At 43.6% G+C, this 288,358-nt stretch overlaps 3 protein-coding genes across 4 annotated transcripts; 2 read left to right on the top strand and 1 right to left on the bottom strand.

The window, feature by feature from the left end:
• Window positions 1-32,778: 32,778 nt before the first annotated feature.
• LOC129519852 (group 10 secretory phospholipase A2-like) lies at window positions 32,779-49,453 on the top strand. The gene is made up of 5 exons (XM_055340685.1): window positions 32,779-32,840; window positions 33,726-33,946; window positions 35,727-35,877; window positions 37,331-37,437; window positions 49,311-49,453. The coding sequence occupies exons 1-5, from the start codon at window positions 32,779-32,781 to the stop codon at window positions 49,451-49,453; spliced, it is 684 nt and encodes a 227-aa protein (XP_055196660.1).
• Window positions 49,454-51,689: 2,236 nt separating this feature from the next.
• Window positions 51,690-82,808, bottom strand: BFAR (bifunctional apoptosis regulator). 2 transcript variants are annotated; one of them, XM_055340742.1, is made up of 9 exons: window positions 82,619-82,808; window positions 81,476-81,524; window positions 69,874-70,210; window positions 68,047-68,251; window positions 66,771-66,940; window positions 64,515-64,659; window positions 56,670-56,843; window positions 54,955-55,157; window positions 51,690-53,042 (listed from the first exon to the last, which is right to left on the bottom strand). In XM_055340742.1, the coding sequence occupies exons 3-9, from the start codon at window positions 70,134-70,136 to the stop codon at window positions 52,850-52,852; spliced, it is 1,353 nt and encodes a 450-aa protein (XP_055196717.1). In that variant the 5' UTR covers window positions 70,137-70,210; window positions 81,476-81,524; window positions 82,619-82,808; the 3' UTR covers window positions 51,690-52,849. The 2 variants fall into 2 exon arrangements, with proteins under 2 accessions (XP_055196717.1, XP_055196716.1); XM_055340741.1 differs by lacking the exon at window positions 81,476-81,524.
• A 4,574-nt stretch (window positions 82,809-87,382) lies between these two features.
• On the top strand, window positions 87,383-243,562 carry PARN (poly(A)-specific ribonuclease). Its single transcript, XM_055340577.1, has 24 exons — window positions 87,383-87,525; window positions 87,976-88,053; window positions 89,747-89,826; window positions 90,312-90,379; window positions 90,464-90,545; window positions 98,212-98,272; window positions 100,439-100,604; window positions 102,048-102,113; window positions 102,850-102,888; window positions 104,472-104,514; window positions 105,571-105,651; window positions 110,252-110,308; window positions 113,531-113,608; window positions 117,401-117,444; window positions 118,566-118,608; window positions 119,432-119,507; window positions 121,955-122,065; window positions 122,384-122,453; window positions 140,973-141,028; window positions 142,237-142,323; window positions 144,721-144,795; window positions 198,879-199,068; window positions 234,029-234,222; window positions 243,347-243,562. The coding sequence occupies exons 1-24, from the start codon at window positions 87,507-87,509 to the stop codon at window positions 243,397-243,399; spliced, it is 1,917 nt and encodes a 638-aa protein (XP_055196552.1). The 5' UTR covers window positions 87,383-87,506; the 3' UTR covers window positions 243,400-243,562.
• The last annotated feature ends 44,796 nt before the right edge of the window (window positions 243,563-288,358 follow it).

The raw sequence follows: 288,358 nt of genomic DNA, 5'->3' as shown, positions 1-288,358 counted from the left end.
AGGGAGAAGCAGGCTCCCTGTGAGATGGGATCCCATTTTCTCTTAGAGATTTTTCTCTAAAGCAAAGAGAAAAATTCTTACATGTTAATTTCAAGAGGAACAGCCTAGTTTCAAAAAGAAGTGAGACCAAAGGCCTGCACAGTTCTGTAGGAACAGTCCAGTTCCATACAGGACTTGGACCAAAGAGCAGACAAGTACTCTCAGAAAGTAAAAACAAATGAACAGGGGATCCCTGGGTGGCGCAGTGGTTTAGCGCCTGCCTTTGGCCCAGGGCGCGATCCTGGGGACCCGGGATCGAATCCCACGTCGGGCTCCCGGTGCATGGAGCCTGCTCCTCCCTCTGCCTATGTCTCTGCCTCTCTCTCTCTCTGTGTGACTATCATAAATAAATAAAAATTAAAAAACAAAAAACAAATGAACAAACACCACGACCAAAGCCTTGAAATAGATCTTGAACACAAGCATGGAGGTTGAAATCCAGGAGAAAAGTTACCTTCAATCTACAGAGTTGGAAAGAAAGCAGTGAGCCCAATAGGGTCTGTGGGTAGAGGTACCTGGTTGCTCACCAGCCCTGGAGTTGTTGAGGGTCTTCTCTGGATCCCACTTCTTCTTCTTCTCCTTCTTTTTTTTTTAAGATTCTAATTATTTATTCATAAGAGACACACACACAGAGGCAGAGACATAGGCAGAGGAAGAAGAGGCCGCCTGTGCAGAACCTGATGAGGAACTTGATCCCAGGACCCCAGGATCATGACCTGAGCCAAAGGCAGATGCCCAACCACTGAGCTAACCAGGTGCCTATGGATCCCACTTCTGATCATCAAATAATTTTAACCTTAAGAATAAGACTGTCAAACATTATATGTTCTCATTCATTTGGGGAATATAAATAATAGTGAAAGGGAATAGAAGGGAAGGGAGAAGAAATGTGTGGGAAATATCAGAAAGGGAGACAGAACATAAAGACTCCTAACTCTGGGAAACGAACTAGGGGTGGTGGAAGGGGAGGAGGGCGGGGGGTGGGGGTGAATGGTGATGGGCACTGAGGGGGGCACTTGATGGGATGAGCGCTAGGTGTTATTCTGTATGTTGGCAAATTGAACACCAATAAAAAATAAATTTATTATTAAAAATTTTAAAAAAAAGAATAAGACTGTCAGAGGCACCTGGGTAGCTCAGTGGTTGAGCACCTGCCTTCAGCTCAGGTCATGATCCCGGGGTCCTGAGATCAAGCCCCACATGGGGCTCCTTGCTCAGTTGGGAGCCTCCTTCTTCCCTCTCCCTCTGCCTGCCATATGCTCAATCTCTTTCTCTCTCTCCCTCTCTGTCAATAAATGAAATCTTAAAATAAAAAAATCTTAATAAATTAAATAAAAAATCAATAAATCTTAAAAAAAAGACTGTTGGTTAAGTTACTGACAGTTATGATGGGTTTATTCAGGAAAAGCAAAGAATTGCAATCCAGGATAAGCAAGCTATGGCAAAACCATAGAAAGTCTAACAAAAGAACGAATGTTACTTTATGGAGAAGAAGGAGGAAGTGGGGGGGGTTGTTTTGAACAAAAATCCATTGCAAAGAAGCAAGAGTTCAGGGCAATGATAGTTTCTCACTGTCTGCGTTGCAGGGGTGGTTGATTTTTGGCAGGAGATGCAATGTACATCTTTCCTGGGGGAGAATTCATGACTCTTTCCTGTTGAGGTCCTTCCAGTAGGGATCTATAATTGACAATTCTTCCCATTATTGACCCTGGATGGTCCCCCCTTCCAGCGGCCCCATCTAGCATCCCAAGTCCACCTTAGTGAGCTCTCCCTTTATTAATCTTCATAGTTCTAAACATAAATACCGAGGGTAAGGAGGGCCAATATGGGTATTGGGTCTTTCAGATAGGCAGGGCCATTGCGTGAGCAAGGGAGAATGAAAACTTTCTGGTGTATCAAAGAAATCTCCAGTGGACCAGTGTAGTTGATGTAGGTGCCTGTGTGTTTGGGCAGAGTGCTGAAGAAATGGGGTGGAGGCGCACAAGTGTACAGATGAGGCTAGGAGGGTTTCAGTGGTCAAGAAATTTAGGACATGATACAAAGGGAGAAACACAGAAGGGCCCTAAGCGAGGGGATGCTAACAGATGGACCGTTTTAGATTGTGCCCTCTTCGGTAGGGTGACAGGTAGTCTGAAGACAGTATCTGTCATCAGGGTAGCAGCGAGTTAAGATTTGTGCAGTATTTCCATGTTAAGAGCATGAACCGAGGCAGCAGTAGTGGGATAGAGAATTAGTGCCTGGAGAAAATAGTGTTAAGAAAGTAGATTTGAAAAAGAAGAAAGAAAGAAAGAAAGAAAGAAAGAAAGAAAGAAAGAAAGAAAGAAAGGAAGGAAGGAAGGAAGGAAGGAAGGAAGGAAGGAAGGAAGGAAGGAAGGAAGAGAAGAGAAAGAAAGAAAGAAAGAAGAAAGAAAGAAAGAAAGAAAGAAGAAAGAAAGAAAGAAAGAAAGAAAGAAAGAAAGAAAGAAAGAAAGAAAGAAAGAAAGAAAGAAAGATTTGATAAGGAAAGTCTGAGGGAGCTTTCACTGATGAGTCATAGCCAGAAGCTTAGAAAACACTGTCCTAATGTCCCCTCCAGCCCAGTGGCTTTTATCATCTGAAGGTTTATATAGGATGTCTTTTATTTGTTTGTTTGTGCTATTAAAGTATAATTAACATTCAATGTCATATTAGTTTCAGGTATACAGCATATTCATTCAGCAATTCTACGCATTGGGACGCCCGGGTGGCTCAGTGGTTGAGCATCTGCCTTTGCTCAGGGTGTGATCCTGGGGTCCTGGGATCAAGACTCACAGCGGGCTCCCCACAGGGAACCAGCTTCTCCCTCTGCCTATGCCTCTGCCTCTCTGTGTGTGTCTCTCATGAATAAATAAATAAAATGCAGTTCTTTTAAAAAAAATTCTAGGGATCCCTGGGTGGCGCAGCGGTTTGGCGCCTGCCTTTGGCCCAGGGCGCGATCCTGGAGACCCGGGATCGAGTCCCAGGTCAGGCTCCCGGTGCATGGAGCCTGCTTCTCCCTCTGCCTGTGTCTCTGCCCCCCCCTCTCTGTATGACTATTGTAAATAAATAAAAAAAATTAAAAAAAAATTCTATGCATTACTCAGTGCTCACTCCCACAAGCGTAATCACCAACGGTGACCATGCAATGTTAGTACAATATTGACTATAGTCCCTAAATTGTGTTTTTCACCTCTGTGACTTATTTGTTTTCTAACTGGCAGTTTCTACCTCTTGATTCCCTCTGTTCTACAACCACCACTAACCCCCATCTCCCTCCCTCTGCTCTGGCCACCACTAGTTCTCTGTATTTAAGAGTCTGTTTGGTTTCTTTGTCCTACAGCATGTCCTTTAAATCAGAGGCTTGAAACCTCTGTGAAATCGGGGACCAACATCTATCTTGGTCACTATTGGATTCCTCTTAAAGGATCCTGAAACAGATTTTATTTACTTATTTATTTTTAAATTTATTTTTTTTTGGTGCTAAAAGTGGTTATATTAAAGCACAGGGATAGGAGCCCCGGCCAGAAAGAGTTGCTGAAACAGACTTTTTTTTTAAGATTTTATTTATTTATTCATGAGAGATACACAGAGGCCGAGACATAGGCAGAGGGAGAAGCAGGCTCCATGCCGGGAGCCCAATGTGGGACCCGATCCCAGGACCCCAGGATCACATCCTGGGCCGAAGGCAGACGCTCAACCATTGAGCCACCCAGGTGTCCCAAAACAGATTTTAAAATAACTGTTACAGACCAAAAATTAAACAGTATGTCCTTCGACTAATAGAATAAAGTTTGTCATGAGATGTGAGAAGAAAATTCAACCTACGTTTTCTGATACAAGCAAATCTTTTCAAGGTTTCAAAAAAGACCAGGGACGCCTGGGTGGCTCAGTCAGTTAAGCATCCGACTCTTGATTTTGGCTCAGGTTGTGATCTCAGGGTCCTGGGATGGAGCCCCACCTGGGGGCAGGGTGATGGGTGGTCCCCGCTCAGTGGGGAGTCTGCTTGGGATTCTCTCTCCCTCTCCCTCTGTCCCTTCCTCCACTCACACTCACACTCTCGTGCTCTCTCTCAAATAAATAAATAAATAAACAAACAAACAAATAAATAAATAAATGTAAAAAAAAAAAGAAGAAGACCACATCAGAAGTTCTATGAAGGAAGAACTGGTAAAAGCTTAATGACTATTTGAGAAAATTTTCAAAGTCTTCAAGTTGAACCAGGCTCAGAATAAATTATACCTGCATGTTTCAGTGTTTTTTAGTGATATTTTTAAATTACTCAAAAAAGTTATTTTTATTAAAGAAATGCTACCTTTACGTACCTGATGCTGGAAAGTAGTTCTTATGTAAGAACATAGAACAAAGCCTTTCAGGCCAAACAATACAATCACCAGTGGAGTGTTGAGTAACAATGTCATGGGGCACCTGGGTGGCTCAGTCAGTTAAGCATCTGATTTTGGCTCAGGTCGTGATTTCAGGGTCCTGGATGGAGCCCCCAGGAGGGTTCCCAGCTCAGCAGGGAGCCTGCTTCTCCCTCTCCCTATTCCTCTTCCCCTGTCCCCTCAAATAAACAAATAAATAAAATCTTTGGAAAAAAAAAAACAACAACCCAATGTCATGACAGCTCTTTTTAGGATGCAAGATCATGGTTAGATAATTATGACAACATATTTTCTCAGAGGAAGCCACTTTCACACTTCAGATTAGGGGTTTTTTTAATTCACTCATTTTTTTTAATGTGGTAAAATAAACCTAACATAAAACTTACCATTTTCACTATGTTTTTCCAGCTTTTTTGGCCATGTGATTGACATATAACTTTGTATAAGTTAAAGGTGGAGGTCATGTTGATTTGATACACTTACAAATTGCAAAACAATTACCAGCATAGAGTTAGGTAATATTTCCATCACATCACAAAAGTACCTTTCTTTTTTTTTTGTGGTGAGGACACTTGCCATTTACTCTCTCAGCAACTTTCAAGTACATAATACAGGATTATTTGTAAAAAAAATTTTATTATGTATTTGTCTGTTTGTTTATAAACAAACACCAGGCTTGAACACAAGAGCCTAAGATCAAGACCTGAGCTGGGATCAAGAGCCAGATGCTTAACCCACTGAGCCACTCAGATGCTCCTAATACAGAATTATTAATTAAAATCACCAAGCTGGGGATCCCTGGGTGGCGCAGCGGTTTGGCGCCTGCCTTTGACCCAGGGCACGATCCTGGAGACCCGGGATCAGATCCCACGTCGGGCTCCCTGTGCATGGAGCCTGCTTCTCCCTCTGCCTGTGTCTCTGCCTCTCTCTCTCTCTCTGTCTGTGACTATCATAAATAAATAAAAAAAAATTTAAAATCACCAAGCTGGATGTTAGAGTCCCAGAACTCACTTGTCTAGTAACTGAAAGTTTGTACCCTTTGACCAACATGTCTACATCTCTCTCCTTGCACCCCACTCCCCCATCCTCTGGTGACCACCATTCTACTGTTTCTGAGTTTGGCTTTTTTAGATTCCACTAACACTGGCTTCATTTCACTTAGCAAGATGCCCTCAAGGGCCATCCGTGTTTTATCAAATGGCAGCATTTCCTTTTCGTTCACGGCTAAATAATACAACAGTGTGTATATGTGTAACTCTTTCATTTCTGTTCTGATTTATTTATTTGTCAATTTTGCTTATCTTCAAAAAATGCTCTCTGTTTCACCAATCTTTTTGTTTATTTTTCTGGTCTTTTTGACATATTTTCTGCTCTGATCTTTGTCATTTTCTCCCTTCTGCTATCCTCGAGCTTACTTTCTTTCTTTCTTTCTTTCTTTTTTTTTTTTTTTTTTTTTTTTTTTTTTTTTTTTTTTTTTTGCTAGTTCCTTGGGGTGTCAGGTTAGGTTGTTTTTTTTTTTTTAATAAATTAATTTTTATTGGTGTTCAATTTACCAACATACAGAATAACACCCAGTGCTCATCCCGTCAAGTGTCCCCCTCAGTGCCCGTCACCCATTCACCCCCACCCCCCGCCCTCCTCCCCCTCCACCACCCCTAGTTCATTTCCCAGAGTTAGGAGTCTTTATGTTCTGTCTCCCTTTCTGATATTTCCCACACATTTCTTCTCCCTTCCCTTATATTCCCTTTCACTATTATTCATATTCCCCAAATGAATGAGAACATACACTGTTTGTCCTTCTCCGATTGACTTACTTCACTCAGCATAATACCCTCCAGTTCCATCCAGGTTAGGTTGTTGATTTAAGATCTTTCTTTCGTGGGATCCCTGGGTGGTGCAGCGGTTTAGCGCCTGCCTTTGGCCCAGGGCGTGATCCTGGAGACCCGGAATCGATTCCCACGTTTGGCTCCTGGTGCATGGAGCCTGCTTCTCCCTCTGCCTGTGTCTCTGTCTCTCTCTCTCTCTTTGTGTGACTATCATAAATAAATAAAAATTTAAAAAAAATTAAAAAAGATCTTTCTTTTGTTCTTAATGTTGAGTTTCCCTCTATAAAGTTTATCTCTTAGAATTACCTTGTCAGCATCCCAGAGGTGTTGTTGGGATACCGCATTTCCATTTGTTTGCTTCCTTTTCATTTCTTCTTTGACCAATAGTTTGTTCAGGATGGTGTTTCATTTTCATATATTTGTGAATTGTCCAGGTTTTCTTTTGTTGATTTTTAGTTTCATACTAGAATGTTTGGAAAAATACTTGATATGATTTTAATATTTTTAAATTTGCTCAGACTTGTGACCTCTCAGACAATCCTACTTGGGGAAGGCTCTATATGTTCTTGAGAAGACTATGCATTCTGTTGCTGTTGGATGGAAGGTTCTGTATATGTCTGTAGATCCATTTGCTTTATAGTGTTATTCAGGTCCTCTCTTTCATTTTTTTTTAAGATTTTACTTATTTAAGTAATCTCTACACCCAATGTGGGGCTTGAACTCACAATTCTGAGGTCAAGAGTCCCATGCTCTACCACTGAGCGAGCCAGGAGCCCCCCAACTCCCAAAGACTTTTGTTTTATTATAGTCCATGAGCTGGGGCTGATGTGGACGGGTAGGTGCCCTGATGAGCAGCAATGTCCATCCTGATGGCCATGAATGTGCCAAAGGTGCCACCATTCAGCATCATGGTTTTCCTGATGCCACTTGTCAGCTCCCAACCCCACATTCTGATCCTGAGACAGGAAAAGATACCAAAGAGTGCCCTGATTGCCATGCCCACTGCATAGCTCATCACAAAGCCCATCTTCATGAGGTCGAAACAGCTGGGCTGGGACTATCTGTAGGGCCTCAGGGCCACTTGCATCTTGTTTGAGGCTTTGATCACACAGTTCTCAGGTTCTGCTTCCTTATTCAATGATCTGTTGTTGAAAGTGGAGTAATGAAGACCCCTCCTATCATGGTTTTGTCTATTTCTTTCTTCAGCTCTGTATTTGCTTAATATGTTTAGATGTTCTTATCATAGGTGCATATATATTCACAGTTGTTACATCTTCTGGATGAATTGACCCCTTATCATTATATAATGAACTTCTTTGTACCAAACCATTTTGGGCTTAAAGTCTATTTTGTCTGATATAACAATAGCTACCCCTGCTTTCTTTTGGTTTCCAATGGCACAGGGTATCTTTTATCCATTCCTTCACTTTGTTGTTGTTGTTTGTTTGTTTGTTTAATTTTATTTTTTTTTTCAATCCTTCATTTTGAATCGAAGTGTGTCCTTGAAGCTGAAGTGAATCTCTTGTAGGCAGTATATAGCTGGATTTTTACAATTTTTAATTCATTCAGTCACCCTGTGTGTTTTGATTAGAGAATTTAGTCCATTTACAATTAAACTGGCGGGGTGCCTGGGTGGCTCAGTCGGTTAAACTTATGTTCTATATGGATAGTTGTTTTCATGATTTATCCTGCATTACAGACCACCTGGACCTGGATGTACACAGGCAGGATAAGATATATTGTTTGTGAGACTCATGCAATGTACAGAACCTTGGAAGCCTGGTTGTTTGAAATACACTATTTGGCCTCCAGGTCAGAACTGCCCCTTCTGTTCTGGACACCAAAAGCTATGAATTTTGCCTCACATCCCCTCCTGCTCCAGGCTGGACTGGCCCCCTAGAATGGAATCCAGGCAGACACACATAACTCAGGCTATTTGAAAATATAGAAACCTGATAACATGGAAATGCAGTTCACTCAAACTGCATGTAGGTGAACAAGTATTTAACTTCAAACCCTGTCATTTTTGCCCTATAAATATGGCCTTTATGGAGATGGTCAGTTAAAAGTCTCACCTGAGGGGAGGATGTTCCATCCAGGTCTCCAGAACTCCAGCCTGGCTGTCTCCATGGGGTTTCCCCAGCTGATAAGGTTGGATGTTCTAAGTACCCGATTTGATGTATCTTTGCCTGATTCTCATTTATTGCCTAATATTACCTTCATCTGTGTGTAGATTCCTTTCCTCTTCTATTTCTATTAGGTTTTTATAATAATAATAATACAGTTTTCTTTCCTTTTTGAAACCCAGACACTGCTGTTGTGAATTTTTTGTTCAGAACAACATTGGATTCTTGGTTTAGGCTCAGGTCATGATCTCATAAGTAGTGAGATTGAGCCCCATGTTGGGTTCCACACTCAGTGGGGAGTCTGCTTAAAGATTCTCTCCCTCTTCCCCTTGCCCCTCTCATGCACACACTCTCCCTCAGATAAATAAATATTTTAAGAAATAATTACAGTAAGTATAGACTTACTATTGTTATTTTGTTCTAGTTTCCTGGATATTTTATAGTTCCCTTGATCCTTTCTTTCTCTCTTTCTGCATTTATAAATTGGTGATTTTCCATAGTGGTATGTTTTAATTCCCTGCTCTTTATCTTTTATGAGTCTACTGTAGGTTTTTGTCTTGTAGTTACTGTGAGGTTTACACATAACATCATATAGATATAAACATCTATTTTACCTTAAAAATTTAACTTCAATTGCATACAAAACTCTACCATTCTACTTCTCCCCTTTTTTTTTGATGTCATGATTTACCTATTTTTGTGTATTCTTTAACAAATTATTATAGCTACAGTTATTTTTAATACTTATGTCCTTTAACCTTTATACTAGAGTTAAGTGGCTAACACTTTACCATATTACAGTATTTGAGTCTTTTGAGTTGACTATATATATACCTATCATCCTTTCTCATATGTTATATATTTTCATTATGCTTTCATGATACTAACTAGTGTCATTTCATTTCAACTTGGAGAACTCATTTCAGTGTGTCTTTTTTTTTTAAGTTTTTTTATTTCAGTAATCTCTACACCCAACGTGGGGCTTGAACTCACAACCCCTAGATCAAGAATCACGTGCTCTACTAATTGAGCCAGCCAGGAGACCCTCTGGGACAGTCTTTCTCTCTCCATTTCTAAAACACAGCTTTGCCGGGTAAAGTGTTCTGTGTTTTTTCTTTCAGCATTCTGACTATATCATCCTATTTACTTCCAGCCTGTAAGGTTTTTGCTGAGAAATTACCAATAGTCTATCTGTGGGATTTCCCTTATAAGTTACAGGCTTTCATTTTTCACTTTCTGCTTTTAAGATTATCTTTGATATTTGATAGTTTTATTATAACATGACTGGAAGAGGATCTTTTAAAAATTTTTTTTATTTGAGAGAGAATGTGTGTGCATGCATGCAAGCCAGGGGAGAGGCAAGGGATTGGAAGAGAGAATATCTCAAGATGACTCCACACTCAGCCCAACATGAGGCTTGATCTCATGACAATTCAGTAACATTAGGTATATTCATACTATTGTGCAACCATCACCACCATTATCTCCAGAACCTTTTCATCTTCCCAAACAGAAAGTATATATTTATTAAACCCATCATCCCTTTCCCCTGGTGCCTGGTAACCTACTACTGTACCATGCAAAAAGGTATTTTTATTAAAGCACAGGGACAGAACAAAAGAGCTGCACTGGGATTGTCTGAGGGATTGATTATACTCTTTTAAGTTGGAAGGTAGAGATAAAGGAAGTTTCCAAAAGGATTTTTCATAGGTTAGGTAAGATTTACAGGACCCTGGAGGTCTGGCTATTGTCAAGCTAAGGCTGCTTTTCGCCTCTAGCAGAGCATTAACATTAAGGCAGCTATGAGTTCCTTGAGGAATGTCCTCTTTGGTCTATCTCAGGTATTTATCAATGAGCTGCAAGTTGTAAGGAAATTTATCTACACTTCTTTGTATTTGTCCTCCTCATCATTTCCCACCTGAACAATTTTGACAACCTGGTACCAAGACTCCTTCACTGCCGTAACTGCAAGCCATCAGATGATCCTTTCTACTCAAGGAGATTCACATACATTGTTTGCTTGGATTCAGCTGCCTCTGCCTTTCATAACCCCAAGATAAATTCCTCAACTGACGGACATTGACACATAGGTAGGGACATCTGTCATCTCTACAGCCTTGTTCAGCCAGAAGAAGCTACAGAAGATAAGACCTTCCACCCTCAGCAACCTTCTAGATTTAAGTGTCTGTTTTTTGTTTTTTGTTTTTTTAAAGATTTGATTTATTTATTCATGAGAGACAGAGAGAGAGAGGCAGAGACACAGGCAGAGGGAGAAGCAGGTTCCTTGGGGAGCCTGACACGGGATTTGACCCTAGGACCCCAGGATCACAACTTGAGCCAAAGGCAGATGCTCAACCACTGAGCCACCCAGGCATCCTGATTTCATTCCTTCTTAAGCTAATAATTTCCAAAGTATGGCTATACTATGGGGCAATCAAATCAGGTAGAGGCCAGCTGCTCGGTGGTGAAGAATTCACCCAAGGCAGAACAAAGGAGATAGAAGTTTGTTGACTACGCCTCGAGGGAGCTGCAGGCAGGACTGCAAGGGAGAGACTATCTGTTACAAGGCAGTGGAGGGGGCTGTGGTTTAAGGGGGCAGGCGAGGAGAGATGGGAATGTATGGAACTTTCTTTTTTTGGGAACTGTGTCTAGGTGTAAGTAAGCCGTAGGTCAGCTAGGGCTCATAGATATTTGGAGGTGGGTCACCTAATGGGCCTGTTCGTAGTCAGCTGGGTGGGGGGAGTCACCATGGGTGCTTCTATCCCACATGTTTCCATTGTTCAAGTTGGTGGCTTTTACACAGCCTCTGGATGTACCACATTGTGTTTATCCATGCATCAGCTGATGGACATTTGGGCTATTTCTTCCTTTTGGCTATCTTTATTCCTTTCTTTAAAAAAGATTTTATTTATTCATTCATGAGAGACAGAGACACAGGTAGAGGGAGAAGAAGGCTCCCTTCAGGGAGCCTGATGCGGGACTCAATCCCAGGACCCAGGGATTACAGCTTGAGCCAAAGGCAGAGGCTCAACTGCTCAGCCTCCATCATCTTTATTCTTGATCATCAGTCCAGGAATCCTGCAATTGGCTCCAGAGTGCAAACCTAAGTAGTTCTCCCTGTTAGTGACGTAGGAGAATGTTAGGGTTAGAAGGCAATGGCCAAGAAAGAATTCTTGAGACATCTTTGGTGCAACAAGGAGGTTTTATTAAAGCACGGGGACAGGACCTGTGGGCAGAAAGAGCTGCACTGGGGTCATGAGGAGTGGCCCATTATAGACTTTCAAGGTGGCAAGGGGTTAGGGAGAGCATAAGTCTCTATAGAATTTGGAAATAAGGTTTCCAGGACCTTTAGGGGGCTAGCTGTTGTTGGCAAAAGGTCATTTATTACGGTCTAATAAAATATGAGTCATGAGACCCTTCAGATGTATACTGGTGGGCCATATGCTTGGGGATGATGACTAACATCTATCTTTAGAGATAAAGGAAGTCTACAAAGGAATTTTTGTATGTTAAGATAGACTTGTAGGATCCTGGGGGTCGGGTTAAGAATGCTTTTTTGCCTTTAGCAAAGTATCAACATTGAGGCAGCTGAGCTTCTAGAGGAATGTCACCCTGCCTGTTTCAAGGACTTGTCAATGGGATATAAGTCATCAGGAAATTTAATAAATTTTTGTTCTCCCTTTGTTTCCCATATCATTAGTATTGTTTGAGTAAAGTCCTAGCTGTCTGAAAATGAACAAATTTCAGCCTCCTCACAATGATATTTAAGAAAACTGTAGCTGGGGGATCCCTGAGTGGCTCGGCGGTTGAGCGCCTGCCTTTGGCCCAGGGCATGATCCTGGAGTCCCGGGATCGAGTCCCATGTCGGGCTCCCGGCATGGAGCCTGCTTCGCTTCTCCCTCTGCCTGTGTCTCTGCCTCTCTGTGTGTGTGTCTCATGAATAAATAAATAAAATCTTTTAAAAAAGGGGGATCCCTGGGTGGCTCAGCGGTTTGGCGCCTGCCTTTGGCCCAGGGTGCGATCCTGGAGTCCCGGGATCGAGTCCCACATTGGGCTCCCTGCATGGAGCCTGCTTCTCCCTCCTCATGTGTCTCTGCCTCTCTCTCTCTCTCTCTATCATAAATAAATAAATAAATCGTTAAAAAATAAAAAAAAAAAAGGAAACAGTAGCTGAAGATCACTCCCTATTACATGAGTGTATCATTTGAACCTTAAAAAGACATTTTTTTCTCATTACTGATATCTGTTCATTTCTATGTTGTCAGCAGTTTCTCTGTTGAATCTTTTCCTCCTTTTCCTTAAGAAATTTAGTACTTTAGAGGTGTCAGGTTGGCTCAGTCAGTTAGGGAACCGAATATTGGTTTTGGCTAAGGTCATGACCTCAGATAGGAGATGAAACCCCATGATGGCCTCTGCACTCTGTGGGGAGTCTGGTCGAGATTTTCTCTCTCCCTCTGTCCCTTCCCCTGCTCATCCTGCCCCTACTCTCTCTCTCTTAAATAAAATCTTTTTTTTTTAAGATTTTATGAGAGAGAGAGAGAGAGAGAGGCAGAGACACAGGCAGAGGGAGAAGCAGGCTCCATGCAGGGAGCCCGACATGGGACTCCATCCCGGGTCTCCAGGATCACACCCCGGGCTGGGCCAAAGGTGGCACTAAATCACTGGGCCACTGGGGCTGCCCATAAAATCTTTTTTTTAAAAAAGAAATTTAGTACTTTAAAAAATCATCATTAAGACTCTTTTGTTTTTCAGATTTTATTTATTTGAGACGGAGAAAGTACACGAGAGAGCATGAGCAAAAGGGGAGGCAGAGAGAGAAGCAGACTCTCTGCTAAGCAGGGAGCCCAATGCAGGGGCCGGATCTCAGGATCCCAAGATCATGACCTGAGCCAAGGGAAGATGCTTAACCAACTGAGCCACCCAGATGCCCCTTAAGACTCTTTTTTAGAGTGATTCTTTCAAACAGAATATATTAAGTATCAACTTTCCACTTGTGCTCAGACTGGTGTCTGTTCACTCTATGGAAGGCCTTGACCCCATTTTGTGAGGTTTAATCACATGCTATGATTGCTCAGGGATTTTTGTTATCATTGTGATTTTTTTTTTTACTTAAATTCCAGTAAGTTAACATACAGTGTAATCTTAGTTTAGTTTCAGTGTAGAACAGAGATTTTAGGTAACAGAAGGATGAGTGAGTGGCAAGAGCCATCGAGCCATTAGGTTCTGCTGTAACTTCACTGCTAAATAGTTGGGACTCCCTGCAAAAGATCTTCTTGGGGGAACAGTGAATATTTTTTAAAAATATTCTGTTTATTTAAGAGAGAGAGAGAGTGCACACGCAAGCAGGGGGAAGGGCAGAGAGAGAGAGAGAGACAGAATTTCAAGCAGACACCGTGTTGAGCATGGACTCCATCTCACGATCAATCTCACGACCCTGAGATCATGACCTGAGCCAAAGCCAAGAACCTGAGCAGGGGGAGGGAGTGGGGAAGGGCAAAGGGAGAGGGAGAGAGGGAGAATGTTAGGCAGGCTCCACACCCAGCTTGGAGCCATCATGGGGCTCGATCTCACAACCCTGAGCCAAAATCAAGAGTTGGACACTTAACCAAATGTTTTTAATGGACAGATTCAAGGGGCCAAGCACTCTTTTGGTTGCAAAGGACACAAACTCAAATCAAACTGGCATTATTAGAGAAAGCCAAGGAATGTGTTGGTTGATTACAAAGTGAAGAAGTGCACAGGATTGAAGGAAGAGCTGGGGCAGGCAGGGGCTCGGGCTCGGTGTCTGGGCTTAGGACACGATGCAACCAGCACTCTTTCCATCTCTGCTTGTCTTCTTTCTGCCTACGGTCCTTCTCTACTTGGCAAAGAAAATGTTGACTGCCGAATTCAGATTGCTTAGTAGCAGGGTTTTGTGTGTGTGTGTGTGTGTGTGTGTGTGTGTGTATTCATTTTATGGTTCCTGTAACACCTACACACACCTCTCTGCCTTCAGTATACCTTATCTTTTAGTTCATTGTTTTCATTATGTTTCTATGGGATCAACTATTTATAAATATTTATTACTCCTAGTCTGCCTGTTATCGTTTAACTTTTTTTCATGATATCTTTAATGTTTTCTGGGTTTCATGTATCACTTGGGGAGACATTGTCATTGTTCCCTACTCCATAATTATAAATGCAAGATCCTTACTATGTCTTTTCAATATTTTATAATTGTGACTTCTAGGTTTAGGTCTTTTATATATATATATATATGTGTGTGTGTGTGTGTGTGATTTGTTGTGTATATTATTTATTTGAAGGAGAGGGGAAGAGAGAGAGACAAGAGCAGGGGGAGGGAGAAGCAGACACCACGCTGAGCAGGGAGCCCGACTCAACCAGAGCTCGAGGTCATGACACTGAGATCATGACCTGAGCTGAAGGCAGATACTTAACTGACTGAGCCATCCAGACACTCCTAGGTTTTGAGGTTTTTTAAAGGATTTTTATTTATTCATGAGAGACACAGAAAGAGGCAGAGACATGGGCAGAGGAAGAAGCAGGCTCCCTGTGGGGAGCCCGACATGGGACTCGATCCCAGGACCTTTGGATCACGACCTGAGCCAAAGGCAGATGCTCAACCACTGGGTCACCCAGGTGTCTGTTCTGGATTTTTAAATGCACTTTCTCTTTAGTACTAACAGTTAATACTTTCTATTTAGGTGACATGGTACCTGTAAATAAAAATAATTTTGTCACTTCCTAATCCTTATACCTCTAACCATTAATATTTTTTTTTGTGCCTTACTGTGTTACTACCAGAAACACCAGTACAAAGTTAAATAAAAGCCATGATAGTGGCCATTCTTGTCCTGTTCCTGATTTAAATGGCAGATTTTTCTGTCACTTGTCTTTTCAAGGAGCCAGTCCCCCCCGCCCCAATTTTTAATTTTTTTAAAATTTTTAATTGTTTTAAAAATTTTATTTATTTATTCATGAGAGACAGAGAGAGACAGAGAAAGAGAGAGAGAGAGAGAGAGGCAGAGACACAGGCAGAGAGAGAAGCAGGTTACATGCAGGAAGCTTGATGTGGGACTCGATCCTGGAACTCCAGGATCATGCCCTGGACTGAAGGCGGTCACCCAGGTGCCCCTCTGCAATTTTTTAGTGCAAGTTTGGGTTTGGTTTGATTTTCCTCTTTGACTTGCCTGTTTCTGTCTTGCATCTTCCATACAGATTAGACCTTACAACTTGCTGATTCAGAGCTTCTATCCTGTTGTGATATTGGGTATTTGACAGATCGTGTCAACAAGTGGCTTCCCCGAGTCCTGTCTCCCCTTCTGTGTGTTTCTTCCTGCCTCCTTATTAAGCAGCTTTCAGAAGTTCCTAGAAATGATGGGTTGCAAGCTTTTCTCCAGCTTTTTTTTTTCCTTTTAGGACAGCAAAGGGACTTCCCTGTGAGATAGGTTTGGGTCCCTCATGCTCATAGCACTTTTCGTTTTAGTGAAAGTGTGGGAGACTTGCAGGAGGTATTTGGAATCAAATTTGAGTTCCCACACACAATAAACAACTAACATATTCCCATTTGAATTTTGATGGGAGTAGTTTTACAGGAATAATTTTTAAAGGAAAACTCATTATTATAAGACAGAGGTGTCTATCTGGCAACTTGGTGGTCTTTCCATCTATACAGGTCTTTTATGTCTTTCACTAGAGTTTTATAGTTTGTGTGAAGGTCTTCCACATTTTTTCAGATGACTTTCTAAATGTTACCCTCTTTGCTGTAGTTTGAAATCTTCAGATCATAGGAAAGCCAAAACTCAGAATGGAATTTCTTTTTTAAAGATTTATATTTAAAAAAATAAAAATAAAGATGTATATTTAGTTTGAGAGAGGATGAGAGCAGGAACAGGGGGAGCGGAAGGGGGAGAGGGAGAAGCAGACTCCTCACTGGCAGGAAGCCCAACATGGGGCTTGACCCCAGGACCCCAAGAGCATGACCCAAGCTGAAGGTGGGTGCCTAACTGACTGAGCCACCCAGGTGCCCCTGGAATTATCTTTCCTAACAGACATTTCATTTCTACCTTAGTTTATCCACAATGCACCCTGGGCTTAGAGTGCTTAGCATTATAATTTTTATTCTTCACAAATGACTCCAAAGGAAGAGGACATGTAATGAACCAAGTGAGTGAGTCTTGACCTCTGCTTACAATCCGCATCTCAATTTACCCTTCTTATTGTCCCTCCACATTCGCGTAGTTGAAGTCAGGTACTAACAGTATCTGAGAAGGTGTCAGGACCCACACTTACTCATGGAGGTTGCCACTCTGCACAACCAGCCCTTGTCCTTTATAGAACCCAGGATGGAACCTGGGAAGAACATGAAGAACCAGATTTTTCAGGCTTGCCACTACTGATATTTGTTCCTGGTTATGGGCTGAATTATGTCCTACCAAAATTCTTATGTTCAACCCCTAACTCCCAATGTGACTTTATTTGGAGACAGGGCATATCAGAAGGAAGGTGAAGTCAGGTCCTAGGGATGGCAAATCCTTAATTGGTTAGGGCTGATGTTCTTGTAAGAAGGGGAAGAGATGGGGATACCTGGGTGGCCCAGAGGTTTAGCGCCTGCCTTTGGCCCAGGGTGTGATCTTGGGGTCCCGGGATCAAGTCCCACGTTGGACTCCCTCCATAGAGCCTGCTTCTCCCTCTGTCTGTGCCTCTGCCTCTCTCTCTCTCCCATAAATAAATAAAAATCTTAAAAAAAAAGAAGGGGAAGAGATGCCAGAGATTTCTTCTTCCACAAGTACAGAGAAGTGGCTACATGAAGACATGGCAAGAAGGTGGTCCTTTCCAATCTAGGAAGAGAGCACTCCCCAGAAATTGAACCCACCAGCATCAGCACCAGATTTCCAGCCTCCCAATGTTGAGAAACCGATTTCTGTTGTGTAAGCCACCCTATCTGTATTTTGTTATAGCAAATTGGTTCTGAAAACTTTCTTACTTAACCCACCACTTCTGTTGGCTCTTTTATTGTATCCCTAATATTAGGAGAGGAGTTGGAAGTAAGATGAATTTTTTCCTCTGCCCTAAACACAAGGAAAGCTTTTCTGAGAATAAAAGTGAATTATGCTGAGTGAAATAAGTCAATAGAGAAGGACAAACATTATATGGTCTCATTCATTTGGGGAATATAAAAAATAGTGAAAGGGAATAAAGGGGAAAGGAGAGAAAATGAGTGGGAAATATCAGAAAGGGAGACAGAACATGAGAGACTCCTAACTATGGGAAACGAACAAGGGGTGGTGGAAAGGGAAGTGGGCAGGGGGTTGGGGTGACTGGGTGATGGGCACTGAGGGGGGCACTTGATGGGATGAGCACTGGGTGTTATGCTATATGTTAGCAAATTGAACTCCAATTAAAAATTTTTTAAAAAATTTAAAAAATGAATTAGAAACAAAATTTTTGATGCTATAGTTTAAAAATGAAAATTTATTTCATGTTTAAGTAAATGAAAGTAAAATATACTTGAGGCCCGGCTCTGCACACAAGAATAGAGGCTCATTCTGGTGCCTGCAACTGGATTCAGCTGGGAGTTCATCCTGTAGGTGGACACCATAATGTCCTGCTTGTCTTTGACTAACCTTCTCCATTGTTCTGTTATAGCATTCACGTGTTCAATATCAGTGCCCAGAGAAAAACTAGTAAAAAGATAAAAGTTAGCCAGTCTTCAGTTGACAAAGTCATTCCAATCATGAGGAGCTCACATCCTAACCTAGAAAGCACGATGAATTCATGGTGCGGAATCAAGAAACTCTCTGAATGCCGAACCTCTCGTGTTATAGTGTTTAAGTTAGGAACATGTGGGATCCCAGACCTGGCGGACTTTTGCTGGTGGCAGGAAGAAGAGCCCAAGAATTACAAATTCAATTGAAAGACTAAAACACTTTTCATTTTGGAAGGACATAGTTTTCTACATAAAGTTCCCTTGTACTCAATGAGCATGACTTGGCAGACTAGGGTTCTAGTTTATCTAGTTTTCTGGGGATAGTAGAAAGAAAACAATGTTCTAGATTATTCTAGAACATCTTCCATGAACGTTCCTTGAGATAAGAGAATGCCTAGCTTTAATTCTACCTGCCTTTAGACAACTTTGGGAAGCAATCATGAATTTATTGAACAAATCCCAGTGAACTTCTTTTGAAAGCAGGATATACCCTATTTTCCTGAGGCATGCTAGGGAGTATAGGAAACAAGCTTTGTACATCATTCCGAAACATTTTCTCTATATGGCAAGTCATTTGATACTTCATAAAAAACCCACAAATGATCCATAGAGAGTAAAATCCATTTGAATTTAAGAATCAGGGACACCTGGGTGGCTCAGGGGTTGAGCATCTGCCTTCGGCCCAGGGTGTGATCCTGGAGTCCTGGGATCGAGTCCCACGTCGGGCTCCCTGCATGGAGCCTGCTTCTCCCTCTACCTGTGTCTCTGCCCCTCTCTCTGTGTCTCTCATGAATAAATAAATAAAATCTTAAAAAAAAAGAATTTAAGAATTACGAGTTGATGTCACAATCCAATCACTGGTTATCTAGTGATCTATAAACAATCCACATGAGTGAAATGTCTATATGCTTTGCCACTCTAAACTTGCTTTAAATTGTAAACATTTTAGATCTCAGTGTCTGAAGTGAACTAGCTGTTCATCTGGTAGGCAGCCAAGATAGCATAGGTGTTTAGTGGCATCAGAGCAAGGAAAAGTCTCTGTGAAGCCAAGTTTAGGCCCTGGGAATTTGATCCCATCATCTTGGGCAGGTAACCTCTCTGATCTCAGTTTCTTCATTAGTGACAATACTTATACCTCATTTGGCAACTGACAGGATTAAATCAGCACGCTGAGGAAACTCAAGGCTATCTCTGGTAGACACCCCTTTTGTAGTATCGGCTACCCTATCTTGTCTGTAGCTCTCAAGTTTTCTCAAGGAGGTGATCAGAACACTCATCACAACTCTCCAAGGATAACTGTAGAGTCTAGAAGTCTGGAAGATTTGTCATTGTGTGACTGCTCTTCCGCATTTCACCTTCTCATCCCCCATTCTCAGTATAAAGAAAGGCCCTCAACAGACCCCTCAATAAACTTCCAACCAAATGAGAGACTTATTCCTCAAATTCTGCAAAATCACGATGCACAGTCAAGAAGTTTGCGGATACCCTTGACACACGAGGATGCTTTTAACAATGTATTTAAAGGTTAGGACAACCTCCTAATGCAGTCTAGACTGGTGGAAGGCCTATCAGATTAAGAATCTGAAGACAGGACTTCCAAGGCTTTGAAGACCTGGATACAGAGATTCAGACTTATCAGCTTTATCAGCCCTGCCTTCAAACAGCTTGATCTGTTAGAGGTCAACAGTTATTTAAATCTGTGCAATCAAGTTTGATTGGTGTGACTATAGAGGTTGACACGGGTGAATGGATGGAAAGATGACCAGGAACAGATGGGAATAGCCTCCCAGCAACACATGGGCTTAGTCTGAGAATGATATGCATTACTCTGCAGACTAAACAGGGAGATCAAGTAAAATAATGGTGGGAAGCTGCCTTTTCAAGATTCCTGTACAAACATCCAGAAAAAATGATACTGCAGTCATAAAAAAAAAAAAAGTTTACTTACCTGGTGTAAAAAGAAGTTTTCAAAGCAAGGATTAGAAACAGTTTCACAAGTAAGTATCCTTCAAACAAACAAAACAAAACAAAACCCTCAAAGTCAGAGAAAAATGTCACTCTTTTCTTCTCTAAGTAGACTCTTGATTAGCCAACACAACAACAGGGATTTCTAAGAGGAAACCCATCATTGCACCTTGGGTTAGAATTTTTTTTAATTTAAAAGATTTTATTTATTTATTTGTGAGAGACACAGGGAGAGAGACAGAGACATAGGCAGAGGGAGAAGCAGGCTCCCTGCAGGGAGTCGAATGTGGGGCTCGATCCCAGAACTCTGGGATCATGCCCTGAGCCCCCTTGGTTTAGAATTTTTCCTAATTGAGTACATGATATTAGTGTACAGCCATAAGCCTGTTTCAGAAATCATTTTAAAAAGCTGTGAGCAAGGGGATCCCTGGGTGGCGCAGCGGTTTGGCGCCTGCCTTTGGCCCAGGGCGCGATCCTGGAGACACGGGATCAAATCCCACATCGGGCTCCTGGTACATGGAGCCTGCTTGCTTCTCCCTCTGCCTGTGTCTCTGCCTCTCTCTCTCTCTGTGACTATCATAAATTAAAAAAAAAGAAAAAAAAAGCTGTGAGCAAACACTAATGAGTTACTGAATAAGTAATTTGAAATATTTTTTAAATTTTATTTACTTATTTTTTTAAGCGGGTTCTTCACCCAACATCGCACTTGAACTCACAACCATGAGAACAAGAGTTACATGCTCTACTGACTGAGACAGACAGGTGCCCCTGTAATTCTTAAATATATACACTGAACTGTTTTGTTTTTTTTTCCAATTAGTAATTATAGCTCCTTATCTTTTCATTTGGTTTTCCCTGCTCCAAATTTGCTCAAGTGAGGGGCACCTGGGGAGGCTGAGTCAGTTAAGTATCTGCCTTCAGCTCAGTTAATGATCTCTGGGTCCTCGCAGGAGCCCCAAGTCCAGGTGATCTGCTCAGGGGGGAGTCTGCTTCTCCTTCTGCCCCTCTCCCTGCTTGTGGTCTCTCTGTTTCTCTCTCTCTCAAAGTCTTTAAAAATTTTTTGTTGAAGTGAAATCTACGGAGAGAAGAGTAATTGTAAACTATCTCATAATTTAATTTTCCCTATAAGATGCTTAATTTTAGCCATTGATTAAAAATATGTACTTTTACAAGACAGGTGTTTATTATGAAAAAGATTTCATGAAAGAAAGCTGGAAAAATAGAACAAGTGCAAGAATAATAAAGAAAAACCTATCATGTAATAAAAAAGAAAAAGAAAAAGAAAAACATATCATGCATAACAAAGCCTAGAAGGAAATGCACCAAATTTGTCCATCACAATCAGGATTGGAGAAGCACTCAAAAACCATGAATCACACTATCGTTTTAGAAACTTTACAGTAAAATAATTCAGAATACTCTAAGTTACTTTCTGGAAGTGCCCTCATTTTCACCATGGGGGTGAAAAATCAAAGCTCCAAAGGCTACTTGTTGCTGATATTTAAAAACAATGCCAAGAAATTGCCTTTAGGAAAAATTAGAAGAGGACTGTCTTATCTAGTGACCCTATAAAGAAGTAAGTCCTAATAACCCTGTAAGGACTGACTCTGACCTCCTCCTACAAGAAAGTCTCAGGAATAGGGCACCCAGGGTAGCTTTCCCCTTTGCTAAATTCTGAACGTACCTATTTTAAGTCTCTGGTAACCTTTAATCTGACTCATCACAATCGTGAAATAAACTAAATTCGAATATGTCAAACATTTCTAAAAAGGGCTCCAGTAAAGATGCTCACTGATTTCTCTAAAACTTTCATTTATTTAAAAAACTTTCAAAGTTACAGAATATTCTGAGGAACCAGCAGCCATTACAATGCTTTCTAAGCAAGAGGATCTTATCCTCACATGAAGTAAATCTTTGTTTCGAAGAAGTATAAAGCTTCTGAATAACACTGGGTGTTATTCTGTATTCTGTATGTTGATAAATTGAACACCAATAAAAAATAAATTTATTATTAAAAAAATAAAGCTTCTGAATAACACCAACGCATCTTATAAGAAATTTTTCTTTAAAAAAAGACATTTTTCTTACACTTACCTGTTTTAAAAAACAGCTCTTAAGAAAGGAATTAGAAGATATTTCAAGAATCAGGCAATATATCATTGAGCCATCAAACACCGCCTACTTCTGCAGAGAAGAATTGGAAAACTCACCTCTTCTCTACCTATCACTTTTTTAAATTTATGGGATGGATCGTCATTAATCACAGTAATGTGGATTTTCAGAGGAACTCACACTGACAACTCAGATCTGTATTTTTCTTCCTAATTAAGCTTCTGGTTTCATGCTCTTCCGTAAGTGGTCCAGGATCTCATGAGTAGGGCCTGTGAGCAGTATTTGTTACTATAGGGCAGCGGTTCTCAATCCTGGTGCCCAGGAGAATCAGCCACTGAAGGAGTTTTAGAAAACACAGGTGCTTCTGCTCTGCTCCACACCACCTGACTGATAAGAATTTCTAGGGGCCACACCCTACATCAGAAGAAATGAAAAGCTCCCAGGTTGTTCTAAAGCTCATCTAAAGCTCAGTACTAGGGGCATCTGGGGGGCTCAGTGGTTGAGCTTCTGCCTTCGGCTCAGGGTGTGATCCCAGGATCCTGGGATCAAGTCCGGTATTGGGCTCCCTGCATGGAGCCTGCTTCTCCCTCTGCCTATGTCTCACGAATAAATAAATAATTTTTTTAAAAAAAGTTCAGTATTAGGGTAAAAATCTAGTACTGTAATTTGCAGGTAATTAAGTATAAAATTAGAAAGTGATACACTGATTTGATGCTGTGTTCAGTCAGACATTATAACTGACTCCTCATTTGATTCCCCCGACACTATTTGACACAGATGTTACTTCTAAATGAAGGCTGTTTCTAAGCCAATGGATTGGTTCCCTAAGTGCCACCGGAGCAGCATCCGTATCACCTGGGAGATTGTGAGAAACATAAATTATCCATCCCCACTTAGATCGGCTGGATCAGGAACTTTGGAGGTAGAGTTCAGCGACCAGGTTTTGATAAGAACTTTAATATTATTATCATTAATTTTAATTCTAGTGTAATTAACATAATGTTACATTAGTTTCAGGTGTTTAACACAACACTTCCATACATGACCCTGTGCTCATCACAAGTGCCTCCTTAATCTTCATCTTTTTCACTCATCCTCCCACCTACTTCCCCTCTGGCAACCACTCATGTATTCTATCTAGTTTGGAGTCTGGTTTTTAATTTTTTTTAAAGATTTTATTTATTTATTCATGAGAGACACACAGAGAGACAGAGACACAGGCAGAGGGAGAAGCAGGCTCCATGCGGGGAGCCCAATGTGAGACTCCATCCTGGGTCTCCAGGATCATGATCTAGGCCAAAGGCAGATGCTCAACCATTGAGCCACCCAGGCATCCCTCATTTGTTCTTTTTTTATTTGTTCATTTTTTTTTGTTTCTTAAATTCCATATATGAGTGAAATCATAATGGTATTTGTCTTTCTCTGACTTATTTATATATAAATAAAATATATCTTAGTATTCTCTAGATCCATCCATGTTGTTGCAAATGGCAAGATTTCACTCTTTTTGATGACTGAGTTTATATTCTGTTGTATTTATATACCACCTATTATTTCAACAAGCACTTTTATGCACCTCGAAGTTTGCTAGGTTAAATACAGATACCCAGTTAAATAGAAATTTCAGATAAACATTCCAACAATTTTTTTTAGTATAATTTTGTCTCCAAGATTGGCTAAGACATACTAAAAAATTCATTGTTTGTTTGAAATGCCTATGTAACTGGGCATTCCGTATTTTGTTTCCTAAATCTGGCAATCCTATTTAAATCTCCCCAACATAGTTTTTAATTTTAGACCTGTAAGAACAAAATGAATGCATCCTTTTCAGAATAAATGCTTTTTTTCTTTATAAAAATAATTTCACATACAAAATTTGAAAAAAGGAAAAAAAAACTTGCTTGAAAGGAAAAAAAAAAAAAAAAAGCATTCCATTCACTGACAATTCAGTGTGAAAAAATACACCAGAATGCTCATATGTTAAATGCCTGGTGGAAACAGTATTGTAAGTAACATTATTTATGTATAGACTTGAATTTTGAATAATTCATCACAGTTTGAGTTATTTAGAAGTATTATTCCCATTTCAGTGAGGGTAAAATGAAACACAAAAGGAGATTCTCAACTGATTTTAAAAAAACAAACCAAAAATAGAAAAAGAAAATCCAAGTGTTGCCTATTTGGAAAATTTGGAGAGGAATAGGGAGTACCCTCCTGATGTCTCTGCTTTGATTAGTTTCCATCTCTGTCACTGAAAAACTTCTGTGTGGGAAGGAAGATGCTGGAAGGTGGGAGAGGGAGGTTAAACATGGAATTTGGGGGGATGACGCCTTTTTTTGCATTTTAAAACATATGTATATATTTTTAAGATTTACTCATTTTAGAAAGAGTGAGTGCTCACAAGTGGGAGGGGCAGTGGGAGAGGGAGAGAGACTCTCAAGTGCTCTCGGTGCTGAGTGTGGAGCCCGACACATGGCTCCATCTCAGGACCCAGAGATCGTGACCTGAGCCAAGATCGAGAGTCAGTTGTTTAACCTCTTAACCAACTGAGCCATTGGGACACCCCTCTTTTTGTCTATTCTTTCACTAATGTCACAGTGTCTCGGTTATTGTAGCTTTATAGTAAGTCTCGAAATTGAATAGTGTCAGTTTTCTGACTTTGTTCTTCTCCTTTAATACGGTGTTGGCTCTTCTGGGTCTCTTGCCTTGCCACGTAAACTTTAGAACCACTTCATGATAGCCACAAAATAACTTGCTGGGTTTTTTTTAAGATTTTATTTATTTATTCATGATAGACACACACAGAGAGAGAGAGAGAGAGAGAGAGAGAGAGAGAGAGCCAGCCAGAGGCACAGGCAGAGGGAGAAGCAGGCTCCATGCAAGGAGCCTGACATGGGACTCGATCCTGGGACTCCAAGATCAGGCCCTGGGCCAACGGCAGGTACTAAACCACTGAGCCACCCAGGGATCCCATGGGTTTTTTTTTAAGATGTTATTTATTTATTTGAGAGAGAGAGAGAGAAAGAATGAGAGGAGAAAGGGGCAGAGGGACAAGCATACTCTTTGTTGAGCAGGGACTCTGACTTGGAGCCTTGATCCCAGAACCCTGAGATCATGATCTGAGCTGAAGTCAGACGCTTAACCAGCTGAGCCACCCAGGCACCCCACTTGTGGGGTTTTTCACTGGGATTGCATTGACCCTATAGATCAAATTGGGAAAAACTTACACCTTGGTATCATTAAGTCTTCTTATTCATGACCATGAAATATCTCTTCATTTCTTAAATTCATCCATCAGTTTTGTAGTATTCCTCATATAGATCCTGTACTTATTTTTAAAAGATTCTATTTATTCAATTGACAGAGAGAGAGCGAGAGAGCATGAGTGGGGCGGGGAGTGGGGCGCAGAGGAGGAGGGAAGGGGACAAGCAGGCTTCCTGCTGATCAGGGATCCTGATGTGGGGCTCAATCCTTGGACCCTGAGATCATGACCTGAGCCACAGGTCAACCATCTGAGCCACCCAGGTGCCCAGATCCTGTACATATTTTGTAAGATTTACACCTAAGTATTTTATTTTGGGAGTGCCAGTGTAAGTGGCATTGTATTTTTATTTTCAAATTCCTCTTGTTCATCACTGGTATACAGGAAAGTGATTGAATTTTGCATATTACCCTTGTATCCTGCAATTAATAATTACTTATTATCTCAGGACTTTCTACATAGACAGTTATGGCATCTCTGGGCAAAGACAGGTTTATTTCTTCCTTCTCAATCAATATGCCTTTCATTTCCTCTTCTTGTCTTACTGCAAGCCTGCCTTAGTCTGTTCAGGCTGCTGTAACAAATTACCACAGACTGGGTGACTTATCAGTAATAGAAATTTCTTTTTCATATTCTTGTAGGCTGGGAAGCACAAGCTGAAGGTGCCCACTGATTTTGCATCTGGTGAGATCTGCTTCCTGTTTGGTAGGTGGCTGTGTCCTCATATGGAGGGAGGGGGTGTGAGGGAGCTCTCTGGGGTCTCTCATGAGGGCAGTAGTGCATTTATGAGGGCTCCACTCTCATGCCCTAATCACATCCTAAAGAGTCCACATCCAAATACCATCACATTGGGAATTAGGTTTCAACATAAGAATTTTGAGAGGACAGGGATGCCTGGGTGGCTCAGTGGTTGAGCATCTGCCTTTGGCTCAGGTCATGATCTTGAGGTCCTGGGATTGAGTCCCACATCGGGCTCCCTGCAGGGAGCCTGCTTCTCCCTCTGCCCATGTCTCTGCCTCTCTCTCTGTGTCTCTCATGAATAAATAAAATCTTTAAAAAAGAAGAATTTTGAGGGGACACAGATACTCAATCTATAGCAATTAGCTAGGATGTCCAGTGTGATATTGAAAAGAATAACGAGAGGGGTTATCCTTGCTTTGTTCTTGATTTTAGCAGGAAAACTCCTAGTTTCTCACCATTAAGTATGATGTTAGTTGTAGACTTTTAATATTTTCTTTGTCAAGATGAATCTGTTCCCTTTATTCCTACTTGACTGTATTCATTTTGTTTCGATATTTACACACCATTACCATTAACAATGAGCTTGCTGAATCCTGTTTAGGATTTTTTAGTATAGGTGTTTTGTCTTTTGGATATACGACTGAAATAATGTGTTTTAAAGTGTCTTGAAATAATTCCTCTCCTTGTGGTTAGCAGCCAATTATTTATATAGATACATTTGTTTTGGTTTGCTTTTGATCTTTTAGGAATATTCTCCTTTTAAATTTAATTTTCTTTTTTAAAAAATATTTTTATTTATTTAATCATGAGAGATACACAGAGAGAGGCAGAGACACAGGCAGAGGGAGAAGCAGGCTCCCTGCAGGGAACCAGATGTGGACTTGATCTCAGGACCCCGGGATCACGACCTGAGCTGAAAGCAGATGCTCAACCATTGAGTCACCCAGGTGTCCCTATTTATTTTTATTTCTAAATTATGTAAAACTTGTATTTTTTAAAATATTTATTTATTTATTTTAGAGAGCAGGGAAGGCTGGAGGGAGAGGGAGAGAATCTCGAGCAGACTCCCCGCTGAGCACAGAGCCCAATGCAGGGCACATCCCAGGACCCTGAGATCATGATCTGAGCCAAAATCAAGAGTCAGACACTTAATTAACTGAGTCACCCAGGCGCCCCTCCCCTCATAACCATTTTTATTAGTTTTGGGTTACTTTTATTAGTTATTAGTTACTGTTACTTTAATATATAGAAAAAGTCATACACATATACATTTATATCCTTCCTCCTTTTCTTTCTTCATTCTTTTCTTTTCTCCTCCCTTCCTTCCTTACTTTCTTCCCCCCATCCCAAGGTTTGCTTTTATTTTTTAAATGGACAGTTCCATTGAAAAAAAAATACGTTTAACTTTCTGGTAAACATTTTTCCACACCTATTCCCCTTCTTTCAAGTTTTATGCATTAATTTCAAAATTAAAAATTGCCTTCCAGGTCAAGGATGAGGGAAATTTGGGGGAGTGATGGAGCTTTATGGAACACTTTACATAATTCTGTAAAAGATTAGTCTAAAGATGCCCTGAAATAATGACTAAAGGTCGTATCACTGACTTTTGTAAGAGGACAAACACAGGCACTCATTAGTCTGCATGTATCTCTTATAAGATACAAAGTGGAAAGAGCAATCCTTCTCCCTTTTCTTAAAATAGAGCCCACCCTATATGCTATTTCACACTCTGCTTTCTTTCATTTGACAGTATATCCTGGAGATCACTCATAGCTGTATGCAGAGTTATTTTTTTATGATTTTATTTATTTATTTGAGAGAGAGAGAGAGAGAGAGTGTGTATGTGTGACCACAACAAACAGGGGAGGGACAGAGTGAGAGGGAGAAGCAGACTACCTGCTGAGCAGGAAACCTAACATGGGGGCTCTATCTGAGGACACTGGGATCATGACCTGAGCCAAAGGCAGACACTTAACTGAGCCACCCAGGTGCCCCTATATGCAAATTGAGGTGTCTAGGTGGCTCAGTTGGTTAAGCATCTGCCTTCAGCTCAGGTCGCAATCCTGGGGTCTTGGGATGGAGTCCCACAACTGGCTCCCTGCTCTATGGGCAACCTGCTTCTCCCTCTGCCTCTGCTTCTCTCTCTGTGTCTCTTATGAATAAGTAAATAAAATCTTTTTTAAAAAAAGAAAAAACAATCAGAATAAAAAACATAGGAAATAATAAGTGCTGGCGAGGATGTGGAGAAAAAGAAACCCTCGTGCGATCCTTGGTGGGAATGCAAACTGGTGCAGCCACTGTGGGAGACAGTATGGAGTTTCCTCAAAAAATAAAAAGTAAAGCCACCATATGATCCAGTAATCACACTACTGGGTATTTACCCAAGGAATATGAAAGCACTAATTTAAAAGATATTTGCACCCCTATGTTTATTGCAGCATTATTTGCAATAGCCAAAATATGGAGCAACTCAAATATCTACCCCTAGATGAATGGATAAAGAAAATGTTGTGTATATATACAATGGAATATTATTCAGCTATAAAAAAGAATGAAATCTTGCCATTTGCAACAACATGGATGAAGCTAGAGGGTATAATGCTAAGTGAAATCAGTCAGTCCGAAAAGGATAAAAACCATATGACCTCACTTACGTGGGAATTTAAGAAACAAAACAAACAAAGAAAAAAGAGACAAAAAACAACAACAAAAAAACCAGTCTTTTAAATATAGAGAACAAACTGGTGGGGAGGCAGGTGGGGAATGGGTGAAATAGATTATGGGGATTAGGAGTACACTTAATGTGATGAGCACTGGAATAGATAAGAAATGTGTAGAATTATTGAATCACTATATTACACACCTGAAACTTATATAGCACTATATGTTAATGATTCTGGAATTAAAATGAAAAAAGATGATCAGTATTACATTTTGATACATTTCATTCATCTTTCCTATCTTTCTTTTTCCTTCTCCCTCCAGAGAGCTGCACGTATGTATGTGTGTTGGGTGTGTGCGCAAAGACCTGCTTATACGTGGCTCTCTCAGTTGTACAGTCTAATTATAAAGGTAGGAGGATACTGTAACGTCCTGCTTTTTATTTATTTTATTAAAGATTTTATATATTTATTCAAGTGAGACACACACAGAGAGAGAAAGGGGGGCAGAGACACAGGCAGAGGGAGAAGCAGGCTCCATGCAGGGAGCCCGACGTGGGACTCGATCCTGGGTCTCCAGGATCACACCCTGGGTTGAAGGCGATGCTAAACCGCTGAGCCACCCGGGCTGTCCAACTTTCTGCTTTTTAAAGTATTTTTAAATGGCCACTAAATGTTTTTCAAAAACATTCACTATTAGAATGGATGCATATTCTGTTACAGGAAAGTCTCCTAATGTTACTACCATTTAATTTTTTTAATTTTTTTTATTTTTTTATTGGTGTTCAATTTGCCAACATATAGAATAACACCCAGTGCTCATCCCATCAAGTGCCCCCCTCAGTGCCCGTCACCCAGTCACCCCCACCCCCCGCCCACCTCCCTTTCTACCACCCCTTGTTCGTTTCCCAGAATTAGGAGTCTCTCATGTTCTGTCTCCCATTCTACTACCATTTTAATTTTAAAAATTCTTTTAAAATTGAGCCTTATGCTCACCATGGGGCTTGAAGTCACAACCCTGAGGTCAAGAGTTGCATGTTCTACCGACTAAGTCAGCCAGGCACCCCGAACTACCATTTTATTGTTGGAAAGTTAGGTTGTTTCTGGGTTTTTCCTCTTTATTAGTGATTAACATCGTGTATATGTCTTGTCTGAGCGTTTTATTTCCTTAGAGCTATTCCCCAGGAATAGCTAGGTCCAAGGGTGTGCTGGTCTGTCTGAGGATTCACAGTTCTGGTTTTTGCTGGAGAAGGCACCCAGATTCAGATGCTCCTCTATATGTGTAGAGTTATTTGCCTTCTACTCATAGAAGATTCCCACTGCTGTCACACAGCAGAAGAAATCATTACTTACCAAGCACCTGTAGCAACGCTTTGTCAACAGACCATGATGAAACCTGAAGATGTGGGTTAGACTGAGGACAGCACTAGGGCCCGGTTCATTGGTATGCCTAACTCTGCCTTTGGAAGTGAACTGATTTCTGACTCCATCCCATTCTGTTATATCCCTTCATCCTTCAACACATCCAACAGAGGCACCTTTGTATTTAATCAACTGAGTCACCCAGGCACCCTGACATTGGTATCTTTGATGATGGTCCCAATGCCTCAGTTAGTTATCTGACATATTGAGGACAGATTATTCTGTGTAAATGACACTTGCAGATGATGGAGGCTAGCCAGTTAGAGTGGTGGGGTTTGGGTACAAATATTCTAATACCAAGAACAGATTTTTTTTCTGACTTCTTAATGGACCTTTCATGACAGGTTGGGTTTTCCTCTGTGCATATGGATTGGGAAATTCTTTGGGAGCAAAAGTAAAAGCATTTCTCCTGGGTTTACATGGGTTATTGTATCCCATGTTGCTCGTGGGAGACTCTTAGAAGAAGGAAAATGCTTTACACTCTATGTCTTGGAGAGTCTGAAACCCATACACCCTTGAGTGGGCAAGCCTCAGTTGAATACCTACTCTGTGTCAGGCAGGTCCATGATGGGTATTCAAGAGGAGACATCTAGGAATTGTCTTGAGGAGCTCAGTCCAGGTTGGGGGTGGATGGGGTGGGAAACAGTGAACTTAGAGTGGGACAACTTGATGGCCCCATGCCTCAGCTTTCATAGAAAGCAGAGACTGAACACCATGCCCAAAGGCATTGGAATCTGGGCTCTCCTTATTCTTGGTTCTTAGCCTCTTGGATCCTCCTTTCTTCATGTGAATTGGGGACATCTGGGGTCTGAGGTTGTGATGAGATCACAAGACTGGTGCCCTTAGCACACACTATAGCTGGTGGTAAGCCATGACACCTTTGTTACTTACTATTATTTCTATTTGAGCTTTGCTGTGGAGATGGGAAGGGTAGAAATTGCTGACTAATTGGGTGGGGCTAGCACCAAGGACCATGACATTGACATGACATTGACAAAGGACATTGGACATTGGACATAGGACATTGGACATTGACAAAGGACATTGATAAAGGAGTGTCAAGTGCAGGAGAGTCACCTCTTTTCCACAGGGAGGTCCTGCAGTGGTGTAGCCCCTGCCTCAGTGGGACCCTCACAGCCTTATGGCCGGGGAGCAGATGAGATACCTGAGTCGAGAAGGGGATGGGGTGTGGGCTTTGCTGGGTCACCTCTACAGCCTCCTACCACACCCCCCTCCACAGGTCCTTCACCATTCTAGCTCTGTCTTGAGTCTCAGTTTCCCTAATATGGTGGTGTGGTGGTGAGGGTGGGAGTGGTTCCAGAGGGTTGATTTCCAGGGGTGTCAGGAACCTCAAGCTTCCTGCATTTAAAATGTTTAACGGGTGGGCAGTCTGGGTGGCTCAGCCGTTTAGCGCCGCCTTTGGGCCCGGGTGTGATCCCGGAGACCCAGGATCGAGTCCCACATCCAGCTCCCTGCTTGGAGCCTGCTTCTCCCTCTGCCTGTGTCTCTCTCTCTCTCTCTCTCTCTCTCTCTCTCTCTCTCCCTCTCTGTCTCATGAATGGATAAATGGAATCTTAAAAAATAAAATAAAATAAAATGTTTAAGGGGCACCTAGCTGGCTCAGGTGGTAGAGTGAGAGACTCTTGGAACCTGGGGTTGTGGGTTCCAGCCCTATATCGGGTGTAGAAATTACTTAATAAAATAAGATCTTTTTTTAAAGATTTACTTATTTTTTATTCATGATAGACATAGAGACAGAGAGAGAGAGAGAGAGGCAGAGACACAGGCAGAGGGAGAAGCAGGCTCCATGCACCGGGAGCCCTACGCGAGACTCGATCCCAGGACTCCAGGATCGCGCCCCGGGCCAAAGGCAGGCGCTGAACCGCTGAGCCACCCAGGGATCCCCCAAATAAGATCTTTCAAAAAAAGAAAATATTTCTTTCATTCATTCATTCGTTCATTCAACGCAGGGAGAGAGGCAGAGACACAGGCAGAGGGAGAAGCAGGCTCCATGCGGGGAGCCCGAGGCGGGGCTCCATCCCAGGACCCCGGGATCACGACCTGAGCCAAAGGCAGACACTCAACCACTGAGCCCCCTTAAAATAAAATAAAACCTTAAAAAAAAAAAAAAGAACTGAACTAAACCGTGTAAGATCAGTTCCGTCCGCCCTCCCCGCCCCGTCTCGCCTTCCTCTCGGGCATCCGGGTGAGCGCGGGGAGGGCCCGCAGGTGATACCCCCCGCAGAGCGCCTGTGCTGCACGCTCCCCGTCAGCCCCCCCGCCCCCCAGCAGCTCTCCCGGTTCCCCGGAGCCGCGCCTCCGTCCGCGCCCGCGCGCCCACTGCGCCCTGGGCGCGGCGTTGGAGGTCCGGGAGCGCTCGCCCCGCCCGCAGGCCGGGCCCGGGGCGGGGGCGGGGGGCAGGGGCGGGGCGGGGCGGGGCGGGGCGGCGGGCAGGGGGCGCGGGCCCGAGCGCGGCGGCCGGCAGAGGGCCCGCACCTGCCGCCGTCGGGTGGGTCCGCTGTGCGCGGCCGTCCGCAATGCCGCCGCCGCCGCTGCTGCTGCTGCTCCTGGCACACGCGCTCGCGCCCAGCGCCGGTGAGTGAGCGGGGACAGGCGCCCCGGAAGAACCGGGGTACCCCCTGCAACCCTTCCAACTCATCAGCCTCCCCCCGCCTCCCCCGACCCCACCGCCGGGGCGCGCGAGCTCCTCAGCACCCCTGCGCGCTCCTGCCAGGTTTCCGGGATCCCTGTCCCCCAGCCCTGCCCCAGGGGCACCCTCCAGGCGCCTGGCCTGGGGGCTGTGAACTGACCCTTCCCCCTACCTGTCTCTGGGGTCTGAGGTCCCCCCCTGCCGGGGGGAGGGGGACACCTAGGAGAGGCAGGGGAAGAGCAGAAGGTGGCTTTCTCACCTGCCTCCCGTCATCACCCTTGAAGAGGTCCCCTCAATACCTGCCTTCCCCCCCTACTGGGGGGGGCGTACAGAAACACCACAAGCAGGGAGATGCTGGGGTGCACAACACCTTAGGCCTCACCGGGGCTCTCAGGTGTAGGATTCGTGGACAGGTTCATGCACGGACACAGGCAGGGGTGCCTGGGAGGGAACACGGCAGTGCACACCCCCCACCCCCACGCAGAGCTCAGGCATACCAGACAGCCCAATGTGGACACACACACACACACACACACACACACACACACACACACTCAGGCCCACGGCACGCCTGGACAGCCTTAGGCACTCCCAAGCAGAGGGTGTTGTGGGCAGACAGAGCAAACAGACCCCAGAATGACCTGCCTCACCTAAGTTGGCACGAGGGAGTGTTTTCCTTGGTTCCAAACTCGGTGCTGGACATCTGCCCCAAGCCGTGGTCCTCTGTAGGGGGGTGTGCGCAGGACCCTGACGTTGCCACACTGTGGTCAGGTTCAGGTGGGGGTCCTCCGGGGACAGCTTTGGGGTAGGGGGTGAGGACTGGGGCCCCCTCAGGTATGCTCAGTCTGGGAGTGTGCCTCGGGGCTCTGTGGATCCGGAGCTCAGGGGACCTTCTCTGGAAGCCCACTGTGTGCCGGGGATTCTGGAGCTGTCTACAGCAGAGATCTGCCCTCAAAGAGCTCCCAGCCTGGAGGGTCACTCGCATAAACAGCAGCACAGTGTGATAAGGACCCTTGTGGTCCCCTGCCGGCCAGGTGGATTAGAGAAGGTGACAGGTGAGCAGGGAGTGAGGGCATCTGCAGCGCAGAGAGGATGTGATCCGAAGTTCAACTGGGGGAGAGGTTAATGATGAGCAGGGTCTGCATGGGGGTGTTGAGAGAGGACATGGGGGGGGGGACCCAGCTCTTGCAGGGCCTCTGGGCTGCAGCGAGGCCCCGGAGCCTCTGGAGGGTGGTGGGAGCCATGGGAGGTTTTGGGCAGACACGTGGGCAGCTGGGAGCAGCACCTGGTCAGTTCTGCAAGAGCGAGGACTTGTCACCGGGGGAGGGGGGTGGGCAAAGTTTTAATTAAACTTGTTTCTGTTTTTTTTTTTTATTTAACTCATCTCTATTTTTCCTCTGCCCCCACAAATAGGGTACTTTTTCCACCGAGAAAAAAACAAATAAAAAAAAAAAAACACAATGGGTTTAATTTGGGCCTGACTCTTCAAAAAAAGTCAAGGTGATGGAAACCCATTTTTAGATGAAAAGAGATGAGACCTTGATGTGCAGATGCGATGCACAGCCCTGACCTGGCTCTCAGTCCCGGAGCGGACACCCAGGAATCAGGCAGGCCCTGGTGTGAGTTTCCCCTCTGGGCCTCCCCAGCCCTGTGCATCTGTGGCCTCAGTCTCTCCATCTGTCAGTGGGAGGACAGCTACCTGCAAGACAAGGTGGCTGTGCTATTGACAATAGGAGGTGCCTGTCAGGGAGCGCGGTGGTTGGTATGAGGTGAGGTTCAAGCACTTGCCCTCTTTCCTGGTGCTCTGTTTTTTTTTTTTTTTTAACCAATGCCAGAGAGCAGACTCATTGCCTTCACTGGACAGAGGAGTTGCTTTGGGATTATTGGATGCCCAGGTCACGACAGAGGGTTTGGAGGCCCCTGGTGCCCGGCAGGGGCCACATTGGCGCCTCTCAGCTGTGTCACCCCGGCAGGCCTCCTGCCCTTGGCGTTATTGGGTGAAGGGGAAGGCGCGCTGATTTGGAGGTGGAAGCCTGGGTCAGAGCCCCCCAGTCAGATCAGGTGCCTGTGGGCTGTGGGACCGTAGGGGTCATTCCTTCCTGCCCTGGTCTCCTCTTTCTCACTGTGAGACGCAGGGTTCCAGTCATACCTCCTATGCGTTGCTGAGTGTCAGAGCTGCTTGGGGATCGAGACAAATGGCTGGGCTCAGGCCACGGGGTCTCCCTGCGGGAAGAATCCATGCGTGGGCAGTGAAAATAGAGAAGACACAAAAGGCACTGATCCAGAGTCTGGAGAGGAGTGGTAGGGGCAGAGGGAGACCCAGGGACAGAAAGCCCCTGCAGAGGAGCCCTCCTTGGTGGCAGGGACCCTGTTTAGCTCATCTCTGACACCCAATGCCCAGCACCGGCAACTGGGCAGACGTTTGACGTGGGACCAGCAATCTGATTTCATCTGGAGTAGATGAGGGCAGGAGATTGGAAATCAGAGCATTCCTGTGCAAAGGCCCAGGGGTGTGACCTTTCAGATGCTGTGGCTCCGTGACTTGTTTTCTCTCTCGTGGCCGCCTTGAAGACATTAGAGGTTGTTAGAGCTTGTTATGTGCCTGCTGCTTTACATGCATGATGTCCTTTCATTTGATAAAATGAGGTTCCCTTTATCTCCCTGTTTTATAAACAAGGAAACCAAGGCATAGAGAGGTTGAGTAAGTTGTCTAAGGTCACACAGCCAGGAAGTAGGAGAAGCAGGATTCAAACCCAGCATCATCCAAGCCCTTTTTAGACTGTGCCCTTAACCCCAAACCCTGCCCTGCAACCTCTGGTTTCTGTTTTCCTCTAGCTTCCCCGAGGTCACATGTGCATCGGCGTGGGCTTATAGAACTGGCAGGGACCATGAACTGTGTTGGTACCCGCAGCCCCCTGTCCTACATAAGCTATGGCTGCTACTGTGGCCTGGGTGGCCATGGCCAGCCCCGGGATGCCATCGACTGGTGAGTGCACACCTGGGCTCAGCTTTAAAAGGTCTGAGGACCTATATAAGGTCTAAGGATCTTTAGTTAAGGCCTATGTAAGGAAATACCCACAAGCGAGCTTTCTATTTAGGAAAATGCCAGCACGTGGTACAACCTTACAGGCAGAGGGCTTCCTGGGTACCGCCAATGGGGACAGACCCTGGTGCCAGCTGCACCCCAGTCGGGCCATTGGATGAATTACTTTGCCTGAAAAAGTAGCGTAAAGTTGATCAGACTTACTATGCACCAGGAACTGTTCTGAGAACCCCTCTTAGTCCTCACAACAACCCCGTTTCAGAGATGAGGACACTGAGGCCAGAGAGATAAGTAATTTGTCTGGGGCCACCGAGGGAGTAAAGGGTGGGGGCTGGGATCCGAACCTGGGCAGCCTGGCTGGCTGGATTCCCCTAATCCCTACGCTCCGCTGCCAGGTGAGAAGTGCCTGCTGTGGGTTTGGGTCTTTCTGGGACTTCCTTTCATTTATCTGTAGGGGCAGGCATGAGGGCTGTCCCCTGAGGCTCAAGGACACTCACTGCCACACAGCCAGGGGTAGGTGGCTGAGGGCAGAATGCTATAGGCTCTTCCCTGGCTCGGAGGACCTGGTCGTCACAGACAGGTCTTTGCTGGGTCTCGTGTTTCCAAGGCTCCTGCTCCCATGCGTCATAGTCCGCTTCCTCCCCGTCCTCCCAGATGAGGCTCAGGCACCGCCCCCTCCGGGAAGGCTGCCCTGAAGCCCGGCTGTGCCCCGCCTCTGGCTCCTGGAAGCCCCCTCTCCTCCGTCCCAGCACTTCTCGCCATGCATGTGGTGTCCGATGGCTTGTCTGCCTCCCCACTAGACTGGGGGCTCCTTGAGGGCAGAGTGGAATCGGGCTGACCTCATCTCTGAAACTGTCCTGTCCCCACAGAGCTCTGGCCAGTGAGGACAGGTGCTCATCAGTCTGTCCCTGAAATGGGTCTCGTTATAAACCTGCCCCCTAGTTTTATGAGAGGGTGTAACCAGGAGACCAGACTGGGGACATCGGGAGCTGGGTGACATCTTGGGACAGAGGCTGGTTCTTGGGCTGAGACCAGGGGAGGGAGGGTGGGCAGGAAGCTGTCCCCGGGCAGAGGCAGGAGGCACGCAGGGCTCAGCTCACTCCAGGCCCAGAGAGGCGGCAGGTGCAGCTGCAGCTCAGAGACACAGAGGAGGCAGGTGGCGGGGGTGGGGGTGGGTGGGGGGAGGAGTGGGGGGCCAGGGGACTGGGCCCAGCAGCACACACTGGGGCTCCGCAAAATGATTTCCCAGGGTGGGGATTCTCGGGGACAAAGCTTGGACCAGAGGAGGCTGGCTCCCTGCGTGTCCTCACTTGCCCATAGTCCCAGCGCAGGAGGATGGCCACGAGGGCATCCCCGCCTGCACCCACTTGCTGGTCCACCTGTCTGCCACCCGCAGGTGCTGTCATCAGCACGACTGCTGCTACATGCGTGCCGAGCAGGCTGGCTGCAGACCCAAGATGGAGCGCTACCCCTGGCAGTGTGTCAACCAGAGCATCGTGTGTGGTGAGTCCCCAGCAGCGCCCACACCTACGTCCCTGGGCGGCCTGGGCATCCTGGCCTCAGGAACTCACCACTGCTCCCAATGCCCCAGAGGCCACCCCCTGGGGTTATCTACAAGAAGTGATCTGTAACACCTGGCACGTACAGAAAGGGATGGAGAAACCTATTTCTTTGGTCTGGACAAAAGCTAAAAAAGATCGAAGTGACACCAGGTGTAAATGACCTCAGTGTCCATCAGGTGGGGCGTGGGTAGAGAAACCTGTGATGTCTTCTTATTATGGATGACTCTGCAGCCTGCTGAGATGGATAAGATAGATCCTCGTGCTGGCCCAAGAAGGTGTTGAATGGAAAAGCAAGCTGCAGAATGACATGTCTGGTAAAGCACATTTCTAGAAGGAAAGAAGGAAAGAAAGGAAAGAAAGAAAGAAAAAGAAAGAAAAAAGAAAGAAAAAGAAAGGGAGGAAAGAAGAAGGAAGGAAGGAAGGAGGAGAGAAGCTTGCAACACAGTAGCCTGCTTACTTTCCATGGCTACGTGTAGACACTTGCAAAGCTCAGAAAAAGGTATATAGAGATACGTGGCATGCTGTGGGTAGATGTGGTCATCACTAGGGACAGGATCAGGCTGAGGGCAGTGTGGTGGAAGGCAAGTTCACATTCCTATAATGTTTCCCTCCTTTTAAAGATTTCTTTTTAAAAAATCTGGATTAAAAAAATCAATTTTGGGGATTGCCTGGGGGCTCAGTGGTTGAGTGTCAGCCTTGGAGCCAGGGCATGATCCTGGAGTCCCAGGATCGAGTCCCGCATTGGGCTCCCTGCATGGAGCCTGCTTCTCCCTCTGCCTGTGTCTCTGCCTCTCTCTGTGTCTCTCATGAATAAGTAAATAAATTCACTTAAAAAGATTTTTCCTATTTATCTATCTGCCTACCCATTTATCTTGTCTTTACTCGCAAGCAGCATGTATTTAAGGAGGATAATTGTAACAGAATCCATCCTAACTTCACTGTACGTTTTACAACTAGCCGCTTCTGCAGTTAGAAGAAAAATAAAACAGCAGTTAAAAATGTTAAGTGTCCCTCAAAGCAACCTTACTGGTTTTCTCTTAAAGCAGTAAGAAATGGACTGAGGCATTTATTTTTAGGATTACCTTTTGATGGATGGTATTTTCCATGTATTTGAGTTCCTTTCAAATTAAAAAGCTGGATGTATTTTAAACATAGGAAGTAGGGGACCCTGGGTGGCTCAGTCAGTTGGGTGTCCAACTCTTGATTTTGGTCGTGATCTCGGGGTTGTGGGATCGAGCCCCGTGTAGGGCTTTGCTGTGCTGGGATTCTCTCCCTCCATCTCTCTCTCTGCCCCTACCCCCCTCACATGCATGCACCCTCTCTCTCTCTCAAAAAAAAGGAAGTAATGGGGCACTGGCTGGCTCACTTGGTGCAGCATGTGACGCTTGATCTGGGGTTATGAGTCTGAGCCCCATATTGGGTGTAGAGGTTACTTAAAAATAAAATCTTAAAAAAATAAATAAAAATAGTAACTAATAGTACACGTACAACGTAGGTAAGGCTGCTGACCCAGAAACTGGTTCTGTACCATTTACTCCTTCTTATTTTTAATTGAGATAAACATAACAAAATATTAAACATTGATAGCATAAATTTCAGTGATATTTAATACATTTATAGTGTCCTCCACCCACCACCTCTGTCTAGCTCCAAAAGATTTTCCTCCAACCCTACCCTTTTCCTCAAAATAAACCCCACTAGGCAGTCAGTTCCTATTTCCCCTGCCGCTGGCACCTGGCAACCACCAATTTGCTTTCCATCTCTATGGCTATATTGATTCTAATTTTATATATATAGATAGATAGATTAGAATTAGACTAGAATCTATTATATTAATATTATATAATATATAATATTAATATATATTATATAATATTATATAATAATATTACATATATTATTAATATTATATAATATATAAAAATATTATATAATAAATATTATATATTAATATAATATCTAATCTAATATCTAATATATAATAGATTCTATTCTAATTCTAATATTCTAATCTATCTATATATACATAAAATTAGAATTTTATGTATATATATGCTGCGCCAAGTGAGCCAGCCAGTGCCCCATTACTTCCTTTTTTTTTGAGAGAAAGAGAGGGTGCATGCATGTGAGGGGGGTAGGGGCAGAGAGAGATGGAGGGAGAGAATCCCGGCAGAGCACAGCGTTATATATATACCATATATAATGGTATATAATTATATATAATATATAATACTATATAACAGACATATATATCTATTAGAATCTATTATATATAATTAGAATATATAGAAAATATAATTATAGATAACACGTTATATATAGATTTATATATACATATACAGAAAATATAATTATATATAACATGTAACTATATGGTAATATATTAATCAATATGCTAAATATATGAATATGTATACAATTAGAATCCATAAATCTATTGATATAATATACATTATGTATATAATTTCATATAAATGAAATCATATCATCCGTGGCTTTGGTGTTTGTCTTCTTTCACTTACCGTTATATTTTTAAGGTTCATTTCATATTGTGGCACGTAGCTGAACTTCATTCCTTTTTATGGCTGAGTAACATTCCGTCCGTAGGGACAGACCACATTCTGTTTATCCATTCATCTGTTGGTGGACACTGGGTTCTTTGCACCTTCTGAGTACTGCGAATAGTGCTGCTCTGAACATTCATGAACAAGTATTTGTTTGAGTGCCCGTTTTCATTTCTTTGGGGTCTATCACTATGAATGGAATTGCAGGGTCATCTGGCAATTCTCTGTTTTACTTTTTGAGGAACCGCCAAACTTTTCTACGGAAGCTGCACTCCTTTGTATTGTCATTGGCCGTGTATGAAGGACCCAGCTTCTCCACAACCATGTCAATGCTTATTATCTTCTCATTTGTTCTGTTTTTAGTGGGGGTGCTCAGTGTATCTCGTGGTTTTGGTTTGCTTTTCTGTAATGACTAATGACATTGAGCGTCTTTTCATGTGCTTGTTGGCCATTCTTATGTTTTCTTTGGAGAAATGTCTATTCAAGTCTTTTGCTCATTTTTATTTTGTTTATTTATTTTTAAAGTTTTTATTTTTAAGTAATCTCTACACTCAACATTGGGCTTGAACTCACAACCCTGAGACTGAGAGTCACACACTGAGCCCACCAGGTGCCTCTTTGCTCATTTTTTATTGGGTTGTCTCTTTGTTATTGAGTTATAAGAGTTCTTTATATATTCTGGATCCTGGACCCTTATCAGATATGTGATTTTCAAACATTTTCTTCCACTCTGTAGGTTGTTTTTGCATTTTATTGATAACATATTGGATGCATAAAAGTCTTAATTTTGAAAAAAGTCCAGATTATCTATTTTGTTTTTTATTGAGTTTTTGTTGTCCTCTAAGAATCCACTACCAGATCCTACGTCACAAAGATTTACCCCTTTTTTTCTAATAGCTTTATAATTTGAACTCTTACGTTTAGGTCATTGATCCACTCTGAGTTAATGTTTGTATACGTGTGAGGTAGGGATCCACCTTCCTTCTTTTGCATGTGTATATCCAGTTCTTCTGGCACCATTTATTTAAGAGACTCACTTTGCCCCACTGAGTAGTCTTGGTACCCTTGTTGGTCTTGGTACCCATCACTTGGCCCTAGATGAATGACCTCCCTGTGCCTTAGTTTCCTTATCTGGAAGATGGGTGTTGCCAAGGTGAAAAAAAGGGTCTATAATACAATAAACAGGTTGGACAGGGGCTGTTTCTCTTTCCCTTTCCTTCTCCAGCTGTCCGCTTGATCTGAACTTCTCTCTGGCCCCTGTTACCTCCATTAGAGAGAATGGTGAAATCTGGGATGACTCTCCATTAAACTCTCAGCTCCTGAGCTGCAGGGAAGGAAGGGGTTACCAGAAGGATGGTCTTAAAAATATTCATGGACTCTCAGCTGTATCTCCTTAGCATCAAGTAACAGTTGGTATAAGAGCAAAGCAGAATTTTTAGGACTGAAAGTGTCCCAGACTTGGTCTCGTCCAGCCCTCTTATTTAGAGTTGAGGAAACTGAATGAAGTTCAGGGAGAGGAGTGGGCCTGCTTAATGTGGTGGCCATGTGCCCACTCCTGGGCACATCCCCTGTCCCCAGACTGCCCCCTCTGAGAGTGGGAGAGAGGAGGTGAAACGGGCCTTCACTGGGAAATCTCTCACAGTTCTCTCCCATTTCCCTTCGACCTGCATGTTCTGCTTGCCGTTATGTATGTTAAAGTGATGTCTGTAAAATATTTATTGGTGTGTCTACTGGTGGAGCCCATGCCTGTTTATAGAGCTGCCCTCCCTGAACCAAATGAAAAGAACCAAAATACCTATTCTGCATTTGTTTTTGGCTAAAAATATTCTCTTATTCTGTTTGGAGATACTCCGAACATAGCCGTTTACCTAATTACAGGTGTTGCCCATTTTCCATTTATGGGCTTGACTTAAATATATTAAAATTTGTTTTTAAGCCTATAATAATATTTACTGGCAGACCTTTATTTTAAGCTTAATCCTTGGGGGCTGTTTTTCCTTTTAAGTTTTGGTTATTCTTGACTAACATGATGCTGTCGTGTTCTTGAGGCCATGGAGCAGTCAGACTAAGTTTTGCTTTTCAAAGAAACTTTCTGGGGATCCCTGGGTGGCGCAGCGGTTTGGCGCCTGCCTTTGGCCCGGGGCGCGATCCTGGGGACCTGGGATCGAATCCCACGTCGGGCTCCCGGTGCATGGAGCCTGCTTCTCCCTCTGCCTGTGTCTCTGCCTCTCTGTCTCTCTCTGTGTGACTATCATGAATAAATAAATAAAATCTTTAAAAAAAAAAAAAAAAGAAAGAAACTTTCTGGGGCGCCTGGGTGGCTCAGTTGGTTAAGCATCTGACTCTTGATTTCGGTTCAGGTCATGACCTCAGGGTCATGAGATCAAGCCCCATGTCTGGCTCCATGCTAGGCATGGAGCCTGCCTTAGATTCTCTCTCTCCCTCTGTGTACATCCTTCCCTTCACTCTCTCCAATTGAAGGAAGGAAGCAAAGAACTCTCTCAGGGAGTAGGGTGAGAGCACAAGGCAGCTGGGTCAGCTGATTCTGAGCTGGAATCCTGGTCCCCCCGCTGCTTGGTGGTGTGGTCTTGGACAAGTATCCTCTGAATCCCTCTGAGCTCTGCCTTCCTCACGCATAAAATGAGAATGATAAAATTTAGATGCTGGCTTTGTATGAGAATTGGAAAGTATGACTTTCCTGTCCTTCTCCCAACAGATGTCATTGAGAATCTACTCTGTGCCAGGCTCCGTGCTAGGTTTTAGGCAAGATGGAGAAATTAGGTTCTGTCGTTTAAAAGGAGGAGGATGGGATATATAGTGTCTGTGCTGATCGCTGTTATAAGTGCTGTGTTGGAAAATAAAGCAGGTGAAGTATCATACCTGCTACAACGTGGGTGACTTTTAAGCAGATTTTGCTAAGAGAAAGAAGCCACACGCAAAAGGTCACATAATGTATGATTCCATTTATATGAAATGTCCAGAATGGGCAAACCCATAGAGATGGAAAGCAGATTAGTGGTTGCCAGGAGAGGTTAGTGGGACTCAGGCGAGGGGTAATGGGAAGTGACTTCTTAATAGATATGGAAGTTTCTGGGATCCCTGGGTGGCGCAGCGGTTTGGCGCCTGCCTTTGGCCCAGGGCGCGATCCTGGAGACCCGGGATCGAATCCCACGTCGGGCTCCCGGTGCATGGAGCCCGCTTCTCCCTCTGCCTGTGTCTCTGCCTCTCTCTCTCTATCTGTGTGTGACTATCATAAATAAAAAAAAAAATTAAAAAAAGGATATGGAAGTTTCTTTTGGAGTGATAGAAATATTTTGGATCTAGATAGGACTGACAGTTGCACAATGTGTGAATGTACTAAATGCCGCTGACTCATGCACTTTAAAATGGCAAATTTTGCTATTGGCATTTTGCCTCAATAAACAATGCAGGGGAGCAGGGTAAGGGATACTCTTTTATATGGAATGGCCAGGGGGGCAGAGAAGCAGTAATAAGATGCTATTGAAACAGAGACCTGGGGAATGTAGGAGGAGCCGTGAGAAGAGGTGGTAGGAACAGCCAGTGCAAAGGCCCTGAGGCAGGAATGAATGTCTGGGTGGCCCAAGAAGCTCAAGGAGGATGTCGAGGCTGGAGCAGAGTCACTTAGAGGAGAGTGGTAGTGGTAGGTGGTGATGGCAGAGAGATGGGGTCCAGATGCTACACAATGTTGAAAGTATTCCTCTGAGACGAGGAGCCAGGGTTTAAAACAGAGAAGGGGGACAGCCTGGGTGGCTCAGCGGTTTAGCACCGCCTTCAGCCCAGGGCCTGATCCTGGAGACCTCAGGATCGAGTTCCATGTCGGGCTCCCTGCATGGAGCCTGCTTCTCCCTCTGCCTGTGTCTCTGCCTCTCTCTGTGTCTCTCATGAATAAATAAATAAAATCTTAAAAAAAAAAAAGAGGAGGGACATGATCCTATTTGCATTTCAACCGAACCATTTTGGCTGTATGGAGCTGTATGGAGCATATTCTGGAAGAAGCAAGGATGGAAGCCAGGCACTGGTTATGAGGCTGTAGCAATAGTCTTGGGGAGGACATACAGATGGACGGGTGAGAGGAGAGGAGATGGTTGGGATATTTGTCCCCATGACAGCCAGCCTTAGATAGCCAGCTCCATGGGCACAATGCCACCCTAGAGCTTCAGTGGCTCCCTCCCCAGGAGTCCATGCAGTCACGCTGCTCTGCAGGTACCCAGGTCTCTCGTGTGGCAGCCCCTGGGAAGTTCAGAGGGCTCGCTCCGGGACTGTCTGGCTCTGTTATTGATTTTTTAAAAAAAGATTTTTATTTATTTATTCATGAGAGACACACAGAGAGAGAAGCAGAGACACAGGCAGAGGGAGAAGCAGACTCTCTGCTGGGAGTCCAACGTGGGACTCCATCCCCAGTCCCCAGGATCACGCCCTGGGCTGAAGGCAGCGCTAAACCACTGAGCCACCCAGGCTGCCCTCTGTTATTGATTTTTACACTTATTTATTTGTCATCTATCTATGTATCTATATCAATGTATATATTATCTACCTGTCCATTCACCCGCATGCTTGTGCTCCTTCAAACCTAACATGGGTCTGTTGTGAAAAACTCAAACATTACAGAAATATTGTAATGTGGAAAGTGACGCTCCATCCACCAGGGATCATGAGATTTGTGCGTGTGTTTAAATATATACACACACACATATATATATATACACACATACCTATACCTATGAAATCAGATCATACTACATATATTTTTATAATTTTTATTCACTTAACATTGTGTCTTTGACATCTTGGAACATAGGGGTTGACCTCATTCTTTTCAAGCAAGAAAATAAGGGGTGCCTGCCTGGCTCAGTCAGTAGAGCATGTGACTCTTGATCTCAGGGTTGTGAGTTAGAGCCCTACAGTTAGGTGTAGGGGTCACTTAAAATTAAAATCTTTATTATTTTTTATTATTTTTAATTTTTTATGATAGTCACAGAGAGAGAGAGAGAGAGAGAGAGAGAGAGAGAGGCAGAGACACAGGCAGAGGGAGAAGCAGGCTCCATGCACCGGGAGCCCGACGTGGGATTCAATCCCGGGTCTCCAGGATCGCGCCCTGGGTCAAAGGCAGGCGCCAAACCGCTGCGCCACTCAGGGATCTCTAAAATTAAAATATTTAAAAAAGATAGGGGTACCTGGGTGGCTCAGTGGTTGAGCACCTGCCTTTGGCTCAGGGTGTGATCCCGGGGTCCTGGGAACAAGTCCCGCATTAGGCCCTCTGCTCAGGGGGGAGCCTACCTCTCCCTCTGCCTGTGTCTCTGCCTCTCTCTCTCTGTCTCATGAACAAATAAATAAAATCTTTTTAAAAAATAAATAGTTTTTTAAATTTTTATTTATTTTTTTAAAGATTTATTTATGTATGATAGACAGAGAGAGAGAGAGAGAGAGAGAGGCAGAGACACAGGAGGAGGGAGAAGCAGGCTCCATGCCGGGAGCCTGACGTGGGACTGGATCCCGGGACTCCAGGATTGCGCCCTGGGCCAAATGCAGGTGCTAAACCACTGAGCCACCCAGGGATCCCCCAAATAAATAAAATCTTAAAAAAAATAAGATAAAGCAAGATAATAACCTATGACAGAATTTCGCAGTCTTGATACTGTTGACATTTTGGCTCCAGTTGCATCCTCCCTCCCTGTCGTGATGACCAAAAGTGTCTCCAGACGTTGCCCAACGCCCATGGTTGAGAAGAGCTGGTCTGGGACACAAATGTACGTTATTTTGACCACTTCCCCATTAACTGTGGCACCTGGTTGCAGAGACCGTGGTGGCTTCCTTGTGCTACCCGTGTGGTGGTTCTGTAGCATCAAGTCCTAGAACTGTTGTGTCTGTTGGGAATTTGAGCCATCTCTAGAATGTCTATGTAGAAAGGACTCGAGGGCTCTTCTTGAAAGGGGAGTTTTCATGGCAAAGGCACTTAAAATGTGAGTTGTGTTTGTTTATAGACACTGGGGAGGGGATAGAGAGGGAAACTGGTAAAGATTGTGGGGAGGAAGGCCACTAAAGCCCCCACAGGGCACCTCTTTTTGGCACTGCCATTTGGTGCTATAGATATCTTAAATCCAATAGACATATTTTTTAAATATTTTATTTATTCATGAGAGACACACAGAGAGATAGAGACACAGGCAGAGGGAGAAGCAGGGTCCCTGCAGGGAGCCCAGTGCGGGACTCGATCCCAGGACCCCGGGATCACTACCTGAGCCGAGGGCAGATGCTCAGCCACTGAGCCACCCAGGGGTTCCAGATCTAACAGATATCTTAAATTACACTTCGAAATAGCTACACTTCAAATTTTTTTGAGGTTGCTTTCTCCATGATCAAAGTCTCATAGGGCTCAAAGTAGAAAAGTCTGAGATTACGAACTACAAGTTTCACGGCAAACAAAACTTCCATAGATACTATACAGACAAGCACTTGGCTAACTAACCTTCTGGTGTTTTCCCTTTTTCAAGTGCATAATTTAAAAAAGATATATAGCAGTTATGTTTTGTACCTCTTATGTATTACTGAAGTATAAGCTGTTTCTCATGTCGTTAAAATTCCTGTGTTAACATGGGATGTGTGGGTGGCTCAGTGGTTGAGTGTGCCCTCACTGACTCGGTGCCTGGTTCCCTTCCTGTGGACAGGTCCTGAGGCCTGGTTGGGGCCCCAGTCTTCTTGGATTTCTCCTCTGGAAGGTTCGGGTGCTGGTGGCACAGCCCTGAGGGTTAAATGAGAACGATGTTCCCTTTCTGTCCTCTGTTAATTTTTTCAAGCAGGAAAGGAGCGTCAGTTGTGGGGTGGTCTGACAGCTGGAGAGGCTAAACCTTTCTTACACTTGCTAATCTCCCTGTTTTTTTTTTTTTTAAAGATTTTATTTATTCATTCATGAGAGACACAGAGAGAGAGGCAGAGACACAGGCAGAGGGAGAAGCAGGCTCCATGCAGGGAGCCCGACGTGGATAGCATCTAACTAGCCTTTACTAGTAGAAATCTATGTCTACTGTTCTTTGTTCCTGCTTGTTTTTCCACCAATTTGTTTATGGTATAAGATTTTGATTTTCTACTTATGGCAGTGATATAGAATTTATTTTTTTTATTTATGTGGAATTTATTTGGTGTCATTTAACACCCTGTAATATGATTAAATTATAATTTATTTACTAATCAACTTACTATTTTAAAAAACGAGGGGATTTAAAGCAATAATCCTGAGCTGCTGCAGGCCTGAGTTTGGGAAGCCCTGGGGGCAGTCATATGGATCAATCTGTGCTGCTCATGGGGCAGCTGGGTAGCTGTGCTTCAGCATCTGCTTTCGGCTTAGGTCATGATCCCAGGGTCCTGGGATTGAGTTCTGCATAGAGCTCCCCGTAGGGAGCCTGCTTCTCCCTCTGCCTATGTCTCTGCCTCTCATGAATGAATGAATAAATAAACAAATCTTTAAAAAAAAAAAAGGAAGGAAGGAAGAAAGCAATGGAGGGCAGAATTTAATTAAAAAAAAAAATCTGTACTGCTTACGACAGGACCTAGAAAGATAATTTCCAGAGTGTGCCCGGCCTCCTGCCTGCTGATTGACACCCTGTCACCCCGCCCCTCCTGGTCCTACCAACCTCTGGCTGTCATGCTTCACCTGTGAGGGTCTCCAAGGAACATTGAAAAAAATGTTTTTTATTTTTATTTGAGAGAGAGCATGAGTGGGGGGTGGGGAAGGAGGGGCAGAAGGAGAGGGAGAAGCAGACACTCCTCAGAGCAGGGAGCCTGGTGGGGAACTCGATCCCAGGACCCTGAGATCAGGGCCTGAGCAGAAGGCAGATGCTCAACTACTGAGCCACCAGGTGCCCCTCCAAGGAACACGAGAGGATCCTTAAAGAGTAGCTGGCAGCCAAAGGAGGTCAGCTCCAGCTAACTGGGTGCCTACTATATGCCCTGCCTTTTATCTGTTGGTTAAAATGATGTGTTGGGTGTGTTTTCGTTCTCCCAGCAGCCCTTAGAAGTGGGTACTGTTCCTATCTCTGTGCTGATGAAACACCTAGAAGGGTTGAAGTCATGTGTAAAGAGGCTCAGAGCTGTACACCCATGATGGAGCTGGTGAGCTCCATAACTGGTGCTTCACCGTGTCTCTGGGAGCAATTTGGAAGGCTTCCGTGGTGGATGGGACTGATATATACATTATGTGAACAATTACAAGCCCACACATAAAGGCAGAGGGCCTCATGGCCAGATAGGATGTCCAAGCTGTTTCAGGCATTCTACATTCTGGTACTGCCTAAAGACCACACCATCTTTCTAACCTCAAGTAGAGCATCTCTGGTGTTGGGATTACCAAGGCAGAAGGAGACTTACCTTAGAGTGGCAGCCTCTGGGTCTCTAAGAGGCAGGCTCCGGCTGGAAGGGAAAGCTGGAACACACTCTTGAAGGAGCATGGGGGAGAGACGGAGAAAGAAGGCAGAGGGATGCAGGTGGAGCCAATACTGGCAGAGTGCATGTCCCCTGCCAGGCTCCTGCTGGGCACTCTGCATGGGCTTTCTCACTCGGGCTTCTCCATAACCCCCGTTTTGTTTCTTTTTAAGGATTTTATTTTATTTTAAAACTTTTACTTATTTATTCATTTATTTTTAATTCATTATTATTCAAAACTTTTACTTATTATTCAGACAGAGAGAGAGGCAGAGACACAGGCAAAGGGAGAAGCAGGCTCCCTGCAGGGAGCCCGATGTGGGATTCGATCCCAGGGCTCCAGCATCACACCCTGAGCCAAAGGCAGAGGTTCAGCCACTGAGCCACCGAGGTGCCCCCGTATCCCGTTTTCAATGAGGACTTGGCTCTGAAACCTTAGGCAAGGTCACCCAGAGAGGAAGTAGCAGAGCAAGCACTCCTCCCAAAAAGCTCTGGATGGTTCCCAGGCACCTACTGCATATCTAAACGGATCCTTGGGTGAGTCGTGTACTGTTGATGGGGAAGAGAAGCCAAAAGGTCAAGTGGACCTTGGACTTTCCCCATCTGAACACACTTCTCTGGCCACTTCGGTTTCTGGAAAATGGGCCCAACGTCACCTCCCTCTTGAGGTTGCCATGACAGAGATCCTGTGAATTGTCAAATGTCACGTAGCTGCGGATTTTTCCCCCTCTACCCCCCACTTTGTTGGCCTCCCTAGTGTTGACTCTCAAGTCTCTGTGAGACCCTGCTGACTCAGTTTCCCCACTTCTTTCAGGACCAGCGGACAACAAGTGCCAAGAACTCTTGTGCACGTGTGACAAGGAGATTGCTTACTGCTTAGCCCAAACCGAGTACAACTTAAAGTACTTCTTCTACCCCCATCTCTTATGTGAGAAGGACTCGCCCACCTGTGACTGACTAGCCCAACTGGGAATGTTCTTTCACACAAGGAAATAAAACTCTTTTCACACATCAACGCAGCATTCAGTTCTTTGCAGGAGGGAGGTGAGGCCAAGTGTTGAAGGTGCAACCCCTGTTTGCTTTCTCTCCTGGAACTTGGGGCTGGAGTTTGTGTGGTTTCTAGTTTAAGGTCAAAAATCCAGTGCTTCTTTTGTAAAAACCACAACCATGCTCATGGCTGTATTGGGTTTGATACCATTTTTGAGGTTTGCCCTTTATGAAAAAGGGCTGAGCTTTGTGTTCTAACCTGCTCCTGATGGTGGGGAGTCAAACACCTACCAAGTGCCTGGCCTTGTTCTGTGTTCTGGGATGAGGCAATGAACAAGATGCCCACTCCTGGGGTCCCTGAGTCAGGTAAGTGCCTGCCCTCAGCTCAGGTTGTGACCCCAGGGTCCTGGGATTGAGCCCCAAGTCAGGCTCCCTGCTCAGCGTGGACTCTGCTTCTCCCTCTGCCTCTCCTCCCCCCACCCCCTGCTTTCTCAGTCTCTCAAATAAAATCTTGGGGAAAAAAAGATGCCCACTCCTGTGAAGTTCTAGTCTAGTAGTTATGAGCTTAAGAAAGAGTATTCTTGGGACATCTGGGTAGCTTAGCAGTAGAGCATCTGCCTTTGGCCCAGGGTGTGATCCCGGGCTCCTGGGATCGAATCCTGCATGGGGCTCCCCATGGGGAGCCTGCTTCTCCTTCTGCCTATGTCTCTGCCTCTCTCATAAATAAATAAAATCTTTAAAAAATTTTTTCCCGTTAAAAAAAAAAAAACATTTGGAGAGACGCCTGGCTGGCTCAGTCAGTGAAGCGACTCTGCCTTCGGCTCAGGTCATGATCCCGGGGTCCTGGGATTGAGCTCCACATCGAGGGCTTCTCCCTCTCCCTCTGCTGCTTCCTGACCCCCACCCCACTTCTGCACGTGCTCTCTCTCAAATAAATAAAAAAACCAACCAACCTTTGGAACTTCATTTTAAGGAACTGTATTACATAGTTTTATAGATTGCTCACTTTTGGGTACTGGCGAAATTTCCAGGTTTTATTGGTTATTGAAGTGACAAGGATGCTAGTGAATAAATATTTGCCACGCCTCCCCCGCCACCCCCTTTCATAGTGTTCCTTAACCCAGTGTAGTGGCCAAGGACAGGCCACCCCAAGGTGGGGCACTCTGGCATGCAGATTTGGAGCTGCAGGCAGCAGAGACCCTCCTGCAGGTCCGAGAGAAACTTCCGCCCCTCCTTTAACTACCTAGAAGAGTTGGAGTTGGGGTCTGTCCTAGGATAAGGACTTTTGCCAGAGGTGAATTTTATGAGTGGCCTGTCTGCAGGGCAGGCCAAAGGGCTTGTTAGGGACCTGCTCTTACCATGCCCCGTGAAGCAGAGGCCCACATCCCTACCTTAGTCCCTGATGACATACAGGCCTTGTTTTGTCCGTCTTTGGAATTAGCCATGTCTGCGTGGATTCCCCTCATGTACAAAGTGAAAGTTGATTCTCTGTTGATCTGTCTCATCCACTGATTCTTATTCTGGCTAGAAGGACCCTGAATGGGGACAGGAATTCTCTTGCCGCCTGCCACCAGACTTGCAAAAGTGCCATTTCATCATCAAAGGGCTTGTATATTTTCCATCAACATCCCCTTCTGAGGTCCCTGAGCCCGCCACAATTGAGAGGGTCTAGGGAGAAGAGAGGCGGCCTGTGGCCCTTGCTCTGAACATGCCTGTCCTCACTCTGGCAACGAGAGGCGAGTCGGGGCCAGCCTATGTGCTCTAGGCCTGGTCTCTGCCCTTCCTCCTGCCCAGCGCGTGTGTGGGTAGGACTCTCATCTCTGAAGCAGGATGTGGGGATTGTGTGAGGCCATGCGGTGCAGGTAGGGGCACTGGGCTGGCAGTCTAGCTGGGCCCAGCCCCACCAGTGCCATCCAGCCTCCACATGCTCATCTGGAATGGAAAACAGTAACTGCAAGGCACCGGGCCAGGGATGTGCAAATATCCCATGGTGTCTCCAGGCCTGCCGTGCTGTTGGGTGACTCGGGGAGAGCCAGGAGTCCCGGGGCCTGATGTGCCAATGCAGGAGGAAGGAGAGCGCTCACCCTCCTTTCACCTAAGACACCTTAGGGTGGCTCCTTGGCTGGGGGACTGACGTGTCTCGTGAGTTGTGTCGGGCAATGCAGATTTTCTTCACATTTTCTAAGCAATTATTTCTTCCCCTGTGTAGAACTTTATATAAAAAAAATCTTTATTTTGCTTTCAAGTGATTTCTTCAAACTTTCAGATGCAAAGTTTGAGGGAGATCTTCAGAGGTCCAAAGGATTAACGGAGGGTTCGTGGAGTCACAAAACAACACTGGATGCAAGCTTACCTCTGCAGGCCCATCTTCGGATGGCTCACGTTCACACCTGCTCTCTTTACACTGAAAGGAAATAAAAGGCCTTGCTTCATCTCATTCATATTTACAATTACAGCACTTGGTGTCATTATACTTGTGGCTTTATACAACAGAACAGGACAGTAGGATTATACAGTGCGAGGTCAATGTACAAAATGTTTCCTTGAACGAAAGAACTATAGCCTGGATACTAAATTCCTGAAAACAAAACAAACCAACTCCAAAACGATCATTTTAAGTGGCACTGAGGCAGCTCAGGCCGATGTGAATTACTCTCCATTATTGCCCAACATCCTACTCAATCCCCCCACCCCCACCCCACCCACTCCCGGGCTGAGTTAGGATCCAAACTTGTAGCGATATACACAGAAAGCCTGTGTGACAGTCTGATGGCCATTCTAGTCTCAAACGGAATCCTTTTAGAGGTTTAACTCTGACAAACTTTCCAGTAACTCTTCAATAATATAGAATCGTCCATAGGATTTGGGCTTTTCCTGTTATTTATGTGCAGCTGTCTATGCCTATGACAGGATCTTCTTCCATTTTCCTAAATTTGCCTTAGAGGATGGGCCTGGCCCCACCAAGCTGAGTGTCGGGGCTCAGTCTCAGGCTGTAACTCACTCCAGGAGCCACTGTCAAGCGAGACTGCTGACCCAGCAGCCTTCTGACGATGCCATACTGCATCCTCTGGGGACCCCGGGCCCTTGACAGCCATGGCAGACGGGGCCTCCCAGGTCTTTGTGAGGAGGGCAGCTGGCAGGGAGGTGTTGCTGCTGTGTTGGCTGAGTTCTGGGACGTTGGTCCCTGCTGCCATGATGCCACAGGCAGAGGGAGAGAGGACCTGGTTGTAGCCTCTAACAAAGCAGCACCTTGTTCACGAGGCGTAGACACAGGAAGTCCGCTCCCCCCGCCCCACCCCCACCCAAGCATCAGTGCTCAGATGTCAGTGAGGCTGGAAGAGTCCCTCAGGGCCTGGGCAGTGCCAGTCACAACACTTGGGTTTCCAGCTGTCGGACTTCCTTGACCACGAGATCAATGTTAATGATTGGGTTGAAGTACAGAGCCCAGTAAAATAAGCAGTTGCAAACAAACTGAGGAATGAGAGGCCAGAACATGGCCACGAAGAGCCCCTGTGTCGATACTTTCCAAAAATGGCTCCACATCCTCTGAGGCACGGTCCTGTGGAAAGAAGAGAGGCATCTGCGAGGTGGAATTGTGATGGTGTTCTAATGATGACGCCAAGTGCTTGGGCCCTGGACCCTCTCCCAGTGCAGTCTGGCTGTCTGTGCTGCACAGACCCCTCCGGCCCTGCTGCCCGAGGCGTACCTTGGCCTGCCCGCTTATCTTTAACTCCCAGGATGCAGCCTGCAGGGTTGTGCTTGGTGCCGCACCACACGAGGACCCCCCAGCACAGCCCCACCTGCTTTGTCGCTGGGTTACACTTGTGTGTATTTACTATCCATATTTTCTCTGAGAGGCTGTAGGCCTTCAGAGTCCAGACTGTCTATCTTCTTTACCGAAACATCTACAGCACCCAGCAGAGGGCTGGAGCAGAGGAGGGGCTCCATTAACTGTGCATGAATAAGTCAATAGGAGATTCTTGTCAGGGTTTGGGAACTATTTATAGGGCTGTTACTGACTGACAAGGCCAAGAACTCTGAGTCATAGGATGTTTAAGGCTATAAGGATGCTGGTGTGTTACTTCTGCCTGTCTAGTAGCCACTCCCTTTCTTCTGGAAACACCTTCTGAATTTTCCTTCCGGATGTACCCTTCTCCTATTCTTTTCCATGTAGTCTCAGTGGAGCTGAAGCCAGCCCCTAGTTGGGGGGTGAAGGCATATGCCTTGAGCCTGGTCAAGGGAAGCCTGGCATATCCTGCCCCATGTTATAGGTCCAGGTGGGCATGGGAGCCAGGCTGGGCCAATCAGAGCAAAGGAGTATGAGCCTGGAGACTGTAAGTGCTATGGGGAAAGGAGTGCTCTCTTTCCACCAGGGTTGCTAAGCTGCTGAGATCTGGAGTGACCACGTGCCCCATGTGAAGAGAGCTGCCCGAGGCTGAACAACACAGCAAAGAGCAGGGCTATAGAAGAGACAGGGTCAGTTTTGATGAAGGTCTCTGGGACCAGCTGTGCGGGAAGCCATGGAGGGCATTTCTCTTGTCCAGAAAGCCGATTCAGGTTGGTTTTTCTACCACTTGCAGCCAAGAGTCCTGACTCCGGGACTGGTTAGCCCTATGCTCTCATTTTACGCATTAATCCAGAGAAGTTATTACTAGCCCAATGGGTGGCAGAGCAGGATTAGAACTCATGCCTACAGGATTCCTTGCCAGATCTCTCTATGCTCTATCACAGTGCCCCTTTCTTTTCTTCTTTTTTTTTTTTTTTTTAAGATTTTAATTTATTTATTCATAAGAGACAAAGAGAAAGAGGCAGAGGGAGAAGCAGGCTCCTGTGGGGAGTCCGATGTGGGACTTGATCCCAGGACTCTGGGACCACAACCCGAGTCAAAGGCAGATGCTCAACCACTGAGCCACCCAGGTGTCCCCACAGCACCCCTTTCCTTAAAGTAGCCTCTTTTTCTCTCTTATGTATTCCTTTTTTTTTTAAAGATTTTTTTATTTATTTATGATAGAGAGAGAGAGAGAGAGAGAGAGAGAGAGAGGCAGAGACACAGGCAGAGGGAGAAGCAGGCTCCATGCCGGGAGCCCGACGCGGGACTCGATCCCGGGACTCCAGGATCGCGCCCTGGGCCAAAGGCAGGCGCTAAACTGCTGAGCCACCCAGGGATTCCCTCTCTTATGTATTCCTTAATAAAATCCTTCATGTACACCCCCACCCCAAGGAAGTAATGGTATGTTTTACCCGAGGATAAGAGAGGCGAAGAAACTCATGAACAGTGAGCACCAAGAAAACTTCCCTGTCTCCAAACACCAGGAAATTTGCCTATTTGCTGCTTAAGCAGTGTTTCTAAACCAGAGCCCAAGGAGTGTCTTCATGTTTGTGTAATACTTCGAGGAGGACTCTTCTACCACTTGGTATGTCTTTCTCAGTGCCTGTTGTTCCAGCCACCTCCAACGTACAAACACACTTACTTCAGTTCGCTTCGTGACCAGATCCTCCAAAAGGAGAATAATTCCAGAACCGAGAGTAACATGGCATTGACAATGAGGAACCGTGACGTCCAGTAATGGACCTCCAGCCAATCCCAAGCAAATTCAGCAATCAGCTGGTACGGAAGGAAGGAGTACTTGACAAGGAATTCTCTCCACTGCTTCCATGTGGGCTCTCTGAGATCCTTTACAATAACATAAAAATAAGCACAAGTGGACACACAAAATTGTGAGGATGGACTTTCATGGAAAATATTGTGGTCACCACAATGAACTTCACATTTATGAAAACACACACTTATCCAACAACCTAACTGAATGAGCTGAAATTTCCATCCATCAGCTCATCTTGTAATAAATAATCTTACACCAGATAAACGTTACCAAAGAAGTTGAACAGAGATGCTTATTATGTAACTGTGGAAGCTCAGAAGTAAAAAACTAAGCATGAGTTATAAATGCTGAAGTTTGGCAATGAACTGAAATTAAGCCATTTTTTGAACTTCTTCCTCAATGCCTGGGTAGCTCAAACAATTTCCTAAATTTGACATTTTAGCTGAAGAATGCTAACAGATCATGGGAAAATTAAACGTATACCTTGAGAAAGTAATTTTGGGAAAAATAAAAAACCTTAACGACAGATATTAGCAGATAATTAACCAGAGCATTTAAACAACACATGGGGGCATCCAGAAGGCTAATGGAAGCTCAGCAGGACCATGTACAATGGAGTAGATATGAAGTATTCCAAGAGGAAAGTGAGCCTGCTGAGTGGGCAGGGGTCGCTGGGGCTTGTTATAACGGAGACGTAGGGAGGTCTGTGTTCCTAGTCCAACGAGGGCAGGTAACAGCAGGAAACTGGGTAATTAGACAAACACTGTGCATAGTCGCTAATCAGCAGGCTTTAAGTACATCCAAGGCTCAAGTCGGTCAGGCAGACACTTGACTCAAGTATTTTAAAAAGGGTCGCTGGAGATTTAGGAATTCTGTTTTAATATTTATGGGTGTGGATCATATATGACGATTCTTATAACCATGTGACTTTTGATTTAAACAGATCAGAGAGATGGTCCCAAGAACAGCAGTGTAAAGGACATTACTCTAAAATGACCAACCAGACAAAGAGAAGTCACAGAGTAAGTGGGATCCACCAACAATTCTGAAGGACTCCATGGGTCAAACTGAAGACACAAAAGCCAAGGTGGGTAACAACGCCTCCCATTGGCCTGTGGTCAGCTGATGCAACAACTCTCATCAGCAAAGACAGCTTCCTTTTCAGAGGCCACCATGATGGATACTAACCCTGCCCTGTGGGGACAAATAATCATCCTTTGGGGATCCTCTTAACAGACATATGACTAAGCTGGAAGGTCCATAAATCTAACTCTTGGGTCATGTGGACCTACGCTATCTTCCTTTAGAGCAAAAGCAATGCTGTTCTCCCTTCCCTTAAATATTCCAAGTCCAGAAGGTAGTTCCTCTTGCTATGCAATGCAGAAAATAAAACTGGCTTCTGGGAGTTGGGAGGGGTTGCCTTAGATGTTCCCTTGTAGGGTTTCTTCTTGCAAGGAACAAATGAAGGCCATATATGAAGCCACCATGCTGGCGCTTTCCTGACAGCTACAGCCATATCTCCAATTCTATAACACACTGAGGAGTGAAAGAACAATTCCATTCAAGGCACTCTGCAGACCTACCAGAAGCTTAGTGAGGATGTCCTCCCCAGGACTGTCTTCTTGCAGAGGGCAGATGGTGTGGATGAATGGTAGGAAAGTGTCTGTGTAGTCAAACAGGTAGAGATACAGAAGCCCAAGTCTTGGGGAGCTTTTGAGGGCATAGAGCAGGAACAGGGACCTGCCTGGGTTCACAGCCTGCAGAGGACAAAGTGGGTAAAGGGGCGTGTTACAACCATGGCAGCCAGCTCCCCACCCATGCTCCTTCCACAGTCTCACATCCTTTGCCATCAGCCCTTTTTGTGTGATTTGCACAAACGATGAATGAATGGATGAATGAACCAATGAATGGCAAGAAAAGGCCCAAATAATCCATCTGTTGGGCTATATTTAATAAAGATCCAATCTTTCTCCGTGGCTTTGGCAAGGATTGGGGGGGGGGCTGAGAAGCATACTCCTAGGTATGCTAGTAAAACTCAACCTTTTTGGAAAAACAATTCTGTAAATCGTATCAGAGAGTCTTAAAAATGTTTAATTTAGGGGTGCCTGGGTGGCTCAGTTGGTTAAGCATCTGACTTGGTTTCAGCTCAGGTCATGATCTCAGGGTCATGAGATCAATACCTGTGTTAGGCTCCATGAAGCCTAGGCATGGAGGCCGCTTAAGATTCCCTCTCTCGGGATGCCTGGGTGGCTCAGCGGTTAAGTGCCTGCCTTTGGCCCAGGGCGGGATCCTGGAATCCCAGGATCAAGTCCCACATCAGGCTCCCTGCATGGAGCCTGCCTCTCTCTCTGCCTATGTCTCTGCCTCTCTCTCTCTCTCTCTATCCCTCTCTCCCTCTGACTCTCATAAAAAAAAAAAAAAAAAAGATTCCCTCTCCCTCTTCCTCTATCCCCCTACCCCCGCTGGTGTGCATTTAATTTAACCAATATATTAATGGGCACCATTTAAAATAAAAGTAATCAGAAATACAGAGGCTTTATGCAGGGATCCCTGGGTGGCGCAGAGGTTTAGCGCCTGTCTTTGGCCCAGGGCGCGATCCTGGAGACCCAGGATTGAATCCCACGTCGGGCTCCCGGTGCATGGAGCCTGCTTCTCCCTCTGCCTGTGTCTCTGCCTCTCTCTCTCTCACTGTGTGCCTATTATAAATAAATAAAAAAATTAAAAAAAAAAAGCAGAGGCTTTATGCACAAAATGTTTAGTGCTGCATTGTGTATAACAGAGAAAGTGGAATCTGCGACCTAAATAATGAAGTTACAGAAGATGTTTTAGCAGAGAATTCATATAGCCACTGAAAAACATATGTGGGAAGTTTTGGGTAATGCTCATGTTATAGTGTTAGGTGAAAAAAGAGTCAAAGATGTGTAGCAATCTGATCTTCCTGCTGCCGGCCCCATATAAGCCAGACCTCTTTCACATCCATTCCCAGAGAAGCACCTGGCTCATGACAGATGTATTTGTAGAATGAATATAAAAACAAAAGGACCACTTAAACTACACACAAGTTGTCTGGAAGAAAAGAGAGTAAGATATAATGTTAACCATATTTGACTCTCAGGTGGGACTATGGGTTATTTATTTTCATTTTTGTCACTTTTGTAAATTTTCCTATAAAATGTGCATTTATATTTTTCCTGATTACAAAAGTAACTCAAAGTGACTCAGTTTACTTGATGCTAGTAAGCATCAAATAAAATGGACAAAAGGTATGAATGGAAAAAAAAAAGGTATGAATGGCTACTTCACCAAAGAAGATATAATAAGGATGCAAATAAGCACATAAAAAGATGCTCAATATCATTAGTCCTTAGAGAAATGCAAATTGGACCAGTACATTAGCACCATGCACTGATCTGAATGGGAAGAAGTTGGGAGCAGGGCTCAACAGAAGGGCAGGAGGCGGCTTTGGGGAGTGATAGGTTCACTACCTTGATCACAGTGATGGTTTCACAGGTGTTTACAATATGTCAAAACTTGTCAAACTGATGAATAAAGGAGATGTGGTATATATATGAAATGGAATATATATTCGGCCATAAAAAAGGATGTTGCCATTTGCAACAACAAGGATGGAGCTAGAGAGTATAACGGTAAGCGAAATAAGTTAGAGAAAGACAAATACCATACAATCTCGTTCATAAGTGGATTCTAAGAAACAAAAAAACAAAGAAAAAAAGAGACAGCCAAAAAACCAGACTCTTACCTCTAGAGAATGCACTGGTGGTTACCCGAGGGGAAGGGATAGGGGAATGGGTCAAACAGGTGTCAGGGATTAAAGAGTACACTTATTTTGATTAGCACTGAGTAATGTATGGAATTACTGAATCATTACTGAATCACTAAGATAACACTGTACATTAATTATACTGGAACTTTAAAAAACTTATCAACTGGTACACTTTAAATAAGTATATGTCAATTACAGCTCAAAAAACTATAAAAACACATTCAAGTTATTTGATGCTATTAAATGGCTTACTATTAAGTTTTAAGAAAAGAGACCTTCTCTTTAAAGATTCACATTCAAGTATTCAGGGGTGAAATAATATGAAGTTTGCACATGCTTTACTATAAGCCCATACATTGGGCGTGTGTGGGGGTGTGGGTAGAGTATTATATAATAAGAATGGCCATAGTTAATACTCACTGAAGTTGGGTGTGTGTACACTCTTCCCTCTATTTTTTATGTACCTGAAATTTCCTGTAGTGAAGATTTAAAAAGGTGTTCATCTTAGGTCTGGGATAGGAAAGGTACAAGAATACCTTGAACATCTTATTGTGTAAGAAAATAAAGTATCTGGACAGCAACAGGCAAAAGAATGAAACTGGACCACTTTCTTACACCATACAAAAAAATAAATTCGAAATGGATTCCAGACCTAATGTGAGAACTGAAACTGTAACAGTCCTAGAAGAGAGCACACAAGCAGTAATATTTTTGATATCAGCTATAGCAATTTTTTTTTCTAGATTAGGTCTCCTGAGGCAAAGGAAGCAAAATAAAAAATAAACTATTGGGACTACATCAAAACAAAAAGCTTCTGTACAGCAAAGGAAACAATCAACAAAACTAAAAGAAAACCCATAGAATAGGAGAAGATATTTGCAAATAACATATCTGATAAAGGGTTAGTATCCAAAATATATAAAGAACTGATACAACTCAACACCCCAAAAATGAATAATCCAATTAAAAATGGGCAGAAGTCTTGAATAGACATTTTTCCAAAGACATATACAGATGACACATGAACAGATGCTCAACATCACTCATCATCATGGAAAGACAAATCAAAACTACAGTAAGATATCACCTAACAACTGTCAAAATGGCTAAAATTAACAACACAAGAAACGACAGGTGTCGGCAAGGATGTGGAGAAAAAGGAGCCCTCTTCCACTGTCGGTGGGAATGCAAACTGGTGCAGCCACTATGGAAAAGAATATGGAGGTTCATCAAAAAGTTAAAAATGGAGCTACCCTATGATCCAGCAATTGCAATACTAGGTACTTACCCAAAGAATACAAAAATACTAATTTGAAGGGATACATGCGCCCTGAGGTTTATAGAGCATTATCTACAATAGCCAAATTATGGAAGTATCCATTGATTGATAAATGGATAAAGAAGATGTGGTATATGTAAACAATGGAATATTACTGAGCCATAAAAGGAATGAAATCTTGCCAATTTGCAAGGACATGGATGGAACTAGAGGGTATTAATAAGCTAAATGAACTAAGAGAAAGACAACCGTATGATTTCACTCATGTGGAAGTGAAGAAACAAAACAACTGAGGGGTGCCTGGGTGGCTCAGTTGATTGAGCATCTGACCCTTGATTTTGGCTCAGGTCATGGCCTCAAGATGGTGCGATCAAGCCCTCATATCAGGCTTTACACTCAGCAGGGAGTCTGCTTTCGATTCTCTCTTTCCCTCTCCCCCCACCTCATGTGCACACTCTCTCTCTCTCAAAAAAAGAAGAAGAAGAAGAAGAAGAAGAAGAAGAAGAAGAAGAAGAAGAAGAAGAAATGAGAGAATTATAGCATTACCATTTTGCAAGTAAACAATCAATAATCATGGTGGCTGCCCTCACCAGAAAGAGACAATTAGACATTATGAGCCTCTTGATTCTTGATGGAAGTAAACACCACCACATATGATGGAGTCTTGCTGAATACCTAAACCAATGCAAGCTTCTAGATTTAACTACTGGATTATGGGATATACAGGGGACAGAAGAGCCTGTCAGGTGACACCACAGAGAGGCAGTCAGCCAAATTTAGGATGTGGGATAATTGGGACACCTGGGTGGCTCAGTGGTTAGGTGCCTGCCTTTGGCTCAGGTCATGATCCTGGGATCTGGGATTGAGTCCCACATCGGGCTCCCTGTGGGGAGCCTGCTTCTCCCTCTGCCTGTGTCTCTGCCTGTCTGTCTCTCATGAATAAATAAATAAATCTTTGAAAAAAAAATAAGGATGTGGGAAAATTGCAGGCAAAACTATCTGGTTTTGTCAATGAATAAATTCAAGGTGACAAAGAGGGAGGGGGAATCCATACACTACAAGAGACTTAAGAGACATAATAACCAAATGCAGAATTTGTTTAGAACAAATAACCTGGAAGAAAAAAAGATGTAGCACTACATTTGATTATTGACAAGTTATCTGATATCAGAGAATTTTGTTTTAAAATTTTCTTAAAAGATTTTATTTATTTGAGAGAGAGAGAGTGAGAGTGAGAGAGAGAGAGAGAGAGAGAGAGAGACCACAAGCAGGGGTGGGGGCAGAGGGAGAGGAAAAGCAGGCTCCCTGATAAGCAGGGAGCTCAGACATGGGGCTCGATCCCAAGACTCTGGGATCATAATCTGATCTGAAGGCAGACCCTTCATCGACTGAGCCCCCCAGGCACCCCTAGTTTTGTTTTTAAAAGAGTCTTTACTTTTTAGAGATGCACAATATTTAACCTATGAAAAATAAGGTATCTTAGATTTTCAAAATAGTCAGGGTGGGGGTAGGTGGGGTGGTATCACTGGAATAAACATGATCATAAGCTGCTGTAGCTGGTAAGGGTACACAGCAGTTTTGTACTATTATCTTGCTTTTGTGTAAGTTTGAAGTTTTCTATAGTAAATATCTTTGCATCCTAACTTAGGTGAGAAATAAACACGGGAGTAGTTCTTCATTCCAAGTGTTTCCCAAGGGGGATCCCTGGGTGGCTCAGTGGTTTAGCGCCTGCCTTTGGGCCAGGGTGTGGTCCTGGAGTCCCACCCCACATCGGGCTCCTGGCATGGAGCCTGCTTCTCCCAATGCCTGTCTCTGACTCTCTCTCTCTCTATATCATGAATATATAAATAAAAAAATCTTAAAAAAAAAAAGTGTTTCCATATATATATATATATATATTTTTTTTTTTTTTAAATCTCTTCTTAAGGAGCCTTTTAAAAACTTTTTTTCCTCTATAACCCTGCCCCCTCCATGAAATGCTAAATACCACAGATAGACCATATATCTGTTTATGTACTGTGGTCTTTGGAAGGGAACAAATCATATTCTAAGACTTTTATTTTCTACCCCTCACCAACCAATCGCCATGGGGGCGATACTGTTCTTGTTAGACATGCAAGATCTAAAGGAGCACTGGCCCTAGAAATCAAGTCTGAGTGTGGCCAGCCACATCATGGTCAGTACCAGAGAAAGGAAGATGACCAGGCGACTTATCTGTGGGTCCAGTGTCAGTGTGAGTGCTGAACCAGTAGAGTGGTTGGGTACTTCCTATCGGAGAAAGAGAAAAACCAACCACCCGGTAAGGTGGTTATGACAGCACTTCAGCAGGGAACGGTTTCTTTCATGTCTAATGAGAACAGGAACTGTACCCGGACACTAAGGCTGGTAGGATCTTATCACACACCTTTTGACCTTCTGGTTAATTGGCTAATTGTCACATGGCCAACCTCAGGGTGGGGCTGGCAGCTCAGAAGATGTGAAAGAGCAGCCTGATAAGATTTGCCTGCTTTTACCCTGGGTCCAGAATTAAGTTCCCATTTGCTCTGGTTCATATTAAGATTGCTTTTACGGATTTTGAATAGCAGGCCAACAATAATGGAAACAACAACAAAACTTCTACCTGACGACCTCCGTGCCTATTCTTCAAAAATTCTGAAACTAGAGTTATTATAGTTTTAAAATAATACATCTACATAGTCAACACAATGTTTTCCAAATGGCCCCCAAGTGTATTGATAAATCTCCCTTCTGTCCAAGTCTCAATCCCTAGATGAAAACATTAACAACAGTTTGTGTATCCTTCTACATATATTCCACGCATATGGCAAACATACAGATATATACAAATGTGTGTATTTTCCAATGCGCTTGTATTTTCGGTGAACAGTACAACTGCCTTCCTTACTGGCACTCCCAGAGTCACCACCTTCTACCTTCATCTGTACACATCTGGGTGGCACCCTATTTATTTAACCTGTTCAAATGATGGGCACTTCGCTGGTTTTCCATGTGCTGCTATTACCAACGATGCTGTGGTGAATGTCTCATTTAATGACATGTGGGGGCTCAAAGTTTAGTTTGTACTGTGACTTTATGAAGTCACTTACTGAGGAGACAGGCACACAAGGCCTGGGTGCCTGCTGGTGTTCCACAGCGAGTGTGCCTTAGAGAAGCCCAGCAAGGAGTGCAGCCAGCCCTGCCCTTGAACCCCAGACCATGCTGCCTGTGCTCTAAGTGCAAAGAAGTGAAAGTGTAGATCATGGGGTAGGCACGATTTAAATGTTAATAGTTATTGATAAACTGTTCTCTGAGCAGACTGCACTATATTTAGGATACACAGAACATATGAGTTCTCTTTCCTCTTATGATGCTCTTATTCTGGACAAGATCATAGAGGGGAAAACAATGCACTTGCTTATTTTAGTTTGCACTTCTCTAATTATGGTTGAGCATTTTTTTCCCATGAGCTTATTGGTCATTTGTAATTATTTTTCTCCATGCTGTCTTTTTAGGATATGTAAGTCGGTATATATTCTAGATATTTTATAATAAAACATATTCATTTTACAGTACAGTATATGCTAAATCCTATCTGTGGTGCAGTCACAATGAAGAATAATTTATCAATACCTCATAAAGCTGAAGATGTGTATTGCCTGTGACCTAGTAATCTTGTTCCTCAGTATATACTAGAAAGCATAAGAACTTCCAAAGAATTTCCACAGCAGCACTGTTTCCAGTAGCAAAAATGGAAAGAATCTCAGTGTTCACTGACAGGACAATGCATCAACTATCATATGCTCAAAAAGAGAAAATGAGTGAACTGGAGCCAGAGGGGTAAAGGCTACTTGCAGAAGGACACGCTCTCAGTTCATGCCTCCTCTGTTAAGGTTGAGGATTTGTAAAACAATGCTCCTAGTGTGTGCGTATGCACACCCATAATACAAGTAGGGAAACATGGCCGGTGGGCCCCCCAGCTCTGCTGTAGGAGCATGGTACCTCTGGAAAGGGTGGGGAGCTGGGGGCTTTGGTTGTGTCTGTGATGTTTTCCCAAGGAGTGGATATGTAAACAACGGAGAGGCTGTTCTCTATATTTTTATCAATTAAAAAAACAAAGAGGGCAGCCTGGGTAGCTCAGCAGTTTAGTGCCGCCTTCAGCCCAGGGCTGGATCCTGGAGACCCGGGATCAAGTCCCACATCGGGCTCCCTTCATGGAGCCTGCTTCTCCCTCTGCCTGTGTCTCTGCCTCTCTCTCTCCCTCTCTGTGTGTCTGTCATGAATAAATAAATAAAATCTTAAAAATAAATAAATAAATAAATAAATAAATAAATAAATAAATAAATAAATAAATAACAAAGAGTTCACCTTATATTCCCAGAGATTTTGGGGAGGCTTCACACCTAGTGCTTTGACACGCTCCAGTTCCAGAAGGATGGCTCTTCTGTGGCTGCTGTTTTCTATGGTATATGGTGCCCTTGAAAATTCTTCCTCAGTCAGAGTTAAAAGCAACCTGTGGGGGAGGGGTAGCAGTAGGAAGAGAGTTCTTTTGAGATTTTATACTGGAGGCAAACTTCACACTCAGGATTGCATCCTATCAGCATAAGTACTTCAGGCTTGAGTAAGGTAAGACACTCAGTATATGAACCAACAGTAATAACAGCAAACAACTGAATGCTCGGTGAATCTCGGAAACTATTTCCATGAGTCATCACTGATCCATTTAATAGTTCTGCCCAGTAGATGGCATGATGGCCGTTTTGTGGCTGAAAAAATGGTTTGAAGGAATAAAGTGGCTCAGCCAAGGCACACCCTGGTCTCTTCTACTCTTAATCTCTGATCATCCAGCTATGCAGTCTAACCTTTCACATACTGCAAAATGTATGTGTACAGAAAAAAAAAAAGGAAAGAAATCCAATAAAACGTTACGATTTTAAGAGTAGCTGTTTTAGGATAGTAATTTAAGAAAAATAACTGTAGATCCCTTGTCTGATCCCATTCATCTGAAAACAACTCCACCTCAACAATAATTCATCACTAAAAACACCCTGGTGCACCAGCAAGGAGGCCAGCAGGACATCATGTCCTTTTGTGGGTAATTTGGAAATATTTATCAAAGTTGTAAAGGTTTATTTCCTTTAACCCAGAAATTGCAGTTCTAGAAATCTATCTTCTGGAAGGAAGGCAATTATGCAAACATGCATTAACTAGGTAGAGAAGAAAAAAATTATTTTAACCACAATTTGGGAGAGGTACTAATTCTTACAAAAACCAGATGATTCAAGTGGGAGCATTTGGCTTTCCTGTCCCGGGGGAAAACATGACTGGGGTGGGAAGCCAGCAGTCAGGCAACCTGGCAGGGAGCAGACAGCCGTCTGGAACAAGTCAATCAGCAGCAGTGGCTGCTCTCAGCACTGCGTGGTATGCCAAGTACTATCCCTACACATTCTCTTCGAGGAAGGAAAGACCCCAAGAAAGATGGACAGTGCTCTGGAAGAGGGCGTGGGGATATGTTGATGGGCAGAAGGAGGCCTCCCCAGGGCCTGAGAGTTCGATTCGGGAGTTCCTTGTATTAGGACATTTGCTACAACATTGCTTGGAATTGCCTAGAATAGGAAAAAGGAAGCAACTCAGATTTGTTTTGGTAGAGATGAATTAAACAGACTCCAGTATATATGCATATATACACATACATATGCATATACATACACATATAGATAAACGTAGGTCTGTTTAGTATAACTGTATTTTCAAACAGATAAATAACATACGTTTATATGTATCTACATATACACACATAAAAAAACCTGGAAAGATGTCCAGAAAGATGACAATGGCGGTTTTCTCTGAAGAGCAGAATTAAGAGGGTATTTCACTTCCAACACCCTATAGTTCTACATTCTTATTTTTAAATAACCAGCAAATATATGTTCCTCTTATAATCAAGAAGCAACAAACAAAATGTCAGTAACATAAAATGATTCAGCTGCTTTGGAAAACAGTTTGGCAGCTACTAAAAAAAGGTAAACCTACAGAGTTACTTATGACTGAGCAACTCCACTCTAAGAGAGTACAAGAGAGTACTGAAAATGCAGGTCTACACAAAAGCTGGTATGCCAGGGGATCACGGCAGGACTGCTCCTAACAGCCCCCAAATGCAGTCAGCCAGAACGTCCACCAACAGAAGGATGCATAAATAAAATATGGCACAGCCACAAACTGGAATATTACTGTGCCATAAAAATGAATGAAGCACTGACACCCGTGACAACTTGGATGAGCCTTGAAAATGTTCTGGGATGTGAAAAAGCGAGACCCAAAAGGTCAATTCCATTCATAACAGATATCCTAAACAGGCAAATCCATCAAGAGGGCAAGTGAAATGGTGGCTGCCGGGGAGGTGGGAGGGGGTCATGAGGGCTGATGGTAAAAGGGTAGGTAAGAGCTTTCTTTGTGGGGTGATGAAGATGTTCTAAAACTACTAGTCTGTGGTGATAGCTGCACACATCTGTGACTATATTAAACATCATGGACTGTACAATTTAACAGGTGAACTTTATAGTATGTGGGTTTTATCTCAATAAAGCAGCTTAAAAATAAGTGTCAGAAGACCTTGCTTCTTACCTTCCATTGACTCTTTCTGCTAAAAATCGGTCTCTGTAGAGAGAGGCCCAAGGGCCCAGCTGCTCCAGCCAGAGGACCACTTCTTCTGCTGTCCATTTGGCCACAGCCTTATGGACCAAGAGGTCGTGCTCAGATTCCCTGCTGCTCCAGTGATACACAAGCAGGACCACCTGGGCAAAAGGGAAAGCTCTTAACACACAGAAAGGTCAGAGATGCCAGTTCTTCAATATGTGAGTGTGGGGCAGGGGCAGGAAGAGGCTGAGGATGGAGGGAATGGTGGCAAGCCGGTGCAAGGAAGCATAGCAACACCACTGCCACAGAGGGCTGGGCAGCAGAAGTCTCAGTGGGCACCTCTCATTGCCAGTGGGGGCGCCCTAAGGGATCAGAGACTGGAACAGAACTCACTGCAGAGTGACTGGAGGCACTGTACCCTTGACTCTAACATCTTGGCTGATTTAATGGACTTATGTTCCTTTTTTGCTGGAAAATTTGTAATCTTGAAATTGTTATAGCATGGAACTAAAAAGAAAATAATATTCTCAGGATGCCTGTGTGCCTCAGTGGTTGAGCATCTGCCTTCAGCTCAGGGCGTGATCCTGGTCCAGGGATCAAGTCCCACACCGGGCTCCCTGTGAGGAGCCTGCTTTTCCCTCTGTCTCTGTTTCTCTTCTGTGTCTCTCATGAGTAAATAAAATCTTTAAAGAAAAAAAAAAAAGAGAAAGAAAGAAAACAGTCTCTACATGGGATGTTAGTAAAGTGCTGGGCTTGAAACTTGACCATCAGGGTGGACATGGTCTTGAATTCCAGTTCTAACACCTTCCTGCATCTGTCTTACCCTTAAAATGGGAATAATAGGGGCGCCTGGCTGGCTCAGTCGGTAAAGCATGTGATCTTGATTTTGGGGTTGTGAGTTCAAGTCCCATGCTGGGCATGGAGTTTACATTAAAAATAATGATAACAATAATAATAAGAAATAAACAGAATGGGAATAATAATGGTGGCTATTGCAGAGGTTAGGAAGAGCATGAAACAGAATAAAGCTAACAATAACTGGGCTCTGAATATCACATTATCTACTTGAGTATGTAGCATCCTGGAAAAATCATACAACCCAGCAGATCTCCAGGCATGCAGTGAATCATCACATGCAGGTATGCCATCAATTTCAACAGAACTGACTTCAAAAAAAAAACAAAAAACAAAAAACAAAAAACAGGACTGACTTCAGCGGAAACTGTGGAGGGAAGGGGGCAGAGAAACACAGTGATAAACTTACTGCCACACCAGTTAAAGCGGTGAGCACTCCGGAAAAGAATCCCCCGCCTCTCTGCGGATTCACTCGGCCTGTGTTGGGAGCTAAAGGAACTTGATCATTCCCATATTTCTGAAAGGCTGTGAGACTCTGGACTATGTCATTATTCTGCTGAATGTCTTCAAATCGCATTCTAATGGCATCAGGAAATAATTTCTCAATGGCATCCCTATGAAGAGGAAAAAAAAAATCACAAGACGGTTGTTTGTCTAAATATACTTATAATGTTTAGAGGCCAAAATCAAACTAACATTCAATATTTAATAATATACAAGAACAGACAAGAAGGTCAGTTATGGTCCTGTTGATGACAGCAAAAAATCTGGAACGACTTACATGTCCACTGTTAGAGAAACGGTCAAATAAAACATGGTCTCTTCACATGATCGAACACTACATAGTTCTAAAAATGAATTTACTGCTTATCACTTGTATCAAGATGGATAAATTTAAGACATACGTATCATTGAATGAAAATAGTAAACTGAAGAACCGAGTAGATAGTGCACAACTGATGTGAGGAAATACTTGCATTTCCTATTGATACATAATGTTTAAAAGTATTTTTAAAAATCTGAAGGACACTGTGTGTTATATGTTGATAAACTGAACTCCAATAAAAAATATATATACAAAAAAATCTGAAGTAAATCATAACTAAGTCATAGCTGAAATGACTGGGTAAAAAGGGAAGGAAAGATGGCAAGATGGGGAAGAAGAGGTTAAAGCGGCCTTTAACTTTATCAATACTAATTCCAATCTTTTAAAAAGAATATAAACAAATGAAGGTTTCTATGTATTGCTGGTATTATTAAAAATTAATTCATAAAGAGGAAAGCAAGTAGAGTTGAGTAGTAAGAGGGAGACCATTAGGTCCTACTATAGAGCTCTCTTCATTTTCAATTACACATAATCAGAGAATCTTCCTTCAACATAAGATTGACCTTTAGGTTAACAAGGCTGACAGGTAAGAGCAAGAGTTTGTCAATGTGTCTCAGATGAAAAAGAGCAGGTTAGGGATGCCTGGGTGGCTCAGTGGTTGAGCGTCTGCCTTGGGCTCAGGTGTGATCCCTGGATCCTGGGATCTAGTCCTGCATTGGGCTCCACATGGGGAGCCTGCTTCTCCCTCCGGCTAGGTCTCTGCCTCTATGTCTCTCATGAATAAATAAAATCTTAAAAAAAAAAAATAGAAAAAGCATGTTAGGTTAATGTTTTCCTGGAATTTTCTGGTATTCTGTTGGTATCAAGGCAATAGAAGAAAAGCCAGGTCTCAAAGACCTCACAAGTACATTATGAATATTATGAACAGAAGCAGAACAGAATCTACTACCTGAAAGGTCTTACCATTTGTTGTATGAGACGATGCATGGGAAACTACCTCTATTGATACAAAAACTGGAACAGAGATTAGTCAAAGATGATGAATGAAAATCAGCATCAAAAGGAATTATACAGAATTGTGGAGTTATATCACTTTCTCTATTAGATCTGGGGTGTTCTCAGTAGATACAAATCAATAAAGTGTTATACAACAAAGGATTATAAGCAGTGGTTTGATAACCAGAATTTCTTTTCCTCCTTTATGAAAATCACAAACAGATCACGGTCACCCATAAGGGAGTCTGGATCTGCAGTCCTTGAGCTCCCTGCCTCACATACGCCAGCAGATCTAGAATGTGACCATGGTGGGGGGCAGCTCGGCGCCTCTGGCCTTCTCAAACCTAGCTGCTCCCATGAAGAGAAAGCACATTGTGCCAGCTGTATGGGGTACTGATAAGGACTGAGCTTTACCTGAGGAGAATATTGACTTTGGGGAAACCTTCCCATTTTTCTCTGCATTCCGGACACTCTGTTTTCTTCGAAGAGGCCCACCATAAAGCTAGGCAGTGCCGGCAGAAGCTGTGCCCACAGTTCAAGGTGGTGGGGTTAACCAGGATGTCGTAACAGCAGTGGCAAGAAAATTCACTAACAGAAATCTGAGGGCTGGTGCTCTTGAGGGGGTCATCGTTGTCATGGGTCACTGCATTCAGATCGTTTTGCGGAGACTCTTCCATCTCTTAGCAAATTCTGGGATGTGCAGGCACAGAAAACTTCAGACTTAGAAAACTGTTGTAAAGCATCATTAAATCTAGAAAAAAAAAAAAAAGACAACAGAACTAGGACACATAGTTTAGCAGGTGTTTGAGATTACTGCCATTCTACCAAAGCTGATTTTTAAATGTGACCAATTTAACGTCTAAAAATTCACATTCCATAAACCAAATAAAACTCACTGAATTTCCTTCTGCTCGGTCATATTTCTGAAAATAAGGGAAAGCAAAACAATGTAGTGTAAAGCTTGATGGACTTGGGGTGGTGGAGAATGCTAGATCTTTCTTTTGCACTAACTTACTTGGAAAATATAATTTCTCTGGCCTGTTTCCCCAATTTCTCAAGTCTTTTCATGTGTATGATTTAAAAACAAAAGCAAAACCAAAACAGCTTCTTGGGCCAATAAAAAGTCTGGAGTTGGCAATAACAGATGTACTTCATGTAAATAATGCCTTTTGTAAAAAAAATCCAAACAAATCTGCCTTCCCGTTAGGTAATTATTTCATAAACATGTGCTTTTAGACACTCTCACAGAAAGAATGAGAAGTGAAACTTGTTTTCAGAGGGGCCCTGTGCCAGGTAAACTCCCCTGGGGCTCCATTTACCCTTTCCCCCAAATCAACCCAACACACATCACACTCTCTGGATTTGGCCAGTTTGGTGCCAGAGAAACACACTAATGTTGCTAGTAAGCAAACAGCAAGGGACCACACTCTTATTTTTATCTGGGTCTTAGGAGATTGTTTTACAGAGAGGCAGTATGGTGCAGAACACCATGGAGTTAGAATCCCAGCTTCTCATCAATCATGCACTCCATGACTATGTTTCAGTTACTTGAGCTTGCTGAACCCCGTGTTCTCAATTGTGTAACGATGGTGAACAGAAACCTTCAAGGCTTCTTGTGAGGATCAGAGACAGTTAAAGTGGCAAGGAGAGTGTATGGTGTAAATATATGTAGTGTATGGTGTGAACAGCAGCTAATGAAATGACTCTTCATACCATTTCTGGTATTAGGACAGAGCAGGCACTGGCTGGGAAGTTTCTCCACTTTGCTATTGTGAAGACAAAGTATGTCACTCACTGTTCATCACCCATAGTGCTCATGCAGAGAATGGCTCAAATTTTTCCACTTTGCAGGTACAGTGGTTAAGAAACAGGTGTCAGGGCTGGGCCGCCTGCGTTCTTTCTCTCTGCCACTCACGAGCTGCGGGGCCTGGACTTCGGGCCTGACTTCTTGAGGACTCAGCTTCCTCATGTGTAAGTAGGGGTGGTAATAGCATTGATCCTCACTGGGAGGTTTGAAGAATGAAGCATGAGAATACAAGCCGAAGTGCCTTGTACAGAAGTCTAGCACATGGTAAGTAAACCATATACAGTAGCAAGTTACCTGCTTTCCAAATATAGTCATGAGAATTTTATCACCTTTTATTTTTAAAGATTTATTTATTTTAGAAAAGAGAGAGGGAGAGTGGGGAGGGGCAGAGGGAGAGAGAAATTCCAACAGATTCTGTACTGTGCATGGAGCCTGACCTGGGGCTGGATCTAAAGACCCTGAGATCATGACCTGAGTGGAAACCAAGAGCCACCCAGGGGCCCCAAATTGTATTACCTTTTACAGAGTGACGTATGATACTTATATAGAAAGCACTATATTTTAAGCAAATCTAGGGGCGCCTGAGTGCTCGCTCAGTCAGTGGAGCTACTGACTCTTCATTTTGGCTCAGGTCATGATCTCAGGTTGTGAGACCAAGCCCGGTGAAGTCTGGCGCTCAGGACAGAGTCCGTTTAAGGTTCTTTCTCTTTCCCACTCCCTCCTCCTTGACTCCTTCTCACCACTCTTTTTCATAAATAAATAAATAAATAAATAAATAAATAAATAAATAAATAAGCAAGCAAGCAAGCAAGCAAGCAAGCAAGCAGGCAAATCTATGAACAAAAACTAGAAGAAAATACAGTGAAGTATTTGTAGTGGTTGTGGGTATGTTGGGTGGGAAGGGTTGCAATTCTTTTGGTTTTCTGTATTTATCAAGCTGTTCTTAATGAAAATGTACAATGTTATAATAATTGTAAAAAATATATATATAAAATTGTAAAAAAAAAAAATTACATTCCTTTTGGCCCAATACCAGCGGGGGATTTTTAACTCAAAGAATAAACACAACTAAATTTTAACCTCAGTGTGAAAGCAGAATAGAAATTCCTCATGAGTACTAAAAAGATTATTAGGCAAAGATAAATGTAAAGTTAAAAGATAAACATAAGATACAAAAATTTAAAATATAGTAAATCAAATTAACACAGTTATTCACAATAATAAATAATAGTAAAGAGGGGAGAAATCTTTTGTAGAGGCCTAAACTGTTTTTTTCTGGGGCACCTGGCTGGGTCAGTCAGTGGAGCATGTGATTTTTGATCTCGGGGTCATGAGTTTGAGCCCCATGATGAGTAAAAGGGGTTACTTAAAAATAAAACCTTAAAAAAAAAAACAAAAAACCTCTGTTGTTTGGAAGAGTTCATATAAATGTTCTTAATGACAATCTCTAAATCATTTCTGATGATTCTATTTGCTTATTATTTGTATGTTTAGGAACATTAAAAAAATTCCTAAGTGTTTTCCTTTCGATTTTCCTTTCCTATCAAAATCATTTTGATAAAGTAGTTCCTTTATCTGGTTAATATTGGTTAAACAACTACCACGAGGAGAACAGTATTCTAGGAAACAATAGTTGAACCACTGCTATTTATTTACTTATCATCATTTAAAAATATTTTGTTTATTTGAGAGAGAGTGAGTGCAAGCACTCGTACAAGAGCAGGGGTAGGGAGGGGCAGAGGGGAGAGGCAGGCTCCCCGCTGAGCAGCCCCTCCTCCCCCAAGACAGGGCTTGATTCCAGGACCCTGGGATCAGGATGTGAACCAAAGGCAGACGCTTAACCAAATGAGCCACCCAGGTGCCCTGAACCACTGCTATTTATTGAGATTCTATGAGCTGGGCAGTGTGCAGGCCCTTTAAGTACATTCAGGATCTCATCTGGATTCAGTGTCAGAGGAAAGATCCCAAGGCTTCCAATGAGGGCTGGGCAGGGGGTCAGAAAAGAGGGGCCTGATGTGGGCACTGCTTGTCAGTGTTTTCATGGGGAGCAGTGAGTGACCCTAGAGTGACAGGTCTGGTACAGGTGGCTTTTGTACCTAGTTAGTGACAGGTGGGTCTACATAAAGGTTTCAGGGGCAATCAGATCAGCAAAGCTGTGCTTGAGGATGACAAATCCCTCAGGAAGGAGGGCAAGACTAGGATAACTTAGAAATAAAATGTTTATCACTCTGGGACAAAGGTAACAAAAAATGAAAAGAGCAAAGGAATGAAAGGTGATAAAGGCATCAATGTATCTGAGAGACATTAAGAAAATAATGTATGGGTTCTTGTGACTAGAGAGAAAGAATGATCAAAGATGCTGCCTAGGTGTCAGAGCTAGGGAAGAAGAAAGGTACTTGTGATATAAATGGGTCACTGTGACTGCATGGGGCCAATCTTAAAAAGAAGTGGAGTTTTAGAAAAGTTGAGTTTGCGGTAATGAGGACTTCCAAATAGAAGTGTCTAATGAGCAGCTGGAGATACAAAACTGTAGTTGGAAGGAGGTCAAGGAGGCCTTCAAAGTGATCTGCAGAGAACTGACAGTGTGTACTGAGAAATTGTCATTTCTCACCAATTAGACTTTTAAAACTAGGAGGTAAAAGCAGTTCCTAGCTTACCGGCTCTGAAAGTTTTTTTTTCTCATGGGAGAAAACAAACCGCACGCTGGCATCTAAAATGTCCTTTTAGGTTGTATTTTGAAAAGCTGAAGTAGCCACTAACTTTGTCTTAAAAAATTGTCTTTAACAAACTAGAAAAACAGCACAGACTTTGATTATATCTTAGGAATGTTGCTAGCTTCAGGTTACCCTCAATCCAAAATGTAAAAGCTAAGGGAGAAAGAATACACGTCTTAACCAAAGTCAGTTAATGTCTTCTGCTATTTCTGTCTGGCTGCATTTGGGTTATTTCCATGAGGAAAAGCAGCACTTTCAGAGGAAGAAAGCACCTCTTAAGTGATAAAATGTAGCTCAGACACTCAAGTTCCAAACAGCAGGTCAACACATCCTCCTGCATTGGCAATGATTAAAGGCCTCTTTGAGGAGACCAGTTCTCGAGGATGTTTATAGATGTTCTCTATAAACTCAGCCCACAGCAGGAGCCGTGGGAGGGTTTGCTGGCTCTTTAGGAGTCCCTTCACAAGTACACATTAGAATGTCCCTGTGGCCCCCTATCCTTTTTTCCTCTCAAAGGCCCCAGAGAGGACTGGTAGGTGATGGGGGTGGGGGGGACGACAGAGGAACTAATTCCATTCTCCACCCCTGGTGCCCTGGTTCACGTGGATACACTTTGGTTTGTGTTTAAGCCTCACACGAAATGACAAGTGTTAATTATCTAATTCAAAACTAAGGAGGGAGAATGCCTGAGTTTGGAAAAGTCTGTGAAACTGCAAACAGAGGGGAGTTTAAAATGACAGGTTGCCCACCACAGAATTGAAGAGTACAGCAAACCTCTGGAGACTGAGTCACTCTGAGGTGTTGTGGTTTCTTGAATCAAAATTTGCATCTTCAACTGGTATCTGTAGGGGCATGTCAAGAGACGTGCCCCAAAATTACATGCCAAAGTTGTGTTTGTGCATATGAGTGTAATATGACCGCTTGCCTGAAGGAAATCTATACTTGTTAGGCTTTCAAAGAGGATTACGCGAATGAAGTTAAAAACTACGATGTAGGGACGCCCGGGTAGCTCAGTGGTTGAGCATCTGCCTTTGGCTAAGGGCGTGATCCTGAGGTCCTGGGATCGAGTCCCACCATCAGGCTCCTTGCAGAAAGCCTGCTTCTACCTCTGCCTATGTCTCTGTCTCTCTGTGTGTCTCTCATTAACAAATAAATAAAATATTAAAAAAAAACTACTGTTTATCCACCAGGATAGACTTAAAAAAAATTTTTTTTAAGATTTTATTTAGAGAGTGAGAGCACTCACACATGCAGGGGAGAGGGAGAGGGAAGGAGAGGGAAAGGGAAATAATCCCAAGCAGACTCCCTGCTGAGTGCAAAGCCTCACCTGGGCTGATCTCACAACCCTAGCATTATGACCTGAGTTGGAACCAACAGTCAGACACTTAAGCCACCCATGTGCCCCAGGACAAAGACTTAAAAATTTATTTATTTTAGAGAGAGTGATAGTGCAAGTGGGAGGGAGGGGCAGAGGGAGAGGGGGAGGGAGAGAATCTCAAGCCGACTCTGTGCTGACTACAGAGCTTGAAGCAGGGCTTGATCCCATGACCTGAGCTGAAATCAGGAGCAGGACACTTCACGGACTGAGCCACCCACGTGCCCCCAGGATAAAGAGTTTTTTTTTTTTTAATTTTTATTTATTTATGATAGAGAGAGAGAGAGAGAGAGAGAGAGAGGCAGGCAGAGACACAGGCAGAGGGAGAAGCAGGCTCCATGCACCGGGAACCCGATGTGGGATTCGATCCCGGGTCTCCAGGATCACGCCCTGGGCCAAAGGCAGGCAGGCGCCAAACTGCTGCGCCACCCAGAGATCCCGGATAAAGAGTTTTTAATGCTCTACATCCCTCTGCTTCCTAGAGTGATTATTATAATGAGCCACCTGGTGAGCCTTTCCACAGTGATGCAATATTACTGTCGTGAACTTCCACCCTCTGTGTCCTGGAACAGTCTCCGCGTGGGCAGCCACCAAGTCTATCGTGGTGACATCTGGCTTTTGGACAGGCTTTCACTTGGTGCTCCTATTTATTTATTTATTTATTTATTTATTTATTTATTTATTTATTTATTTATGACAGTCACAGAGAGAGAAAGAGAGAGAGGCAGAGACACAGGCAGAGGGAGAAGCAGGCTCCATGCACCGGGAGCCCGATGTGGGATTCGATCCCAGGTCTCCAGGATCGCGCCCTGGGCCAAAGGCAGGAGCCCAACCGCTGCGCCACCCAGGGATCCCGGTGCTCCTCTTTCTTACCCTACCCTCTCTTTCTTTCCTCCTCTTCTCTCCCTTTCTCTTGAATTTAATGCCGGCAATTCAATGAAAAAAATCTGATTTCATATAAAAATCCAGACTTCTGGCTTCTGTTGAAATAAGTCAGATGATCTGGCATGACTAGGATGTCATATGGAGTGACAAGAATCAGCTTGAGCTAGGTAACTCTGAAGCTACACCCTTCAGATAGGGCATGCCCTGCTCGGGTTTGCTAGTCCTCACCCACTCACTTTTCCTCATTTCTGTTTCCTGTCTGACCTCGGGCATATCTGTGTGAATATTTGTGTTTTCATAACCTCTCCCTTAGGTGATGCCTTCAGAGTCTACTGAGGAGTGTATGATGCTTCTGGGTTACCTGGTCTTGGGCTAGCATGCTTTAGTTGTGTCAGCTTAGAGTTTTCCTGTCCCTTAATTTGCAGGCAGGTTGTTTACAATCATTGCTGAGAAAGTGATTGCCTATAAGGTCTTCCAAAAAGTTTTCTAAATTACTGCTTCTATTTTCTTTTACCTTCAGAGGCCAGATATCCATGTTCAGTAGGTTCCATGTGTGAAAGGCTCTGGATGGATCTGAGAGCAAGTCTAAAAATTCTAAGTTGGCTTTGTCTTATTATATCCAGAGACCCAGGTCAAAATGAATTAAGTGAGAGTTTGTGGGCTCTTCCATATATCAAATATTTAGTATAGGCCTTTGCGACACCTGCTTTAATATTTTGGAGTTATTTACTTCCTGGCCCTGAGAAAGAGTATAATTTTTTCCGATGTTTATTTGCACCATATAACAATGGTATGTACACCTCAGTTTTACAATCACCAGACAGTTTTTGAGTCCCAGCTTCACTGTTTATTAGCCATGAGACTGTGGGCAAATTAGTCACTCTCGCCAAGTCTCCCATTAACATAGAAAGGAATGGGGTTCCTACCACCTACCTCACATGAGCATTAAAGAGACACATGTAAGCACTAGCACATAGGAAGCGTTCAGTAAATGTGGTCTCCTCTTCCACTTCATGGTCCATATGTCTGACACTTTCCCAACCGTGTAAGTGAGGAATCCCAAAGGTTCTCATGCTCATGGCATATAATCAACAATTTGTTCTGATATCTCACCAATGTAACTTTTAAAACACCTGGAGAGATTTTACTTCCTGAGGAAAATACCATCTCTAAAATTTCAGTGTCAAGAAATGGCATAAAGCTTTGGAAAACACAAATACATAAAATATAACATGAACACACTGTACAGTTGATTTCTTCTTCAACATTCATAGGGTTTGGTCTGTTGGCACAACTGATAGTAACAATTATCACAGTCTGATGACTTGGGCAATTTCAAGATCTCTATCACTGGAACCTTTTCTAGGTTTCCCAAAAGAAATACCTAACTGACATGCTATAGTTATCTGAAAAATCTATGAAGGAAGAAAAAGGGCTGAGATACAATCTCCCAATTATTCTGTGTGATTAAAGAACTTGCAAGGAACTTGGCTACTGCTCCCTTGAAAGGAAAATTGTTTGACTTGATCAACTACTTATCTGTGGGTTCATCTAACCGACTACTCTCTGGAAGGAGGTTGCAGCACTGCTGTCACCTGTTCGATGCCTCAGTAACCCCAAGAGCAATTAATACAATAATTTGCACTGAGTTTATCAAAGAGGAATACATTAATTCTGAGTTTAAGTGGAGAATTTTTTAAAAAGATTATTTATTTATTTATTCATGAGAGACACACAGAGAGAAGCAGAGACACCGGCAGAGGGAGAAGCAGGCTCCCTGCAGGGAGCCCGATGTGGGACTCTATCTGGAACTCCGGGATCACGCCATGAGCTGAAGGTGGGTGCTCAACCGCTGAGCCACCCAGGTGTCCCTCAGTGGAGGATTTTTATACCTTACCTTATAAAGATGTCATGTAATGACGGATAACTCTTTAGAAGTCATAATCTTCAAAGTGCTTTGTTCAGTGGCATCGAATTACAGTTCTACCTCTATTCAACAAAATGTTTACTGTGACAAGAGTACATGCCAGCATTTTAGGAATAATCCTTTGGAAGACTAATTTATTGGGATTCCAGCCTGAAAATATAATCTCAATCATTACTTAGCAAAGATGTTTCACTGCAAGAATACAGAAGTTTTGGCTTCCTATGGGCCTTTAAATAGGCTATTTATTCCTTGTCATTACAAATTACACGACAACAAAGAATAATGACCATTGCTAATATTTACTGAGTCCTTATAATGTGAAACGCAACTCTATGAGATAATTATTACTCTCACTCCATTTTACAGATGAGAAAATGGAGACCTCATTTATATAGGGCAGAGTCAGGTACTGAATCATGGTCTCAATAAAATGTGACCTCGTAACTCTATATTATCCCAATAACAATCAGTAATAGCTAATGGTTTGAAGGACTAATTTGCTCCTTTATGCTATTAGAAAGTTGCGAAGTCCAAACTGGAGAAAATAAACTAGGATGTGAGAACACTGCGTTTTGGAACATGAACTCCAGCTTGTGGCTGTTAGGGGGAGCATGGGGTTCCATGAGATAAATAAGCAGAAGCAGTCACAATAGAAATAGGGGTGAGAGGGGCACCTGGCTGGCCCAGTAGGAAGAGATGCAACTTTTAATCTCAGGGTCATGAGTTTGAGCCCCACACTGAGATTAAGTAACAGAGATTACGTAAATGAATAAATAATTAAACAAACAAACCTAAAAAAAAAAAAAAAAGACACGGGGTGCCTATTTCTGCCACCCCAGGCCTACTTCTGGAGACACCACTATATACACTAGTAGAATTACTACAGACATTTTAAACATCCAAAGAATGACTGCACACTTCTAGTGACTATGAGATACAAAGAAATGTGCCCACATGTAAGCAAGGCAAGGGTAAGAAATAGCAATAAAAAGAGAATATATATATATATATACACACACACACACACACGTATATATATATATACACACATACATATTAAAGAGAATATTATGTGTATTTCTTGTAGGTGGCAGACACTGGCTTTCATTAATACAAGAGAAGCATTTCCGGGCTCTTACCATATCAACTCTTATCCAAACAGATTTTCTTTCTGGAAGGAGTCAGAAATTACCAGGGCAAAGGTAGCTAGCTAACTCACAAGAGGTTGACTGGCTGCCTGAACTTTGAGGCATGATTTACTGCTGGTGAGAGGTACTGGGCAGAACAACACACAGAAGGCTGTTCTGGCTCTCCAAGACTGATTTTGTTTCTGTTACGTGGCATATGCTCAGTGACCTATCCTGTACTAAATGCTGTAGATGTCAGTAACTTGTGATTAAAAATACTGGTCAGTAAGCAGACTTCAGTTATCAGTTTGAGTTGTCTTTCCCTCTCCAATCAAATTCTGAGCTCTTTTAGATCAGGTATCAAGCCACGGAGTTCTATTATTGTACCTGAAGTAGTTGGCACAAAGATGGGTTCTGGATATTTGCAGATGAAAATCAAATCAACGTATATCTGACCCCCTATTGTAGTAATTTCTTTAGAATCTCTGACAGAATCACCTGCAAGGTTGGTGAACCTGAATAAGGATATCTGAGAGAGAGAGGCCCAGGAATGTACATTTTAAACAAACCCCTTGGGCAGCCCGGGTGGCTCAGCAGTTTAGCGCTGCCTTCAGGCCAGGGCCTGATCCTGGAGACCCGGGATCGAGTCCCACGTTGGGCTCCCTGCATGGAGCCCGCTTCTCCCTCTGCCTGTGTCTCTGCCTCTCTCTTGTGAATAAATAAAATCTTAAAAAAATAAATAAACAAAGCCCTTAGGAGATGCTTGCGCATACAGACGTTTGGGGACTAGAGAGCTGTTGCATACTAATAAATAAATGTATATACCTAAATATGTTTCAGACAAGGTACGGGTACGGTGTGAGCACAATAAAGTTTAAATAACACTTCCAACATCATTTCCTCTTCTCTCCAAACTCTCCTCTCTCCAATGTCTGAATCATCCTCCTGGAGCAAAATTCCAATCAAATGTTTCCTTTGCTCAAAACCTTCTTGACCATGAGAAATTAAAGCCCATAATTGTAAGCTTGTCATTTAAGAATCTTTATGGAATGCTAAAAAATCAACACAACTTTTTAATGAGGCTTTTTTTTCCCCCCTAAAGTAGGCTATATGCCCATAGTGGGGCTAGACTTCATGACCCTGAAATCATGAGTCCCATGTCCTATGGACTGAGCCAGCCAGGAGCCCCAATACAAATTTTTAAGTAGAGTAGTAGAAAGTCTGGAGCCAGAAAGACTGATTTCAAATCCCAGCTCTACCAATTCATGGTGTGACCTCAGGCAAGTCTGAGGTCTTAATCTCTGCCTCCGTGTCCGTGTCCTCAACTATAAAACGGGGATATTAATATTACTGATAAGGGTGTTGATAGGAGTAAATGAATAGATGCACCACACTCAGAATAGTGCCCAGCACATAAGTGCAACATGAATGCTAGCTAATACTATTATTATAATTATCTCCTACTTCTTTAGTTACTAATGACACTTTGGTCCCATCTCTTAATTCCTGCTCCTTGGTCCATTTTTCTGTAACACACTGTTCCAGTCATCTGTAATGCAGCTCCACACCTTCACTGGGTCAAAAGTATTCAACTGACAAGATCCAAATCCTCAAGACGCATGGGTGGCTCAGGGGTTGGGCATCTGCCTTCTGCTCAGGGTGTGATCCTGGGGTCCTGGGATCCAGCTGAGCATCAGGTTCTCTGCAGGGAGCCTGCTTCTCCCCCTGCCTGTGTCTCTGCCTCTCTCTGTGTGTCTCTCATGGATAAATAAAACCTTTAAATCAAATTAGCCCTTCCTGCCTCTGTGCATTCATGTAACTTTGATTTGTGCGTCTTTCCTCATCTCCTGGACTGTAATTTCCCAGGAGAGCCTTGTATACTCAAAACAGTTGTTAGGAACAGAGAGAAGTGAGTTCCAAACAGGTCGCAGTTATTCTCCCCGGGTCTCCTCTTCCCCATTCTTTTTTTTTATTTATTTATTTACGACAGTCATAGAGAGAGAGAGACAGAGACACAGGCAGAGGGAGAGGCAGGCTCCATGCACCGGGAGCCTGATGTGGGACTCGATCCCGGGTCTCCAGGATCACGCCCTGGGCCAAAGGCAGGCGCCAAACCGCTGCGCCACCCAGGGATCCCCTCCTCTTCCCCATTCTTAAGTCCAAGATAATAATAATATCTACCTTGAAGGAGGTTTAGATGTAAACTCTATCCACAGGTACTCAAGAGAGCCTAGAGGACAACAACAGATGTATTAACAGTTGGCACTTACGGAGTGCCGGTTACGTAAGGTCAGCGCCAAGCAGGAGGGCACGAAGTCTTTCCAGCACGTCTATGCAGACAGGCAGAGAAACGCAGAACACATCTGACACCCAGACTGGCTGTTTACCAAACAGCTTTGACAAGAACAAACCGAACCACCTAAACTCACACGTGCACCCTGAGCCGCCGGCTCGGGGCTGTGCCTGGAGGAGAGAGGAAAGAGCTTCTTCCGAGGGTGACATCAAGACCACCCTCCAAAGGACCGACCAATGGGCTATAGCAGGGAGGACCCAACGGCGACAGCTGAGGGCATGACAGCGTCTGGGCTCTTTCTCTTCTCCATCAAAGTTGGGGGGCGGGGGGGGGGGAGGGTGGCCGCCCAGCGACCGGCTAAAGATCCTCAGTTAAGACGCAACCCGATTCTCGGTTACCCTTTTTTTTGTTTTTTTCTTTCTTCAAAGAAAACTCCCTTTATGCACAAGTTCCCCTTAGGAGCCGCGGAATCAGAGCAGCTGGGTTCTCGCCGAAACGCAGCGCGACTTTTTTTGCGGTTTCTCTGTCGCCTTTTGTGCGCGTCCGTTACCCTGTTTGATAACGGGAGCAATCGTTCCGCTTTCGGGCAGGAACTGCCTCGCCGGTCGGACCCGAAGCCCAGGTTATCAGGGGCCTGATGGATTCTGGACGCGCCGCCCAAGGCTGCGGCTGCGGCTGCGGCTGCGGCTGCGGCTGCGGCTGCGGCTGCGGCTCCCGCGCGGCGGGCGTCTCTTCGTCCCCCTCCCCCGCACCGCCCGCCCGCCCAGGTGCAAGGAAGCGATGCCCCCTCCCTCCCGCCCCGGGGAGGTCCCGGAGCGGCCAGCTGAGCCTGACCCCCGAGGGCACGCAGGCGAGACCCGCCGGGCAAGGACGCGGGCGGAAGAGCGGCCGCCCGGGGGGTCCGCGCCCCGCGGCCCGGACGGCGCCGCTCGGGCCCCCGGCCTGCCTGGAGCCCCGCGCACCCTCTCCGACCCGTCCCTCCCCGCCGCCCGGATACCCAGCCCGGGCCTCCCCGCCACGCCGGCGCTTACCACCGCACTCCTTCCGGGCCCACCCGGCCGCCAGCCGCCTCCCGGACCCCCGCGGAAGCGGAGCAGAAGGAGGCCGCTCCACTTCCGGAAGTGAGCGAGGCCTCACTGCGGAGGAGCGTGCCCCCGGCCCGCGACCATAGAGAAGCCGCGCCCGCCGCCCGGCCCGCTCAACCCCGCGACCTCCCCGCCGCCTAGAGCGGCCACTCCCCGGACCCGGGCTTGGGCGCATGCGTGCCACTCCCATCCCGCCCTTTCCAGGGCTGGGGCTGCGCTGTTCCAGCCCGAGGGCGAGGCGGGTGTCACGTTCGGGTCGTCCCGGGAGCCTGTTTCTGTGTCTGGAGGAAACAGCTTCCTCCAGAAATTAAATATTATAAGACCGCACTGTAGTGCCCGTTTTTTTTTTTTTTGTTAGTTTTTTTTTTTTGTTTGTCTTTTTGTTTTTTGCCTTCGTATGGTAGGCAGAAAATCCCAGGACCTTGGCTGAAGTTCTATTTGCAGTATTAAGAACTGGAATTAAAATGACTTTATCACCATGTTTTTCTCCCAGTGTCTTGGTCTCTTGAGAATAGATTGTGTGTGTGTGTGTGTGTGTTTTAAAAGATCTTATTTATTCCTGAGAAGCAGAGAGAAGGAGAGACATAGGCAGAGGGAGAAGCAGGCTCCCTGTGGGGGCCTGATGTGGGACTCGATCCCAGGACCCCTGGGATCATGCCCTGGGCCATCTAGGCGTCCCTGATTACCTGGTTTAAAACCACTGGCCCCAGAAAAAATAAAAATAAAAATAAAATAAATAAAACCACTGGCCTGGAGGTTTGTTAAACTGATCATTTGGGATGACATTCCCTCCTTTCTCTCCCCGCCCCCCCCCCGGGGGGGCTATCCAGGCGTCCCTGATTATCTGGTTTAAAACCACTGGCCCCAGAAAAAAATAATAAATGAATAAATAAATAAACCACTGGCCTGGAGGTTTGTTAAACTGATCATTTGGGATGACATTCCCTCCTCCCCCGCCCCCCACACACATATCAAATTGGCAAAGAATTAAAAGATTGGTTCTGGGCTAGTGTAGGGAGTGTGTCAACTTTTTTTTTTTTCCCAGAGAAAAATTTGGAACTTGGTGTCAGTGTGTGTGTGTGTGTGTGTGTGTGTGTGTGTGTGTCTGTGGTTAAAGATACATAACAAAATTTACCATTTTAGCCATTTTTTAAGTGTACAGTCCCCCAAAGGAAGTATTAAGTATTCTAAAGAACACAAAACAGTCTGTACAGTCCAGTGGCATTCAATACATGCACATTGTTGTGCAATTTTCACTAGAGTCCATCTCCAGGACTTTTTCACCTTTCCATACTGAGACTCCATACCTGTTAAACAACTCCAACCTGTCCTCCCCACCCACCCCCACCTTCTTCTCTAGCCTCTGGGAACCACTAAGTCTTCTTTCAGCGAATCTGACTATTCTAGGCACCCTATATGAGTGGAATCACATTGTATTTGTCTTTTTAAAAAAAGATTTTATTTTTTTATTTATTCACGAGAGATACAGAGAACGGCAGACAAGCAGAGGGAGAAGTAGGCTCCCTGCTGGGAGCCTGATGTGGAACTCGATTCTAGGACTCCAGGATCATGCCCCGGGCTGAAGGCAGGTGCTCAACCACTAAGCCCCCCTGGGATCCCTGAAAATTCTATTTTAAATTTTTTAGGAATCCCCATGCTGTTTTCCACAGTGGCCACGCCATTTTTACCTTCCCACCAGCAGCACACAACAACACACATGATTTCAACTTCTTTTTTAAAAAAGTTAATTAAGGGTTCCCTGGGTGGCACAGCGGTTTGGCGCCAGCCTTTGGCCCAGGGCGCGATCCTGGAGACCCAGGATCGAATCCCACATCGGGCTCCTGGTGCATGGAGCCTGCTTCTCCCTCTGCCTATGTCTCTGCCTCTCTCTCTCTCTCTCTCTCTGTGTGACTATCATAAATAAATAAAAATTAAAAAAATAAAAAGTTAATTAATTAATTAATTTATTTATCTATTTATTTGATGGAGACAGAGAGCCCACACAAGCAGGTGGAGCAGCAGGCAGAGGGAGAGGGAGAAGCAGGCTCCCTGCTAGAGCAGAGAGCCTGACTCAAGGACTGATCCCAGAACTCTGGGACCATGATCTGAGCCTAGGGCAGGTGCTTAAGTGACCTTAGTTACATTTCTTAACTAAGGGATGTGAAAGGGTATCTCATTATGGTTTGGATTTGTGTTAGTGATATGGAGCATCGTTTCATGTGCTTATTGGTCATTTGTATGTCTTCTCTGGGGAAATGTTTATACAAGTCCTTTGTCTATTTTTTAATCAGATTTTCTTTGTCATTGAATAATGGAGTTCTTTTATTTTGTGGAGATCTTTATATATTAATGATGTTAATCCCTCATCAGATATATTATTTGTGGGTGTTTTTTTCTATTCCATGGGTTGACTTTTTACTTTGTTGATAGAATCCTTTCATTCCCAAATATTTTCAGTTTTGCAGTAGGCCCATTCATCTACTTTTTCTTTTGTTGCCTGTGTTTTGGGCATTATATTTGAGAAAAAAAATCATTGCAACTCTAATGTCATGAAGTTTTTGTGTTATGTTTTATACTAACAATTTTATAGTTTCACCTCTTATATTTAGATGTTTGATCTATATTGAGTTAATTTTTAAATAGTATAAAGTAAGGCTCTAACTTCATTCTTTGCATATGGATATCCAGTGTTCCCAAAACTATTATTGAAAAGACTGTTCTTTTTGAATTGAATAATCTCCGCATACTTGTAAATCATATGTTCATATATGCAAGGGTTTATTTTGGAGGTCTCTATTTCATTGGTTTCTTTTTTTTTTTTTTTATTTATTTATGATGGGCACACAGTGAGAGAGAGAGAGGCAGAGACACAGGCAGAGGGAGAAGCAGGCTCCATGCACCGGGAGCCCGACGTGGGATTCGATCCCGGGTCTCCAGGATCGTGCCCTGGGCCAAAGGCAGGCGCCAAACTGCTGCGCCACCCAGGGATCCCTATTTCATTGGTTTCTAGGTCTTTCTTTTATGCCAATACCACCCTGTTTTGATTACTATAGCTTTGTAGTAAGTTTTGATATTCATTTAAATTACTTAGGTTTTAAATTACTTACAATTATTTAAATTACTTGAAATTTAAATTTAAGTGGCCATATGTGTCTAGTAGTCTCTGTATTGGACTTTTTAAGCTGAGACGAGAAGGCAGAGAGATATTTCAAACCTGAAGTTTGACTACCTAACGTATTTTTTTTTTCCTTCCCGTTCCAGCTGAACTCTAGAATTCACACTTAGTCTCTGCTGTTCACACTGGGGATAGTGAACATAATTACCTATATGGAAATTTCTATTGAATAAGGCCAGAGAAATGAACTTGTGGAGGGAATTGGTGGGGAAAACATGTCCAGACCCTTTTGTGTGTGCTTTAGAATACTTAATACTTCCTTTTTGGGGAAAACGATTATTTTTTTCAAAAAAACATGCAAAATTTTTTTACACACTATATCTCAAACTAAGAGATGTGAATGCAGGGGAATTGTGACAAGTCAAAACTCCAATCATATCTACATTTATTTATACAGTACTCTATAATTCACAGACATTATCACCACTTATCTTCAACCCTATTTAATGAATGAGAAAATTGAGATTTAGGAAGGTTGAATACCTCCAGACCCAATCAATGGTCGACCTAGCCATGGAAAGCAGGTCCTCCAATCAACTTCAGAGTCGGCTTTTGTGAAAGATGAAAGTGAATTCATGCACTCAGCCTAGGTTTATTGAGCATCTACTGTGTATCAACACCATTGTGGGCTCTGAGATTCAATGGTATACTCCCAATCAGCCTAACCAGCAAGATCTCCTCTGTTTTCATTCGCCAGTCCCATTGACTAGGGCAGCAGATAAAGGTCTCAGCTTTGGGGGGCGGGGGGCACCTCCAAGGCTCAGTGGTTGAGCATCTGCCTTTGGCTCAGGTCATGATCCTGGGGTCCTGGGATGGAGTCCTGCATCAGGTTCCCCGCAGGGAGCCTACTTCTCTGCCTATGTCTTTGCCTCTCTTAAATAGCTCTCCCTCCTATTCTTCTTTTTTCCTCCCCTCCCATTATTATTAAAGATACTATTTATTTATTCATGAGACAGAGAGAGAGAGAGAGAGAGAGAGAGAGAGAGAGAGAGGCAGAGAGAGAGAGAGAGAGGCAGAGACACAGGCAGAGGGAGAAGCAGGCTCCATGCAGGGAGCCCGACGCGGGGCTCGATCCTGGTCTCCAGGATCCTGGGCTGAAGGCGGTGCTAAACCGCTGAGTCACCCGGGCTGCCCCCTCTCCCATTATTTTTATTGTAGCACCAGCCTCCTCTTCACAGCGCTGATTGCATTTCCAAGTGGCGAGTTTGATTCCTGCCTGCCTTTCCCCTTCCATCCCAAGGGAAGCTCCAACGGGGCAGGGACCTTGCCTCCTCTTCCTCACTTTATGTGAGGCACATAACGTCGCCAGGGACTACGTGCTCCCTCCCTCACCGGGGGTTAAGACACCAACACACTTCTTCCGAAGGGACTGTCTCCTACGCCCGGCCTCGCAGGCGAGATAGACCACGCCTCGGGGATGCCCATGGCCACGCCCCTCCCCCGTCCCTGGAAGGAGGGGACAGGGCCCCGCTCGGCCCCGCCCCCGCCGTGACGCAGGCTCACGTGACGCGCGCCGGCGCGCGCTGTTTCCGGAAGTCGCCGCCGCGGTCTCCGCCGCCGCCACCTCCGCTGCCTGCTGCTGCGGTCCCCGCGGAACTTTGCGAGTAGAACGGCTGAGGCGGGCCCCGGGCGGGGCCGCGGTTCTGGCCACTCTGCAGAATGGAGATAATCAGGAGCAGTGCGTGTCCTGCGTGCACCTCCCCCAGCCCCACGGACCCCCGTCACCCGGCCTGCTAGGCCCAGGCCGGGGCCGGTTTGCTTGGCGGGGCCTTGCCTTGGGGCTGGGGCAGCCCCTTAGGGGTTTGCCTCCCCTTAAGTCTGTGAGCTTTTTCTGGGGGAGGGGCCTGCCCCTCTCTGTCCCGGTCCCGGGCCCTCCTGCCCGGGCGTCCCCCCTCCCCTCTGTGGCCTGAGAGCACCCACCCCCATGTGCCCTCCTGTGGCCCGGTACACCCACCGGGAACCTGCCCCCCTCTAGTCGTGCGCCCCTCGGGGACTTCATACTCTCCGCCTTGCCCTCCTCCCGCCCGAGGTCTCAGAGTCTCCCCAGCCCTTCCTTCCTCTCCCGTTAGGAGCTCTTGGGCAGGAAGCCAGGCCACCGGTTCTGAGCCTCTTCTCGGTTTCTTCACAGATTTTAAGAGTAACCTTCACAAAGTGTACGAGGCCATAGAGGAGGCCGACTTCTTCGCCATCGATGGGGAGTTTTCAGGTATCCCTCGCTTGTAAGCCAGGAGCTAGCAATGCGCAGCCAAGGCTCTTCTTCCCGTTGGTCAGACCCCGTGCCTGCTGGCCACTCCTCCTTGTTTGTGGCCTTGGGCGTTGTAGGACTCTCCGTTTAGGCCTGGAAGAGGTGCGGTGGCTCTGGGATTGTTGAAGCTCCACGAGGGTTGCAGATCGAGATCTTGATTTGGGCGCAGCTTAAAAGTTGTTTGACATGCACGTGGTAGGATTGAGGTCAGGCTCTGTGTGTGTGTGTGTGTGTGTGTGTGTGTGTATGGTAAAATACACATGAGATAAAATTTACTTTTTTAACCATCTTGAAATGGATTTCATAATGCGTTGGCATTAAGCACATTCAGCTCGTCTTGCATCCATCTCCAGGACTTTAACATTTTCCTGAACTGAAGCTCTGTACTAATTGGACAGTAATTCTCCCCATTTTCCCCTCCCTACTGCCTCCAGCAGCCAGCAGCTATTCTTTCTGTATCTATGAATTTGACTACTCTAGGCCCTTCCTGTAAGTGGAATCATACAGTGTTTTTCCCTTGTGACTTGACTTTAGGATCAGGCTCTCATAGATAAATGAAGGTATTCCTTTATGCATTGGTGGAAGTGTTTATTGCCTACCTCAGCATGAATGTGTGTGTGTGTGTGTGTGTGTGTTAATTATCAACACTTAAAATTGCAAAGCCCCCCCCCCCCTTTGGGGATAGAGGACTAATTTCTGAGTTGTTGAAGTCATTATGAACAATTGGTGCAGGTACGCACTTTTGCTACCTGACTTTATGTGTTTAAAAATTTAACCCATTTCTGAAGGAATCTGTGCTCGGGTAAATATGATACTCACTGTTAAACCTGAGGTTTCTAGTTGGAGTCAGTTCCCTAGGAAGCTGAGTTTTCACCAGAAATCATTTTTCTCTGTGACCTTCAAAATTTCTTTGTTGTATAGATATTACTACAAACTGTTGATCAAGACTGATATTCTAACAATAATATACTTCAACATTGCTGGATGTCTGACTACGCGTTAATCCTTTAGAAAGCAACAAAACTTATTTAATCCTACAGACTGCTTGCTTTTTTTTTTTTTAAAGATTTATTTATTTATTAGAGACACACACAGAGAGAGAGAGAGAGAGAGAGAGAGAGAGAGAGAGAGAAGCAGGCTTTCAAGGAGCCCAATGTGAGACTGGATCCTGGGTCCCCAGGATCATGCCCTAGGCCAAAGGTGGCGCTAAACCGCTAAGCCACCGGGGCTGCCCTACAGATTGCTTTCTTAAATCATTATTGTGTTTTAAAAGTTATTTTATTAATTTTTAGAAAATATTTATTTAAGAGAGTGCATGCGTGCGCACACACAAGCTGGGGGAGGGACAGAGGGAGAAGCAGAGTCCCCACTGAGTGGTACTCCAGAATCATGATCTGAGCCAAAGGCAGACACTTAACCTACTGAGCCACCCAGGCACCCTTGAAACCTATTTTAGACAGTAGTACTGCATATGATCAAATTAAAGCATTCTCATCTCTAAATTCATTATTACGGTGTTGAGCTTGGTGGCCAGTGAAATTAATTCTCATTTTGGAAAAGTAAAGTAAGGAGCACTTCCGATTAATCTTAATTCATAAGAACAGGAAATTATGTGCTGTTGAATAGTGGACTGACCTTTTTTTCTTAAAATTAGGAATCAGTGATGGACCTTCAGTCACTGCACTAACAAATGGTTTTGACACTCCAGAAGAAAGGTATCAGAAGCTTAAAAAGGTAAGTGGATGTGTTCAAACATCTTTTTTTCCCCCATATTGGTCTTCCTTACATTGAATTATAAAGAAATGTCATCATGAAACTTGCATGTTAAATTCTCTACCCCACCTATGAGATGTATTTTAGTGATGTTAAAAATAACAGCAAAAATAATTGTTTGCTGGAAAACATTTTGGGGAAGGTTTAGTATTTTCAGTGTTAATTTGATTTGTAGGAAATACAAGGGGGTTATTTTAATCATTTGGAAATAGGCCTAAGATGATGCTCTTGCTCTTGGTTGGTAGATAGGTGCTTAATTGGGAAAGGAATTAAGAAGCATATGTAAATTAATAATGCTTCTGATAAGCAATGTGTAATCTGTTGTAATCGAAAGTATTCTGTTAAAAGTCAAATTGAGTAGTTAGAAAGCCCACCTGATTGAGAGTACTGATGCTCACGTCGAATATACAACACTCATTTGACGGTGTTTTGTTTCCCTTTTCCAGCATTCCATGGACTTTTTGCTGTTTCAGTTTGGCCTTTGCACTTTTAAGTATGACTACACAGATTCAAAGTAGGTTGTTTTAACAAGCAGCAGATTTCTTTTTTCATGGAGTCGTGTAACCCACTAAGTCTCCTTTTGTCTTCTTTCCCGCAGGTATATAACAAAGTCATTTAACTTCTATGTATTCCCGAAACCTTTCAATAGGTCCTCACCAGATGTCAAGTTTGTTTGTCAGGTTGGTAGCATAATTGATTTTCTTCTGTTATGAAGTGCTGATGAGGCAAGTGCGGAAATGTGGAATCAGAATTTTTTTTTTTAAGATTTTTTTATTCATGAGAGAGAAAAAGAGAGAGAGGCAGAGACACAGGAGGAGGGAGTAGCAGGCTCCACGCCAGGAGCCCGATGCAGAACTCTATCCTGGGACTCCAGGATCGCGCCCTGGGCCAAAGGCAGGCGCTAAACTGCTGAGCCACCCAGGTTCCCCCCAGAATTCTTTTAAAAATTTGGTTCTACCACTAACTTTCAGTTTTCAGCAAACCCCCTTAGGATTGCAAATTAATGACACCGCTTTTAATGACGCTGCTCTTTTCCTCCTTCCTTTAAAATCAAGGGGTAAGAGCAATAGGTAAACAGGTGGAAACCCGAACATGAGGTTTATTACTAGCAAAGCTGACTTTGGGAACATGGGTTTGTAATGTGTTTCTGTTTGGGATTTTTAATATCCTCCCCCTGATTTGAACCTTTAAATCAGGTCCTTCAGGCTTTCCTGCCCCATGCTCTTTGTACACATCTCCAAGGGTAGGGCTTTATTTTCTAGAGTAACAGAGTATATGTATATCCTGTTTAAAAAGAGAACCCAGAAGGGCCTAAAGTGCATTTGCTCAGTTCTGTTACCCAAGTTTCCCAGTTAAGAGAGTCCACAGTTTCCTCTGGAGGAGGAGAGGGGATACTTCTATGAACCAAGGTAAGGATTTAGAACATTACCTTTAGAATATTACCTTTAGGGGCACGTGGGTGGCTCAGTGGTTGAGCGTCTGCCTTCGGCTCAAGTTCTGATCCCGGGATCCTGGGATCAGGGAGCCTGCTTCTCCCTCTGCCTATGTCTCTGCCTCTCTCTCTGTGTCTCTAATGAATAAATACAATCTTTAAAAAAAAGAACATCACCTTTAGCATTTTGTAGCTCACCTGGTAGCCACTCAGTAAATATCAGTTCTCTCTTTCTGTTCTCTTAATAATCTGTTATAAAGCATAAGGAGGATGTATATAAGTGATGTAGTGTGTGGATATGTGATTAGAGACAAGTGTTGATCTCTTTTCCTTTACTATCTTGGTTGCTCAATTCTCAGCAATGTTCATTTGAGTTTTGCCATCCTTCTTCTCTTCTGCCTGTAAGTAGTAATGGAGTTAAGAAAGCCTGGAGCATAGGCTTCTGACCTACTGAGCCATGCCAGATTCTTTCTATAATAAGGCAAGTGAAATTATGAGTTAATCATATGCCTGGGGTGAAGAGGAAAGGGGAAGGGAATTTTGGTCTTGTAACCTGGTTTCTTAAATTAGCAAGTAGGCCTTTATCCTGCATTCAGTTAATAGTTATTTACCAACTACCTTATTAGGGGATACTAATTAAACAGTATTTGTTGATTCTCAATGAGAGAAAAATAGGCTCTGTTTGGCAGTTGGTGTGGATAAAATTTTTCTAGCGATACCAGGAGAAGAGAGAAATGTACATGGCTTCTGCAACTTTAGCCAGGCATCGATCATGCAAAAGCAGATATTGGCAATGAGACACCTTAGGGGTGATGCTTTGTTCTAAATACCAACAAAAGTACAGATACTCTAGGATATGCCCTGGAAGTGGATCAGAAGAACTCTGCCCGTCACACAAAGGTATTCTGTGGCTACACTTGGAACACTTAATGCAATTCTAGTTGCCAGCCCACTCCTTAAAAAACAAACAAACAAAAAGATATGATGGATTTGGATAGGCCAGAGACTCCTGTCTAAAATTGACAATGGAGGGTGCCTGGGTAGTGCATTCGGTTAAGCATCCGATTCTGGATCAGGTCATGATCTCAGGGTCGTGAGATCAAGCCCTGAATTAGGCTCTGTGCTCAGTGTGGAGTTTGCTGGTCCCTCTCCCTCTGCTTCCGCCCCCCCCCCCCCCCATCGCTTGGATACACATGTGTGCATACACTCTCTATCTCTCAAATAAATACATGAAATCTTTAAAAAACAAAATGGACAATGGGATCAACACTGCAATTTTTTAGTCTGGAAAAAGCAAAGGCAGAGAAAAGGTTTAAATTTAGTATGTAAACTTGTGAATTGTATGGATAAGATGAATGATAATATCTTTGAATTTTTAGTTTTTTTTTTTTTTTTTTCGGGTTCTCCATCCACTGTGGTATCTGTTTTATTTAAAATTCTAGGGCAGAGTTGCATCTTACAAGGGAGTTAGTTTCTAAAGTCAGAGAGCGGGATGAAAACACTCTTGGAAAGCTCTTACCACCCTTAAAACAGATAGGGTTTGGAAGTAGAGCAACATAATAGGTTCTTTTGAAAAATAAACATCTGTACACACAGTGAGTTGCTTACACACTAGGCAGGAAAGAGAAGAACAGGCTGACTAAGAACCACACACTCTCCCAGGGGCTGTTCCTGTCCAGTGGAATAGGAGGGATTCACATTATGTAAAAAAATTTTTTGGGATGCTTGGGTGGCTTAGCAGTTAAGCATCTGCCTTTAGCCCAGGGTGTGATCCTGGAGTCCTGGGATCGGGTCCCACATTGGGCTCCCTCCCTGGAGCCTGCTACTGTCTCTGCCTATGTCTCTGCCCCCCTCGTCTCTCTGTGTCTCTCATGAATAAATAAAATCTTAAAAAAATTTTTTTTTGAGTACATGGATAAATAGTATTACATTAGTTTCAGGTATACATCATATAGTGATTCAGCATCTCTATATGTCATGGTGTGCTCACAAGTATAGCTACCACCTGTCACCAAACAAGGCTATTAAAATATTATTGTGTTCCCATGACTTTATTCAATCCATGCCTAGAAGCCTCTACCTTCCATTTCCATTTCCCTTTACCCATTTTGCCCAGCCCCTTGCCTCCTTCCTTTCTGGCATTTGTCAATTTCTTTTCTGTATTTAGGCATTTACATTGTTTTTATCTCTTTTTCTTCTCCTTTTTATTTTTCTAGTGGAGCCTCAAATGTTGAATTCACTGAAGATATATAAATGATTGTGAAATATTAGAACATTGCTGATATCTATAGAGTAAAAAAATGAGTTTTTTTTTTTTTTAATATATCCTCTTCCCTGGGACACCTCCTTCCCTCCTTTTGTCTTGACTTTTTTTTTTTTTTTTTTAAAGATTTTATGTTATTTATTTGAGAGGCAGAGCATGAACAGGGGGTGGGCGATCCCAGGACACTGAGATCATGACTTGAGCCGAAGGTAGACACTTAACCCACTGGGTCACCCAGGCGTCCCTTTCTTAACTTTTATATACTTGTATTCCTACACAGATTTCTTCCACTTAGATTGGTGGCATGTCCCAATAAACTCACTGTAAAGTTGGAAATCTTGTAAGTCAAAATTGCTTTTGGTACCCCTGACCTATTGGACATCATAAAGGTGCTCAGAACACTTACATTAGCCTGCTATTGAGCAAAATCATCTAACACAAAGCCTATTTTGTAATATAATGTTAACAGTCTCATCATTTGTCAAATATCATATTGAAAGTGAAACATAGGATGGTTGTATGGGCAGGGTGCCTGGCTGGCTCAGTCAGTAGAGCATACAACTCTTGATCTCAAGGTTGTGAGTTTGAGCCTCATGAAGGTTTAAAAATAACATCTTAGAAAAAAAAGAGGAATGATTGCATGAGTATAGTGCAATCTAAGTGCTTGTGTTTGTGTGGTTGAGTGGGAGCTGCCACTGCCCAGCATCATAAGAGAGTATTGTGCTGTATATATCTCTGGCCCAGAAAAGATCCCAATTCAAAATTCAACGTAAAGTTACTACTGAGTACATACTGCTTTTGCATCACTGTGAAGTGGAAAAATCTTAATATGAGCCATTGTTAAGTAGGGGACCATCTGTATCCATAAATCTACACACGTTTATCTTTTTTTTTTTATAAATTTTTATTTATTTATGATAGTCACACACAGAGAGAGAGAGAGAGAGAGGCAGAGACACAGGCAGAGGGAGAAGCAGGCTCCATGTACCGGGAGTCTGACGTGGGATTCGATCCCGGGTCTCCAGGATCGCGCCCTGGGTCAAAGGCAGGCGCCAAACTGCTGCGCCACCCAGGGATCCCACGTTTATCTTTTTAAAAATATTTACAGATTCCTAATACTCATATTTTATGTAACATGTATTTTCCACTCAACACAGTTTCTTCATATTTCACAGTGTGGATGTATGTAATTTATTTAATTGGAATGTAGAACTTTTCCAAAGATTCCTCCCCCTTTTTTTTGAGAGAAAGAGAGCAGGGGAGGGGGCAGAGGGAGAGAGAATCCTCTGTAGGCTCCTAGGCCAGCATGCAATCTGACATGGGACTTGACCTTACAACCCTGAAATCATGACCTGAATTGAAACTAAGAGGTGCTTAACCGACTGAGCCACTCAGGCTCCCCAAAGGTTCCCTTATTTTTTTTTTTTTTTTTAAATTTTTATTTATTTATGATAGTCACAGAGAGAGAGACAGAGAGGCAGAGACACAGGCAGAGGGAGAAGCAGGCTCCATGCACCGGGAGCCCGACGTGGGACTCGATCCCGGGTCTCCAGGATCGCGCCCTGGGCCAAAGGCAGGCGCCAAACCACTGCGCCACCCAGGGATCCCAGGTTCCCTTATTTTAAACAGTGTTGTAAACATTCGTGTGTAGTATGTGTTGGTGTATATGTAGGAATTTTTTCTTTTTAAGTAAGCTCTACATCCAGTGAGGGACTCAAACTCACCACCCTGTGATCAAGAGTTGTATGTTCCACTGACTGAGCCAGTTAGGTGCCACAGATATGTAGGAATATTTTTATAGGATTTAAAAAACATTTTATATATTTATTAGAGAGGGTATGAGTGGTGGGGAGGGACAGATATAGAAGGAGAAGCAGGCTCCCTACTTGGGGCTCATTCAGTCCCAGGACCCTGGGATCATGACCTGAGCTGAAGGCAGACGCTTAACTGACTGAGCCACTCGGGCGCCCTATAGAATTTTTTGACAGATTTCCTAGAAGGGGAGTTGCTGACTCATAGAGCATTTGCATATGAAATTTTGATGGATGCCTGAAATTGTTCTCCCAAATAGCGGTGCTCATTCTTTGAATCCTGAAAGTGGTATAATTAGGGCAAATCAAAGGTCATGGATTCTAATTTCAAATAGATTTTGTAGGTTCTAGGATTAAAAAAAATTATGGTAAGTAATACATAACAAAATTCATAATTTTAAGTAGTTTTTTTTTTAAAGCTTTTATTAGAGTGCACAAGTGGGGGTGGGGAGGAGGGGCAGAGGGAGAGGGAGAAGCAGACTCCTTGCTGACCAGAGACATCACCCCCCAATGCCCCCCGCTCCCCACCATCGGGTTTGATTCCAGTATCTCGAGACCATGACCTGAGCTGAAGACCGATGCTTAATTGACTGAGTCACTCAGGCGCCCCATCATTTTAAGTACTTTTTTAGAAAAATACTTTATTTTAATTCAGTTTGCCAAAATATAATACCCAGTGCATTTTAAGTAGTTTTTAAGTTTAGTGGCATTAAATAAGACATTAAGTTGTATAACCTGAAGGGTGTTGTTTGAGTGGAAAATACATAGATTCAGAAAGGGACAGATGAACCTTTGGCTGGATATTTAAAGAGAAGGAAGTTAGGATATTTTGGACTCTAGTGACAGGGACAGAAAGGCCTTTTCTTAGTCCATCTTTTAGTGCCTCTGTCAGTGATGGGATATTTCAGTGGGCAGAGCTGTAAGAATACTCAGGAACGGGGCAGCCCTGGTGGCTCAGCAGTTTAGCGCCCCTTCAGCCCAAGCTGTGATCCTGGAGACCCGGGATTGAGTCCCATGTCAGGCTCCCTGTATGGAGCCTGCTTCTCCCTCTGCCTGTGTCTCTGCCTCTCTCTCTCTCTCTATGTGTGTGTGTGTGTCTCTCATGAATAAATAAATAAAATCTTAAAAAAAAAAAAAAGAATACTCAGGAACGGTAGACAGAAAGGAGGGTTGTGGTCCAAGTCAGAAGACATTGGGTCTTGGTTCAGAACAGGATAAAAAGGGAAGATGTGGGTGGGGGTGGGGAATTGCACATTTCAAACCACAGAAAACCTGGAACTAATGGAAGGCCAGGTGCGTGTGTTCATGTGTGTGGTGGTGGTAGGGTAAGATAGTCTTTTTTACATCTCTGCCAGGTTTTAAAAAGAATTTGTGTTGGCAAATAAAGATAAATTCATTATTTACCTTTTGACACAAGACCTAAAAAATGAGTAAAGGAAAAATTGAAAGCAAAGAAAAATGAAGATGTGCTTTGTACAGTGTGATTAGAACACAGAGTTTGTGTCAGAGAAAGTCTCCACTCTTCATCTCTGTGCTTTCTAGCAGCTGAGTTGGGGGGAAACACACCCACACTTCTGTGGCCCAGAGGATCGGAACAAAGCAGGTCATGAGAACATACAACTTTCACTACCATAAAGCAATCACAAATACAGAAAACCTTGTCTTCAGCTATGTGTCTCAAGTGAATACTGTCACGAGTGTAACGGGACTGGTACAATGTCCCTCATCTGGGATGTTGGTATCCTGACACAGTAAAGTTCAGGAAAGGTAGTTCTATGAGGAACCAGATCAAAATGACTAAGATGTGTCACCCTCTCATGTTCTGACTTAAAACAAGAAATTGAGTAGCTAGGGATGCCTAGGTGGCTCAGTGGTTGAGTGTCTGCCTTCAGCTCAGGGTGTGATCCTGGGGTCCTGGGATCAGGTCACGCATCAGGTTCTCCCTAGGAGCCTAGTTGTCTTTCTGCCCATGTCTCTGCCTCTCTTTCTGTGTGTCTCATGAATAAATAAATATAATATTAAAAAAAACGAAATTAGAGTAGCTATGGTCGTATTTCCTGCTCTTTGGTTAGATCGAGTCAAGAACTTTGTGATTTGCCATTTGTGGGTGCCATGTATCATAGTATTTTCTTAATGTTTTCATTTAAACTTCTATAGTGTAGCTTATAGTAGGTTTGAGATTGTTTGTGTAATCGGTCTTGGTACTGGGAACTTTTCTCTATTTTTGATCTTGAATGTAAAGAATGCCCAGCTAAGGTTTTCGGTTTTCAGAATCTACTGTGATGTGTTACGACTTGCACATGTGAGCTACTCTAAGTGTGAACTGGTGGTGAGAGAATGTCGGTACATTTTATTTTTTTTTATAGTTTCCTACTCAGTACAAGGATCAGGAGTTTTCTGCCTTTTGGGAGAATATGTATTTGCCTTTACAATTTTCTTAAATATTGTGAAACAAAGGATATTTGTTTTATAAGCTCTAAAGAAGAAGAGCCCAGATAGTTTATGTTTTAAGGATTTATTTATTTATGAGAGACACAGACTGAGGGAGAGAGAGAGGCAGAGACATAGGCAGAGGGAGAAGCAGGCTCTTTGCAGGGATCACGACCTGAGCCAAAGGCAGGCACCCAACTGCTGAGCCACCCAGGCGTCCCGAGCCCAGATAGTTTAAATGAATGGATTATTTGGCAGCCTTGGAGTAGAAAGCCTAATTTTCTGACCTCTGGCATGCTATTTCCTTGGCTGCCTGTTTTTGTTAACATGTCTGAGCTACCTCCCTGCTTCTGTTCACGTATCCGCCGCCAATATCACCAAAATGTATGTTCTGTTCACTCCTGTTTCAGAGCTCAAGCATTGACTTTCTAGCAAGCCAAGGATTTGATTTTAATAAAGTTTTCCGCAATGGTAAGATTATATGTGACTTATCCTTAGAGCTTGTAAATTTGGATTTGATTGAGAATTATCTTATTGTGCCTGCCGTCTGACACAGAATCTCAAGAGTCCTGGTATACCATGTGCAGCCTTAGAGTTTTTAAAAAATTCTTTTATCATGCCTTTTAAAATTTAGCCTCGTTGTCACCTGTGAGCTGAACGGGAAGAGTAGACACTACTTCATTTCTCTCTAACAAGGCCTCACTTACTTCTGATTTTATTGGGTGAGGTTTATTCTCCCACTAAGTGTGACTTAGTGGTCCTGACAGGCCACCTGAGGGGAACACTTCCTTGTTTTCTTCCAGCGAGATAACTGGTAGAGTACATTACAAAGTAACTGTCTGCTAGAAATGCTGTAATGAAAACTCCCCATTTCAAGTAGTGCTTGTTTTATAATTGGAAATGTTTCTCATGGGAGAATAAAAGTCTGCATAGACCATAGTCATGTTGGCTCACTGGCTGGTGTGACAGGTGGGTGGACACCCTGAGGAAAGGGACCACATCTCATTCATTTCATATCCCTGATACTTTGAAAGCTGGAGTCGTCTGCTATGTCAAGGAAGTGACCCAATATTCATGAGTGAACACTGGGCGGTAAAGTCCCCACCAGAATGTTTTGCCTTCCAAGTGTTTGGGAGAGCCTCTGGTTTTCCCCCACGGTTTTAAGCAGCTGCTGTGGGAAGGTCAATAACTACTTTTAATTTGTCTCATAAGTTACATTCTTTTCCACCGTGAATGCCAAATTATTGAGTTCAGGAAGGAGAGTTTTCTCAACAAAAGTACTGGAAGATAGACTCAAAATTCTCTTCCCATCAGCGAAATGGTCTTGTGAACCCTTTAGAACCCATGCCATGGTGTTTTTTACTTGCCTCACTGATGCTGCCCCTTAATTTTTATTGATGATTTTGACTTGGAAATAGCAAGAGAAAGATTCTTGGAGCCCAGACTAACACAGTGAGTGAATGAGCTGGGCTTGAGCACACAGTTTGGGTGTTCTAAAAATTTTTCTCCATTGGCTTATATTTGACTCGAAAGCTTTACAACATACAGATTCCAAGGGGGCGTCTGGGTGGCTCAGTCGGTTAAGCATCCAACTCTTCTTGATCTCAAGGCCTTGATCTCAAGGTCGTGAGTTTGAGCCCCACATGGAATCCTTGAGCTGAGCAAGGAGCCTACCTAGAAAAAATAAATAAAGAAAATACAAAATTCCATTTGTAGTTAGAGCACTATATTGGAATAAGTGCAGAAATCTTTTGAAAGAACTTCCTTAACTGGTCTCTATGGATGTATCATTTCCAGCCTGATGGCTTTATTTTCAGAAAAGGAGAGAAACAGTCAAATGGGAGTGTGCCTCATTCTCCTTGTGTTTCTTCTTTTTTTTCTTAAGATTTTATTTATTTATTCTTGAGAGACACAGTTTACAGTTTACTATGTAAATGAGGTCTCACTGTAAATCAAGCCATTCCCACACATTTACCCCGCCTTCAGCCTTCAAGAGTCAAGATGATCTCTTAGAAACGAGAAGCAGATAATGTAATTATCTTGCTTAAGACCTTCTAATGGCATTCCATTGGTCTTAGAATAAAGTAAATTCTTGCCATGGCTTGTAAAGGCCTGCACAGTCTTGCACATCCTCTCCATGTCGATGTTGTACCATTCTCCTGCTCACCATGTTCTGGTCCGGCCACCTTCCTTGCTGGTTTGGGAGCAGTCTGTGCCATTCCATCCTCTAGGCATTTATACTTGTTCCCTGCCTGCCGTGCTCTTCCCCTGACCCTTTGGTGACCTTCGGGTCTTCCCTAAAAATGACCTCTGATCATCTCGTCCAAAGCCACCCCCTTCACCACAGAGCAGGGCGCATCTCCTTTGTTCACTGTTAGCTCCCTTGTGCTGGATACAATGCCTGGCCCAGTGTTAAGTGCCGAATGAGCATTTGTTGAAAGAAGGATGAATGATGGGAGCAAATGAACAGACAATTTCAAAATCATTTGCTTTTTCTGTTGACTTTTTGGGATATGATTATATATGTTAAGCCTTTCCTGAGTGTTTTAGATTCACTGGTTCATTCAAAAATTTTTCTGTTAAAATATTTATGTGGTGTTACTTCTGCTAATGCTTTCTTTTTAAAATTACACTTAGGAATTCCATATTTAAATCATGAAGAAGAAAGACAGTTAAGAGAGCAGTATGATGAAAAACGTCTGCAGTCCAATGGTGCAGGAGCTCTGTCTTATGTATCTCCAAACACTTCAAAATGTCCTGTGACAATTCCTGAGGACCAGAAGAAGTTTATTGACCAAGTGGTGTAAGTTCCAAAACTGAAACTGAATGGACGTTATGTAAATGTATGTTGGGGCCGGACTGACATCTGTATTTTAAGGTTGAGCTGCGCACACATAGTGCATGCAGGTGTGATAGGGTGAATGGCAGGGTTTCATTGTGTCATACCTAATTTTGTGTAATCATAGCACATTGTTAGATAGAATCTTGTGTACTGTCCTGAGACTTCCCACATGGCATTAGGCAAGAGACTCTTAGCCAGTGGGCATACCTCCTGCGTGGATCAAGGGCCCGCCCGATAACCACCGTCCAGTTTGTCTGAAGGCAGAGGAACAAAATAGACCCATCCAGATGTTTGCAGGATATCCCCATTTTTGTTTATTTTGTTTTATTTTGTTTCTTTGAATGGAGTTTCTGACTAGCAGAAACTGCCCCTGGCAGTCGCAGACCTGCCCCTGGAGGAGCGTCTGGTTTTACTGAGTTTTCGGTATAACTGCTTTACCAAAAAAGTAAAAATTAATTAATTACTTAATTTTATTTGAGTATAGTTGACATACAGTGTTATATTAATTTCAGGTGTACAACTTAGTGATTTGACAGGTTTGTACATGATGCTCTGTTCACAAGCATAGCTCCCATCTGTCTCATTATTTCACTATTACAGTATCATTGATGGTATTCCTTGTACTCTGCTTCTTATTCCTGTGACTTAATTATTTCGTAACTGGAAGCCTGTATTTCCCTTTCCCCTTCACCCATTTGCCCAGCCCTCTACTCTCCTTCCCCTAGAAAAGTAAAAATTTAAATTACTTGTGTTGATGAATCCTTGAGAAGTTTTACTAACTTGTGAATAATAACAACAAAAAGAATATGTCCACATAAAGTATTTTAAGATTTTATTTATTTATTCCTGAGAGAGACAGAGAGGCAGAGACACAAGCAGAGGGAGAAACAGGCTTCTTTTGGGGAACCCAGTGCAAGACTTGATCCTGGATCACAACCTGAGCCAAAGGCAGATGCTTAACCACTGAGCTACCCAGGTGCCCCATAAAGTATTTTTTAAAAAGATTTATTTATTTAGTTTGAGACAGAGAAAGAGGGAGAGAGAAAGCACGAGTAGGAGGGGCAAAAGGAGAGGGAGAGAGAATCTCAAGTAGACTCCATGCTGAGCAGGGCGCCTCACATGGGGCTTGATCACATGACCCTGAGATCACAACCTTCGCTAAGACTAAGAGTTGGATGCTTAACCAACTGCTTGCTGCCCCCCGCTCCCCTCCAATAAAAAATATTTCTATGTGTAACCACGTATAACTTTCAAGTGTAGCTAAAAACTTATAACCTGACTGGGTAGAGTTACACTTTCCTATGTGCCTATGGTTAGATTGCTTCTGAGTATGATGATTCTCTTGGTTGATGACTTCATTCTTTTAAAGATATTGATGTTGATGTTTTCATTCTAATTCCTCAGAGAGAAAATAGAAGATTTACTACAAAGTGAAGAAAACACGAACTTGGATTTAGAGCCATGCACTGGGTTAGTTGCCCTGAATATTCCCATATGTTCTTTTTTTGGAGTGGTGGATGATTTCTGGCATGGGCTCCATTTTGGTCTTTGAAACACACATTCGCAGTCTTTTTATTATTTGTATGTTTCCAAGATGTCAGCACTAACTTTAGCATTAACACAGTGAGGACAATGGTATATTGAGACACTGAATGAACAGTCTGTCCTGTGCTGTAGGGGAGAAAACACTCATGCATCTTTGGCTTTAATGTACCCTCTAGAGTGGCATAATTACGGTAGCCTTGAGGAGTGCTTGATTCATGAAAGCTTCGAAGGGAAGAATTCACTGTCAGCCCCCTTCTCTCCTTTGAATTTCTCTCTGCAGTAAAAAAATGTCAGCGTTTCAAAGAGGCAGTGACTCAAATACCTTACTTCCCTTTTACTTTGAGACTAGCTTCAAAAAGTGTTTTAATGCATGTGCCTATTTGAAAGTCATCGTACAGCCACAGGAAGCGATGCTGTGGTTAGACAAGAACTTTTACATCCTCGAAAAATGTGATAGAATAATATTAAAGAACATTCTGATGAAGACAAGTGGCAAGGGATCCTGCTGCCGCAAACATCCTGCCTGTTTTTGTGTGCGTCTTACCTGTCACATCTCATGGAGTTGCTTTTAAAAGTTAAATGTCTTTCTCAGCCAGTGCTTGATCAGTTAGGATTTTCTTTTAATGAGCCCAAATCAGTACCTTCTCTTTTGTTTTTATAGGTTCCAAAGAAAACTAATCTATCAGACTTTGAGCTGGAAGTAAGTGTTTATATTATATTGTATGTGAGAGCTCTGTGAGGGACCCAGGATTTAAAACTAAGTATTATCCTTTAGCTCTCTTTTCACTTTTGAGATTCTGCAGTTTGTAATGAATTGATCATAGCATGTTCTTGGGCTGTTCTTTAATTGTGTTAACTTCCCCCTACTCCTTAAGTTCCTTGAATACCCACTAATTTTTTTGTTGTTATTTCCTAGCAGATGATTTTAAGCCTTTAAAATTTTCTTTTCAAAAAAAAAATAAAATAAAATTTTCTTTTCATTATCACTTTGGTCTTAAGTCCATGAAGTTCTGGATGTATAGTGTTCTGGTCTTTGAGGGTGTATGATACAGATTGAGTCTCAGGATTTTTTTTTTTTTAATATTTTTATTTATTTGTTCATGAGAGACAGAGAGGCAGAGACACAAACAGAAGGAGAAGCAGTCTCCTCGCAGGGAGCCTGATGCAGGACTCGATCCCCGGACTGGGATCACACCCTGAGCCGAAGGAAGATGCTCAACTGCTGAGCTACCCAGCCATCCCTGGGTTTTGAGATCTAAGAAATAGCTCAGATGAATGCTCTTTTTAAAGCAGGGGTTGGGCCATGGGTGAGTTTCAGGAGGTCTGTTAATCCCCCCAAAATCTCATCCATTGTTATGTGCATGTATTTTTCTGGATGTGTTTCCATAGATTTCTGTATTTTCACTTTTTTTTTTTTTTTTTTAAGAGAGAGAGAGTATGTGCATGTGAGGGGGGTTGTGGAGCAGAGGGGCAGAGGGTGAGGGAGAAAATCTCAAGCAGACTCCGAGCTGAGGAGGGAGCCTGACTTGGGGCTTGATATCATGACCTTGAGGTCACGACTGGAACTGAAATCAAGAGTAGGATGCTAAACTGACTGAGTCACCTAAGCACCCTATTTCTGTATTTTCCAAGTGGCTCTCTAATCCACAATTTGAACATTAGTGTTGAACAGTTGGATGTTTATATTTGACTTTGAGGTTCTTGTTCTCTCATTAGAATCTGCAATGATGTGTATACTTGGAATTTACTTTGAATAAATGGGAAAGGGACCATTGTCCTCTGACTGGGCTCCTTTCCTGTTGTGTTACCCTTGCAGTGTATTCCATGTAGGTTCCAGATTCCTCTCCTTGGCTATTGCAAATTACCATGTCAAAGTATAGCAGAGTTAACTTACCTCAGACCTCTATGTATGCCCTGTATTATCTAAAATGACCTTCAAAATTTCACCTAGGAAGTAAATGTTATTATATTTGGAAGTGAGATTTGATTGTGTGGTAATGAGCTGAATGTATTATGTGATGCATGACATGTCAGAAGATGCCTGTGTCCTAAAAAATTTAATTTGAAATCCAATGCACTCCTGACTTTTAAAAGCAGACATAGAGAAACATTTGGCAGCTGCAATATTATGGACAAGACTTACTAGAAAGTCTTCATTATAGTAGTATATATATTAATGACAGTTAACTAAATTTCAGCCATAGAGTTGCTTTGAAAATACCTAGGGTTTTAGCTGTCATTGTCTCATCTAGTGATGTCCCGTTGTCTCTCTCTTTTCTTTAGGTATCCCAAAGGCATTCATGTTGACACTTTAGAAACTGAAAAGGTAACCCCAAGAACTATCCAGGGCCAAACACATGGAATGATATATTGACATGCTAAGAGTAAGGGTTGACTCCTGGCTGTGCTTCCTATGAACTGGGTGACCTTGGGCAAGTCATGTCACCTCTGGATCTGGAAGCCTTGTCTTCCTCATTGGTACTCTGGGGACAAGCCTGACAATGACAGTCTGTCCCTGTTTCACAGCTATTTTGTGGGTTAGCGGACATGAACATGCTTTGTTAACTTGAAAGTATGTAAATGTTAGTATGCATTCTAATTGTGGTAGAAAGTTGTAGTGCTCTACATGAAAAAAGTGGCTTCCTGTTAGATGGGCACATGAAATTAAATGATAGAATCTGCGGCATTAAGCATCAGCATTGCTATGGCATGTATTCCATCGCAGAGATGCGATGATGGAACCGTAATGGCTACTGGGAGGCTGGTGGTGGGCTCCTTTAGGAAAATTTTAGAATTTCAGAATTTTGTGGATGCTCTTAAGAATTTTGTGGTTGCTCTTAAGTCAGATGTCAGATGAAATAAGAGATGAAGTAAATGGAAAACTCTAGCTAGAAGATAAATCTCAAACTTTGACACAGGGTGTGGTGTGCTTAATTGATACAAAGTAGAATACATGAGAAAGAAGGGATTAGTTTTCTGACACCTTACCAGGGAGTCCAGGATTTTTTTTCTTAGGTCATCAAAATATACAGAAATTTTATTTTAAAGCCAACTGTTTAGAAATTCACATTTACATGGAGCATAACTTCTTAGTGTTCATCATGGAAAGTGTCTTATTCTTGTAGTCTGTTGATATTTTGAACTGACTTCTGTTGGGTTGAATTAATAAACTGCAGGCAAATGTCATGCAAGCACAGAGGCAGAATTTTGGTTTGTAACACACCAGCTCAGTTTTTGGTGGCATTTCAAAATGCTATCAGCATGTTTAGCCCATGAAAGGGTGTGTGCTGGTAAAACATATAACTCCGAATGGTAGCAGAATCTGGATTGTTTGAGATCAGATTGCTTCCTGAAAGTTGTACTTCTGCTTTATGTCTTTTAGAAGGAGCGCTACATCGTCATCAGCAAAGTAGATGAAGAAGAGCGTAAGAGGAGGGAGCAGCAGAAACTCGCTAAGGAACAGGTGACTGAGTCATTTTCACATTCTTTGGGTGAGAAACGACAACTCGATACTGACTTAGGCCTTTCTGTATGTTTGTAGGTCTTGTGTCACATTCAGCGTGATGAATAGTGTCCTACCCTAGCAGTATTGAATTGGCAGAGAAACCTAGAACAGAACGAGGGTAACTTAAAAAAAAATTTTTTTTTAGAGATTTTATTTATTCATGAGACACACACACACACACACACACACAGAGGCATAGACATAGGCAGAGGGAGAAGCAGGCTCCATGCGGGGAGCCCTATGTGGGACTTGATCCCAGGACTCCAGGATCACACCCTGAGCCAAAGGCAGATGCTCAACCACTGAGCCACCCAGGCATCCCCAAGGTTAAAAACTTAGACATAGCCACCAAAGTGAGTCTGACATGTTGGTTGACCAGCACCAGCCTTTGCCTGTGTGAATCAGTCTTTTTTTTTTTTAATATTATTATTTATCTATCTATCTATCTATCTATCTATCTATCTATCTATCTATCTATCTATTTATTTATGATAGTCACAGAGAGAGAGAGAGAGGCAGAGACACAGGCAGAGGGAGAAGCAGGCTCCATGCACCGGGAGCCCGATGTGGGATTCGATCCCGGGTCTCCAGGATCGCACCCTGGGCCAAAGGCAGGCGCCAAACCGCTGTGCCACCCAGGGATCCCAATGTGTGAATCAGTCTTGAAGAAAGTATCTTTGGTCATCATTCAGATTGTGTGTCACTGAACTGCACGCATCATTCAGATTGTGTGACCCTGAACTAATATTGCTGTGTTTAGCTTCGGGCACAGTTGCTGGTTTTCCTAAAACAAACTGTGGAACCTGTGATTCAATAGATTAGGATGACATGGTTGTATTTGCATTGTTAGAGAGCATCACTCTGGTTGCTGTCTGGAGAGTGGATTCCAGAGGAGGACCAGAGGCAGGGAGATAGAACGATTATGCTGTGGAGTAACCTAGCAATGAGATGTTAGTAGGTTGGAATAGGATAATGAGTAGTAATTTAGGTGGAACCTGGAGATATTTAGAAGGTAGAATCAGTGGAATTTGGGATTGAGTGTGGGCACTGAAAGTGGAGGGGAGGGCAGCCCAGGTGGCTTAGTGGTTTAGCGCTGCTTTTGGCCCAGGTCATGGTCCTGGAGACCCAGGATTGAGTCCCATGTTGGGCTCCCTGCACGGAGCCTGCTTCTCCCTCTGCCTGTGTCTCCATCTCTCTCTGTCTCTCTGTGTCTCTCATGAATAAATAAATGAAATTTAAAAAAAAATTGTCATGCAACCTAGCCAGACTACCTTAAAAAAAAAAAGAAAAAAGTGGAGGGGAGAAAAGAAAGATACTCATGCCAAAATTTTGAGCAACTGGGTAGACTGGTGTCAGATGGGGAGGGCCAGAGTGATACTGGTAGGGAGACACAGGCAGAGGAGACCAAGAGCTCACACATGCATAAGGCAGGGCCACAGCTGACTGATTCAATCAGTAAAGGGACAAAAAGCTACTGTTGGATTTAGATAGTTTATTGCTTATATACAGAAGGAAGATAAGCCAGAGGTGCCAGCTGCATTTGGTCCCACATGCCAAAAAGACAACACTGAAACCAAAGGGCCAGGAGACTGCAGTGGAGTTTTGGCTGCCCCATTACTGAGGAGCCAGTTCTAGACTGCAGCTAAGTGCTTTTCTCTGTTGTAGCTCTCTTTTGCAAAGGAGGGTGGGGCAGAAAGCCCCATGCCTCATCAGAACCTGGGAGGTAGTGAGAAGTACTCATGACTGGAGAGAGGGAGGCAGGTAGGAGATGGCCTCATAGCAGCTCCTCACAAGCCTTGGCCTCCCACCCGCTCTTCCTGGGCTGTTCCACCAACACAGAGATGGGTCGTGACTCAGGCCTTTGCCTGTGTGGCATATGTGGATACATGCAAGATCACAATGGCACCATGGCAGAGCTGTCCCCCAACAGTGGAAAAGGATGTCACCCTCTGTTTTTGACTCAATGACATTTTAGATGTCTTGGGACATCCAGTAGTGGGTGTCCTATAGACAGACTTGTCATTCTGGAGCTCAGGAGAGAAGGTGAGGTGAGAACTAGGTGTGGCTCTCATTGGTGGGGACACCGGGCCTGGGCTGGAGCACCTACCTTGCACTGAAGAATGAGAGTAAGATGGTCTGGGGTAGGTGCTTGAGGGATCTAGCATTGAAATGATAGGCAGAAGGAGAAGAATGTGCCCGGAGAGTCTTGAGACCAGCAGCCAAGCAGAATGTTCCAAGAGGGGAATGTCAGCAGAGGAGAAGAATAAAGACTGAGATGTGGCTACTGGGTTTAGCCTTGGGAGTCGTTTTTCTTTTTTTAAAAATAATAATTATTAAGTGTTGCAGTAAAAGTTTAATAACAGTTTTGAGAGCTAGAATTCCAATCCAGAGGACAGAGGAGAACAAGACAGAAGTCTGAGACCCAAGGGAACTGGGATATTTAGCAGGGACTCCAGCACAGTTCTCATTATTCCAGGAATTCAGATTTTCGTCCACTTGACAAGAAAGACCTCTGGTCACAAGGAAGAATGGACACTGATATAGGAATCAGGGTCGAATTAGTTATTCACCAGTTGTAGTGTATTTACTGTATGTTCAGGCATGGTGATAGATGCAGAAGGCATAAGAACAAATGATTTTTTTGATTTATTTATTAGAGCGTGAGCAAGATAGAGCGAGCAAGCACTGGGTAGGGGAGAGGAGCAGAGGGAGAAGCAGACTCCTTACTGAGCAGGGAGTCTGACAAGGGGCTCGATCCTACTATGACCCCAAGAGCATGACCTGAGCTGAAGGCAGACCCTTGACTGACTGAGCTACTTAAGCACTCCCAGAGCAAATGATTCATGGCTTTCCTATCCAAGAGTTCATTGTCTGGGAGAAAGTCATAAAGATGTCATTAAAACATTTGCATAGGAAAATGAAGTTTTAAAAAAATATTCCAAAAAATTAAAAAAAATTAATTGTGGCAAAATACACATAGTGTACAATATACTATCCTGTTTCTAGGTGTACAGTTCTGTAGTGTTAAGTGCTTTCATCTTGTTGGGTAGCCACCACCATCCATCTTAGGAAACTGCTACTCAGGTAATTGTTCTTGTCCTGTAAAACTGAAACTCTGTCCCCATTAAACACTAACTCCCTGTCTGCTCCCTGCCCCAGCCCCTGCCAAACATTGTACCTTCTGAGTTTGACGACTCTAGGTGCCTCATGTAAGTGGAGTCATACAACATTTGTCTTTTTGTGGCTGGTTTATTTCACTCAGCATAGTGTCCTCCAGGTTCATCCATGTTGTACCTGGTGTCAGAATTCCCTTCCTTTTTAGGCTGATCAGTAGCCCATTGTCCGTATAGACCACATTTCCTTCTTCTATCTATCATAGACAGTGGGTTGCTTCTATCTTTTGGTTCTTGTGAATAATACTGCTATGATTGTGGGTGTGCAAATTCTTTTGGAGTCCTTGCTTTCGGTTCTTTTGGGCATATACCCAGAAATGAAGTTGCTGGATCGTATGGAAGTTCTATATTTAATTTTTTGAGAAACTGCCATACTGTTTTCCATAGCGACTGTACCACTTTACATTCCCCCCAATAGGGCACAAGTGCTCCAGTTTCTCCACATCCCTGCCAAAACTTATTAGCTTGAGGGTAGTTTAAAGAGATGAACAGTTTCAGAGAGAGTGAGGCCAGAGAGCAGAGAGCTGCAAAGAGCTGGCAATGAAACGAGCTCATGGGCAGAGAATTGTTGAGTAATGCAGCTATGCAGGTGCATGCAGCTCAGCACTGAAGATGGGGTGTCAAGATAGAGAAATTGAGCCTATTTAGGTATCATTGGGAGGAAAAGAGAGAAGAAACTGGGTGGGGCTGAGTCTCAGAGTGCTGTGCTATAAATGTCCAAAAATGCATCTGACAAGGAAAAAAGCCAGGAGTTAGGAGAGTGCTTGATTTGATCAGTCAGCTGCCAGATGGGCTTCCTCAGAATTTAATGCAGTATTGAATTTGGCCAGCAGGTGGCAGCTTTGAAAAGTTTGTGTTTCTAAGGCCACTTGCTGGACTTTGGAGATTTCAGCAAACGATATGAAATGATGGGCAAATCCTAGGCATCGTTACTTTAGTAACTAATGAATAATTTGGTACTTGCTTATTCCATGTTCTGAAACAGAAGAAAGGTTTGTACATATGTCATTTTATTTTATTTTATTATTATTATTTTTTAAATTACTTATTTATTTATTTATGATAGTCACAGAGAGAGAGAGAGAGGCAGAGACACAGGCAGAGGGAGAAGCAGGCTCCATGCACTGGGAGCCTGACGTGGGATTCGATCCCGGGTCTCCAGGATCGCGCCCTGGGCCAAAGGCAGGCGCCAAACCGCTGCGCCACCCAGGGATCCCCCCATATGTCATTTTAGATGCAGTGGTTTGGGATGATGGAGATAGAGCCCAGGAAACTAAAGCTAACTCAATATAACATGAAAGTGCTTTTTGGAGCTAGGCGTTAACCTGTTCAAATAAGGAATCTGTTTATGTCAGTAGTTTCCTCGGTTTGTTTCTCTAAATCAGGAAGAACTGAATGATGCCGTGGGATTTTCTCGAGTCATTCATGCCATTGCCAATTCGGTAAGTGAACCAGGCTTTTTCTTTTTAACACGATTCATTTAAGGTGAAATGTGTGCTCATCACTGCCAATTACCCATTTGGTTGTGTGTAGAATGTTTACCTGGTATGAAGGGAAACCGTGGTTACAATGTGCTCGGTGACATCATAATTACCGATTGGATCCACGCCATTTTCTGGAAGGTTTACTTGTCCCTACAAGAAAATGGCAGTGAAACTGGAGCCTGGCTGGCTCCGCTGGTAGAGCATGTGACTGCTGATCTTAGGGTAGCGAGTTCAAGCCCCACAGTGGGTGTAGAAATTACTTAAAGATAAAAAAATTAAAAAAAAAAAAAAGCTTTTCTTGTAAAATGTCTAGGAAGATTATGCTTGATGCCCTTATATGCTCCATGAAACTAACTTTTATGATTCTCAAAACCATTTAAGAAGTAGAATAAGCAAGTAAGGAGTAATGGGAAAAATAATGGGGTATCTGACTAAGGGCGTTTTATTCCATAATTAGAAGAACCTAGAGGACAAAGATAATTGTGTTGGGTTCTTCTGCATAACTGTAATGGAATCTCCTGTGTGATGGCCTTGATAATACTTGATAAATTTTAAAAATGTGTTGACCATTTGTGTAAATATGCTAGAGTATTCCATGATAGGCATGGTGGACTTTTTTTAATTTATTTTTTTAATAAATTAATTTTTATTGGTGTTCAATTTACCAACATACAGAATAACACCCAGTGGCATGGTGGACATTTTTGCTTGTTTTCTAAGGCCCTTTGGAAAAGAAATCATCTTAGGTGCTGAGCTTTGCACCCAGGACACTTTAAGGCCGTAGAGAGCCCCTCCGTGTTCTGTGTTCCGTGGCTGTCTCACCACCAGGTGCAGGCTTGTGAGAATGGGAGTGCCTGAGGGGAGGCATGCGGCTGCCCCCAACTGGGAATAATCGGCAGTTTCAGAGCCCTGTGAAAGAAGTCAGTGAGGTCATCAGAACGGTGTAGAAAGTTGGATGAGTCTGCAGAGAAACGAAACAAAGATGAGCGTCTGTTCAGAAGTGGCTAACAGGCATCCAGAGAAGCAAAGAGGAATTTCTGGTCATATTTGCTTACATCATTATCCATCCTTAGCCAGCAGACTTCAGAGAAGTGGTTGATTTGACTGAGGCCAGCCCTAAAATACAGACCCATCAGCCATCACTTGGCTTTGAGCTCCTTGTGGCCATCCCTGATGGTGGAGTCTGTTTGCTTGGTTCAGACTCTGATGCCTTCACTGGCTGTGTGCAGCTCCTTGTTGTCCGGCTCCTACAGAATAATTCCCAGCGTGTTGCTGACCGTTGGTGGTTAACGTCACAAAGCATACTATGAAGAAAGCTCCCTTTATCAGTGACCCAGACATTTAAAATTTAGAAGTAACACATCTTAAAAACAGGCTCTAGAAAGCCAGGGAATACTCAACACTCTTAAGTATTTATGTCCCACCACATTTTTTCTCTGCTAGTCTTACTAGTAAATCTGTAGCATTTTTTTTTTTTTTAACATTTATTTATTCACAGAGAGCGCGAGAAAGGCAGAGACACAGGCAGAGGGAGAAGCAGGCTCCATGCAGGAAGCCCAATGTGGGACTTGATCCCGGATCTCCAGGATCACACCCCGGGCTGCAGGAGGCTTTAAACCACTGCGCCACCAGGGCTGCCCTTCTGTAGCATTAAAACATTTTGTACTAATTTTACACTCATAGCAAATAGTGGAAATCGAGAGAAGAAATAGAAGAGAAATAGTAGAAAGGGAAATAGTAGTGAGTTTCTACAGATTCTTCACCTTGCTCCCCTTTTGCTGATGTCTCCTATGACCATGTGGTTATCAGAACCAGGAGATGAACACTGGTATAATACTATGACCAAACTCTAGGCCTTATTTGAACTTCATCACTTTTCCGACTGAGTTCATGGTTCTTTTCAGGACCCACATTTACTTGTTCCTTTTCCTTAGCATTCAGCAGTTTGTTACAATCTCAGTGGTTTTTTTTTTGCTTGTTTTTGTTTTTAAATATTTTATTTATTTGAGAGAGAGGAAAAGGGAGAAAGAGAGAGGGAGAGCGAGAGCAAGCAGGGGAGGACTAGGACAAGCAGACTCCACACTCAGCTCAGAGCGCAACATGGGGCTTGATCCCACGACCCTGTGATCATGACCTAAGCTGTAATCAAGAGTCAGATGCTTAACTGACTGGACCACTCAGGTGCCCCAGCCCCTCTCCTTTTTTGAGCACCTCCTTATTTCCTGGGATCACAAGATGTTCAGACTCAGGCTGTGTTTTCCAAGCCTCAGTTCTAGAATCCATGAGTTCCCCAAGGAGTCTTGGTTTTTTTTAATTGAATAATGGTGTTTAGAAACCCTGATCTGGCACTAGGTACTGCTGTGGTGTTACTGACCCAAAAGGACAGTTTGTCTGTTGGATTGGGAAGATTTTGTATGTAACTGTTTATGTTAATGTAATTATGTTTAGCCCAATGTTTCCAGACGTATCTGAAGATGCACTGGGACATAGATCCACTGTAATGACCAGATAGATACTTTTTGTTAAAAATAGTGTCACCTGGATGGCTAAATCTAAGTTGGTGTTCCATTGTGGTAGTTTAATTTTTATCACAGTGGAGTGATTTATTGAACCCATATTGTACTTCATTTGGCAAAAAAGCAATGAATTGCATTGGAAATTGTATTTAAGAATATTCCTCATGAATTTTGACATAGATGTGAAGGAAACGATTCATTCTGTTTACTAGAATTAGAGATTATTTTTACCTTTCAGTGTTGTTATGAATATGTCTTTTATATATAAATGAGTTGTTTAAAGAATGCACTCATAGAATAGATATTTGGAGCCTGTTCACAAATTATTGATAGTTCAATGTACTTAGCATTTTTCACTTACTTTTAGAGCTCTTCAATAAAAATTTTACTACTTCTGGTTCTTGAGGGTGGCAAGGTAAATAAATAGCAGAGATCAATGAAATCAAAGTCATTGGAGCTTTTACTTTGCATAATGGATTTAACACTCTGACACTCTTAAAGAGGAATAAAGCCAGCCCTAACTTACTTATTTGAATATGGTTTTTTTAATATCAAAAAAATAAGTTCGGTACAAAATCCTCATAGACTCTGAACCATACATTTCACTCTCAAGCCCCAATATGATTTTGTGCTAAGAAGTCTTCTTCACCCTGACTTTCTTTAGGGAAAACTCGTTATTGGACACAATATGCTCTTGGATGTCATGCACACAGTTCATCAGTTTTACTGCCCACTGCCTGCGGTAAGTGACCTGTCAGTCTGGGTTAAAAATTCACGATTTCTTGACATTTGCAGTGACATGGCTGGAACTAGAAAATATTATGCTAAGCAAAACAAGTCCATCAGAGAAAGACAAATACTATGTGATTTTACTCACGTGGAGTTTAAGACAAAAAAAACCCAAATGAGCAAAGGGAGGAAAAAGCAAGAGAGGGAGACAAATCAGCAAACAGACTTTTAACTCTAGAGAACACACAAATGGTTATCAGAGGGCAGGGAGGCAGGGGGATGGGTGAAATGGGTGATGGGGATTAAGTTGTGCACTTGTGATGAGCACTGGGTGTTGTATGGAAGTGTCAAATCACTATCTTGTACTCCTGAAACTAATACAATGCTATATGTTAACTAACTGGAATTAAAAACTTAGAAGAAAAAAAAAAGAAAAAAACCATAATTCCTTATTACTGAGAAAGCATTCTCTATGTGAGTGCTGTTTCTTTGTATGCAGCACATTCCCAGAGAGAGTCTCAGGCGCTTGGTTGTAAAATTTTGAAGAGACGTACTTACAAGTTGTTGTAAGGGATCTTCAGTCGTCTGCCATTGGCAGAGCAGAGTTGAATATTTGTTTCGACTTGACGCCAGTGGTTTGCTCAGTTAGTGCTGGGCAGGGGTATCTTGGCCACAGGCGTGGTCTTCTCATTTGCTAGGGCTAACATTAGCCATAGATTTGTTTCAACTTGATGCCAGTGGTTTGCTCAGTTAGTACCCCTGTGGCAGGGGTACCTCAGCCACAGGCGTGGTCTTCTCGTTGGCTGGGGCTAACATTAGCCATAGTGGGGCCATTGAAAGGGCTCTGGGTCTGCTAAACTGGATCAGGTCCTGCAAAATTTGTGATTACCTCTTGCTCAGTTGCTTCCTTTAGATTTTCTGTTAACCTTGGCATGTTTTTGCTCTTGGAGCCAAGTTGTCTCAGTGCACCAAGATATAAGCTTTTCTGGCTCTTTGGGAAAAGAGTTTCTCTTTTATCTCTTCCTCTTTTGCTCCCTAACTGTGCACACAGGCTCATCTTGCTTGCTTCCCATCACTCTGTCTTCCCCTCTCCTTTATTTGCTCTCTCTCTTTTCTTTTTTGGGAGGAGAGCAACAGTGAGAGAATCTTAGTCTTCATGCCCCATGTAGAGCTGATGCAGAGCTCAGTCTCATGACCGTGAGATCATGACCTGAGCCTAAATCAAGAGGCAGACACTTAACCAACTGAGCCACCCAGGTATCCCCTACTTCACATTTCTCATGAGACATTGTTCCATCGGGATCTTGATTACTCTCTTTGGAAAAGCCCAGTAAAGCCCCGCTGTGAATACAGTAGGTCTTTTGCTCCCCTTGTTCTCTTTCCACATGACAACTGTATCACCTGCTCTGGGACTCAAAGACTCCATGGTGGTGAGTCTCAAAACAAATTTGGTAGCTGTGAATTTGTAGTGGATAAATCTCAAGAGCTGATGTTTACTTGAGATCAACTGCCTCTATTGGGCAAAGAGATCAAAAAGCATAGCAGCTCCTCATGATTTTTTTTTTTAAAGATTTTATTTATTCATGAGAGACACAGAGAGGCAGAGACACAGGCAGAGGGAGAAGCAGGCTCCCTGCGGGGAGCCTGATACGGGGCTCGATCCCGGGACTCCATGATCATGACCTGGGCTGAAGGCAGACGTTCAGCCACTGAGCCCCCCAGGTGTCCCCTCTAATGATTTTTTGACCTTTAAACCAGTGAAGTGACTGGTAAGGAAAGAGGAAAGTGATTAAAATCTTAAAAAAAAAAAAGAAAATAAATACTGCCTATATGGCTGTTTCAAACACCAGAGTCTGGCACATAGGAGACATTACATATTGATTTAACAAATGAGTATCTTCTGGCTGTACCAGTTTTATAATCTTCTCATATATGGATCTGTTCATACCGCTGACCCTGCTCAAAATTCTGAACCTGATCCCACATGCACTGCTTTTCTATACAGCTGCTGGTTTTTAGCCCGGCATATCAAGCTTTCTGCAATGTGGCCCAACAGCCCTGTGTCTGCTAGTCCCTTATTGTTCTCCTTATTCCCAGCCAGACTGGGTCATTTGTTCCTGGGAACCGCATTGTGTTTTTGCCTGTGGTTTTGGCATACAATTTCCTCCGCTTTGATTTTTCTCCAGCTTTTCTCAACATTTGCTATGTACAACTTTATCTTTTACCAATATCCAGCAAATGCCTCTTCCATGAAGTCTTCCCTGCCTGCTGCCTTGCCCAAGGGGTGATGTTTCCTTTCCCTCTCTCTGAACTCTCACCGAACTATGGAGCTCTTGTGCATGTGGCTTTTCTTAACTGCTGTCCCTTTCTTCTAGGCAATTAGCTCCCTGGACAAGGAGTGTAACCTTTTTATTGCCTATGTCTAAATGCCTAGCATAGCACATTGTACGTAAGCACTTGGTAAATGTTACCTTGAATGGGACTGCCGTAGTTCTGAATCCAGTTCTAGTGGAATCCTACTAGAGTTTGAGGTCTGTTGGCAGAGTAGGATGTGGGTTAGGAGACATGGCTTCATCTCTTGCTTTATTACTTAAGGCTACCTGAGTAAGTAATTGAACTTTGTGTTCTGTCATTGTCAGGAGAAAACGCTTTTCTTTCACCTAGTTTTGGAAGAAGTGTTGAGAGCAAGGGAAAAAGCATCTTTAAAATGGTAGAACTCTTTACATGCACTGGTACCAAATTTTGTGCTTAAAAATATGCTAAAGAATCTATTTGGGAGCTGCCTTTTAGGGAAGAGTCTCTTCTGAAGAATCTTCTTGATCATTCACCATGACCTGTTAGAGAGAGGGGTCTACATTATAGCCCTGGAAGTAGCCCTAATTCTAATTTTTTTTCTTGCTTTGTGAGGCTTTGTGATAATATTGAGAGGTGACAATTGTCATTATTGCATTTCTCTTTGACCTCGGCACTGAAACCACTTGTTCATGTGTTGTCCGTTAATTTAACGATAGCTCTTGAAAAAGCTGGTGAATATTCCAAACTAGCTAAACACAGTCTGTATTTACAGGCTCAGAAAGCTAATTGGAAATGGCAGTATGCTACGAAGCATGAATAACACTGAAGAGAAGTGTAGTTACAAAGGGTCAGGAGTATGACTACTCAGTCTGGCGTGGCAATTATGTATGTAAATGAGTTCATTCAAAATTAGATCCATCTCATTTTGGCTTTAGACTCCCTGATGAAAATAAACTGGGAAATGAATTGTCTAATTTAGGCACTTGCTACTGGTGTTTTAGCAATTTTCTGAGTAGTTAAAGCATGCATCGTGCATATTGGAAAGTCTGTGTTTTAATGGGCATTTTAACTAGCATTTTAAAGATATTCTCAGTAAAGGTATAACCTAGTTTACAGTATGTCCATTTCCTATATAAGCCATTTTATTTAAATAACTCTGCTAGCCTCACTATTATGATGGATTCATTTGGTAGAGCTATTACTGAAAGCTTTCTACATGTAATAGAAACTTTTTCCCCTCCTGCTTTAGCCGTAAAATGCTCAGGTTTGTCCCTTTTGGTTATGCAAAAGTTTTATGTTGGATTGTTATGATTCCCAGTCATGAGGGAATTGTGACGATTTTTAGAACGTAATTATTAACTAGAAATGGATCTGGCAGTTAAGCTTAAAGGGCCCATGTGAGGTATCACGGTTTGAGAAAAGAGCTATGGAGCTTGACTATTTATATATGTTTTCAATATTGTGAGTGTAATAGTGAAACTGTAGCAAGTCATTGTCGTCTTTTTCTTAGGACTTAAATGAGTTCAAGGAGATGACAACATGTGTTTTCCCCAGGTAAGCTTTCTTTGAGGATTTGTTGTCCTTCATTCAAAATAGTTCTCATACTGTACAAGATAGAAATAGGTAATAAATATCCAAAATAGTAATGATCCGATTGTGATTACAATCCAGTTGTAATAACTGGTTAATGGTTTAAGGGGTCTAACTGTGACCGATTGCTTTTGTAATTGATGATTGGTTTGATTGCATTAGAAACCAGAATTTGAACAGGGAGCGAAAGTTGGCAGCACCCCTCTTTTCTCTCACCCCATACCCTACTGTCGGAAGAATTGGCAAAATCTTCAAGAGTTGACTCTTGTCTCTCTTGTACGTTGGACGTGCCTTGTCCCAGTCAAGTGACCAGTTGAGGATGTTCTGTAGTCAGTCCAAAACTGTTTGGCTAGAGATTTTTCCCCCCTCATCTCTAAGTTGCTGCCTTGACCTGAGAGTGTCTCCCACAGTTAATATCACAGGGTAGTTCTGATATGTCACACGTCACATGTCTGCTAGATCATGTGTCCGCCACGTGGAGCCTCTAGAGCAAGAGTCTGTGTTTGAGGACCTGTCTGAAGACGAACAGGTGTGGTGGTAGAGCCGTTGCTCTTACATCTGGGCTAATTCTGCCCTGTTATCTATTACTCTTCACATTTATGTCAAAAGAAAGAGGGTTCTCACACTAGTGTCTGTCTCTCTGCATGTCTTTTTTCATTATTCCAATCTCTGACACTGAATTCTAAGAAATAACAATGGTATGAAACCACCAAATATAGATTTTAACCACCAGGAGTTTATTTTGTGCCAGTCTGGGTGGTTTAGTACTTGATAATGGCCTGGCAGGTACTAGACCTACAGTGGTATTTAAACCATGTAAAAACTTACAAAGATCTCTGCCATCTTCTTGGAATCTATATAACCCACACCCTCTCATGGTACAAGCAGTTCTAGAGCTTGTGCCCTCCCCAACAGCCTCTTGATGAAGAAGGGCTGAGAGGACTGAGCCCCAGTGTAATGTAAGAGAGGTGCTTAATTCTCTTGTTGGCTTTTAGGACAGGAGACTGGCTCTTGGTTTGAGTAAAATACATTTTGGGCATTGATGTGCATTTTGTTTACCTTCTTAAAAATTCTTTTGTTTTTAGACTCTTGGATACAAAATTGATGGCCAGCACACAACCTTTTAAGGTATTTTTAAAACTTGAGCTACCACTGATAAACTTATGTTTGGAACTGTTTTGAATTGATACTAGGAGCTTGAATCAATGACCAGCTAGAATTCTGATCTAGTTTGTTATTTTCAAGTACATCCCAAAAGGAAAATAATTAGAAAAAGACTAAAAACAAATATACCAAATGTGAATAGTGGTTGTCTTGGATATTGGAATTATTTTTTTCCTCTCCTATATTCTTTTTGAATGTAAACATTTTTAGTATTAAAATATATAATGTATTTTTGGGGGAGTAGAGTGGGGCGCTTTGCTGACTCAGTAGAACATGTGACTCTTGACCTCAGGGTCATGAGTTTAGGCTCCATGTTGGGCATAGAGCTTACTAAAAAAAAAATGTGTGTGGGTGTGTGTAAAATGCATTTCTGAATAGGTTACGCATGGACATACTTCGTAATTTTCTTGATTTTATATATTTTGGTTATATTTTCTAATCAGAAAAATTCAGGTTAAAGTAAAATTGTTTGTTATTTTGTGAAGTGACTTTCCATAACTGAATGAAATGAATGCCTGAACAGTATAGCTCACTGGCCTAAGTTCTGTAGGTATTTAAACACATCTCCAAAAACCATTTATATAGTGATACTTTCTGCATGGTGAACCTGACACTGCTGTCTCTCACATTGAAGAAACCATGACTCCCAAGTTTCTTTAAAGAACACGAGGGGGCAGTACTAGATATACTTTTTTAAAATTTTTTTGGCCCTGACATTTGATGAATCTCTACTGTATGTTGTACTGAGCTGATTAAAGCTCATAATGCTCTGCTTTCTGGTTTGCAGGATATCATCAACAACACATCCCTTGCAGAATTGGAAAAGCGGTTAAAAGAGATGCCTTTCAACCCTCCTAAAGTTGGTAAGAAAATAAAGTGATCCTGTTAAGTGCCTGAAGTCCTTGTGATCATATGTATCATAGGAGGAAGGTGAAACTGCTTGATACCATCATGCACATTTACAGATTTTGGCTGAGTTAACTTGCTTATGCCCTGTGTTGAATTATTGCTCTGAATAAAGATGGTCTTATAGTCCTAGGTCTATTTTATGTCAATAGATTTGGGTAGCCTGTTCATTGAGAAGTTTAGCAGGTAAAGCTTCAGAGCTTTTATTTCCTAATGCTTGGAATTCTCCCAAAACTTGATGTGTCTTTCTTTTTTCTAGGGTGCAGTGTTTAAGCACAAAGAGTTGGTGATTCATTGCCAGGGGTCAAATGAAAATATGCTTTTCGTCCAGAAAAGCCCAAGAACTGGGTTTACAGATGAGGAAGAAGAGTGTCCACCCCTGCCTCCCATCAGAGGTGGCCAACAGCAGCGAGGAAAACCAGGGGGGAGGAATAGTTCTCGAGGCAGAGATGTGGTGCCATGTCTAGTCATGGCCCCTACCCAGGTGTTTGGTGAATCTGGCACATGTCACTTCCTTGGTTCCTGTACACCTCATTTAGTTGCTGACACTGTAATTAGCATTCCATTAGCTGTAGCCTGCAAACTTCTGAAGACATTGATAATTGGACTAATGGTTCAGAAATTGACAATGGAAGGTACTAAAGCAGCCAAGATTATAGCTATTTGCTTCCCTTTCTGGGTAATAGTCCAAAAAAGGAATTAAGAAAAGGAGTGAGGGTGAGGGAAGAAAGCCTAGACCAAATTTCTGTAACAGTATGATGGAAATAATTGATTTTGGAAATATATGTTTCAGCTGGTGGTAGAGTAGAGGGTATTATTTACCTGGCTATCATGTTAAAAGACTTTTTTAAAGCTTAAAGTCTAATATTTAATATGGAGGTTAAAAGATTCTTGCTTAAACAGCCTTATATTGACATAAGAACAGTTGCAGTCTTTTCATTGTTCATTTCCCTTCATGCTTTTGGTTCTGTTATAATGTTTTTGGAATTCATTTCCAGAATGGCTCTAGGAACTATTTATGAGTTACAGGTTGTTTTTTTTTTTTTTAAGATTTATTTATATATTTGAGAGAGAGAGAGAGCACAAGCAAAAGGCAGAGGGAGAGAAAGAGAGAATCTCAGACTCTGCGCTGAGCATAGAACAAGAGGTGGGACTCAGTCCCACAACCCTGAGATCATGACCTGAGCCAAAATCAAGGTACCCCTATAAGTTAAAGTTTTATCCCATTCTTTCCCTATAATATTCTGGTACCTGGCAGAGAATTTACTCTAAAGCAGACCACTCTTCCCAGACATGGTCTTCAGCAAGTGTATGTGTTAGTGTGACATAAGAATCGTGTTGTAAGGGACACCTGGGTGGCTTAGTGGTTGAGTGTCTGCCTTTGGTTTATTTATTTGTTTGTTTGTTTGTTTGTTTATTTTTGCCTTTGGTTTAGGTTGTGATCCCAGGGTCTTGGGATCAATCTCTCATCAGGCTCCCTGCAGTGAGCCTATTTCTCCCTCTGCCTATGTCTTCCTTTCTCTCTGTGTCTCATGAATAAGTAAATAAAATCTTAAAAAAAAAAGTCATGTTATAAAATGGTCTCTCCTACAAAGTGTCCCCATGTTCCAGGGGCAGCACCAAAACAAGTTCTGATCTTTTACTGGAGTTAGTTGTGCCGTCATCTTTAGATCCTTAAGCTTGAAAACATAGCACAGGGCAGTGTTGAATTGACCTGCCAATATTGATTAGAGTCTTTTGCCTTTTCGGAGGGTTACCTGAGGTATTGATGGATAATAGTAACTGAGCATTTGCCATGTACCTGGCACCATGGGAGAGCTTTCCTGGCCTTAGCTCATTTGATCCTCATGAATGAGGGAAGTTTGGTTTTCAACTCCATTCTGCTAAAGTGGAGGCCCAGAGCAGAAGTGACTTGCCCAATATCACATAGCAGTTGAATGGTGGAACATAGATTCAAACTTAGACAGTGGGATGCACAAATCCATGCTGTTATGAGTCATGACTGAAATACTTGTTATGTCCCAATGTTCCTTCTCAAGGAAGAAGTTCCTTGAGACTTCCAAGAGCAGTTGGAAGAGGGATCATCTTCATAGAGCAAGTTATGCATGACTGTAAATAGCACCCATCAGAGTGCAGCGAGGAGGCCTCTAGCTGGGCCTTGAATGATGTCACTTGAGCCATTTCTCTAGTCTAGACCCAAGCCCTCATTTTCAGTGACCATTTTATCTCACATTGCAAGGTCTTATGTGGAAAGAATTAAGAAGAAGATAGCCTTTTCCTGCTCATCTAGGATATTTCTATCCTAGACAGCATATACCAGTGCAATTTGGATTTGGTAGGGCACACTACCCATCTTTATGATTTGTGATATCCTTGGGAAAACTTTTTTCTTTTTTCTCTTTAGAAAGTGCAGAAGGATTTCCAAGTTATAACACAGCTACTGAACAGCTCCACGAGGCAGGCTATGATGCCTATATCACAGGGCTGTGCTTCATCTCCATGGCGAACTACCTAGGTACTCCCTATATCTGTTTCTGGCAAACACATCGTAATCTGGGGAGGGGGTGTTTGGGGGGGGATCTTGCCTGTCTACCATTTCCCTGGGGCCCACTCACCCAGGAAGAAATGGGAGGCTTGGAGGTCAGAGTTGGGAATAGGGGTGGAGAGTGCATAAGGAGGACCCATCGACACTTATCTGGTGTGGTTCTTGCCCACTAGGAGGAGTGCCCCTTATCCTGATGAACTGTGCTATTGATTTACATAGATTGTTGTCTGAACTTTTAGGCTTTGTCTCCTTGGCTGTACATAATACTCTGCTTCTTTTCTTCATTAGGTTCTTTTCTTAGTCCTCCAAAAATTCATGTGTCGGCTAGATCAAAACTCATCGAACCTTTTTTTAACAAGTAAGTAACCAGGGTTCCAGTGCCCACGTTCTCTCACTGTGGAAGAGCCCAGTATCTGGGATGTCAGGTAGAGATGATTAGAAACTGTAGTGCATTTTTAGATAAAAGTATTTCTCATCTCTAGTGACTCAGATGTTTTTCAAAAACAGAAATTGACCTTCTGGGAAATAATTTATTGTATCTATTGTCATAAAAAAAAAGAAAGAAAAGAAAACACTGCCAAAGGCAGTGCATCTCTTCCAAGACAAAGAACTGGTGGTTTTGGCATTTAAATTACCTGCAAGGGAGACTCTGGTTGGGGGGGAGGGGTAAGGGGTAGGGGAGAGAGAGAGAGGGAATGTGTGTGTGTACACGTAGTTGGACCTAACACTGCTAACATATGTTACACATGAGGTTATTATTTATACTTGCATTATTATCTCATTAAATAGTATTCTTTGTAAGAAGATGTTGACTCCACAAATGGCTTTTAAGATAATCTATGGAGAAGTTTTGATTGTCGTTTTATCCCAAGCTTTCATGTGAATGGATCCAATGAAGTAAAAGCTTGCTTATGTACTCATTGTTGCAAGAAGTCTGTATGATTTAGGGAGATGTCTAAGTTCAGAGCATTTTCAAAGACTCTCAAGATGATTACTTCAAAGTGTGGTTTGTGCTTTCTTGGCACAGTTGAGATTAAAGTTATGGATGTGATCTTCAAGCTGGCCAAGTTGGGCTCTGTGCCAGAGCCCTAAAACCTTCTTTACCCGAGCTCTCTTAACAGGATTGGTTCTAGGAGATTCTGGGGGTGCCAGACAGTACAAGGCAGCCCACATGGGTCATTATTGCTGGAAGAAAGAACTGTTTCAGTGCTGAGTTGGTTACATCATTTCCTTACATTATATGCAGCACTTTACAATTTTATCAGTTCTTTACTGGGTAAGAATACCGTCTCCTTCGGATGTCTATGTAAATACTGGTATCACAGTGCTTGTACTTAGGTAACATGCTGCAGAGACAGATGTTAATTCCAAACATCTGGATTCCTACAGGTTTGGAATTTGTGTAGTCTGAGCAAGTTTTATCACACTCTAACTTCGTATTTTTTAAATCTTTGTTCTTTTCTGTGGAAGTTCAGAGGCAAATGTATTTGACTTTCAAAACATCTTTCAGAGAGGAACAGGAAACAGTGTAGTATATATTGAAAATTAAGTTGAGTTTTTTTATTAAGTTTTTAATTTTAATTCCAGTATAGTTAACATACAGCATCATATAAGTTTCAGGTGTATACAATATAGGAATTCAACACTTCTGTACACTAGTGTGCATAAGTGTACAAAGTTGAAATTTTTTTTTTGCATGGAAAATTAATTCTATAAACTAACAGTTGAATATTTGGTGTCTGTTCATTTCCGTATGTGCAAAACAAGATTTTCTTAGCTCTTCGCTTTTATTTTGAGGGCAGTGTTTATCTTTGTAAATCTTTGGAAGGGCAGCTTATGTCATAGACCGTGGAATATGCAGGTGACCCTAAATATCATTCAGATCATGGCCATTCCTTGCATTTTTATGTGCAGGATGTTAGGTTTATTGTTTAACAATATTTTTCAACTGGAACATGTTCACTCATTTTTAAATATTTAATTAAAAAAATTTTTTTAAACTAGGTTCCACAGCCAATGTGGGGCTTGAACTCACAACCTGAGATAGAGTCACATGCTCTTCCAGGCACCTGGAAACTGAGCTATCCAGGCACCTCTCTTTTTTAAATATTTAAGACAACAAATGTGCGTCTCCACTAAAATCAACTCCTTATAAAATCAGGTGATGAACACAAATTGGGTTCGATAATAGGCTGCATCTAGTTTATCAGCAACCTGTGTGACCAATATGAAGAGCAATCAAAATTAGCTTTAAGAAGCTTAACAAAGATTTTATATATTAATAGATGAGTTTATTATTGCTAATAATGTTCAAGACTATTACTCAGAAGAACTGAGTAAAACTACTTGTCTCCCATAGAAGTTAGAAAGGTTGCAGGAGATGTTAAACCCATAGTTTCATTTAAAGTATTTTTTAAAGATTTTATTTATTTGGGAGAGAGAGAGCAAGCAAATGAGCACAAGCAGGGTGAGGAGAGAGGGAGAGGCAGACTCCTCTGCTGAGCAGGAAGTCTTACAAGGGGCTTGATCCCAGGACCTCAGGATCACAACCTGAGCCAAAGGCAGACGCTTAACCAACGAACCACCCAGGTGCCCCTTCAATTGAGAATGTTCATTCTTTTCTCTTTTCCCTAGAAATATACCGAAAGTAGTTGAGGATCGAAGAATCCTCCAGTGATATGGCACTGAAAATTCTTGATTTTTTGTTCCATTTTCTCTTCCATCTATAAAGGAAGAATATTTTCTTCATCTTTGTAGGAAAAAAGTCCAGCAGAATTTGAAATGCAAAATAAGAACTATTTTTATTCTATATTGGAATAGATTGGTCAAGTACAGTCCCTTTTTTCTTTGAAAAATAATTGATATGCAACATTGTATTAGTTTCAGGGGTATAACATAATGATTTGCTATACACACACACACACAGAGAACGAAATGTGGTCTTCCCTTCTCAGCGCATTTAGAAAGTGGGAAAAGGACTTGCTCTTTTTGACATTTTTCTGTGCTAATACCTCATTCTTCCATGCAGGTTTGTTTTATGACATTAACTTTGATTTTGTCTTTTTTTTTTTTAGTCCAAGATTACCCTTATAGAGAAACATTCAAAAAGGGCCATCAACATGATCTCAAGTGGTTGATTTTAGAGAAATCTGTAAATTTCTCTGAGAGTTTGTTTGGCACCAGGCTTTTCTCAGTATGAGCTTAACCAAATATGTATAGTCCTAACATAAATTTGGGTGGAAATCAAACTGCCTACATATGCAAATAACTTTTTGTTCCTCTCTCACCAGGTTTATGTTTAGAAAGTAAACCTTGAGGGGGGGAATAAACTCCACCTATTTCTGCATTGTTTTGAATTAGCATTTGGCTGCATTAGTTATGCCTTTTTGGGAAGTTTTATTGAGAGCTATTGAGAAATCCCCGAGATAGCTGGCATTTGAGTGATCTGCAAAGACCGAATGTAGTCTGAGGTGCTTTCTGAGCCATATTTGTCTAGAAGAATGCGTGCTGCCATTTTGTCTCTTTTATAACCTGGGTGTCTCCTACATTTCTCCTCCCTTTGCTGTAATCAGAAGAGAAGTGAAGTCATAAGGGGGCTGAGCGATGGGAATCCAGATCAGACCACTGCTGATGACTGGCGGTGTGGAATGTGCCCTTTGTTTATACCGTAGGCTCTCTGGGAGGGAAGTGATTTACCTTCTCTTATAACCTTGGTCAATTTTGATGAATGTTTAGAAAACCAGACAGAGAAGATCCTTTGGTCAAATCTTTTTAGGCTGGAAAGCGCTAAAAATACTCAGCTTTCTTTCTTTCTTTCTTTCTTTCTTTCTTTCTTTTTTTTTTTTTTTGAACCACAGAAAAGTACATAATCAGACTCTTGCCTTATGTTTTATTAATAGTCATCCGTGTCGGCAAGACGCGTTGAACTCTTCCTAGATAACCTTTTCTGAAGGTTTTTGGGAAGGTTATTTTCTATTTACCTCATATCTTAGAAAGAGGAAGGAAATGAGCAAGTCTCTCATTTTGGTTAATCTCCATAAATAAGAGAATTAAACAGGAAGAATTGCCTGCAGTTTGCCTTAGAGGATGGCCATCTTGTTCTTGGCACAAGTTTCCTGTATAGGAGCAAGATTCTTGTAGAAATCTAGGCCTTCCTGGGATGGACATTGCTGGAGGTTTTCTCTATGCTGGAGGTGAGGAGACAAGCCATGAGGAGTGTGATACACTCTTGGACAAATTGTTTCCTCCAAAAGATGGAGATAAAACTATTTGCCTCCCATAGAAGTTAGAGAGGTTGCAGGAGATGTTGATTGCCCGGTATTTATTATTTCCCTTTCTTGAAATATAAGAGAATTTAGCATGCTGGGGGATTCAAAAAGTAGATGTGGTAGTGGAATTTGTTTTGTGTTTCTAGTTTCATGATAAAAAAGAAAATTTGTTACCATGTGGATATAAAATTGGAGCAAATGTAAATTGTTCACTTTTGCTTGTACCCAACTCTTAATGTTTACTTACGAGAAATCAGGTGTTGATGAAGTGTGTCAGATTGGTACACAGTGGAACAAGTTTGCCTTGCTTTGGAGCATTTGTAAAAGTTCAGACAAATACAGTAGTTTACGGAAGGTTGTGTAGGTCTGTGTAACCGTGATTGACATAGAGGAGGAGGGATCATTATGATACCTGAAATACAGCACCCATGTTTTTTCTCTTTTCCTCCATGGAAAGCCATTACATTCTGGTGGCAAGTTGTTTTCCCTTATTATAATAAAGATATGTGCATCATATTTGACATTGTAGAGATTTTTGAGCTGAAGGATTGATTATAGGAAAACAAAATACCTCCTGTCTTCCTGGCCCTCGCACTGATAATGGGGAGAGCAAAGCTCATTTGCTTCGTTGACTAGCAACCGCCATTCATGCTGAGCAGTGTGGAGTGCCAGCTCGCCCGTGAGTTGTCCATGGGCCCATGGGCATAGAAGTGCAAACCCTGCTTGTCTCTTTTCTTTTTCCTGTCCTGCTGGTCCCTCCCTTATACAGAAGGTGCTGGAATAACAGGAGGATGAGGCAGATCTGTTCTGATTCACAGTGTTTTTAGCATCCTGGGTGATGGGTCAAATTTGTTACTGACTGTTCAGATTGGGTATAAAGTCCACTGTTGTGATATATTGGTTTTCCCCACCATGAGACTTCTGACATCCCACCATAAGCAAGAGTCACAACACAGTTTGTGCTGTTGGTAAGGCGTAGCCGGTGATGTCATGATAGTCCACATAACTGGTTCCATTTGCATTTAAAATTTTAAGTCACTTGATTAGTTTCTTCAGTGGAATTGCTTCACTCTGGGGTATCCTATAGTCTAATGTAGTTGTGATCTCCCACTTATGCCTGTGCCGTTTTGGGCAAGTAACTTGACCCTCTCTATGTCTCAGCTTCCTCATCTGTAAATGGAGAATCTTCATACACATTTGATAAGGTTATAGTGAGGGTAAAATTACATGAATGTCTGTAAAATGCACAGTACCTGGCACATCGTGGCTCTCGATCAGCCTGGTACTGCTGCCACTGCTGTGGGGACATTTATACTTGGAGGATGTGCTTCTCTGACAAGATGCTGGGAGCACATGGAGGAGCTGTTGTGCTTTCACAGAAGACACTCTATAATTGTACCTTTTTGTTTGTTTGTTTTAAATATTTACCCATTTATTTGGGGGTGTGTGTGTGTGAGGAGGGTCAGAGGGAGAGGGAGAGAAAGAATCCCAAGGAGACTTTGCGCTGAACCCGACATGGGGCTGTATATCATGCCAGAGCTGAAACCAAGAATCAGAACCCTGACTTGAACTACCCGGGTGTCCGAATCATACCTTTTGTACTTCACACACCCTGAAGGTGAGGGTTTGTGTTCAATCTTGAGCCTTGATCAGAAAAAGGAAGGGAAGGAGGAAAGGCTGCTTGTAACCAAATGGTGTCCAGGGGGAAGATTTGAATGTGTTTTCTCATTTTGCTTGTTGGTTTTGCCCTGAGGCATGTGGTGGTGTCTCAGTCTTTGTGCTGTGTAGCACTTCCAGGTGTAGATTTTAACAGAGAGGAGAGGAAAGAAATGTCATTTACTTATGAACCTGTTTCTTTTTATTTTTTTTAACAGCTTTATTGGGATGTAAATTCATATACGAAATAATTCACGCATTATAGAGATCAATGGTTTTTGGTATATGACATTATTATCTTTTAAAAATTATTGTAAGATGTGTAACATACAATTTGGCATTTGAAACATTTTTTTTTTTAAAGATTTATTTATGTGAAAGAGAAAGAACACACGGAGTTGGGGGAGGGAGAAGGAGAGAGAGCATCTTAAGCAGGCTCCATGCCCGGTACAGAGTCCAACCCTGAGATCATGACCTGAGCTGAAATCAAGAGTCAGACTTTTAATCAACTGAGTTACCCAGATGCCCCACAAACATATTTAAATCTACAATTCGGTGGCACTAATGATATTCACTGTATTGTGCCGACATCATCATTCTCTGTTCTCAGAGCTTCTTGTTCACCCCAAGCAGCAAGTCTGTATCCAGTAAGCAATAACTCTCTGCTCCTGCCTCCCCTCAGCTCTGGGAACCTCTGATCTACTTTTCTACCTCTATACATTTGTCCTTCAGTGAGCTGTTCCTTTTTGAGCAACTCATTGGTTCTGTGAGATCTTAATCTGTTAGAACCACTGATAACTTTGCATATGCCCTACTTTGCAAACTCCCGGAGCACGTTTTTTTTTTTTTTAATTTGCTGTTTTAGGTTTAGATCACTTCTTAAGCCCCAAAGCCCTGAGATTTGTGGATGTAAAGCTGTGCAAACCCTCCCCCCCCCCAGGGGGGGTGCTTGTTTGCAGCGCTGCAGAGGCACGATGAATAAGGCAGAGGACTCAGGCTGGGCCATCATGATGCTCACATGGGACATTCATCCTTTCTGAAGCTAGATTTCCACATCTGTGAAATGCGGATCATAAATGTCCACCTGGTAGGCTTGGCCTCAGGTTGCAGTGTAGCATCAAAAGGCTGCTCACTAGAGGGGTGTGGCATGTCTTGGGTGCACAGAATGTAGCTGTTGCTGTGGTTTTCACCACAGTGAACTTCCAAGAAAGTAACATGATTCTAGTTTTTCCTGGTATCTGAGGCAGTGGTAGATGAACAAAGTGAGCTGTATGTACTTAGTTAAGTTTTCTCGGGTGGCAATCTCTGGGTTGTGAGCTCAGGAAATAGGCAGAAGTGCCTGATGCCAATAAAATCCTTTTTATAGAGAACAGCAACCTGGAATCCTCTTAAGAAAACATTGCCTGTCTTTGTATCTTAATGATAAAGGTCTTGCTGCAAGGTTGGACTGTGAATGGGAAGAAGAAACTCCCTGCCTGTGTGCCAGTCATACTCATGTGTCTTGAGGCTTATGATGCTGGCAAGGCAGAGAAGTGAAATACAGTCTCCTCTACTTGTCTGCCCCCAGGAGCAGCTGTGCTGTGTGCATGTCTCTTGCCACAGAAACCCCTGGTGATCCCGGAACTGAGGGGTCAGGGAGGCAGGATGGAGGCAGACAGTAGTAGTGGTGATTGTGTGACCTTTTGTGTCCGACTGGCTGGCTCTCCCAGTAGTATCCTTTAATATTTCTGTTTGCAGTGCTTGAATGAAGGGCCGATGTCCTCTAGCCTTCACTTCTACCAGAGATGAATTTTGCCCCAGGGATAGGGATCATAGTCTACCACTCATTCTAAACTGATTAGAAGTGGACTGTGGTGCTGTTGCAGACATTACTTTTTAATCAGAGAGAGCCAAGAAGTACCTTTTATTAAAAAAAAAAAAAAGAGTCCATTTTCAGTATTTTCCAGATTGTGGAAATCTTCGGGTCCAGGTCCAGGGTCCTGAGGAGTGAAATCATAGCACTGCAGATGGCTTAGGGCAGCCTCCCCAGTTCCAGAAGGCTGAGAGCCAGTTTTTCTCCCCGGTTTGCAGAAGGTATTTTCCCCTGGTACACAGGATGTATTTTATCCTCACATACCTTAACGAAAGCCCTTTATTTCAACCCAAGTCATGTTTGCTTCCCTTATAGTTCCCCAAGCAACTAGGATAGCAGGGATCTCCAAGGATTGCCTTGGTTTGGTTACTCTGAGAGTTCTTTAGTACAGTGGTTTTCAGAAAGGCAAAAGACCGGAGTCTAGGGCACACTGAATTATTCTCAGGCCTTTAGTCTGGCTTCTTAAGACTGAGAACCTGTGCTTATTTCCATGACTTCTTCAGGGAAGAGGGTGCTTGTCTTGAGTTGGTATGGCTTGTCTTATTTCTGCCTTGCGGTCTTGATTGCCAGGGATGTATCAGGCGAGCTGTGTCTGCGGCTTTATCAAAAGGCTGCTTTTTAAGGGGATCTTCAAGGACAACACACTGGGCACACCTCTTCTTGCCTTGCCATCCCCGTGCGTGCTATGGGAGCTGTGTGGATGCTGAGCTGTTCCAGCCTTGCGTGGGCTCTGGCTACTTTAAAAGTACATTTCCCTCTGGCTTAATGACTTGTTTATCATTACGATGAGCAAGTAATTTGTAGAGGTAAGGAAAAAAAAAAATCAGTCAACCCCTGGATATGTATTTAAATAGCTTGCCCCCTCCACAGTAGGGTATTTTACTAGTTTCCTGTGGCTGCTATAACAAATTCACCATGAGCTTGGAGGCGTACTACACCAGGAGTTTGTTCACACTCATGGTTGTAGAGGCCACAGGTTTGAAATCAGGGTGTTGGCAGGGCTGGTTTTCCTCCAGAGGCTCTGGGGAAAGAGTATGTTCCTTGCCTATTCTGGCTTTTGGTGACTGCTGGCAGTCCTTGTCCTCTGGCCACATCTCTCCAGCTTCTGCCTCCATGATCACATTGCGGCCTCTTGTGTGTGTGTGTGTGTGTGTGTGTGTGTGTGTGTGTCCATCCTCCCTCTGCCTCTCTCATGACACTTGGGCTGGCATTTAGGAGTCCTGTGGGTTAGTCTAGGGTAATGTTCTCAAGAGCCTTAGCTTAGTTACTAATTGCATCTGCTAAGACCCTTTGTCCAGGGATCCCTGGGTGGCGCAGCACTTTAGCGCCTGCCTTTGGCCCAGGGCGCGATCCTGGAGACCCGGGATCGAATCCCACGTCGGGCTCCCGGTGCATGGAGCCTGCTTCTCCCTCTGCCTGTGTCTCTGCCTCTCTCTCTCTCTCTCTCTCTCTGTGTGTGTGACTATCATAAATAAATTAAAAAAAAAAAAAAGACCCTTTGTCCAAGTAAGGCAACATTGAATAGAATGTGCGTGTATCTTTTTGGAGACCACCAGTCAGCCCACCATAGGCTGTTAGTAGTAAAGTCAGCATGCTTAGGTATTCCTTGTCTTACTTTGGCTCTGGCTGGGAAAAACCAGGCAATGGTTATTTCCAAGGCTATTTAACATTTCATTCATACAATGTAAAGGTCACCAGTGTACCATGGTACTGAATATCTGGTACTGGCTACCCAAAATTTTCCCTACTGAACACCTTCTATTCTTCAGTGAGTTACCTACATCGTTTCCCCACATTTACTGTCATTGCTGCCAGCAACCCTCAGAGATAAATAATAATGTCCTCATTTTAAGATCTTATTTTTAAGTAATCTCTACGCCCAACGTGGGGCTCAGGCTTACAATCCTGAGCTCAAGAGTCATGCACTCTACCAAGTAGGTGCCCCAGTATATCCCCATTTTAAAGCTAAGGCTGTCTGCCAAGGGTCTCAGGAATGGCAGAGTCAAGGATAACCCAGGTCTTTCCTCGACCAAGAATGGTTTCTTCCCCCATAGCACACAGTTTCTAAACAGACAATTCAGCAGTGGGTTGCACATTTTCCTAAGAGATGATGCTAGTATCTTTGAAAGATTTCCTTTTTTCTTGGTGTTTGGCCTGAGCAGTGGTCATAAAAGATGTTGACTCTGACCATCAGATCGTGTGGGGCTAGTTTCCTCTGACATTTTGTATTCTGCTGTTTCACAGGCCGTACAGATGTTGCCTTTGTATAATGCTTAGTTTAACATTTTTATTTGATGTAATTTGATATGGTTCATTTGATGAGGATTGTTTAAATGAGCTGCTGGTTTTCTTTCTTTTCCCCCACTCTTCTCTCCCCCTCCTTGTTTGTTGTATCTGTTTAAGAAAGGCTGTGGGTTGGCTTCAGGACAGATGTCAGGTAATGCTCTATTTGTCAAAACATCAAGTGACTACACAGAAAACTGTGTGGTTCCCCCCCCCCCCCGTGAGTGACATTAAAATAACCGATGCCACAGTAAGTCCCCTCTAGCCAGTGGTTGCCTTCATATTTTACACAAGCGCTTTAGTGAGCAAAATAAATGAGCTTGTTTTGTGAGAGATGTCTGCATGCTTCCTCCCCTGGATGACAAAATTAGTTTTTTATAGCACATAAATATGTATAATGATGAGCCCTTGCATACAAGGTTCTTATGAAGTGCTTTTACTGCTGTGCCCTGAAGGAAATACCAAGACCATTTGCAAGTACAGTAGGGCTGGCAGTCATTTAAAGTCTTCAATTTTCCTTTGGAAGGCTTGGGACTTGGGGTGAGCCTCAAATTAATTCACTGCTCAAATTGTGTTGAGATTAGATTTTACTCCACATCTCTGTATCCCAGTCTTTAGTGGTGTGAGAGGAATGCAGTTTTTACTTGGAAATCTTTTTTTTTTTTTGAGACAAAGCTTTTTAGGAACAGAAGTGTAGTCTAGAAGAAAACAGATGAACAAATGCAAATTTTTTGCTCATCGAATGAAATACAGCATTTCTAGGAGGAAGAATGAAGAGTTTGGTGGCTTCAGGTTTTTCTTTTTGCCAGGGAAAGAGACCAGATATGCACTGTTTTTCTTTATTCAGACATGCCATAACATTAGAGATCCTTCCAGATCATTCAGCCTGGGTGTATGTGTGACATTGCTCAAGATAAACTGTTATGTATCCAGGCACCTCTAGATCTCTGTCTCAACTTGGGATATGCTGATTCACTGATTTTCCTGAGGGCAGTCGCAGGGTGTACGGCAGGTGTACCCAGGAAGCCCGATGCCCAGGCAACCCAGGGTAGCAGCTCCTTATGCACCACAAATGTGCCCAGGCTGTCCTCGCCACCTGTTATTCCCATTGCCTTGGAATTTCAGCCTACTCAAAGCTCTTTCTTAAAGGCAGCCTCATTTTGTGTGTCTGGGCCCTGCTATAATTTATCAGTCTTTAGAGCATTCCTCCCCGAAAAGTGTTTCTGGAGGCTTGTATCTCAAGCTCTTGCTTCAGTTGTACCTACTAGGCATTTGTGTAATTGATTGAGGACTAAATAGTTGACTTGTGCCTGGATGCTCCTACTGGGCTCCAGCCTTACCATTTCACATTGAGGCTTTGGAAACAGCTCAAGTTAAAAGCCAAATGTGAGGGGAGCACCCAGCAGAGGGAGGGGAGGCCATTAGTCCATTAGTGTAGAACTAGTGGTCAGGGTCTAAGTCCTGTCTCCGCTCCCTTGGTGGCCAAAGGTAAGCCACTGAACTAGGAAAAACTTGCTTCCTTATTCCTGGTATGATGAAGCCAGTACTTAACTACCTGTCCTGCAGACACCACAAAGGATCAAATAAGCTGAACATGTAATGATAAATATTGTTATTTTAGTCAGGAACTTCGTACTTTTTTCTTTTTCTTTTTTAAAAACTTTTATTTATTTATTCATGAGAGACACACACAGAGAGAGAGAGGCAGAGACACAGGCAGAGGGAGAAGCAGGCTCCATGCAGGGAGCCCGACTTGGGACTCAATCCCAGGACCCCGGGATCACTCCCTGGGCCGAAGGTGGGTGCTAAACTGCTGAGCCACCAAGTGATCCCCTTCTTTTTTTTTTTCTTTTTTAAAGATTGTATTTATTCCTGAGAGACACTACTTTTTTCTAATTGAAACAAAAATACCTGCTCGTAATTTCACCAGCTCCCCCCCCCAAAAAAAAGATCCCTTCATTTTAGTGAATGTTCTAGCAGTATGTTTTCTGTGTCTCTTTCATTTACTAATTGGTGCCAGTGTAATTCATTTATTGATTGAGATTATACGAATTCTACAATTTTGTACCTTAAAAAATACAATAGTGAATTTTCAAAAGACATTAAAACCAGTGGCCAGCATCATGTGGATGACACTCAGTGGTTTGCCAGGTGGACATAGCATGGTCCACTTGTAGCTTAACCTTCGTGGTTGGACCCCTTGTCCCTAAGCACTTCTGCACTGTAATGGCCATGACCATTTTTTGCCAGTTGCTTCTTGAAAGTGGCCACGGACATACCACTCTGATTCACTTTCTTTCTCTGCCTTTGGATAGCCCTGGAAAGCATGCCACTAGGGGAGCAAAACTAAATATTTTCTACCATTTCTGAGTAGAATCATTAATTGTATACATAGATGTGATAACACAGAATTTTAAAAGAACTCTGATGATCTTTTTGGTTCCCAGAGGTTTGAACCTCTTGTGAATAGTGTTCCTGAATCACCTTTTTGGATGCATTTTTGAATATCACTTTGCCCTCTGTTTTTTGAGTTTAGCTGTATAAAATGGGTTAACACTGGCATCGTTGTGCAATCCCTTTTTATTCACTAGACAACTGGGGAATGGTTCAGATAAGCCATAGTCCAAGGCAAGCTGTTGTGTCATCAAATAACCTTTGATCTTAGTGTACTTCTCAGAGCGGCCTAGTGTGCTTTGTGGTTGCCAGAATCAGTGTCTGAAACTCATTGTTAAGGTCAGAATTTTGATAAGGTCAGAGGTGTCTGATTCAGTGTGTTACATGTGTTACTCACGCAAGTGTTTGCCGGTCTTTGGTGCTGCACAAATGCTAAAGTTTAATGTGTGAATGCTAGAGGTAATCAGTTGTAGCCAATTCACAGAACTGAGTTGGACTTTTGCAATGAGTTGCCAAGAGAGTGGTATTAGTAATCTTTTTTTCTCTTCTTCAAAATGAGAATAATAGTGGTTGGCAGTGATTTCCTCCAGTTTATCTCTTGCAGAGAAGCGAGTTGCTTGCTAAGGTTGAGCTCCTGGTTTCAGGGAGCAGTAGAAGACTTATTGCTTCCTAGATTTTGAGGTAGTCGTTGGTATTTGTTTTGATAGTTTTGTGTTTTTCTAAGCCAGACTCATTTAATGTAAACAAGTCATTAAGACTAATGCTTTTTGGAGAAGTTGGCACAATGTCTTTCTTGGTCATTATCAGTGCTGGTTGATTAATGAATCACCATTAATGGCAGTTAGCACAACATTGAATATACTCTTTTCTGTTAACTCAGTGATTCTCAGTTCCCAGAGTCTCTGAGTCAGCAGGTCTCAAGTAGGACCTGGGAATTTGCATTTCTGACAGGTTCCCAGGTGGTTCTCATGTTGCTAATCTAGGGAACTGCATTTTCATAAGGGCTCAAGAGTCTGGGCTCCTAAGAAGTTTTATATCTGAAATGAAATTCTTCAGTGACCAGCAAGCCTTCTCACACAGTCTAGGCCATGGTATCATACTGCCCTGGTCTGAAAAGGACATTGGTGGACTCACTCTTTGTGAGTGCCATGCAGCACATAGGAGACTCTTCAGAGATAAATGTCTTATGCACAGCTTATACTGGGTTGCTTGTTAAGGAGGCTGACCTGAAGTTACCTAGTCTGATGAGCAAAAGAGTTTACCGTTGCATCTTTCCAGACATGTTAGATACCTGAGATAAACCACATCATCAGTCATACAATTGTAGAAACCAAAAATCTTATAGAGGCCAGAAAGGGTAAACTTTGTGTTGTGGCATCTAGAACGTGAACTTGAATTTACAGTTTCTTAGGATAGAATCCTGATATCAAATTGGCGATTGTACCAAATAAGAGTTTTAATTTTAATCTTTGACAGAGTTAGTATCAGCCATTTTAGACAATAAGCACTAAAATAATACTTCATCAAGAAGGCTTGTGGGAATGTGGCAAGACTCCCACCCTGTCGTGTCTTTACTGAATCACAGCCATCTTGAATCTCTACTAAAATAGAAATAACCGTTTTTTGCAAGTGTTGGCCCAAGTGTCTTTGTGTGTTTTTTTTTTAAAGATTTTATTTATTTATTATTGAGAGACACAGAGAGAGAGAGAGACAGAGACAGAGACACAGGCTCCCCGAGGGGAGCCTGATGTGGGAATCCATCCCAGGACCTGGGGATCATGACCTGAGCCAAAGGTAGACGCTCAACCGCTGAGCCACCCAGGTGCCTCTGCCCAAGTGTCTTTGCTGTGTGCAATACAGCGCACAGTGAAGGAGCACCCTTGCATGTGTTTATCAGCCTCTCTACTTGCCCAGTGCATTCCCTCCTGGGTTGGAATGAACGCTGTCAAGCAGATGATCCACATGTGAAGTCTTCTATCAGACCATTTCAGAGAGATGTAGGCCTTCTGACAGCCAGTGTGTGTGAGGCATACATATAATGAAAAGTTGTAATTTTACTTCAGAAGGGCAGGGATGTGACCAGAGCTGTGGCTTGCAGACAGCCTGGCACTCAGGGGTGGGAGGCCACTGGGGAGTTGATTTTGGTTCAGTTCCACTGACGCTCAGCTACAGTTTTAGGGTTGGTTTCCCAACTGCATGGCTTTCTGCAGAGGTGCTGGCTGCCAAGTCACACACGGAGTTGGTTTGCGTGTTCCTTCAGGGCTTGGGGCTATTCGTTTCTCTCAAAACCCCAGACATGGAGGCTTTGGGGAAGAGTGAGAAATGCTATTAATAATTTATTTGAAAGGGGTTTCTATTTAGTGAAAGTGTTGAGCAAGCAAACAAGATAGTGTGGAATTAACTACCTTAAAAAAAACCTATTGAGTCTTTTAGCTAAGAACAGATTTTTTGCTTATTTTAGACAGAAGTGAAATTCAGATGAACTATTAGAGAACAAATCGCCTGTATATTGGGTGACAAAAGATATCTTTCAAAAAACGTCTCAAAACTCTTGCATGGTGAGATTAGTTGGGGAGGTCTCCTTTTTAAGCGTAATTTTTGTTGCTATTTATAGGATGATAGGTTTTCTCAGTCTGTTAGTGAGGTCCCATGATTTTAGAAATGAAACAATATTTTAAAAACGAAATCAAGCAATTACAGACTCACACATGTGATTTTACCTCAGATTCCTCTCCCCACAGCAGATAACATAGTATACAGGATACACAAGATTGATCTAACTGGCTTTTTAGTTGTGTGTCTCTGAAAAAGTCTCTAGTTATTTCCCTTGGGCCTCTCAGTTCTGGTAGCCTTTTTTTTTTCTTTCTTTTTTAAGATTTTATTTATTTGAGAGCGAGAGGGAGAGAGGGAGTGAGCACCAGTGAAGTAAGGGTCAGAGGCAGAGAGAGAATCTTAAGCAGACTCTGGGCTGAGTGTGGAGCCTGATTTGGGGCTCATGACCCAGAGATCATGACCTGAGTTGAAACCAAGAGTCAGACACTCAGCCACATGAGCCACCCAAGTGCCCCTGTTTTCTTTTTTGAATTAAAAAAATAAAAATAAAAATGAAAGGAATTTTAATTTTTTTAAAATATTTTATTTAAAAAAAAATAAAAGATTTTATTTATTTATTCATGAGAAGCACACAGAGAGAGGCAGAGACATAGCAGAGGGAGAAGCAGGCTCCCTGCAGGGAGCTGGATGCAGGACTCAATCCTGGACCCTGGGATTACATCCTGAGCCAAAGGCAGACGTTCAACCGCTGAGCCACGCAGGTGTCCCTGAAAGGAATTTTAAAAAACAAAGCTCAGTTTCCCAAAATCATTGGCTGCTTTTTTTTTTTTTTAAATGGTGGTGGAGAGGTCTTTTTATTTATCAGATTTAATGAGAAAACTTTACAAAGCTATAATCATAATATAAAATTTGGGACTTTTAAAAAAGTTTTTATTTAAATTCCAGTTAACATATCATGTAATTTTTTTTCTTTTACGTAACGTGTAATGTTAATATTAGTTTCAGGTGTACAACATAGTGATTTACTCTTCTATACATCATCCAGTGCTCATCATGACCAGTGTGCTCCTTCATCCCCATCATTTGTTTCACCCATTCCCCTCCCTCCCACTTCTCTTCTGGTGACCATCAGTGTTTTCTCTAGAGACAAGAGTCTATTTCTTGGTTTTTCTCTCTCCCTCTCTTATTTTCCTTTACTTATTTGTTTCTTAAATTCCACATATAAGTGAAATAATACAGTTTTTGTCTTTCTCTGACTGACTTTGCTTAGCATAATACCTTCTAGCTCCATCCATATTGTTGCAGATGGCAAGATTTCAGTCTTTTTTTTATTTCAGTCTTTTTGATGGCTTAGTCATATTCCATTGTGTATATATACCACATCTTCTTTATCCGTTCATCAGTTGATGGGCATCTGGGCTCTTTCCATAATTTGGCTATTGTAGATAATGCTGCTATAAACATCGGGGTGCAAGTATCCATTCAAATGAGTAGTTCTGTATCCTTTGGGTAAATATGTGGTAGTGCAATTGCTGGATCATAGAGTAGTTCTACTTTCAACTTTTTAAGGACTCTCCATACTGTTTTCCAGAGTGGCTGCCTCAGTTTGTGTTCCAAGGATGGAGGTAGGGAGTATTATGCCATGTGAAGTCAGTCAGAGAAAGACAAATATCATATGATTTCACCCATATGTGGAATTTAATAAGCAGACAAATGAGTGTAGGAGAGAAAAAAAGAGAGAGGCAGAGTAAGAGACACACTCTAGAAAACAAACTGAAGGTTACAGGGGGTGGGTGGGCAGAGATGAGGGATGGGTGAAACACGTGATGGGTCTTAAGGAGCGTACATGTCTTGATGAGCAGTGGGTGTTGTATGGAAGTGTTGAATCACCATATTGTATACCTGAAACTAATATTACACGGTATGTTAACTGGCATTTTAAAAAAACTTAAAAAAAAAAAGATTCCAGTGTTATTTTTACCAAAGTAGAAAAAAATCCAAAATATTTTAAAGTTTTCATAGTTATTTGGATTGTTTAATGCTCTTTTGAAATGATGAACCATCATTTACTGACTCCCCCTGCCACCATATCTTACTGAACCATAAGGTCAATTTTGATTTTGGAGGGTATTTGACATTATTGTCATAATTGTCATAATTTGACATAGTGTAACAATGAACATGTCAATTCAGCTTTTATTCCTCTGTTGAAATTAGGGTTAAAAATTTAAATTATTTTTATGGTGCTTGATATGTTCCATAACTTTTAAATTAAATGTTTTTTATTTATTTGGTTTTCAGGATTTGGGGACTGTCTCTAAATTTACTAAATGGCAAATTGAAAATTTTATGAAGCATAAAAATACTGAGCCTTCTCACCCAGGAGTAACCTCATAGGTTCTGGTTGGCAGTAGTAATTATAGCTGTCATCGCTGAGAAACTTTATTTTAAAGATTTTATTTATTTGAGAGAGAGAGAGCAAGCACAAGCAGGTTGAGCAGCAGAAGGAGAGGGAGACGCAGACTCTTCACTAGGCAGGGAGCCCGATGCAGGACTGGATCCCAGGACCCTTGGATCATGACCTGAGCCTAAAGCAGCCACTTAACAGACCAAAGGCACCCAGGCACCCCACTGAGAAACTCCTTTGTGCTAGGTGCTCTGTACATCTGAGTGTCTTCTGGCATCACTGGTACTATTGATTGAATTGAGTAAAATGGCTCCTAGAACGAGAATAGTATTCCTGAGCCTAAATTAGTGAACTAAAAATAAAATTGTTTTTTTAGCCATAGGATTTGGTTTATTAAATTGTAGACCAGGCAACAAGTTCTTAAACCGCAGAGTGCCATGACTTTGTTTTTTCTGGCATTAACCGAATGGTGTTATTTACGCTGATGGTTCCATTTGTAAACTAGATCATGCCCTGCTTGGCTTTTGAATGCCTGGTAATAATGTGCCTTAATTGTGGGTCAGTGAAGCCAAACTAATTGCTTGTTGGGCTCTTGGATTGCCTTTTTAATTTGCAGTATAATATAGTCTCTACCAGAAATGCACTTATGTATTGTCATTTAAGTAAAACTTATTAAAATCATTTGCAGACAACAGAATGCCTGATATTTTGTCCATAATCTTGTAATTATGTACTTGTAATTTACAAGTACCCTTTTTTTAAGTGCCTTTGTATCCTTTCCTTTGGAGGTACACATAAAGTGACTGATATGTTTCATATCCGTGTGATAGCTTTCTTTACCAAACATTGTTTTGCTTTGTGCTTTTAATATGTTTTAAATGACAGTAATAGCATGAGCTTCTGAGATGGTCACTTACTTCAGACTGTGTAATTCACTCATCAAGTTTGGCATTTATCCAATGACTTTCCATCTCAGTTAAAAAAAAAAAAAAGATACCGGTGCTGTCATTCTCAGCTCACAAAACACCAATCATAGGGGTTCCCTTTTTAATTTTTAGGAACAGTTGTTAAGAAGTCAGTAAGATGGTTAGCTTTCTGTAATGTTTGTTTTCTCTCACTTTCCCTTGATTAATATGAGCAAACCTGCAGAGGACTTCCTTTTGACTCTTCGATGTCTAATTTCATTCATTTAGCTAATATTTATTGAGTATCTTTTGAGTGTCAGGAACTTTTGTAGGTGTTGGGGATACCAAAGATTGTTTTTTTCATATTTATTTATGATAAATATTTAGTCCTAGAGAAAAATCTTTGAAGTGAATTGTAAGTACTTTTTTCAAATGATTTCAGATGGAGTAATATAATTAAGAGGCATCTAAGAAGCATTTAGTAAAGAATTTAATAGATGCTTGTATATGGTTTTTAATAGAAATGAGCCCGTTGTCTGTTTTTCTTTTCTTTTTGTAGGTTATTTCTTATGAGAGTCATGGATATCCCCTATCTAAACTTGGAAGGACCAGACTGTAAGTGATTTTTATTTTCTCATTGCATCTGCACGTTGAAGTGTGTGGTCTGGAAGGGATAACAGGAAAAATATTACTGAAGAAAGAGCTTTATTCACATAAAAACAGGCAGTGATTTTGTGGTTGATATGAATAGTATGCTTAAGTTAATGGTACCCTTGGGTCTTGATTAACTCCTCTCTTTACTTACATTTTCCAGTTTATGCATGAGTTGAATTTTAAAAGAATATATATCTTCTCTTCATTATTTTGTTTTCACTCAGAACTCAGATTCATAATATTCTATAAATACACATAATAAATTTCGAGATGGCTAGCTATGTCAGTAACTAGAAGTTCTCTATTTTCCAGTAATTTGAATATGTATATATTGAAGTTGGGTAGGGTTTTTTTTTTTTTTTCCTTCTTCTTTTTCATTGAAAACCTTGGAAGACTTGTCTGTCTGGGAAGTGGTTGCTGCTGTTTTGGATTATTCTCTGCTTTCTCCTCCTTCCTGTCCCATTCTTCTGTTCCATTGCTCGTGCTAGTCTGGGTTTATTTGCCTTAATCCACACCACAGGGATATAGAAATGGGTGAGCTCTACCCAATGGTAATAGTCATTGTAGTGATGATCAGAACACATAGATTGCCCTCTAGATTAGACTTCTATTTTGATGCACTCTTCTCACAACAGTTCTGCAAGCTAAACATCATCATTCCCAGTTTATAGCCATGAGTGGCTAGAGCAGTTCGGTCTCTTGCTCAGAGGTGCACAGTTGAGTGGTGGGTCTGAGGTTAGAACATAAGACTGTGACTCAGGACTGTTTCTACTTAAACTCAGTCCATCGGATTTTGGACGGTGGTGCTAAGTAAACATACGAACAACTAGATTAACAGTAAAAAGTTAAACACTTAGTGAAATGTCTTGAACAAAGTAGCCATTTTTCCCCCCTTGAAATAATTTTCATGGGAACTTCATAAGCAGAGGTGGTATGCATAGAATTGTCAGGATTCAATCCATTGTGAATTCTATAAAGTATCAGAGCCGAAGTTGAGGCTAAGATGGCAGAGTCATACCATTCCTAAAAATACTTTTAGGAGTTGCTTGGTAATCATGAGTCATTCCCAGCAGTTCCTCAAGAGAGCTGGGGGTTAGCTTCATTTTAGAACCACTGGTGTGTCATTCACTTTTCAGTTGTCAACCTTTTATCAAAAATTTGTCCCATAGTGCAACCAAAACGTGATCATGTTCTTCATGTGACATTCCCCAAAGAATGGAAAACCAGTGACCTTTACCAGCTTTTCAGTGCCTTTGGTAAGTAAATCACAAGTGCATGTGTAGTTTTAGGATTTTGCTATGTTTCTGGTCTGTGCAGGTGGCCGCAGGTACAACGACAACTTCAGCTTGGACATGAAAGAGTATTACTATGCAAGGGTTTGATCTCACTCATGGAATTTTTCAAGGTTTGGTATATTGGTATCTTTGTACTAACATGATCTGTGGAACTTTTAATAGCACCCTATAATAGAGTGCTATTATTAATCCACAGAAAGCAGGATACTATTACTATGACTGCCCTTACTGCTGACCATTGAAAATGAATCTAGGCTGAGGATAAATCATTTTTAAGATTAAATTCAGAGGGAAAGTCTGTTTCGTAAGGACAGGCGGTCACTGCTTGACATTGAATAGTCCAAGCAGATGAACGCAGATGTTTGAGAGGACCAAAAGATGAGTTATGTGTGCAGTAGGACTCTTCTCCTAATTCCTTTTTCTCAGATCAGGTGATAGGTTAAAAGGAACAGTCTTCTGATTAGGGTTCATAAAGACCGTTCTGATTGTCAGTCTCCAGCAGTGCCTGTTTATTTTAGCAAATGAAATATTTAAGCTGTTCTCTTTGGAAATTCTTGGATAAAGTAAAGGCAGTACAAACCTAAGTGGGCAATAATAAGACTGTTTAGTGTTTATGTACCTCAACAGGCTGGTATGTGGTCATTTAAAAAATATTTGAAGAGTTTATTAAAAGGTGGTGAAATGTTTGTTTTAAGGTTTAGTGTAAAAAGCAGATGCAAGGTAGGGCTCCTATACAACTAATACTTTTTTTTTTTTTTATAATACCTTGTATAGATCAGCCTGAAAAGAAGCCTCATGCTAGTATCACTGACTGCTTTAGATAGGTTTTTTTTCTTCTTTATGCTTTTCTATATTTTTATTTTTATTTTTTAGGGAAGGAGGGAGGGGGAGAGAGAGAGAGAAAGGAGGGGGAGAGGGAGACGAAAACAATCTTAAGCAGACTCCACACCCAGCGCAGAGCCTGACAAGGGGCTCCATCTCAGGATTTGGATATCCATCTCAGGACCCTAAGCCTATCTCAGGACCTGAGCTGAAATCAGGAGTCGGATGCTTAACCAATCGAGCCATTCAGGCATCCCAACTTTTCTGTATTTTCTAAAATAAGCATGTTTATAAGTAAAACACTTTATAGACTTAATTTTGGAAAAGTAAGCAGAAGGTAAGTTTCAGGAAAGTTATCCTAGTCTTTGCAGATGATCTCAATGACTTCTGAAATTCTAGTCCTGCTTTTTAATTTAAATACAGATCTAGAAATGCAGTTGGATTTCACAGCTCATTTCTTTGAGGGTTTTGATGTTGTTGCTGTATTTTCTCAATTTGTATTGTTAAGTTCTTATCTCTCTGTAGTCAGCCTTTAATTGGCTAAATTAAGTAGAATGCTCTGAGTAGAATTTTGTTTTCATTTTAATGAAAAGGAATCAGTTGGGTGATACTGGACAGGTAGCTTCTGTATCTTTGTGTCCTCATTGGAGATGGTGATGTTGATGTTGGTAAGACCATTTACTATATATAAGCATTGCATGAGGATTAAATGAGCTGATTCATGGAAAGCAATTAGGATAGTATGTGGTATATAGCAACAACTTAGAGCCTGTTCACTATTATTATTTATTGAAAACACGCAAGGTGGAGAAGTGACTTTTATAATTGAGCAAGTTATTAGGGTTCCTTACTGTGCAGTAGGGCATGAGTTTTTGTCCTATGACAGAGCAGTTTGCAAGCCTTTGAAAATTTGGGGAGGGGGATCCCTGGGTGGCGCAGCAGTTTGGCGCCTGCCTTTGGCCCAGGGCGCGATCCTGCAGACCCGGGATCGAATCCCACATCGGGCTCCCGGTGCATGGAGCCTGCTTCTCCCTCTGCCTATGTCTCTGCCTCTCTCTCTTTCTCTGTGACTATCATAAATAAATAAAAATTAAAGAAATTTAAAAAAAATTTGGGGAGGAATTAAAACATTCTTTGATTATTAAATTCCAGTGATGTCTGCCCATTTTTAGTAATTCTAGTCTTCCATGTTTTTTCAAGAAGAGTGGTAGCTAAATAATTAGACCTGGATATCAGATATCCAAATGAAGTCTGATAGTGATCTAAATGGTCAAATGTGGGGATCCCTGGGTGGCACAGCGGTTTGGCGCCTGCCTTTGGCCCAGGGCACGATCCTGGAGACCCGGGATCGAATCCCACATCGGGCTCCCGGTGCATGGAGCCTGCTTCTCCCTCTGCCTGTGTCTCTGCCTCTCTCTCTCTCTCTCTCTCTCTCTCTCTCTCTCTCTCTCTGTGACTATCATAAATAAATAAAAATTTAAAAAAATTTTTAAAAAATGGTCAAATGCTCCCTTTACTTTTATTTCAACATTACAGGTAACATTCAGATATCCTGGATTGATGATACATCAGCATTTGTTTCTCTCAGCCAGCCGGAACAAGTACAGATTGGTAAGTGCTTTGGACATTTGTTTTGTAAATTAATTAAAGTGGGAGCTCACCTTCCTTATACTGTAGGTTCCATTAGCTGATTAACAAGCACTGCAGCTTGGTTGGTTCAGAGCTGTCTCTAAAATAAAGGAAATAATTAGTACATATCACGTGTAGGTGAGAAAATAAGACAAATTTATTAATTCATTAGACATACTATGTAATGTATCTTTTCACTTCTTTCCTGTTCCCTTCCATTGCACTTTTTCTAAAACGAGTTACAGATTTGCTTTGAGAATAAAAATCAGCAAATTCAGAGGAATGGGGAACACCAAAAGGTGATACCTGTATTCTCCTTTCATCTCTGTACTTTTTCCATATATTTATAAGTTTTTGTGATCTATTCATTTCATTAAACTTGTATGGAATACTGGTTTTACAAACTGAAAGATATTTTATTTGTTTTTAAAATAGGATGGTAGAAAGATGGAATGCCACATCTCTTACTGGACCCTAAATAATTTTGATATTAACCATCTCAAAATGTTCTCTTTTCTTAGGATGAAAAGTTGAATAAAATATGTATTGTTCAGCTACTTATTCAAATAGATTTCAAGTTTTTCTGGTGCTTAATAATGTAGGAGAAAATTAAATTTTTTCTTCTTATTTAATAAGGTGCCACATACTAAAACTCTGTAATTCTGAGAATGTAACTATATGAGTAATTACGTAGAAAACTTCCACAAATATACATATTCAAATCAGAGTATTTTGGTGGTGGTTCTTAATTCTATGACCGTTGCAGGACTATAGGCTATATTGTAGTGAAAAGCTTGAGCTCTGCGATCATGCTGCTGCACTACCTCTAGTTGTGTGACGTTGGGCAAGTTATTTCATCTTGAGAAACTTCTGGTTATCTCTGTAAACTGGGATGATAGTATGGGCTTACTGGGGTTATTGTTAGGATAACATGAGATTTCATGTATATATATTTCATATATTTCATATATATATGAATATATATATACCGTGGCAGAGCTTTGTACTTTTACAATGGTCATTAATAGTGGATTTCATTGTGAGGTGTACTTTGGGAACACATGACACCAAGAATTAGCGTTGGATGCAGGGTGTGAATGTTGTCACTTGTTAATAGAGAGACCATTGAGATGGTGCACAAAAGAACTGATTATTAGAGAGCTGAAGATAACTTCAAGGGGGGGAAGGGACTCTGAGAACATAGCGAGATATTATGTGGCCATAAGGACGCAGAACCAGAACTCCTGGCTGGAAGTCCAATCAAATCCAAGTCCAATCCTCTGCTCAGCTTCTCCCTTTAGATTTCCCGCTGGTCCCACTTGGGTGACATTGAAACTCTGCAGTGGGATGGAAGGAGATGCAAAGGCTTGGAAGCCAGACTGCCCCTGGGACTAACCTCGCCTCTACCACCTGTCAGCCCTGTGTCTTTGGGCAGGTTCCATAATCGGGCTTCTCTGTCTGAGAGGTGGAGGCGATGATAGTTCCTTTGTGAAATGAGATCACGGACATTAAGTGCCCAGCAGGGAGCCTGGCACTCCACAAGCAGTGCTTGACAAATGCTAGGTAATTATTAAAATATCTGCTTGGCCTCCCTTGCCGTGAACAGTAAAAATGAGAGTCTGTAAAAGCTCTAAGACACTAGCTGGTGGTGTCTGCTTGCAAATACAAGCATAATTCCTTGTTTATGTCTATGGGTGTCAGTGATGCTTTTCATGTTGTCGTTATACCACATTTGATGTCCTGTGACGATTGCTCCCTCATTTATGATTGAAAGATGCCTCAAACAGTAGCTTCCCAACTCAGTATTTCACTCAGTGATACCTAAAATCTGGGAGCTGCATTTCAGAATCACGTTGCCACAGAAGCTCTGCAGTGTGATTGTTTTTCCTTGTGTGTTGTTTCCCTGAGGGCAACATCGAGTCCATCTTCTTCCCCAGTGACTCCTTCTTTAGTGCTTGGAATGCACTGTGGCTTGAGTAACTCAATGTGTGCCTGAGTCGGTAACATGGGGAAAAGGCCAGGTGAAAGTGTGACCTTTTTACCTTTTTCCTCCTAGATCAAGTAGATGACTGTTGTGTCTTGATATATGCAGCTTTACTAGTAAAGTCTAAGTTTCCATTGTTGTCTCTTACACAAAAGACATCTCTTTTCTTTTTAAGATTGTATTTATTTATTTGAGAGAGAAGAGGTAGAGAGCACAGGCAAGGGGGAGGGGCAGAGGGAGAGGGAGAAGCAGACTCCCTGCTGAGCAGGGAGGGTGATGTGGGGCTCAGTCCCAGGACCCCGGGATCATGACCTGAACCACAGGCAGACGCTTAACTGACTGAGCCACCCAGGCACCCTCACAAAAGACAGCTCCTAACATAAATACCTGACCATTTGCATGTGCCGTGCCTGTGACCATAATTCTCTTTGCCACAAACCATCCTCTTCCTCCAGAGCTTGGCTGTGTCCCACTTCCCTCGTCTCAGCTTAAACATCCATTTCTCTGAATGTCTTCCCTGGCTCCCTGTGCAGGGGATTGGACCCCATTTTCTGTGCCAGCCTGGCCTCCTCTACTGACATGTCATGTTTTGACTGTCTTCTCTGGTAGACTATAAACTCTCTGAGAGCAGGGACCAGACCTCTTGCTCACCATTGTGTTTTCAGTGCTCAGAGTAGTGACTGACATTAGCAAAGAAGTTAAATGTTTGTTGAGCCCAGTAAGTGATATTCAGGGTATAATGACTTAGCAATGCCTTTCTGCATGGGCCGGATATATCTGATGTCTCTGGTCTTTTGCTGTGATTTATAAAATTATGCAGATGTTTCATTGAAAGACCGTGTAAAATCTGTTTTTTATAGCAGTTCTTTTAATGACAGAGAGACCGAGGATGTCTAAAGTGCTGCAAACCCTATTAATGTTATCTTAAACAAATTACTTATTCATTTCAGCGGAAACAGAGGGCCTGTAGATCAATAACGTAACATTGGAAAAATCATTAAATGCCTATTTATATAGCAGCTTGTAATGGCTTCTTTGGCGCTGTTACAGACTGATTTTTTGATTTACATTTAAGAAGTTGCTTCTTACCTGACACCTGTCTTTTTCTTTTGCTAGCACTAAATCTAATCAAGATATTTTAAAAAGCCATTTTCAGTATCTTGAATATGAAAGTTCTCTTTTTCTGCAGAACTTTGTTGTACTAATTATTAAAACCCTTCTTGAAACTAATAATATATAGTATATGTTAATTAAATTGAATTTAAATAAAAAATTAATTTAAAAAACCCCACCTTCTACCAAGTGCTATTTGGTTTGGTTGCTGATTTTTTGTTTGTTTGCAAGAGATTAGGTGAGCATTCCAGTGGCTTTGGGCTTGTCCAAGTGGTGAGAGCCCATACCAGCCATACATTCAACATTATCCCCTTGTAGCTCCTCAGATAAGATAGTACATGACTATGGAGAACATCACCTGTTCTCACTGTTTGAGAATTTTCCTCAAAGTTGCAGAGTAAGAGATCATCACCTTTAAGGGTCACATCTGAATAGCTCATTCATATTTAAGATTTTTATATTCCTAATGTAGTTTTGTTAAATGAGGGAGGGACCCAGCAATATTTTAAAAGTCAGAGAACCTTTTAGTCATACTCTCAATATTTAGCCATTGAGTATTTTTGAGTGTCCTAAACGCATTATAAATTTTCATATGAATAGCTTGAGAGAAAAATAACCTTCTCATTTATTTTGAAAGCTGGAAATTGCAGTGCACTACCAGAAATTTATAAAAACACAAAAATTGATAAAAGCACTTTAAAAGATGTAGACACCTGACAATTATTTTGTAAAAGCAGCACAAATTCAGGTATTTGTATAAATTACTGATATGCTGCCTAGGAGCTTGTTCAGGACAGTGTGTTGGGATGGAGGGAGAAACTTGCTTCATTTTAGTCTAGGGTATGAGTGTGTTTATATTAAATTGTACTTTCAAAAGCACAGCTTTTATTTGTGCTGAACAGATGAATATTAGAGTTGTGGATATGACTGGAGGCCATTGTTCAATACTGTTTTGCTGAAAGGTGCTTATAACTTTAAACTTTACCTGTGCTTTTTGGTTCTTTTAATGTCTGCAGAATTTGTATTGATAACCGCTTGCTTCACATGCAGTATTGGTGATTTGTGTTTTCATTTTTCCTTGATCACACTAGCTGGGGGATACTGATTTTGATGATCTTTTCAAAGAGCCAGCTTTTGGCTTAGTTGTATTGTTTGTTTTTGTCTGTGTGCTGTATTTCTGCTTTTTCTCCTCAGTTTTTTTTTTTTTTAAGATTTATTTATTTATTTTAGGGACAGAGAACGGAGAGCACTCATGAGCATGAGTGGAAAGGGTAGAGAGAGAGGGAGAGAGACTTTCAAGCTGACTCCATGCTGAGTGTGGAGCCCAATGTGGGTCTTGATCCTCACAATCCTGAAATTATGACCTGAGCTGAAACCAAGAGTCAGCTGCTAAACCAACTGCGCCACCCAGGCACCCCTTTCTTCCTTTTTTCCTCCATTCTTTTTCCTTTTTCTTTTCCTTTTTCTTTTCCTTTTCCCTTTCCCTTTCCTTTCCCTTTCCCTTTCCCTTTTCCTTTCCCTGTACACAACCTAGGGCTCAAACTCACAACCACAAGATGAAGAGGCACATAGTCTTTCAGTTGAGCCAGCCAGGTGCCCTCTTTCCTTCCTTTTATTTCCTTTGGGTTTACTTTGCCCTTCTTCTTTCCACTTCCTGAGGTAGAACCATATGTGATTGATTTTTAAAAATTTTTCTAGGGGTGCCTGGGTGGCTCAGTTGGTTAAGTATCCTACCCTTGATCTCGTCTCAGGTCTTGATCTTATGGTCGTGAGTTCAAGTCCCGCATTGAGCTCCATGCTGGACATGGAGCCTACTTAAAAAAAAATTAATCTAAAATTTTGTATGCCTGGCCTTCTAGAGATTGTCCCTGGGTCTTTTATGGCTTAGTGGTTGGCCACTGATTGGTTAGGTGTGTGTTTGAACACTATGATCCAGTGAGGCTTCCACCCTTTGACAGCTGGGTTGGGGAAGACTTTCAGCATTCAAGCAGTTTTCAAGTCTTCCCCACTTCTTACTTTCAGCTGTACCTTCTTTTCTCCTGTGTGGGTGTACCAACCCTCACAGCCAGCTCATGCTGTGGATGTAGCCAAGACTCTTTCCTACTCATAGATTTTGACCTTTTTTTTTTGTTTCTAATATAAACATTTAAAGTCACAAATTAAAAAAAAAATAAAGTCACAAATTATTCTCTAAGCACTGCTTTAGGTGTATCCCACAAATTGCACGTTATCATTCCGTTATCCTCAAGTTAGATGCCTTTCTAATTTCTCTTTTTTGACCCTGGATTATTTAGAAGTATGTTCCTGCATTTCCAGGTGATTCCCCATGATCCCTTGTTACTAATTTCTAGTTTAATTCTGTTGTGATTAGAGATTTCACCATGATTTCAGTCTTCTGAAGTTTACTGAAATTTGTATTAAGGCCTATCTTGCTGAACAGACTACGTGTACTTGAAAAGAATGTGAGTTCTGCAGTATATGGTTTGGAGTATAAATATTACTGTTGCTCAGATATTCAGTGTCTTTACTGATGTTTTATCTAATTTACCATTTTTGAGAGAGATGTTAATAAAATCTATGATTATGGAATTGTCTTTTTCCCCCTTTAATTTTGTCAGTTTTAAGGCTGTGTTATTAGATGCATACACACTTGTGACTACTTTTTTTCCCGATAAATTGACTTCTTCATTTTGAAACATCCCTCTTTATCTTTTGTATCATTACTGTTTTTAGGCCTACCTTATTTGATATTAATATAATCAGTCTATCCTTCTATGTGTGTTTTTTCAAAGATTTTATTTGTTTATTTGAGAGAGGGAGAGAGCATGCAGGAATGGTGTGGGTAGGAGGGAGTAAAGGGAGAGAGGGAGAGGGAGAAGCAGACTTCCCACTGAGCAGGGAGCTGGATGTAAGGCTTGATCTCAGGACTCTGAGATCATAACCTGAGCCGAAGGTAATGCCAAAGGTAGAAACTGAGCCACTGAGGTGTCCTTATCCTTCTTGTGTTTTTTATGTTTGCCTAGTATATCGATATTTTTCCTTCCATAGATTCAACTTATCTGTCATATATAAATGTAATTACTTATTTGCTTTTGTCATTTTAAAACTTGTTCTTTAAAGAAGTCCATATTACTTTCTCTCTTGTCTTTTTAATCTCATCTCTTCACATTCTTTTTTAGTGGTTGCTTTAGAAATTTTAACATCTATCCATAACTTTTCACAGTCTACTTAGAGTTCATATTATACCAGTTCACATATAATGTAGAAACCTTAACATGTGTAGATGTCCACTTAGTTTTCATGCTGTAGTTGGCATATATATAATATGTGCATACGTTATAAATCCTATAAAGTGTTATAATTTTGCTTTAAAGAGTCATATGTATTTTAAGAAATTAAAAGGCGAAATTCTTTTCTCTTTACCCTGATATTTACCATTTCAGGTGTCTTCCTTCATTCCTGAAGATCCAAGTTTCTTTTGAGTATCATCTCACTTCAGCCTAAAGAACTTCCATCGGTATTTCTTGCAATGCTGCTCATTGTCTTAGGTTTTTTTTGTTTTTTTTTTTATACTACAACAGTCTTTATTTTGCCTTCATTCATGTAGGATATTTTAGCTGGCTCTATAGAATTCTGGATTTCTCTCTTAGCATTTTAAAGATGTTGATCCACTGTCTTCTGGTCTCCATGGTTTCTGATGAGATGTCTACAATAATTTGTGTCATTGTTGCCATATAGAAATGTAGATATTCAAGATTTTCTTTGTCATTGAATCATTGGATTTCAGCAGTTTGACTGTGATGTACTTAGGCACGGCTTTCTTTATAATTATCCTCTTGGGGTTGACTAACTGTCTTGAATCTGTAAATTTAATTTTTAAAAATTTTTAGAAGACTTTTTAAAAAGGTAATCTCTGCATCCAACATGAGGCTTGAACTCACAACCCCAAGATCAGGAGTTGCATGTTCTACTGATTGAGCTAGCCAGGTGCCCCTTGAATCTGTACATTTGTGTCTTTCACCAGATTTAGGAAGTTTTTAGACACTATTCAAGTATTTTGTTGTTGTTGTTCTGTATTCTCTTGCCTCCCCTCTCCTGGGAGGCTCCAATTACCTACCATTACCTCAGGTATGCAGGAGACTTTTTGATATTGTTCCAGGGTTCCTGAGGCACTGTACATTTTTTTTAACCTTTCTTTTTTCTTCTTCACATTGGTTAATTTCTATTTATCAATAAGCTCACTGGCTTTTCATCCAGTCATCATTATTCTGCTCTTAAGCCCATCCAGTGAATTTTTTATTTCACATATTGTGTTTTTCAGTAATGTTATTTCCATTCAGTTTATCTTTATCTTTCCTATTTCTCTGTTGAGATTTCCTATCTTTATGTGGAGCCTCTGTTCCCTTTACCTCTGTGAACATAATTAGAATAGCTCCTTTAAAGTCTTTGTCTAATAATCCCAGCATCTGCATCACTGAGACGTTGGCATTAGTTGATCACTTTTCCCTTGAGCATGGGTCATGTTTTCTTGGCTCTTCCTATGTCAAATAACTTGGGATTGTTTCCTGGACACTGTGAATGTACTTTTGTGGAGATTCTGCATTCACTTATATTCCCTCAGAAGAGTCTTGATATTTTTGTCTTAGGTTTAGCAGCATTTAACTTACTGAAACTCAGATGACAAGCTCTCACATATCGTGGTGGGGGTTGCCTCAGATCTGAGCTCAGACTGCCGTCAGCCTACCACCTGTAAGGTTAAGTGAGGGTCAGCCAGACACATGGGCTGAGTCTGTACACTAAATTTGGGCTTCCTGTTTTCTGTTTTTCTTCTGCCCTAGGATTCCCTTTGAATTCTAGTGCTATGAGTTGCCTACTGCTTCTGAGTCCTCCTACCAGGAAGACAGAGGACTTTCCTTGCAAAGTTCTAGTTGCCTCATGCCCTTGTAACTGCAATTTCCTCTTAGGGTATAGTCACACAAAAAAACCCCAGGAAATTCACTTTGTGCTGGCTGGCTTCCTCTGGTTTTTTACTCCTTTGCAAAATCTACCTGTTTTTTTCATGTTTCAGGGCCCTCAGATACTTGCTTTCTGCATTTTTAACCCCCAGAGCTCATAGTTGTTTTCAGCAGAAAAGCTGATTTGTTAGGAGCTTATTCCTTCCAATTCTGGAGGCAGAACACCTTTACCTGTGCTTTTAAATTGTTGCTCTTACATTGATGCAACACTTCTGCCATATTATAGAGCATGCTTAAACTACCTTTTTCTGCTTGTTAAATAACATTTTAAGAAAATATTATGTATAACACATTAAAAAAAAACCCTATGACTTCCCTCTTTTAGCCAATTAAAACTGACTTAAGTTCAGTTCCTTTTGGGTAGGCATGCATACCTACAGACAAAATCCAGATACAAAGTATTTGATATCTTGGCTTTTGTTTGTGGTCTTTTTCATAGTTCGCTAGTGTGTTACTGTATATTTATTCTTGTCAAAGAGGAAATGTGCAAAACACTCAAGAAAGAACTAAAAAAATGAGTGTTTTTCCCCTTCATATTAATTTTCCTAGTCTTAAACCTCGCATAGTATTGGTTTGCAACAATTATCTTGAATTATAACTGTAGCAATAGATAAATGCATTCAACTGTGACACGACTTTAGAAGGGTTCTATTAAATAAGCTTGTTTTAGAGGAAGGGATTGGTAACTTACTTGTGTATGTAAACGACAAATGATTTTCATGCCATAAATAATGCTTCCTAGAAACAATGTATTTGTTTTTATATACCCAAGATTTTTATGGTAGTGGCTTATTGATAAAGGAAAATCATTATTATGAGATGTGTAAATGTCTGTGTTTTGTGTACATATCTTCTGTTGAGAACTTCTTTTTTTTTTTTTTTAATTTTTATTTATGATAGTCACAGAGAGAGAGAGAGGCAGAGACACAGGCAGAGGGAGAAGCAGGCTCCATGCACCGGGAGCCCGACGTGGGATTCGATCCCGGGTCTCCAGGATCGCGCCCTGGGCCAAAGGCAGGCGCCAAACCGCTGCGCCACCCAGGGATCCCTGTTGAGAACTTCTTAAAGCAGCTGACTTTTTTTTTAAATTCCTCTAAGTCACTTAATCCACAAAAAGCACTGTGGAAGTTTTTAATAATATTTATTAAGAGCCCTCTTGTTTTCCTAATTCCCCCATGTGTTTAATCTTGAGAATTAGCAGTCTTACACATCTTTACTATGGAATCTGTATCAGGCAGATTTATTTGAAAGTAACAATAACTTGGACTTTTCCTAATTAGTATTCTTCAGGGCATTAGCTAGTATGAGAATTGGACGGAAAGCTTCCTGACTGCCACATAAGGCTTCCCAAGTTCTTAATATAATTACCAGCATTAAAGTAGCAGTGACAAAATGAGGTCTGTGGCAGTGAGAACATATCCAGGAGAAAATGCAGTGTTTGTGCTCTAGAGGTGGAGTTTTCATATTCTGTTGAATTGTTTCTGGTCCAAAGCAATGGATTTGATTTTTCTATTCTAGAAGCCATGTTGTCCGGATCTAAAAATGTTGCTTCATGTTGCACTGTCAGAATATTCAGTAGATCTGTCATATTTAATTGTAATATTATTCATAACAAACTGCTCTTGTTGTGCTCTCCTGCCCCCAGTTTTAGAAGTAAATAAAATTCATTGTTGAAAATGTGAAAAATATTTGAAAATATAAAGAAGAAAACAATTCAGTCATGGCCTCACAACCTAGACATAATACTAGTAATATTTTGATTTGTATTTCTTTTTTGTTTTATTTTGTACAGATAAGTGTTTTCATAACTTTTTAATATTAGTTGGGATCTGGCTACAGATGTATTTTTGGATCAGCTTTTTAAGTTAATAGTAGATCATGAGCATTTCTCATGCTGTCGCAGTTTTCTAGGAGAGTTTTCTTTTAATGGATGCATTACATTTCACATAACTTATTTAATTATAATCCTTTGGGATGGTTAAGTATTGACTGTTTTAAATTCTTTATTTTGGGGGGCAGCCCCGGTGGCTCAGTGGTTTGGTGCCGCCTTCGGCCCAGGGTATGATCCTGGAGACCCGGGATCGAGTCCCACGTCGGGCTCCCTACATGGGGCCTGCTTCTCCCTCTGCCTGTGTCTGTGCCTCTCTCTCTCTCTGTGTCTCTCATGAATAAATGAATAGAATATTTAAAAAAAAAACTTTATTTTAAAAATTTTTTAGTATTTTTATTAGTTTTTTAAAGATCTTATTTATTGGGGCACCTGGATGGCTCAGTCGGTTAAGTGTCTGCCTTCAGCTCAGGTCATGATCCCAGGGTCCTGGTATTGAGCCTCGTATCAGGCTCCCTACTCAGCGGGGAATCTGCTTCTCCCTCTCCCACTAGCCCTCAACCCCCAATTCCTCTCCCCCTATTTATGCTCTCTCTTGCTCGCTATCTCTCTCTCAAATAAGTAAAATCTTAAAAAAAAAAAGAAAAAGATTTTATTTGTTTGACAGAGCAAGAGAGCACAGCAGCAGGGAGGGGTAGAGGGAGAGGGAGAAATGCCCTCCACCGAGCAGGGAGTCCAACACAGGGCTAGATCCCAGGAACCTGGGATCATGACCCAAGCCAAAGGCAGACACCCTAAATTAATTCTTTAAAGAGTGTGTTTATACCTTAGTCTTTGTACCTGAAGCAGAATCATTTTTTAAAATTAAATTTTTAAAATAAAATTCTGAAGATTGTGAAATCATTAAATTCAAATGATCTTGAAAAAAATCTAAAAACAACTCGTGTTTCTTATTAAACAGTGATGATTTATTTTTGTTAATAGAAAAATTTTAAACCCTCAGAAAACCAAAAAAATCAGTGTCCCCTCTTTATTAACAAAGATAATTACAGTATATTTGAGTTTTACCTTTCCATTGTGCATGTGTTAAATGTATATTTCATATAAGTTAATGTATACTTTACATACTATTTTAGTTCTTTTAACAGTTTTCTTTGTTGGACGTTTAATTTAAGCAATTTTAGGACCCTCCACTCCTGTTCCAAAATAAGCTTTTATTTATTCTTCTGATTGAGCCTTAGAATCTTTTGGTTGGGGTCACTCAAAAAGCCCCCTGGGATTTTTCACTGACATTTTAACAAATTAATGATATTGACATCTTTATTTGGACATACTGCTTCTGTATGACCAGGAATATAACGCGTCTCTGTATACATTCAGAGAATCTTGCATATCTTTGAATGCAGTGGTACGTTTGTTGATATTTTTATCATGCATACTATTTAAGGTTATGCAGAATACTTTGGAAAGCAAGGACCATCGTGCCTGATTTAGTACCACAGTCATAGCTCCCTCTTGGTAAGTTTTTGGAATGTGGGTGGCAGTAGGAGATTAAAGCTGTGAGATCAATCTGCCTGATTGCTTTCAGGCCCCTAACAGACTAACTTTGAGGACTCAGTGTAAACGTAGCTCTCTGATTTTTATTCCTGAGGCTTCCCGTGCCATTTGGTGGTGTTTTTGTCACCGGAAAGAGGGAGCTGGTATAGGTTAGCTGTGTCTATCTTCACACGTTTGCATTGCTTTCTCATCCACGATTTACAACCTATTTTAAAAAACAAAATAAATATGGTTTTACCAAATTTGAAATAGTATAAGTGAAATGATTTGGGGGTACCTCAATGGCTATTTAAAAATACTATTTGGTTACTAAAAATGTGACCAGTGAATCTCTTCGGATGGTAGGATTACAGGTAGATTTACTTTATTGTGGGTTTTTTTTTTCATTTTCTGACTTTTTTAGAGTGAACAAGTATTAACTAGGTGTTAAAATATTTAAATTTAATACGAAAACATTATTACTTGCCTTTTTATAAGTGCAGGAGCATAGCAAAGGGAAATGTCTTACTTTTGAAACTCTTCAATGGTTGGCAGAGTTGTTCCTTCATATGGCTGACTGTAGTTATTTTGTATTTTTTTTTCTAATCATGAAATTTATAGAATTAGTTTTTCTGGATTTTCCTCCTTCACCTTCTTGGTTTAAATCCTCTGTTCTGAAAGGGTGAGTATGAAACAGTTTTGATACATGCTCCTATTGATAATATTTCCACCACTGGGGTGGACTCCTGGGTGGCTCAGTAGTGGAGCATCTGCCTTAGGCTCAGATCATGATCCCGAGGTCCTGCAATCAAGTCCTTCATTGGGTTCCCCATAGTGAGCTTGCTTCTCCCTCTGCCTATGTTTCTGCCTCTCTGTCTTTCATGACTAAATAAATAAAATCTTAAAAAAAATAATTTCCTCCATTGGGTATTTTTTACAACCTGTCTTTTCTCTTTTGTCTTAGAGAGAAGCCCAGATATTACTTTTTAGTAGCAGGATAAATGTCACGTCATTATGTTTAGCAAATATGCCAGAAAATGCTAGACTACTGGAGTGTTGGGTAACTTAAAGTTGAGGTGGTGGTGACCCTAGCACTTCAGACCATGGTTTTGCCTTACCTTCTATACTCCACCTCAATATATCTAAGCATTACTTAGCTTTTTTAATGTTGTAGGATTATAAAAAGCAAACATTGCTTAAAATAAAACAAATCTCACTGTGTAACTAGAAGGAATGCCCTTTGTCCTTTCTGCATGTTAATTGGAGAAATGTGGGGAACTGATTTGTTTTCCAATTGCCTCAAAGGCCAGGGAGCAAACTGCTATAGTCTTGGGAAAAGGAACATAGAAAAGATAACACATTAAAATAATATTTTGAAACAGATTTTTTTCCTCCACACAAATCTTTATTATTATAAGAGAAGGGAAATAAATCATAATAGCATATTACATAGCAAAAAGAAATACAAGCTACATAGAAGACATCTACTGATTTTAGTAATTGTCAGTTCCTGAAATAAGTTTACATTACTTTGAAGCATGAGCAGGGTCACATTTAGGTGTGTGTGTTTGTAATTGTGTTTCAGATGGTGTGTAAGCCTTATTGACTTACCACTGTATATTGCTAGGTACCCTTATTTGTCTATTATGTTCAGTGTTATTTATAGTAACAGAGAAGAGAATAATTATGAAGGGATTTTGCAGGGTTTTTAACAAGATGGTTTTCTTTTGAAATCTGCACTGTTAATCTTTGCATAAATATTTGTCTACTGCTGAAGAACAGAAGGACTAAATTGAGATGGGGAATGGAGATGAAGTAATAGTCTCTGCATTCAAGGAATTCATGGTTTAATGATGCAGACAGGTATCTAGATGGCGGGTGCATCAGCGCATGCTCAGTGCTATGTTAAGGGAGGAAGAACCCACCCAGACTGTCGTGAAGATGCAGAGAAGAGTCAGCAGGGAAGGCTTCCTGGAGCAGGTGATGCCTGTGCTGATCCCAGCAGGTAGCCTGTGAAGAAGGCTGAGAAAGCTTTAGTGAAGAGCAGGACCAGCATATCCTTTGATAGGACTGGAGCGGAGGTCCAAGTGGTGGGATGGCTTGGGGGGTGGAGGAGGGGGTATGGAGAGGGGGCTGATAGAGGATAGAAACACAGGATTTGTATGTTAAAAATAGGAATTTGAAATTTATCCTTTTTATAAATCTTGCTGTAATGTTGGTTTGGGCTTATTTTTAATTTTTAAAAATAAAATATTACATCTAAATAGTTTTCTTTTAGAAGTCTGAGGCCTTTTGAAAGAATTTCCAGGTGTTGAGTGGCAAGTTTGTCAACTAGACAGGGAGCTGCCTTTGGAAAGCTGGACTGTTGTCAGAGGCGTCCCTCCCACCCCTGCCCTGCCCCATGGCACTCTTCCAAATGCGTATGGTGGCATTTTAGCACTGAGTCAAAAATAGATGGACATATTCGAGCAAGTTCTATTTATTTTTAAAAGTCTAGAAGGTTGGTTTTGCATTTACTCTAGTTCATAGCCTTTTCTAAGAGACTGAGGCCAAATTGAATTTATCTGGGAACCTGCCACATCTATAAATGCTACACAGAGTAATAAATGGGCCATTGGCTTCCAAGAATTGGTGACAGTGCACTTCAGTTCCTAATTTAGAGTTCATGAAAATTATCCCTTGACAAACAAGATTATAAAAAAAGAAATTCTGCTTGGATGGATCCATCTTTTGATAAACAGTTAAACGTTGTTTACACAAACATTACTGGAGTGAGTCAAGGTAGGGAGTAAATGACCAGATGATGGAATGCAGATGGCAGGTGACTGAGCCAAATCTTGTCCCACTTGCTTTGCCTCACTCAGCAGACTACGCTAGGCTTCTTCAAGTGGGGAATAGCTGTGGTGTCTGGGAAGGTGCTAGTACAGGCTGGGGGAGGCTTTGCGGAGAGGCCTGAGTGTGGTCCTTGAGAGAGGGCCGACTAGGTTAGCAGAGAAGGGAGGGGTGTGCAAGTATCGAGGTAGGATGAAAGTGGATGTTGGCGACAGTGTTCGTCAGACAGTGGTTCACACTCCCTCATTGGGTTGTGAAATAATTTTAGTGAGTGTGATCAGCATTTTTATAAAAGGAAGGAGTTAGCAACTTTCAGGGTGAGTCCCATATACTAAAGGTAAGTTTGCTTTTTTTGATGTAACCCTTTTCAGGTATAAATCTGTACATGTGGATATACATCTGTTTACACTGCTTTGTAATAAAAATGTATTGTTGCAGGCTGTGGTCACAAAGGTTTGAGCTCACGTGCTTTAGGAAACTTCCATGGAGGCTGAGCACTATAACAGGTGCTTAGTAGTAGGGGAGGAAGTGAGGGTAACTCTGACAAAGATCTTGACCTTCAGGTGTTTCCTGTCTCTAGAGCAATCTGGGGCCAGGGATTCATGTGGACAGACCCTGGGGGGGAATGCTCATTACTTTACATCTCCGCTGGCCAGGAGGAGATTTCCATGCTTCTCACCAAGAAAGGGATATTACACTTAATCTCGCTCTGCTCTCCATCCCCTTTGCTTGGGCCTCCTCATGGAGGGAGGACAAATATCATATCTGATGAGTAAAAGGAAGAAGCTGACACCCAAAGGCTTTTTTTGATCAGGGGGTAGGGTCATAGCCTTGAAGAAGTCAAGCCTGGAAACCAGGTTTCTATTTCCTAGTCTCTTCTGGCAGCAGAGACTAGGAAATAGTTGAGAGTTTAGAGGCTCTGTGCAGCTGTCCAGTCTCTCCACTGATGGGGTCTCCTGATGGACTCTTCAGGCGGTGGCAGCAGCTATAGTAGGATGCTCCATTTACCTCAGGCCCAAGATCCACCACCAACACCATCTACTAGGGAGTATTATATACCCTGGGGGAACATACAGGTGATGCCGAGTCATCATTAGCTCTTCCATCTTTCCTTCAACTTGTTAGGACCCATAAGAGAGGATGATGCTCCCCACCTGTCATTCCCTACCCATGGGAGTTGTGGTTGGAAAGGGTCAGACTCAGAGCGCCTTGGTTATTGCTGCCTCCGTCAGATTTCCACGTGGTGCCAGAGCAGTGGAAGGCCTCTTCTGCATGCCCCGTCAGGTGTGGGTGTGATTCTGGTGGCACCATAAGGAATTTCTTTCACAGGGCATGGCAAGTTCTGCAGGATGGGAGAGCTGAGAGGCTGGGTGTGGCTGTAACATTTCTGAAAGTAGAATGACAACCAGGAGTGAGGGACCTCTGGTTAGAATTTTTTATGTTCTGTGATCGGTCTCTTAGGGTGTTTACTTACCACTGACATTGTTCAGATTTTGTGAAAACCCAATTTTCTAGTCTGCCACCCTTCTGGGTTAATTACCAAACAGTTAAAGTGCTTTTTAACTCTAGACAGGACTCTTCGTGTCTTAATTCTGGCTCGCCAACCAGAAGATGGTGCTGTGGTGCTGGCAGCCAATCCACCTTTCTCTCTTCAAGTTAAACTTGTCGTCTAAATGCTTATTCACGCTAAGTAACGTGGGCAGATTTGGTGTGCTGCATTCACAGTGCACCCCACATGCAGTGTGTCACCAGAATGGCATCATGGAACATTCGTGGGATCAACCCGACACGGGGGTGGGGGGGTGCAGGGGTGGGAGAGGTGGGCCTTGATTAAGGGTGCTTGCTCAGGGCCACCTTTGCACTCGGGGTAGAGTGACAGTGTTGGAGTCAGGATGAAAACATCTTGTCGGTGCTGTGCTAGTTGGTTCCTAAAGTGACCCCTGTACTCACAAAGGATAAGAAGAGACAGAAAGGGCCATGCCACTCCAGATGGGTAGGCAGCAGGTTTGATACAATGAAGGAACTTCCTTACGAGGCTTGTCTAGGGCTCCGCAAGATGAGTAGATCTGTGCACCTGCTGGCCAGAACATTCAGAGTTTGTATAGAGGCCTTCATGGGGTTCCATTGTGTGTACCTCCCAGCTGGTCTCCACACCACCTTTCTCTCTCAAGGCTGTGTCCTTGGAACAGCTCCCACTGTGGGAATGGTAGGCAGGGAAGGACTGGGAAGGGTTTGAGGATCCTCTGATTGCCTGGAGCCAGCTCATGGGTCAGCTGGCGGTCACGTCCTCACCATTATCTCCCCCAATGTGTGTTTGATCTGTGTGCAGTCTTCCATGATTTGGTTTGAAGATTTATGAAGAGAGACGAGAGTAGTTTCTAGAGACAGAAAACATTTTTTCTCCTGTTCTCTTTCTGGAAAAGATCTGAGTACCTAGAGGAAAGCTCATGAATTAAGTTTATAAGAAATACTCTGCACAATTCAGTGCTTAATTGAAAACTCAACCAGTTGGAATACCCGAGCCATCTCTCAATTTATTTTAGCCATTTGGAAGAAACCCAGATGGTATGACAGACTGGAGTAAAGCTGTGTGATCTTGGGTGCCTGACTTAACCTCTCTGAGCCTTCAGCTATTAGATGATGGTGGGAAAACATGCTGTTCAGGGCTGGAAAAAAATTGATGGAGGTAGTAAAGGTAACATTCTCGGCACAGTACCTGGCATGAGCTGCTTGGCCAGTGTTCACTTCTTTTCCTACGTCACCCCTTTCAGAAAATCAGACATTAAAATAATATTGCTAACTTGATTTTATAAAAAGTATGCATTGCAGCATTGTGGAGACTGGATGCAGAAGCTCTTTGGTGTTTGCTCAGCTCACAGAATGACATGGCCCTCAGGTGAGGCCATGCTTACGGCTACAAGATTCCAGTTGGAATCTTCTCCTACCTTTACCTTTTGAACAAAAGACCAAAACGGTTGCCACAGTGATTTTCAGTTGTCTGTCCTTTTCTTGCCCCTGGCTCCTGACAGCTGGGCTACCATTCTAACTCACCTCTTACCCTTACAGTGAGGGGCCTCCCTCAGAGCCTTCTTGGTGGGTGCACTTCACTAGGTACCGGAGCAGCTTTCTGTTACGGGGGCTAGCTCTTGAGAAGGTTCATCAGTAATGGGAAGATTCTGGACTCTGTGGACACAGAGAAGTCTGTAAGATGGCTGTAAAGTAGGTCTATGGATTTATTCTCAGACTCAGTTTGGGAAGCTGGTTGGGAATGGTCTTAAGAGTACAGTCCGTCCTCATCCTGCACAGATTCTGTGTTTGTGCATTCACCTACTCGTTAACATTTTTCTGTAACCTCAAAATCAGCACTCACGGAGCTTCTGTGGTCATTCTCCGCCATGCGCAGAGGGCTGAACATCTGAGTCTTCCCGACGCACAAATTCCCCAGTCGAGGTGGAAGAAGGGGACGCTCTGCCTTCACGTTGTAGCTCCCAGGCTGTAAACAAGTGCCCTTTCATAGTCCATGTAGTGCCACATTTTCCATAGTTTTGTGCTTTTTTTTTTTGTTGCTGCTTGAAATGCATCCGCCGCTGGCATAGCGCCCAAATGCTGTCTAGCACTCCTGAGCAACAAGAAGACTGTGATGTGCCTTACGGAGAATATGTGGGTGTCAGATACGCTTTGTCCGGGCAGGAGTTACAGTGCTGTTGTTGGCGAGTTCAAATTAATGGATCAACGTCTATTAAGTAAGGTATCTTGAAACAGAAGCACACATAAAGCAAGAGCGCGTGCTGACTGGTTTACGAAAATGGGCCTCAAGCCTCTCACGCTGGTTTTCCACAGGAGCAGTGGCTCAGAGACTGCTGTTTCTTCCTTTCTGCCTGCCTTTCTCCTCCAGGGGGTTTGGCCTGGAGCCCTTAGGGAGAAGGATTTCTGGGCTGCCTACTTTTTATTTGTTTTTCAAGGACAGCTACCTGTTGCAGAGCTTCAGAAGAACATTCTGGCTCTTGGCTGACAGGAGCCCTGGGCTGTTGCAGTGATGCATCATCCTAGCAGGTGGCTCGCATACTAGCTGGCAGTGACCATAGACAAGCAGGTGATGGAGACATAGGGTCTCTCTTTGGTGAGATGAGAATATTGATCTGTCTCCTCAGTTTATTATGACTTTGGTCATTTTTTTCAAAAAAAAATCTTTTCTTTTTTTAAGATTTTATTTATTTATTCACGAGAGACACAGACAGAGGCAGAAACACAGGCAGAGGGAGAAGCAGGCTCCATTCAGGGAGCCTGATGTGGACTCGATCCCGAGACTTTGGGATCACGTCCTGAGTCAAAGGCAGATACTCAACCACTGAACCACCCAGGCGTCCCTAAAAAAAAAAAATCATACTTGTTTAGCTAAAGGATCAAGATTAGTTAAATTTGGTTGTGTATTGAACATCTGTGCTTTTAATTCTGTACTTTGAATTTGACTTTAATCAAAGATGGTGTTGTCTTTCTTTTTCTTGATACTGTCTTTCTTCATATCAATCCTCTCATTGTGGATTTCTACCTTAGCTTTTGTATTGCATGGTGAGGCTTGGGAAAACCAGGGGTGTGTGGTTTACCTGGCCAGCATCTTCATTTCAGCCTCATTTTAACTGGCACCTTGGTCCCCTTGAGAAAGGAAAGGGCTGAGATGTGAGAAGAGTAAAAGTAGTGGAGGATTCTCTTTGTTCTTTTGGCAGGTAGTTGGGAAAAGAACATGTAGCAAATTTGGTTGAAATCAAAGTGAGAGCCCCTAGTGCCCCATTCTCAACCTGTGTACATGGAAGCAGCAAGTATCCTGGGTGCAGCAAGTGAGACTGTCCTGTGCCCCAGTGATCATGCAGCCTGCACTCCACTTCCTTTACTCATGGACCTGCAAGCCTGTTCCACAGACACAGCCACACCGACTTTCATTTAGATGGAGTGTCTGAGAAGGACTGGGTGCCCTGCCTTGCTGTCTCGGAGGGGGTGCCCCTTTTGTGACTGTGGCATTGATGGGACTGTTATCAGTATTAACTACTGACACTGACAGGCCTCGGCCAACTTCACACCAGGCTTCCTGCGTTTTCCAGACACATCCTTATCTTTTGGGGGTGGTGGTGGTGGTGGTGCAGGGGCGTCATCTGTTTCATTTCTTGGCAGAGAACAGCCTTGATCCATTGGTGCATTTCCTTCCTCATCTGCAGTAAGAGTGGCATAGGAACTTAATCTGGATGTTTTCTTCAGAGGTCTTCAAACTGAAATTCCGTGAGGAAGTTATCTGTAAATATCCTGGATAACTTTAGACAAGTAGAAACAGGGAAATACTTCAAGATCCCCATGGATTGGTTTTTTAAAAACTTATGAGTATCAGTATTTGTTCTGGAAAATATTCTAGACTTTTAAAATCTATGATTGTTTGAATTCTCCTTTTTGTCCTTTGTCATGAAATTGAATCTTTCTTCCTTGCCATTACGTATACCATGTTGGGCTATATTTAAAGGAAGGATTCAGGGATGCCTGGGTGGCTCAGCAGTTACGCATCTGCTTTTGGCTCAGGGTGTGATCCTAGAGTCCCGGGACTGAGTCCACATCGGGCTCCCAGCATGGAGCCTGCTTCTTTTCCCTCTCCCTGTGTCTCTGCCTCTTTCTCTGTGTCTCTCATGAATAAATAAATAAAATCTTTTTAAAAAAATGAATGATATATATATTATATAATATATATATCATTATATATATTATATATATATATATATATATATATATATATATATATCTCCACGGTATCTGCTAATAGAAAGATTTAATGGATCTGAACGAGGAGAGATACAGATCGGAACCACAGGCCAGGATCTGAATGGCACTGAAGGCTATATTTTGCTAATGTTCACTGCTTGGAGAAATTTTTACAACCAGTTGATAATCAGTTTTAATATTGCTTCAGAGACATTTTAAGGGAATAATGTTTGGGAAATTGCATGTAAGTGGAGATAAAATGTTTTCAGTAAAGTATTTTAAGTAAATTTAAAGACTTTCCTCTAGGTTTTCATTGGATTTCTAATTTGAATAAAGGGAACTTTTCCCCTGCCATGCTTGCTAGCGTTTTGAAAAGTGATTATGTTAGAGCTTGATCTTTGGCTTCTTATCTTGATAAATCGAATCCTCTTAATGCCGCAATTTAGCAGCAGCAGTGAACAGCTGCCCCTAGGAGTAAAGATCTTTTTTCATAATTCATGTTTGGACAGGAAGGTGTACCTGGTAATGAATCTTGATTATCTAAACTGCCAGTGATGGACCTAGGGTATGATAATATACTGGTTTGCCTTCAGGCCTCAGCTCTTCTTTGAGGCTTACTGATAAGGAAAAACAAAACAAAACAAAGAATTCTTATAACTAGGTAGTTGCCTTGGGGAAACAGCTCCTGAAATGTTTTATGTATCCTAGGCTGAGAAAAAAGGGAATTTAAATAAAATTCACAGGTTAGAACCAGCTATTTATGTTGTCTCTGGGCTCCCCTGAATGATTTAGTCTTTTGTCTTCTTAATCCCACATTGTTCCCGGGAGACACTGGGGCCAGGCAGGTTTTATTTTCCTCCTGTGGTTAACTGCTCTGTCTTTGCTACTGTGTCATAATCACTCCTTGTTCTCTGTGAGTGTACAGCCTTTCCTGTAGCGGTCACCTCTCTACATATGTACAATATTCATCTTAGGTTAGCTGGAAGATAGACTTCTCTGTGCTCCAAGAAATGGGGCAGAAAGTGAAGATGATTCTAATTTTGTGCCCCAGTCCTCACCACGGAGTTCTTGGCTCTGTTCACATCATATTAGAAAGTGTGGTTAAGATATTAGCTGAGTCTTGCTTTATGACCTGGTTCGTCTTTATAAAAATTCCAAGTGTGTTTTTGGAAAGAAAGTGTAATTTCTAATTCGGAAGTAAAGAGTGCCATTTGTCCAGGAAAGCCAGCTTTTTAAATATGTAGTTCTAATCTTTTGTTTATTTACTAATTATTTTTGTTTGCTTGATCTATAAATTTATAATTGGGACTTTTTTTTTTAACTCCTACGGTGGTTTCAACATTGTTGATTTTTCGTTGTAATTCTGTTGGGCTTTGCTTTGGATAGTTGAATGCTATTGTTCTAATTAGTGATTTGTTTTGTCAACTCAATTTTGTCTGGAATAGCTTGTTTCTACCAAATTTTTGCTCTTTTGGCTAGTACTTACCACAGATACCTTTGTCCATCCTTTTATTATTTTCAACCTTTCTGAAGTTGCTCTAGATGTATCTTTGTGAATGACAGATGAAATTTGCTTCTCTTAAGTCTGAGAATGTTTGTCTTTTTTTTTTTTTTTAATTTATTTATGATAGTCACACAGAGAGAGAGAGGCAGAGACAGAGGCAGAGGGAGAAGCAGGCTCCATGCACCGGGAGCCCGACGTGGGATTTGATCCCGGATCTCCAGGATCACACCCTGGGCCGAAGGCAGGGGCCAAACCGCTGCGCCACCCAGGGATCCCTGTTTGTCTTTTAAATGATGAATTTGGTCAATTTCTTAACACCCACTTGTGGAGCAGGCTTGGTGCAGTTTCTCTTAAGGACTCTTCTCTTCCCAGCCCTAGCCTTAAGGATAGACTTGGTTGCCACTTCTCTGGGCCAATTGGTGGGTTCATTGTCCTTTGAGTAAGGGCCCAGGTGGGGAGAGATAAGTAGGGGGTTCGGGGATCAGGCTCACAGAAATCCCCCAAATGTGGAGGTGTAAGGAAACCTGAGATAAGGGAACACACCAGACCACCCTGCCTTAAGTGTCAGAGGGGGGGTCTTTTTTATGACAGTCAGTTGTGACTAACAAAGAATAACCAGACCCTAGAAAGAAGTAACCCATTAAAGATATTATCACCAGACCTTAAACCTAGACATCACAAGAATGATAAGGCCACAAGCTTCCTGGTCAGTTCTAAATAAAAGACTGTCAGTGGAGGCCCACATGGGCAACCCTATAGGGACCCTTTTCATTCTCACTCTCATTCCTGAGAGCTTTTTTTTTTTTTTCTCTGTATCCTTGCTTAATAAAACTCTGTCACTTTACTCACTCTCCTTTGCGCGATTCGTTCTTTGACTCCATGAGACAAGAACCTCATTCTCTCGCTTCACTCTTCCCTGGGAGAAGGCAGCTCTTCCATGGGTCTGGCTGCCTGCCCCCCACATGCCCAGACCCACGTCTGGATCTGGGTGTGCCTTCTGGATGTTGGGGCTGCTACCCAGACCTTGTGCCCCCAGCACTGCCTCTGCTGCTTCTGTTCTTCTCCCCTGGCTTGATGTTCTCTGATTTTTGACACCCAAAGGATTTCCGTCTCTTTCTTTTTAGCTCAGCTCTACATTTGAAAAAATTAAAAAAGATGCTAGTTTTCTTTCTCTAATGCTCCTATGTATTTCTGGTGGGAGGAAACTGTATTGTGCATTAGCTCTATCCATCCTCCTCACTGGCACCCAGGTTCTCTTTGTTTCTTCATGTTGCCTAAGTGATGTCTATGGCTACAGACCTTCTTATAATGTTGGTGTTGGGCTTTTCTTGCCCTTACATGCTGAACCACTTTTACCTTTGACTTAACCCCTGTGTAATATTTAACAGAAATTGCGAATGGAAAACAACAGTATTTCTCTGTTAGTGTTCACAAATATTCACGAATGGTGAATCACGAATGTTCAGTTGTCCCATGTATTCATTTACTGATGTGTGACTCTGTCCAGATTTTACCACCCGTCGGATGTTTGCCATGTTGGAGGATCGATGGGGGTTGGGACCTGCAGGCCATTGAACTTTTTTTGGCAACCCCAGGGTGCTCTCAGAGAACAGCTACAACAGCTTGAGTGTAGGAATATGTTGTCTCCATTTATTACTTGAACTCCTAATGCCACCAGTGCTAATGTTCTGAGGGAGCCAAATTCTGGTTGAGGTGTCTTGGTTGATGCTTAGGCCTCATCCGGATTATTCTGGAAAAAAAAATTAGAGGAACTCAGTCTCTTTCATATCAAGTGCTCTATTTTCCTTTTCTATGTGAAAAAGGAAGGATAATGCTTTGGTTTGCCAAAGTGTGTTGTTATAACAGCTCAGGGGAGAGCTGAAAAGCGAAAATGACATTCTGACAAGTCTTTTACCTTAGTTAATGAACCTCTTTGGGGAACGAGGCTGGGAAACAGAGGGTCACATGCTGCAGCATAGTTATTGGAGAGGCCAATATGATGGAGAGTCTTGGGCCACAGAAAATTCTTATAGACTCTCTGAGGAGCCCAAGGAGGGAGGGCAGAGGCTCCTATGGTCTGATTGTTTGAGTGAACTTTTTATTGCAGAAACTTTTAAAGATATCCAAAAAAGACAGAACAATATTATAATGAATCCTTCCAATACTCACCCCCTTCCTCTTCAACCACCACCACGGCCAATCCTGTCTCATCTCTACCGACACCCACTCTCTCCCTTTTTGTCTTTGAAGTATGTTCTAGATACCATATCATATTCAGTGGTAAAAGGAAAAAAAATTCCACTGTGTATGTCTTAAAGATAGATTCTTTCTTTTTTTAAACATAGCCACAATATTATTATTACTCTTAAAAAATACATTCTTAATATCATCGAATATTCACTTACTGTTAAAATTTCCAGTTATCTCACAATTATCTCAGAACAGACTTTTTTCTGTTTGAGTCAAGATCTATGTAAGGGCCACACATGGTGGTTGTTGAAATGTCTATTACATCTCTTAAAGTATGAGTCTTTCTCACAGACTCTTCCTCTCATTTGTTGAAAATAAAAAAAAAAAAGGGTCATTTGTCTGCAGTTTCCTGCAGTCCTGATTTTACTGGTTGTATCCCCTTGTGTTGTTTTATGTATTCTCTTGTCCTCCTCTTTAACCTAGATCCATTATTTCATTAGTGGTTGCTACATTGCTTCATAGCAATAGGTAATTCTAGAATTCCTCATCCTGTATTTGTTGGAATGCATCTATAAAGAGAAGCTCTGACTTAATCTATTCTCAGACTTGCAACTGGTATAGAAAAAGCAGAATATATATTTGATTCTTTCCTTTCATCTATTGCTTGTTGAAAAAGTGAGTCGATTTACTAGAATTCTCAATGGTGACCAGTAAGTCAGTCATTTTGTTTTAGTATCATTATGAATTCATGGATGTATGGCCTGTAAATATCTTCAGTGTGACACAGTCAATTGCAGTTTTGACCCTTACTGATGATCCAGTGATCCCAACTTGGCAAGGGAGAGCCTCTTTAGGTTGGCTGAGTCCTTTTGACTTGCCCTGTGATATGTCAAGGTGTTCCAAGGCTCATCTTGGACATTTTCTGCCCCGGACATTTTCTGCCCCAAACCTGGAATCAGCACTTCTCCAAGGGAGCTCTGGTTACTTTTCTGGTTACTGTTTCAATACCATAATCTGGGTGCTAGAGTGCTCACAGTACTAGGTTGGTCATTGTTTCTGAGCCTTTACTACAGCTAAGAAAATTTATTTTTTCTTTGTTGCTCGTTCTCTCTCAGATAAAAATACATCATGAATTCAAACTGATATTTCTTATTCAACATCAGAACTTTAGGTTTTTTTAATTTAACCTTTTTCTGGCTTACATATGTATCTTCTTTCTCCTATACCAAGAATCCTGGTTGTCAGTGATAGCGGGAATGGTAGAGATAGAATATCACATATTCATTTGCATTTTCCCATAATACATACCCAGCAATCTCAGAATAACTAAACTAGTGAAGTCACCAACGTTATGACAGTTTAATATTTTTTTGCATTTCTTTTTAGCTTAGACTATCTCCTTTGAGGAATGTACAATCTGAGAGCTGTTTTAAAGCCTTCTCAGTTCTGTCCTTATGTATGGATGTGCACAAGTCTTTTATAGAGACAGTCTTTCTTTCTATGGTCAGTTTTATTTGTTCTCCCTCCTTTAGTTGGTATGTTTTTAGGTTTTCTTTATTTTGTGTGTGTGTGTGTGTGTTTTAGAGCAACAGCGTTTTTGTTCTGAGGGCTACCATATTCTAATGCTCCTGTGTCATTCCTTAGCCACCTCCTTGTTTTATCATCTGTTAGTTCCCTTTGTGTGTACTATGTTTGGTAATACACTTTTAGCTGAAGCAGGTCACATGACAGTTTTGGATTCAAGGGGAGAAGCAAATGTACTCTTAATGGAAAGAGCAGGAAAGCCACATGGCAAAGGGGGTGCATGAAAAGAAGGCAGGATTTATGGCCCTTTTACAATCTGCCACACTAGCACCATGTCATTTTTATCCGGCCTCTTTTTAGTCATTGTCTTTTGGTTTCCTACCATGAGCAATATTGAAATTAGCTACTAGTCTTTTGTTTCCTGCCTTTGCTCTCGCCTGCATCTAGTTAGAAGAATTACCCTCTTACTCACCATTGCAAAGTGTAAGGAAGACAGCCCTCTTTTTCTGCTCGTATGCGCTCTCTGGTTTTCACCTTTTCTCTTTTTGGTAACTGTACTGTTTCTGCATTAGTGGAGTACACAGCTTCCCTACCATAACCATCATTCAGTCTCAGTTTTACAGGTGAATATATCCAAGTAATGCTCATTCTCAGTACTTACAATGATGCTTCTTCCATCTGGTTGTCTGAAGCTTATTCTCTAGTATGGCTTTTAGGAGAGAATGCTCACAGAATTCTTGCATGTTGGTTTGTCTATAGGTTTTATACTGGAAAGCCAAGTTAGTTAGATGCATATTTTTAGTAAAAGAGCATTGGTTCAAATATTCTTTCTTTGAGTATTTTATTTTTATTTTTTTTTCTTTGAGTATTTTAAATATGGCATTCCATTTACTTCTGGCATGAGGTGCTTCTCTCAGTGTTATGGCAATCTGATATTTTCTTCTCTTTTAAATGACTTATTCCCTTTGACTGGATGCCCAAGAGATTTTTTACTTTAATGTCCACTGGTTTTATTACAATATGTTTTCAGTCTAGTTGTTTGGGATCTGTTTTCCCAGGTGTGTGGTGCACTCTTTCAGTGTGCAGTAAATATGGAGGCTTTTTTTTCCCCCTTTGGTTACTTCAACAAAGTTGTCTTGAATTATAATTTTCAGTGTTGTTCTCTTACATTGCTTTTGTTTTTGTTTGTGTGAACTTAAACCCACTTGGGTCTTTTTTTTTTTTTTAACCTGTCTTCTGTATCACTTTCTTCGCTATCATTTTTTCAATTTTTTTTCAAAGATTCTGTTTATTTATTCATGAGAGACAGAAAGGGAGAGAGAGAGAGAGAGAGAGAGAGAGAGAGAGAGAGAGAGAGAGAGAGAGAGAGAGGGGCAGAGACACAGGCAGAGGGAGAAGCAGGCTCCATGCAGGGAGCCCGATGTGGGACTCCATCTCGGGTCTCCAGGATCACGCCCTGGGCTGAAGGTGATGCTAAACCGCTGAGCCACCGGGGCTGCCCCTTCGCTATCATTTTTAATCTCTGCATTTCTTTTTGGTTTAAAATCTTTCCTCCTTTTCATCTTCTCTCTCCTAAGATGTACTACATTTACTCATTTTTGTATTCTGCTTTAGCCTTCATTTATGAAAGCATTTCTTTTATATCTTATTCTTTCCTGAGTTCTGTTCTTTTGAGTACTGTCACCTCATTTCTGGGTTTTTCCTCTTGTGATTTTTGTCCTTATGTATTATTATATCGTGCTCTTAAATTCTTTCAGTTCCTTTCAAAATATTAGGTACAGTTTTCATCTCTTTTGCAGGCCTGTCTTTGCTTTCACTGGCATGCTTTCACTGGCTATAGGGATAATTTTTCTGCTGCTTCTTTATAATAACTTCCCATGGGATTTGAACACAATCCTCTTCTGTTACTCATTTTGACTGTACTTTCTTTTTCTTTTTACTATTAAAACCCCTGAAGAAACATTAAATTGGCAATAAAATATGTTCTTGTACACATATTTGAGCTTGGTTGTCAATCCTAGTGATCTAACGGCAATGAAGCGTACCTTAGAATTCACTACCTGAGGTGAGTTACAGCCATTGCATGTTTATATTGGGGACATGGTTTACAAAGGAAGTGAACGTCTGCAAGTACATGGGTTCAAGTTATGTATGAAATGCTTATATCTGAACAATGAGTCAGGAGCATGTATGTGTTTTAAAATCTGACCAACACAATGACGGGTTTGAAGGGAAGTGTCAATTTGGGCCTTCTATAAAGACATTTGTTCTGTGGACCACATGGTGTATTATTACAACAGAAGAGTTCTGTGATGAAGACTTTGGTTTACCTCGGCAGCCATGATAATAAACAGTTTGACTTAATCTAGCTCTTTTGTGCCATCTCGTTTATACAGAACATGATTGTTGAGTGCCCACCGTATGTCTACTTATTCTAGGCACACTTCTGCGGGCCTTTGCACCGGCTCCTTCCTCCACTTGGATCTTTCTCTAGATATTTGGTGATTCACTTTCATCTCACCTTCTGTAAATCTTTGCTCAAAAATTCTTCATGATGCTTTGCCTTGCCTCACTCCATTTAAAAGTAACTCTTCCATCCCTCCCCCCTTCCTTGTTATATTGTTCTCCAGAGCTCTGCGACTGGTTTATCATTTTGTCTCGCCCCTTCCCCCCATGTCTGTTTCCCCTTAATAGAATCTAAGGTCCATGAAAGATCCTTGGAGCCTAGAACCGCACCTGATACAGTAGGCATGCAGAGATGTACTGAATGAGTGCATATATGCTGGGCACTGACCTAGGTGCTAAGGATATAGTGGTGAGCAACAGTTGCCCCCACTCTCATGGAGTTTTTTGGTCTAGTGGAAGAGAGAGATTAAGTGAGTCAGAGTGTGGAAAGTGCTATATGAGAGAGCAGAGCAGGGGACACAGAGCAAGTCTAGGGCAGTCAGTATGGGCTTCTCTGAGAAATAGAATTTTGAGGTAAAAAGTGAGGGAATAGTTGCAAATGAGCTCTGTGACCATGGTGAGGGGTGTTCTAGAAAGACGGGGCACCTTTTTCAAAGGCTCAGTGGCCAGAGGGAGCAAGGCTGACATGTTCAGTTCAACAAATTGGGAGAAGGCCAGTGATGCTGGAGTGCTGGGAGGGAGTCGGAGAGGGGTGAGTAGGCAGCTTGGTAGGCCACACCACACAGCGCCTTCAGGCCAAGCTATAGGTTTTGCCCTTCGTGGACTGCCTTGCAGGTATATCCGTCACAGCCACATAAATTGAGTCTTCCACAAGATGTATATAAAATACAGGATTTTGTAGGACACCCAGCATGGAATTATCATGATTAACGACAGAATCCATTCTTCATGGCCTACAAATGATTCCCTTGTAGTGATTTGAGAGACCTCAGATAAGATGAATATATGTACAGTAAGTGGTTCATAGTTGTATTATGTGTTAGCAAGGTTACAGTGCTGTGATGTTTTTGTTTTTAATAGTACACTTTATTTGCTATAGTTTGGAAAATATTTTTTAAGTGCTCCTGGAAGAGAAGCATTTATTTTAGTCATAAGATTTTAAAAAGAAAGGAAAAAAACCCTTAAAATGTACTAGGCGGCTGCTCTTGTTGCTAGTCTCACTTGGAAAACTCAAGTTTTATGGAAATGTAGGGATAAAGAAGTACCTCGGTGGCTCAGTCAGTAGAGCGTCCAACTCTTGGTTTCGACTCAGGTTGTGATTTCAGGGTCATGGGAGTCTGCTGGAGAATCTTTCCCCCCATGCCCTCCCTCCCCCTCTGCTCCTCACCCCACTTGCACGTGTTCTTTTTCTCTAAAATAAATAAAATCTTTAAAAAAAAATGGATAAGGGATCCCTGGGTGGCACAGCGGTTTGGCGCCTGCCTTTGGCCTAGGGCGCGATCCTGGAGACCTGGGATCGAATCCCACATCTGGCTCCCGGTGCATGGAGCCTGCTTCTCCCTCTGCCTGTGTCTCTGCGCCTCTCTCTCTCTCTCTGTGACTATCATAAATAAATAAAAATTTAAAAAAAATGTGGATAAAAAAAGTATCCAAGGCATTAAGGCAGAGTGGACAGGCCTTTGTGGCATAGCAGAGGCTTCACTGCGACATCTGGGGCCTGGTTCTCACCAGCTTTATGATGTCGGCCCATTATTTATCCAGACTTTCTGAGCCTGGGTTTCCTCCTGTGTAATATGAAACTGAAATCTTACTTTGCTCATCCACCTGTAGCACGTCAGGGACGCCCTATTCCCCGTAGCTGCTTTGTCCTAGTCCTCGGAGGATTGCTGAGGATGAGTGAGGTGATAACTAGTGCCCACTCAGCACAGGCCTGGCCCAACTAAATTTTAGTTCTTACCTGCAGAATGGAAGACAAAATTTATCGTCTTACTGGGTTTTGTACACAGTTAATGGCTTTTGAATTTATGTGTTCCAATAGGAAAAGAGAGAATCACTTATTTTTAGACCCTGAAGGTTTTTCAGAATTTCTTTTTAGATACATTTAACCCTTTGGGTCCATGGATCTCAGCTTGAATCTGTTAAATATAGTAACTTCAGAGGCAGAGAAGAACCAAGAGATCTCCATCTCATTTTTGTCTTGATCTCTGTGCGTCGATTCAAGTTTATGTTATGTGTGATGTGGTGTTTATCAGTTCCCCTCTCTGATTAATGTTGTCATTCATCGCTGCTTGAACATGTCCCAAGAAATTTTATTTTTTATTTTTTTAGTGAACCATCAAATAGGATGTGGCTTGGGGTTTTCTCAGCAATGGGAATTTATTTGTGTTAATATGTCTAGACTCTCTTTGCCTCCTCCCTTTTGAACAACAACATTCATTTCTGAGGAGACTGTTAGGGGTATAGACGGTATCCCTAAAACAGGCCAAACTATCTCATCCTTGACCTTTACAAGATAACAGGACCTTGGACTTATCATTCTGTGTTAACCAATGGAGATAAACAAGCTCTGTGCTTTAGGGTCTGAGCTGCAGTGAATTAAAAAAATTTTTTTCTTTAATATAAGGGAAGACCATTGTATAATTTAAAGGAAATTCTTGTGTAGATTGGAGATAAAATAAGAGTAAGAACTTGTGATCTGATTTTTGTATTGGGAAGTGATGCAGAAACTACCTTTATCCGCATAACCTCCTGGTTGGGTGACATTTAGAACTTTTAAAATATATATATAAATATTTTTTTTTTCCTTTGTGGTTCATTCTTTTCTACCTTTTCTGCTTTATGTATAGGTTTATTTTCTTCTCTTGTCTTTCCTCGTTCCTGGTTTCCCATTACAGACAAGCAAGCTCAGCTAGATGATAAGCATGGTCTGCATAGCTAAGTCAAAGCACCATGTCGCAGAGGGGTGGTAGCTGCATGGTCTGCTGCCCTGCACCTCTGCAGTTGTCAGTGGAGACCCAAGGCTGAAAATGTAGTGACCTCCTGTGGTCTTTGGAAAAGCAGATTGATAGATTAAGAAACTAAGTCCAGCTGTAGGTTTGGGTTTCCTTCTTTGTCATTTTAACTAAGCAGTATTTCCTTGCCTTGATCATCTTTTTTCCTCTTCTTCAAATCATACAGATTAATCTTCTTGTGCTTTTTTATAGAGTGAGTTTCTATAAATCCCTACATCATTTGTGGTTCTACACAGGGACTTAATTATCCCTAAGTAGATAGTTTTCCCAGCTGTCATTTTCTTCTAGAATTTGTAAAAATGATAGAAATACACAGTACTGGTTAAATTGGCTATTGTATGTGTATTAAGAGTGACCCTGGGTGGCATTTTATAATTTTAGGAGAATATCTCTTTTCCTGCAGTTTTTGTTGAAATTTGTTTAGTGAAACTCATTATTACCTCCACGGTTTGAAAATGGCCCTGACCTTTTCTTTTCCTCACGAATGAACATATCCCCAACCCCTGCTGTTTCTTCTGTCCTCCGGGGAAGAGTCTTGGGCCGCAGAGATGTTTGTAATGTTCCGTGACAACACTGAGTAGGTTAAATTAGAAATCGTTGGATTTCTGGGAATCTTTTCTGAATAGAAGTGTTTCCACCAGTTTTTCTTGTCATTGTTTTGTTGGGCTGTTTTTGTTTGTTTATTGGCTCTGGATGAGGACTTAGAACTTTCCAGTGAGAGAAAATTTAGAAATATGTTAATATAAGTTGTCTGTTTCAACTCTGGAGAGTAGTGAAGCCTACTTCTTAGGGACCAGAAGTAACAAGGACACTTAACCATATTCTTCCTTACTAAAGAAATTCACTGCCAATGTCTTTATTATTTCAAGAATGGAAATATATATATACTCTCAGGATTAGAAAAGGCACTTTATCATATGAAACAAGTTTCTCCCTGAAACACTAGCTTCTGTAGGCTTATGTTTTTTTACCTCTAGCTATAAAAATCTCTGTAATTTGTTTTAATAATTTTACCCTAACACATGTTATAGTTAATATTACAAATAAAAAATGCTTTTTAGGTGCTCTTAGATATTGGTGAAACTTGACCAAATATTAGAGCTTCATATTCGTGAGTTTTAAATTATAACAAGAATGATCAGAATTTATAATCTGGTATCCATTTGATAGCTCTTAGGCATTGGGTGGGGTTAAGGTTTAAAATTTTCATCCCCCAATATTCGATCCAATGAAAGTGGATTGATAGTTACATTGCTTTACCATTTGTGACATTTCAAAATAATCTCTTCTAGCCTAGGAAAAAGTTATTAAATAATGTAGTAAGTCACATTTTTTTTAATAAAGCCTTTTCTTCCCCTTCTTTTCACCCCCGATTTAGTAACTTAGGGGCACACAGTTTGTTCTTTCTGTGGGAAAGCAGCATGGCCAGCCTAGTGGTGACATTCCCAAGGCACAGGCTGGGAGTACCATCTCTGTGGTGGTGTCCTTGTCTGGGTTCCCCGTGGGGGCTGATCCTTAAGGTCCAACAAGCAGATTGACACATTGTTTACTTATTTTCTTTGGCAGCTTGTGGCCTCCCAAGAAAAGTTTCCTTCTCAGTGAAGATGGCTTTCTTGAGAGGTCAGCCTCAGTAGGCAAAGTCTACTAAGTGGTTTATTTTATTACAAATTTTATTTAATTATTTCAGAATAATTTTTACTTATTTGTAGTTTAGCTTGTTCTTTGGAAATTTTACCTCCTGGATTCTCCAAATAACTTTATTATTCTCAGAACAATTGACTTCCAAGAGTAACTTTTAAATTCTATTAATCGTTAGAAATTGTCAGCTTAAGATGTTGATTTGCATACATTCAAAAATGATAGAGGGATTTCCAGTCACTTTGTGATCTCTTAAGCCAGTAGTCAGAAATGAACTGAATTGTGGAATTTTGGTTGTGCCTCGATTAGGATTTTTCAGGTTGAGCTATAGCCAAACACCAAATTAATTAAATAAAATGTCAGTACCACATTTATTTTGGTCTTGGCTGGAATTAAATCAGTCCTTTTGAGTATAACATTTCAGCACATTAATAATATGTGTAAACTTATTCATAACTCATAACCTTCCTCTATAATTTTCAGAAACTTTGCTATACTACTACGGTCAGTTAAAAATTTTCTTTTTAAATAGGGCTCTCTCCTAGTTATTACAGAAGACAGCGCTGTAGGAATATGAACCTGTGTTTCTTGCACTCAGCTTTCATATCATCTGACTGGGTAACTAGAGTAACAAAAATTTCACTGTTTCAGGTCTAAGAATGCCAATTTTTTTTAATCTTTTATTTTTAAAAATACTTTAAAAAATAAAAATGAATACATGCTCATTGTAGAAAATTGAGGAGGAGAGACACACAACAAACCAACAGAATAAAAAAAAAATCACCTAGAAATAATCATGATGACATTCTGGTATATTTTCTTCCTGTATTTAGCCTCTTTATCTTATGTGAGTATAATGCTATAGCCAGAATTTTAGATTTTGCTTTTTTCCTTAATAGTTGTGAGAACTTTTTCTAAGTTATTTACACTGTGAAAACTGATTTCACTAGTTAAATAAGTCATCAGGTTGATATAACATAATTTACCCGTTATTGTTATTATAGAACTTTAAGGTTATATTTCAGTTATAGTGCTATAATTAACACTCTTAGACCTCTTTGGGCACAGAAATATTGTGTGAGGAAGGAACTCCAAATGCAGAATTATAAATCTCTAGAATTTCACTTGGCTGTTTGTGACATAATTTGGGGAATTTTTTTCTTTTTTCTTTTTCTTAGTAGGCTCCACGCTTGAACATGAGGCTTGAACTCATGACCCTGAGATCAGAACCTGAGCTGAGATCAAGAGTCAGATGCTTAACCGACCGAACCACCGACGAACCCCATGATTTTTTATTAAAACAAAAAGTTTAAAAATCAGAATTTCTCATATTGTCAGATTGCCCTGGACAAAAGTTATGTCCATTTGTAATCTATATGGTATTAAGTACTTTTTAAAAAATGTTATCAGCAGTTCTTTGATTCCTAAGGGAAAATGTATTTTGTTTGTTTACAGTTGGACCCCATGCATTTTATTTTGTTTTGTTTTCATTTTCTCCATCTTTTTATTTTGAAAAACTTCAGACCTATAGATAAGATAGCAATTTGGTCATATCTGCTTTATCTCCCCCTCATTCTGCACGTGCACGCACACAAACAAGTGTGCACATACATGTGCATATCCTTTCTTAACATATACATATATCAATGCGTGTATGTTTATATTCTTTATTGTAGGATATTTATGATATGGGTATGCTGTCATGTTCAGGCCATAGTTAAATTTCTCCAAATGTCCCAGTTAATGTCTCTTACAGTTTTTTTATTTTTATTTTTTGACCCAAGATCCAGTAAAAATCATGCATTTTGTCACGATGGCTCTTCAGTGCTCTTTCATCTAGAAGAGTTCCCCAGCCTGTTTTTATTTTTCATAACATGGACGAGTTTTGAAGAGCTCAGGCCAGTTGTTTTGCAGGGTCCTTTACTGTGGTTTTATCTGTCGCATGGTAAGATTCAGAGTAAGTGCTTTCGGTGGGAGTACAACATAGGTGATGTGTTCTCAGCATTTCGTGTCAAGAGGCATGTGACGTCAGTATGTTCCAGTATTACTGATGTTTTGTTAGATGAGCTAGTTAAATGGTGACCTCCACTCTCTCCGCTATAGCTTCCCCCTTTGTGATTAATAAGCGCTCAGTGGGTCATGTCGTGCAAGGATGTCATTCATCCAATGTACACATTGTCAAAGCAGCACTAGAGTTAACTTTGAAAAGTTTAATTGGTTCTTATTTTGTGAATTGTGTGCTTTCCTTACTGATTTATCAGTATACTTTTATGATTATTATTTATTTTTAATACTTAGTGAACCATTAGTTGTTAGATACTAGATGCTATTCTAAAATTTTCATAAGAGCTCTGTGAAACCCATGTATGATTTCCCCCCTTCATTTCACAGAATAAATGGACACCTAAACAGATTAATTCTGGGTTTTGTTTTTGCAAATATTTGCCCCAGTTTGTTGTGTACTTCTTCATATAGGTCTGTTTTGCTATGCCAGGGCTTTACATTTTTCCATAGTAATAGCTATCAATTTATTCTTTTATAGTTTCCTCCTTTGGCATCTTACTTAGAAGTGTGAGGTATTTACTCCATTAGGAATAAGTTTTGCTCAAATGACACTCATCAGTAAAAAGGGTTGCCAGATTTTGCATAAATGTGTCCCAAATACTATATTGAATGTACTAATACTAAAAAATGATACATTGCTTATTTGAAATTCAGTTTTACCTGGATGTTTTGTATTTTTATTTGCTTTTTCTCCATAACGCTATACAGACTTGGTGTATTTTCAGTTTTTGGTTTAGTATTTATATTCTTTTAGTGGAATGTAAACTCTATGAAGTCCGGACTTTTTTCTTTTTAATTGAGTTTTAACATACATACAGAAAAGTGTGTGTGACATAAATGTACATCTCAACAAATTATCTTAAAGTGAATGTACCCATATAACCACCATCCAGGATGGCAGAGGCTTCTATTCTAAATATATTTTCAGTGCCTAACATAGTGCCTCACACATAGTGGGTGGTCAGCACATATTTGTATGAGTGCATCAGTGTTGTAACTGATGGGCTAGGTATTTAAGCCACTTTTGTCCAAATAACTAGCCAGAGGATTTATTGATTATTTATTGTTTGGTTGTTATCCCCTTGAAAAGCATAATTGTTTTTAAAGATTTTATTTACTTGAGAGAGAGCATGAGTAAGGGGGAGGAGCAAAGGAAGAGGGAGAAGTAGACTCCCCACTGAGCAGGGAGCCTGACATGGGGCTCAATCCCAGGACCCCAGGCTCATGACCTGAGCCAAAGGCAGATACTTAAACAACTGAGCCACCCAGATACCACAAAAAGCATAATTTTTAACAAATATGAGTAGCATATTACTTACCTATTCCCCTACTGTGTAGCACTTAGGAGGTTTGTTTATAGTTTTGTGGTGGTTTTTTTTTGTTTTTTTTGTTTTTTTGTTTTTTTTTTTTTTTTAGGTAATCTCTACACCTAGTATGGGACTCAAACCTATAACCCTGAGATCAAGAGTGGCATGCCCTACGGAATGAGTCAGACAGGTGCCCTTATGTTTTTTTTAAATCTATGTATGCGCATTGTGATCTCCAAACATCTTGTGCATAAAAAAAAGCAGTCTGCATTTCAGATTGTTTTTACAGACTGGTTTTCTAAAAGAATTACTAGGTCAAAGGATATGAGTGTCTCTGATCCCCTTCTCATTTAGACAGAACACTCACTGTCAGTCTTTGGACTGTCTGCTGAAGAGGGCACACAGAAAGAACTGACCCCATGGCCCTGTGTTCCCTGCTTCCAAGAAAAGTGAGAGTAGGTGGCCAGTATGTGACAGCTTCATCGACATCATTCTCCTTGGTTGGTAGAGTGACTGAATGCCTCGGATTGGAACGCCTTTCCTCTCATTATATAAGCTACCAGACTTTGGGCAATTCGGTCAACAGATTTCAGGTTTCCCCTCTGTACCATGAGGGTAGCACCAGTGCTGTGCACCATGTGGATATCGTCTCAGCAAGTGCTAACTGCTGCTCTGCCTATGGCTCTGCTGCGCAAAGCCCTCCCAGGCCCTGGTCCAGACCAGTCTGATGAACTGACTGGTGCTTGGGGACCCTCACCTGGGCCCAGAAGTACTTGTCAAGTCAATGAGGGCCAGCGTGTGAGCTTGCAGGACAGGATTCCCACCTTCCCATCATATCCACACATAATGTGGGTTAGAATCCCTTTTGGACAGATTTATTTGAACTGTGAGAGCATACCCTCACAGCGTGGGCTGCCCTGGCCTTTCCTTGCTTGTCCATGATACATCCATTTCTGGCACCTTTGCTGGAAAAATAGATATCGCATTACCAGTCAGCTCTTTCCAGGACTGCTTCTAACTATAGAGAACTCCTTACAGCTCTGTGAGTGTCATTTATGAATCTAGAGTACAAATTGTCTTGTGTAAACTACTCTATGTGTACATTACATTCGCCTCCTTGCTGCCAAGGAGAGAAAGTGGGGGTTTCTTCTTCCTTCTGATACTCTCACTCTCCCAGAAAAGAGAGTGCCAAATATTCAGCTAATATTTATTACTAAGGGCCTGTGGGGAGAACATTATTCTTAAACTTCTAAGCTTCACCAAATACCCCTAACACAAAAGGAGAGCGGATAGGAACACTCAAGGGCATTGGGGGCAAGGACGAGGGGAGGAAGGAGAGACAAAGGAAGGAGTTGGAATTTCTGTGCAGTCTCCTGTATTATTTTAAACCAGTCTCTAAAAATTCCACTCTATAACACATCTCTTTTAATATTAAGATGTTTTAAATTATCCGATTAATTATTTAACTTTTCCTCCCCAATCTCCAGTAAAATACATGCTCTGTAGGAAGTTCAGCCCTGATTATTCAGTGGCTTGTCATAATTGCGGGCACAGGGCTGTTTGGAAACAGAGGGAAATAGCCGTGTTAGATGTTGTCTCCTGGAGAAATGTCACTGGTGGTGTAAGATGACTAAAACACGCTCCTTGTCTTCTGAGAACTGGCCTGGCTGCGTGTGATCACAGGACAGGCACAAGGTGTGGATTGTTCAGTCACGGTTCCAATCGCAGTTGCATCATGCCATTTTTAAGCTTGAGTGAATTCAAATCTACTCATTTGGAGGAGTTACTCTTTTGGTGGCAAGACTGGTTCTGCTTGTCACTCCAGTCAGTGAAAGTGTACATCCAAGTGAGTCGGAGATTAAATGGGAGATATGGGTGTGCTTTGGCCCTGTGAGTATCAGCCCTCCCATATCTGCCCATGGTGAGCCTCCTGCCACCTGGAAACTGGGTGCATGCATGTGTGTGTGTGTTGAATAGTGTGGGCCTCGTGGACCAGCCGCCTTCTGCTTCTGGTGTGCAAGAGGAGAAGGAACGCAGGGTGTTCCAGCGCTAGTGGGAGTAACAGGCACGAGGGATGCCAGTGTGGCACCTCCAGAGGGCATTTTCAAGGGTGATTTTGGCTAATGCAATTTTTACCTTTAGTCTCCCCACACACGTGCACACTGTTGCAACTCCCTGGTGCTGGTTGCTTGCCCTGCAGTGAATGTGGAAAACACCTCGGCCCAAAGATAAGAAAACAGTGGTCCAGAGAGGTGAGGTGGCAGTCCCTCAGTCCAGCAAGAACTGTGCAAGCCCAGCATGCATATGCATCCCACTGGACCACTCGGCTCCTATGGTTTTATTAAAATCTTTCAACTCATGAAGCAGTCACACTCTTTTTTTTTTTTTTTTTTTTTTGTCCTTAAATTATCTAAACAGCATTTAGTCAAGGCTTCCAGGGAACCAAGGACAGGGTCGGCCTGAGCTCTCTTTGGCAGCAGCAATGAATTCCAGCTGCACCCTGGCTGGAGTTGGGAGAAAGAACATGCCCTGATCGGTGTGTGTTTTGCTCCATGCCTGTGACTTTCAGGCTACATTCAGGTAGCTGCTCCTCACACATTCCCCGGGGAGCATGTTTGTGGGGGGAGCACGTGCAGGGGGAGGTAACCAGCTATGACCTGGGGAGAGCACACCATGTAGCATTTCAGCCAGGCCTTTGAGGATTCTCGTTGCTACTGCTTTCATAAAATGTGGCATGATAGTTGGTGGGGATTTTTTTTCCTACCTACTCTACCAAGAAGCCCTCTCTCAGCTCTTGGCTGACCGGTCGCTCAGGGCGGAGTAGGAGCTAAACTTGGCTCTGCAAGCCAACTTCTTTAGTTTTCATGCCTCTGCCTGCATTGTAACATTCGCTGTATCCTCTGTTCTCTTTTGTGTATCATTTAAAAGTAGAAGCTGGACAGTTTGCCTCCTAAATCAAGTCCTGAGGGGAATTAGTTACTGAAAACATGTTCTTTTTTTTTTTTCTTTTTTAATAGTAGTCAACATTACTTCATTTGTGATTCAGGCCTGTAGACTGTTTGAGTATGCTGTAGAGCAGCAGTCTAGAGCCGTGCACCTTCTTGCTGTGGATTTGTTTTTGGCGAATCCATTTGTAGCCTTAGAAGCAAGCCTGGCTTGTTCTGTGGATGAAGGCCTCTGGCTGCTGCCCCAACCTGGCACGGGGTACTGTCTGTGAGCTTGCTGGGAAAATGTGCTTTGTGGAGCTTTACACCTGGGTCCCAAGGAAGTTACTATCACACAATTCTGTTTTTCTTCATTAAAATCCTAATGTAATTCTATGCAAAGCCAGGGTAAGTAAATTCAATCAGTACGCAAACATACTTGAGTTTACATGCTTAAATTGAGACGTCTTGTATTAGAGGCATTAGTTGTGGGACTTCAGAGTTATAAAGGGTGTTGGGGCACCTGGGTGGTTCAGTCAGGTAAGTGTCCACCTTTGGCTCAGGTCATGATCTCAGGGTCCTAGGATTTTTTTTTTTTTTAAGATTTTATTTATTTATTCAGGAGAGACACAGGCAGAGAGAGAAGCAGGCTCCCTCAGGGAGCCCGATGTGAGACTTGATCCCTGAACTCCAGTATCACGCCCTGAGCCAAAGGCAGAGCTCAGCCGCTGAGCCATCCAGGTGTCCCAGGGACCTAGGATTGAGCCCCCCATGAAGCTCATGCTCAGCAGGGAATCTGCTGCTTTTTCTCCCTCTGCCCCTCCCCCTTGCTCGTGCCTGCCCTCTCAAAATAAAATCTTAAAAAAAAAAATAAAATAAAGATGGTGATATTTTTCTAAGGAAAATTAAACATAGGGTACTTTTTATTTTTTAAATATTTCCCTTTTTTTGTTTTAGAGAGAGAGCACATACACGAGCAGGGGGAGGAGTAGAACGGGAAGGATAGGGAGGGATAAATAATCTCCAGCCGACTCCGAAGAGCACGGAGCCCGATGTGGGGCTCAATCTCACAGTCCTGAGATCACAACCTGAGCTGAAACCAAGAGTGGGGTTCTTTATGGACTAAGCCACCTAGGTGCCCTTAGGGTACTTTTTATTTTTTTTAATTTTATTTATTTATTTTTTAAGATTTTATTTATTCATTTATGAGAGACAGAGAGAGAGAGGCAGAGACACGGCAAAAGGGAGACTGCAGGGAGCCTGATGCGGGACTCAGTCCCTGGACCCTGGGATCATGACCTGAGCCAAAGGTAGACACTCACCATTGAGCCATCCAGGTGCCCACCTTAGGGTACTTTTTAAAATTCATGGATGCTCTATACAAAGCATTCCATGTTATTATATACCAATATATGACTTTGAAAAGTTGTTTTTCATTTTCTTAATTTTGTTGAGTATTTTATATCGTAGGGTCATTGGGAATTTTAAAATAAAACGTTAAGAACATTCTAAAATACTGCAGTGAGGTCATGACACCTGCCATTCTACTAATTTTTTCACATAAACAGTTTTATGATTTATTAGGTAGTTACTTCATTAATTTTTTTTCTTTCTATTCACATAAATATTTTTAAATGTAAGACTTGATTCCCTTATCTAACCAGTTGGATTTGGGATTGGATGTACAGATAGGAAGATCCACATTCCTTTTTCCTCAGGATGTAGAAACAAAAAGAATATTTAGAGCAACGTAGAGATATTAACAACTCGAGTCAGGAAAGCTTAGCAATGCCAGTATCACTTAAAAAAAAAATCTTCCTTTTTCTCCTGCTAGCAGAAAATTTCACAGGTTTTTTAAGTGTTCCAGAGCAGTGAAGAACTTGTTACTTCTCTGGATTTGGGGAGGTGCCACCTTCTAAAAGCACTTACGAGATTGGAAAAGCTGCTCTGGCTCTCCGGCAGGCACGGTCTCTCCGCCCCCTTCTTCTCCCTGTCCTTCTGTCCCTCTGTCCTCCTTTCTCCTTTCTTTCCTTCTTCTGCTTGCTCTCCTGTGTATAGATGGATTTGCTTAACTCAAGAGGAATGTCCCCGAGTCTGCTTCAGCAGCTTTTGACAGCTTAATGTGCCTTTGTTAGACCTGAACACTGCCTCTTCTGACCAGTAAACAAAGAGGGGGATAGTCTCCCCTAAAATTGTGAGGTCTGTAGGGAAGTAGTCTGGTAGCACACAGGGAGAAAAATGATGCAGGCATAGAATGACGTGTTAAGTGGGACTTTAAAATGAAAGGTGCAGTTTCATGTTGCTCTTTCAAGATGTTTGGTCATTCATAGGGTTTTGGTGTGGAGCATACAGGTGGGACCTGCCAGTGATGTAAATTAGTCGTTGGGCACGTCTCAGCAGAGTAAAATTGTTGTGGAAAATGAGACTTAACTTTAGTTATTTACTTCTCCTTTGGAGTAGTGTATGATTCTTTTTGGACACTTCTTTTATGAAGTCAAACATTGCCATTTATAACAAATGCATTTCATCATCCCAAGGCAACCTCTACCTATAGAGCAGATTTCATTCCTTTTGTTATGAACTGATTCTGTCTCCACAAAGGGTAATTCCAGGGCCAGGAGGTCTCCATGAAGGTGTGGAGGTGGCTGGCCTCCATGTTACTTGAGGTCATGTTGGCATTTTTTCCAAAGCTTTCTGGTGGTGACAGATCCTATGTGGGGTGTCCTGGGCACACTGAAGAGGCAAGTGGATTTCAGAATGTTCCCTATCTTTAGGTGTATGACAGGGGTGGAGAGTGGAGGAGATGAAAGGTAGAGCTTGGGAGAGGGTTCTGGGTCACAGGGTAGCATCTTGAGAGTATGGAATGGGGCCACACTGGCCAGGCAATGGTTAAAGGAACCATACACAGAGTTGTCAGGGTATCTATGGAATTTTCTGTGACTCCTTTACCCCTTACTGGATTGGGAGAGGCTGCTTTTGGTGGCTGACACCCTCCCTCCCAGGGGGAGTGACTCACCTTGCAGGTGAGATAGCTCCATTCTGCCTGGCTGATAAGGGCCTGTCATTCTTCTCTCTCCCCAGGTCCCCTCCTTCCCCCCTGGTTTCACTTGGTTAATGAATAAGCTGAGTCATGAGGTGTAAGTAAATTCCTTTATCAAATGAAAACCACATCAAAACATCCAGCAGAGACATTTAATGAAAGTGTAAATATTGCAGCACAGCATTACCCATATCTGGTTGGCTTCTAAACAAACAGACTTTATAAGCTTTTCACTGTTGAAAGCTTTAAATCTGAAAATGTAGCCATTCAGTCAGGCTTTTTTGCAAACATGGCTATGGGAAGTAGAGAAAAGATGGGGCGCTTATGCTTTATCACAATAGCACTAATATTGTGGCAGATTTAATGCTTCATAAACAGCTCAACAAGCAGCCAGAAGTATTGTCTTGGTTCATATGGTCTACATTTTTATTGGGCTCATATCGATATCTGGCTTCCAAAGTGTCGTTAGCGAGAACTAGTCCAGATTAAAGAACCCACTTCACTCTGTGGACCCAGCCTCTACCTCTAGCCAGCAGTTCAGTTACACGCAGCCTCTGGTTGGTGAATAGGTTGTGTCCCCAAAGTTCTTTTGTTGATTAACCTTTTAGAACACAAAGCGCATTGTCCCGCAGAAATGCCATTTTGAATGGTGGGTGTCAGTGAGCCGTGGTGTGTTTCAGACTTGGGGTCAGGGCCCATTAGTGGGTCAGGAAATCAATGCTGGTTGACACCAGTATGAAAAAAGAAAGCAGAAAGAAACAGAACAGAAGACATCAGAGTGGGTTGCATGTAGTAAAGATGGGTATTGTTTGGTGGTGGTGGCTCTTGCAGCTTCAAACCTGTTGCACACTCTATGCTGCCATTGGAGCCCAAAAGGTCTCCCTCAGGAGTGTTGTGCCTGTAGTGGCTTCGATATGGCCTTTTCCACTGTCTAGCACTGTGACGTCAGGCAGGTGACTTGTCTCAGGCTCCGTTTTGTCATATTCATAATGGGGCTGTTTTGTGGAGGATTAGAGAGGAAAGAGCATGTGTGAGAGAACATTAATATGTTATTACAGAGTATAGGATAACATATTAGGGCGAGAGCTAATCTTGCACTTTGGTCAGGGTAACTGTGCTATAAACTGTGATTATCTTTTTACTTGTACTCATTTGTGAGAGTATATGGACAGACCTTAAAGATCCTGCTACATAATAGCGTAATTAAGGCCCAGACTGGTCTTCCCTAGAGTAGAATTTGTTCAGTATTCTTGACGTTTAGGACCTGCCGTTCCAGATCGGCTGTTTCGCAGAATCTAGGAGATCTTTGATTTTACTTTAAATTATTCCCATGTAGTTGAGACATCAATCTTGATCCTCCCCCCGGAAGTATGAAGAGCGGTATAAATGACTGAGGTCTTCCAGCTGTCTGTCAGGTTCATGGAGACTAGTGAGTGTGGGATTGCTTCCCAATTCCTATTTTTGGTTGTGCGTTTTTGTCTTAAGTAAAACAGGGAGCATTCTCTCTCTCTCTCTCTTTCTTCTCCCCCCCCCCCCATAACTCTTCTAAACTTTGTTGCAAATCTTTTTGCTCCTGTTTGGCTCCATCCTAAAATTCCTTCTTAACTTCTGCATATCACACCACCGTCTTTTAAAGAGCTTTGTCAGCCCTTGAGACCTTCTTTTTTTTGTTTGTTTGGCTTAGGGTTAGAGCAGCTGCTTTGTCGATGGCCTTGAGGGGTAGGTTAAAATAGTCAGAAGCATGGCATCAAAGTCAGGGAGGTCTGTAAAAATAGGATTGCCTGCCCATCTCGTGAGGGTTGTTTTGGGGAGAAGCAGCACGGGCATGCCAGTAACACTTAGCACAGAAGGCTGCTCTGTCTGGCTGGGTTCTCATCAGTAGCTGGTTCTGTGGCCTGATCTCCCCACAGCACTGCCCCCCTGCCCTCCCAGCCTCCAACCCCAGGGCTCTTAGGAAGAGCCAGTCCCTCTGCCCAGGGAACAGCCCCCTTCCAGGGGCAGCTTCCTATCCCCAGATTCATAAAGCTCCGCGCCCGCACCTGTCTTCTCTCAGAAGTGTTCTGGGCCCCTCTTGTCTCTGGGGCCTTGTGCCTCCCCTTAGCCCTGTGCCCACACAGTGACTTCTTCCCAGCAGTGTGGAAACCTGCTCAGTCCCTCCCATCTTTTCAAAAAACTCCCAAGATCCCAGTTCGCCTTTGCTCCTGATAATGTCTTTCTGTTTGCGGAGTCAGATGCTCTGCCTGTGTCACCCGTGCCCTGTCCCTGCTCCCTGTTGCCTAGTGGTGGTCTCACACCACTGAACCATGCTTGCTAGGGGCCCTGTGACTTCTGTGCCATAAAGCCAGCCGACTCTCCCCTCCACCTCCCCGTCACTCAGTACATCGGCCTGTTCCTTCTCCTTGGGTCCCACAGCACCGTACTTTCTAGGTTCTTCCCTCTCCTCCTCAGCCTACGGCTTCCCAGGCCTTGCCTACTCTCCCCCATGTGTATGGTGATTAAATGTTGGCATTCCTTGGCGTTCTACTAGGACTTCCCTTACTCTGGGTTGTCTCCATTCCTGTTCCTGTTCTTTCCCCTTCAGGGATAGAGGTCTTGTAGAAACACACATCAGATTGTGTTCTCCCCCTGACTAAACACCCCGCGGTGGCTCCTACCACACACCGCACAGCCACAGGCCTTCAGTGCTGTGCCTTCCATTCTAGCTTCACTGCAGGCTCCTCCGCCATGTTGGCCTACTTCCTCAATAGGGCTGCGCTTCCTCAGAGATTGGCTACTTCATGTTCCTTCTGGTGGGAACACAGTCCCCACCCCCAGTACTCTCTCAGTCTTCAAGTCTCAGGAGAGACTCCACTGTCTTTTCTTCAGGGAACCCTCTCTGCATCCTGGGCTTGACCAGCACCACGTGGAGCCCCCAGAGCGCTTCGCCATTTCCAACCCTCGGCACACGTGCGGCGCTCTGTGCACTGTCCCTCTCCCGGCGGACACAGTGCCTGTGTCTCTCACTTAGCCTCCCAGCCCCAATTGCCGAGGCTTAGAAGATGGTGTGTTTGTTCCTGAATGAATGGATAGATGAGTGAATGAACAGATGAGAATTTAATACATCAGTGTCAGTATTCATAAACCAACGGATGGACGAAGAAGCAACCAAGTGAGATCTAAGTACCTTTGTTTGTAAAGCAGTTAGCCTCGTTCTTATATATAGTAAGTACTCAGTAAATGGTAGCTTTATTTACTTCTCATCAACTTCTCAGCCAGGAAGTATGAAAAGAAAAAGAACAAACGCACCACCAGGCTGGTTAATGGAAGCAGTGTTCTAGTGATGTCATTCATTCTGCGTTACGGCGGTTGGCCAAGGCCTTGGGGGGACTTAAAGAGCCTCATTAGCAGCCTCTCCCACCCTAGCCCCTTTTGCTAGTTCCTATTTGTCCTCCCCTCTCCTTCCTTCCCTCTTACCCGTGTTAAAAGCATCATGTCTCGATTCAGGCCTACCTGGTACTCGCTACCAGTCACTTCCCTTCCTTTTTCTCCTCTAGACTGTGGGCCTCTTCAGGGCGGAGAATGTCCCATTTCTTACACCATACCTCAGTGCCTGCACATAACCGAGCGCCAGTGTTTGTGGAACGAATGATTGAGATGAATGTCTGTAAAGCTGCCTGTGGTGTCGTCAGCAGAGTTAGTGAAAACAGTTTGACATGCTTTGGCCTCAGTACAGTTTTGAAAAATGATACTTAAAGACTCCTTGATTTTATACTTGTTGAGTACGGTTGATGTACTGGTTCCTGGATTTTCCATTTTCTCCCCACGCTTTTGCATGGGAAAGGTTATGCTAGATTGCATCCTCATTCTACATGACAGCAGGGCTCCACGAGCCCTCGCAGACTCAGGCTATGTGAGGCCCTGCTCCCTTTGGGCACACCAAGGCACAGTGAGTTCTAGCTCACCAATCCTGTGTCAACTGCAGACGTCTTCTGTTGGCTGAGGCACAGTTCTTTTTGTCTTAACTGTGGGTTTTGTGATTTAACAGCAGTAGCTTAGTTAACTAGGCACTTGCTCTTTGCTGGGCCCTGTGCTAAAAGCTTGGCACACATGCTGTCCACTCTTCCTAGCAGCCTTAGAAAGCAAATACATGAGCCCATTTTATGGATAAAGAAACAGAGTCGGGGAGGCAGATGACTGGCCTCAGGCCAGTTAAGATTTGGGTAGGATTTGAACCCAGGCCTCTGTGGCCTTGGAATCTGTGATTTTCCCATGTGACTTTGCTGCATCTTTCTTGGCATAGGTTTTAAGTAAATGTCAGCCTTTAGCCAGTTGGTAGAGAGTGTTTTCCTTGTCACATCCTCAGCCTTTGTTAGAGAACTGGGAGGTGGAATGAGGGTGGGAGCGGTGGGCAGAGCAAGTGCCTGTCTTTAATCGTGGAGGTGATGTGAAGGGAACACACAGTGATGGGTGTGATCTTCAGGTGGTGGGGCCAGTCGCATGTGCTTCCTCCTCTCAGCCTTGTCAGCACGCAGGGGTGCGGCCACCTGCCCTCCCAGTGATGCAGAGCTGATGAGGGGGCCTCGGGGATGCTCAGCATCTCTGACGCACGGCCGCTGGGCCAGATTCCGTGGGATCGCATCCCCTCTGCCTCTTCCTTCATTTTTTCTGACTGTCCCCTTCACAGGCCTGGAGCTTTTTCATTTTCATGCTTTCAGTCTCAATGCTTTTAAAAAATAATTACCCTCGGGGTACCTGGCTGGCTCAGTCAGTGAGCCTGTGACTCTTGCCCTCAGGGTTGTGGGTTCCATCCCCCATTGGGTGTAGAGCTTATTTAATTTTTACAAAATCTTTAAAAAATAATTCCTGTCTGTTAGAGAAGTACCTGCTGCATAAAAGAGCAAGGGACCAGGGTCCTGAGTGCTCACCGGGTGCCTGAGGCAAGCCAGCCAACTTCCCGAGTCTCCGCTGTTGGTGGCTCTTGCTTTCCTTTCCCAGCGTCGCTGTGAGGCTCCGTCATGGTGACACGCGGTATTTGTCCCTGCCCCTGGGAGCTGGTCTTTAGTGCCAGAGCTTGCTCCTCACTTGCCATCCAGGGCCCTCATGCACCAGATCAGGCTTCAGCATAGACTTCTTAACTGAAGTTTTTGAATTTGCTCTGTTGGGTACACACAGGCTGCCAACAGATAAAAAAGCTGTACCTTATCCCTCCCTCTTTCCTGCCATAATCTTAGATGAACCTCCTACAAAAGAACTGTGGTGGATCCTGGCGCTACGGACATGGCCAGGGTGTGGGCCCAACCCTCAGAGAGCATGGGCCTGTTGGGTAAATGTGGGGAACGGGGGCATTGAAAAAGGACTGGCTCAGGAGGAGAAGGGGGTCGGCAGAGGGTAGAGCAGAGGGCGCCGCTGTTCAGCCTGGCCGGCTCGCCCTGACCTGTTTGGGGCAGCAGCCCTATTGCATTGTGCGCCTGTTCGAGGCTCTGTTCTGTACACACCTTAGTCCCTGCCTCTTCTCTCCAATTGATTGAGGGGGCGTCCAGTCATGCACATGGGAAAATATTCCTAGTGACCATTAGGGCTGAGTGTGTTTTGTTTCTGTTTGAACTCCTTTCTTTAAAGATTTTAAAGCGCTTTCAGTAGAAGCTGAGATGAAAGCTGCCATTCTCTATCTGATAAAAGTGAAGAAGCGGTCAATCTGTTATCAACCCAACCTGATCAAAGTAATATGGAATGTGAGAAAACTTGTATTCAGTATGTTCATATTTAGATAAATAGTCAAACACAAAACAGCACTTGGCCTCACCCTGTTGTGGCTTGAAAACCACAGCACCCCGGCCAGGGCCCTGGCAGCACCCTGGCCAGGGCTCTGGGCCATCTTCAGGAGTGTCCGAAGGAGGCAGGGCTGAGGGTGAAAGCACCTAGTGGAGACAGGGAGTAGGGCTGCTTTGGCAGAGCTCGGAGAGTCTGCTCTCCACACACAGCCCTTCTGCCAGTGGGTTAACATACCAGGTTGTCACACAGAGATTCCTTCTGCTGGGTACATAGAACCGTTGTGGATAGACAGACTGATTCTCTTGAAGGCAGATGTATATGGCTGCGTTAACTCTGGATGACGCCATTCAAGACCCTTTCAGGGCATGTGGTGTCAAGGAGAGAACAAGGCTTTGTTTTAGATCCTAGCCCAAACCCTAGTCACCTTGACCCTTCTTCTCGGCCTGTCTTTGCTTATGCAGTCAGCATAATGCTTACAGGATTCCCCCTGCCTGGCAGAGTAAGTAGCCAGTAAGTGCTTCTTCCTCTAGCGACTGGATACTAAGAATGTAGGCATCAGACATTGAGACTTAGTGTGGCTGCCAGTGGCCTTTGCAGATGCTGCGCGCAGGGCCGATGGTGCGCCACTGTCTCGGCAGCCACTGTTCCCCACTGATCTCAGCCAGCGAAGGCCATATGGCAAGGACGTGCCTCGCTTTCGGAGGAAGGTCCAAGACGTGGCTCTGCTTGCTCGTTGACACCCTATAGGGGCACTGCCATGTCACTGAGGATATTGAACTTGGAGAGATTCTTACTTTGTCTTTCACACACCTTCTGTCTTAGACCGTGTGTACTGGAAATGGCCCTTAGAACTTGGCCAGGATAAACAACAGAAAACCTAAAGAATTTGTTTAAGACGCCATGAACATCTGTAAAACCATCACTCAAACAAAGAACTAAACTTTTGCTAATAAATTACATCTATCTGTTGGTCCTCCTTGTCCCATCCTCCTGATTCCCTGCCAGGGGCAACAGCTCTCCTGAAGTTGTGATGATTATTTACTTGCTTTTTTATTCTCTCTCTCTCTCTCTCTCTCTCTCTCTCTCTCTCTCACACACACACACACACACACACACACACACACACCCCTCCCTGGATATATTGTTGGTGTGATTGTTTGATTTTTGTCTTAGAATGTAGTAAAACGAGTGTCAAACTACAAATAGCCTTCTGGGACTGGGGTTTCTCATTCGCCATTAAATTCCTAAGATCCCCTCATTTTATTATGTGTTGCTACAGTTCATTTATGTTTACTGTTAGACGATATTCCATTGTGGGAATATAGCACAGTTCTTCCATTCACCTGCTGGCGAAGACTGGGATTGATTGCTTCTTTCCTTTTCTCTCTCTGCTAGTATAAACAATGTGTTCTTTTTAAAAAACAGTTCTTGGATTTACCTCATAAATGCCCATGTACTAGTATATATCTAGGAGTGGAATTGCTGGGTCATAAGATGTGTGAATGATCAACACTACATGAGAAAAACCATTGTTTTCTCCCATGGTTGTACCAATGGAGATCCCCTTGCTCCGCATCTTCCCAGCCATTGCTGTTAGCAGTCTTTTAGATTTTTGCCAGCAAAACAGACACAAAATGATATTGTTCTCATAATTTGTCTTTGCCTGAGCTTGAGCATCTCTTTATGTAATTACTGGCATTATACGCCTCCTTTTCTATGAAATGACTGTGCCTGCTCTTCTGTCTTTGCCCATTCTTTTGTTGTGCATTTTCTTCCTGATTTGTAGGCGTTTTTATGTATTCTGATGCTGGTGCTTCACCAGTTCCATGCATTACAAATATCTTCTTCCAGCTTGTGGATTGTCTTCATTCTCTGAAGTCTCTACTGATGGACAGAAATTTTAATGTAATGTAGTCATACTAATTGACCTTTTTTTATTGCTTAACACTTTTCATATATTCATAAATTCTTTCCTACTTCAAGCTCAGAAAGATATTCACTTATATTTTCTTTTCAAGTTTTCAGAGTTTGCTTTTGACATTTCAGTTCTTCATCCATCTGGAGTTGATTTTTCAGCATGGTGTGACTAAGAGTCCAATTTCATTTTTTTCCTATGGATAAACAATTTTTCCAACTTTTCCTTTTCCACATTCTCTGTCATGCTGTCTCTGTCAAAAATCAAAGTTTCACAGATGCGAAAGTCTGTTTCTAGATTCTTCTACCATTGGTCAGTTTGTTGATCTCTGTACCATTACTACACCATCTTAATTATTCTGGCTTTCCAATAAGCTTTTATAGCTAACAAGGCATGTCACCTTCATTATTCTTCTTCAGAAATGTCTGGGCAGTTGTTGGACCATTTGTTCTTCTGTTTAACTTTTGGAGTTAACCTTTCCAGTTCCACAGAATAAATCAGGGTATCATTTCTGTACAGCAGAGATACCCTCTTTGTTGTACAGCTGTTTCAGTAAATGTGTATAGTCATGTAACCACCACCACAGTGATGATACAGGATGGCTCCATCACCCCCATAATTCCTCATCCCCTTTGTGGTTGACCTCTTCCCCCAGTCCCTGACTAACCCTGCTCTGTTTTCTGTTGAGATTTTTTTTTAATTCCTTTTTAAATTTTTTCAATGTGTCATTAAAATGTAGAATTTGTTTTTACTAGAATTGCATTAAATATATAGATCAGTTTAGGAAGGCATCTGTATCTTAAGTCATCTTGTCCATAATCATCATCTATCAAGTTAGTTGGAGAGACTTTGCCTGACAATAATGGAAACTTCTTAAGTTTTAGGGGAAAAAAAATCTATACATTTTAAGTAATTCTTTAAAACTCCTAGTAAAGGACACATTTTAGAAGCCAAGTTCCAGTCTCATTAAACACACAAATACATACAAAAATGTGGCAGAGGGCAGCCCTGGTGGCTCAGCGGTTTAGCGCTGCCTTCAGCCCAGGGCGTAATCCTGGAGACCTGGGATCAAGTGCCACGTTGGGCTCCCTGCATGGAGCCTGCTCCTCCCTCTGCCTGTGTCTCTGCCTCTCTCTGTTTCTCATGAATAAATAAATAAAATCTTTAAAAAAAAATGTGGCAGACATGTGGCAGTAATATATATATATATATATATATATATATATATATATATACACACACACATATATATATGTGTGTGTGTGTGTGTGTGTGTGTGTGTATATGTATGTATATATCATAACCAAGACACAATGTGTTGTGTCTTGGTTCCAAACTGGCTTTGTGGCCTACCTACAAGACTTCCAGCAAGCAGCCTAACTTCTGATCTCAGTAACTATATCTGTTTGGTGACTAGGGCATCCCTTCCTCACAGGGCCCTTGTGAAGATTAAATGCTGTTACAGGTGCAGGGTGTCAGGAGATGAGCAGATCTGGTGTAGGGACCCTGTGAGTGGGTGAGCCTATGTAAGGGGAGCTGCCCTCACTCACCTACTACCAGGAGGCAGGGAGGGCTGTCGGCATGTGCTCTTCCCTAGAGGCTCTAACCAAGTGGCACGATCGAAAGATGGCCTTGAATCATTTCCCTGACAAATTTGGAAAAGGCTAGTGTTACCAAGCAGCCTGCTACATGCTGCCTCTGACAGGCGAGCTGGAATCACTGGAGGACACAGCTGACAGCCAATTCATTTTGCTGATTCATCCATTCGAGGAGGGATGGCTTGGAGCCAGAGCTTGGCTTCCAGATTAAAGGCTGAGAGCTCCAGAGCTGCTGGGACGTGAAGGAATGCTGGTAAATGACTGCCATGTGAAGGCCAGCGGTGAAAAGTGGGTTGTTATTTGTTTCCCCTTTTAAGTGATCCTAATTCCACATGTGCTCGGATGAATTCCCCACCGTGGTTAGGGAGTTGTTTGTAACGTTTGTCCATGGGGCTGTGAGCTCAATTATTGGAAAAAACCGGATACTGTTAAATAGATCATCTTGGCTCCTTTATGACCCTATCATCACCTTTGCTTTCATGGGGAATATTGACTCAAGCCTTCTCTTTTACTTGGGAGTCCAAGTGAAACTCGAGAGTGGGATTATTGCAGATGCCATCCCTTTGGGACCTGCTTGCAGAATAAACCTGCCGGAATAAGGAATGGGACTTAACAAGGAAAATCCAGGAGATGCATATTTGCCAACAATCAGGACCAAATAATGATGGTAGAGTCTGTGGGTTCTCATTATGGATCTCACTAATAGCCTAACCTGTATTAGTAAGATAGTCTTAGGCTTACAGAGAGATCACCCTGCCATGCATTTTGCATGTGACAGGATAAGCTTAAGGGAGTGGAAATTTTGTTTTGACTTACCAAATATCTAACAAGTTCCTGGGACAGTGAACATTTGCCAGGTGGAAGCATGGATGGTTGGATGGTTGGTTTGTTGGATATTTGAATAGCCGGGTAGTTAAATGAACAGAAAAAGTCAGAAATGTGGACCATTAAAAGCAGGAAAAATAGCTGTCCCAAGGAATAAGACTTTGAAGAAAGGATCCTATTTCCGTGGTTCTGTGCTAGGAGTGACTTTGGTCAGTCACACATCTTCAGGACCGGATGCTTTTTCTGTTTATCTCCTTGGGAATGAGTCAGAGCACGCTGCTTTGAGCTCACATTTCAGTAACTCATTCTCCTTCTTTAGGAGACTTTGTATAATAGGGAACTTCTGTAATATCCTGGGCTTCTCCTTCCTTTTTTTTTCTCTTTAACTTTAGAGCGGACATTTGAAAAGTTCTATAAACATCATAGTAAAAATTTGTAGTTTTTAAAGAGTAGTGTTTTTTTCCTGTTTTGTGGTGGTGGTTGTTATGTCTTGCTCCTTAGATGCTAAACATTTAGGTTTAGGGCATGACATTCTGTCAATCACAGTTGTGCTTAGAAGTTTCAGGTAAATCCAGTCCACTTGAAGTGAAGATGAAAAGTGTCAGGTGTCGGATATGTGCAGCATCTGCCTCTCATACAATTGTCTTTCCTTCTGTTTCAAGGTCTTTAATGTACTAGAGTCCCTCGTCTGGTTCTCACGTGCTGAAGGGCCGCATACCCGTCACCACTCTCTTCTGCCATGTGTTCATTCACACAGTATTTAGTGAGAATGACTCTGTACCAAGAACTTTGCTAGGAAGGCACCTGGGTGGCTTATTCAGTTAAGGGTCTGCCTTGGGCTCAGGTCATGATCCCAGGGTCCTGGGATTGGGTCCTGCATCTCCCTCTCCCTCTCCTCCCTGTTTGTGACCTCTCTCTCTCTCTCTTTCTCTCTCTCTCTCTCTCTTTCTCTCAAATAAATAAAATCTTAAAAAAAAAAAAAAGTGGGGGGGGGGCAGCCCGGGTGGCTCAGTAGTTTGGCGCCCGCCTTCAGCCCAGGGTGTGATCTTCGAGACCTGGGATCGGGTCCCATATTGGGCTCTCTGCATGGAGCCTGCTTCTCCCTCTGCCTGCCTCTCTCTCTCTCTCTCTCTCTCGCTCTCTCTCTCTCTCTCTCTCTGTGTCTCTCATGAATAAATAAATAAAATCTTTAAAAAATCTTATAAAAAAAAGAACTTTGCTAGGAGTGGATACATAGACTCTGTTTCAGACATCATGGTGCGTTTGCAGCTGCCCGGGTACCAAGTCTGCTCCTAATAGTCCTGACTGGCGTGGCCAGGCTCTCACTTTCTCACCGCCAGTTTGGGTAGTAACCATTGGTAGTGCCGGCGGGCTAGGAGAGTATATGCTCAGACCACAGGAGCCAGAACCAGCACGTGGCTGCCCATCTGCCACCAGGTCTTGCATAAGCCCTCGCTCCCACGCTCCCAGCACGTTCTGTCCACCAGCCTCAGAGGAGCAGGCAGTAAAGACTATAAGGAAACTGACCTGGCCTTAGTGAAATGTTAACACCAGGGAGGGAATAAGCTCCAGCTTTCAAGTGCTCCTGCCAGCCAGAGGCACATTACAGAGAATTAGCAGTCTTTAAAAGCGGAAGGAGAAGAGGCATGTCTCAAGTATTGTGGAGTTATCTTGAATTTGCAGGGTTCAAAGCGAGGTGCAGAGTGACAAGAAAGGCCCTGTCCTTAGGGTTGGTGCAGCCTGGTTTGCATCCCAGCACTGCCACTGATCCAACGGTGCGGCCCATGGCACGTGCCTCCGCTTTTCTCCTGAGTAGAGGCAGTTCCTCCTTTGCAGGTGGAGGAGTTGTGAGATGAGATGTCACATATGCGAAAGCCCAGGGCACATATGGTAGATCCTCAGTATGTGACACGGTGGTCAGCTCAGCTGTCAGTATTGCTTTGGTTTTCATTTGTAACAGGGTTCACAGTTTTCCCTTGTGGTTTTTATTTTTTTTTCCTCTTCTTACACTGAAAATGAGTAATTTTCAAGCAGTAATGTTTCCTGCAAATACATTTCATTTACCATCATTATGGTTCTTTATAGTTTACAGAGCACTTCAGGCCATTGGGAAGACTAGGGCACACTCCAGATGAGAACACTGAGCTTTGGAGAGCCCATGGGACGTTCCCAAGGCTGCCTGGCTTCTCAATGGCAGAGCTGGGGGTTAGAACTCAAGACTCAAATTTCTGGTTTCTTTGACTATCTCAGGCCACCTTTCAAAAGTGACATTTTGGATGAGGCCAGACTTTTTTATATGGGTTTTTTTCTTTTTCTTTTAGCTGTCAATACCAGCAAATATGCAGAAAGCTATCGGATCCAGACCTATGCCCAATATGTGGGGAAAAAACGTGAGGAGAAGCAGATCAAGAGAAAGTGGACAGAAGATACTTGGCAGGAGGTTGAGAGAAAACGGTTAAACACTCAGTGCATATCCTATGCTCTGCAGAATCACTACTACCACACCAACAGGTAAGAGTTCTCGGCTGTTGATTTAAGAGGGCAGAGTTGTTCTAGCAGTAGCTTTTCTTCCTGGTTTTCACAGGATTGTAAGTCATAAATCTGACTTTCGAGAAAGTCTTTTTTTTCCCCTAACTTTCCACATAACGTCAGAAGTTACTGCTCCCCTAATTCCTTCTGTGCCATGTAGGCCTGCAGCTCTTGCAGTTAACAATCTCACAAAACTCCGCTGAGGCAGGCAGGATCCATGTCATTCCCATTTCAGGGGTGTGGAAGCAGAGGCACTGTGACCCACCCACCAGTTCAGGGAGGGAGCCAGGATCAGAGCTGAACTTGAATCAGAGGGTCTGATTCACCCTCCCTCTCCTCCTCCCCAGTCCACCGTGATGCTCCTGCCTGGCCTTCTGACCTCGTTTCAGATCCCATGGAGACACTGAACCACATGCCTGCTACAGAAAGAAAACTTGATGTACTTGCCCTCATTACCCATAATTCTTCAGAAGATACGTAGTGGTCACATATACCTTTGTGAGGCAAAAAGTGGGTATAGAAAACAGGGAAAAGTTCATTATAGAAAATGATAAAGATGAGAAAAGTGTGAGCTAACAGAAGAAAATATTAGCCATAGTCCCATCACTTGGAAGCAATCTGGGTGCTAATATTTTGGATTGCCCTCTATGCTTTTTAAAAAAATATTTATTTATTTAAAGATTTTATTTATTTACTTGACAGAGAGAGAGAGAACACAAGCAGGCAGAGTGGCAGGCAGAGGAAGAAGCAGACTCCCTGCTGAGCAGGAGCCCAGTGCAGGGCTTGATCCCAGGACTCTGGGATTGTGACCTGAGCTGAAGGCAGACACTTAACTGCCACTCTCTATGCTTTTTAAATGGCTTTTTAGAGATTTTTTAAAAAATTGAGATATAGGGGTGCCTATGTGGCTCAGTCACATAAGCTTCTGACTCTGGATCTCAGCTAGGGGCTTAATCTCAAGGTCATGGGTTCGGGCCTCATGTTGGGCTCTGTGCTAGGTGTGAAGCCTTCTTAAAAAACAATTGAGACATAATTAATATATGATAAAATGAACAGATCTATAAAACTTTAGTTCAGAGTCTTAAGAGTTATATACAGCAAGGTTTCCACAACCTAAAGCAAGGCATAGAACATTTCCGTCTCCTCATAAAAAGTCCCCGAGTCCCTTTATAAGCAACCCCAAGCCCCACTGCCCTAAGTGTCCCTATCTTGTATCTGTGAGTAGGCATTAATTTTGATTATTTTTAGAATTTATAAAAAATGGAATCATATTGTATTATGTTTGACTTCTTTCACTTAACATTAACTTTTTTAAAGATTTTATTTACTTTAGAAAGAGTGTGTGAGTTGGGGGAGGAACAGAGGGGGAGAGAGAGAAAGGGGAAGAATCTTAAGCAGACTCCATGCTTAGCATGGAGCTGGACATGGGGCTCAGTCTCACAACCCTGAGATCATGACCTGAGCTGAAACCAAGAGTTGGACGCTCAGTCAACTGAGCCCTACCCAAGCACCCCTCACTTAACATGTTTTGGAAATTCACCCTGGATATTGTGGTATCAGGAGTTTATTATTTCATTGTTCAGTAGTACTCCACTGTATGAATATACAGCATTTACCTCCTCTCCTGTTGGTGGATATTTGGTTTGTTTCTGGTTTGAGACTATTATAAATAAGGTTGCTATGAACATTTCTATAAAAAATTTCTTGTGGCCATAGGTTTTCATTTCTCTTGAGTCAGTACCTAAGAGTAACATTGTTGGTTCTCAGGATAAGCGTGTGTGTGCTAACCTTTATAAGAACAACCAAATAGTTCTCCAAACTAGGTGTACCATTTTATATCCCACAAGTATTGTGTGAGTGTTCTGGTCGCTCTACCTCCTTGCCAACATACAGTGCTGTTGTCAGCCTTGTATTTCAGTCATTCCAGAGGGTACTACGTTGGATATTACATTGTGATCTTAATTTGCATTTCTCTGGTGACTAATGATGTTGACCACCTTTTGATGTGCTGGTTGGCCATTCAGGTATCTTCGTTTAGAGGTGGTTATGTAAGCCTCTTGCCCATTTTCTAGTTGTGTTTTTGTCTTTTTTACTGTTGATCGGTGGGAGTTCTTTTATGTATTCTGGAGATACATCCTTTGTTAGATAGATGAGTGTGCTGCAAATGTGTTTTTTGAGTCTGGGGTTGCATATTCATCTTGTTAGTGATTTTGATGAGCAGATATTTTTAATTTTGATGAAGTCATGTTTATGATTTTTTCTTTTATGATTAAATCTTTGCCTGTCCTAAGGTTTCACCAGTTTTCTTCCAGAAGGTTTATGGTTTTAGTTTTTCCATTTAAATCATGACCCATTTCAAATGAATTTTGTATGTGGAATGAGATAAGAGTCACGATTTAGTTTTTTTTAATATGGATATCCACTTGTTCTAGCAACGTTTGTGAAAAAGACTTCTCATTCCTTATTGGATTGACTTGGCATTTCTGTCAAAAATAAATTGACCATGTATGTCTAGGTCTATTTCTAGAATGTTCTGTTCCAATCATTTTTATGCCTGTTCTTGTGCCAATATAACACTTTATTATTTCTGTGGCTTTATAGTAAGTCTTAAAATCAGGTAGCATAAACCCTCCAACATTATTATTCTTTCTCAGATTGTTTTGACTATTCTAGATCCTTTGTATTTCACATAAATTTTACAGTCCTCTGACCTCTTTCTTCATTCAGACTGTGTTGTAGTTTTTTCTGTAGAAGTCTTACAGTCTAATAATTTTCTTCCTAAATATTTTATATTATTGGTGCTATTATAAAAGGAATTGTTTCCTATATTTCATTTTTGAATTGTTTGCTGCTGCTGTATAGTCATATTAATTGTTGTGTATCAACTCTGTATTCTACAACCTTTTAAAATTCACTTATAGTTTTTTCTTTTAATATTCCACGGGGTTTTTTATGCACACAATCCATTGGCATACTATTCACAACAGTTTTATTTCTTTTCTAGTCTTTATGTCTTTACTTTTTCTTGCCTAATTGCACTGACTAGCACCTCTGGTATATTGTCAAATAGAAGTGGGAAGGGTGGATATCCTTGTCTTGTTTCCAGTATTAGAGGAAGTCCAGTGTTTCCCCAGGAAGCCTGGCTTTTAGATTGGCCAGTTAGTCCTCTTTTGGGTTTTAGGAAGTTGCCTTCCATTTCCAGTTTGCTGTACGTTTGAATAGATGTTAAATATTTTCAGATGCCTTTCAGTATCTTTTTAAGTTGTCATATGGTTTTGTCCTTTATTTTGTTAATATTTTGAATGACGTCAGTTGGTTTCTGAATGTGTAATTGGATATGCATTCCTGAGAGAAATCCTACTTAGTCCTGATGTATTATCCTTCTTATGTGCTACTGGACTTGATGTGTTAATGTTTCATTAAGTATTTTAGTATCTCGGGACGCCTGAATGGCTCAGCGGTTGAGTGCCTGCCTTTGGCTCAGGGCATGATCCCAGTTCAGGGATCAAATCCCACATCAGGATCCCTATGAGAAGCCTGCTTCTCCATCTGCCTATGTCTCTGCCTCTCTCTGTGTCTCTCATGAATAAATAAAATCTTTTTTTAAAAAAAGTATTTCTATATCTTCATGAAAAATACTAGATTGGGATTTTTTCTTTTTTTAAATCTTTATCAGGTTTTGGTTATAAGGATTATGCTGACCTTATAAAAATAGTTAAGAAGTTCCTCTTTTGTTATTTTCCAAGAGTATGTATAGGGTGTGTGTGTGTGTGTTTTAAGTTTTTGGTGGAGTTTACCAACGAAGACTTGGGCCTAAAGTTTTTTTTGTGTGTGTGGAATGGTTTTGATTATGGATTCAATTTCTGTAACAGATACAGGATTGTGTAGATTTTTCTGTTTCTTCTTGGATCGCTTCTGGTAATTTGTCTTTTTCAAGGAATACTCCATTTAAAAGAACCAACTTTTTATTGATTTTTTCTCTCTTTTTTCCATTTATTTATTTCCTTGTTCGTATTATTTCATGTTTTGTATTTTAATGTTATTCTTTATCTAGCTTCTTAACGTGAGAACTTAACTTACTGATTTTATGTATTTTCTAATAAAACTAAATTTTTGTTTAGACTGCTTAGCCACATCCCTCATACTTTGATAGGTTGTCTTTTTACTATTGTTCATGACAAGGTATATTCTCATTTCTCCTGTGCTTTCTTCTTTAACTCATGAATTATTTAGAACTTCTTTGATAATTATTGACACTGATTTTATGGCCCAGCATATAGTCTGTCTTGCTAAATGTTCCATGTGTCTTTGAGTGGGTGTAAAATTTCATTATTGTCATCTCAGATTACATTGGTTCCTGGGGCTCAAATCTATATCCTTAGTGATTTCAGGAGGAGAGAGGGGTCTACTTATTCTTTCACCTACTGAGAGAGGTGTTGAAATTTCCAACTGTGGTTGTAAATCCAGTTTTCCATTTAATTATATCAATTTTTGTTTCTTCTATTTTGCATCTCTTTTGATAGATATGTGCTTATTAATGATTGCTCTGTCTTCTTAATGAATTGCCCTTTTCACCAGTATGGAATGTTCCTCTTGATATCCAGTAATGATCTTTTTTGGTGTTTATTTTTCTGATATTAATATTGGTACTCCTGTTTCTTATCTTTGGTGTTTGCATGGTGTATTTTTATTCAGTCTCTTACTGGTAATTTGCCTTTATAAAGTGTTTCTTATAAACAGCATATAGTTGAATCTTGCTATTTTATTCATTCAGACAACCCCTTTCTTTTACAGTTAATCTAAAGAATGCTATAGATAGGTCTGTGTCCCATCTTGGTATTTGTTTTCTATTCTGCTTGGTTTTTGTCCCTCTTTTCTTCTTTTCTGTTGCTTTTTGAATGAATCGTGTAGTATTTAGTCTTTGCTGATATTTTAGCATCTTGTTTATCTTCTCTGTTGATTTTTTTGCTTATGTCTCTTTGTGTGTGTATGTATGTATATGTATGTATGTATTTATTGGTCATTGCTCTGGAGTTGTGGTTGACAAACTAGAACCCATAGGCCAAATCTGGTCCACATGTTTTTATAAAGTTTTTTTGGAACACAGCCATGCTTGTTACTTTACATATTGCCTCTGGCTGCTTTGCCTTAGGTGAGAAATTTGGGTAGTTTGATGAGACCATATGACCCACAAAACTCAATTTGTGTACTATCTGGACTTCAAGAGAACAGCTTACTGACACCTGCTGTAGGGCTACTCTCTCCAGTATGGTGGCCCCCAGCCACATGTGGCTGTTGGGTACCTCAAATGTGGCTAGTCCAAACTGAGATGTAGTTGTAAATATAAAATACATGTCAGATTTTGGAGAATTGGTGACATGTTAAAATGATAATACTTTGGATTGGGGGCTAAATATTATTAAAATTAACTTCACTGGTTTCTTTTCACTTTTCTTTTTAAATGGTGCCTCCTAGAAAATTTTAAATTCCATTTCTGGCTCATGTATTTCTGTTGGCCAAGCACTGCTCTGGAAATTATAATGTTCCTCTTTCATGTATTGTGGTATATCTTCAGGTGAAAATCAAGAACAACGTAGGACTCTTACAGTAGTCTGTTTCCATTTACCTCCCTCCCATCCTTTGTGATCCCTTGTCTCCTATTTTACCTCTACATAGGCCATAAACATGATATGTTGTTGCTTTTGTTCCTTTCCTTTTCTTTTTTTAAACAGTTATTACTTGGGAAGAGAATAAGGGACTGAAGTATGGGGAAAATGACATAAGTATAAACACAGAAATGCAGGCCTTCCTCATTAAGGGCACAGTGCAGATGGGGCGGGGGGAGTATGGTCGAGGGGAAAGCCAAGGCTCTGAACCTCACTTCTCTAAGCTTTAGCGAGTGGTCTCTGAGACCCTGGGAGCGCTGTCACAGCAGCCCAGCTTCTCCCCTGGGCAGGCAGGCAGGCAGTGAGCTGTGCTGACAGAAATGGACATCCATCCCTGGTCCCTTTGGCTGTTTGCATCAGTATCATGGCACATGCTGCTTTTTTTTCCTGTGATGGATTCAGTGTCCAGAATATTCAAGAAGCCTCGAGTCGATACGTGATCAGAACTAGGGCTTAGATTCTGGGAAACTGGACCGGAAATAAATTTGCTTGAGAAGGAGATTTGTTTTGGTGGCCTGAAATCTGAATAAATACAGGTTAGCATGGTGTTTGAAGAATGCTTCTTTACAGTGGATGCTAAAATGTTTAAAATCTCCCTTTTAGTAGGGATTGAGTCCCCCTAAGTAAGCACTGATGTTTGAAACCTTCCTGGAAGACAGGTGCTATCACCATTCTCATTTGATTAAGAATGTTCTCTAAAGAAAAATGGTTTTCCAAAGCCACTTTGCCCTCAAAGCCATTTCTCTCTTAAGAGATTTTGGTCAGTTGTGTCTATGGATTATTTACAATTTGCGTTTTTTCAACTGTTGGGAAAAACTCTTTGGCTAGCATCTTCTTTTTTGTCTTTTCTGTCTGTGAGACTTCATTTCAGCCTTCCTTGACAACATAGTAGCTCCTGGAAATTCCTGCGTGTGTCAAAAATGCTAAAGAATATAACAAAGTTATGGTTTTCAGATTCCACATAATTGTCATAGAAAGTTAATGCTTTCTCAAAGTGACCAATGAGCATATTACATTAGGAAAAGGGGGAGATGCCTCTTTAGAGACGAGTAAGAATTCTGATGAACCTGGTTGGATTCTAGGACCCATTGCTTTGTCAGGCTGCCCACACATTTACTTATAAATGGGGGGCACGTGTTTTCTTTGCTCCTGCTGAAAAATGCCCTGAATACCGAAGAAGCCATACCGAGATGAGGGGACTGACACCACCACCACCACACCCCCGCACCCCTGGCAGCTAGCAGACAAGGGTTCTAGCTCAGACTCTGCTGTACCTTGGAAACAACTTCATTCACTCTTCCTTCAGCAAATACCCATCCAGAGCCTGCTATCTTTTGTTTGCTCATCTTAAATGAGGCATTTTGTTGAGAAAAAATGCTCCAGTCCCATCTGGCTCTTAAATTCCAGACGTCTTTACGCCAGACGTAGGCAGGGCAAAGCATGAGGAGGAAACCAATAACAATCTCTAGAGACCTCTTGCTTCTCTCCTCAGATAGCAAGTAGTTTCTTCTCAACCTAAGATGGAGAGTTTTGAAAATGCCCATGGTTAGAGAACCTTTAGATAAGGAGTATATAATAAAAATCAGATTGGGTAAACCAGGGTCACAAGTGAACCCGTGAAAGCCTTTTACCGCACTGGAATAGTAAAGTGGCCCACCAGCTGAAGGAAAGATCCTTGGTCGTTTCAGTAGGTGCTGTCTTTTAAATTCCCACCCTCCATCTGTGTCTCGGAAGCTTCTTTTCCTCATGATATCAAGACGATTAGAACCCCTAGCCTGTGGCAGAACAAACTTGGACTCAGCCTTTTCTGTCCTTGTGTCTTGGTCCTCTGCTTACACCTTCATTGCTTTCCTGCTTCTCTGACTTAGAGGGTTTGCCTCTCGCTTTCAGACCTCTTCCCTCTCCACCATGTCAGAATGTCTCTGTAGCCTGAGCGCCACCATCTCACCCTGGTGGCAGCTCACTCCCAGCAATTGAGGAGTGCCTTCGGAAGCTCCATGTTGACCATCTCTTGTTTCGTTTTTTTTTTGCCCCTGGCTTCAGGGCTCCACTGCAGAAATCCTCACCTCAGCTTTGTGGGGTTTTTTCTTTCAAGATTTTATTTACTTATCTGATAGAGAGGGAGAGGAAGAGGGACAAGCTGAGCAGAGAGCCCGATGCAGGGCTCGATCCCAGGACCCCGAGATCATGACCTGAGCTGAAGGCGGATGCTTTACGTGACTGAGCCACCTGGACCCCCTGAACTTTTTTTAAATTGAAATATAATTGCCAAAAAAAAAAGAAATATAAATGCCATAAAGTATTATATTAGTTTCATCTGTACAACAACATAGTGACCCATCAATTCTATACATTACTCAGTGCTTACCGTGATAAGTGTCATCATCATCTGTCACCAGGCAACACTATTCCAGTGTTATTTCCTGTATTTCCTACATTTCTACCTTACATTCCTGTGACTGGTTTGTGACTGGGAGTTTGTACCTCTTAATCCCCTTCACCTATTTTGCCCATCCCTCCTGAAAAGAAATCCTGTTTTGGATTTTGAACTGGCCACCACCAGTTCCTTCCATTCAGCTTTAATTGCTACTGCTTCTCCTGGGGTAAGTTTCCTGTTGGGGCACTCTTTGTTTGCTTCTGAGTTGTTTTTTTTTTTTTTTTAAGATTGTATTTATTTATTCATGAGAGACACAGAGAGAAGCAGAGACATAGACAGAGGGAGAAGCAGGCTCCTCTCAGGGAGCTCAATGTAGGACTTGATCTCCAGACCAGGATCATGCTCTGAGCCAAAGTCAAACGCTCAACCGCTAAGCCACGCAGGTGTCCCTTACTTCTGAGTTCTATAACATAGGAACAGACCTGATATCCCTGTCTTTATCTGAATCACATGACATTCCTACAGTTTGCATATTCCCTAGAATAGACCCTCCTGCTTCTAGAAAGGGCTAAGAAGTTATCTAGTCTAGCCACCTCAGAATCTTTCCTGTATTTGGGAAGAGTAAACGTTGGCAAACTCAGTGTCCATCTTATGGGTTGAATATATTTTCTCAGAGAAGGTGTTTCCCGTGGTACTTTTAAACCATTGAAATTATATATGCACATAATCTTTAAAATTTTGCCTATACAGGAGAATATGAAATGAAGGTGAGAGAATCTTTGCTCCTTCCCCCCTCCCCTCCCCCCCCGGCTCTTCTTCCCACTCTCTGACCTTTTCTTTAAAGCAGTACGTTTCTTGTCTTGTCAACTTTGACCAATATATCTGGGTAAATTCTATACAAGATTATAAATTTAGTGCATGCACGTTACCTTCCATCTCTCTGTTTCTCTTCTCACCATGATTAGTTATGTTATTTATACCTTTTACTACTTTTTTGTATCTGTACTTTATGCTTTCTCGAGAAGTTGATTTTAAGAGATGGCATCAGGTACACAACATGTATATAATCTTACAGTTGGGGCTGGTCTGAAGGTAGTGAGTTATCTCAATTGATTGTAAAAAAAAAATCTTACAATTATGTAAATGCAGTTCTCTCAAGGGGAGAAGTTGCACAGTGGGGCCCACTGGGAAAAGAGTATATTTCTATGTCATTAAAACTTTGCTACCCAATTCAGAATCTTCCAAATATCCCAGCCTTCTTTGTGTGGATTTCTTTTGAGGGGAGTAATTTTTTCCCTTGGGTGACTTTGACTTCTTTCCTTTTTTGCATATGTAGTGTATGGTTAGTAAATGGTATAAAAATGTGTCTATTTCACGTACTTGATAATGTTGCTAGATATAGGATTCTAGATCCAGAAATTATATCTGTTCAGGACCTTAAATACGTTGCTCTTCCCATGTCATCATTAATTTCCTTTCCTTCAAGGCAGGTGCCATGTTTTCCGTGTCTCTGTATCTCTAATGCCTAACCTGGAGTCTGACCTGGAGTTATATCATCAGATGTTTGGTGTGAATTAATGAATGAATAAATACTCAAGCCAGTTTCCTGAGTGTAGGCTCTGGGCTAGGTCTTCCATGTTTGTTTGTTTGTTTGTTTGTTTTATTTATTTATTTATTTATTTATTTATTTATTTATTTATTTATTTATTTATTTTAGACAGCACATGTGCAGGTTTGGTGGCAGAGAGAGAGAGAATCTTAAGCAGGCTCCTTGCTCGGTGTGGAGCCCAATACAGGACTTGATCTCATGACCCTGAGATCATGACCTGAGCCGAAATCAAGAGTCAGATGCTTAACAGACTGAGCCACCCAGGCGCACCTGTGGTCCTTTGTGTTTTAGCTCTTGTGATGCTCATAGCAGCATTGTCAGGGAAGTGAGGTTTGTCCCCATCTCCCAGAGGCTCAGGGAGATTATTTTTTTTTTAATTTATTTATGATAGTCACACACAGAGAGAGAGGCAGAGACACAGGCAGAGGGAGAAGCAGGCTCCATGCACCAGGAGCCCGACGTGGGATTCAATCCCGGGTCTCCAGGATCGCGCCCTGGGCCAAAGGCAGGCGCCAAACCGCTGCGCCACCCAGGGATCCCCCAGAGGCTCAGGGAGATTAAACAGTTAGTTCTTGGCAAAGATGTGGGTTTGATACCAGGATTAACTGTAAAGCCCTATTCTTTCCACCATGCCCCACCCCCATACATTTTCCCAGATCTGGTATATAGTCCTGTCCTCTAGGGAAGAAGGTACTCAAGCCGATTGCATCTAGGTACATGGCACATAGGGGACAATTGTCTTGACTATTGTCACCACGCCACCTAAGAAAACCTCTAAGAACTTGTATCTTTCATTTAAAAGAAATATCCTGGGAAGCAGAAGAGAGGCCCTTTTGGATTTCTACTCAGAAGAATCCCAAAACTTTCATTACAGAAAAATTTCAATCATATACAAAAGTAGGGAAAATAATATAACAAAGTCCTAGCTAGCTATCACAGAGTGCCACCAGTCAGTGTGTGGCCAGTCTTATTAATGCTCTCTCTTTCCTTCTCTGTTCAGATAATTTTTTTTAATCAATTTTTTTTATTTTTATTTTTTTATTTACTTATGATAGTCACAGAGAGAGAGAGAGGCAGAGACACAGGCAGGGGGAGAAGCAGGCTCCATGCACCGGGAGCCCGAGGTGGGATTCGATCCCGGGTCTCCAGGATCGTGCCCTGGGCCAAAGGCAGGCGCCAAACCGCTGCGCTACCCAGGGATCCCTCAGATAATTTTTTTAAAGATTTTATTTTATTTATTCATGAGAGACACACAGAGAGAGGCAGAGACACAAGCAGAGGGAGAAGCATGCTCCTCTCAGGGAGCCCAACGTGGGACTCAATCCCAGATCCCCGGATCATGCCCTGAGCCGAAAGTCAGATGTTCAACCACTGAGTAACCCAGGAGTCCCTCTGTTCAGATAATTTTGAAGCAAATCACAGATGGCATATCCTTTCAGCCATAGGTCTCTTATGTATGCATCTAAAAGATAGTCACTTAAAAACAAAACTACAATGCCACTAACAACAACAACAAAAAACCAACAATAACTCCTTAATATCAGATAGCCAGTGTTCAAAATCATACTCACACATTTTTTTTCTATAATTGTTTTGTTCAAGTACTAGTTTCCATAAAATTTATATATTACATTTGGTTGATGTGTCTCATCTCTCTCAATGTATATGAATCCCCTCTCTGTGTATTCTCTAGTGTGCTTAAGAAACTAGGTTGTTAGCGCTATAGAATTTCCCGTATTCTGGAGCATTCTTTTAAGTTTGTTTATTAACATGTTCCGTCAATACTGTATTTGTAATTAACTGGTAGTGAGATCTCCAAACTTGATCAGATTCAGGACTGAACTAATGGCAAGAATATTTCATGCACGGTCACGTATATCTCCTCCTGTATCACGTTGGGTGGCACCAACTGTCTGCTTGTCTCTCTTTTTGTGATAAGATTGATCCGGTGGCTTCAGATGTTGCCACCCTGGTCCATCCAGTATAAAGTTCCCTATTAGCTTTTCACCTGATGGTTTTAGTGGCCATTAGTGATCAATGGCTACATTTATTATTTCATTAAGGTTGAAAATGGTAATAATTTAGTTTACTTCATTTCTTATCCCAGATGCTTTTATTTAAAATAAAAAATTTCATCTCCTCATCTCTTTGGTTACCTGGAGATATAATTCCTATAGAAAAAGCAGAATAAATTATTTAATCTCTCCCCTCATCATATCTTTCAAAAACCAGTTTTCAGAATAACTAATTGGTTTCCTGTCACCTTCTAACAGTGAGCAGTAAGATTTTGTTTCGTTTGTTTAAATCATGAGGTTTTAAAAAAAATACATATTTCATCTATTTTAGTACAATGAGGTTGTTCTTCTTATTGATGCTCTAATTATCTTGTTTTTGGGCAGTGGGAACAATTTCTAGTTGACTCTTAAGTCTTCTGAGACAATCCCAGTGGCCTTTATTATTTTTTTAAGATTTTTTTAATTTATTCATGAGAGACAGAGAGAGGCAGAGACACAGGCAGAGGGAGCCTGATAAGGGACTCATCCTAGGACCCTGGGATCAGGGCCTGAACCAAAGGCAGATGCTCTGCCTTTGAACCACTGAACCACACAGGCATCCCCCCAGTAGCCTTTCAAAGCCTCTTTGACTTCTGGTACTCTTTATTCAGGCTCTTCTATACATTTCCTACCTTATATTTAGAGTCAGCCATTTCTCCAACAGGCCTGTTCCTTTTGATAGAAAATGGTATTTAGAGACTATAATCTGGGTGTTAAGGGTATTTATTGATGCTGGATTCATTGTTGTTTATAGCCTTTTTTAATTAAAAGGCCTAGCTTCCTTGCCTCCCTTCTTTCCTTTCTTCCTTTTTCTTTATAAGATTGTTTATACTGTTATTTCCAATTCCAGTTAGACTCCCGGACTTCTTTAACTTCTTTTAATTTTGTTTCTTTTTTCTTATGCTGAAAATTTTGGTTCTTAATTATATTAATTATTTATTTGCTTTAGGTTATTATACAGTAACTTCAGAATAACTCTAACAGTATCATTACAAATAATGCAATTATTGAAAATAATTTTTTGCAGTAATTTTTCCCCTAGAGTATATCTGATTAGAGATGAACAGTCAAGGCACCTTATTTTAGGGGATCCCTGGGTGGCTCAGCAGTTTAGCGCCTGCTTTTGGCTCAGGGCATGATCCTGGAGTCCTGGGATCAACTCCCACATTGGGCTTCCTGCGTGGAGCCTGCCTCTCCCTCTGCCTGTGTCTCTGCCTGTGTGTGTGTGTGTGTGTGTGTGTGTGTGTCTCATGAATAAATAAATAACATATTTTTTTTAAAAATTACCTTATTTTAAAGTTGCTTGAAATAATTTCTCTTTGTGTGGTTAAGCTACCAACCAAATAAACATTTAAGTTTGTTTCATTTTTAACTTTAGGGATTGCCTTTTCTGAAATTAGTTTTGCTTTATAATTATGTAGAACATTTGTGTGGTTTCCGAGTCAGATCTCTCAAGCTTCTCTCCCTGCTTTCCCCAACTTGTTTCCTCCCTCCCTCTGGTGACCAGTTTTGTTAGTTTTTAGTATATCCTTCCATTTTTACAAATAGGTAGATGGTAATGGACCACATGTCCTTTCCTTTACCTTCCATTTTTCATTTAGCCTTGTATCTCAGAAGCCGCTTTTATTTTTTTTATTTATTTATGATAGTCACAGAGAGAGAGAGAGAGAGAGAGAGAGAGGCAGAGACACAGGCAGAGGGAGAAGCAGGCTCCATGCACCGGGAGCCTGACGTGGGATTCGATCCCGGGTCTCCAGGATCGCGCCCTGGGCCAAAGGCAGGCGCCAAACCGCTGCGCCACCCAGGGATCCCAGAAGCCGCTTTTAGTCTGCTAAAACACCAGAGGTGAAATGTGATTCTTTACACTGTAGATGGCTTTAGTGTTCCTGAACCTCCTTAGTAAAACCTACTAACCGTGGTGCCTGGGTGGCTCATTCAGTTAAGCATCTGCCTTTGGCTCAGGTTATGATCCCAGGATCCTAGAATCGAGCCCCACGTGGCGCTCCTTGCTCATCATCAGGGAGCCTGCTTTTCCTTCTCCCTCTGATTATGTGTTCTTTCTGTCTCTCTCTTTCTCTCTCTCTCTCTCTCTCAGCTAAAAAATAAAATCTTAAGCAAACAAATGTACTAACCAGCTAAATCTGGGTGTGTAATCCCAGTTTAAATGATCAACCTCATAGTGACATTCATGAATACTGTATGTCTTATGATTTGTGAAAAATTAATTCATGACCTGTGCTCTTGTTGAGGAGAATCATTCCTTGACCCTCTCTCACCTTCCCATCTCTTCCCCTGTCCCTCAGTATGAAGGTGTAAAGTTCACTGACACACTACCTGCTTTGTGCAGCAATGTGAAAATCAAGACAGTGCTCATATTTTTAAAACAGATTCTTCATTCCAGGTACTGTGCTAGATACTTGACATCTTTTTAGAAAATCTCTGTAGTAACTCCGTGAAACCCTTGGTGATATTCCTAATTTATGTATGAGAAAGTTGAGTCTCAGAGAAGCTGATTAATTTGGCTAAAGTTGCACAGAATTCTTATTATGAGTGTTTTGGGTCCATAGCCCAGTGTATTAGTTGCCTCTTAGAAACATAACACTTGTACACCTATAACCATGCATGTTTGAGAGAGACGCTGTCTTATTTTAATGAATTCTGTTTTCTTAAAAAACAAAACAACAACAACAACAAAAACCTGTGTTAAACCCTAAGTTCAAAACCTCTGCATTTCTGCCTTCTTTGGGCTGAGGGTTTAGATGTCTAGTCCCATGCATCATCACTGTAAAAAAAAGTTTAAAAACCCCCAAGCAGAAATGACGCTGGGATGTATAAGCCAATATAAAAATCCTAAGGTCGCATCCTCTGGTATGCTCAGCACTGGTCATCCCCTTAGTAGAATCCTGTCTTGGGATTTGATAGATTGATTGGTTGATGCGAAGAGGCACTGCAGCAAGTCCAGAGGAAGATGACTTGGCAGTGAGAACGGATGGACACATGTTGAGTATGTTCAGTCTGGGACAGCAGTTGGGAGGGAAAGGTAGTAGAAACCATCATTACATTCCTGAGGATGCCTTTATGATAGAAGTAGTGCTTCTCTGTCCTCATATAGGACTGAGGAAGAACCTGGATGGGGCTTAGGTGCCATTATTATTATTGTTTCGTTCCTAAGAAAACTCAGGAAGGGGTCGTGTCTTGCTCCACATCATAGAGCTGGTGCTGCCATAGACAGAGCTCTTTCTGCTGATGGGCTACCTTCCCTTCCTCTTCACCGACTTTGGCTAGGCCTAATTATCTTCCAAGGGCTGTGCTAATTTCAGACTTTGAAGGTGGTGGAGACCTTTAACATCTGTTCTAAATGATTTTTTGGTGATAACTAAGGAAAAATGATCATGGTCCTCCACTCAGCCCTCCCACTTACTCCTTTCCACATCTGAACAGTTGGAAGAAAGGATCATTCTGGTCTGAAGGGAGTATTTTAATATATTGGAATAAACATTGAATATAAAACTAGAGTCTGGTTAATATAAAATGCAGAATTGGAAAGTCTGTAGTTACTAATAAAATGGAACGATTAAGCAGGCAAGTTGGGTTTACCATGGAGTGTCCCTAAAGACATAAAACCTGGGAGCTTTTAAATCAAGATGTAGGAATAACTCTTAACTGGTATCCTGTGTCCCATCTACCTGGCCAGGGTCAGGGAGAGATGAACTTATCTGGTTTGTCTCTTACCTTTGTCTTCTCATGGGCTAGCAGATCAGGACACCACTGCTTTTTCTTAGAGGAGATATGTCAATAGGATTCCTGAGAATAATATAAAAAGAGGTACAAGGAAGTTGGATAAAAAAAATGTGGTTTACGTATACAATGGAATATTATTCAGCTTCAAAGAGAAGGGAAATTCTGATGCCTGCTACCACGTGGGTGAACCTTGAAGACATGCCATGGGCTGGGGACAGGAGGGAATGAGGAGCTGTTGATTAGTAGGTGTAGAGTTTCTGTTCTGTAAGATGAACAAAGTGCTAGAGATTAGTTGCATAGCAATGTGCATGTACCTAACACTACTGAACTGCTCATTTATAATAAGAGTTGAGATGGTAAATTTTGTTATGTGTATTTCCCCAATTAAAAATTTTAAAAAGAGGAAGGCAATTCAGAATACATTTTATATGGTAGAATTTTTTTTAAGAGAGAGAGCACATGCACACAAGGGGTGGGAAGAGGCAAAGGGAGAGAGAATCTCAAGCAGACTCCCTACTGAGTGCAGAGCCCAACATGGGGCTCGATCTCATGACCCTGAGATCAGGACCTGAGCCAAAGGAAAAGTCAGATGCTTAACTGACTGAGCCACCTAGCCTTTCTCATGGTAACTGGGAAAGGGAGGGTGACAATGACAGACCTAGAATACTTTAAAATTTTGAATAGAAAATGATGAATTATCAAGAAAAAGAGTTGATGTGTTCACAATTTTTAGTTACTAATCTAGTTTAGACTTGATTTAAATGCATTTGTAGACGTAAAAAAATCTCAAGATAAACTGAAAGGTTGGTAAATTGAGTGGAATATGCTGCTAAGATCTGGCCTTTCTGTTTTCATCTGTTATATGGGATGTTGTGTGTCTGGCACCCAGATGGATGGATTTTTAGATGAAGGTCTGCTTTAACAGATCTAGAGTATGAAGTGTCAGTGCTGCAGAAACTGAAAAAGCATAAGAGTGAAAGTGGAAAAGCCTTCTTTACTTCCCAGTTGAAAGCAAAATGTCATCTCGATTTTATTTTAAATAACATGAAAGCTCAGTTGAATATCACCTTACACTTACATGACTTCTGAGATCTTGTAATGCATTCACATCTCATAACGGCAGTGATATCTGAGAACTGATGTTTTCTTTCCATGTTTTCATGTTATTTATTTGATCAACCATAATTAAAGGTAATAATTACCTGTGTTGGTAATAATGTGTTACATTATTCAAACTTATCTTCATGTAACAGTGTACTTTTTTTTTTTAACAGTGTTAATAATTGAAGTTGCCTTCAACACACTTAGGTAGGGCAGTGAAATGGTACTTTTTACATGTCCGTTAACTAAATAAAAACAAATTTCCTAGTTGAGTTACCCACATCAGTGCAGTTAGGATTATTTCTATATTTTTTGTTGTAGTTTTAGCTGGAATAAAATATAAAATGTGTAAATTGTATAGATTAATTGCTCAGAGATAGAAATTTTTTTTTATTTTTTATTTTTTTAATTTTTTTTAATTTTTATTTATTTATGATAGTCACAGAGAGAGAAAGAGAGAGAGGCAGAGACACAGGCAGAGGGAGAAGCAGGCTCCATGCACCGGGAGCCCGATGTGGGATTCGATCCCAGGTCTCCAGGATCGCGCCCTGGGCCAAAGGCAGGTGCCAAACCGCTACGCCACCCAGGGATCCCAGAGGTAGAAATTTTTAACATTTTTCTGGCACGTTATTTTTTGACACTTTATGCTTTTTAATTCTGCTAGTCCATCCTAAGGCAGTAGAAGCAATAGAAGGTTTGTGTTTATTTGGGGGAAGTCAGATGTAAGGATGAAGAATGGCTGCTGTGGTCCAGTACCAGGGTTGTCATTGTGCTAATAGATGGTTCCATGTTTATTTTTTTTAAAGATTTATTTATTTATGATAGACATAGAGAGATAGGGAGAGAGGCAGAGACACAGGAGGAGGGAGAGGCAGGCTCCATGCCGGGAGCCCGACGTGGGACTCAATCCCGGGACTCCAGGATCGCGCCCTGGGCCAAAGGCAGGCGCTAAACCGCTGAGCCACCCAGGGATCCCCATGGTTCCATGTTTAAATGCTGTCTACAGAGTTGAGGTGCTTCCTTTTGTTCATTTGGGGGTCTCTGAAGCAAAGATTCCATTTCATTGCTGGTCATGCAGGAGCCAAAGAGATGCTTGCCAGATGGGAACATTCACATCCTTCCTTTTGTGTCCCTTTTCCCAAAGGCAAAAGAACTAAAATTTGCTGTATGTTTTCAAATCTTCAATCTGAAAGTAGAACTGATTACGGAATCTAAGTGGTGGCTAAATGGATGTTTACTGTACTCTTCTTTAAACTTTTCTGTATATTTGAAGTTTTTATGATGATGGGAAAAAATGAAACCACGTCTTCTAGGAGCCTTGTATATATTTCCAACAGAATAGGGCATTTAGCGTGGTTCTTGATGGTCTGCAGGTTCCAGACACCCATGAATTCATAAGTGGCAGTTAGCAGATGGTTTCATGTGCCCTGGGGAGGCTGCTGAAAACCCTCCCTCCTTCCCCTTGCAGCTCAGGGCCAGCCTGTACAACCTCTGAGGCTGCTTGCGCCTCCCTTCCACTCTTCCTTCTCTCTGGCTCTTCACCTTTCATGATCCTTTTCAAAGATTTGGACCTCTGAAGACTCAGATCAACATCATCTCCAAAAACATGCCCACTGCAGGACCGTGTGGGAACAGCAAAGGCACCATCATTCAGATGTCTGCCACGTGCCAGGCACTGTAATTTGTGCTGTTTTGTTTCATTTTCCTCTTTAATCCTCATAGTAATCTATTTATTAATCAAGGAGACTGAGACACACAGAAGTACAGGAAGTTGTCCAGAGTCACAAAACCAGTAAGTGACAGAACCTGGATTCAGGCCCTTATCTCTCTCATCCCAAATTCCATGTATGCTTTTTCCAGAATGTCTGCTCCCTCCTCAAATACCCATTTGTGATCCTTCCCCACTGCCAGAAATGCCTTCTGAGATGCTTTCCATGCCACCTGGCATCCTTGGGAATCCTCTGCCTTCGGAACTCCTGTAGAAAGTGAAGTGAAACAATGTTTATTCACATTTACATTCCAGCACCTAACAAGTGATGCCCTGTGGTCACTCAGTTCTTTTTAAATAAATGAATGAACAGGAGAACTCAGGACACCTGTTAACCTGACTTCTGATGGACTTTCCTTTTTTTTTTTTTTTTTTTTTTAAAGCTTAGAGAATTTGTGTTTCACTAAGCTTATTTTTTTTTTAAGATTTTATTTATTTATTCATGATAGTCACACAGAGAGAGACAAAGAGGCAGAGACACAGGCAGAGGGAGAAGCAGGCTCCATGCACCGGGAGCCCGACGTGGGATTCGATCCCGGGTCTCCAGGATCGCGCCCCGGGCCAAAGGCAGGCGCCAAACCGCTGCGCCACACAGGGATCCCCTGATGGACTTTCCTATTGAGAAAGGCCCTGACGCCTTCTTTTTCCCTTTTGAACAGCATAGTCATAGTAAGCATACTTTCAGTTGCTTTGCTAAAGACAAGGCCAGAAGAAATGACATTCTTTTATAACAACACCAGAATCTACCTTATTTTATTGTATTATTTGTTGTTGAGACTAAAAGGCCCATGTGAAGGTAGGAGTAGTTTGATTGGATCCTTGGAATATCAAGTCTGAAGTCTGTTCATGCATACCTTATCATGTTTTAAGGGAAATAAGAGGAAATTCATCTCATATTATGCTACAGAAATCAGGAATCATGACCATGAGGCACATTACCTCATCATCTTAGATTAATGATTCTAAATTCTTGGAAGGGATTCGTTTCTAGTGTGCTATAGTCACAAATTACCCCCCAGAAGGGTCTTCAGAAACCAAACCAAGATACAAGAGGCATGTAGTTTCTTGGTGTCAGAACATCTTCTGGTAGGTGGTCCTCTGTTCTGAGAGAGCAGAAAGGATGTTCTCCTCTCCTGATAAAGCTGTCATACACTATTGATTCATGAAATCAGATCAGTAGAGCTAATGATGTCATCTCATTCATTACTTTGATGAAATATGTCCATTCAGGATGGCTAAATTGATGGATATAGTGAAACTGTTAGAATTTAGAGTGGCATTCTCCAGGTGGTCAATAGCTTCCGTTAAAAAAAAAAAAAATCTTCTCTCTCCAGTTTCTCCCTCTCCATTAGCTCAGTTCATTTTGGCTGCAGTGGGCATCCGAGAAAGGTGAGTGCCCATGCAGCAAGGAAGAGTCGGTCCTTCATGAATAGAATAGTCCCACCTATCTACTTTCCTTCTACATCATTTGTGAAACAGTTCACTTCCACATTTGATGCTCAGTTAGCATTATGGGTTTTTCTCCTTCTCAGGTTGGGTTTAGTGGATTTATAAGAAAAACAGAAACCTCGAATTTATAAGAAAAACAGAAACAGCAATTTCTAAAGAGATAGGATGTCTTGAAAAAATATGTAGGATTAAGATATTGATGCTATAAATTTTGTTGTTGTTTAGGTAACAGGTTTTGAATTTTTTCTTAGGTATCATTTCTACTTGCAAAAGCTAACTGTGGAATATTCAGTGATACCAGGCTAATTCAGATGAATGAAAGTGTAGACTGAAAACTAGTCTAGATTGTAGGACATTTGTGAAGAAATGAGATAGATTCTTTTAAAGAATCAGTCGCACCTATAACTGTGTGACTAAAAGTGTTACTTGATAAAATCATATACTTATGGAGCTGGAAGACTCTTGGAGGTGATCTTGTCAACCCTCCCTAATGCTAGTTCGAGAGGAGAATTGGAGAGTCAGAAAAGCAGGTCTTATTCGGAGTCACAGAGCCAATGAGTTTAACAGAGCTGAGTATGCCCATTTAACATAGCCAGACAAGTACTGATTTACTATTGGTATAAGAGTTTTTCACAATGTTAAGTAGATCTTTGTGAAGTCCTTGACATTTTTTTCTTTTAGAGTATTTTCAATGAAATACATGAACATTGTTTTTTAAAGCCAAGTAATAGAAAAATTCTATAATAAAAAGCAGCTGTCCCCTGCTGCCCTCATCCAGTTCCTCAGAGGCAACCACTTTCAACTCTTTCTTTTGATATTTACTTTTTCCAAATAATGTAATTATTGCTATGTCTTGGGTTTTTTCTGTTTAGCCATTGACTTGCTAATACAGTAGGCGTGTCCAGTCATTTTTATGGTCCTATACTATGGGCAAAGCAAAGATGGCCTATAGTTTTTAAAGTTTTCCCAGTTCCCTACATTGTCTCTGCTTCCTCAGTTTTTTTCTCTGTATGTTGGTCTGCTTTGAATTTTGTATCTTACGTTCAAGATTTTCTTCAAATATTTGACGATTTTAGGCTGTCCGTTATTATTTAAGAATGAACTAAAAAGGGATAAGAAAAAGCTGTGGGTGTGGAGGCTAACTGATGTTAGCCTATTGATCTTTTCTCTGTAGAGTGATGAGGTAAGAAGATGGCATTTTAATTACATATATTTTTCCTCTGAGGCTTATTTTCTTTATGGCTTCTGCTTTTTGTGGTCTCCTGAAGAACTCTTTACCTCTACTAGAGTCAGAAAGATTGTCTTATTTTTTCTATAAGATTGACAGTCTTTTGTTTTATGTTTAGGTGAATGACCTATTAAATTTTTTTGTATGTAGATATCTGTTTGTTCTGGTACCATTCTTTGAAAGGACTGTCCTTTCTGTGTTGAATTACTCGGATTTCTTTGTCAAAAACCAGTGGAGAGGGCAGCCCCAGTGGTGCAGCAGTTTAGTGCAGCCCGGGGTGTGATCCTGGAGACCCGGGATCGAGTCCTGCATCGGGCTCCCTGCATGGAGCCTGCTTCTCTCTCTGCCTGTGTCTCTTGCCTCTGTGTGTCTGTGTGTGTGTCTCTCTGATGAATAAATAAATAAAATTTAAAAAAGAGTCTATAAAAACCAGTGGAGATATATATATATATGTCATTTTCTGGACTCATTCTTTTCCACTGGTCTGCACCTCTATCCTTTTGCTAGTACCACACTGTCTTGATTACTACAGCTTTATAGGGAGTCTTGAAGTCAGATGGTAAATCCTTCATCCTTGCTTCACTTTTCCACATAAAATTTAGGCCAGTTTGTTGATCTCTATTAAAAGCCTGCTAGGAATTTGGACTGCAATTATGTTGCATCCATAGATCATTTTGGAGAGAATTAACAATTGCATTGAGTCTTCTAATTCATGAACGTGGTGTATCTTTTCACCTATTTGGGTTTTCTTTGATTTTTTTTCTCATCAGTTTATTGTAGGTTTTGGCATACAAATTTGACATATGCTTGATTAGAGTTGTCCCTAAGTATTTTGCTTTTTGATGCTATTGTAAGTAATTTATTTTATTTGTTTTAAGTAATCTCCATACCTAGCATGGGGCTCAAACTCATGACCCTGAGATCAAGAGTCTCACATTCTTCCAACTGAACCAGCCAGGCACCCCATATGTCATATATTTTAAAGTTCAATTTCCAGTCATTCATTTCTAGTATAAAGAAATACAGTTGATTTGTATATGTTGACCATGTATCCTTGAACCTCACTAAATTCACTTATTAGTTCTAATAACTTTTTATAGGCTATTTGGTATTTTCTGTTTAGACAATCACATATGCTGCAAGTAGAAGCAACTGTATTTCTCTCTGTGGACCGTATAAATTTTCTTTCTTTCTCTTGTTTTATTGCAGTGGCTAGGGCCTATAGTACAGTGTTAAGTGGAAATAGTGAGAGCCAGCATATGTGTCTTATTCCTGATACTAGGACAAAAGCATTCTGCATTAAGTGTGATATTAGATGTAAGGATTCAGGTTTGTTAAGCGATCGATTTTCTGATTTGCACCTTGGGGAAGGTGCAATCTTATCCCAACTGCTGGTGCTTTGCATATTGATTAGCAAGAGGAATCTGGAGGCCTCACTTCCCAGTACATGGGGGATGCTGCTTCCCTCGTTCATCACTTCTTACTGCCCTGCTCAGTCCTGCTCTTTACTGTTGGACTTGGTGCCTCCGTGAGAGGGTCAGTTGTGCAGAGAGTAAATGTCTTGTCCAGCTGCTGATGGCTGGGGGGATGTTTGTCCCCTGGCTTCCCCAGGATGGGGGTGGGGATCCTAGGATAGCCTTTCCTCCTGTTTATATAGCGCCAGTCCTTATCACCTACTTGTTTCAAGAATACGGTGCCTGTTATTTGCTGAGACTTTGCAGGCTCTGTGGGGTGAATCAGCCTTTAATACAACACTTAGATTTGTTTCCTCCTCTGTGCGAAGTTCTTTGGCACTCTTCTTCCTACTTGTCTCCAAAGTGTGTCTCCAAAGTGAGCCGACATCCTGTCCTCTGATGCTGCCTCTCCTGTTCTCTGTGCCTTTGTCAAGTTATTTATATCCCTCTGCAGATAAATATATGTGTCCAACTGGTCATGTTTAACTTCCTGGAAATTTTTTAAAAGCAGTTTATTTTCTGAAGTAGTCAGGCTTTTGTCCTGGAAGTAGTTATTTTGTTTTGATTTGATCACATTACTGATTTGATTAGTAAATCCGTTTATCAGAGACAAAAGGAAATTTTAGTGCAAAAGTAAATTTCATTCCAGCCTCTGAAAATTTCAGATGTTCTGAATTCAGCTTCAACTAATTATGTGTTGAGTATAAGTTCATTATTTAGGAATTAGTATTAATTTCTTTTGTGTTTATCATCCATTAATCTTTTCTGTGTTGAATTAAAGTGAATTAGCAATAAGGGATTGTTTAGCCAGCTTCAAATCAGGTTCTTATAAGAAGTTCCAGTTGAGTGTCATGGATTCTTTGTAACCCAGAACCAATTTTTTCTCTGATTTAGGCCAATCTCATATTTAAAAATAAACTTTATACCAAGAACTGAGCCACATAGTCACATGACATACTCATGAATTGTCTTTCCCCCACGCCCCCCATCTCTCATTCCACAAAAGATACCCTTTATTCCTGGGTAGCTATCATACAGACATACCTTATTTGATCTTACTTTTGCTTTTCAGACCCAAATTCTTTGTTAGAAATAAAGTCACAGTTCATCAGCTTTCCCCCAAGAGATAGCCTTCTGAATTGAATTGAGTATAAAGTGAACATCCTTCCCTTCTCCACCCAGATTATGCCCACAAACACAGAAACAGTCATGGTCATGGAATTTGAATTCAGTATGAGAGTTTGTGAAAACAATAAAAATGCATTTTCTAGCTCCCACTTCCTGGGATTTTCCCAGTTCATTTTGTTTTGTGAGGTAGTTTGCACAGAGGGGCATTCCTTCTTCCACTTAGCTATATCTAGTAGGGAATATGTTTCTATCCAGGCATACAGGTGACTATATACTAGAATGTAAACCATGTTAATATCATATATAATTCCAGATGAAATAAGCAGCTTAGTGCTTGTCACTTGCCTCACTGCTCTTGGGGGGAACCATTCACCCATTTTATCTATTCCATCCATTTTACAAACCTTGACTGTAGAGGGCTGATTGACTCTGTAGGCCCTGGGCCAGGCGCTGAGAAGCCCCATACTCAGCATATAGTGTGAGATCCTGTTCTTGCTGAATTTACGTTCTAGTGGCAAAGAGAGAATTAACAAGTGAAGAAGTAAGTAAGAAGCCCAGACAGAGGTGAGTCATAGGAGGAAAACAAAACAGGATAGAGGGATAAATGCTTCAGGGTCAGGGGGCCACAGAAAGCCTTTCTGAGAGGGTCTTTTTTCAGATAAGACCTGCCCAAGAAGAACTGGCCCCAGGAACATGGGGCTTGGTGGTGGGGAGGCAGTGAAGCAGTTAAGAGTGCCCTCCCTGGACTTGGAGGGCCGTCACAGGTCTACCTAACCAGCTACCTGACTGCGGAGAAGTCACTTACTCTGAGGTGTCTTGCCTGTAAAATGGAGAAGAAAAAAAAAAAAAAAAAACACCTATCCAGCCGAAAATGCTCGTCTCTAAGTGTCAAACGAGAGAATTTTATAAACAGGCAACTTTTTAAAATGAAAGGTGGCTATTATACCCAGCGGTGCGAACCTCCCAACTCACTGAAGGACTTACCCTCTGTCTTTAAGACTTACTGTAAAGCTACAGGTATAATAACAGTGTGGTGCTGGCATAGGAAAGATAAATAGATAATGAAACAGAATAGTGGAATAGAGTGTCCCGAAACACAACCACACATTTGTGGTCTGTTGATTTCCAGCAGCATTTCCATGCAGGAATCCCTTCCTGACATTTCTGGGGACATTTATGTTACTCTAAATTGTGAGAAAAATCAGTCAAGAAATCAAATTAAAGGGAAAAATCTGTAGGAATTAAAGTTTAACCACCAGCATAGGTATTACTAGTTCAAAGGAATCCCCTGACCTGAAGCTGAAAGCAAGAGTGGAATCAGTGTCAAAGGGCAACAGTTCTGAAATGAGGATGGAATGTATGGGAAAGAAGGGGCCATGATCAAATCTGTCATCCTTGCTTGTCACTGCTGCCATGTTGTAAGCGTATGTTTATAGCCTTGCCTGGTGCTAACAATGAGTCATTTTTATAAATAAAAACATATTAAAGAGTTTACACACATCAGTACACTTTATAAAAATCCTGCAATTCTCATTCCAAGAAATAATAAGTTTTGGAAGCAGTCTTTAAATTGGCAGTTCTGAAAGATGTTTCTGTGTAATAGTGCTGTTGACCTTGCTAGGATACCCAAATATTATGTTATCTTAATAGAATCCAGTGGTGTTTTAGTGTCTGAATATTTGCTATAAGGCTATAGTTCTTTGTAAGTACTTTTACAGAAGAAATGCAAAGGCGTAAATAGCATTGTGGAATACTTTGATGTGGGATCCGGTCATCGAAAATCTGAATTAGGTCGAGCAATATCAATTTTAACAGCAAAACTCAAATCAAGGGAAGCAGACAAAATATTTTCATCCCTCAAAGAGGAAATGAGCTTATATGAAGCAATATGTAGTCTAACACCCAACTTGTATTTGCTTTGGACACACTAAGAACAATTTTGACCAGCATCAGCACAACATGAAAGAAATATCTCTACATCTGGAATATTTGTCATAAGACAAATATTAGCAATTAATACTTGTGTGCCTTAAAATCTCATTTAAGAATAACTTTTAAATATTAAATATTTGTGGGATCCCTGGGTGGCGCAGCGGTTTGGCGCCTGCCTTTGGCCCAGGGCGCGATCCTGGAGACCGGGGATCGAATCCCACATTGGGCTCCCGGTGCGTGGAGCCTGCTTCTCATTCATTCATTCATTCATTCATTTATTTATTTATTTATTTATTTATTTATTTATGATAGTCACAGAGAGAGAGAGAGAGAGAGGCAGAGACACAGGCAGAGGGAGAAGCAGGCTCCACGCACCGGGAGCCCGATGTGGGATTCGATCCCAGGTCTCCAGGATTGCGCCCTGGGCCAAAGGCAGGTGCCAAACCGCTGCGCCACCCAGGGATCCCATGGAGCCTGCTTCTCCCTCTGCCTATGTCTCTGCCTCTCTTTCTCTCTCTGTGACTATCATTAATTAATTAATTAATTAATTAATTAAAATATTAAATATTTGTGACATCTTTCAACGTTTAAATGATGTTTATTGGGCATCCATTCAATGCTAATGTCTTACTCTTTAATGTTTTCTATCACCAAATGCCTGTATCAGGTAGAGATTATTTTTGCATGTCATTGAAATTATTTTGTTTCAGTATGTGTTTCATGATAATAACAATACATTTATTATTATATCTTACTCTACTAAACTAACCCCTGAAACTTTAAATATAGCCCTATCACAGAAAACTGATTCATTGTTTATGACTATAACTCATTATTATTTAAAAGCATGTAGTACAGTGCTATGGAAAATATAGAATAATTTATGATTCAGGAATTCAGATTTCTTGGTCTCAAATTTTGAAGATTAATAACTGTCAGGAATTTGGAAAAACTTAAAATTCCTCACAGAAGTACTGGTAATCCAGAAGGCAAACTTAGTTTTGTTAACAAATAATTCTGAAAAAAAACAAAAAAACCCCAAATAATTTTGAAACAATTGCATAGTAGTATGCAGAAATTGAACTTCTACTCTTAAATCACACCATATACATAATGAACTTGAAATGACTCAGAGAGCTAAATGTAAGAATTACAACTATAACATTTCTAGGAGAAAAGATGGAACAAAATATTAGTAACTTTGTGCTGTAGTCTGAATCATGACACCCCCACCCCCAAATTCATATGTCAAAACCCTGATCCCCAGTGTGATGGAGTTAGGAGATGGGGTCTTTGGGAGATGGTTAAAATTAGATGGGGTCATGAGGGTAGAGGCCTCATGGTGAGATTAGTGCCTGTGTAAGAATAGGAAGATGGGGAGAGAGGGCTGTCTCCTAACTATCTATAAAACATTGCTGAAAGAAGTAAAAGAAGATCTGCGTAAATGAAAAGATACCCCATGCTCCATGTTCATCGATTTGAAAACTCAGTATTGTCAAGATTTCAGTACTAGCCAAAGTTATCTATGGATTCAGTGCAATTCCTGTCAGAATCCCAGTGACATTTTTGGCAGATATAAAAAAAAAATCCATCCTAAGATTCATATGGATTCTCAAAGAATGCTAGATAGCCAAAACAATCTTGAAAAAGAACAGATTTGGAGGACTAACACTTCCTGATTTAAAACTTACTTCACATATATGGTCAGGTCATTTTCAGTAAGAATGCCAAGACCATTCAGTGGGGGAAAGAACAGTCTTTTCAGTAAATGGTGTTGGGTAAACTGGATTTCTACATGAAAAGAATGAAGTTAGACCCTTACCATTCACCATGTACAAAATGAACTCCTCTATCTGATAAGGGATAACTATCTATAATATATAGGGAACTAAAACTCAACAAAAATAACAAAAACTAATCTTACTCAAAAATAGGCAAAGAACTTGCATAGATGTATCTCTGAAGAAGATGTATGAATGGCCAATAAGCTCATGAAAAGATTCTTAACATCACTAATCATTAGGGAAATGCAAACAGAACCACGAGATACCACCTTATACCATCAAAACCCAGAAAAGAACAGGTGTTAAGGAGGTCACAGAGAAATCGGAGCCTTGTACACTGTTTGTGGGAATGTTCTTATGAAAACAGTATGGTGGTTCCTTGAAAACTAAAAATAAACTTACCGTGTGATCCAGTAATTCTACTTCTTGGTATATGCCCAAAGGAATTGAAAGCAGGGTCTTGAAGAGATATTTGTACACTGATGTTCGTATTAGTATTTTTCACAACTGAAATATGGAAGCATCCCAGGTGTCCATTGACAGATGAATGGATAAGCAAAATGTGGTGTACCCGCACAGTGGAATATTATTCAGCCTTAAAAGGGGAGGAATTTCTGACACATGCTACAATGTGCACATTGCTCGACAGTTTGCAAAGTGAAATAAGCCAGTCACAGAAAGACAAATACCGTATGATCCCACTAATATGAGGTACCTGTTAGAGTAGTTGCAATCAGAGTGGCAGAAAGAACAATGGTTGCCAGGGGTTGGGGGGAAGGAGAATGGGGAATTACCATTTAATGGATACAGGGCTTCAGTATTGTAAGATGAGAAGAGTTCTAGAGATGGGTGGTGGTGGAAATGGCACATTATAAATGTACTTAACGGCACTGAACTGTACACTTAATGTGGTTAACACGGTAAGTTTTACGTTACATATACTTTACCATGATTAAAAGAAAACTCAGGAAAGCCTTTACACAAATGTTCATAGTATTATTATTTATAACAGCACAATATTGGAAGCAGCCCAAATGCCCATCAAATGGTGAATGAATAAATGAATTGTGGTATAGCCATGCTAGTAAATAACACTACTCAGTGCCAGAAGGAGTGAAAGACCAGTACTGCAGCTGCATGGATGGTTCTCAGGGCATTATGCAAAGTGAAAGAGCCAAACACAAAAGACTAAAATACGGTACAGTTCCCTTCATATGAACTCTTAGAAAAGACAGAATGATAGGAACTGCAGGCAGATCAGTGTTTGCTGGCATCACTGCAGACACTGCAAGTCTGTACAGAGTGGCACAAGGAATCTTCTTAGAGAAAGGGAACCATTCTGTGTCTTGATTGTTTCAGCGTTTACATGGTTATATACAATTCCAAAAATTAATCAAGCTCTATACCTAAATGAGTGAATTTCATTGCATGTAAATAATACCCTCATTTAAAATAAAGAGGGGAAAACTTCATGGGCAGCCAGATTTTTGTGGCTTTACAGAAAAAGGAATGTGTAAATAAATGTAATGTGTAAATATAACCCATTAGCAAACATTTTTTTTTTCTACTGACAGGAAGAAGTTAATGGAGATAGTCACCCTAGAAGAATTTGATTTGTACTTGCTGACTTGTCAATACTTTAACTTCTAGCAAAATTCTGAGTTTGATCTAATAGTCATTGTAACTGGAATGGTTTATCATTTGCATCCCCCATATAAATGCCAATGAAGGTTTAATGTTCAGTTCTGACACACCGGGTTGTGTCTCTAACATTTTATTTTTTCATTCATTACCACTTCTTCAGTGGATTTAAATGTGCATTTCATATTCATTATGAAGTAGCTCAGTTTGTGCATTAAAATTCTGCTCGCAGAATGAGCTCAGACTCATGGAAGGTGGTTTTGTCTGATTTTTGTTGACCTTTGACATCAATCTCTAGAAGAGTGAGAGAGACAAATCAAGGAACTGCTCTTAACTATAAAAACAAGCTAAGGGTATCCAGAGAGGAGATGGATGGGAAGGTGAGGGATATAGGGGGTGGGGATTAAGACCACACTTAGCATGATGAAAAAAACAACAACAACAACAAAATAAAATGTTAAAAAATTAAAATCAGTCTGTAAAGGATTGTCTTACCAGCACGCATATATGGAGAGTACCCATACATATATACATGTGCACACGCAGCCATACCTTGAAAATGTATAAATAGTAAAAAATTAAAGGCTCATATATCTGGTTTTCCATATATAATAAAAACTGTTTTTTAATAAATTAATTTTTATTGGTGTTCAATTTACCAACATACAGAATAACACCCAGAGCTCATCCCGTCAAGTGTCCCCCTCAGTGCCCGTCACCCATTCACCCCCACCCCCCGCCCTCCTCCCCTTCCACCACGCCTAGTTCGTTTCCCAGAGTTTAGGAGTCTGTGTCCCTTTCTGATATCTCCCACACATTTCTTCTCCCTTCCCTTATATTCCCTTTCACTATTATTCATATTCCTCAAATGAATGAGAACATACACTGTTTGTCTTTCTCCGATTGACTTACTTCACTCAGCATAATACCCTCCAGTTCCATCCACGTTGAAGCAAATGGTGGGTATTTGTCGTTTCTAATGGCTGAGTAATATTCCATTGTATACATAAACCACATCTTCTTTATCCATTCATCTTTCGATGGACACCGAGGCTCCTTCCACAGTAAAAACTGGTTTTGATCTAAAACTGCTTTATTAAATTACATGGGATATAGTCACAGCTTTTATTTTTATTAAGAGAATGATAGTTGAGAAAATTTTACACAAGCGTGGATATTACATCCATATACCCAATTAACATCTGATATGTATCCATTCCACGCATATCTGAGGGCTTTCACAGGCAGGATATCCAATACACAACAGACCTTCCTAGGAAGCAAAGGATTCTTGTTTAGGGGCAGAAACTACAGATGCGGAACTAAGAAATATGTTGTAAATTAATGGGAAGAATTTATGAAAATCCTTTTTGTTGTTGACACTTTGCTCCATTTATATTATTATGCATTTGTGCGCTTGCTCTCTCTTCCTGCATCCTCTCATCTGTGTACACACACTCCATATCATGCTCTCTCCTCCCCTTTTCCTTTCCCTCTTTCTTTTTTTTCTTCCTTCTTTTTTTTTTTTTTTAAGAGAGGGTGGTGGGAGGGGGAGGGCGGAGGGAGAAGGAGAGAGTCAGAATCACAAGCGGACTCCCTGCTGAGCACCGCAGCTCAAGCTTGATCTCAAGACCCTGAGATCATGACCTGAGTGGAAACCAAGAGTTGATTGCTCAACCAATTGAGCCACTCAGGCGCCCCCCATTCCCTCTCTTTTTCTCTGCATGCCTCCCAACATACTTACTTTTTTTTTCTGAGCCATCTGAAAGGAAGTTAACTACATCATGATCCTTTGTCCCTAAGTCCACTAAGTAAGGATATTTTCTTACACACCTACAGTACAGTTACCAACCTCGGTAATTTAACATTGCTAGGATGCTTTACCAGTCATATCCCAGTTTTAGTATTTCAGCTGGTATCATCTGTCTCACTCCCCACCCCCCTCCATTATAAGGCCCACTCTGTGATAACGTGTTACATCTAGTTTCCTACCTCTTTAGTCTCTTGGGACAGTGACATTGTTGAAGAACACCAGCCCCTCCCTCCTACTACTTTTTTTTTTCCCAGTAAAATATTTTCCATCCGGATTTGTCTGATACTTCTTCATGGTTGCATTTCAGTTACGCGGTCCTGACTGGAATACTGCACAGGTGATGCTGTGCAGGTACCAGTGTGTGGGGAGACCCTCTCAGATCATGCAGATATCCTGCCCTCCATCAGAACATCTCCCCAGGCTGAGCAGCTGCTGAGAATGTTTGCCTCGACCATCCTTCATGTGATGGTTACAAAGGGATCATCTGCTAGCTCTGTTTCTATTCTCCATTACCAATTCCTAGTTAGTACTCAACTGTAAGAGCTCTTTCTTCTCCCCTCTCTGTGTCATGTATTATATAAACCCATACAAATATAATATATATTATAAATATAAATGTAAACCTATTTTTTCATCAGCTTAGAATTTGTTACTGCCCCTTACTTATTTGGATGCTCAGATACCTGACCAGAAAGAGCCTTTTCCAGCCAGGCCCTCCGTACCTGTAACATGCCTCCTCACATCTTGAGCAGTTTCCTGCCTTCTTGTATTCCGAGATGTTCCAGGCTCATTTTGTGTCTCCTTTACCCCAGCCATGGAATAAGCCAATTCTTCCAGAAGCCCTGTTTTTTCTTAGGGTGTTCAATTTTAGAAATTATGATGTAGACACCTAGTGTGCTCACTGCTACTGGAGTTTCTTTGCTCATAGGCTCTTTCATTAGATAGTGCATGGATGTACACACATACATACCCCCACATTAGTGCACACATGTGCATATGCATGTGGATGCATAAATATGCACACGTACACACATACTTATTTTTAAAATCATGAGCTTAAGCCTTGTCTCCAATATTATTCCATCTCCAGAGGGCTCTTCCTTGTCTTCCTCTACTTCAGTATGTGTGTGTCTGGCTTCAACACATTCACTCATTTGCTTAGTACTATAACACATCTAAGAATTTTTCAAAATTGCTTCACTCATTTGACAACAGAAGCAAACCTCCTAAAGAGCTCAGGATTTGAGTTCTTTCCCACTCCCTACCCAAGACTGGGAATACTGGACTTATACATTGCTCTTTTGCACTTTGCTTTTTCCACCTTTTTTTAAATTTTATTTTAACTAGAAATCATTCCCTATCAGTTCTTTGAGATCTTCATTCTTTCTTATTTGCTCAGTACTTCACCGAATGTATGTACCACAGTTTAATCAGTTTCCAGTGCTTAGACATTTAGGCAGTATTTTGCCTTGGCAGTATTTTGTAATTACAAAGAAAGCTGCAATGAATAAATAACCTGTGCATATGTATTTTTGCATTGTTAAAGGTATATCTTCCAAATTCCTACAAGTGCAATTGTAGACTCAAGAAGTAAGTAAATATGTAGTTTTGTTAATATTGCCACATTCCCCTCTATACAGTGAGTTCATGGCTCTGCCATGACTCCCCTCAGATTGAGTTATTTGTATATCAGAGACATTAACCTTTTATCAATAATATATGCTACAGATATTTTTCCCTGGTTTCTCATTTGTCTTTTGACTTTGCTCATCATATTGATTGCCATGCAAAAGATTTTTATGAGATCAAATTTATAAATTTTTTATTGTGTCTGGATTTTGGATTGCAAGTCATAGTGAGAAAGCCTGGGTGGCTCAGCAGTTTAGCGCCGCCTTCAGCCCAGGGCCTGATCTGGGATCGAATCCCACATCGGGCTCCCTGCATGGAGCCTGCTTCTCCCTCTGCCTGTGTCTCTGCCTCTCTGTGTGTGTGTGTGTCTCTCATGAATAAATAAATGGAAATCTTAAAAAAAAAAAAAACACTTAAAAAAGAGAAAGCCTTTTTGTACACCCAGATTTTGGAGGAATTCACCCAGGTTTTATTGTAGTACCTACATTTATTTTATTGTAGTATCTACATTTATTTTTTACATGTAGATATCTGATCCGTTGGGTGTTTATGCTTTTGTATCAAGTGAAGAATGAGTTTAATTTATCCTTTTCCAGTAGTCTCAACACCATTTCTTAAAAGTTCATCCTTGCCCCAGTAATTGGAGATATGACCTTCATTGTACACCAGATTTCTATATGTAGTTGAGGCTATTTCTGGACTTTGTATTTCTCAAAGTCCCAACTGAGTTTTCATTAAACATTCACATCTCAGACACTACCAGGTTCCAAGATTTACAGCACCGAGGAATTTTTAGGCCTGTTCCCCTTTTGTGGTGGAAGAGTGGGTCCTTATTATTTTCTTACACTTTTTGAATTTTCCAAATTTTCAGAAACCAGCCAAAATTATTTTTTATCTTTAAGAAAACTGTTTAAAAGTAGGGTACCTGGGTAGCTCCCCATAGGTTAAGTGTCCAACTCTTGATTTCAGCTCAGGTCATGATCTCTGAGTCATGAGATGGAGCCTGCATCTGCTTGAGATTCTCGATCTGCGCCCCTGCCCCTCACTCTCTCTAGCTCTCTCTAAAATAAATAAAATATTTAAAAAAAACTTTTTAAGGCTATTATCAGTTTTTATTATTTTTTATTATCAGTTTTTAAACATTACATTTGGCATGAATTTTTAATAACCCTCCAAATATTACCATTGGTGTCCCCCCTTTTCCTTATGTCTCCCCAATAAAAGAGATGTTTCAGAAAAGTGCATGTAATGTATGTGAAAAAGAGGACAAGTGGAAGGCCAGTCAGCCAGTCGTAAGAGCCCATGTGCTCTCAGCCCTATTTTGCCTCCTATGGCTTCTAAGAACCACCAGGGAAACAGTTTATCTTTTTCCTTCTTCACGTGAGTGAACAAGTGTGAAGTACAGATAAGACCAAATGCAGGACTAACATAGAGGAACTGGGAGGACTGGGTAGCCAGAGGTTTCTTTATATGTAACGTTTTAAGTATTTGCTTCCTGAGAAAAGGCTGAAATCAGGGTATGTCTGCATTCACTCAGTCTCTCCCTTTCCGCCTCCTCTCTGTACTTGAATGGCCTTCCTGAATTGGAATGACTTGATTTTTAAATGTTTCTCATAATTTGGGGGCTATAATAAAAAATCTATTTATAAGACCCATTTAGAGGAGACAGGACTTACATGGGCCATGCGGTCTCTGTTTTTATCAAGTTATATTTCAGGGAACATATTTTCTCAAGGAAAAATCAGGACATGTAATTTGATTTAATTTAACATGTCACATCCTATAAAGCTTTAAAAGTGAAGCCAGGTTTAATTATAAATTTGACAAGTCACCGTTTTGGCACAGAAGAGAATTATGTGAAGATGGGATATGCCCTGGCTAAGTGGATTCAGATGATGAGCAAGGTGATAGGGGGCACACTCAAGAGTTCTTCTGCTGTGCTGCGTACCTCATTAGTCAATCATGAAGGTAACAATGCTGTCTTCCAATTTAGCACCCCCAAGACTATTGTTTTGTTACAGCAGCTCTACTATTCTGTTCTGCTCTTCTGCTCTAGGAGCTCTACCAAAACAGAGACCAGCAATTTTCTTTAAAACTTTGTTCTTTGAGGAGCGCCTGGGTGGCTCAGTAAGTTAAGGGTCCGCCTTCAGGTCATGATCCTGGGGGGTCCTGTGATTGAGCTCCATGTCACCAGGCTCCCTGCTCAGCCAGGGAGCCTGCTTCTCCCTCTGCCTGCCACGCCCCGCCCTGCTCGTGCTCTCTTGCATGTGTGCGCTCCCTCAAATAAATAAAATCTTTTTTAAAAAAAATTTCATCCATTGAAGTGCTAAGAACAGCTTGGATTTGTATGTGTATGTACACAAGCATAACGTAGAACGTGCTTCTGAGTAATGCTGTCAGCGGGGAAACTTTTAGACTTCAGTTCCTATATAAAGTCTTTAACTTTCACATACAGGTTGTTGGCTGCTAGTTTAGTGGTTACAGACTTAAGAGTATTTAGACATTTTATAGGCTGGTGTTCCTGTTAATCTCCACACCTTTCATGTCCTTCCACTGTTTGTGTTTCAGTCTTACAGCGACCAGCACAGTAGGAAAGAGAAACCTGAGTCCCAGCCCAGCCGAGGCGGACTTGGAGGCCAGAATATCAGGGGAGATTTCGGACACCGAGCTTGAGCAGACTGAGTCCTGTGCAGAATCCCTCTCTGAGGGAAAGAAGAAGGCCAAGAAATTAAAAAGAATGAAGAAGGACCTTTCACCAGCAGGTCTGTATAAGATCTTACTAAAGTTCTGGACTTGTTCACTCTTTAAGGCTCTAGAAACTCATAGTTTGGGGAGAGAAGTGATAGCAGGGCTTCGGTTGGCGCCAAAGCCCACGTGCAACAGTCCCCACCCCCCACCCTTATCCATAGTTTCCCATGGTCAGCGGCAATCCAGAAGCAGAGGATCCTTCTGACTTGTCATCAGCAGGTCATTGGTAGGGGCACTTGGGTGGCTCAGTGGTTGAGTGTCTGCCTTTGGTTTGATTCGTGATGCTGGGGTCCTGGGATCAAGTCCCACATCGGGCTCCCTGCAGGGAGTCTGTTTCTCCCTCTGCCTGTGTCTGTGCCTTTCTCTGTGTCTCTCATGAATAAATAAAATCTTTTTAAAAAAAGGAGAGAGAGAGAAGGTCATCAGTAGCCTAATACTGGGTCACCATGCCTATGTCATTCCCCTCACTTCATCTCATCATGAGGGCATATTATCATCTCACATCATCACAAGAAGAAGGGTGAGTCCAAAAATCGTCCAAAAATACGATTTTTTAAGAGAGAAAAACCAATTCATATGGCTTTTATTACAATGCATTGTTATAATTGTTCTTGTTTGTTGTTAGCTCTTGTTAATCTCTGTGCATTTATAAATTAAACTTTATCATAGCCGTGTATGTGCAGGAAATATCATGGTGTATATAGGGTATAGTACTACCGGAAGTTTCAGGCATCTACTGGGTATTTTGGAATATGTCCCCCGCAGATGAAGGTGACTGCTGCAGTTTTCCATGGGACCAGATGCTTTTTAGGATTCATTTAATTTAATTTGAGGAATCCCTAAAAAGCCCTGTCTCTTGATAGAGGGAGGCTTGGCAGGGGCCTTCGCAGTTAAAGATGGTTACTTTGCTTTGGTAATCCTCTCTCTCTCCTCCATGGTTTAGAGGTTTTGCTGATGTGTGTACGTAGCCTCAGTATCTTAAATGTGCATTTAAATTTGCACAGAGGCCTCCTCCTACACATGTTATTTTCAGTGGCAGAATTTTCACCGTTCCCAGCAAAACGCCAGGCAGCCTGAATTTCTCTCATAAGCAGAATTATATAAGGAGCAAAGGAAACTGGAAACTAACCCAGGTTGAGAGCCTAGTATGTGCTAGGTGCTGTGTTAGGAGCCTTTTCTTTCCTTATTTAATTCCCTTCTCACAGCAGCCCCGACGTAGGGACGTAGGGGATTATCCTAGTGACACAGGTGTCTGACTCAGAGAGGTTAAGAAACCTGTGCAGAACCATGTGGCTAGCCCCAGAAGGGAAGTCCAGGCCTTCCTGGAGCTGAATCCCCTGTTCTTCCCATCACCCGGATGCTGTGGGGGGTCCATGACCAAATTCAGCCCTTCAGGAACAGACCCTCTACAGTGCTGGACTGTGACATGAGTGGGGGGCTCACTGGTCAGCCGGGCTGGTTCTCTCTCCAGGAGATCGGCCACCACCTTCTGGGCCCCTTGCTGACTGCTGCTTGCTTGGGGTCCAGTGCAGCATTTCAGGCTTGGCAGGAGTTCGATCTTCCCTTTAAAGTTCTGAGATGGTCATCAAGTTTCACTTCACAGTTAAGAGATTGGAGGCCTAATGGGGAACATGACTCACCCGAGATGCCGGAGTCCTCTGGTTTGCCCTGTGTCTGCTCAGGATAGGAGGGTCTCTCACCCAGCCCCAACTGTCCGTCTCCTGTGTCTCCCATCACGACGGCTTCCTGGTGAGCAGAACCAATAATCAAACCAAAGGAAAGTCAGAAAACAGTGGAATTTGCTTCGTATGGACGCTAAGAATTCCTCATGTTCCAGATTAGTCCCTCCTTTTGTGTGGCCTGACCTGGCGGCAGGGAGTTTTCTACATCTCATTGATAGTAATGAAGTCAAGAGAGGCAGCAAAGATGTTGTATATGTTTTTATACTTTACACCAAAGCCGAGCTTTCCCTGAAGATTTCGGGTCTTCTTTGAAGCCTGAATTGTATCTTTCCACTGCCTCTTGAATCCCCATGGTCCTCCATGACATGCCTCCCCTCTGTTCCCTAAATGGAGCATTGGAGAAGTTTTTCGTCTTCTGTAACACTCTTAATCTTTCCCTGGGATCCCTTCTAACACTACCTCATCGTATGTGCTCAGCGAATGTTAACACTGAATTGTCGACATGACTTAAGGAGATCCGGGCTAGTGTGGCAGGGGGCGGGGTCCCCTCTTGTGTTCTCTCCCTCATCTCCCAGTCTCTTCTGAAATTTTCAGTTTCTCTCTTAGCTCTCAGGGACAAGATGACAGGTGCCCCCCTCCTTCTATCTCAGCATAATCTTACAGGTATTAACATTCAAATACCTAATAATAGACTGGTTGAATAGATTAGCTCCCTTTATAACTTCTATCATTCTAAGCGAAAACTTTCTGTGAGTTATTTGGGGTTTTGAATGTATAATACCGTCATTAAAATAGGTTTTTATTTTCCTCCCATTGACAGTAAAGCTGTCACTGCCACAAGATTTGAGCTAAAAAAGAAAAAAAATGATAGATTTTGTACTTCTTTGTCAGTCTCACTCAAAGAGAAAGACAGAAACATCTTGACAGCTTTTAATTGAATCAGAGAACTTGAGATAATTGGGCTTCTGGAGCCCCATTCACCGGGCGAGACCTTCCAGCAGCACAAAGCTGGAGGTTTAATGGGTCCTTCTCGGCTGTTCCCTTGTAAGCATTTAGCGCTAATATTCTCAGCAGGGTGTCAGCCAAGATACCAGGCTCTGAGCCTGTGGAGTCAACCAATTTGGATTGCTTGGTGATTTTCATAAGGTCCTAGGGTGAGTGAAAATACAAAGGTCTGACCCTGTGAAGGGTCTGTATTAAGCACTCGGGTTCAGAGCGTACCAGGAGCCATGAAGACCTCATTGGGGTGTTGGCAACAACCAGATGGGACAGTTTGGTATGGTGTGGGAAAGCCTGACCTGCAGAGACAGCTTCCAGGGCATCCTGTCTGATCTCTCCTCCTGGCAAGCATATCTTGACAGGGCCACAGGTAATTCATGAAGGTGTGGTAGGTGCCTGGCATTGTCAGCGAAAGCATGAAAAGTGTAAAAGACACTGTTCCACAAGTCAGGGAGGGTTCTGTTTTCTAAAGAGGAAATAATAGCAAAAAGGAGGACCATAGAATATTGTGTCTTGTAGCAGTCCTGGGTCAGTTGGTGGCTTAGTAAATCCCACACAAAACAGTGTCATCTGTCTTAGTTACACATTTTAATATCTAAGATGTACTGAGAGTTCGGTACTAGACCCCTTCCCAGCTAACAAAATGTCTTCAACTGCCAAAGAAATGACTGTTTAGTGAGTTTATTATCATGTAGCCAGCATTTGTGCCAGGAACATCCTTTGCATCTATTCCTTATAAAAACCCAGTAAAGTATAGATACCATTATTTCCGATTTCTAGAGAGGACACGGGCTTAAAGAATTCAAACTGGCAAAGTCAAATATAGCTGGTGTTGGGGGCTCTGGGGAGGACCATCTGGTCCAGAGCTCACACGTTGTACCTACCATTCTGCCATATATGAAATTTATCCAAACTTTAGAGGAAGCAAAGGACTCTTTAGAAAGGAGCTGGTCAAGAGCAGAAACAACAGCCAACTTGGACTTTGTTGTGATGAAGTCATGTGACCAAGCAACCATTCTCTTTAGGAGCTCACTATGTACATATTATGTACTTAGCAAGTATTTTCCTCCTAAGTGTTGTTTCTATGCTGTTTTCAGGGTACAGATGTATAATGTAAGTCCCTTCCTCTTACATTTATTAAGATTGGTATAGAATGGTAGTGCTATCTGTTTTTCCTCGGGGGAAATTCAAGGTACATTCTCAATTGGTATGTAAAGAAACAGAGTTCTTCCTGTCATTTAGGCTGAAATAAAGTATCCCTAGGACATGTCCCCCAGACAGTGTATAACGAATGAGTTTCTACAGCACACCTGTTCTTGCTGATAAGTGAATTGTGTTCCAGTGTCCTCTTGCTGAGCAGACTGGCCATTTTCAAAATACTGATGGACAGTCCAGTAGCCAGAGGTTCTATCAGGCCCAATTAGCATTCACAGAAGAGTGGCGGAGACTCTGTGACTATTCCTGGTTACACTTTGTCATGTAATAGAGAGGCTGCTACAAGTCTTTTTCCGCTTTCCATTTAAAACACAACACAGCAGACCTTTAAATGTTTGCCAAGAACCAGGAGTGTCACTGGAGTCTTGAGTAATCGGTTGAACTTTTTAAGCTTAAATCCTAAGGTTACAGTATGAAAATTTAGGATTAGAGTAGCAGTCTGCAGTTGCTGACCATCCAGGCTAGGGAAGTCCAGCCAAGGAGCTTTTCAATTCCTCACTTACAATGTGGCTGATAGCCTCAGTGTGGCCCATGAGGAGTGTGCTGTGGGCAGTACGCTGCTCAGTCCTTGTCCCTCCTGGCAGCCCTCTACTCAGGGAAGCTCTGCCTTCTTGGTGTGGGAAACTGCCTCTTTACCTTTGGAGCATTTTCCAGTTAAATACATTCATATAGCACCCCCACAGGATCTTTCTGTATACAGAATTCTACTCCAGAAAATGATACAATGGCAAATTTCCAATATTTTAGATTCTGTTCTTGATTCACCTGAGGGAAGAAACATCTTCGCTCTTAGAATCTCTCCTTTTCAGCTCTGGATATAAGAAAAGTAAAGACATACAAACAGTCACCTTTTGTGTTAACCACATTTTCATTTCTTTTGTCATTTTGTTAATAAAAATAATATGCTCGCTATGAAAATCTGTAAAATAAAGAAAAACAAGAAAATCAAACCCAGTGGTTGCTTGATACTGTGTTAAGTATTTTTCCTCTGCCTGTCATTTTTATACATGTTGACATCATACTTCATAGTTTGGTATCCTGTTCTTTTCCCATTTAAAAAACCTCTTGGCCAAATTTTAATTATCAGTATAATATTTTATATTAAAATTTTGTTGAATTTTAAAACAACATTCCTACTGTCTTTTGCAGGGTCAGCTTTATTAAGATACAGTTTATGTACAATAAGTCATCACTTTTAGGTGCACAATTTGATGAGTTTTGGCAAATGCATACAGCCATATAACCATCATTGTGATCAAAAGAGAGAATAGTCATAGAGGCACCTGGAGGTTCAGTCAGTTAAGCATCTGACTCTTGATTTCAGCTCAGGTCCATGATCTCAGGGTGGTGAGATCAAGCCCCATGTCAGGCTCTACACTTGGCAGGGAGTCTACTTGAGATTTTCCCTCCTCCTCTCCCTCTGTCCCTACCCCTCTTCTTTCTAAAATGAATACATCTTTTTAAGAAGAGAGAGAGAGAACAGTTGTATCATTCCAGAAGATTCCCTCATGTCGCATCCCTCCCAGCCCTAGATCCTGGCAACTGCTGATATGCTTCTTTCTTAATATGTTTGAGATTCATTTTGCTGTTGCACATACCAGTGGTTCATTCCTTCCTATTGTTGAGTTAGTATCCTGTTTTATGGACCTATTGCTGTTTATCCATTTTGCCCGTTGACATTTAGGTTGTTAGCACTTTTTTAGCAACTAAGAATCAAGTTGCTATAAACATTTGCAAACAGTTTCTTATATGAACTAACTTTTCATTTCTTTGAGATAAATACCTAAGAGTGGAATTGCTGGGTCTTAAAGTAAGTACGTGCATGTTTCACCTTCTAAGAAACTGGCACAGTGTTTTCCAGAGTAGCCAGTGAGGCTTCCAGTGGCTCTGCACCTTCACCAGTATTTTAGCCATTCCAGTGGGTCTGTAGTGGTATCTCATATGGCTTTGACTTGAATTTCCCTAATGACTAATAATGCTAAGTATGTCTTTAGGGTGTATAATTAGTTGCCATCCAGATCTCTTCTTTGGCAGAATGTCTTTTCAAATCTTTTGCCCATTTTTTCATCAGGTGGTTTTTTTCTTGTCCTTGAGCGTTGAGAGTTCTTTGTATGTTCTGGTTATAAGTCCTTTTGGGTGTTTTGCACATTCTTCCAAACTTTGCTTTTCTTTTCATTTTCTTAATAATAACCTTCAAATAGTAGAAGCTTAAAATTTTACTGAAATCCAATTTATAATTTTTTTTCTTGGATTATGCCTTTAGTGTCACATCTAAGAAATCTTTGCCTGACTCCAGATTACAAAGATCTTTCTGTGTTTTCATCTAGAAGTTTTATGGTTTTAGGCTTTATATTTAGAGATACAGCCCATTTTGAGTTAATTTTTATATATGATGCAAGGTATGCATTGAGAACCATCCTAACAGGAAGCAGGCATCCAGAAATATTTGTTTAAAAAGAAAAATTGTTCCAGAATTCTTTCCGCTCAAATAAAACAGGGCTGTGAAAATGAGCTCCTTGGAGCACTGATCCTATCTCCTTATCCACCAGCATTGAGACTGATCCTTCAGTCTACAGCAACCCCCTTTCTAGAAAGTGCTAGAAAGAATACCAGTAGTGACCTCCAGCCCCCTCTGGTCCAGGTCTCTTTTTAGGTGGTTCCTAAAGTTCTGGTTCCTCTGGACATATTGTTGCCCAGCAGCTGCACATTTTAGGTAGTGAAAACTAGGATCTTCTTGACTGCAGGCTGTCGGCTTCCTGGGAAACAACCATGTTTAGTGTTGGACCACCTTACCGATAAGGGGAAGAGACCCAACATCCATGAAAAACTGACTGTGTCAGGAACTCGGCTGTACCACAGCAGGCCCATGTGGCAGAAAGCGATGATCAATCCAGCTGATAGATGAGGCCGTGAGAGGTATTCAGAGCCACACAGCCAGTCAAATGGCCAAGCCAGACTTGCTCATCCAAAGCTTTTGCTTACTCTGCTATTCCTCACCATCTCCTCACCAAGTCACTTCCTGTGTGTCTGCTGGCATGCTGCCACACCCACACATGGTCCCATCCAGCTGACAGCAGGTGCTGTTAGAAGTATGACAGTGCAGTTGCTTTCAACCATTTAGCTTTTTGTTTGTTTGTTTGATTTCCCTCACAGCTAGTTTGAATTTATTTCAGTTCCCCACACTCGGCATTGTGGCTTTTACCTTTAAAATGGCTAATTGACTGCTGTGCTATTTCTTTGTAATGTGGATTATAAAAATGTCCTATGGGTGTTGCTTTTCCTACTTACAATCAGGTTTTTCTTTCTTTTTTTTTTTAAGATTTTATTTACTTGTTTGAGAGACAGAAAGCTGAGCAAGCAAGAGAGCATGAGCTGGGGCTGGACCGGAGGGGGGGCGGCAGGTACAGAGGGAGAGGAAGAAGCAGGCTCCCCACTGAGCAGGGAACCTGAGGAGGGGCTCGATCCCAGGACCCTGAGATCATGACCTGAGCTGAAGGCAGACGTTTAACTGCCAGGTGACTGAGCCACCTGGGTGCCCCTACAATCAGGTATCATATGAATTTGTGATTGAAAGGTCAGGCTAGTGCTGTCTTAACACAGCCCATCTGCATTATTTACTTGTTCTGGGGAGGGGAGTGTCTGTGTGTTTTGTTCTTTAATAACCTAACTGGATCCTGGGAATCTGTCACGCGGAGCATCTCCTGTCCCTCTTCACTTCTCAAGAGCAGTCTTACACACAGTCTTTGCTGGGAGGAGACCCAGGGCACCAGACTCCAAGTATCCCTCTCCCAGTCTTCTCATCCTCTCCGTCTGAACTTCATCTCAGGAAATGATCCCAAGTGGGAATTCTCGTGTTGGCTGAAATCCTGTGTTATTTTGTGTGTTCAGACCTAGTTATCTTTAGACATTCCTGCCATTGAGGTGGCCACTCTCAGCTGAGTGATTTCCTACTTTGCAGGACCTTGCACCTCCTCCAGTTTTAAAAGTTACCATTTTAGGCAGCATCCAAGCCCTCTCCCCTCTGGAATCTCTGGAGTGTTAGCAGCTGGGGCTTAGCTTTGCCCGTTTTCCCTGCCAACCCTGCTTAAGTAATGTACGCCACCCCTGGTGCAGGAGCTCCTGGTCTGTCACACTTTCCATTGTGGCCACACTCATCTCTGACTTACTTCCCCTTCGCTCAGCTTGACACGGCTGGTCCAGGCCCCCACCTGGCTGTGCTGCTGTCATTACAGAGAGTGGCATTGCAGCTTCCGGGTAAAACTGTAACTGAAGAGGACCTTAGACACTTAGCCAGTGTTGCTGAACTCTGAAATGGCTGCACGCTTTGACTTTTGCCCCTTTTGGGGGTCTCTGAACCCTCATTGGTCAGCTTCTCTAAAAAAGTCACCAGTCCCTTGGGTTTCTCTTCTGGGTTCTGGCACAGAGCAGCTGGCACAGAGAAACCTGGTGTCCTGGGACATGACAGGCTGTGTATGTCATGGAAGGATCTAGTTCCACCTCAGCCACTTGCTGGCTGTGTGAGACTGCTCACCTTACCTAGCTTCTCTGAGCCTGTTCTTACATCTGTAAAATGGGGATATTGATCCTACTATGCTTAGTTAATTTATTAATTTGAGAGAGAGCACGAGCGAGAGGGGCAGGGGAAGAGGAAGAGATTCAGACCCTCCACTGAGTGTAGAACCAACATGGGGCCCGATCTTACCACCCTGAGATCACGATCTCAGCAGAATCCAAGAGTGGACTCTTAACTGACTCTGCCACTCAGGTGTCCCACACCATGCTGGGCTTTTATGAAGATTAAATGAACTGAGGGCCACTTGGCTGGCTCAGTCGGTAGAGCACACAACTCAATCTTGGAGTTGTGAGTTCAAGCTCCACACTGGGCATAGAACTTTTCTAATTAAAAAAAAAAAAAAGAAAAGAAAAATATTTAACTGAGTGCCCAGCATGGTGGCTAGCAAAGAATGCAGCTTGTGCTCCCCAAGAGAGATGTGAAGTAAAGAGGTGTCCAAGCAGGGAGACCTGTCACTGATCCTACATGTGACGTTGGGTGGGGTCACCTCCGGCTGCTGGGCACTGCTGCCCATGGGCAGGGGTGGGCTTGCCGTGTCTGGCCCAGGCCTGCCTGCAGTGGCCTTTGCAGCCAGCAGTGGATGCTCTGCTCTTTGCTGGTTGTTGGGGCCCCCAGGTGCCATCCTCACCTGTTCACCGTGTTTGGTTTTATGTCCCCCCGGCCCCCCAGGAGCCATCCCGGACAGCCCTGCCAAGCTCTTCGAAGTTCCCGACACGTGGTAACCCGGGCCTGAGGGAAACACATCACTGGTGCTGTGGCTGCAGAGGAACCAGCCAGCACATTCGGAAGCCATACTGTATTTAATTTAATAAAATGTGGTATGGGAGGGGTTTGAAACCAAGTATGTGTCCTGGAAAAAAAACAAAACACAACAGTTTTTATTTTCGTGGCTGTGTCTCTCTTCTTCCCTTTTAATGTAAAGTGTCTGCTGACACTCAGCACGGTTGTAAGCTGTCGTGAATGTGCACATTATGAACCAGTTGATTATTTGTTGCTTGCGTGAAGCCTTTGCTTTCATGACTTTTAGCACATTTAAGAATCCACGCTACGGGGAATGTCGGCTGTGAAATAAGCAAAGAGCCAGCATCCTTGGGCACAGTGATCAGAGTTTTGGGTTGAAGTCTTTCTCGCTTCGAGGGGTTCTCTCCTGATTCGGGGGCCTCCCAACGGATGGGGAGATCACTTGCCTCTGCCCACTTCCCCCCATAGCTGCCTGAAAATCCTCAGCGCTCAAGCCCATTTTTCCAGTAGGAAAACATCTGCTGTCCACCTGCAAAGGAGCTTACCCTTTGCCTTGGCCTTCGGGCCGTATCTGTTTAGAGTCCTTTTTCCTAAGATGTGAGTTCCTCACGGCGGACTGTACACGTCCAAAAAGTTCACTTCTGTTTTTCCATGAGTGCTGTGTCCGCTTTCCCCTGTCTCCGCCTGCTCATCATCTCTGAGTGTGTGCCTGGGACTGAGGTGGCACATGTGTGTGCATGTACGTGTGCGTGAAATCACAAGTGACATGTACCAGCCCTTTTCTCTGTTGAAACTGATCCCAACAGTGACAGAATTTCACAGATCTACTTCAGTAGATCTTCTTCATACAGATCATTGTTAGATATTTAACATTTTTTTTGTATCATGGAAATAAAAAAATGAAACATGTATTTCCAAAAGATGAAAATTAAAGGAATTTTCATAGGATTCTGGTTCTTTCCTTTTTCTTTTTCTTTTCTTTTTTTTTTAATAAGTGAATGGCATATTTGATGTTTACATAGATAGGTTGCTCTCAAAAGATCACCCCGAAGAGCTCTGGTAAGTCACAAAGCCTGGTGTTTATAGATTTTTTTTTTTTTTTAACCTGCGTGAATGAGTCGGATGCTTGGTGCTGGAGTTGAGCCCCGTGGAAAACTATAGGAGGGTCTGTGTCTCTTCATGGTGGGTGGAATGGAGCCCTTTGGAATTTGTGATGGCATGCGAATTCAGATCAGTGAGACACTTGCCCCAGTTACAAGCTTCTTAATGCTTCCCCTGCTCCCCTTTGCCCAAGAGCTGGTGGCAGAGTTACAGACCCAAACTGTGGGGAAGGAGTTCTGGCCCCTTCCGGACCTGTCACTGCTCACAGCTCAGTGGGGTGGTGCACAGGCAGGTGGAGGCAGACACCAAAGGCTGGGGGTGACAGGTCGCTGCCGAACTGTACTCCTTCGCTGAAGTCTGTGGGTGGAAACAGGTAGTGCCTGACATTCTCTAACACAGTGAACAGGAGGTAGACCCACTGCAGGCTGGGTTTGGCATGCTTGTGGCCTGATGAGCACGCCCAGCAGGGAGACACAGAGCAATAGGTGATCCACCACCATCTGTGAAGTGCAGGGCCACCATGGGAGTGGGATGGGGCCTCTTGCCCTAAGGGAATGAAATTTTACATTGTCTCCTGAAGCCTGATTTTCCGTGGTCACGGTGCTTTATAGACACACACGGGTTGCACCCCTGTGTCTTCTGGTCCGGGGAAGGGTTTGGGAGGGGGATTTTCTGGAAAAGGCCTGTGCTTTGAGGCCTGCTAGGGCTGTGCTTGCACTCCAGCTCCAGTTGGGGGTTCTTGGACACATTATTTACCATCTCCGAGCCTTCGTATCCATCATAAAACCAGGATGATAAACCTGCCTCATAGGGTAGTCGCTTTTGATCTGAAACCCCATTTGTGTCTTTTTCTGTCAACTGGAGAGGATAGGCATGATCACACGGGATTGGGCTTAGAATGAATTACCTGGTGGGCCCCTCATCCATGTACACCCCCCTGTTGTCTTCCCAACTGGATCAAATGACTTAAAACAGCTGAACTGGGCTGGCCATCAACCCACTCCACACATACACACAAGCTTTCTCAATGTCTCTTTGGGCGTAAAACCCTAGGATGGTACTTTGGCTTTTTGATACGGAGGCCCAGGGGCATATGTTGATGATGTGACTCTGTCCAGGTTTCTTATACTGAGCCAAATCTAGAGGCCAGTGTGGAAGTGGGGACCTCCGTGTTTCCCTGCAAATAGGTGTAGCCCTCTGATTTCAGACCCGGGGTGGAGACTGCATGTTGTGTTCTATCCTATTTTTATAGCTTTGTATTCTCTATCCCCCCCCCAACATTTTATTATGAAAAATTTCAAACACGCAGTCAACCTGAAAGAGCAGTGAACACCCATTTACTCCCCCCCCCCGGATTGCACAACTACCATTTTGCTATATTTGCATTATTATATAACCAGCCACCCCACCCCATCCATCAATTCAGCCTAGTTTGTGATATATTTCTGAGGAATTTGTAAACATGCGTGCACTCCTCCTACCACAAACTTTAGCATGTGTGTCATTGGCCAGAGTTTAATATTTGTTTATCGATTGGGGTCCATGGGGATAAAATGTATAGTGAAATACTCCAATCTTCAGTGTACCAATTGAGAAGTTCTGACAAATACATCCTGATCTATCAGAACATCACCATCACCCCCAGAATATTCTCTTCTGCCTCTTAGCATTCAACCCCAATCCCACTGCCACCCCCCAGAGGCAACCACCCGCCTGCATTTTTTTTTCACCGCAGATTAGTTTGACCTGTTCTAGAACTTCATGGAAATATAATCATGGAGTGTATGCTGTCTGGTGAGGCCTCTTTCTCTTGGCATGATGTTTTTAAGACTCACTCATGCTGCTGTGTGTTTCAGAGGTTGTGGCCCGAGGTGCCTATACCACACAGTCTGTTCTTCCATTCTCCAACTGATGGACACTTCCTAGTTTGGGGCTACTATGAATAAAGCTACTGGGGACATTCTAGAATTCCCCAGGTCTTTTCCCCAAAGTGGTCACATCATTTACACTCTAATGATGTAAGAGAGTTCTAGTTAGCTCCTGTCCTTGGCAGCATTTGGTGTTGTTGGTCTTTAGCCATCCTGGTGGGTATATAATGTATCTCATTGAATTTTCCTTTGCATTTCCGTGGTGATGGATGATGATGTGCTTATTGGCCGTTGGTATATGTTCGTCTGTGATACATCTGTTCAGTTCTCTTGCCTGTATTTTATCTGGTTGTGTCTCTGTTATTAAGTTGTAGATGCTCATTGTGTATTCCAGACATCAGTCCTTTGACAATTATTTTGCAAATATTTAGTCCCACTCTGACTTGCTTCTTTTTTTTTTATTTCCAGCCTTAACTGAGATACAGTTGACATATAACATTGTGTAAGTTTAACATGTACAGTGTGTTCATCTGACACACTCATACACTGCAAAATAACAACCACCCATAGTGCTGGCCAACAGGATCATCACGTCACATGAACACTTTCTTTCTTCTTTTTTTTTTTTTTTTTTTGGATGGTGAGAACATTGGGGATCTGTTTGCCCAGAAACTTGTCTATTTTCTTAACAGTATTTTTCTTGGGGCAGAATTATAGGTTTTTGTTTTCAGATTTTATTTATTTCAGAGGGAGAGAAGGAGAAAGCTCAAGCATGAGCAGGGAGCAGGGCAGAGGGAGAAGCAGACTCCCCACTGAGCAGGAAGCCTGACTCTGGGCTCGATCCTGGGACCCTGAGAGTGTGACCGGAGCAGATGTCAGATGTTTAACCCACTGAGCCACCCAGGTGCTCCAGCATGTGTGCTTTTCAAGTGAGCTGTTACTCTAGCCAAACAGCAGCACAAAGAGGGGCTCATCCTTCCTGCGTGTGCAGTTCCCACCTGGGCATATTGCAGCCCTTCACCTAGCATGGAGGGGAACATGCCATGACCCTTGGAAGTTCCTACTGAGGCTGGGCCAGGAACGGGGAAATAAGCAAGTGTTAAAAATAGTGCAGTCTTTTTGGATGATTTTTTTTTTTAAATCTCATGACAAATTTCATGACTTTCATGATGATTGAAATCTTTTTTTTTCCCCCAAATGATTCACGAGGTAAATTGATGTGTCTGATTTTGTCAAGGAGGGGAAATAGGATACGTGGAGGCCAGTTCGTGTTTCCCCGGGTTGTGGATCACCCTGTTGTCCGAGTAATCTGGTCCCCAATGAGATAAGAGCAGTTCAGTCTGTGTTCTCCCGCTTGCCCGTCTCCCTCTCTACCCCTTTGCTTTCAGCTAGGCCGTGGACCTGAACTTGACAAAGCCCTTGGTGTGGCTGTGCCTGCTAAAAACACCCCCAAAAGCTGAGAGGGTCGTTTGAAAAGGAAATGTTTTATTTATTTTTTTACAAGTTTATTTATTTATTTGAGAGGGAGAGAGAGAGAGAGCACAAGCAGGGGGAGTAGCAGAGGGAGAGGGAGAAACAGACTCCTCCCACCCCCGAGCTGAGCAAGGGAGCCTGATGCAGGACTCGATCCCAGAACCCTGAGACCATGACCTGAGCTGAAGGCAGAAGCTTAACCGCCTGAGCCACCTAGATGCCCCTTAAATTGAAATGTCTTAGACAAGACATTCCTATCAAAAAAGGGACAATTTAAAAGAAAGAGCCCACAGCTTGCTTGCTTGCTTGCTTGCTTTCTTTTCCTTCCTTCCCCTTCCTTCCTTCCTCCCTCCCTCCCTCCCTCCCTCCCTCCCTCCCTCCCTCCCTCCCTCCCTTCCTTCCTTCCTTCCTTCCTTCCTTCCTGGAAAGGGGACCTTCATCTCCATTTCAGAAGAAAGGAGATTGAACCTCCATGCCTATTTAAGTGAGAACATGGAGAAATACTAGACCAGAAAGCTTGGAGCCAGAGGACCTCGCCTGTATGTGTGACTCGTGTACACGTGTGAGCCCCGCATGGAGGAAGCCCATGTGCCCAGGCCAGCCGCGTGGAACCTGTGCCAGGCTTCTGACACCAGCCAGATGACCAGTCACCTGCCTCTTGATGCTTGCCTCCTCCAACACAAGGACAATGGTGACAGCAGCCCTCCACCTGGCCGTCCCCACAGGTGGGATCTTTGTTCCTGGCAAATGGCCAGGCCTCCAGAAATACTCAGACCCAACGGGGTTCCCTCCCCCTTCCTGCAGGTGGGGAGGAAAGTACACTCCATTCGCGTGTCTCCTCTGTGTGCTGCGGCTCAGGGGGCCTGGCCCCTTACTCTTGACACCCAGAATCTGGAACCCCAGCATCATTCCTTTGACTCAGGGAGGGCTGATCTCACTGGCAGCTTGTCCTCCATTTGTTGAATGGGGTGCTATGCCTACAAGTTACCTTGACAAACGATCGTGGCCCAGGGGGCTTAGGCTTGTGTCTGCCTTTGGAGGCTGCATCTACCTGGGGGAAATGGAGGTTCCTTGGGGTGTTTTGTTTTTACAAACCATTCTCCATGGTCCAGCCAAATCCCTTTTGTGTGGGGCTGTGAATCAGGTGCACCCCACTTTCAGAGCCATCATTGTCTCCTCTTTAACATCCCCCTCCGGGATCCCTGGGTGGCGCAGTGGTTTGGCGCCTGCCTTTGGCCCAGGGCGCGATCCTGGAGACCCGGGATCGAATCCCATGTCGGGCTCCTGGTGCATGGAGCCTGCTTCTCCTTCTGCCTGTGTCTCTGCCTCTCTCTCTCTCTCTCTGTGACTATCGTAAGTAAATAAAAATTTAAAAAAATTTAAAAAAAAAATCTCCCTCCCACTTAGACTTGGAAGCCTTTCCATGGACACCCGAGCTTGAGAAGCCACACAGTTGAGGTGGCATGCTGTGGGGTGCAGCGTCTGCACCCAGGGATTGCCCAGATCTGAGACTTACCACTGGGACCAGGATGGCAGCTCAGTTTCAGTCTTCTGTGGGTCAGGCTGAACCATTGCCACCCCCTCCCAGATAGTGAGTCTTTACCCACTTAGTTGCCATCATTCACTTACACTGGGAAAAACCTAGAGTTTCCTCCTTGGAAACACGTAACTCCTGCTTTCCAGAACTTTCCATTTTAAGTAAACTTCAATATTCAGTTCTGGCTTTTGTTTATTTTTTTTAAGATTTATTTATTTATTTAAGAGAGGGAGAGAGAGAGACAGAGAGAGACAGAGACACAGGCAGAGGGAGAAGCAAGCTCCCTGCGGGAAACCCGATTGGGAACTTGAGCCCAGGACCTTGGGATCATGATGTGAGCCTAAGGCAGACGCTCAACCACTGAGCCACCCAGGCGTCCATCACTTCTGGCTCTTGAAAAGTAAATTGTCTTCCTTCCCCACTCTGATTTTCTATAATAGTAACAGGACATGTGTATGAGAGCATACTCTTAAGTGCTTTGCGATCTTTTGATGTGAAGGTAGGTGTCCAGTGCTCACTTGAAGATAAAACCGAGGTCCAGGCCAGTTTGCTAACTTGCTCTGTAGTGGCAGAGCTGGAATTCCAACCCCAGGAGGTCTGACTGCAATGCCCATGTGACCAGCCAAGACTTGACATTGCCTTATGTGCATATGAAGGGCATCCTGTGGAAGGAAGATAAAGAAATGATAGCAGTACACATGCAGAGGGACTTGGGGTGGCCATTTCATCTGTGCCCGTCCTGTACGCTGCAGGAGTCAGCACACTGGGTTGCAGCCAGAATCCCCCCCTTTTCACCCCTCATTGGTCCATCCCCAGCTCCAAGAGACAGTTCTACACAGACCTGTTGACTCCTACTCCTCCAAGCCACAGGACAAACCATAAGGCTTTGTCTGTATCTTAGACAATTTCTCAAGATACAGCTTCCAACATGGGGGATTATAGCATCAGAGAGCAGAAGCATCATAAAGGCTCTGGACACGAATGGCCAAATCAGTTTCCATTTTAGGATCCCACCAGAAGGCCTCCAAATTCTGAGTGGTGGTGTCCAAACCGCAGCTGGTGAGCCAGCCAATCATCTCACTTACAAAGCCCTGGGTGGGGGCAGGGTGGGAAGACCTGCCCTGGTCTTTGAAGCTCTGTGTTCCCAGCAGCATCAGCATCACCTGAGAACTTATTAGAAATGCACATTCTTGGACCTCACCCCAGTCCTACTGAGTCACAAACTCCAGGGGTGGGCCCCAGCTGTCTGGAAACAAGGCCTCTGGGTATTTCTGGTGCCGGCTCAGAACTGGGAGCCACTGGTCTTGGGAAAGCTGTGTGAACTGCAAGGGCAATGCACACACTTTATTAACCAAATCTGGGAGGGCTGGGAGCAAATCCAAGGGCAAGGTCACTTCCATCTCTAGGTCACGTTCAAAGTTGTCATGTCCTAGCTGGTTTGTTCTTTAGATGAATCACTAGAAGCATGTGGAAAATGTTACTCTTTTGCGTCAGGGGTCTAGCTCAAGTAGGCACTTGTTATTAGTACTTAGAGGTTTATTATGTGCCAGGTGTGTTATTATTATTATTATCATCCCTTTTGTTCCCCTGGGAGGGGAAAAGGTAGGCTTAGAGCAATCTAGAAAAAGCCTACGGTCACACAGCTTCGAAGTAGCAGAACTGTTTGAACCCAGTCAGTCTGCCAGAGACTGAGCTCTTTAAAAAAAAAAAAAAAAAAAAAAAGACTTGATTTATTTGAGAAGCAGAGCACAAGCAAGGAGGAGTGACAGAGGGAGAAGGAGATGCAGACTCCCCACTGAGCAGGGAGCCTGACCCGGGGCTCAGTCCCAGGACTCTGAGATCATGACCTGAGCCAAAGGCAGATGCTTAACTGACTGAGCCACCCAGACACCCTGAGACTGAGCTCTTATTAATGGCCACATGGCTTGAGAGAAGGAAGTTGAGATACTTACATAATGTGGAGTCTTTCAAATGACTGGGTTTGTTAATGTTCTGGAGTCTTCCAAAGCTCTGTAGTGAGTGTCTCAAGAAGTGGTTTTCCCCTGCTTCTGGTAGCCCCCTACTTTGACAAACCAAAGCTGGTCTTGGGCACACCTAGCTCTGGCCTAGTAGCCCATCCCTAGCAGCTTAGGGAGGTGATCTTTTATTCCCCCCTACCTGTGTCACTTTGACTCCTAGGGATTGCTTCTAGATTGTCCAGGCTGCAGACATGCCCTGGTAGGTAAGTGTCTCAGCCGTAGATCCCTTGAGTTCTATGACATTTCGTGCAATGAACTCTCAAATCCTCTCTCACATGACAGGTGGGAGCCAGAGGCACTTGGGAAGGCAGGGGTCTGTGGGGTCAAGGACACTGGGTGTAGGCACCGATGCTTTGTCTTTTACCATCTGAGTCAGGGGGAGCCTACAGTTTGGGATCCACGCTGGCACTCGGGCTACCCCTGGGCCTTTGCAGCCCGGCTTCCGGGGAGTGGCAGTGGGGTGTGCCAGAGGCCAAAGCGGGAGAGCCAGGCCAGGCTTGCCACTGCCCCGAAGGCATCCCCGTGGAGGTGCCTGCAATCACAGCAAAACAGAGGAGACTCCAAATTTCCCTTTTGGGGCCACGGAAAGGAAGCCAAGTGAAATGTGAAGAGGTGTCTGAAAGCTGAGAGGAAACCAGGAAGGCCTTCCAGAAGTTCTATTTGTGGTAAGAAACCTTGGCATGGATGGGGCAGCCAGCCCCACTGCAAAAATAGACCGATGTGCTGAGAAATGGCTCAATTTTGGAAGCAAACGTCCCTCCGCAGAGGAAAGGAGCTTGGGCGGCGATCCTGGGGGGCTCTGGCCCTCTGCTCTGCTTCCCTCCAGACCCCGGCACCCACCGAGGAGAGAGCCAGAAACACTCATTTCAAAGTGAATTCTTGTGAACGGCCACGGCTTCACCATCCCAAATGGGGCTGGCGAAAAATCAGGCCCGAGGGGAGGTTTCATGTCGGCGCCTGGCAGCCAGATGGGCCCGCCGTGCGTCCCTAGCTCTGCGGGACCAGCTCCCCCTCACTGCGTGCATTCTTGGCGTGGGCTCCCAGTGGGTGACATGGCTAAGAAGATAGGGGACAGCATGCAGGAGACCGGTGGCTGGATGGAAAATGCAGACCTTGACAGGGATCGAGGGCAGGACCGGTCAGCCAGGTGGTCTGACAGCCTCGCCGGGGGGACAAGATGTGACCGTGAAGGAAGGAAACAGGCAGGAGGGACACCTGAGGTCCTTCCTTCTGACTCTAGAAGTCTGCCGCTGCCCATTCCCTCTTCTGTGCTCACCAGCCTCCTCTCTCGGGCACAGACGCCCACTGTCCTGGGAGAGCGGCCCTGGGCAGGGGACCAGCAGTGACTGCTGTCAGGCTCGGGTGACCACCTGCCACCTCAGTTGAGCAGGGCCTGAGAGTCAGCTGAGGGGGGTGGTCCCCGACATCCCCCTGCCCTGTACTCCTGGCTGCACTAAGGCTGCTGGGGGCAGAAGTGAACGTGTGTCTAGACGGTCATGACACAGTTATGACCTCCTCAGAAATGGGCACTTTATTTTATGGCCCAAGCAGTTTGGGGGGTGGGGAGCCACAAATGAGCATAGATGCCATGTCTCCTTGGCCAGAACTGGGGTACGTCCAGCAAACCAGACCCGCCTGCCCTTCTGCCCACAGGAGATGGATGGGGTCCCCACTTTTCGTCCCTTTGCTGCTTGTGGCCAGGAGCATCAGCAACTTTGCATTAGGAGCTGTGGTCAGAGTTGAAAGGTCAAATGTCCTCTGCACTTGGCGGCCCAGCTACTTCTGTCTTCAGAGGGCACAGGGCAGCTGTCGAAAGGTTTAGGTGGGGCCTAGAGGGGCTCATCTGCAGCAAGCGGGGGTCGGCGGGGCACTTGGTTTTGCAAGTGTGCCCAAACCCTCCTCCACATATTTGCAATGTTTTGTTTTTGTTTTTGTTTTTTTAAGATTTTATTTATTTATTCATGAGAGACACAGAGAGAGAGGCAGAGACACAGGCAGAGGGAGAAGCAGGGAGCCCGACGTGGGACTCAATCCCAGGACTCCAGGATCACACCCAGAGATCCCCATGTATTTGTAATGTTGAACGGAAGTGGAAACGGTGCTTTTTTCTGGAAGCACCCCATTTCTTCAAGCTGTCACATACTTCTAGTAGGACCTTTCACAGCTCCCCTCCCCTCCTTGCAGGGCATGGCAGGTGGGTACACGACCCAGGCACGGCCAGTTAAGGTGACCCCCTCTCCCCGGGATGGGCCAGTTGCTCCCTGGGCAGCGGTGTCGCAGACCAGAGCCCCCTGCCTATTTGGGGCCCTGCGCTGGAGGAACGTGATCCAGGGTTCCTGCAGCTGTTTTCCTGGGCACAGAGAGAACCCGTTTGCTATAGCAAGGAAGGGCAACCCAGTTTGAGAGTGCATGTAGACAGCAGTGCTGAGCTACTGGATCCGTTTGCTCCTAAGGCCAGATGCACCCTGCACTTTCCAGTCAAGTCCATTAGTGCCTCCCAGCCACCTGGGGGGCTCAGTGGTTGAGTGTCTGCCTTCAGCTCAGGGTCCTGGGATCGAGTCTCACATCAGGCTTCCTAGGGAGCCTGCTTCTCCCTCTGCCTGTGTCTCTGCCTCTCTTTCTGTGTCACTCATGAATAAATAAATAAAATCTTTAAAAAAGAAAGAATGAATGAATGAAAGCAAGCAAGCAGGCAAGCAAGCCACCTCCCTCCCTCTTCTTGCTTGGCTCAGCCTGACTTATCTTTCTGTCCCTTGCCACCATAAAAGAAGCCCTGCCCATGACAGGGCATATTTCGGTACAGGAAGGGCCCGCCGTCTGAGAAGGCAGCTGGCCAGTGTGTAGATTAATTGTAGGTTGATATAAAGAATAAGACAGGCAGGTGCCACTCAGCTTGAGAAAGTCCAGGCTTTTCAGCCCCTTGAGAAGCTCTCACGGACCTAGGGCTCTTTGAGAGGCTGATGGTAAATCCCCCTTCACCAGTCATCCAGGCAGGGTCACTACCGGGGTGGGTGTGGTTCCTGGGTGAGCCGATGGGAGGAGGAGACAGTCCTCACCCAGGGAAAGGCCCCGCAGACGTCGGGTTGGTGGAAGGCTGCTCTCTCTGGCAGGTGCCAGGGTTTGAAATGGGGTTCCCTGTGTAAGGGACGCCCCGGCTCAGCCAGGGCCTTCGCTCAGACTCTCGGGGTGGAGGTGGGGGGTCAGGTTAGGATCTTCTCCAGAGGACGTGGCCTTGTGCCTTGTGTCCCCGCTCTGAGAGGCCCTTACTGCACGTGGCCCGCAGCCTGGGGCACTGGCCTGGCTTCAAGCACAGAGCATCTGCCGCTCAGACTTCTTGCTCTTTCCGGCCTCCAATATCACTTCTGGAATTGGAAATGCCTCCCAAACTAACAACTGCCCGCTCCATGGTGTTCCTTCCTGAGTGTCCCTGCAGGAGAGACGGGGACATGAGGAATAAAGCCAGACATCTTTGCTCCCCACCTACAGAGGGACTGTTTGGCTGGGTGGCTGTCAAACAGCACTCCTGTCTTTTTTTTTTTTTAAGAATTTACTTATTTATTCATGAGAGACACAGAGAGAGAGGTAGAGACACAGGCAGAGAGAGAAGCAGGCTCCCTAGGAAGCCTGATGCGAAACTCGATCCCAGGACCCTGAGCTGAAGGCAGACACTCAACCACTGAGCCACCCAGGCATCCCTGACTCCTGTCTTCCCTTTGACTTCACATGGTGAAAACTGTTGAAAAGATGGCCCTTCACCCCCGCCAATCCCTCTCTAGAAGCTTTGGAAAAAGGACATGTTTTGTCATGAAACAAATTAGAAATCAAGCCCACACTCCACTACTTCCTTGCTTTGGAGCTTTGGATAAGTTCTGTGTGCTTAGAAGCCTCAGTTTTCTTCCCTGTACAATGGGGATAATGATACTGCAGTGGTGAAGCCTGGTTCAGCTATGAGTGCAGAGATCTGAATACGGTGGCTTAAAACACTCATGTAAAAGTCATCTGAGGATGCTGGTTGCCAGGGGCCAGGGATAGAGAAAATGGGGACTTAGTGCTCAGTGGGGATAAAGTTTCAGATTTACAAGATGAGAAGAGTCCTGGAGATGGATGGTGATGATGGCTGCACAACAGTGTGAGTGTACTTAATACCACTGTACACTTAAAGATAGCTAAGATGGAAAATGTTATGTTAAGTGTATTTCAACTAAAAAAAAATCAGATTTTCGAAAATTTAGCTGAGGAAAAGGATATAGGGGCATCTGGCTGGCTTAGTTGGTAGAGCATGTGATTCTAGATCAAGGAGTCATGGGTTCAAGCTCCACGTTGGGCATGGAGTTGACTTTCAAAAGAGAAAAAAGTGGGGATCCCAGGGGTTTAGCGCTGCCTTCAGCCCAGGGCATGATCCTGGAGTCCCAGGATCGAGTCCCACATCAGGCTCCCTGCGTGGAGCCTGCTTCTCCCTCTGCCTGTGTCTCTTCTTCCTCTCTCTCTCTCTCTCTCTCTCTCTTATTTATAAATAAATAAATAAATAAATAAATAAATAAATAAATAAATAAATAAAATATTTTTAAAAAAAAGAGAGAAAAAAGTGTATATACAAAAATCAAAAAAAAGACTTTCAAGGCAGGCAGCCAAGGCTTGTAGGATAGGTGTGTGAAATCACGGACCTGAGCTCCTACAGTCTCCCTGTGCTAACTTCCATTCCAAAGGTCAACTCATGGTCCAGTGTGGCTGTTAGAGCTCCAGCCATTACATTCCAGTCTGCAAGAAAGAGAAGCACATTCTGACTCACCTTTTTAGAAGCCATCCCAGAAGTCCACCCTAAAACTTCCACCTACATTTCTTTGGCTAGTGTTTAGTCATGTCATCACATTTGGCTGCAAGGGAGTCTGGGAAAGGTAGTTGTGGGAGGTGGCCTCTAAGATGGCCTCAGGGGCACCTTGCGGCTCAGTTGGTTAAATGTCAGACTCTTGATCTCAGCTCAGGTCTTGATCTCAGGTTCATGGGTTCAAGCACCACATTGGGCTCCATGGTGGGTGTGGAGCCTTCTAACTAATTAAATTAATTAAAATAAAAATGGCCCCAATCATCCCTGCCTCCTGGTATTGACTCCCTTGTATAATTTTCTCCCCTTGAGTGTGGGCTAGACCTTGTAGCTTCCTTCTAATCAATAGAGTCTGGCCAAAGTGATGGGAGGCAACTTCTGAGATTAGGTTATAAAAAGATGGTGGCTTCTATCTTGGGTGCCCTCTCTTGCCCTGAGGAAATCCAGGTGACATGTGAGCTGCCCTATGGAGAGGCTGACATGGCAAGGAACTGATGTCTCTAGTCAACAGCTAGTGAAGACCAGAGGCCTTCAATCCAATAAGCTTGGAGGAACATCCTCCCAGGAGAACCTTCAGATGAGGTTGGAGCCCTGGTGGACATCTTGACTGCAATTTCTCAAAACACCTGATCTAGAAAGCCCACAAAATTGACCCACAGAAACAAAAAGCCTAGCAGAGCCTAGGCTTATTTTCAGCTGCTAAGTTTTGGGCTTATTCATTACACAGCAACAACCAACTCATACAGTTCCCTGAAGTGGACACATTCCCAGGGTTTGATGAGTAAGAAGGAAGCGAAGATGGAATTGGGAAGAAACAGTAGTCACTGCTACCTGTGCCCACCTTACAGGACTGTAGTGAGGATGAAATGAGGCACGTCTATGAAGTGCCCATACAGTGTGCCAGCACCTAGGAAGTGCCTAAGGAGAGGTCATTAGTGAGGGGCCACCATCCAGAGTCTACTTCCCAGGCTTCTCACCAAGCTCTTCCAGGAGACGGAGTTGTGCTGTGTCTGTTATGTGATTTTTCCCTGGCTCCCTCTCCCACTCACAGTTCAGACCCCCACCAAATCCAACCAGTAGCACAACTCCTCCTGCAAAACAAAGGTCCCCAAGCCAGCTGGTGGGCTCACCCAATGCTAAGATTTCAGAGAGAACAGGGCTTAATGCAGTTCTCCCTTTTATAGTGTGAACCTGTCTAGATGGACATCCTACCTTTCTGCTGTACCTTCTTTCTGCACTGCTACTGCTGAGGCAGAGCCCAGGATTTGGAGCATTTATAGAGTTCCCAGTTTTAAAAAAAAATTGCACTAGTTCAACCCAATTTTCTCTCCCCAAGAGAAGTGGAGGTCAGGTTTATGGGACATAAGGTGGTGTTTGAGTGACTGAGCATTATATTTCTTCCTGGTTTTCCTTTGGGCTTTTGGGGACCTTTCCTCCTGTCTGTCTATAGAGACCTAAAGTCCATATAGGGCCCCAGAGCCTATTCTCCTGTGGGTGTAACTGGGAGAAAAATCTAGAAAGTGCTTCTCTGGGTCCCCTGGTAATGTGTCACCTAACTGGGGCAATAATTGAGACTACCCCTTGAATTAAAAGCTCCAGGGTGTAGGGATTTTTTTTTTCACAGCAGAAGGTCAACTCCCAAATCATTTCACATAAAATGAAATCTCAATTTTTCAGAATGGGTTGACAATGATCAAGGCCTTTCAGTAAAAACAAATATTCTAGGGAGGTGGGGGGAGAGGGGGTCAATGTCCAAGACCTTTTTTCTTAATCTCCTTCAGTAATGGTGGAAGATAAAATATGCCACTATTCTTGCTCGTTATTTTTATTAGTGAACCAGGATACATGAGAACTTAATAAAATATTCGCAGAAGGCTCAGCTGTATTATTAAAAATCTTCTTTACCAGTTCTTTGAATTTCATAAAAGCAGTGATCTCTTTAAATCACTAGGAAGGGGGGGGAACCTGGGTGGCTTAGTCCGTTGGGCATCTGCTTTCAGCTCAGATCGCCATCTCAGGGTCCTAGGATCGAGGCCTGCGTTGGGCTCCGCACTCGATGGGAAGTCTGCTTCTCCCTCTTCTTGTGCCCCCCCCCCCTTGAACTCTCACTCTCTCTCTCAAATAAATAGGTAAAATCTTAAAAAAAAAATGAAATCACTAGGAGGGGAGAGATGGGTGCATATGGGGGGTACCATTCATAGTGAATGCCATGTTAACATGCTTTCTTCAATTTAAAAACTTAGCTTAAATATGTTTTGAGCATGAGGTTCTTGCTTGTAAAATTCAGAGGAGCTCCACGAATACAAACGCTGTGTGAGCAGACACTTGTCACTGGTGTCTCTGTGCACACCTAATCAGAAAAGTCCAGCGTGCACCAGGGAGATGAAGCATGGAGAGGCCAAGCACTCTTGAGTTTAGGAAGTTGTCACAACAAAATGACTCATGGAATGTTTTAACACACTATCTTCTTGAAAGAGGGAGCAGACAGGGCAGGAAGCCCTGTGCAGGAACGAGTGGGGGTGCGTGCATGTGCATCTGCGCGTGTGTGCACACATGCACGCATGTGCACAGTGGGGCTTTGGGTGGGAGAGGAGTGTTAAGGACAAAATTAACACTTTTGCTCTGATAAAGAGCAGGAGCATTTATTAAGCAGGTGGGAGCTGGGTCTGTGTCTAGCTTGAGTCTTCACTAGTAATTGTTCTTTGGCTTGGCGACAGAGTTACGAACTGGTACTCGGATTGTTTTTCTTTACACCGCGGAACTGGTACTCGGATTGTTTTTCTTTACACCGCGCTCTGCCATTATATTTTCTATTAGGAATTTGATTCACTCAAAAAGACGTAATGAGTTGGCTGTTTGCTAACAATGGGCCTCTTGTGTCATCTGTAGGAAACATTGCCTCGTGTCCCTGTGACCCTGGCATCAGTGCTTAGCTCGTGGCAACTTCCTAGCCCTCACCCTTTCAGACCTCGAGGGGGCTGACCTTGAAACCCCAGAGCTAAAGCCACACATACAGAAGTCATGGGTCAAAGTGTACCCATTGTGCTTGGGGGGGACCCCATGCACACCAGGATTCACCTGGGCTGGTTTCCTTCCCTCCCAGCCCCCGCTGTGTGCGTGCCCAACTCCCAATGCCCTGGGTGGTCATGTGTTTGCAGTGAAGCATGACTGTTGGTCTCTCTTATTTCATCATGGGAGTCCACCTCATCTGGAAGGTAGTAGGGTCTGGATGGCTGGCTGTCTTGGGCTGGATGGGGAATCTGGTTGGGGGGGGGAACATGGTGGACTCACCTCATTTGTGGGGCAGCTCGCAGGATTGGCTCCATGAAGCCAGAGCTTCTAAGGGAAGCACCAGCTCGAAGACTGCAGAAGGAAATGGGTGGCCGCTGGACACGGTTTCTATTTTTTTTTATTGGAGTTCAATTTGCCAACATAGAGCATAACACCCAGTGCTTATCCCGCCAAGTGCCTGCCTCAGTGCACATCACCCAGTCACCCCCACCCCCCACCCACCTCCCCTTCCACTACCCCTTGTTCATTTCCCAGAGTTAGGTGTCTCTCATGTTTTGTCACCCTCACTGATATTTTCAGTCATTTCCTCTCCTTTCCATTTATTCCCTTTCACTAATTTTTATATTCCCCAAATGAATGACACCATAAGATGTTTGTCCTTCTCCGATTGACTTACTTCACTCAGCATCATACCCTCCAGTTCCATCCACGTTGAAGCAAATGGTGTGTATTTGTCGTTTCTAATGGCTGAGTAATATTCCATTGTATACATAAACTACATCTTCTTTATCCATTCATCTTTCGATGGACACCGAGGCTCCTTCCACAGTTTGGCTATTGTGGACATTGCTGCTAGAGACATCGGGGTGCAGGTGTCCCGGCATTTCACTGCATCTGTATCTTTGGGGTAAATCCCCACCAGTACAATTGCTGGGTCGTAGGGCAGGTCTATTTTTAACTCTTTGAGGAACCTCCACACAGTTTTCCAGAGTGGCTGCACCAGTTCACATTCCCACCAACAGTGCAAGAGGGTTCCCCTTTCTCCACATCCTCTCCAACATTTGTTGTTTCCTGTCTTGTCAATTTTCCCCATTCTCATTGGTGTGGGGTGGGATCTCATTGTGGTTTTGATTTGTATTTCCCTGATGGCAAGTGATGTGGAGCATTTTCTCATGTGCATGTTGGCCATGTCTATGTCTTCTTCTGTGAAGTTTCTGTTCATGTCTTTTGCCCATTTCATGATTGGATTGTTTGTTTCATTGCTGTTGAGTTTAAAAAGTTCTTTGTAGATCTTGGATACTAGCCCTTTATCTGATACGTCATTTGCAAATATCTTCTCCCATTCTGTAGGTTGTCTTTTAGTTTTGTTGACTGTTTCTTTTGCTGCCCAGAAGCTTCTTAAGTCCCAATAGTTCATTTTTGCTTTTGTTTCTCGTGCCTTCATAGATGTATCTTGCAAGAGGGTGCTGTGGCCAAGTTCAAAAAGGGTGTTGCCTGTGTTCTCCTCTAGGATTTTGATGGAATCTTGTCTCACATTTAGATCTTTCATCCATTTTGAGTTCATCTTTGTGTATGGTGCAAGAGAGTGGTCTAGTTTCATTCTTCTGCATGTGGATGTCCAATTTTCCCAGCACCATTTATTGAAGAGACTGTCTTTTTTCCAGTGGATAGTCTTTCCTCCTTTGTCGAATATTAGTTGACCATAAAGTTGAGGGTCCACTTCTGGATTCTCTATCCCATTCCATTGATCTATATGTCTGTTTTTGTGTACACGGTTTCTAGAAGCAGTGGCACACAGCAAGGGGGGAATGACAAAGGTAGGCTTTTTGGCCATCAAGTCAGTGGCCCAAGGAGGAAGGTTAGTAAGGGGACATTTCAGGGGACTTACCAATGCATATTTACATTTTCCTCCTTAAATATTTGGAAGAAAACTTGGATTTTTTTGTTTTGTCTTGTTTTGTTTTTTCTGTGAATGTTCAGCACTCTAAGACAATTTTGTCCCAGGAAGATGTGCTGGTGCTTTACCAAAACTAGGACTTCTCACCTGAGGCTTGTAAAGTGCTAGACGGAGTCATAACAGTGATAATAAGGGCATTTATGTGACCGTGCTGTGAGCCAGGGATTGTTCTAAGTGCTTTGTATGGATCTAATAGCTGACGCTTGGCTCACAGCAGGCAGATGGAAGGATGCAGAGGCTGAGCAGGGAGTAGCCAGCAGCCTTCCTTGCTAGGATCCACCAGCACTAGTTTAGATGAATGAGTTTCACTCCACAAACGTGAGTTTTTTAAATGTCACAATCCTTTTTTAAAAAGTTTTTTGGGGCACCTGGGTGGCTCAGTCGGTTAAACATCCGCCTTCGGCTCAGGTCACCATCTCAAGGTCCTGGGATCCAGCCCTGTGTGGGGCTCCCTACTCAGTGGGGAGTCTGCTTCTCCCTCTCCCTCTGCCCCTCCCCCTTCTTGTGCACACACACACACACACACACACACACACACTCTCTAACAGATAAATTCTTAAAAAAAAAACTTTTTTATTTCAAAAGTTTTCCAACTTGATTGAAATAGAATTGACATGTAACACAGTAAGCTTGAGGTAGACAATGTGTTGATTTGATACCCTTATATGTTGCAAAGCGATGACCACCATGGCTTAGCTGACACCTGCATGACATCCCACTGTGTCACGTGTCACCTTTTGTTTCTTGTGTTGAGAGCATTTAATATCTACTCTCTTAGCAACCTCTAAGTGTACAATACAGTGTTAGGAATTATAAACACCATGCTGTACATTAGATCCCTAGAACCTATTCATCTTAGAATTGGAAGCATAACCTCTGACATTGCCTCAGTTTCCCCACCTCCAGCCCCTAGCTGCCAGCATTCCACTCTGTTTCTACCAGTTTGTTGTCTTTAGATTTGACCTATAATGATACCCTGAAATATTTGTCCTTCTCTGACTTACTCCACTTCACACAGTACCGTCAAGGGCATTCATGTTGTTGCAAATAGCAGGATTTCCTCTTCTCATGGCTGAGTAATATTCCATCATGTGTTTGTATATATACAAGTCTTCTTTAGCTGTTAATCTGTTGACACACTTTGGTTGTGCCCAATATCTTGGCTACTGTCAGTAACACTGCAGTGAACATGTGAGTGCAAACATCTCTTCAATAGCCTGTTTCACTTCTAACGCGTATAGATCCAGAAATGGAATTGCTGGATCCTACAGTAGTCTTATTTTTAATTTTTTGAGGACCCTGCATGCTGTTTTCCAAGCTGGTTGCACCAATTTACATTCCCACCAACAGCATATAGGAGTTTCCTTTCCTCTACATCCTTGCCAACGCTTGTTATCTCTTGTCTTCGTGATGGCAGCCTTTCTGATGGGTGTGAGGTGATACCACACTGTGGTTTTCATCTGCGTTTCCCTGATGATCAGTGATGTTGAGCATCTTTTCATGTACCTGTTGGCCATGTGTATGTCTTCAATGGAAAAATGTCTATTCGGTTCCTCTGCCCATTTTTATCTTTTAATTTAATTAATGAGAGAGAAAGCGAGAGAGGTGGGGGGAGGGGTGGTGAGAGAAGCAGGTTTCTTGCTGAGCAGGGAGCCCAACATGGGGCTCAATCCCAGGACCCCGGGATCATGATCATGACCCGAGCCGAAGGCAGATGGTTAGCTGTCTAAGCCACCCAGGCTCATTTTTAAACTCAGATTGTCTTTTAGTGAATCGTATGAGCTCTTAGTATAGTTTTGATGTTAACCCCTTATCAGATGTATCATTTGCAAATATCCCCTCCCATCTATCAGTTGCCTTTCCATTTTGTTTATTGTTTCTTTTGCGGGGAAGGCTTTTAGTCTGCTGTGATCCCACTCAGTGGTTTTTCCTTTTCCTGCTATGCTTTTGGTGTCCTTTCCCAAGAATCATTGATGAGACCAGGGTCAAGAAGCATTTTCCCTGTGTTTTCTTCTAGGAGCTCTATGGTTTCTGTTCTTATGCTTAAGCCTTCAATCTGTTTTGAGTTCATCTTCCTGAGTGGTGTGATGGAAGGTTCCAGGCTCGTTGTCTTGCATGTGACTGTCCAGTTTTCTCAACACCACCTCTAGAAGAAATTATCTATTTCCCACTCAGTATTCTTGTCCAGTGTTAATTGATTATACACAGGAGGGTTTATTTCTGGGCCCTCGAGTGTGTTCCATTGATCTTTGTGTCTCTTTTTGCCCACATTATACTGTTTTGATTCCTATGACTTTGTAGTGTCGTTCGAAATCGGGAAGCGTGATACTTCCATCTTTGTTCTTTCCCAGGGCTCTTTGCGGTCTGTTGTGGTTTCAGACAAATTGTGAGATTTTTTTTTTCTTTTCTATTTCTGTAAAAATTGCTGTTGGGATTGTGATGGAATCTGTTGATGGCTTTGGGTAGCTTGAGCGAAATGTCAATCCTTTATTCCTCTCAGTCAAGTGGAAGGTCTTTGAAGCCACTGTCTCCTCAGTCCTGGGGCTCTTGCCCTCACTCCTTATATTTGGGACAAAGTCTCAGGACCATATGGAGTCAGAACGTGCATGGAAAGGCCTTCTAGTCTGGAATCCACACTGAGACTGCCCTGTGCTGTAAGTGCCAGGAGTTCTACAAGGTGGCAGCTCCATGGCTCCTGAGCCAAGATGGGGACCAGGGCCTTTCCCAACAGCTAGAAAGGGCGTTCCTAGTACTGAGAGCCCTCAATCAACCCCTCATCCCCATCTCCTCTCAGCAACCTCTGCCAAGCCCCTGTCCCTTCCCCAGTCTTGGGGGACTGTTCCCAACCCTCTCTTCAGCATGACCCTTTCTATCCACCGCTCCCTCCACCCCTTCCCTCTGCTGTCTAGGACCAGCCTTGACTCCCTCCTCTTTATTCTTACCTTCCTGACTATGCCTGGAGACCAAAATGCTCAAAGTGGCCTTGTCCTTCGACACTGTAATTGTTCTTTATCTCCCATTAAGCAGGGACCAAACTGTCTAGACTAGTGCCTACTGCAGAGTCAGAACAGTAACCTTGGGAAAGTTGCCTGACCACACCAAACCTCAGTTCCTATTTCGATGCTGAAGATCAAGGTGCTTTCGCGCCATGTGTAAGTTCTCTTCCACAGTGCAGGCATAGATGTGGCTTCTGGAATAGCTGGATTCAGGTACTCGAATGTGGCATCAGGAATCCTATCTATGGAGGCCCCTGGCTGGGCTGTTGGTAGAGCATGCAACTCTTGATCTCAGGGTTGTAAATTCAAGTCCCATGTTGGGCATGGAGCAAGGAAGGAAGGAAGGGAGGAAGGAAGGAGAAAGAAAGAGAAAAAAGAAAAAAAAGAAAAGAAAAGAAAAAGGAAAGAAGAAAAGAAAAGAAAAGAAAAGAAAAGAAAAGAAAAGAAAAGGAGAAAGAAGTCCTATCTGTTGACTCTGGTTTTTTCTGAGGTGGTTTCACACAAATGCATCCTCATAGTGGCAAGGTGGCTGCCACCTTCTCAGCTTCCCAAGGTCGGACAGCAGCCTGGCTTGAGTCTCCTTGGTGCTGATTGTGTCCTCTCTCCGGTTCTGAGCCAATTCCTGTGTCAAATGGGATTACTGCCTTGATTGGTCCGGCCCCCCTGAGCTAGGAGTGGTGTTCTCTACCCAGACTTCATGAGCCGAGAGTGGGGAAGTTCTCCAAGGAGAATTCAGCCACGAAGAGGAGGAAAGGAGGCCGAGCAAGTGTGACCCCAACCACCCTCGCACCCTCCATCACTGTGAGCTCTCGCCCTCACCGCTGGCACGCCTTAACCAACTGCTCCTCCTTCCTCCTGCCCTGGTTCACCCACCACAGCACAGGCCAAGGCAGGGGAACGGGGCCCAGCCCCTGACCCCTCACCCAGGTAGGGTGTGTGTGGCTCCCCTGCCAGGGAGGCTCTACTGGGATGAATAGTGTCCCCCACCACCACCGCCAAATTCATGTTGACCTGGAATCTGTGACTGAAAGAGGGCCTTGCTGATGGAATCCAGTTAAGACGAGGTCATGCAGGATTAGGATGGGCCCTAAGTCCAAGGACTGGTGTCTTTATCAGAAGAGGAAAATCTGGACACGGACACAGGGAGAAACACCAGCTGGAGACAGGCAGAGGTCAGACTGATGCTGCCAAAAGCCGAGGCAGACCTAGGGCTGCCGCAAGCACTGGGGGCTGGACGCAGAGAGGAATTCTGGCCTCCAGAGAGAACGAGCCCCGGCTCTGTCTGGGACACTTTTTTTTTTAAGATTTTATTTATTTATTCATGAGACGTACACAGAGAGGCAGAGACATAGGCAGAGGGAGAAGCAGGCTCCCTGTGGGAAACCCGATGTGGGACTCGATCCCAGGACCCCTGAGAGATCATGACCTGAGCCATAGGCAGATGCTCAACCACTGAGCCACCCAGGCATCCCCATCCGTGACACTTTGTTACATGGCCCTAGGCACCCCAGGGCAGGGCTTCCACAGCCACAAGGTTCTCGTCCCGCCCCCGAAGACTTCAAGTAGGCGACTGGCCCATTTCCCGGGAGAAAGACATTCTCAGCTGATGAAAGACGTTAGCAGAAGAGGCCACATGATGTTTGCAGCTGAGGTCACTTCAAAGGGAAGGCAGGATCGCCGCCGCCCTAGGGACAGAGATGGCCAGCATCATCCTCGGTGTCCCCCCCACCCCAGCCCCCATTACCCCTCCCCAGTGTGTCCAAGCTCGCAGAGACTGAAAGCCCGGAGAGGTCTCTGCTGAGCCGGTGGCCTTGGGCAGCAAGGGCCAGGGTGACCAAGCCATCCCTGTGCCCCCGGGCTGTCCAGCCTTAGCTCTGACATCTCTGCATCCTGGGAAGCCCTTGTTGCTGGGCAAGCCTGGAAGGTCAGTCCACCTCACTGGGGCTGGGGTTGGTGTTGCTCCTTGGGAGCCGGGGTACAGGCTCAGACCCATTGTGGGTCCTACATGCCCACAGGCATTTTTTTAAGCCTTGATCATGTGCTGATTAGCACCTGGAGCTGCATGAGCTCTCTGGTCCTTGTGACATACCTGTAAGGCAGGTGTCTTGGTGGCCCCCATGTTACAAGCTGAAGCTCCAGGAGGAGGTAAGGTGTATAGACAGCAGGTCATGCACCAGCCGCATCAGCATGGCCCAGGCGGCTTCTTCATTCTGCGGCCTCACCTCTGCCTTGGACTGGCCTTGCAGGGGGTGTTGCTGGGGGAAGGCTGCCTCCAGGACTCTCTCTGTACCTGCTGGGCCAGTGTCCTCTGCACACAGCCCCCGCGTGGGACCCCACCTGAGCGCCATGAGTGGCATCGCCAGGCAGTTAGCAGCAAGGACCTGGGAAGCTCACTGCTTGAGTTCGAAGGCCAAATCAGCCACCTGCCCATTGTGCGACCTTGGACAAGTCACTGCTCTGTGCCTCATTTCCTCGTCTAAGAGATGGGGTGAAGGGGTGCATGGGTTTATAGCACACCATTGGCATCACTGTTGAGGGGTTGTAAGCTGCGAGGTGCTGACCTCAGCTTCGAGAGTCAGAACTGGAAGCAAATGGCAGTGACTCTGGGGCACTTTACCCTAAACCCGAGCCTCCTATCTATAAAATGGGGGAAAGGCAGCACTTCGCTTTAGCACCCATCAAACATTGCTCTGATTGACACAGATGCTCAGGCCAAGTCTGAACAATTTGAACTGTGGGCAAAATTCCTATAATTTTTTTTTCTGGTCCCACCAGGGACCCTACTGCTCATGGTTTGAAGCATCCTTGGTTTGTGTGGGAACTGGGGCTGGGGGCAGGTAAGAGGGCTGGCAGAGAACATTCCTGCCAAAGACTGAGCGAACAGTTCACGTGGGAAAGGGATCAGAGATCGGAAGACGTGGGTCCTGGCTCAGCTCCATCTGATCTCGAACATCCTTGACTTCTCAGGCTTTGGTTCTCCTTCTGTAAAATGGACAGAAGACTGGGTTCCACACCTGGTCTTTGGGCTGGAGGTGATTTCACCAGTCATCCAAAGGTGACTCAGATTATTCATTGTTCATTTGGCCAGGGCCAGCTCCATGGGTGTGCCACCCAGGGCCCCCCTAGGGAGAAGCCCTGAGTTTGGTTGAATGCTCTGCTCTGGCCATCTAGAAATTCATTTTACTTTTATAAAAAGATGCCCTGAATTTTCATTTGCATTAGGTCCCACACATTTCATAGTCAATCCTGCCTTTGACAAATACCTATTGATCCCTGAAGGTATGTGAGGCTGCCAAACCATTATGATAGGTCCCAGGGATATACTGGTGGCCATGGTCTCTGTCTTCATGGCGTTGACAGTTTAGGAGGGCTGCCATGGGTTGAACAGTGGCCCATGACATATGCTCACATCCCAAACCCAAGCAGCTGTGCATGCGACCTTATTTGGAAATAGGACCTTTGCAGATGTGATTAATTTAAGAAATCTAGATGAGCTCATTCTGGATTTAGGATGGGCCCTAAGTCCAATGACTTGTGCTCTTAGGACAGAGCAGGGGATCTGAGGCAGATAGAGGGGAGAGACACAGAGGGAAGGAGACAGAGTGGTGTGTCCACAAGCTAATGAATTGCCGGTAATCATCAAGAGCTGGGAGAGTCATGGGATGGATTCTCCCCTCGAGCCTCCAGGGGGGGACCAGCCCCACCAACACCTTCATCTCAGACGTTTGGCCTCCAGAACTGTGAGAGATAGATTTCTACTGTTGGAGGCCGCCGAGATTGTGGTCATTTGTTACAGCAGCCCCAGGAAACTATTATGAGAATAGACAGACATGGATGAAACCATCACACACAACGTGAAATGAGCTAGTGTGTTACACTAGTGTGTCACCTTCCACAGGGACATGGAAGGTGCCTGTGGCCGAAGGGTTCTCTGGGACTTGAAGTGCGAGAGGGAGGTAACTAACAGGGCAGGAAGAGCACTCCAGGCTGAGCCAACAGCATGGACAAAGGTCCTGGGGTGGGTGTTGGCTCTCTGTAAAATCGATACACCTGGCAGCTTTCAGGCTGATGTGTTCTCTTGGCCACAGAGAGCTTTAAAAAGACAGCAGACTGGAAGGTTGTCGCTGCTTGTGGCAATGGCAACAACTTGGCACCTGCGTTTTCAACCCCAGCCACCCTCCATGTGCATGCTACCAGACTGAGCCCTGAAGGCAATCTGTTTACCAGGCTCTGACCCTGCGGAGCTACTGTCTGGTTGCCCAGGCCGGAAGTGGCAAAGGAGAGGGTTTTCTGCGCACCTTCATTACGAGAGCTGAGAGCTCCGTGAGGCCTGGCTCACTCAGGTTGTGGCCGAGTGCAGGACCCCGAGCTGCTGTTCCGGGAGCAGAACTTTGCAGGAGCCAGCGTGCAGGCAGTCCTGTGGTGCTGGCTGCCAGGGAGGATATAGATGGGGCCAGAGTGCTTTTGGATCGTTCAGGAGGCCAGCTGCGTGTCCTGGGACACCCCAACCCTGTGCTGTTCTTCCCGTCAATAAATCCAGAGAAAATACTCTCATCAGCTCCTCCTCTGCAAGCTGGCCACAGGGCTGTCACCTGGGTCAAGTAGCTGTGGGACCAGATGCTCTTTCATTCGTCACATCTTTTTTGAGCAGCTATTAGGTGGTAGGCAAACAAAATAAGACAAAAATCCACGCTCCCCCAGGACCGAGATTCCAGATCGAGGGTCTGCGGACGATGGCCAACAGGCCAGATCTGGCCAGGCGGCTGGTTTCATATGGGCCATAAACAAAGAATGGTTTTTGCATTTTTAAGTGGTGGAAAATAGGCAAGAGAAGAGAAACGGTTCATGACCTGTGAAAACCCCACGGAAGTTCACATTTCATTGTCTGTAAAGAAAGTTTTATTGGCACACAGCCATGCCCACTCGTTCTCAGATCGTCTGTGGCTGCCTTGGGCTGTGACAACAGTCCCGACAGACACCACGGGACCTGTGAAGCTGAAAATGGTTATGACCAGGCCCTCTACACAAGACGTCTGCAGGTCCTTCTAGATTCTGTCAGCTCTGTGGCCTCTGGACCAGTATCAGCATCACCTGTTAGAAATCCAGACCCTTTGAGCCAGAGCCTGTAGTTTAACAAGATCCCCAGGGATCTTGTATGCTTTTTTTTTTTTTTAAGGTGTGAGGTGTGTTATCTGCTGAGGCACCTGTGGGTATGCACCTGGTCAAAGGGGCGGTGCCCACGTGATTGAGGATCTTGGGAGAAGGACGCGCACCTGCACTACCCTGTGGGCCCAGGATGGCGTCACAGGGGTCCTTCTCCGAGGAGGCAGGAGGGTGGGAGGAGAGGAAGGAGAGGTGGCGACAGAACCAGAGGCTGGAAGAATGAGTTTGGAAACTGGAGCAAGGCGCTCACTGCAAGCCAAGCCATGGAGGAGTTTCTAGAAGCTGGAAAAGGCACGGCAATAGATTCTCCCCTGGAGCCCCCAGCTGGAGTGCAGCCCTACCCACACCTTGGCTGGAGACTTCTGACCTTCAGAACTGTAAGAGAATACATTTGTCTTATGTTATGTCACTAAGTTTGTGGTAACTGTTACAACAGCACTGGGTCACTAACACGGTGGCGGGGACACGACTACTGTGAGCATCGCTGGTGCTCCTCGAGGGCAGGCCCTGCAATGTGCCCCCCCCCCAGTTTATTCTGGTGTTACTGAGCCTCGGTTTCCTGCTCTGTAGAACGCAGACCATAATTTTGCCTTCCTCGGGGCAGCTTGGGGCATAAATGAGATGATGTGTGCGAAGTGGCTCTAAATGGTTGATGACCTTCTCTGAATGGAGGCGGTGGCTGAGGGCTGGCTCTGGGGGGCCTTGGGCAAGCTGTCAAAGCTCTCTGTACTTGGGGTTTCCCACCTGCACCCAGAGGGGGTCCTTATGGCCCCTGCCTCCCGAGCAGCATTACTGCTGAGCTGAGCATGAGCGTAACCCTGGGCCCGGGCCACATGCTTAAGGAGAATGCAGCCGTGTTGGGGGCCAAATGGGGAAATGCGGACACAGATCTCTATACTGGGTGCCCCCCACCCACTCCCAGATGTTCTGATTCAGGCTCTGAATGGCAGCCACAGGCCGGCTCTTGGGGAGGAGACACCCACATGCCCTCTGTTCCCTTTGCTTTCTCCCTTAAGCGAGGCCCGGGCCCCTGAGCTTGGTGTTGTGGCTGCTTCAGACTCGCTGTGGGGCCGCCTTCTTAGGGCTGGGGTCTCAGGTGGGCTCTCCAAGGAGGGGTGAGGGGCTGCAGAGCCTGGGAGGGGTCCAGGGCTCCAGAACCCAGGGTCTCCTGTGCAGAGGCCCTGGCCTCCTCCGTGGGACCCCTGGGGAGTCAGCATGTGGCTGACCAGCGGTGTTGGCTGACTTTGCTGCTCTGCGTCCTGGGTCAGGTTCCCTCAGAGCATGGATCCCCTGGGTTGGGACTGTCTGTCTCTGGAGGGGGTTCCTCAAAGGCAAGGACCTGTTAGATAGAGTCTGTGAGCCCCCAGCACAGGGCCTGCACGCAGGAAATATCCCTGGATCAGTGAATGAATGACCCACGGGACTGAGAGGCCCCTGTGTAAATAGAAGGGCGCTCTTGGTTGTTGAGCCTCTGCCAGCCCCCAGGAAATGCTGCTTGACCAGCACTGCCCCCCAGAATCGGGGAGTCACTGAAGTGGCCTTCCAGCCCCAAGGGCTGGAGGCAGCATTTCCCGAGTGCCTACTGTGTGCTGATGTGATGTCCGGGCCTCTGGACACCCCCCCAGGAGGGACGCCCCATTTCCTCATGTCAGAGACGTGAGGCTGGGAGAGAGCACCAGGTGGGGCTGGGGTCTGGGCAGGGTGGAAGGTGGAGGCCTGCCTGAGCCCTTGGAGATATTGTGTAGGAAATGGAGCCCACCAGAGGCCTTGCATTTCTGCTCTTGAAAAATTGTTTTGTTTTGCTGCTTTCTCCCCAACATTTTGTTGTGACAATTGTCAGACCTACAGCACTGGTACGTGTAACATGTTTCTGCACTTTCATTTCTCACCGATCCATCCATTCTTCATCACACATCTCTCCATCCTATTTCAGTGCATTTTGGTGCACTGTTTTGACTTCTTATTTGGGAAATGTCTAGCAAACACCGAACAGGGAGAATGATGCAATGAGCTCTGGGGATTGAGCTTCTCACCGGGCTTTGTGCTCAGAGGGCAGTCTGCTGGAGGATTCTCTCTCTCCCAGTCCCCCCTTTTGCACACGCGCACGCTCTCTCTCTCTAAAACGAATAACTCTTAAAAACAAAACAAAAAGCCCCCTAATCATTTGGCAGTGAACATTCCAGTGGTATTCAGTGTGTTCATGATGCTGTGCACCCACCTCTTCTGTCTAGTTCCAAGACATTTTCATCACCCCCAGAAAATCCTCCTCATTCCCTTCTATCCCCCAGCACGCGGCAACCCCTAACCTGCTTTCCATCTCTATGGATTTACTTATTCTGGGCATTTCATGTAGATGAAATCATGCAACATGGGCCTTCACTGGCTTCTTTCACTCCGCTTCGATTTCGAAGTTCATCCGTGGGTGTTGTGCGTGTGTCGGTATCCAGCCCTTTACTCATCTCTGCGTGCAAATGTTCTTCCAGGGAAACTCCCAGAAGACGGGTTGCTGGGGCCAAGATGTGTATACCTCACCTGTTCTCCCAAACCTAGCAGTTGACACTTGGAAGGTCATTTCCCCACACGGAGGCCATTACTTGTTAGCAAACATTTAAAAAAAATTTTTTTAAATTTAAAAATTTATTATTTAATTATGTATTTATTTATTTATTTATTTATTTATTTATTTATTTATGAAAGAGAGAGGGAGAGGCAGGCTCCCTACAGGGAGCCCCATGTGGAACTCGATCCCGGGACCCCGGGATCACACCCTGAGCCAAAGGCAGCTGCTCCACCACTGAGCCACCCAGACTTCCTATTAGCAAACATTTCATTTGGGCCAAACATCAGAGTAGAAAATAGTATCTCGTTCTTTGACTTTGCCCTTTCCTGACCACCAGCCAGCATGGTGGAGCATCTCTAGAAAGGTTTACTGTGTCAGAGTGGATTTCTAGCTGCCGGCAGCAGGGTAATAAGGGAGGGGAGGCAAGCTGGCATTCAGGAACCTTCTGCACAAATCTCAAGTCTCAGCAGAGGGCAATTGGTAGGGAAACCAAGGGCCTGCTTCGCCCAGGACTGTCTTGGTTTTAGCACTAAAATTCCCATGTCCCAGGAAGTCTTAGTCCCAGCAAAATGAGTATAGTGACTCACCCTGCTGCCCCTAAACTTGGACCTTGGGGCCGAGTGAGGGATGGACAGTGGCACTGGCTCGGAGCCAGGGAGCTCCCTTTTTGCAGGAGGAAGGGGAGATGGCGGTGGCGCCGGTGTGCACCACCCATGAAGAATCTTCTGGTGGAGATGTTTTGCACCCAGGGCCAGTTCATCCCCTACCCATGCTGACCTGACTGGTCAGGGCCTGGCAGCTTAGATAGACATGTGGGAAGAGGGGCTCGTGCCCATTTACTCCCTCCTGCGGCCACTGAGCTCATGGAGCTTTCTGGAGAGAGAGGCAACCTGGCTTCTTGCAACCTGCCTGAGTCCATGTGGCACGCCCCCCCCCCACCTCTCCACCTGTGCCTTAGATGCCCCTACCCCAGAATTTCCTCCCACCAGCAAAGCTGGCATCACTCAGGGGGACAGCTGCCCAGCTGTTGGAGAGTCAGAGGCTGGACTGACCGTCTAGAGCGCTGGAGATGGTCTCTTAGGTGACATCCTTGGCGGAGAAGGAGAGTGAGGCTTGCTGCTGTGATCTGTCCTTGCATTTGTCCTTCTGTCCAGAACACGTTATTTCCCTGGCTGCACTGCCCTCTCTGAGACGGTCTCCTGGAGATAAGGCAGGAGGCTGGGACAGGGTCTGTGCATGTGGGCAAGGGGGGCAAATGTGACCGGTTTGTCCCCAAACACAATGCCCCCCAATCAGCAGGCCTGGGGGAGGGGCAGGTGGTCAGCTGGACTCAAGGTGGCAGGTGGCGGATTTGGAGAGAAAGCCGCTCTGTCAGCTGGTACGTCCTTATCTCTGGAGTGTGGGCGGCTTTAGGACAAGGACCATGTCCCACTCTTTACCACCCTCTTCCTCGTGCTCATCCAGGGCCGAGCACACTGTGCATGCCCAGCAAATGATTTCGGGGCGGAGGGATACAAGGGTGAATAGGCGGATGCCTGAGTGGCTCAGTGGTTGAGCGTGATCCTGGGCCCCGGGATTGAGTCCCGTGTGGGGCTCCCACGGGGAGCCTGCTTCTCCCTCTGCCCGTGTCTCTCATGAATAAATACATAAAAATCTTAAAAAAAAAAATGAATGGAACTAATACATCGTGTGACCTTGGGCAGGTCACTTCTCCTCTCTGGGTCCCAATTTCATCCTCTGTAGGACAAATCAGGAAGTCCTCAAGGCTCCTCACGACCGTCGTCCTGAGGTGACCCTCCACCCCCAGCACAGCCCATTTTTGCTCTTGGGCCACAGGAGGCTCTTGAATGGTTGGTGGCCACCGTCCTGCCGGTCAGGGGATCCTGGGCGGTTCCTACGCGTGGCCTCGGGAGGGACTGCCAGCCCTGGGCTCCAGGGAAAGGCCTTCCTCTACCCCCCGGGATGGTTGGCATCATCCCAAAGCCTGACTGTGGCCCGACCCCAGCCCTGATGAACCCCCAGCCCTTCCGGTGGTTGTGTCTTGCCTCAGTATCTCCACTGTGCTGCTCCCGCCGCCTCCCATCCCCAGTCCCACTGTGTCCAGTTCACAGCCAGGCCCCTGCCTGGGTGTGGGCTTCTCCGGAGTCCTCTCCCCACAACCCCCTCTCCTCACCCCCACCACGGTAGGCCTCCTGCCCCGGCACCCCAGCCCAGCACCTTACTCATCTCAGACCGTGAACACCCAGGAGCCCCCCCCCTCCCCCAGTCACTCCCCTGAACAGAAGATAATCCAGGCGATCTGAGCACCTGGGAAAGGACCCGGGTTTCCTGGGGGTAGAGATCAGTATATATTTTCTCTTCTCCCCCACCATTACTCATTTAGTTCTGGGGGCAGGGTTGGGTCGGCCTCATTTCCTGCTACGCCCTTCTGTCTGACACAGACTAGAAGCTTAGTGAATATTTGTTGAGTGAGCCCGTGAATGGGGAGGATGCACCCAGCTGGGCTCCCCTGCTCCTCCCCGCGTGCCAGGTCTCAACATTTCTAACTTAGGGCTTTCTTTCTTTTCTTTCTTTCTTTTTTTTTTTTTGTACCAGGCACTGTGCTAAGCCTCCCACATAAAACCCTACAAGGGAGGTAGCCCTAGTTCCTACACTTCACATATGTGGCAGCTGAGGCTCAGAGAGGTGGGGTGACAGTCCCTGGGTCACACAGCATCGAGCAGGGAAAGCCCAGATCTGATTGAAGTGGCTGCAGGCTGAGGCCCATGCTCTGGGTCTCCAGCCAGGCGTTCTGAGCTCCTGCTCTCTCCCCTGCTCTCTGCACGAGGACCAGCTAGAGAGTTCCAAGGCGCCCCACGTTCCCCAACCTGGGCAGTGGCCTGGCTCAGGGTAGATCTGCCTCCTGGGCTCCGGGTTATGTTCCGCTGTTCCTCACTACCTCCCAAATTAGTTCCACGTTCAGCCCAGGGCCTGTGGTTTCCACTTGTTTTCTGTAACCGGAGCTTCCCCGGCGCTTGGCACTGAGAGCCAGGTGCCGGCTCAGGTTCCCAATTTCCTTGGATGCTGAAATGATGTCAAATGATTTCATTGGCAGAGAAACGTCCAGCTTGGGGAGGTGGGGGGCAGTGGGCAGGTCGCTTCCCCTCCCTAGACTCAGGTAGGAAAAGAGCCGAAAGTACGGGCAGTGCCTGCTTTGCTCATACCATCCTGGCAACAAATGATGAAATGAGAGCTCAGAGAGTTTGGGTGATTTGTCCAGCGCCACACAGCAAACGAACCGCAGCACAGAATGTGCACCCAGTCCCCAAACTCTTCCCCCAACATGCCAGACGGAACCTGACCCTGGGAACCCAGAGTGTTGAAAACCCAGGCCTTGCCTGCGAACGGCTCAAAAGTCGAGCAGAAAAAGGCCAGATTGAGTGCAAACAGTGATCAAAGCAGTGCCCGCCAACATGAGACAATGTGTATTTTTAGACAGAGAGTGAGTCAGTCCCTGATGATTCACAGGCTTGGCTGGGCTTGCAGGGCAGCCCCAGGCCACCGAGGGCAGGGCAGGAGATCAGCCCCGCCAGGGGACAGGCAGGCCGCGAAGGAGGCGAGGGCCACACTGGGTGGGGGCCTCTCCTTAGTCTCCATTGTTCTGCCGAGGGTTGGATACTTACTGTCTTGTCTGGAAGATGTGTTTTTGAATAAGTGCTTGAAAATAGCTCACAGGACTAGAAAATGATGTTAGCGGGGGACACCTGGGTGACTCAATGGTTGAGCATCTGCCTTCGGCTCGGGTCGTGATCCCAGGGTCCTGGGATCGAGTCCCGCATTGGATCCCCACGGGGAGCCTGCTTCTCCCTCTGCCTGTGCCTCTGCCTCTCTCTCTGTGTCTCTTATGGCTAAATAAAATCTTAAAAAATACATAGAAAATAAATGATGTTAGTAGCAGCTTCCTTGCACTTTATAACCGTCTCTGCTGGGCTGGACACCGAGCTGGGTGCTGGAGGGATGGTGGAGAACAGCACTGACCAAGCCTTAACCTTGAAGCAGGTGTAGACATGCCTTCTCCACAAGTGGCGAGGTAATAAATACTTCAGGCTCTTTGAACCATATGGTCTCTATACTAATGACTCAACTCTGCTGGTGCAACAGAAAAGCAGTGCCGGGCATTCTGGAAATGGGTGGGCGTGATCATGTTCCAATAAAACTTTACTTATAAAAACAGGAAGCGGGCCAGGTTTGTCCTGCGGGCCGTCGCTCTCTGACCCCTGTTCTCAGAAATGCCTGCGCACACCCTCCCCTGACCCCTCTCATCTGCCCTCTGCTGCGTGACTCAAGGACCCTCTCCCTGACCATGATGCTTCTGAAACCGGCTCCTCCCATGTGGCTTGCTAATTCCGCAGGTAAAAACTGCTCTAACAGTCGACTTCCAATGGGAGAGTGTTTTTATTTGGCTTCATGAGCTCCCTGCACAAAGGGCTTTACGGACCATATCGGACTATGGCCTCTTGAGGCAGCAGCATCCCCACATCACTGTCCAGCATAGTGCTTGGGACACAGTAGCGGGTGGACGAGCATTTGCAGAACGGATGCCCAACTGTCCAGCATAGTGCTTGGGACACAGTAGCGGGTGGACGAGCATTTGCAGAACGGATGCCCAAAGGCCATGCCCAGCCCTATTTTCTACATTCCAGTTGGAAGCTGGCAAAACTGGGGCACCTGGGTGGCTCACTCAGTTAAGCACCTGCCTTCGGCTCAGGTCATGATCCCAGGGTCCTGGGTTCAAGCCCTGCATTGGGCTCCCTGCCCCGTGGGGAGTCTGCTTCTCTCTGCCCCTCTACTTGCTCATGCTTTCTTTCTCTCTCCCATAAATAAAATCTTAAAAAAAAAAAAAAAAGCTGGCAAAACTAAAAGGTGGGTTGGGATAGACTCATTCCCCCTCTGGTTGTCTTCTCTTCCCCCCAGGGGGTCTTGGGGCCCCCAGTGTTTCCTCTCCATCCTGTGTTCACACTACAAGAGTCCAGCAGGAGTGGTGGGAGCCAGTGGGAAGCGTCCTGACCCAGAACCCCAGCCCCCCACGCTGAGCCTCAGCTACCTCATCTGTGAAATGGACAGGGTGAAGGCCTGCCCCTCTTCCTGCGCTCGCTCAGAGGTGCACGCGAATCACTGTGTCGCTTGGTCTCTAAGATGCACAGTGAGCTGTCCCAGGTGTGCCTCTCAACCCTTCCGAGAGGTGAAGTTAGCTCTACCTGTATAGACCAGGGACTCGGGGCACTGAGGAGCTGCTCTGAGGTCACAGCCAGCCAGTGGAGGAGCAGGGCTCGGACCCGGCCCCTTCGGGCCTCCCTTAACCCTTGGCCACCCTCCATGAGTCAGTGATATGTGACCGGCCACCCATGTGGCTCCTTTAGCTGGCACCTGCTTCTCTACCAACCAGCAGCTGCCCCCAACCCTCGTCGCCACCTATTCAGGGGCCAGGACAGGGAACAAGGTTCCAGGCCACCGTGTAGTGTTTCCAGACGGAGACAGCAGCGTGGTTGAGCAGTCCAGCGGAACCCCATCCCCTCTAGGGGTTCCAGATGCCTGGGCTCTGGGGGAGGAGCTGCAGAATTGGCATCCACGGAGCTGGGTTTGAATCCCACGTCTGAGGACACAGCTAGCCCTGTGACCTTGGAAAGGGATTGAATTCTTCTAAGCCTGTTTTCTCATCTGCATAATAAGAATGGTAAATCATACACAGTTGGTTCTTGTTATTCACAGTATTTATATTCTATAAACTTACTGCAAACGCTGGATTAGCAAATCCTGAGCCGTTGCTCTTAGGGTTACACAGGGTTAGGTTCCTCTGAGCCACTGGTTGCATTTTTGTCCGCGGATCAACATGTAACCCGGTTTTCTGTGCGGTCCTGTTTAAAGACAGCTTATTCACCTCATTTACTACACATTGTTGATCGATGAACATGGAACTCTGAGCCGACGTAACTTGCGTCTGAACGAAACTTACCTAGCAAGTATTTCTCTCCGTGAAGCTCACCCCAACACTTTAGTGTTTTTCAGCACTTTGGTGCCACATCTAGGGACCATTTAAATTACTGAAATCACCAATAAAAAAAGCCCACACACCAAAATTCAAAACCCATGGTGCCAAACAGACCTCAACAACGACATTTGTTTACGGTGTAAGAGCCAAAATGAGAAGGCAGCGTGTGGCTTTGTTCAACTTCAGCTGGCAGCGCGCACAGGGGGTGACTCAGATTTTCTGCCGTTCTGCACATGCCTGTGAATGACCGCAGAAGCACCACGAGTATTGATTCTGGGGTTGCAAATAAATCCTCACAAGCAGGCAATTTTACAGATGCAGAATCTGCTACTAAATAATGAGGACCGGATGTGCAAGTGTGTGCGCGCACGCGCGCGTGTGTGTGTTCATACATGTCCGTAAACCCAAGGGTAGGTTCGTCAAATAAATATGCATAGGTGGGTGCATGTATGTTTAAACTCCCTCCCTCTGAGAAAGAGGACCCGTAGCCCTGCTGCACTCAGCCACTGGTCAGAGCAGCCTGTGGAAACCTGCCCTGTTCTTTCTGCATCTCTAAACCCGTAACATTATTGAGAGCTTGCTCTGTGCCAATCTACACTAAGCCCTTCCCAGGCCTCATCTCCTTTAATCCTCAAATGGTCCCATTAGTGTTTGGTACTATTATTTATCACCACGATAATCCTATGACAGGTGCAGAGAGTTTAAGCAAATTCCCTGTGGTCACACAGCCAGCCAGGGGGTGCAAACCTGGACATCTGGACAGCATGCACAAGGCCCCTTGCACAAGGCCTGGCTGCCATGGTAGTCATCACAGCTGCCATGCTCTGACCGGGGGGTGGGACTGAAGCCTTTCTACATGCCGAGCACACCACGCTATGGGAGATGAATACATTATTATCCTCAAGAACAAAATTTCAGTATTCTAAGCTCGAGGGCCATGTTTAGCAGCAAAATCACCAACAAAACCCCACAAAAATGCGAAAAGCATGGCACTAAATAGACCACAGAAAGGACCTTTGCTTATGCTATGAGAGCTGTATCGAGAAGTCAGTGTTCCCTCAGCTGGGAATACGTGTGTCTGATGACTCAAATGTCATTCGGCTCCGTGCATGGCCAAGAAAGCCTGAGAGTACTCTATTGAGTTGGGGGTGAAAAATAAATTTTATCATGTAGGTAAATTTGCAAATGCTGAATCTCTGAGTAATGAGGCTCGGTGCAGACCCGGGGATTTGTATTTCTTGAATATATTACAGTTCATCGCAGTCACTGTTTGTTTTCATGGTCGAAAGTTCAATTTTGATTCTTCTCGTCTTTGATGGCTTTCTCACTTTCTTAAACAAGATTTTATTTGTTGATTTGAGAGAGAGAACGAACACAATAAGCAGTGGGGAGGAACAGAGGGAGAGGGACAAGCAGACTCCCCAGCCGAGGAGGGAGCTTGATATAGGGCTCGATCCCAGGACCCAGGGACCATGACCTGAGCTGAAGGCAGACGCTTAACCAACTGAACCACCCAGGCTCCCCACTTTCTCACTTTTTGATACAAGATACCCTAAGCTCATCTGGAGTCCACCATTTCTCCAAAGAGAAACCCTCAGTTCAGAAGAGATGGGAATTAGAAACCAAGACCTGAATAGTAGGTGTGCTCATTGCCTCTAGTGTGTCTGTTTTCTTTCAGTGTTTACACTGTGTCTCCCTAAGCAGTCAATGGGCTATTGGTGATTGTTTCTGGGTGAAGTAGGAATCTCACTTTGTTTCATTTCCAAAGTGGCTAATTGCAGGCAGCCCCAGTGGCTCAGCAGTTTAGTGCCGCCTTTGGCCCGGGGTGTGATCCTGGAGACCCGGGATTGAGTCCCATGTCGGGCTCCCTGCATGGAGCCTGCTTCTCCCTCTGCCTGTGTCTCTGCCTCTCTGTGTGTGTGTGTCTCTCATGAATAAATAAATAAAATCTTTTAAAAAAAAAGCCAAAGTGGCTAATTGCATGTTCAATCCTTTGCTGACTATGTGGAGAGGTCACCCTACTGCAGACTAAATTCTTCTGAGGACCCAAGTCTCTTTCTAGACTCTGTTCTAGTCCATGGATCTGTCGATTTATGTTGTCAGAGTGACTGCCCACTCTCTGTCATACGGTCTCTAAATCCCTGGACCATGGAATCAGGGTGCTCGACCCACACTGTCAGAGTCTAGTTCCAATGAAATCATGCTCCCAAGCCATTCAGATGATGTGATCAGGTAATACTTCTGTCCAGACGCTATTTTCTAGACCAAAGAAGGAAAGATGTTGAAGGCAAGTTCCCCAGGCCGTTGGGGATGACTCGCTATGGGGTTGGAGCTGAGTTGTGATGACTGGTTAGAATTTTCTGGGCAAAAAAGGAGAGAGGGCAGTTGGAACAAGTATGTGTCAAAGCGAGGAGGCATCAGGTGATGGAGTCTAGGGCCAAGTCCCTAGAGTTGCAACAGGGGTGCGGATGAGAGGGTGTCCCCAGTGCTAGATACCGGGATGCCAGCAGAGTGGCCTCATGGGTCTGGTGTGATGAGACGAATCCAGGCCTGGCAAGCAGCTGCCAAGAGGGGCAGCAAAGGTCTGACAGGTGCCCCTCCTATCCCAAAAGTCCCTCTGGGCTCTGAGGTTCGGAGCCAAGGCCAACTCTGCAGTGTCTGAGGGCATCTCCCTCCCCTCCCGGCCCTGGGGTGGGTTAGGCAGCCCTCCACCCTGTGGCCTAAGGGCCTCCTCTCCCCACCTTCCCTCCTAAGGCCTCCCTGTGCTTCCAGGGAGGTACAGTCCCGAAGAAAACCATGTGCCCACTGCAAGGACTGCCTCCCAGCTCACACTTCCTCCTCACTCCTTGGCAGCACCCTTGATGTGTGTCCAGGCTGGGGTCACAGGATCGTCCCTGGGAGCTGTGGGATGTAACTCCAGACCATTCGGGCACTGGGGGAGCACCCAGGAGGAACCTGCAACCTCGGCCCCCTTCCAACCTACCCGGAGGTGCCCTGGGCAGGGATAGGACCTCAGCCCGGGGACTGGCCCAGGACCCTTTGGGAGACAAGACTGGCCTTAGGCCCCTGAGGCAGAGCGGACCAGAGCGGTGTGGGCTCCCGGGCCCCAATCCCACAGCTGTTTCCAGAGACCCAGGGGGGACAGAGAGGGCTGCTAGGGCCCTGCCTGGCTGCAGGGTCCCAGTGACTCACTGAGCTGGCTCAGCGGAGGAAATCCCAGCCCCTCCCACTCCGGCAGCCTGTGGCCAGTGGCCCTGTCCCCTCACCCAGCCTGGGAGCAGGGGCCCCTCCCCTCTGGGGGACCTGGGATTCCCCGGACCCAGCTGCACTCTGAGCTGCATCCTGCCGGCTTTGTGACCTCGATAGGGATAGGCGAGCTCCCTCACCCCTCTGGGTCTCTCTCAGCCTCCTAAGATGAGGGGGTTATCTGGCAGGCCGGGCATGCAGCCCACCTTCTGAACACGGTCAGGGGGTCTCCACCCTGCCCTCCTGCCCCTTCTTGGCGGACACGAAGGACCCTGGGCTACTTGAAGGACCGGCATGGAGACAGGACACCTGCATTCAACCAAGAGACACCCACCCTTCCTGCCTCCCAGGGCTCCCTGGGGGGGGGGAGGGGGAAGCACACCTCCCCACCCACCCCCACCACCACCTCTTCCTTTGAGCCTGCAGACCTGAGGGCCCCTGGACACATCTCTTCCCCTCCCGGCCTCAGGCCACTCACCTCTAGGGACAGAGTTGGACCTGGTGACCTTGAAGGTCCTTCTGAGTCTAAAGATTTTATTCAGATGTAATTCATGTGCCATACACGTTGGCCTTTTATAGTAACCCCCACTGGCTCTTAGTAGGCTGGCAGATGTGCGACCGTCGCTACCGCCACTGCTGGAACCCTTGCAGCATCTCGGAGAAACGAGCAAAGCGCTGGGTCCCGGGTAACTCCCTGCCTCCCCCTGCCCGGCCTGGGACAGCCAACCTGTTTGGACATCCGCACAAAGAGAACCAGGGAATACGCGGCCTCTGCTGTCTGGCTCCTTTGATTGAACGTAAGGTTTTCAGGATCCATCAGGCCGCAGCAGGCGTCCGGACTCCATGCTGCATCCATGGCTCAGTAACAGTCCACGTGTGGATAGGCTGTCGTGTCCCTCCGCCCAGCTGTTGCTGGACACCTGACTTTGTTTCCCCTTTTTGGCTCCTATGAATACAGGCTGCAGGAACATTCCCGTACGAGTTTTTGTGTGGATGTTAGGTTTTCTCAGGTATACATCGCTGGGAGTGGGATTGTGAGGTCACAGAGCAACTGTAGGTGTCGCTTTTGGAGGAGCCGCCAGACCGTGTTCCACACGTCTCTCGGCGGGGAGAGAAAAGCAAAGAGCAGAAAGCAGCCCCACCACCCCCTCCCAGTTCTCCAACCCCAGGGGATGGGTCAGGCCTGTTGGTGCCTTGTCCCACCTCTGGGTCCTGTAGGACTCCTACATCAGGAGGAGATCAATGTGAAGAGATGAGGATTCCAGAAAGTTCTATGTCCATCCCCTGCATCCTTGCGATCGTCCGCCAGGCAGGCATGCTTACCTTATTACAGCCACTCTTTTGGATCAAAACGTTAGGCTCTGAGAGGTGACAAAACTTGCTGGATATCAAACTACCACGTAGTGGCTGAGCTGGGATTTGAACTCAGGAGGTCTGACTCCAGGGCCTGCGCTCAGACTCTGCAGGGCTGGAGTCTTGTGTCTCTGAGCTCATGGGGGTCGAGGTGCCGAGCCGCCCTCTGGCACGTCAGGGTAAGGGGTCCTCATCTGCTCGGAGAGCCCGCAGGGGTGGAGGTTCAACGTGGATGACTCGGGCCATGGGGGAGAAAGGGCGGGGAGGGGGCCTGCTGCCAGTGGTCCCAAGCTGGTTACCCAAACAGCAGTGCTCCTTGCCCCCCTCGGCTGCCCTGCTCGCCTCCCCGCTGACCCTGGGGTGGGGTGGGGGTCTGTCATCAGCTAGAGGGCCTGGGAGGAGGGGAGGTGGCCAGGTGGCCTCACCGTGGCTGCCCCAGCAGGGACATCCCCCATCCTGCTTTATGGATGTGCCACGTGCCAGCACAGGGAGGCTACTGGTAGGTCAAGCACCTGGAGGGGGTCTGACCCGGGGGCCTTGGGAGACCTCTGGGAGGACTTCTTGTTTAAAAGCTTTATTGAGGTCTACTTTACACCCCATAAAATTCATGCATGTTTGTAAATTCAGTTGTGCAACCCTCAGCCACAATCTAGTTTTGCAGCATTTTCACCAGCACCTCCCCCCGGAACCTGGTGCCCATTTGCAGTCATACCCAAGCCTGAGCATCTTTTCATGAGCTTGTTGAACCTTTTTTCTTTTTCTTTTTAAAAATATTTTATTTATCTATTCATGAGAGACACAGAGAGGCAGGACTCGACCCCCAGGACCCCAGGATCACAACCGGAGCTGAAGGCAGATGCTCAACCCCTGAGCCACTCAGGCACCTGCGTCGTGAATTTTTGTTAAACGCGGTCCCGTTTGCACACCCCACACCTTCCACCCCCGAGCCTTGTGTCGGCCCCAGCTTGACTGATGTAGGTCTGGGCCACTGCGTGCAGGACTGGGATTGGATTAAACCAGTCAGACTTCACCTTGGGGTTGGGGTCCACCTCTTCCAAGCACCAGGCTGAAGCGGGTGCTGGGGGCAGTCACCCCAGTTGCCCACGATTGAGAAGGTGCTGGTTACTGTGAGGCCTTCCTTTGTGCACCCAGAGAGACGCTGGCTAGCATGAAGCACCCACAAAGCCAGGCAGTGTTTGAATCTCACCTGCTCCTGGCATCTAGGTGAACAGGAGTCTTGTCCATTGCACAGGTGGAGACACCGAGGCGGGGACCCCGGGGAGGGAGGCAGCCAGCTAGGTGGGCCCAGGGGGAGGCCACACGGAACCAACTCATTGCTGAGCCGAGCCTGTTGGCGTCTCCCGATTGGCTGGCGTCTGGGACTTTTCCAGGGCCGGAACGGTGCTGTCTGTGCCCCTGAGGGGTGAGATCCAGACCCCCCCCCCAACTTTGGGCTGGGAACGGGGAGGGCGGCTGGTCATCGTGTGCCTTATCAAGGGCCCGAGATCGGCCAGCAGCCAAGCCAGGAGCTTTGGGGATGTGAAATCCCCACTAGACGAGGGTCAGGACGGGCCAGGATCCCGTGCACACTTAGCCATAGGCTGCAGCTCAAACCCAGGGCCCCTGGCTTCTAATCCAGGGGGAATTTCCTTCTACTCAGCACCTCAGCACCAGCTGGGAGTGGGGTGCCTGCAGGTTCTCTTCCCAGGGAAGGCGCTGGGGGCGCACAGGATTGTGGCCCCACATCTCGGGCCTGCTGCATGGGAGGTCAGAGGAATGTTCTGGAATGCCCCACCTGGGAAGGGAGCCTCTTGGGTCTGGGTTGTTGGGAAGAGAGTGACTGGGACCGTTTCTCAGAAGTTGGACAGCACAGAGCAGCTGTGCTCCTGGTGAGTGTATGATGGTGTTGGGATACAAGGGCGAGCCATGCTTTATTTCTGTGGTCATCTATTTTCCCGTGAGGCTGTGAGGACGGGTAGGAGTAGCCCGTTGGACTAGGAGCTCACCAGATGGTGCTAGAACATTTCCATCTCAAAGGAATAACATACATACATATATATATATATACACATATATATTTTTTAAGGGACCCTATTATAAAAGGTATTAGGTACGTGACACTGGGGATAATACACAGGGACACGGCAGCCCCAAAGGCCCCCGGGAGCCAGGGGTGATTTTGGCGCATGTGGTCTTGGTGGAAGCAGCTGGAAGCAAACACCCGTAGTCTCCTCCACCTTGGGCGTCCCACAGCGGCGGCAGCCAAGCTCTGCTGACGGGGCTGGAAAGAGTGACTCCCAGCTGGCCTGCCTGGGAGGTCAGGGTGACCGCGCGCTGGGCCCTGTGCCCACCCCTCGGCCACACCCACCCAGCTTGGCCGCCCCAAGCCCCGGGCCCCACGGAGCAGACGCTGACACCCGGGGAAGCCGTGTGGGTGTGCACCAGGGTCTCCCTGACGCTTGCACGGGGCCTGGCCCGGCCCAGGTGCAGGGTATCCTCTGGACTCCTCGGCAAGACTCCCGGGGTGCGGGCGGGGGAGCGTGTCACCCGCTTCACAGAAGAGCCCTGTGCATGTAAAGCAGCATAAGGCTTGGATGCCCGGGGTCTGGGGTCCCGGCTCTGTCACCTCCTCACCGAGTCCCCAGAGGCCTCGTGTGGACTCAGCCACAAACTGCAAAGGCACTTGCCACGGGCTGGGCGGCCAGTAGGTGCCCAATAAGTGTGGATTTGGGGGGTTGCCGTTGTTCACCCTCTGGACACTCGACCATGGGCCTTCATCCACACACACGTCAGGAGTGTCTCTACGCATTTGCCTTTGGGTGTATGCAGAGGGCCAGGTGCTCCCCTCGGGAGGCAGGCAGGCGACAGGGTGATATTCCCTCCGCGCCACCTTTGCTCTGGCCTGTGCCGAGCCTGGGTGATGGACTGCGGCATCCAGGAGACAGAGAAATGGGGAGAAAGGGCCGTCTCCAAGAGGGTCAGTCCTGGCCCCCCAGGGCGGGGAGTGGGGGGTGGGAGGTCAGCCCTTTTCGGGCTTCATTCTGAGGGTTGAGATATGTCCTCCAGGGGATAGGTCCCTGTCTCCTTGATAACAGACACACGCTGGACCCCTTCCAAGTGTCAGGAGCCTGGCCAAGGGGGGCTGGGGCATGGACTGCTGAGTGAGTGAGATCCACTCTCAGGTGCCCACACTGGGTACATGGGGGGGCTAATCTACCAGGGGAGGGCACTGGAGAGGGGTCAGGAGGGAAAGGTCCACAAAGGAGTTGGGACAAGGCCCAGAGGGGGTTCCACGGGGCGGGGCGAGTACAGCCTGTGCAAAGGCCCTGGGGTATGAAAGAGCTGTGATGTCAGCCGACCCATATGGTTTGAAGCCACTCCGAGTGTTGTTGCTTTACAGATGGGGTGAGCTTGAGGTCAAGTGAGAGACGGGCGAGCCGTCCTTCTGGGGTGCCGGGCCCACGCACCTCCCTGATCCCAGCGCGAGTCATTGACAAAATCTCTGGCGGCTGCAGAAGGCGCCTCCGTGCTTCTCCTCTGAGTCTGAGGAACATTGTTGTCCGAGGTCTAAAGAAGCACCGGCTGAACCTCTTAGTCCTGCCTGAGTTTGGAGCTCAGCCAGAAGGGCAGCTCCTCCCCGTGGCCGGGGGCAAAGGTTTCATCCCCTGGAGGCCGGGCCTGCGAGCAGAACTGTCCGTGCGCCAGGCCTGCTGATTCACTGCCTGCACATGTGGATGAACGCGCCCCAGGAGGTCTTCCTCTGGGGCCACCCGCCAGGGCCCCTGGAAGTGCTCCCTGGCTACGGTGCGGCCCCAAGCTGATGTTTCTTGGCTTCCGGCTGATTCCTCCCGGCCCCACTTCTTCCCCGTGACAGCCCAGGGGACCGACAGCTGGCCTTGAGCCTTTTCTCATACATGACTTTGGTGTGAGCCCCTTTGGCCTCGCTGAGCCTCAGTTTCCTCATCCATAAGGGGAGGTCACCTGGATGGCTCAGTGGTTGAGCATCTGCCTTCGGCTCAGGGCATGATCCTGGGGTCCTAGGATCGAGTCCCACATCAGTCTCCCTGCGAGGAGCCTGCTTCTCCTTCTGCCTGCATCTCTGCCTCTCTCTGTGTGTCTCATGAATAAATAAATAAAATCTTTTTAAAAACCCCAAAGAAACCAAAGCTAAGGCAGATGCCACCCATCGCCTGAGCCTGTTGCCAGCGGCAGGGGTTCGCCTGAAGCCCGTACAGCCGGACTTGGGGCCCAGGCCGCTGGCTGCGGGGTTCATGCTTCAAGCTCTGTATTCAGCCTCCACCCGGGGAATGGCCTGGAAAGTGGGGTCACCACCCAGGGGCAGGCCTGGCGCCGGGCACAGGGTACCCAGAAGAGGACAGCCCAGGCAGGTCCTCGTGGGGTGCCGGGGGCGCCAAGGAGGCACCTACTTCCGACGTGCTGCTCTTGCCTCTGAGATGCATCTTTTCCCCGGTCAGATGTGGATAATTTCCCGACTCTGGCCATCCTCCAGGTAGCATGCCTGTTGAGAGCCACTGACAGAGCGTGTTTATTGGCGCCCGCTGACGGCCGGGGGCTCGTGGGGCCCTGGGGAAGCAGCAGGAAGGAGCCTCATCCAGGAAGCCCCCACCACCACCCCCCCACCACCCCCACCCCCGCTTGGTGGAGCTTACGTCCACCATCCACCCAGGGGAGAGCAGAGAAAGAAACACATTAACAAGATAATGTCAGGGAGCCATGAGTTCCAGAAGGAAAAAAAGTAACACAAAGGGATGGAGAGTCCCCCAGGAAGGGGTCTGGGGGAGACCTGCCCTGGAGTGCTTGGGAGGGAAGGTGCCTCTGGAGCTGAGGCCCTGGGGGCGGGGGTGGGGGGGAGAGGAGGGAATGGGGGCAGCAGGGGAGGTGGGGAGCAGAGGGAGGAGATGTCTGAGGAGGAGCTGGCCTTGGGACAAAGTGGAAACTGGCCTCCTTGGCTGAGGGGAACTGCCTCGGCCGAGCCCCTGAGATATGAAATAGCTTGTGGTATTGTCCTGATTGTGCGTCACTTCACAAGGGAGTATGGTGGAGGGCTGCCGGGAGATGTGTGTCCCCCACCCACGTACACCCCCAGCTCAAGCCGGGGCACGACCTGCTAGGAAAGCCTTCCAGGCAGCGGGAATGGCATGTGCAAAGGTCCTGAGGCAGGAGGGAGTTGGGCGCATTCGAGAGCCGAAAGGTTAGTGAAATGAGGAATTGTTGTGGAGTGAAATGAGGGAGGGGGTGAAATTCTGAGGAGTTGCTGGGGGCCACATGATGGTCGACCTGTATGCCTCAGGGATGAGTTGGGACCCATACTGAACCCATACTTGTTCAAATATATATATACATACACACACAATATATATACAATATATAAATAAATATATTAAAAATATGTATATTTTAAAGATTTTATTTATTTATTCATAAGAGACAGAGAGGCAGAGAGGCATAGGCAGAGGGAGAAGCAGGCTCCATGCAGGGAGCCCGATGTGGGACTCGATCCCGGGACCCCAGGATCACGCCCCGAGCCACAGGCAGACTCCCAACTGCTGAGCCTCCCGGGCGTCCCAGTATGGATATATTTTTCATCTCCCTGCATGCTTTGATCAGGTTGGCAGTGGCTTACAATGGGGGAAAGCAGTTAATCGAACGCTGTGTGCGGCATGACTTGAAAAGCGGCTCTCTGGGGACCCCCAGGGGCCTGGGGCCCCTCCGCCTGCGGAGATCAGGGATCTTTCCTGGGAGCTGAGGCTCCAAGGCTGAGCGGCAGTGGTGGAGGCAGCTGGGA

Source organism: Nyctereutes procyonoides, unplaced genomic scaffold (assembly GCF_905146905.1).
Source record: "Nyctereutes procyonoides isolate TBG_1078 unplaced genomic scaffold, NYPRO_anot_genome, whole genome shotgun sequence".
NCBI classification, from domain to species: Eukaryota; Metazoa; Chordata; class Mammalia; order Carnivora; family Canidae; genus Nyctereutes; species Nyctereutes procyonoides.
Note: the sequence above shows the minus strand (reverse complement) of the source record. Positions and strands in the feature narration are given on the sequence as shown.

What these genes read in the sequence shown, in the direction of transcription:
- LOC129519852 (XM_055340685.1), top strand. Translation starts at nt 32,779, where the DNA reads ATGCCGCCGCCGCCGCTGCTGCTGCTGCTCCTGGCACACGCGCTCGCG. An exon ending in TGGATTAGAGAAGGTGACAG is followed by an intron (nt 33,947 to 35,726) that starts GTGAGCAGGGAG and finishes GTTTTCCTCTAG; the next exon opens with CTTCCCCGAGGTCACATGTG. An exon ending in CAACCAGAGCATCGTGTGTG is followed by an intron (nt 37,438 to 49,310) that starts GTGAGTCCCCAG and finishes CACTTCTTTCAG; the next exon opens with GACCAGCGGACAACAAGTGC.
- BFAR (XM_055340742.1), bottom strand. Translation starts at nt 70,136, where the DNA reads ATGGAAGAGTCTCCGCAAAACGATCTGAATGCAGTGACCCATGACAAC. An exon ending in AAAGTCAATATTCTCCTCAG is followed by an intron (nt 68,252 to 69,873) that starts GTAAAGCTCAGT and finishes TCCTCTTCATAG; the next exon opens with GGATGCCATTGAGAAATTAT. An exon ending in TGGTCACGAAGCGAACTGAA is followed by an intron (nt 53,043 to 54,954) that starts GTAAGTGTGTTT and finishes TTCTTTCCACAG; the next exon opens with GACCGTGCCTCAGAGGATGT.
- PARN (XM_055340577.1), top strand. An exon ending in ATCGAACCTTTTTTTAACAA is followed by an intron (nt 122,454 to 140,972) that starts GTAAGTAACCAG and finishes TTCTTTTTGTAG; the next exon opens with GTTATTTCTTATGAGAGTCA. An exon ending in GCCGGAACAAGTACAGATTG is followed by an intron (nt 144,796 to 198,878) that starts GTAAGTGCTTTG and finishes TTTTTCTTTTAG; the next exon opens with CTGTCAATACCAGCAAATAT.